The sequence below is a fragment of the Schistocerca gregaria genome, unplaced genomic scaffold (assembly GCF_023897955.1).
Source record: "Schistocerca gregaria isolate iqSchGreg1 unplaced genomic scaffold, iqSchGreg1.2 ptg000066l, whole genome shotgun sequence".
NCBI lineage: Eukaryota > Metazoa > Arthropoda > Insecta > Orthoptera > Acrididae > Schistocerca > Schistocerca gregaria.
The window spans coordinates 2,901,732-3,190,089 of record NW_026061707.1 but is presented as its reverse complement, the minus strand read 5'-3'; positions in this window follow the sequence as shown (position 1 = coordinate 3,190,089).

The window sequence follows — 288,358 nt, the reverse complement described above, 5'->3', positions numbered from 1 at the left end:
TTACAGAATGCCTCCAGATGTGCATCGGAAACCACTACTGGTCTTCCAGGGAACGATCAAAGTGTAAACTGCTTGAGACTTTACTCCAATGGAGGAAAGTTCGCATGGTGACTATTGTATTCAATACTGATGCAATTTCTGTGTTTCTTCAACCCTCTGATAGTCCACACATTACAGAATGCCCCCAGATGTGCGTCGGAAGCTACTACTGGTCTTCCAGGGAACGATCAAATCGTAGACTGTTTGAGACATTACTCCCATGGAGGAAAGTGCGCATGGTGACTGTTGTATTAAATCCCGCGGCAATTCCTGTGTTTCATCAACACTTTGAAGGTCCACAGATTACAGAATGCCTCCAGATGTGCATCGCATAATACTACTGGTCCTCCAGGAAACGATCAAAGCGTAGACTGTTTGAGACATTACTCCCATGGAGGAAAGTGCGTATGGTGACTGTTGTATTTAATTCCGATGCAATTTATGTGTTTCATCAACACTCTGATAGTCCACACATTACAGAATGCCCCCAGATGTGCTTCGGAAGCTACTACTGGTCTTCCAGGGAACGATCAAAGGGTAAACTGCTTGAGACATTACTCCAATGGAGGATAGTTCGCATGGTGACTGTTGTATTCAATACTGATGCAAATTCTGTGTTTCATCAACACTCTGATAGTCCACACATTACAGAATGCCCCCAGATGTGCTTTGGAAACTACTACTTGTCTTCCAGCGAACGATCAAGGCGTAGACTGTTTGAGACATTACTCCCATCTAGGAAAGTGCGCATGGTGACAGTTGTATTCAATCCCGATGCAATTTCTGTGTTTCATCAACACTTTGAAAGTCCACAGATTACAGAATGCCTCCAGATGTGCATCGGAAACGACTACTGGTCTTGCAGGGAACGATCAAAGCGTAGACTGTTTGTGACATCACTCCCATGGAGGAAAGTGCGCATGGTGACTGTTGTAATCAATACCGATGCAATTTCTGTGTTTCATCAACACTCTGATAGTCCACACATTACAGAATGCCCCCAGATGTGCATCTGAAACTACTACTGGTCTTCCAGGGAACGATCAAAGCGTAAACTGTTTGAGGCATTTCTCCCATGGAGGAAAGTGCGCATGGTGACTGTTGTATTCAATCCCAATGCAAATTCTGTGTTTCATCAACACTCTGATAGTCCACAGATTATAGAATGACACCAGATGTGCATCGGAAACTACTACTTGTCTTCCAGTGGACGATCAAAGCGTAGACTGTTTGAGACATTACTCCCATCTAGGAAAGTGCGCATGGTGACTGTTGTATTCAATCCCGATGCAATTTCTATGTTTCAGCAACACTTTGAAGGTCCACAGATTACAGAATGCCTCCAGATGTGCATCGCGTAATACTACTGGTCCTCCAGGAAACGATCGAAGCGTAGACTGTTTGAGACATTACTCCCATGGAGGAAAGTGCGTATGGTGACTGTTGTATTTAATTCCGATGCAATTTATGTGTTTCATCAACACTCTGATAGTCCACACATTACAGAATGCCCCCAGATGTGCCTCGGAAGCTGCTACTGGTCTTCTAGGGAACGATCAAAGTGTAAACTGCTTGAGACATTACTCCAATGGAGGAAAGTTCGCATGGTGACTGTTGTATTCAATACTGATGCAATTTCTGTGTTTCTTCAACACTCTGATAGTTCACACATTACAGAATGCCCCCAGATGTGCGTCGGAAGCTACTACTGGTCTTCCAGGGAACGATCAAATCGTAGACTGTTTGAGACATTACTCCCATGGAGGAAAGTGCGCATGGTGACAGTTGTATTCAATCCCGCGGCAATTCCTGTGTTTCATCAACACTTTGAAGGACCACAGATTACAGAATGACTCCAGATGTGCATCGCATAATACTACTGGTCCTCCAGGAAACGATCAGAGCGTAGACTGTTTGAGACATTACTCCCATGCAGGAAAGTGCGTATGGTGACTGTTGTATTTAATTCCGATGCAATTTATGTGTTTCATCAACACTCTGATAGTCCACACATTACAGAATGCCCCCAGATGTGCTTCGGAAGCTACTACTGGAATTCCAGGTAACGGTCAAACCGTAGACTGTTTTAGACATTACTCCCATGGAGGAAAGTGCGCATGGTGACTGTTGTATTCAATCCCGATGCAAATTCTGTGTTTCATCAACACTCTGATAGTCCACACATTACAGAATGCCCCCAGATGTGCGTTGGAAACTACTACTTCTCTTCCAGCGAACGATCAAAGCGTAGACTGTTTGAGACATTACTCCCATCTAGGAAAGTGCGCATGGTGACAGTTGTATTCAATCCCGATGCAATTTCTGTGTTTCATCAACACTTTGAAGGTCCACAGATTACAGAATGCCTCCAGATGTGCATCGGAAACGACTACTGGTCTTGCAGGGAACGATCAAAGCGTAGACTGTTTGAGACATTACTCCCATGGGGGAAAGTGCGCATGGGGTTTGTTGTATTCAATACCGATGCAATTTCTGAGTTTCATCAACACTCTGATAGTCCACACATTACAGAATGCCCCCAGATGTGCATCTGAAACCACTACTGGTCTTCCAGAGAACGATCAAAGCGTAAACTGTTTGAGACATTACTCCAATGGAGGAAAGTGCGCATGGTGACTGTCGTATTTAATCCCGATGCAATTTATGTGTTTCATCAACACTCTGATAGTCCACACATTACAGAATGCCCCCAGATGTGCATCGGGATGTACTACTGGTATGCCAGGGAACGATCAAACCGTAGACTGCTTGAGACCTTACTCCCATGGAGGAAAGTGCGCATGGTGACTGTTGTATTTAATTCCGATGCAATTTATGTGTTTCATCAACACTCTGATAGTCCACACATTACAGTATGCCCCCAGATGTGCTTCGGAAACTACTACTGGTCTTCCAGGGAACGATCAAAGCGTAGACTGTTAGAGACATTACTCCCATGGAGGAAACTGCGCAGGGTGACTGTTGTATTGAATCCCGATGCAATTTCTGTGTTTCATCAACACTTTGAAGGTCCAAAGATTACAGAGTGCCTCCAGATGTGCATCGGAAACTACTACTGGTCTTCCAGGAAATTGTCAAACCGTAGACTGTTTGAGACATTACTCCCATGGAGGAAAGTTCGCATGGTGACTGTTGTATTCAATCCCGATGCAAATACTGTGTTTCATCAACACTCTGATAGTCCACACATTACAGAATTCCCCCAGATGTGCATCGGGATGTACTACTGGTATTCCAGGGAACGATCAAAGCGTAGACTGTTTGACACATTACTCCCATGGAGGAAAGTGCGCATGGTGACTGTTGTATTTAATTCCGATGCAATTTATGTGTTTCATCAACACTCTGATAGTCCACACATTACAGAATGCCCCCAGATGTGCTTCGGAAACTACTACTGGTCTTCCAGGGAACGATCAAAGCGTAGACTGTTAGAGACATTACTCCCATGAAGGAAAGTGCGCAGGGTGACTGTTGTATGGAGTCCCGATGCAAATTCTGTGTTTCGTCAACACTTTGAAGGTCCAAAGTTTACAGAGTGCCTCCAGATGTGCATCGGAAACTACTACTGGTCTTCCAGGTAACGGTCAAACCGTAGACTGTTTGAGACATTACTCCTATGGAGGAAAGTGCGCATGGTGACTGTTGTATTCAATCCCAATGCTAATTCTGTGTTTCATCAACACTCTGATAGTCCACAGATTACAGAATGACACCAGATGTGCATCGGAAACTACTACTTGTCTTCCAGTGAACGATCAAAGCGTAGACTGTTTGAGACATTACTCCCATCTAGGAAAGTGCGCATGGTGACTGTTGTATTCAATCCCGATGCAATTTCTGTGTTTCAGCAACACTTTGAAGGTCCACAGATTACAGAATGCCTCCAGATGTGCATCGGAAACTACTACTTGTCTTCCAGGGAACGATCAAAGCGTAGACTGTTTGAGACATTACTCCCATGGAGGAAAGTGCGCATGGTGTCTGTTGTATTCAATCCCGATGCAATTTCTGTGTTTCATCAACACTCTGATAGTCGACACATTACAGAATGCCCCCATATGTGCATCGGAAACTACTACTGGTCTTCCAGGGAATGATCAAAGCGTAGACTGTTTGAGACATTACTCCCATGGAGGAAAGTGCGCATGGGGTTTATTGTATTCAATCCAGATGCAATTTCTGTGTTTCATCAACACTCTGATAGTCCACACATTACAGAATGCCTCCAGATGTGCATCGGAAACCACTACTGGTCTTCCAGGGAACGATCAAAGTGTAAACTGCTTGAGACATTACTCCAATGGAGGAAAGTTCGCATGGTGACTATTGTATTCAATACTGATGCAATTTCTGTGTTTCTTCAACACTCCGATAGTCCACACATTACAGAATGCCCCCAGATGTGCGTCGGAAGCTACTACTGGTCTTCCAGGGAACGATCAATTCGTAGACTGTTTGAGACATTACTCCCATGGAGGAAAGTGCGCATGGTGACTGTTGAATTAAATCCTACGGCAATTCCTGTGTTTCATCAACACTTTGAAGGTCCACAGATTACAGAATGCATCCAGATGTGCATCGCATAATACTACTGGTCCTCCAGGAAACGATCAAAGCGTAGACTGTTTGAGACATTACTCCCATGAAGGAAAGTGCGCATGGTGACTGTTGTATTCAATCCCGCGGCAATTTCTGTGTTTCATCAACACTCTGATAGGTCACACATTACAGAATGCCCCCAGATGTGCATCGGAAACTACTACTGGTCTTCCAGGGAACGATCAAAGCGTAAACTGTTTGAGGCATTTCTCCCATGGAGGAAAGTGCGCATGGTGACTGTTGTATTCAATCCCAATGCAAATTCTGTGTTTCATCAACACTCTGATAGTCCACACATTACAGAATGCCACCAGATGTGCGTCGGAAGCTACTACTGGTCTTCCAGGGAACGATCAAATCGTAGACTGTTTGAGACATTACTCTTATGGAGGAAAGTGCGCATGGTGACTGTTGTATTAAATCCCGCGGCAATTCCTGTGTTTCATCAACACTTTGAAGGTCCACAGATTACAGAATGCCTCCAGATGTGCATCGCATACTACTACTGGTCCTCCAGGAAAAGATCAAAACGTAGACTGTTTGAGACATTACTCCCATGGACGGAAGTGCGTATGGTGACTGTTGTATTTAATTCCGATGCAATTTATGTGTTTCATCAACACTCTGATAGACCACACATTACAGAATGCATCCCGATGTGCTTCGGAAGCTACTACTGGTCTTCCAGGGAACGATCAAAGTGTAAACTGCTTGAGACATTACTCCAATGGAGGAAAGTTCGCATGGTGACTGTTGTATTCAATACTGATGCAATTTCTGTGTTTCTTCAACACTCTGATAGTTCACACATTACCGTATGCCCCCAGATGTGTGTCGGAAGCTACTACTGGTCTTCCAGGGAACGATCAAATCGTAGACTGTTTGAGACATTACTCCCATGGAGGAAAGTGCGCATGGTGACAGTTGTATTCAATCCCGCGGCAATTCCTGTGTTTCATCAACACTTTGAAGGTCCACAGATTACAGAATGACTCCAGATGTGCATCGCATAATACTACTGGTCCTCCAGGAAACGATCAAAGCGTAGACTGTTTGAGACATTACTCCCATGGAGGAAAGTGCGTATGGTGACAGTTGTATTTAATTCCGATGCAATTTACGTGTTTCATCAACACTCTGATAGTCCACACATTACAGAATACCCCCAGATGTGCTTCGGAAGCTACTACTGGTCTTCCTGGGAACGATCAAAGTGTAAACTGCTTGAGACATTACTCCAATGGAGGAAAGTTCGCATAGTGACTTTTGTATTCAATACTGATGCAATTTCTGTGTTTCATCAACACTCTGATAGTTCACACATTACAGAATGCCCCCAGATGTGCGTCGGAAGCTACTACTGGTCTTCCAGGGAACGATCAAATCGTAGACTGTTTGAGACATTACTCCCATGGAGGAAAGTGCGCATGGTGACTGTTGTATTCAATCCCGCGGCAATTCCTGTGTTTCATCAACACTTTGAAGGTCCACAGATTACAGAATGCCTCCAGATGTGCATCGCATAATACTACAGGTCCTCCAGGAAACGATCAAATCGTAGACTGTTTGAGACATTACTCCCATGGAGGAAAGTGCGTATGGTGACTGTTGTATTTAATTCCGATGCAATTTATGTGTTTCATCAACACTCTGATAGTCCACACATTACAGAATGCCCCCAGACGTGCTTCGGAAGCTACTACTGGTATTCCAGGAAACGGTCAAACCGTAGACTGTTTGAGACATTACTCCCATGGAGGAAAGTGCGCATGGTGACTGTTGTATTTATCCCGATGCAAATTCTGTGTTTCATCAACACTCTGATACTCCACACATTACAGAATGCCCCCAGATGTGCGTTGGAAACTACCACTTGTCTTCCAGGGAACGATCAAAGCGTAGACTGTTTGAGACATTACTCCCATCTAGGAAAGTGCGCATGGTGACAGTTGTATTCAATCCCGTTGCAATTTCTGTGTTTCATCAACACTTTGAAGGTCCACAGATTACAGAATGCCTCCAGATGTGCATCGGAAACTACTACTGGTCTTGCAGGGAACGATCAAAGCGTAGACTGTTTGAGACATTACTCCCATGGAGGAAAGTGCGCATGGGGTTTGTTGTATTCAATCCCGATGCAATTTCTGTGTTTCATCAACACTCTGATAGTCCACACATTACAGAATGCCCCCAGATGTGCATCTGAAACCACTACTGGTCTTCCAGAGAACGATCAAAGCGTAAACTGTTTGAGACATTACTCCAATTGAGGAAAGTGCGCATGGTGCCTGTTGTATTTAATCCCGATGCAATTTATGTGTTTCATCAACACTCTGATATTCCACACTTTACAGAATGCCCACAGATGTGCATCGGAAACTACTACAGCTCTTCCAGGGAACGATCAAAGCGTAAACTGTTTGAGACATTACTCCCATGGAGGAAAGTGCGCATGGTGACTGTTGTATTTAATTCCGATGCAATTTATGTGTTTCATCAACACTCTGATAGTCCACACATTACAGAATGCCCCCAGGTGTGCTTCGGAAACTACTACTGGTCTTCCAGGGAACGATCAAAGCGTAGACTGTTAGAGACATTACTCCCATGGAGGAAAGTGCGCAGGGTGACTGTTGTATTGAGTCCCGATGCAATTTCAGTGTTTCATCAACACTTTGAAGGTCCAAAGATTACAGAGTGCCTCCAGATGTGCATCGGAAACTACTACTGGTCTTCCAGGAAACGGTCAAACTGTAGACTGTTTGAGACATTACTCCCATGAAGGGAAGTGCGCAGGGTGACTGTTGTATTGAGTCCCGATGCAAATTCTGTGTTTCGTCGACACTTTGGAGGTCCAAAGATTACAGAGTGCCTCCAGATGTGCATCGGAAACTACTACTGGTCTTCCAGGAAACGGTCAAACCGTAGACTGTTTGAGACATTACTCCCATGGAGGAAAGTGCGCATGGTGACTGTTGTATTCAGTCCCAATGCTAATTCTGTGTTTCATCAACACTCTGATAGTCCACAGATTACAGAATGACACCAGATGTGCATCGGAAACTACTACTTGTCTTCCAGTGAACGATCAAAGCGTAGACTGATTGAGACATTACTCCCATCTAGGAAAGTGCGCATGGTGACTGTTGTATTCAATCCCGATGCAATTTCTGTGTTTCAGCAACACTTTGAAGGTCCACAGATTACAGAATGCCTCCAGATGTGCATCGGAAACTACTACTTGTCTTCCAGGGAACGATCAAAGCGTAGACTGTTTGAGACATTACTCCCATGGAGGAAAGTGCTAATGGTGTCTGTTGTATTCAATCCCGATGCAATTTCTGTGTTTCATCAACACTCTGATAGTCGACACATTACAGAATGCTCCCATATGTGCATCGGAAACTACTACTGGTCTTCCAGGGAATGATCAAAGCGTAAACTGTTTGAGACATTACTCCGTGGAGGAAAGTGTGCGTGGTGACTTTTGTATTCAATCCCGATGCCATTTCCTGTGTTTCATCAACACTCTGATAGTCCACACATTACAGAATGCCCCCAGATGTGCTTCGGAAACTACTACTGGTCTTCCAGGGAACGATCAAAGCGTAGACTGTTAGAGACACTACTCCTATGGAGGAAAGTGCGCATGGTGACTGTTGTATTGAATCACGATGCAATTTCTGTGTTTCATCAACACTTTGAAGGTCCAAAGATTACAGAGTGCCTAGAGATGTGCATCGGAAACTACTACTATCTTGCAGGGAACGATCAAAGCGTAGACTGTTTGTGACATCACTCCCATGGAGGAAAGTGCGCATGGTGACTGTTGTATTAAATTCCGCGGCTATTTCTGTGTTTCAACAACACTCTGATAGTCCACAGATTACAGAATGACACCAGATGTGCATCGGAAACTACTACTTGTCTTCCAGTGGACGATCAAAGCGTAGACTTTTTGAGACATTACCCCCATCTAGGAAAGGGCGCATGGTGACTGTTGTATTCAGTCCCGATGCAATTTCTGTGTTTCAGCAACACTTTGAAGGTCCACAGATTACAGAATGCCTCCAGATGTGCATCGGAAACCACTACTGGTCTTCCAGGGAACGATCAAAGTGTAAACTGCTTGAGACATTACTCCAATGGAGGAAAGTTCGCATGGTGACTGTTGTATTCAATACTGATGCTATTTCTGTGTTTCTTCAACACTCTGATAGTTCACACATTACAGAATGCCCCCAGATGTGCTTCGGAAGCTACTACTGGAATTCGAGGTAACGGTCAAACCGTAGACTATTTGAAACATTACTCCCATGGAGGAAAGTGCGCATGGTGACTGTTGTATTTAATCCCGATGCAATTTATGTGTTTCATCAACACTCTGATAGTCCACACATTTCAGAATGCACCCAGATGTGCATCGGGATGTACTACTGGTATTCCAGGGAACGATCAAAGCGTAGACTGCTTGAGACATTACTCCCATGGAGGAAAGTGCGCATGGTGACTGTTGTATTTAATTCCGATGCAATTTATGTGTTTCATCAACACTCTGATAGTCCACACATTACAGAATGCCCCCAGATGTGCTTCGGAAACTACTACTGGTCTTCCTGGGAACGATCAAAGCGTAGACTGTTAGAGACATTACTCCCATGGAGGAAAGTGCGCATGGTGACTGTAGTATTCAATCCCAATGCAAATTCTGTGTTTCATCAACACTCTGATAGTCCACAGATTACAGAATGACACCGGATGTGCATCGGAAACTACTACTTGTCTTCCAGTGAACGATCAAAGCGTAGACTGTTTGAGACATTACTCCCATCTAGGAAAGTGCGCATGGTGACTGTTGTATTCAATCGCGCGGCAATTCCTGTGTTTCATCAACACTTTGAAGGTCCACAGATTACAGAATGACTCCAGATGTGCATCGCATAATACTACTGGTCCTCCAGGAAACGATCAAAGCGTAGACTGTTTGAGACATTACTCCCATGGAGGAAAGTGCGTATGGTGACAGTTGTATTTAATTCCGATGCAATTTACGTGTTTCATCAACACTCTGATAGTCCACACATTACAGAATACCCCCAGATGTGCTTCGGAAGCTACTACTGGTCTTCCTGGGAACGATCAAAGTGTAAACTGCTTGAGACATTACTCCAATGGAGGAAAGTTCGCATAGTGACTTTTGTATTCAATACTGATGCAATTTCTGTGTTTCATCAACACTCTGATAGTTCACACATTACAGAATGCCCCCAGATGTGCGTCGGAAGCTACTACTGGTCTTCCAGGGAACGATCAAATCGTAGACTGTTTGAGACATTACTCCCATGGAGGAAAGTGCGCATGGTGACTGTTGTATTCAATCCCGAGGCAATTCCTGTGTTTCATCAACACTTTGAAGGTCCACAGATTACAGAATGCCTCCAGATGTGCATCGCATAATACTACAGGTCCTCCAGGAAACGATCAAATCGTAGACTGTTTGAGACATTACTCCCATGGAGGAAAGTGCGTATGGTGACTGTTGTATTTAATTCCGATGCAATTTATGTGTTTCATCAACACTCTGATAGTCCACACATTACAGAATGCCCCCAGACGTGCTTCGGAAGCTACTACTGGTATTCCAGGAAACGGTCAAACCGTAGACTGTTTGAGACATTACTCCCATGGAGGAAAGTGCGCATGGTGACTGTTGTATTTATCCCGATGCAAATTCTGTGTTTCATCAACACTCTGATACTCCACACATTACAGAATGCCCCCAGATGTGCGTTGGAAACTACCACTTGTCTTCCAGGGAACGATCAAAGCGTAGACTGTTTGAGACATTACTCCCATCTAGGAAAGTGCGCATGGTGACAGTTGTATTCAATCCCGTTGCAATTTCTGTGTTTCATCAACACTTTGAAGGTCCACAGATTACAGAATGCCTCCAGATGTGCATCGGAAACTACTACTGGTCTTGCAGGGAACGATCAAAGCGTAGACTGTTTGAGACATTACTCCCATGGAGGAAAGTGCGCATGGGGTTTGTTGTATTCAATCCCGATGCAATTTCTGTGTTTCATCAACACTCTGATAGTCCACACATTACAGAATGCCCCCAGATGTGCATCTGAAACCACTACTGGTCTTCCAGAGAACGATCAAAGCGTAAACTGTTTGAGACATTACTCCAATTGAGGAAAGTGCGCATGGTGCCTGTTGTATTTAATCCCGATGCAATTTATGTGTTTCATCAACACTCTGATATTCCACACTTTACAGAATGCCCACAGATGTGCATCGGAAACTACTACAGCTCTTCCAGGGAACGATCAAAGCGTAAACTGTTTGAGACATTACTCCCATGGAGGAAAGTGCGCATGGTGACTGTTGTATTTAATTCCGATGCAATTTATGTGTTTCATCAACACTCTGATAGTCCACACATTACAGAATGCCCCCAGGTGTGCTTCGGAAACTACTACTGGTCTTCCAGGGAACGATCAAAGCGTAGACTGTTAGAGACATTACTCCCATGGAGGAAAGTGCGCAGGGTGACTGTTGTATTGAGTCCCGATGCAATTTCAGTGTTTCATCAACACTTTGAAGGTCCAAAGATTACAGAGTGCCTCCAGATGTGCATCGGAAACTACTACTGGTCTTCCAGGAAACGGTCAAACTGTAGACTGTTTGAGACATTACTCCCATGAAGGGAAGTGCGCAGGGTGACTGTTGTATTGAGTCCCGATGCAAATTCTGTGTTTCGTCGACACTTTGGAGGTCCAAAGATTACAGAGTGCCTCCAGATGTGCATCGGAAACTACTACTGGTCTTCCAGGAAACGGTCAAACCGTAGACTGTTTGAGACATTACTCCCATGGAGGAAAGTGCGCATGGTGACTGTTGTATTCAGTCCCAATGCTAATTCTGTGTTTCATCAACACTCTGATAGTCCACAGATTACAGAATGACACCAGATGTGCATCGGAAACTACTACTTGTCTTCCAGTGAACGATCAAAGCGTAGACTGTTTGAGACATTACTCCCATCTAGGAAAGTGCGCATGGTGACTGTTGTATTCAATCCCGATGCAATTTCTGTGTTTCAGCAACACTTTGAAGGTCCACAGATTACAGAATGCCTCCAGATGTGCATCGGAAACTACTACTTGTCTTCCAGGGAACGATCAAAGCGTAGACTGTTTGAGACATTACTCCCATGGAGGAAAGTGCTAATGGTGTCTGTTGTATTCAATCCCGATGCAATTTCTGTGTTTCATCAACACTCTGATAGTCGACACATTACAGAATGCTCCCATATGTGCATCGGAAACTACTACTGGTCTTCCAGGGAATGATCAAAGCGTAAACTGTTTGAGACATTACTCCGTGGAGGAAAGTGTGCGTGGTGACTTTTGTATTCAATCCCGATGCCATTTCCTGTGTTTCATCAACACTCTGATAGTCCACACATTACAGAATGCCCCCAGATGTGCTTCGGAAACTACTACTGGTCTTCCAGGGAACGATCAAAGCGTAGACTGTTAGAGACACTACTCCTATGGAGGAAAGTGCGCATGGTGACTGTTGTATTGAATCACGATGCAATTTCTGTGTTTCATCAACACTTTGAAGGTCCAAAGATTACAGAGTGCCTAGAGATGTGCATCGGAAACTACTACTATCTTGCAGGGAACGATCAAAGCGTAGACTGTTTGTGACATCACTCCCATGGAGGAAAGTGCGCATGGTGACTGTTGTATTAAATTCCGCGGCTATTTCTGTGTTTCAACAACACTCTGATAGTCCACAGATTACAGAATGACACCAGATGTGCATCGGAAACTACTACTTGTCTTCCAGTGGACGATCAAAGCGTAGACTTTTTGAGACATTACCCCCATCTAGGAAAGGGCGCATGGTGACTGTTGTATTCAGTCCCGATGCAATTTCTGTGTTTCAGCAACACTTTGAAGGTCCACAGATTACAGAATGCCTCCAGATGTGCATCGGAAACCACTACTGGTCTTCCAGGGAACGATCAAAGTGTAAACTGCTTGAGACATTACTCCAATGGAGGAAAGTTCGCATGGTGACTGTTGTATTCAATACTGATGCTATTTCTGTGTTTCTTCAACACTCTGATAGTTCACACATTACAGAATGCCCCCAGATGTGCTTCGGAAGCTACTACTGGAATTCGAGGTAACGGTCAAACCGTAGACTATTTGAAACATTACTCCCATGGAGGAAAGTGCGCATGGTGACTGTTGTATTTAATCCCGATGCAATTTATGTGTTTCATCAACACTCTGATAGTCCACACATTTCAGAATGCACCCAGATGTGCATCGGGATGTACTACTGGTATTCCAGGGAACGATCAAAGCGTAGACTGCTTGAGACATTACTCCCATGGAGGAAAGTGCGCATGGTGACTGTTGTATTTAATTCCGATGCAATTTATGTGTTTCATCAACACTCTGATAGTCCACACATTACAGAATGCCCCCAGATGTGCTTCGGAAACTACTACTGGTCTTCCTGGGAACGATCAAAGCGTAGACTGTTAGAGACATTACTCCCATGGAGGAAAGTGCGCATGGTGACTGTAGTATTCAATCCCAATGCAAATTCTGTGTTTCATCAACACTCTGATAGTCCACAGATTACAGAATGACACCGGATGTGCATCGGAAACTACTACTTGTCTTCCAGTGAACGATCAAAGCGTAGACTGTTTGAGACATTACTCCCATCTAGGAAAGTGCGCATGGTGACTGTTGTATTCAATCGCGATGCAAATTCTGTGTTTCAGCAACACTTTTGAACGTCCACAGATTACAGAATGCCTCCAGTTGTGCATCGGAAACTACTACTTGTCTTGCAGGGAACGATCAAAGCGTAGACTGTTTGAGACATTACTCCCATGGAGGAAAGTGCGCATGGGGTTTATTGTATTCAATCCAGATGCAATTTCTGTGTTTCATCAACACCCTGATAGTCCACACATTACAGAATGCCTCAAGATGTGCATCGGAAACCACTACTGGTCTTCCAGGGAACGATCAAAATGTAAACTGCTTGAGACATTACTCCAATGGAGGAAAGTTCGCATGGTGACTGTTGTATTCAATACTGATGCAATTCCTGTGATTCTTCAACACTCTGATAGTCCACACATTACAGAATGCCCCCAGATGTGCGTCGGAAGCTACTACTGGTCTTCCAGGGAACGATCAAATCGTAGACTGTTTGAGACATTACTCCAATGGAGAAAAGTGCGCATGGTGACTGTTGTATTCAATCCCGCGGCAATTCCTGTGTTTCATCAACACTTTGAAGGTCCACAGATTACAGAATGCCTCCAGATGTGCATCGCATAATACTACTGGTCCTCCAGGAAACGATCAAAGCGTAGACTGTTTGAGACATTACTCCCATCTAGGAAAGTGCGCATGGCGACAGTTGTATTCAATCCCGTTGCAATTTCTGTGTTTCATCAACACTTTGAAGGTCCACAGATTACAGAATGCCTCCAGATGTGCATCGGAAACTACTACTGGTCTTGCAGGGAACGATCAAAGCGTAGACTGTTTGAGACATTACTCCCATGGAGGAAAGTGCGCATGGGGTTTCTTGTATTCAATCCCGATGCAATTTCTGTGTTTCATCAACACTCTGATATTCCACACTTTACAGAATGCCCACAGATGTGCATCGGAAACTTCTACAGCTCTTCCAGGGAACGATCAAAGCGTAAACTGTTTGAGACATTACTCCCATGGAGGAAAGTGCGAATGGTGACTGTTGTATTTAATTCCGATGCAATTTATGTGTTTCATCAACACTCTGATGGTCCACACATTACAGAATGCCCCCAGATGTGCTTCGGAAACTACTACTGGTCTTCCAGGGAACGATCAAAGCGTAGACTGTTAGAGACATTACTCCCATGGAGGAAAGTGCGCAGGGTGACTGTTGTATTGAGTCCCGATGCAATTTCAGTGTTTCATCAACGCTTTGAAGGTCCAAAGATTACAGAGTGCCTCCAGATGTGCATCGGAAACTACTACTGGTCTTCCAGGAAACGGTCAAACTGTAGACTGTTTGAGACATTACTCCCATGGAGGAAAGTGCGCATGGTGACTGTTGTATTCAATCCCGATGCAAATTCTGTGTTTCATCAACACTCTGATAGTCCACACATTACAGAATGCCGCCAGATGTGCCTCGGAATCTAATACTTGTCTTCCAGGGAACGATCAAAGCGTAGACTGTTTGAGACATTACTCCCATCTAGGAAAGTGCGCATGGTGACTGTTGTATTCAATCCCGATGCAATTTCTGTGTTTCATCAGCACTTTGAAGGTCCACAGATTACAGAATGCCTCCAGATGTGCATCGGATACTACTGGTTTTGCAGGGAACGATCAAAGCGTAGACTGTTTGAGACAATACTCCCATGGAGGAAAGTGTGCATGGGGTTTGTTGTATTCAATCCCGATGCTATTTCTGTGTTTCATCAACTCTCTGAATGTCCACACATTACAGAATGCCCCCAGATGTGCATCGGAAACCACTACTGGTCTTCCAGAGAACGATCAAAGCGTAAAATGTTTGAGACATTACTCCAATGGAGGAAAGTGCGCATGGTGACTGTTGTATTCAATACTGATGCAATTTCTGTTTTTCTTCAACACTCTGATAGTCCACACATTACAGAATGCCCCCAGATGTGCGTCGGAAGCTACTACTGGTCTTCCAGGGAACGATCAAATCGTAGACTGCTTGAGACATTACTCCCATGGAGGAAAGTGCGCATGGTGACTGTTGTATCCAACCCCTCGGCAATTCCTGTGTTTCATCAACACTTTGAAGGTCCACACATTACGGAATGCCTCCAGATGTGCATCGGAAACTACCACTGGTCTTGCAGGGGACGATCAAAGCGTAGACTGTTAGAGACATTACTCCCATGGAGGAAAGTGCGCATGGCGACTGTTGTATTCAATCCCGCGGCAATATCTGTGTTTCATCAACACTCTGATAGGTCACACATTACAGAATGCCCCCAGATGTGCATCGGAAACTACTACTGGTCTTCCAGGGAACGATCAAAGCGTACATTGTTTGAGGCATTTCTCCCATGGAGGAAAGTGCGCATGGTGACTTTTTTATTCAATCCCAATGCAAATTCTGTGTTTCATCAACACTCTGATAGTCCACAGATTACAGAATGACACCAGATGTGCATCGGAAACTACTACTTGTCTTCGAGTGAACGATCAAAGCGTAGACTGTTTGAGACATTAGTCACATCTAGGAAAGTGCGCATGTTGACTGTTGTATTCAGTCCCGATGCAATTTCTGTGTTTCATCAACACTCTGATAGTCCACACATTACAGAATGCCCCCAGATGTGCGTCGGAAGCTACTACTGATCTTCCAGGGAACGATCAAATCGTAGACTGCTTGAGACATTACTCCCATGGAGGAAAGTGCGCATGGTGACTGTTGTATCCAACCTCTCGGCAATTCCTGTGTTTCATCAACACTTTGAAGGTCCACACATTACAGAATGCCTCCAGATGTGCATCGGAAACTACCACTGGTCTTGCAGGGGACGATCAAAGCGTAGACTGTTAGAGACATTACTCCCATGGAGGAAAGTGCGCATGGTGACTGTTGTATTTAATCCCGATGCAATTTATGTGTTTCATCAACACTCTGATAGTCCACACTTTACAGAATGCCCACAGATGTGCATCGGAACCTACTACTGCTCTTCCAGGGAACGATCAAAGCGTAAACTGTTTGAGACATTACTCCCATGGAGGAAAGGGCGCATTTTGGCTGTAGTATTCAATCTTGATGCAATTTCTGTGTTTCATCAACACTCTGATAGTCCACACATTACAGAATGCCCCAGATGTGCGTCGGAAGCTACTACTGGTCTTCCAGGGAACGATTAAATCGTAGACTGCTTGAGACATTACTCATATGGAGGAGATTGCGCATGGTGACTGTTGTATTCAATCCCGCGGCAATTCCTGTGTTTCATCAACACTTTGAAGTTCCACACATTACAGAATGCCTCCAGATGTGCATCGGAAACTACTACTTGTCTTGCAGGGAACGATCAAAGCGTAGACTGTTAGAGACATTACTCCCATGGAGGAAAGTGCGCATGGTGACAGTTGTATTCAATCCTGATGCAATTTCTGTGTTTCATCAACACTCTGATAGTGCACACATTACAGAATGTCAGAAGATGAGCATCGGAAACTACTACTGGTCTTCCAGGAAACGATCAAAGCGTAAACTGTTTGAGACATTACTCCCATGGAGGAAAGTGCGCATGGTGAATGTTGTATTCAATCCTGATGCAATTTCTGTGTTTCATCAACACTCTGATAGTCCACAAATTACAGAATGTGCCCAAATGGGCATCGGAAACTACTACTGGTCTTCCAGGGAACGATCAAAGCGTAAAATGTTTGAGACATCACTCCCATGTAGGAAAGTGCGCATGGTGACTGTTGTACACAATCCTGATGCAATTTCTGTGTTTATCAACACTCTGATAGTCCACACATTACAGAATGCCCCCAGATGTGCGTCGGAAACTACTACTGGTCTTCCAGGGAACGATCAAAGCGTAAACTGTTTGAGACATTACTCCCATGAAGGAAAGTGCGCGTGGTGACTGTTGTATTCAATCCCGATGCAATTTCTGTGTTTGAACAACACTCTGATAGTTTACAGATTACAGAATGTCTCCAGATGTGCATCGGAAACTACTACTGGTCTTGCAGGGAACTATCAAAGCGTAGACTGTTTGAGACATCACTCCCATGGAGGAAAGTGCGCATGGTGACTGTTGTATTCAATCCCGATGCAATTTCTGTGTTTCTTCAACACTCTGATAGTGCACACATTACAGAATGTCAGAAGATGTGCATCGGAAACTACTACTGGTCTTCCAGGAAACGATCAAAGCGTAAAATGTTTGAGACATTGCTCCCATGGAGGAAAGTGCGCATGGTGTCTGTTGTATTCAATCCCCATGCAATTTCTGTGTTTCATCAACACTCTGATAGTCCACACATTACAGAATGCCCCCATATGTGCATCGGAAACTACTACTGGTCTTCCAGGGAACGATCAAAGCGGAGACTGTTTGAGACATTACTCCCATGGAGAAAAATGTGCATGATGACTGTTGTATTCAATCCCAAGGCAATTTCTGTGTTTCATCAACACTTTGAAGGTCCACAGATTACAGAACGCTCCAGATGTGCATCGGAAGCTACTACTGGTCTTCCAGGGAACGATCAAATCGTAGACTGTTTGAGACATTACTCCCATGGAGGAAAGTGCGCATGGTGACTGTTGTATTCAATCCCGCGGCAATTCCTGTGTTTCATCAACACTTTGAAGGGCCACACATTACAGAATGCCTCCAGATGTGCATCGGAAACTACTACTGGTCTTGCAGGGGACGATCAAAGCGTAGACTGTTAGAGACATTACACCCATGGAGGAAAGTGCGCATGGTGACTGTAGTATTTAATCCCCATTTAATTTATGTGTTTCATCAACACTCTGATAGTCCAAAATTTACAGAGTGCCCTCAGATGTGCATCGGAAACTACTACAGCTCTTCCAGGGAACGATCAAAGCGTAAACAGTTTGAGACATTACTCCCATGCAGGAAAGTGCGCATTTTGACTGTAGTATTCATTCTTGATGCAATTTCTGTGTTTCGTCAACACTCTGATAGTCAACACATTACATAATGTCAGAAGATGTTCATCGGAAACTACTACAGGTCTCCCATGGAACGATCAAAGCGTAGACTGTTAGAGACATTACTCCCATGGAGTAAAGTGCACATGGTGACTGTTGTATTCAATCCCGATGCAATTTCTGTGTTTCATCAACACTTTGAAAGTCCACAGTTTACAGAATGGCTCCAGATGTGCATCGGAAACTACTACTGGTCTTGCAGGAAACGATCAAAGAGTAGACTGTTTGAGACATTATTACCATGGAGGAAAGTGCGCATGGTGACTGTTGTATTGAATCCCGCGGCAATTTCTGTGTTTCATCAACACTTTGAAGGTCCACAGATTACAGAATGCCTCCAGATGTGCATCGTAAACTATTACTGGTCTTCCAATGAACGATCAAGGCGTAAACTCATTGAGACATTACTCCCATAGAGGAAAGTGCGCATGGTGACTGTTGTATTCAATCCTGATGCAATTTCTGTGTTTCATCAACACTCTGATAGTCCACACATTACAGAATGCACCCAGATGTGCGTCGGACGCTACTACTGGTCTTCCAGTTAACGATCAAATCGTAGACTGTTTGAGACATTACTTCCATGGAGGAAAGTGCGCATGGTGACTGTTGTATTCAATACTTATGCAATTTCTGTATTTCATCAACACTCTGATAGTCCACACATTACAGAATGCCCCCAGATGTGCGTCGGAAGCTACTACTGGTCTTCCAGGGAACGATCAAATCGTAGACTGTTTGAGACATTACTCCCATGGAGGAAAGTGCGTATGGTGACTGTTGTATTCAATCCCGCGGCAATTCCTGTGTTTCATCAACACTTTGAAGGGCCACACATTACAGAATGCCTCCAGATGTGCATCGGAAACTACTACTGGTCTTGCAGGGGACGATCAAAGCGTAGACTGTTAGAGACATTACACCCATGGAGGAAAGTGCGCATGGTGACTGTAGTATTTAATCCCCATTTAATTTATGTGTTTCATCAACACTCTGATAGTCCACACTTTACAGAATGCCCACAGATGTGCATCGGAAACTACTACTGCTCTTCCAGGGAACGATCAAAGCGTAAACAGTTTGAGACATTACTCCCATGCAGGAAAGTGCGCATTTTGACTGTAGTATTCATTCTTGATGCAATTTCTGTGTTTCATCAACACTCTGATAGTCAACACATTACATAATGTCAGAAGATGTTCATCGGAAACTACTACAGGTCTCCCATGGAACGATCAAAGCGTAGACTGTTTGAGACATTACTCCCATGGAGGAAAGTGCACATGGTGACTGTTGTATTCAATCCCGATGCAATTTCTGTGTTTCATCAACACTCTGATAGTCCACACATTACAGAATGCCCCCAGATGTGCGTCGGACGCTACTACTGGTCTTCCAGGGTACGATCAAATCGTAGACTGTTTGAGACATTACTCCCATGGAGGAAAGTGCGCATGGTGACTGTTGTATTCAATCCCGCGGCAATTCCTGTGTTTCATCAACACTTTGAGGGTCCACACATTACAGAATGCCTCCAGATGTGCATCGGAAACTACTACTGGTCTTGCAGGGAACGAGCAAAGCGTAGACTGTTAGAGACATTACTCCCATGGAGGAAAGTGCGCATGGTGACTGTTGTATTCAATCCCGATGCAATTTCTGTGTTTCATCAACACTATGATAGTCCACAGATTACAGAATGCCTCCAGATGTGCCTCGGAAACTACTACTGGTCTTCCAGGGAACGATCATAGCGTACACTGTTTGTGACATTACTAACATGGAGGGAAGTGCGGATGGTGACTGTTGTATTTAATCCTGATGCAATTTCTGTGTTTCATCAACACTTTGATAGTCCACACATACAGAATGCCCCCAGATGTGCTTCGGAAACTACTACTGGTCTTCCAGGGAACGATCAAAGCGTAGACCGTTAGAGACATTACTCCCATGGAGGAAAGTGCGCATGGTGACTGTTGTATTGAATCCCGATGCAATTTCTATGTTTCATCAATACTTTGATGGTCCACAGATTACAGAATGACTCCAGATGTGCATCGCATAATCCTACTGGTCCTCCAGGAAACGATCAAAGGGTAGACTGTTTGAGACATTACTCCCATGGAGGAAAGTGCGCATGGGGTCTGTTGCATTCAATCCCTTTGCAATTTCTGTGTTTCATCAACACTCTGATAGTCCACACATTACAGAATGCCCCCAGATGTGCATCGGAAACTACTACTGGTCTTCCAGGGAACGATCAAAGCGTATCTGTTTGAAACATTACTCCCATGGAGAAAAGTGCGCATGGTGACTGTTGTATTCAATCCTGATGCAATTTCTGTGTCTCATCAACACTCTGATAGTCCACACATTACAGAATGCCCCCATATGTGCGTCGGAAGCTACTACTGGTCTTGCAGGGAACGATCAAAGCTTAGACTGTTAGAGACATTACTCCCATGGAAGAAAGAGCGCATGGCGACTGTTGTATTGAATCCCGATGCAATTTCTGTGTTTCATCAACACTTTGAAGATCCAAAGATTACAGAATGCCTATAGATGTGCATCGGAAACTACTACTGGTCTTCCAGGAAACGATCGAACCGTAGACTGTTTGAGACTTTACTCCCATAGGAAAGTGCGCATGGTGACTGTTGTATTCAATCTCGCGGCAATTTCTGTGTTTCATCAACACTTTGAAGGTCCACAGATTAATGAATGCCTCCAGATGTGCATTGCTAACTACTACTGGCCTTGCAGGGAACGATCAATGCGTAGACTGTGTGTGACATTATTCCCATTGAGGAAAGTGCGCATGGTGACTGTTGTATTCAATGCCGATGCAATTTCTGTGTTTCTTCAACACTCTGATAGTCCATACGTTACAGAATGCCCCCAGATGTGCAAAGGAAACTACTACTGGCCTTCCAGGGAACGATCAAAGCGTAAACTGTTTGAGACATTACTCCCATTGAGGAAAGTGCGCATGGTGACTATTGTATTCATTCCAGATGCAATTTCTATGTTTCATCAACACTCTGATAGTCCACACATTACCGAATGCCCCCAGATGTGCATTGGAAACCACTACTGATATTCCAGGGAACGATCAAAGCGAAAACTGTTTCAGACATTACTCCCATGGCGGAAAGTGCACATGGTGACTGTTGTATTCAATCCCGATGCAATTTCTGTGTTTCATCAACACTCTGATAGTCCACAGATTACAGAATGCCTCCAGACGTGCATCAGAAACTACTACAGGTCTCCCAAGGATAGATCAATGCGTAGACTGTTTGAGACATTACTCCCATGGAGGAAAGTGCGCATGGTGACTGTTGTATTCAATCCCGATGCAATTTCTGTGTTTCATCAACACTTTGAAGGTCCACAGATAACAGAATGCCCCCAGATGTGCTGTGGAAACTACTACTGGTATTGCAGGGATCGATCAAATCGTACACTCTTTGAGACATTACTTCCATGGAGGAAAGTGCGCATGGTGACTGTTGTATTCAATCCCGATGTAATTTCTGTGTTTCATCAACACTCTGATAGTCCACACTTTACAGAATGCCCCCCAGATGTGCATCGGAAACTACTATTGGTCTTCCAGGGAACGATCAAAGCGTAAACTGTTTGAGACATTACTCCCATGGAGGAAAGGGCGCATTTTGTCTGTTGTATTCAATCTTGATGCGATTTCTGTGTTTCATCAACACTCTGATAGTCCACACATTACAGAATGTCAGAAGATGTGCATCGGAAACTACTACTGGTCTTCCAGGGAACGATCAAAGCGTAGACTCTTTGAGATATTACTCCCATGGAGGAAAGTGCGCATGGTGACTGTTGTATTCGATCCCGATTCAATTTCTGTGTTTCATCAACAATTTGAAGGTCCACAGTTTATAGAATGCCTCTAGATGTGCATCGGAAACTACTACTGGCCCTCCAGGAATCGATCAAAGCGTAGACTCTTTGAGACATTATTCCCATGGAGGAAAGTGCGCATGGTGACTGTTGTATTGAATCCCGCGGCAATTTCTGTGTTTCATCAACACTTTGAAGGTCCACAGGTTACAGAATGCCTCCAGATGTGCATCGCAAACTACTACTGGTCTTCCAGGGAACGATCAAGGCGTAAACTGTTTGAGACATTAATCTCATGGAGGAAAGTGCGCATGGTTACTGTTGTATTCAATCACGATGCAAATTCTGTGTTTAATCAACACTCTGATAGTCCACACATTACAGAATGCCACCAGATGTGCATCGGAAACTACTACTGGTCTTCCAGGGAACGATCAAAGCGTAGACTCTATGAGACATTACTCCCATGGAGGAAAGTGCACATGGTGACTGTTGTATTCAATCCCGATGCAATTTCTGTGTTTCATCAACACTTTGAAGGTCCACAGATTACAGAATGCCTCCAGATGTGCATCGGAAACTACTACTGGTATTGCAGGGAACGATCAAAGCGTAGACTGTTTGAGAGATTACTCCCATGGAGGAAAGTGCGCATGGTGACTGTTGTATTCAATCACGTTGCAATTTCTGTGTTTCATCAACACACTGATAGTCCACACTTTACAGAATGCACACAGATGTTCATCGGAAACTACTACTGCTCATCCAGGGAACGATCAAAGCGTAAACTGTTTGAAACATTACTCCCATCGAGGAAAGGGCGCATTTCGACAGTTGTATTCAATCTTTATGCAATTTCTGTGTTTCATCAACACTCCGATAGTCCACACATTACAGAATGTGAGAAGATGTGCGTCGGAAACTACTACTGGTCTTCCAGGGAACGATCAAAGCGTAACCTGTTTGAGACATTACTCCCATGGAGGAAAGTGCACATGGTGACTGTTGTATTCATTCCTGATGCAATATCTATGTTTCATCAACACTCTGATAGTCCCCACACTACAGAATGCCCCCAGATGTGCATCGGAAACTAGTACTGGTCTTCCAGGGAAAGATCAAAGCGTAGACTGTTTGAGACATTACTCCCACGGAGGAAAGTGCACATTGTGACTGTTGTATTCGATCCCGATTCAATTTCTGTGTTTCATCAACAATTTGAAGGTCCACAGATTACAGAATGCCTCCAGATGTGCATCGGAAACTTCTACTGGCCCTCCAGGAAACGATCAAAGCGTAGACTGTTTGAGACATTATTCCCATGGAGGAAAGTGCGCATGGTGACTGTTGTATTGAATCCCGCGGCAATTTCTGTGTTTGGTCAACACTTTGAAGGTCCACAGTTTACAGAATGCCTCCAGATGTGCATCGAAAACTACTACTGGTCTTGCAGGGAACGAGCAAAGCGTAGACTGCTTGAGACATTACTCCCATGGAGGAAAGTGCGCATGGTGACTGTTGTATTTAATCCCGATGCAATATCTGTGTATCATCAACACTCTGATAGTCCACACATTACAGAATGCCCCCAGATGTGCATCGGGAAGTACTACTGGTATTCCAGGGAACGATCAAAGCGTAGACTGTTTAAGACATTACTCCCATGGAGGAAATTGCGCATGGTGACTGTTGAATTTAAATCCCGCGGCAATTTCTTTGTTTCATCAACACTCTGGTAGGTCACACATTCCAGAATGCCCCCAGATGTGCATCGGAAACTACTACTGGTCTTCCAGGGAACGATCAAAGCGTAAAACGTTTGAGACATTACTTCCATGGGGGAAAGTGCGCATGGTGAGTGTTGTATTCAATCCTGATGCAATTTCTGTGTTTCATCAACACTCTGATAGTCCACTCATTACAGAACGCCACCAGATGTGCATCGGAAACTGCTACTGGTCTTCCAGGGAACGATCAAAGGGTAAACTGTTTGAGGCATTACTCCCATTCAGGAAAGTGCGCATGGTGACTTTTGTATTCAATCCCGATGCAAATTATGTGTTTCATCAAAACTCTGATAGGGCACACATTACAGAATGCCCCCAGATGTGCATCGGAAACTGCTACTGGTCTTCCAGGGAACGATCAAAGCGTAAACTGTTTGAGACATTACTCCCATCGAGGAAAGGGCGCATTTTGACTGTTGTATTCAATCTTGATGCAAATTCTGTGTTTCATCAACACTCCGATAGTCCACACATTACAGAATGTGAGAAGATATGCGTCGGAAACTACTACTGGTCTTCCAGGGAACGATCAAAGCGTAGACTCTTTGAGATATTACCCCCATGGAGGAAAGTACGCCTGGTGACTGTTGTATTCGATCCCGATTCAATTTCTGTGTTTCATTAACAATTTGAAGGTATACAGATTACAGAATGAATCCAGATGTGCATCGGAAACTACTACTGGCCCTCCAGGAAACGATCAAAGAGTAGACTGTTAGAGACATTATTTCAATGGAGGAAAGAGCGCATGGTGACTGTTGTATTGAATCCCGCGGCAATTTCTGTGTTTCATCAACACTTTGAAGGTCCACAGATTACAGAATGCCTCCAGATGTGCATCGCAAACTACAACTGGTAATCCAGGGAACGATCAAATCGTAAACTGTTTGAGACATTTCTCCCACGGAGGAAAGTGCGCATGGTGACTGTTGTATTCAATCCTGATGCAATTTCTGTGTTTCATCAACACTCTGATAGTCCACAAATTACAGAATGCCCCCAGATGTGCGTCGCAAGCTACTACTGGTCTTCCAGGGAAAGATCAAATCGTAGACTGTTTCAGACATTACTTCCAGGGAGGAAAGTGCGCATGGTGACTGTTGTATTCAATCCCGCAGCAATTCCTGTGTTTCATCAACACTTTGAATGTCCACACATTACGGAATGCCTCCAGATGTGCATCGGTAACTACTACTGGTCTTGCAGGGAACGGTTAAAGCGTAGACTGTTAGAGACATTACTCCCAAGGAGGAAAGGGCGCATGGTGACTGTTGTATTGAATCCCGATGCAATTTCTGTGTTTCATGAACACTTTGAAGGTCCAAAGATTACGGAATGCCTATAGATGTGCATCGGAAACTACTACTGGGCTTCCAGGAAACGATCGAATCGAATACTGTTTGAGACATTACTCCCACGGAGGAAAGTGCGCATGGTGACTGTTGTATTCAATCTCGCGGCAATTTCTCTGTTTCATCAACACTTTGAAGGTTCACAGATTACAGAATGCCTCCAGATGTGCATCGCAAACTACTAGTGGTCTTCCAGGGAACGATCAAAGCGTAAACTGTTTGAGGCATTACTCCCATTCAGGAAAGTGCGCATGGTGACTGTTGTATTCAATCCTGATGCAATTTCTGTTTTTCATCAACACTCTGATAGTCCACACTTTACAGAGTGCCCACAGACGTTTATCGGAAACTACTACTGCTCATCCAGGGAATGATCAAAGCGTAAACTGTTTGAGACATTCCTCCCATCGAGGGAAGCCCGCATTTTGACTGTTGTATTCAATCTTGATGCAATTTCTGTGTTTCATCAACACTCCGATAGTCCACACATTACAGAATGTGAGAAGATGTGCGTCGGAAACTACTACTGGTCTTCCAGGGAACAATCAAAGCGTAGGCTGTTTGAGACATTACTCCCATGGAGGAAAGTGGGCATGGTGACTGTTGTATTCAATGCCGTTGCAATTTCTGTGTTTCATCAACACTCTGATAGTCCACTCATTACAGAATGCCCCCAGATGTGCATCGGAAACTACTACTGGTCTTCCCGGGAACGATCAAAACGTAAACTGCTTGACACATTACTCCCATGGAGGAAAGGGCGCATTTCGTCTGTTGTATTCAATCTTGATGCGATTTCTGTGTTTCATCAACACTCTGATAGTCCACACATTACAGAATGTCAGAAGATGTGCATCGGAAACTACTACTGGTCTTCCAGGGAACGATCAAAGCGTAGACTCTTTGAGATATTACTCCAATGGAGGAAAGTGCGCATGGTGACTGTTGTATTCGATCACGGTTCAATTTCTGTGTTTCATCAACAATTTGAAGGTCCACAGTTTACAGAATGCCTCTAGATGTGCATCGGAAACTACTACTGGCCCTCCAGGAATCGATCAAAGCGTAGACTGTTTGAGACATTATTCCCATGGAGGAAAGTGCGCATGGTGACTGTTGTATTGAATCCCGCGGCAATTTCTGTGTTTCATCAACACTTTGAAGGTCCACAGATTACAGAATGGCTCCAGATGTGCATCGGAAACTACTACAGGTCTCCCAAGGAACGACCAAAGCGTAGACTGTTTGAGACATTACTCCCATTAAGGAAAGTGCGCATGGTGACTGTTGTATTCAATCCCGATGCAATTTCTGTGTTTCATCAACACTCGGATAGTCCACAGATTACAGAATGCCTCCAGATGTGCATCGGAAACTACTACAGGTCTCCCAAGGAACGATCAAAGCGTAGACTGTTTGAGACATTACTCCCATTAAGGAAAGTGCGCATGGTGACTGTTGTATTCAATCCCGATGAAATTTCTGTGTTTCACCAACACTTTGAATGTCCACAGATTACAGAATGCCTCCAGATGTGCATCGGAAACTACTACTGGTATTGCAGGGAACGATCAAAGCGTAGACTGTTTGAGACATTGCTCCCATGGAGGAAAGTGCGCATGGTGACTGTTGTATTCAATCCCGTTGCAATTTCTGTGTTTCATCAACACTCTGATAGTCCACACTTTACAGAATGCACACAGATGTTTATCGGAAACTACTACTGCTCATCCAGGGAACGATCAAAGCGTAAACTGTTTGAGACATTACTCCCATCGAGGAAAGGGCGCATTTTGACTGTTGTATTCAATCTTGATGCAGTTTCTGTGTTTCATCAACACTCCGATAGTCTACACATTACAGAATGTGAGAAGATGTGCGTCGGAAACTACTACTGGTCTTCCAGGGAACGATCAAATCGTAGACTGTTTGAGATATTACTCCCATGGAGGAAAGTACGCATGGTGACTGTTGTATTCGATCCCGATTAAATTTCTGTGTTTCATCAACAATTTGAAGGTAAACAGATTACAGAATGAATCGAGATGTGCATCGCAAACTACAACTGGTCTTCCAGGGAACGATCAAGACGTAAACTGTTTGAGACATTACTCCCATGGAGGAAAGTGCGCATGGTGACTGTTGTATTCAATCCTGATGCAATTTCTGTTTCATCAACACTCTGATAGTCCACACATAACAGTATGCCCCCGGATGTGCGTCGGAAGCTACTACTGGTCTTCGAGGGAACGATCAAATCGTAGACTGTTTGAGACATTACTCCTATGGAGGAAAGTGCGCATGGTGACTGTTGTATTCAATCCCGCAGCAATTCCTGTGTTTCATCAACACTTTGAAGGTCCACAAATTACAGAATGCCTTCAGATGTGCGTCGGTAACTACTACTGGTCTTGGAGGGAACGATCAAAGCGTAGACTGTTAGAGACATTACTCCCATGGAGGAAAGTGCGCATGGTGACTGTTGTATTGAATCCCGATGCAATTTCTGTGTTTCATCAACACTTTGAAGCTCCAAAGATTACGGAATGCCTATAGATGTGCATCGTAAACTATTACTGGGCTTACAGGAAACGATCGAACCGTAGACTGTTTGATACATTACTCCCATGGAGGAAAGTGCCCATGGTGACTGTTGTATTCAATCTCGCTGCAATTTCTCTGTTTCATCAACACTTTGAAGGTCCACAGATTACAGAATGCCTATAGATGTGCATCGGAAACTACTACTGGTCTTCCAGGTAACGATCAAAGCGTAAACTGTTTGAGACATTACTCCCATGGAGGAAAGTGCGCATGGTGACTGTTGTATTCATTCCTGATGCAATTTCTATGTTTCATCATCACTCTGATAGTCCACACATTACAGAATGCCCCCAGATGTGCATCGGAAACTACTACTGGTCTCCCAGGGAACGATCAAAGCGTAGACCGTTTGAGACATTATTCCCATGGAGGAAAGTGCGCATGGTGACTGTTGTATTGAATCCCGCGGCAATTTCTGTGTTTCATCAACACTTTGAAGGTCCACAGGTTACAGAATGCCCCCAGATGTGCATCGCAAACTACTACTGGTCTTCCAGGGAACGATCAAGGCGTAAACTGTTTGAGACATTAATCTCATGGAGGAAAGTGCGCATGGTTACTGTTGTATTCAATCACGATGCAATTTCTGTGTTTAATCAACACTCTGATAGTCCACACATTACAGAATGCCACCAGATGTGCATCGGAAACTACTACTGGTCTTCCAGGGAACGATCAAAGCGTAGACTCTATGAGACATTACTCCCATGGAGGAAAGTGCACATGGTGACTGTTGTATTCAATCCCGATGCAATTTCTGTGTTTCATCAACACTTTGAAGGTCCACAGATTACAGAATGCCTCCAGATGTGCATCGGAAACTACTACTGGTATTGCAGGGAACGATCAAAGCGTAGACTGTTTGAGAGATTACTCCCATGGAGGAAAGTGCGCATGGTGACTGTTGTATTCAATCACGTTGCAATATCTGTGTTTCATCAACACTCTGATAGTCCACACTTTACAGAATGCACACAGATGTTTATCGGAAACTACTACTGCTCATCCAGGGAACGATCAAAGCGTAAACTGTTTGAAACATTACTCCCATCGAGGAAAGGGCGCATTTCGACTGTTGTATTCAATCTTTATGCAATTTCTGTGTTTCATCAACACTCCGATAGTCCACACATTACAGAATGTGAGAAGATGTGCGTCGGAAACTACTACTGGTCTTCCAGGGAACGATCAAAGCGTAACCTGTTTGAGACATTACTCCCATGGAGGAAAGTGCGCATGGTGACTGTTGTATTGAATCCCGATGCAATTTCTGTGTTTCATCAACACTTTGAAGCTCCAAAGATTACGGAATGCCTATAGATGTGCATCGTAAACTATTACTGGGCTTACAGGAAACGATCGAACCGTAGACTGTTTGATACATTACTCCCATGGAGGAAAGTGCCCATGGTGACTGTTGTATTCAATCTCGCTGCAATTTCTCTGTTTCATCAACACTTTGAAGGTCCACAGATTACAGAATGCCTATAGATGTGCATCGGAAACTACTACTGGTCTTCCAGGTAACGATCAAAGCGTAAACTGTTTGAGACATTACTCCCATGGAGGAAAGTGCGCATGGTGACTGTTGTATTCATTCCTGATGCAATTTCTATGTTTCATCATCACTCTGATAGTCCACACATTACAGAATGCCCCCAGATGTGCATCGGAAACTACTACTGGTCTCCCAGGGAACGATCAAAGCGTAGACCGTTTGAGACATTATTCCCATGGAGGAAAGTGCGCATGGTGACTGTTGTATTGAATCCCGCGGCAATTTCTGTGTTTCATCAACACTTTGAAGGTCCACAGGTTACAGAATGCCTCCAGATGTGCATCGCAAACTACTACTGGTCTTCCAGGGAACGATCAAGGCGTAAACTGTTTGAGACATTAATCTCATGGAGGAAAGTGCGCATGGTTACTGTTGTATTCAATCACGATGCAATTTCTGTGTTTAATCAACACTCTGATAGTCCACACATTACAGAATGCCACCAGATGTGCATCGGAAACTACTACTGGTCTTCCAGGGAACGATCAAAGCGTAGACTCTATGAGACATTACTCCCATGGAGGAAAGTGCACATGGTGACTGTTGTATTCAATCCCGATGCAATTTCTGTGTTTCATCAACACTTTGAAGGTCCACAGATTACAGAATGCCTCCAGATGTGCATCGGAAACTACTACTGGTCTTCCAGGGAACGATCAAAGCGTAGACTGTTTGAGAGATTACTCCCATGGAGGAAAGTGCGCATGGTGACTGTTGTATTCAATCACGTTGCAATTTCTGTGTTTCATCAACACTCTGATAGTCCACACTTTACAGAATGCACACAGATGTTTATCGGAAACTACTACTGCTCATCCAGGGAACGATCAAAGCGTAAACTGTTTGAAACATTACTCCCATCGAGGAAAGGGCGCATTTCGACTGTTGTATTCAATCTTTATGCAATTTCTGTGTTTCATCAACACTCCGATAGTCCACACATTACAGAATGTGAGAAGATGTGCGTCGGAAACTACTACTGGTCTTCCAGGGAACGATCAAAGCGTAACCTGTTTGAGACATTACTCCCATGGAGGAAAGTGCACATGGTGACTGTTGTATTCATTCCTGATGCAATATCTATGTTTCATCAACACTCTGATAGTCCCCACATTACAGAATGCCCCCAGATGTGCATCGGAAACTAGTACTGGTCTTCCAGGGAAAGATCAAAGCGTAGACAGTTTGAGACATTACTCCTACGGAGGAAAGTGCACATTGTGACTGTTGTATTCGATCCCGATTCAATTTCTGTGTTTCATCAACAATTTGAAGGTCCACAGATTACAGAATGCCTCCAGATGTGCATCGGAAACTTCTACTGGCCCTCCAGGAAACGATCAAAGCGTAGACTGTTTGAGACATTATTCCCATGGAGGAAAGTGCGCATGGTGACTGTTGTATTGAATCCCGCGGCAATTTCTGTGTTTGATCAACACTTTGAAGGTCCACAGTTTACAGAATGCCTCCAGATGTGCATCGAAAACTACTACTGGTCTTGCAGGGAACGAGCAAAGCGTAGACTGCTTGAGACATTACTCCCATGGAGGAAAGTGCGCATGGTGACTGTTGTATTTAATCCCGATGCAATATCTGTGTATCATCAACACTCTGATAGTCCACACATTACAGAATGCCCCCAGATGTGCATCGGGAAGTACTACTGGTATTCCAGGGAACGATCAAAGCGTAGACTGTTTAAGACATTACTCCCATGGAGGAAAGTGCGCATGGTGACTGTTGAATTTAAATCCCGCGGCAATTTCTTTGTTTCATCAACACTCTGGTAGGTCACACATTCCAGAATGCCCCCAGATGTGCATCGGAAACTACTACTGGTCTTCCAGGGAACGATCAAAGCGTAAAACGTTTGAGACATTACTTCCATGGGGGAAAGTGCGCATGGTGAGTGTTGTATTCAATCCTGATGCAATTTCTGTGTTTCATCAACACTCTGATAGTCCACTCATTACAGAACGCCACCAGATGTGCATCGGAAACTGCTACTGGTCTTCCAGGGAACGATCAAAGCGTAAACTGTTTGAGGCATTACTCCCATTCAGGAAAGTGCGCATGGTGACTTTTGTATTCAATCCCGATGCAAATTATGTGTTTCATCAAAACTCTGATAGGGCACACATTACAGAATGCCCCCAGATGTGCATCGGAAACTGCTACTGGTCTTCCAGGGAACGATCAAAGCGTAAACTGTTTGAGACATTACTCCCATGGAGGAAAGTGGGCATGGTGACTGTTGTATTCAATGCCGTTGCAATTTCTGTGTTTCATCAACACTCTGATAGTCCACACTTTACAGAATGCACACAGATGTTTATCGGAAACTACTACTGCCCATCCACGGACCGATCAAAGCGTAAACTGTTTGAGACATTACTCCCATCGAGGAAAGGGCGCATTTTGACTGTTGTATTCAATCTTGATGCAATTTCTGTGTTTCATCAACACTCCGATAGTCCACACATTACAGAATGTGAGAAGATGTGCGTCGGAAACTACTACTGGTCTTCCAGGGAACGATCAAATCGTAGACTGTTTGAGATATTACTCCCATGGAGGAAAGTACGCATGGTGACTGTTGTATTCGATCCCGATTCAATTTCTGTGTTTCATCAACAATTTGAAGGTAAACAGATTACAGAATGAATCCAGATGTGCATCGCAAACTACAACTGGTCTTCCAGTGAACGATCAAGACGTAAACTGTTTGAGACATTACTCCCATGGAGGAAAGTGCGCATGGTGACTGTTGTATTCATTCCTGATGCAATTTCTATGTTTCATCAACACTCTGATAGTCCACACATTACAGAATGACCCCAGATGTGCATCGGAAACTACTACTGGTCTTCCAGGGAACGATCAAAGCGTAGACTGTTTGAGACGTTACTCCCATGGAGGAAAGTGCACATTGTGACTGTTGTATTCAATCCCTATGCAATTTCTGTGTTTCATAAACACTCTGATAGTCCACAGATTACAGAATGCCTCCAGATGTGCATCGGAAACTACTACAGGTCTCCCAGGGAACGATCAAAGCGTAGACTGTTTGAGACATTACTCCCATGGAGGAAAGTGTGCATGGTGACTGTTGTATTCAATCCCGATGCAATTTCTGTGTTTCATCAACACTCTGATAGTCCACACATTACAGAATGTCAGAAGATGTGCATCGGAGAGTACTACTGGATTTCCAGGGAACGATCAAAGCGTAGACTGTTTGAGACATTACTCCCATGGAGGAAAGTGCGCATGGTGACTGTTGTATTCATTCCCGATGCAATTTCTGTGTTTCATCAACACTCTGATAGTCCACACATTACAGATTGTCAGAAGATGTGCATCGGAAACTACTACTGGTCTTCCAGGGAACGATCAAAGCGTAGACTCTTTGAGATATTACTCCCATGGAGGAAAGTGCGCATGGTGACTGTTGTATTCGATCACGGTTCAATTTCTGTGTTTCATCAACAATTTGAAGGTCCACAGATTACAGAATGCAACCAGATGTGCATCGGAAACTTCTACTGGCCCTCCAGGAAACGATCAAAGCGTAAACTGTTTGAGGCATTACTCCCATTCAGGAAAGTGCGCATGGTGACTTTTGTATTCAATCCCGATGCAAATTCTGTGTTTCATCAACACTCTGATAGTCCACAGATTACAGACTGCCTATAGATGTGCATCGGAAACTACTACTGGTCTTCCAGGAATCGATCGAATCGTAGACTGTTTGAGACATTACTCCCATAGGAAAGTGCGCATGGTGAATGTTGTATTCAATCCCGATGCAATTTCTGTGTTTCATCAACACTTTGAAGGTCCACAGATTACAGAATGCCTCCAGATGTGCATTGGAAACTACTACTGGTCTTCCCGGGAACGATCAAAACGTAAACTGCTTGAGACATTACTCCCATGGAGGAAAGGGCGCATTTTGTCTGTTGTATTCAATCTTGATGCGATTTCTGTGTTTCATCAACACTCTGATAGTGCACACATTACAGAATGTCAGAAGATGTGCATCGGAAACTACTACTGGTCTTCCAGGGAACGATCAAAGCGTAGACTCTTTGAGATATTACTCCAATGGAGGAAAGTGCGCATGGTGACTGTTGTATTCGATCACGGTTCAATTTCTGTGTTTCATCAACAATTTGAAGGTCCACAGTTTACAGAATGCCTCTAGATGTGCATCGGAAACTACTACTGGCCCTCCAGGAATCGATCAAAGCGTAGACTGTTTGAGACATTATTCCCATGGAGGAAAGTGCGCATGGTGACTGTTGTATTGAATCCCGCGGCAATTTCTGTGTTTCATCAACACTTTGAAGGTCCACAGATTACAGAATGCCTCCAGATGTGCATCGGAAACTACTACAGGTCTCCCAAGGAACGACCAAAGCGTAGACTGTTTGAGACATTACTCCCATTAAGGAAAGTGCGCATGGTGACTGTTGTATTCAATCCCGATGCAATTTCTGTGTTTCATCAACACTCGGATAGTCCACAGATTACAGAATGCCTCCAGATGTGCATCGGAAACTACTACAGGTCTCCCAAGGAACGATCAAAGCGTAGACTGTTTGAGACATTACTCCCATTAAGGAAAGTGCGCATGGTGACTGTTGTATTCAATCCCGATTCAATTTCTGTGTTTCATCAACAATTTGAAGGTAAACAGATTACAGAATGAATCCAGATGTGCATCGCAAACTACAACTGGTCTTCCAGGGAACGATCAAGACGTAAACTGTTTGAGACATTACTCCCATGGAGGAAAGTGCGCATGGTGACTGTTGTATTCAATCCTGATGCAATTTCTGTGTTTCATCAACACTCTGATAGTCCACACATAACAGTATGCCCCCGGATGTGCGTCGGAAGCTACTACTGGTCTTCGAGGGAACGATCAAATCGTAGACTGTTTGAGACATTACTCCCATGGAGGAAAGTGCGCATGGTGACTGTTGTATTCAATCCCGCAGCAATTCCTGTGTTTCATCAACACTTTGAAGGTCCACACATGACAGAATGCCTTCAGATGTGCATCGGTAACTACTACTGGTCTTGGAGGGAACGATCAAAGCGTAGACTGTTAGAGACATTACTCCCATGGAGGAAAGTGCGCATGGTGACTGTTGTATTGAATCCCGATGCAATTTCTGTGTTTCATCAACACTTTGAAGCTCCAAAGATTACGGAATGCCTATAGATGTGCATCGTAAACTATTACTGGGCTTACAGGAAACGATCGAACCGTAGACTGTTTGATACATTACTCCCATGGAGGAAAGTGCCCATGGTGACTGTTGTATTCAATCTCGCTGCAATTTCTCTGTTTCATCAACACTTTGAAGGTCCACAGATTACAGAATGCCTATAGATGTGCATCGGAAACTACTACTGGTCTTCCAGGGAACGATCAAAGCGTAAACTGTTTGAGACATTACTCCCATGGAGGAAAGTGCGCATGGTGACTGTTGTATTCATTCCTGATGCAATTTCTATGTTTCATCAACACTCTGATAGTCCACACATTACAGAATGCCCCCAGATGTGCATCGGAAACTACTACAGGTCTCCCAGGGAACGATCAAAGCGTAGACCGTTTGAGACATTATTCCCATGGAGGAAAGTGCGCATGGTGACTGTTGTATTCATTCCCGATGCAATTTCTGTGTTTCATCAACACTCTGATAGTCCACAGATTACAGAATGCCTCCAGATGTGCATCACAAACTACTACTGGTCTTGCAGGGAACGAGCAAATCGTTGACTGTTTCAGATCTTACTCCCATGGAGAAAAGTGAGCATGGTGACTGTTGTATTTAATCCAGATGCAATATCTGTGTTTCATCAACACTCTGATAGTCCACTCATTACAGAATGCCCCCAGATGTGCATCGGAAACTGCTACTGGTCTTCCAGGGAACGATCAAAGCGTAAACTGTTTGAGGCATTACTCCCATTCAGGAAAGTGCGCATGGTGACTTTTGTATTCAATCCCGATGCAAATTCTGTGTTTCATCAACATTCTGATATTCCACAGATTACAGAATGCCTATAGATGTGCATCGGAAACTACTACTGGTCTTCCAGGAAACGATCGAATCATAGACTGTTTGAGACATTACTCCCATAGGAAAGTGCGCATGGTGACTGTTGTATTCAATCCCGATGCAATTTCTGTGTTTCATCAACACTTTGAAGGTCCACAGATTACAGAATGCCTCCAGATGTGCATTGGAAACTACTACTGGTCTTCCAAGGAACGATCAAAACGTAAACTGCTTGAGACATTACTCCCATGGAGGAAAGGGCGCATTTTGTCTGTTGTATTCAATCTTGATGCGATTTCTGTGTTTCATCAACACTCTGATAGTCCACACATTACAGAATGTCAGAAGATGTGCATCGGAAACTACTACTGGTCTTCCAGGGAACGATCAAAGCGTAGACTCTTTGAGATATTACTCTCATGGTGGAAAGTGCGCATGGTGACTGTTGTATTCGATCACGGTTCAATTTCTGTGTTTCATCAACAATTTGAAGGTCCACAGTTTACAGAATGCCTCTAGATGTGCATCGGAAACTACTACTGGCCCTCCAGGAATCGATCAAAGCGTAGACTGTTTGAGACATTATTCCCATGGAGGAAAGTGCGCATGGTGACTGTTGTATTGAATCCCGTTGCAATTTCTGTGTTTCATCAACACTTTGAAGGTCCAAAGATTACGGAATGCCTATAGATGTGCATCGTAAACTATTACTGGGCTTACAGGAAACGATCGAACCGTAGACTGTTTGAGACATTACTCCCATGGAGGAAAGTGCCCATGGTGACTGTTGTATTCAATCTCGCTGCAATTTCTCTGTTTCATCAACACTTTGAAGGTCCACAGATTACAGAATGCCTATAGATGTGCATCGGAAACTACTACTGGTCTTCCAGGGAACGATCAAAGCGTAGACTGTTTGAGACTTTACTCCCATGGAGGAAAGTGCACATTGTGACTGTTGTATTCAATCCCTATGCAATTTCTGTGTTTCATAAACACTCTGATAGTCCACAGATTACAGAATGCCTCCAGATGTGCATCGGAAACTACTACAGGTCTCCCAGGGAACGATCAAAGCGTAGACCGTTTGAGACATTATTCGAATGGAGGAAAGTGCGCATGGTGACTGTTGTACTCATTCCCGATGCAATCTCTGTGTTTTATCAACACTCTGATAGTCCACACATTACAGAATGTCAGAAGATGTGCATCGGAAACTACTACTGGTCTTCCAGGGAACGATCAAAGCGTAGACTCTTTGAGATATTACTCCCATGGAGGAAAGTGCGCATGGTGACTGTTGTATTCGATCCCGATTCAATTTCTGTGTTTCATCAACAATTTGAAGGTCCGCAGATTACAGAATGCATCCAGATGTGCATCGGAAATTTCTACTGGCCCTCCAGGAAACGATCAAAGCGTAGACAGTTTGAGACATTATGCCCTTGGAGGAAAGTGCGCAAGGTGACTGTTGTATTGATTCCCGCGGCAATTTCTGTGTTTGATCAACACTTTGAAGGTCCACAGATTACAGAATGCCTCCAGATGTGCATCGCAAACTACTACTGGTCTTGCAGGGAACGAGCAAATCGTTGACTGTTTCAGATGTTACTCCCATGGAGGAAAGTGAGCATGGTGACTGTTGTATTTAATCCAGATGCAATATCTGTGTTTCATCAACACTCTGATAGTCCACTCATTACAGAATGCCCCCAGATGTGCATCGGAAACTGCTACTGGTCTTCCAGGGAACGATCAAAGCGTAAACTGTTTGAGGCATTACTCCCATTCAGGAAAGTGCGCATGGTGACTTTTGTATTCAATCACGATGCAAATTCTGTGTTTCATCAACACTCTGATAGTCCACAGATTACAGAATGCCTATAGATGTGCATCGGAAACTACTACTGGTCTTCCAGGAAACGATCGAATCGTAGACTGTTTGAGACATTACTCCCATAGGAAAGTGCGCATGGTGACTGTTGTATTCAATCCCGATGCAATTTCTGTGTTTCATCAACACTTTGAAGGTCCACAGATTACAGAATGCCTCCAGATGTGCATTGGAAACTACTACTGGTCTTCCAGGGAACGATCAAAACGTAAACTGCTTGAGACATTACTCCCATGGAGGAAAGGGCGCATTTTGTCTGTTGTATTCAATCTTGATGCGATTTCTGTGTTTCATCAACACTCTGATAGTCCACACATTACAGAATGTCAGAAGATGTGCATCGGAAACTACTACTGGTCTTCCAGGGAACGATCAAAGCGTAGACTCTTTGAGATAATACTCTCATGGAGGAAAGTGCGCATGGTGACTGTTGTATTCGATCACGGTTCAATTTCTGTGTTTCATCAACAATTTGAAGGTCCACAGTTTACAGAATGCCTCTAGATGTGCATCGGAAACTACTACTGGCCCTCCAGGAGTCGCCCAAAGCGTAGACTGTTTGAGACATTATTCCCATGGAGGAAAGTGCGCATGGTGACTGTTGTATTGAATCCCGCGGCAATTTCTGTGTTTCATCAACACTTTGAAGGTCCACAGATTACAGAATGCCTCCAGATGTGCATCGGAAACTACTACAGGTCTCCCAAGGAACGACCAAAGCGTAGACTGTTTGAGACATTACTCCCATTAAGGAAAGTGCGCATGGTGACTGTTGTATTCAATCCCGATGCAATTTCTGTGTTTCATCAACACTCTGATAGTCCACAGATTACAGAATGCCTCCAGATGTGCATCGGAAACTACTACAGGTCTCCCAAGGAACGATCAAAGCGTAGACTGTTTGAGACATTACTCCCATTAAGGAAAGTGCGCATGGTGACTGTTGTATTCAATCCCGATGCAATTTCTGTGTTTCATCAACACTCTGAAAGTCCACAGATAACAGAATGCCTATAGATGTGCATCGGAAACTACTACTGGTCTTCCAGGAAACGATCGAATCGTAGACTGTTTGAGACATTACTCCCATAGGAAAGTGCGCATGGTGACTGTTGTATTCAATCCCGCTGCAATTTCTGTGTTTCATCAACACTTTGAAGGTCCACAGATTACAGAATGCCTCCAGATGTGCATTGGAAACTACTACTGGTCTTCCAGGGAACGATCAAAGCGTAAACTGTTTGAGACATTACTCCCATCGAGGAAAGGGCGCATTTTGACTGTTGTATTCAATCTTGATGCAATTTCTGTGTTTCATCAACACTCCGATAGTCCACACATTACAGAATGTGAGAAGATGTGCGCCGGAAACTACTACTGGTCTTCCAGGGAACGATCAAAGAGTAAACTGCTTGAGACATTACTCCCATCGAAGAAAGGGCTCATTTTGACTGTTGTATTCAATCTTGATGCAATTTCTGTGTTTCATCAACACTCTGATAGGTCACACATTACAGAATGCCCCCAGATGTGCATCGGAAACTACTACTGGTCTTCCATTGAACGATCAAAGCGTAAACTGTTTGAGACATTACTCCCATCTAGGAAAGTGCGCATGGTGACTGTTGTATTCAATCCCGATGCAATTTCTGTGTTTCATCAACACTTCGAAGGTCCACAGATTACAGAATGCCTCCAGATGTGAATCGGAAAGTACTACTGGTCTTGCAGGGAACGATCAAAGCGTAGACTGTTTGAGACATTACTCCCATGGAGGACAGAGGTCATGGTGACTGTTGTATTCAATCCTGATGCAATTTCTGTGTTTCATCAACACTCTGATAGTCCACACTTTACAGAGTGCCCACAGATGTGCATCGGAAACTACTACTGCTCTTCCAGGGAACGATCAAAGCGTAAACTGTTTGAGACATTACTCCCATGGAGGAAAGGGCGCATTTTGACTGTTGTATTCAATCTTGATGCGATTTCTGTGTTTCATCAACACTCTGATAGTCCACACATTACAGAATGTCAGAAGATGTGCATCGAAATCTACTACTGGTCTTCCAGGGAACGATCAAAGCGTAGACTCTTTGAGATATTACTCCCATGGAGGAAAGTGCGCATGGTGACTGTTGTATTCGATCCCGATTCAATTTCTGTGTTTCATCAACAATTTGAAGGTCCACAGTTTACAGAATGCCTCTAGATGTGTATCGGAAACTACTACTGGCCCTCCAGGAAACGATCAATGCGTAGACTGTTTGAGACATTATTCCCATGGAGGAAAGTGGGCATGGTGACTGTTGTATTGAATCCCACGGCAATTTCTGTGTTTCATCAACACTTTGAAGGTCCACAGATTACAGAATGCCTCCAGATGTGCATCGCAAACTACAACTGGTCTTCCAGGGAACGATCAAGGCGTAAACTGTTTGAGACATTACTCCCATGGAGGAAAGTGCGCATGGTGACTGTTGTATTCAATCCCGTTGCAATTTCTGTGTTTCATCAACACTCTGATAGTCCACACTTTACAGAATGCACACAGATGTTTATCGGAAACTACTACTGCTCATCCAGGGAACGATCAAAGCGTAAACTGTTTGAGACATTACTCCCATCGAGGAAAGGGCGCATTTTGACTGTTGTATTCAATCTTGATGCAATTTCTGTGTTTCATCAACACTCCGATAGTCTACACATTACAGAATGTGAGAAGATGTGCGTCGGAAACTACTACTGGTCTTCCAGGGAACGATCAAATCGTAGACTGTTTGAGATATTACTCCCATGGAGGAAAGTACGCATGGTGACTGTTGTATTCGATCCCGATTCAATTTCGGTGTTTCATCAACAATTTGAAGGTAAACAGATTACAGAATGAATCCAGATGTGCATCGCAAACTACAACTGGCTTCCAGGGAACGATCAAGACGTAAACTGTTTGAGACATTACTCCCATGGAGGAAAGTGCGCATGGTGACTGTTGTATTCAATCCTGATGCAATTTCTGTGTTTCATCAACACTCTGATAGTCCACACATAACAGTATGCCCCCGGATGTGCGTCGGAAGCTACTACTGGTCTTCGAGGGAACGATCAAATCGTAGACTGTTTGAGACATTACTCCCATGGAGGAAAGTGCGCATGGTGACTGTTGTATTCAATCCCGCAGCAATTCCTGTGTTTCATCAACACTTTGAAGGTCCACACATGACAGAATGCCTTCAGATGTGCATCGGTAACTACTACTGGTCTTGGAGGGAACGATCAAAGCGTAGACTGTTAGAGACATTACTCCCATGGAGGAAAGTGCGCATGGTGACTGTTGTATTGAATCCCGATGCAATTTCTGTGTTTCATCAACACTTTGAAGCTCCAAAGATTACGGAATGCCTATAGATGTGCATCGTAAACTATTACTGGGCTTACAGGAAACGATCGAACCGTAGACTGTTTGATACATTACTCCCATGGAGGAAAGTGCCCATGGTGACTGTTGTATTCAATCTCGCTGCAATTTCTCTGTTTCATCAACACTTTGAAGGTCCACAGATTACAGAATGCCTATAGATGTGCATCGGAAACTACTACTGGTCTTCCAGGGAACGATCAAAGCGTAAACTGTTTGAGACATTACTCCCATGGAGGAAAGTGCGCATGGTGACTGTTGTATTCATTCCTGATGCAATTTCTATGTTTCATCAACACTCTGATAGTCCACACATTACAGAATGCCCCCAGATGTGCATCGGAAACTACTACAGGTCTCCCAGGGAACGATCAAAGCGTAGACCGTTTGAGACATTATTCCCATGGAGGAAAGTGCGCATGGTGACTGTTGTATTCATTCCCGATGCAATTTCTGTGTTTCATCAACACTCTGATAGTCCACAGATTACAGAATGCCTCCAGATGTGCATCACAAACTACTACTGGTCTTGCAGGGAACGAGCAAATCGTTGACTGTTTCAGATCTTACTCCCATGGAGAAAAGTGAGCATGGTGACTGTTGTATTTAATCCAGATGCAATATCTGTGTTTCATCAACACTCTGATAGTCCACTCATTACAGAATGCCCCCAGATGTGCATCGGAAACTGCTACTGGTCTTCCAGGGAACGATCAAAGCGTAAACTGTTTGAGGCATTACTCCCATTCAGGAAAGTGCGCATGGTGACTTTTGTATTCAATCCCGATGCAAATTCTGTGTTTCATCAACATTCTGATATTCCACAGATTACAGAATGCCTATAGATGTGCATCGGAAACTACTACTGGTCTTCCAGGAAACGATCGAATCATAGACTGTTTGAGACATTACTCCCATAGGAAAGTGCGCATGGTGACTGTTGTATTCAATCCCGATGCAATTTCTGTGTTTCATCAACACTTTGAAGGTCCACAGATTGCAGAATGCCTCCAGATGTGCATTGGAAACTACTACTGGTCTTCCAAGGAACGATCAAAACGTAAACTGCTTGAGACATTACTCCCATGGAGGAAAGGGCGCATTTTGTCTGTTGTATTCAATCTTGATGCGATTTCTGTGTTTCATCAACACTCTGATAGTCCACACATTACAGAATGTCAGAAGATGTGCATCGGAAACTACTACTGGTCTTCCAGGGAACGATCAAAGCGTAGACTCTTTGAGATATTACTCTCATGGTGGAAAGTGCGCATGGTGACTGTTGTATTCGATCACGGTTCAATTTCTGTGTTTCATCAACAATTTGAAGGTCCACAGTTTACAGAATGCCTCTAGATGTGCATCGGAAACTACTACTGGCCCTCCAGGAATCGATCAAAGCGTAGACTGTTTGAGACATTATTCCCATGGAGGAAAGTGCGCATGGTGACTGTTGTATTGAATCCCGTTGCAATTTCTGTGTTTCATCAACACTTTGAAGGTCCAAAGATTACGGAATGCCTATAGATGTGCATCGTAAACTATTACTGGGCTTACAGGAAACGATCGAACCGTAGACTGTTTGAGACATTACTCCCATGGAGGAAAGTGCCCATGGTGACTGTTGTATTCAATCTCGCTGCAATTTCTCTGTTTCATCAACACTTTGAAGGTCCACAGATTACAGAATGCCTATAGATGTGCATCGGAAACTACTACTGGTCTTCCAGGGAACGATCAAAGCGTAAACTGTTTGAGACATTACTCCCATGGAGGAAAGTGCGCATGGTGACTGTTGTATTCATTGCTGATGCAATTTCTATGTTTCATCAACACTCTGATAGTCCACACATTACAGAATGCCCCCAGATGTGCATCGGAAACTACTACTGGTCTTCCAGGGAACGATCAAAGCGTAGACTGTTTGAGACTTTACTCCCATGGAGGAAAGTGCACATTGTGACTGTTGTATTCAATCCCTATGCAATTTCTGTGTTTCATAAACACTCTGATAGTCCACAGATTACAGAATGCCTCCAGATGTGCATCGGAAACTACTACAGGTCTCCCAGGGAACGATCAAAGCGTAGACCGTTTGAGACATTATTCGAATGGAGGAAAGTGCGCATGGTGACTGTTGTACTCATTCCCGATGCAATCTCTGTGTTTTATCAACACTCTGATAGTCCACACATTACAGAATGTCAGAAGATGTGCATCGGAAACTACTACTGGTCTTCCAGGGAACGATCAAAGCGTAGACTCTTTGAGATATTACTCCCATGGAGGAAAGTGCGCATGGTGACTGTTGTATTCGATCCCGATTCAATTTCTGTGTTTCATCAACAATTTGAAGGTCCACAGATTACAGAATGCATCCAGATGTGCATCGGAAATTTCTACTGGCCCTCCAGGAAACGATCAAAGCGTAGACAGTTTGAGACATTATGCCCATGGAGGAAAGTGCGCAAGGTGACTGTTGTATTGATTCCCGCGGCAATTTCTGTGTTTGATCAACACTTTGAAGGTCCACAGATTACAGAATGCCTCCAGATGTGCATCGCAAACTACTACTGGTCTTGCAGGGAACGAGCAAATCGTTGACTGTTTCAGATGTTACTCCCATGGAGGAAAGTGAGCATGGTGACTGTTGTATTTAATCCAGATGCAATATCTGTGTTTCATCAACACTCTGATAGTCCACTCATTACAGAATGCCCCCAGATGTGCATCGGAAACTGCTACTGGTCTTCCAGGGAACGATCAAAGCGTAAACTGTTTGAGGCATTACTCCCATTCAGGAAAGTGCGCATGGTGACTTTTGTATTCAATCACGATGCAAATTCTGTGTTTCATCAACACTCTGATAGTCCACAGATTACAGAATGCCTATAGATGTGCATCGGAAACTACTACTGGTCTTCCAGGAAACGATCGAATCGTAGACTGTTTGAGACATTACTCCCATAGGAAAGTGCGCATGGTGACTGTTGTATTCAATCCCGATGCAATTTCTGTGTTTCATCAACACTTTGAAGGTCCACAGATTACAGAATGCCTCCAGATGTGCATTGGAAACTACTACTGGTCTTCCAGGGAACGATCAAAACGTAAACTGCTTGAGACATTACTCCCATGGAGGAAAGGGCGCATTTTGTCTGTTGTATTCAATCTTGATGCGATTTCTGTGTTTCATCAACACTCTGATAGTCCACACATTACAGAATGTCAGAAGATGTGCATCGGAAACTACTACTGGTCTTCCAGGGAACGATCAAAGCGTAGACTCTTTGAGATAATACTCTCATGGAGGAAAGTGCGCATGGTGACTGTTGTATTCGATCACGGTTCAATTTCTGTGTTTCATCAACAATTTGAAGGTCCACAGTTTACAGAATGCCTCTAGATGTGCATCGGAAACTACTACTGGCCCTCCAGGAGTCGCCCAAAGCGTAGACTGTTTGAGACATTATTCCCATGGAGGAAAGTGCGCATGGTGACTGTTGTATTGAATCCCGCGGCAATTTCTGTGTTTCATCAACACTTTGAAGGTCCACAGATTACAGAATGCCTCCAGATGTGCATCGGAAACTACTACAGGTCTCCCAAGGAACGACCAAAGCGTAGACTGTTTGAGACATTACTCCCATTAAGGAAAGTGCGCATGGTGACTGTTGTATTCAATCCCGATGCAATTTCTGTGTTTCATCAACACTCTGATAGTCCACAGATTACAGAATGCCTCCAGATGTGCATCGGAAACTACTACAGGTCTCCCAAGGAACGATCAAAGCGTAGACTGTTTGAGACATTACTCCCATTAAGGAAAGTGCGCATGGTGACTGTTGTATTCAATCCCGATGCAATTTCTGTGTTTCATCAACACTCTGAAAGTCCACAGATAACAGAATGCCTATAGATGTGCATCGGAAACTACTACTGGTCTTCCAGGAAACGATCGAATCGTAGACTGTTTGAGACATTACTCCCATAGGAAAGTGCGCATGGTGACTGTTGTATTCAATCCCGCTGCAATTTCTGTGTTTCATCAACACTTTGAAGGTCCACAGATTACAGAATGCCTCCAGATGTGCATTGGAAACTACTACTGGTCTTCCAGGGAACGATCAAAGCGTAAACTGTTTGAGACATTACTCCCATCGAGGAAAGGGCGCATTTTGACTGTTGTATTCAATCTTGATGCAATTTCTGTGTTTCATCAACACTCCGATAGTCCACACATTACAGAATGTGAGAAGATGTGCGCCGGAAACTACTACTGGTCTTCCAGGGAACGATCAAAGAGTAAACTGCTTGAGACATTACTCCCATCGAAGAAAGGGCTCATTTTGACTGTTGTATTCAATCTTGATGCAATTTCTGTGTTTCATCAACACTCTGATAGGTCACACATTACAGAATGCCCCCAGATGTGCATCGGAAACTACTACTGGTCTTCCAGGGAACGATCAAAGCGTAAACTGTTTGAGACATTACTTCCATGGGGGAAAGTGCGCTTGGTGAGTGTTTTATTCAATCCTGATGCCATGTCTGTGTTTCATCAACACTCTGATAGTCCACAGATTACAGAATGACACCAGATGTGCATCGGAAACTACTACTTGTCTTCCAGGGAAGGATCAAAGCGTAGACTGTTTGAGACATTACTCCCATCTAGGAAAGTGCGCATGGTGACTGTTGTATTCAATCCCGATGCAATTTCTGTGTTTCATCAACACTTCGAAGGTCCACAGATTACAGAATGCCTCCAGATGTGAATCGGAAAGTACTACTGGTCTTGCAGGGAACGATCAAAGCGTAGACTGTTTGAGACATTACTCCCATGGAGGATAGAGGTCATGGTGACTGTTGTATTCAATCCTGATGCAATTTCTGTGTTTCATCAACACTCTGATAGTCCACACTTTACAGAGTGCCCACAGATGTGCATCGGAAACTACTACTGCTCTTCCAGGGAACGATCAAAGCGTAAACTGTTTGAGACATTACTCCCATGGAGGAAAGGGCGCATTTTGACTGTTGGATTCAATCTTGATGCGATTTCTGTGTTTCATCAACACTCTGATAGTCCACACATTACAGAATGTCAGAAGATGTGCATCGAAATCTACTACTGGTCTTCCAGGGAACGATCAAAGCGTAGACTCTTTGAGATATTACTCCCATGGAGGAAAGTGCGCATGGTGACTGTTGTATTCGATCCCGATTCAATTTCTGTGTTTCATCAACAATTTGAAGGTCCACAGTTTACAGAATGCCTCTAGATGTGTATCGGAAACTACTACTGGCCCTCCAGGAAACGATCAATGCGTAGACTGTTTGAGACATTATTCCCATGGAGGAAAGTGGGCATGGTGACTGTTGTATTGAATCCCACGGCAATTTCTGTGTTTCATCAACACTTTGAAGGTCCACAGATTACAGAATGCCTCCAGATGTGCATCGCAAACTACAACTGGTCTTCCAGGGAACGATCAAGGCGTAAACTGTTTGAGACATTACTCCCATGGAGGAAAGTGCGCATGGTGACTGTTGTATTCAATCCTGATGCAATTTCTGTGTTTCATCAACACTCTGATAGTCCACACATTACAGAATGCCCCAGATGTGCGTCGGAAGCTACTACTGGTCTTCCAGGGAACAATCAAATCGTAGACTGTTTGAGACATTACTCCCATGGAGGAAAGTGCGCATGGTGACTGTTGTATTCAATCCCGCAGCAATTCCTGTGTTTCATCAACACTTTGAAGGTCCACACATTACAGAATGCCTCCAGATGTGCATCGGTAACTACTACTGGTCTTGCAGGGAACGGTCAAAGCGTAGACTGTTAGAGACATTACTCCCATGGAGGAAAGTGCGCATGGTGACAGTTGTATTCATTCCTGATGCAATTTCTATGATTCATCAACACTCTGATAGTCCACACATTACAGAATGCCCCCAGATGTGCATCGGAAACTACTACTGGTCTTCCAGGGAACGATCAAAGCGTAGACTGTTTAAGACAATACTCCCATGGAGGAAAGTGCACATTGTGACTGTTGTATTCAATCCCGATGCAATTTCTGTGTTTCATAAACACTCTGATAGTCCATAGATTACAGAATGCCTCCAGATGTGCATCGGAAACTACTACAGGTCTCCCAGCGAACGATCAAACCGTAGAATGTTTGAGACATTACTCCCATGGAGGAAAGTGCGCATGGTGACTGTTGTATTCAATCCCGATGCAATTTCTGTGTTTCATCAACACTGTGATAGTCCACACTTTACAGAATGCCCACAGATGTTTATCGGAAACTACTACTGCTCTTCCAGGGAACGATCAAAGCGTAAACTGCTTGAGACATTACTCCCATCGAGGAAAGACCGCATTTTGACTGTTGTATTCAATCTTGATGCAATTCCTGTGTTTCATCAACACTCTGATAGTCCACACATTACAGAATGTCAGAAGATGTGCATCGGAAACTACTACTGGCCTTCCAGGGAACGATCAAAGCGTAGACTGTTTGAGACATTACTCCCAAGGAGGAAAGTGCGCATGGTGACTGTTGTATTCATTCCAGATGCAATTTCTGTGTTTCATCAACACTCTGATAGTCCACACTTTACAGAATGAGAACAGATGTGCATCGGAAACTACTACTGCTCTTCCAGGGAACGATCAAAGCGTTAACTGTTTGAGACATTACTCCCATAGAGGAAAGGGCGCATTTTGACTGTTGTATTCAATCTTGATGCGATTTCTGTGTTTCATCAACACTCTGATAGTCCACACATTAGAGATAGTCAGAAGATGTGCATCGGAAACTACTACTGGTCTTCCAGAGAACGATCAAAGTGTAGACTCTTTGAGATATTACTCCCATGGAGGAAAGTGCGCATGGTGACTGTTGTATTCGATCCCGATTCAATTTCTGTTTTTCATCAACAATTTGAAGGTCCACAGTTTACAGAATGCCTCTAGATGTGCATCGGAAACTACTACTGGCCCTCCAGGAAACGATCAAAGCGTAGACTGTTTGAGACATTACTCCCATGGAGGAAAGTGCGAATGGTGACTGTTGTATTCAATCCCGATGCAATTTCTCTGTTTCATCAACACTGTGATAGTCCACACTTTACAGAATGCCCACAGATGTTTATCGGAAACTACTACTGCTCTTCCAGGGAACGATGAAAGCGTAAACTGCTTGAGACATTACTCCCATCGAGGAAAGGCCGCATTTTGACTGTTGTATTCAATCTTGATGCAATTTCTGTGTTTCATCAACACTCTGATAGTCCACACATTACAGAATGTCAGAAGATGTGCATCGGAAACTACTACTGGCCTTCCAGGGAACGATCAAAGCGTAGACTGTTTGAGACATTACTCCCAAGGAGGAAAGTGCGCATGGTGACTGTTGTATTCATTCCCGATGCAATTTCTCTGTTTCATCAACACTCTGATAGTCCACACTATACAGAATGAGAACAGATGTGCATCGGAAACTACTACTGCTCTTCCAGGGAACGATCAAAGCGTAAACTGTTTGAGACATTACTCCCATAGAGGAAAGGGCGCATTTTGACTGTTGTATTCAATCTTGATGCGATTTCTGTGTTTCATCAACACTCTGATAGTCCACACATTTGAGATTGTCAGAAGATGTGCATCGGAAACTACTACTGGTCTTCCAGAGAACGATGAAAGCGTAGACTCTTTGAGATATTACTCCCATGGAGGAAAGTGCGCATGGTGACTTTTGTATTCGATCCCGATTCAATTTCTGTGTTTCATCAACAATTTGAAGGTCCACAGTTTACAGAATGCCTCTAGATGTGCATCGGAAACTACTACTGGCCCTCCAGGAAACGATCAAAGCGTAGACTGTTTGAGACATTATTCCCATGGAGGATGGTGCGCATGGTGACTCTTGTATTGAATCCCGCGGCAATTTCTGTGTTTCATCAACACTTTGAAGGTCCACAGATTACAGAATGCCTCCAGATGTGCATCGCAAACTACTACTGGTCTTCCAGGGAACGATCAAGGCGTAAACTGTTTGAGACATTACTCCCATGGAGGAAAGTGAACATGGTGACTGTTGTATTCAATCACGATGCAATTTCTGTGTTTAATCAACACTCTGATAGTCCACACATTACAGAATGCCAGCAGATGTGCATCGGATACTACTACTGGTCTTCCAGGGAACGATCAAAGCGTAGACTCTTTGAGACATTACTCCCATGGAGGAAAGTGCACATGGTGATTGTTGTATTCAATCCCGATGAAATTTCTGTGTTTCATCAACACTCTGATAGTCCACAGACTACAGAATGCCTCCAGAGGTGCATCGGAAACTACTACAGGTCTCCCAAGGAACGATCAAAGCGTAGACTGTTTGAGACATTACTCCCATGGAGGAAAGTGCGCATGGTGACTGTTGTATTCAATCCCGATGCAATTTCTGTGTTTCATCAACACTTCGAAGGTCCACAGATTACAGAATGCCTCCAGATGTGCATCGGAAACTACTACTGGTATTGCAGGGAACGATCAAAGCGTAGACTGTTTGAGACATACTCCCATGGAGGAAAGTGCGCATGGAGACTGTTGTATTCAATCCCGTCGCAATTTCTGTGTTCCATCAACACTCTGATAGTCCACACTGTACAGAATGCACACAGATGTTTATCAGAAACTACTACTGCTCATCCAGGGAACGATCAAAGCGTAAACTGTTTGAGACATTACTCCCATCGAGGAAAGTGTGCATTTTGACTGTTGTATTCAATCCTGATGCAATTTCTGTGTTTCATCAACACTCCGATAGTCCACACATTACAGAATGTGAGAAGATGTGCGTCGGAAACTACTACTGGTCTTCCAGGGAACGATCAAAGCGTAGACTGTTTGAGATATTGCTCCCATGGAGGAAAGTACGCATGGTGACTGTTGTATTCGATCCCGATTCAATTTCTGTGTTTCATCAACAATTTGAAGGTCCACAGATTACAGAATGAATCCAGATGTGTATCGCAAACTACAACTGGTCTTCCAGGGAACGATCAAAGCGTAAACTGTTTGAGACATTACTCCCATGGAGGAAAGTGAGCATGGTGACTGTTGTATTTAATCCTGATGCCATTTCTGTGTTTCATCAACACTTTGAAGGTCCACAGATTACAGAATGCCTCCAGATGTGCATCGCAAACTACAACTGGTCTTCCAGGGAACGATCAAGGCGTAAACTGTTTGAGACATTACTCCCATGGAGGAAAGTGCGCATGGTGACTGTTGTATTCAATCCTGATGCAATTTCTGTGTTTCATCAACACTCTGATAGTCCACAGACTACAGAATGCCTCCAGAGGTGCATCGGAAACTACTACAGGTCTCCCAAGGAACGATCAAAGCGTAGACTGTTTGAGACATTACTCCCATGGAGGAAAGTGCGCATGGTGACTGTTGTATTCAATCCCGATGCAATTTCTGTGTTTCATCAACACTTCGAAGGTCCACAGATTACAGAATGCCCCCAGATGTGCGTCGGAAGCTAATACTGGTCTTCCAGGGAACGATCAAATCGTAGACTGTTTGAGACATTACTCCCATGGAGGAAAGTGCGCATGGTGACTGTTGTATTCAATCCCGCAGCAATTCCTGTGTTTCATCTACACTTTTAAGGTCCACACATTACAGAATGCCTCCAGATGTGCATCGGTAACTACTACTGGTCTTGCAGGGAACGGTCAAAGCGTAGACTGTTAGAGACATTACTCCCATGGAAGAAAGTGCGCATGGTGACTGTTGTATTGAATCCCGATGCAATTTCTGTGTTTCATCAACATTTTGAAGGTCCAAAGATTACGGAATGCCTATAGATGTGGATCGGAAAATACTACTGGTCTTCCAGGAAACGATCGAACCGTAGACTGTTTGAGACATTACTCCCAAGGAGGAAAGTGCGCATGGTGACTGTTGTATTCAATCTCGCGGCAATTTCTCTGTTTCATCAACACTTTGAAGGTCCACAGATTACAGAATGCCTATAGATATGCATCATAAACTACTACTGGTCTTCCAGGGAACGATCAAAGCGTAAACTGTTTGAGACATTACTCCCATGGGGGAAAGTGCGCATGGTGACTGTTGTATTCATTCCTGATGCAATTTCTATGTTTCATCAACACTCTGATAGTCCACACATTACAGAATGCCCCCAGATGTGCATCGGAAACTACTACTGGTCATCCAGGGAACGATCAAACCGTAGACTGTTTAAGACATTACTCCCATGGAGGAAAGTGCACATTGTGACTGTTGTATTCAATCCCGATGCAATTTCTGTGTTTCATAAACACTCTTATTGTCCATAGTTTACAGAATGCCTCCTGATGTGCATCGGAAACTACTACAGGTCTCCCAGGGAACGATCAAACTGTAGAATGTTTGAGACATTACTCCCATGGAGGAAAGTGCGCATGGTGACTGTTTTATTCAATCTCGCGGCAATTTCTCTGTTTCATCAACACTTTGAAGGTCCACAGATTACAGAATGCCTCCAGATGTGCATCGCAAACTACTACTGGTCTTCCAGGGAACGATCAAGGCGTAAACTGTTTGAGACATTACTCCCATGGAGGAAAGTGCGCATGGTGACTGTTGTATTCAATCACGATGCAATTTCTGTGTTTAATCAACACTCTGATAGTCCACACATTACAGAATGCCAGCAGATGTGCATCGGAAACTACCACTGGTCTTCCAGGGAACGATCAAAGCGTAGACTCTTTGAGACATTACTCCCATGGAGGAAAGTGCACATGGTGATTGTTGTATTCAATCCTGATGCAATTTCTGTGTTTCATCAACACTTCGAAGGTCCACAGATTACAGAATGCCTCCAGATGTGCATCGGAAACTGCTACTGGTATTGCAGGGAACGATCAAACGTAGACTGTTTGAGACATTACTCCCATGGAGGAAAGTGCGCATGGTGACTGTTGTATTCAATCCCGTTGCAATTTCTGTGTTTCATCAACACTCTGATAGTCCACACTTTACAGAATGCACACAGATGTTTATCGGAAATTACTACTGCTCATCCAGGGAACAATCCAAGCGTAAACTGTTTTAGACATTACTCCCATCGAGGAAAGTGCGCATTTTGACTGTTGTATTCAATCCTGATGCAATTTCTGTGTTTCATCAACACTCCGATAGTCCACATATTACAGAATGTGAGAAGATGTGCGTCGGAAACTACTACAGGTCTTCCAGGGAACGATCAAAGCGTAGACTGTTTGAGATATTACTCCCATGGAGGAAAGTACGCATGGTGACTGTTGTATTGGATCCCGATTCAATTTGTGTGTTTCATCAACCATTTGAAGGTCCACAGATTACAGAATGAATCCAGATGTGTATCGCAAACTACAACTGGTCTTCCAGGGAACGATCAAGGCGTAAACTGTTTGAGACATTACTCCCATGGAGGAAAGTGCGCATGGTGACTGTTGTATTCTATCCTGATGCCATATCTGTGTTTCATCAACACTCTGATAGTCCACACATTACAGAATGCCCCCAGATGTGCGTCGGAAGCTACTGCTGGTCTTCCAGCGAACGATCAAATCGTAGACTGGTTGAGACATTACTCCCATGGAGGAAAGTGCGCATGGTGACTGTTGTATTCAATCCCGCAGCAATTCCTGTGTTTTATCAACACTTTGAAGGTCCACACATTACAGAATGCCTCCAGATGTGCATCGGTAACTACTACTGGTCTTGCAGGGAACGATCAAAGCGTAGACTGTTTGAGACTTTATTTCCATGGAAGAAAGTGAGCATGGTGACTCTTGTATTGAATCCCGCGGCAATTTCTGTGTTTCATCAACACTTTGAAGGTCCACAGATTACAGAATGCCTCCAGATGTGCATCGCAAACTACTACTGGTCTTCCAGGGAACGATCAAGGCGTAAACTGTTTGAGACATTACTCCTATGGAGGAAAGTGCGCATGGTGACAGTTGTATTCAATCACGATGCAATTTCTGTGTTTAATCAACACTCTGATAGTCCACACATTACAGAATGCCAGCAGATGTGCATCGGAAACTACTACTGGTATTGCAGGGAACGATCAAAGCGTAGACTGTTTGAGACATTACTCCCATGGAGGTAAGTGCGCATGGTGACTGTTGTATTCAATCCCGTTGCAATTTGTGTGTTTCATCAACACTCTGATAGTCCACACTTTACAGAATGCACACAGATGTTTATCGGAAACTACTACTGCTCATCCAGGGAACGATCAAAGCGTAAACTGTTTGAGACATTACTCCCATCGAGGAAAGGGCGCATTTTGACTGTTGTATTCAATCTTGATGCAATTTCTGTGTTTCATCAACACTCCGATAGTCCACACATTACAGAATGTGAGAAGATGTGCGTCGGAAACTACTACTGGTCTTCCAGGGAACGATCAAAGCGTAGACTGTTTGAGATATTACTCCCATGGAGAAAAGTACGCATGGTGACTGTTGTATTCGATCCCGATTCAATTTCTGTGTTTCATCAACAATTTGAAGGTCCACAGATTACTGAATGAATCCAGATGTGTATCGCAAACTACAACTGGTCTTCCAGGGATCGATCAAGGCGTAAACTGTTTCAGACATTACTCCCATGGAGGAAAGTGCGCATGGTGACTGTTGTATTCAATCCTGATGCTATTTCTGTGTTTCATCAACACTGTGAAGGTCCACAGATTACAGAATGCCTCCAGATGTGCATCGCAAACTACAACTGGTCTTCCAGGGAACGATCAAGGTGTAAACTGTTTGAGACATTACTCCCATGGAGGAAAGTGCGCATGGTGACTGTTGTATTCAATCCTGATGCAATTTCTGTGTTTCATCAACACTCTGATAGTCCACACATTACAGAATGCCCCCAGATGTGCGTCGGAAGCTACTACTGGTCTTCCAGGGAACGATCAAATTGTAGTCTGTTTGAGACATTACTCCCTTGGAGGAAAGTGCGCATGGTGACTGTTGTATTCAATCCCGCAGCAATTCCTGTGTTTCATCAACACTTTGAAGGTCCACACATTACAGAATGCCTCCAGATGTGCATCGGTAACTACTACTGGTCTTGCAGGGAACGGTCAAAGCGTAGACTGTTAGAGACATTACTCCCATGGAGGAAAGTGCGCATGGTGACTGTTGTTCTGAATCCCGATGCAATTTCTGTGTTTCATCAACACTTTGTAGGTCCAAAGATTACGGAATGCCTATAGATGTGCATCGGAAACTACTACTGGTCTTCCAGGAAACGATCGAACCGTAGACTGTTTGAGACATTACTCCCATGGAGGTAAGTGCGCATGGTGACTGTTGTATTCAATCTCGCGGCAATTTCTATCTTTCATCAACACTTTGAAGGTCCACAGATTACAGAATGCCTATAGATGTGCTTCGGAAACTACTACTGGTCTTCCAGGGAACGATCAAAGCGTAAACTGTTTGAGACATTACCCCCATGGAGGAAAGTGCGCATGGTGACTGTTGTATTCATTAATGATGCAATTTCTATGTTTCATCAACACTCTGATAGTCCACACATTACACAATGCCCCCAGATGTGCATCGGAAACTACTACTGGTCTTCCAGGGAACGATCAAAGCGTAGACTATTTAAGACATTACTCCCATGGAGGAAAGTGCACATTGTGACTGTTGTATTCAATCCCGATGCAATTTCTGTGTTTCATAAACACTCGGATAGTCCATAAATCACAGAATGCCTCCAGATGTGCATCGGAAACTACTACAGGTCTCCCAGGGAACAATCAAAGCGTAGAATGTTTGAGACATTACTCCCATGGAGGAAAGTGCGCATGGTGACTGTTGTATTCAATCCCGATGCAATTTCTGTGTTTCATCAACACTGTGATAGTCCACACTTTACAGAATGCCCACAGATGTTTATCGGAAACTACCACTGCTCTTCCAGGGAACGATCAAAGCGTAAACTGCTTGAGACATTACTCCCATCGAGGAAAGGCCGCATTTTGACTGTTGTATTCAATCTTGATGCAATTTCTGTGTTTCATCAACACTCTGATAGTCAACACATTACAGAATGTCAGAAGATGTGCATCGGAAACTACTACTGGTCTTCCAGGGAACGATCAAAGCGTAGACTGTTTGAGACATTACTCCCATGGAGGAAAGTGCGCATTTTGACTGTTGTATTCATTCCCGATGCAATTTCTGTGTTTCATCAACACTCTGATAGTCCGCACTTTACAGAATGCTAACAGATGTGCATCGGAAACTACTACTGCTCTTCCAGGGAACGATCAAAGCGTAAACTGTTTGAGACATTACTCCCATAGAGGAAAGGGCGCATTTTGACTGTTGTATTTAATCTTGATGCGATATCTGTGTTTCATCAACACTCTGATAGTCCACACATTAGAGAATGTCAGAAGATGTGCATCGGAAACTACTACTGGTCTTCAAGGGAACGATCAAAGCGTAGACTCTTTGAGATATTACTCCCATGGAGGAAAGTGCGCATGGTGACTGTTGTATTCGATCCCGATTCAATTTCTGTGTTTCATCAACAATTTGAAGGTCCACAGTTTACAGAATGCCTCTGGATGTGCATCGGAAACTACTACTGGCCCTCGAGGAAACGATCAAAGCGTAGACTGTTTGAGACATTATTCCCATGGAGGAAAGTGCACATGGTGATTGTTGTATTCAATCCCGATGCAATTTCTGTGTTTCATCAACACTTCGAAGGTCCACAGATTACAGAATGCCTCCAGATGTGCATCGGAAACTACTACTGGTATTGCAGGGAACGATCAAACGTAGACTGTTTGAGACATTACTCCCTTGGAGGAAAGTGCGCATGGTGACTGTTGTATTCAATCCCGTTGCAATTTCTGTGTTTCATCAACACTCTGATAGTCCACACTTTACAGAATGCACACAGATGTTTATCGGAAACTACTACTGCTCATCCAGGGAACGATCAAAGCGTAAACTGTTTTAGACATTACTCCCATCGAGGAAAGTGCGCATTTTGACTGTTGTATTCAATCTTGATGCAATTTCTGTGTTTCATCAACACGCCGATAGTCCACACATTACAGAATGTGAGAAGATGTGCGTCGGAAACTACTACTGGTCTTCCAGGGAACGATCAAGGCGTAAACTGTTTGAGACATTACTCCCATGGAGGAAAGTGCGCATGGTGACTGTTGTATTCAATCCTGATGCCATTTCTGTGTTTCATCAACACTCTGATAGTCCACACATTACACAATGCCCCCAGATGTGCGTCGGAAGCTACTGCTGGTCTTCCAGGGAACGATCAAATCGTAGACTGTTAGAGACATTACTCCCATGGAGGAAAGTGCGCATGGCGACTGTGGTATTCAATCCCGCAGCAATTCCTGTGTTTCATCAACACTTTGAAGGTCCACACATTACAGAATGCCTCCAGATGTGCATCGGTAACTACTACTGGTCTTGCAGGGAACGATCAAAGCGTAGACTGTTAGAGACATTACTCCCATGGAGGAAAGTGCGCATGGTGACTGTTGTATTTAATCCCGATGCAATTTCTGTGTTTCATCAACACTTTGAAGGTCCAAAGATTACGGAATGCCTATAGATGTGCATCGGAAACTACTACTGGGCTTCCAGGAAGCGATCGAACCGTAGACTGTTTGAGACATTACTCCCATGGAGGAAAGTGCTCATGGTGACTATTGTATTCAATCTCGCGGCAATTTCTCTGTTTCATCAACACTTTGAAGGTCCACAGATTACAGAATGCCTCCAGATGTGCATCGGAAACTACTACTGGTCTTCCAGGGAACGATCAAAGCGTAAACTGTTTGAGCCTTTACTCCCATGGAGGAAAGTGCGCATGGTGACTGTTGTATTCATTCCTTATGCAATATCTATGTTTCATCAACACTCTGATAGTCCACACATTACAGAATGCCCCCTAGATGTGCATCGGAAACTACTACAGGTCTCCCAGGGAACGATCAAAGCGTAGACTGTTTGAGACATTACTCCCATGGAGTAAAGTGCGCATGGTGACTGTTGTATTCAATCCCGATGCAATTTCTGTGTTTCATCAACACTCTGATAGTCCACACTTTACAGAATGCCCACTGATGTTTATCGGAAACTATTACTGCTCTTCCAGGGAACGATCAAAGCGTAAACTGCTTGAGACATTACTCCCATCGAGGAAAGGGCGCATTTTGACTGTTGTATTCAATCTTGATGCAATTTCTGTGTTTCATCAACACTCTGATAGTCCACACATCACAGAATGACAGAAGATGTGCATCGGAAACTACTACTGGTCTTCCAGGGAATGATCAAAGCGTAGACTGTTTGATATATTACTCCCATGGAGGAAAGTGCGCATGGTGACTGTTGTATTCGATCCCGATTCAATTTCTGTGTTTCATCAACAATTTGTATGTCCACAGATTACAGAATGCCCCTAGATGTGCATCGGAAACTGCTACTGGCCCCCCAGGAAACGATCAAAGCGTAAACTGCTTGGGACATTACTCCCATCGAGGAAAGGACGCATTTTGACTTGTTGTATTCAATCTTGATGCAATTTCTGTGTTTCATCAACACTCTGATAGTCCACACATCACAGAATGACAGAAGATGTGCATCGGAAACTACTACTGGTCTTCCAGGGAATGATCAAAGCGTAGACTGTTTGAGATATTACTCCCATGGAGGAAAGTGCGCATGGTGACTGTTGTATTCATTCCCGATGCAATTTCTGTGTTTCATCAACACTCTGATAGTCCACACTTTACAGAATGCTAACAGATGTGCATCGGAAACTACTACTGCTCTTCCAGGGAACGATCAAAGCGTAAACTGTTTGAGACATTACTCCCATAGAGGAAAGGGCGCATTTTGACTGTTGTATTCAATCTTGATGCGATTTCTGTGTTTCATCAACACTCTGATAGTCCACATATTACAAATTGTCAGAAGATGTGCATCGGAAACTACTACTGGTCTTCCAGGGAACGATCAAAGCGTAGACTCTTTGAGATATTACTCCCATGGAGGAAAGTGCGCATGGTGACTGTTGTATTCGATCCCGATTCAATTTCTGTGATTCATCAACAATTTGAAGGTCCACAGTTTACAGAATGCCTCTAGGTGTGCATCGGAAACTACTACTGGCCCTCGAGGAAACGATCAAAGCGTAGACTGTTTGAGACATTATTCCCATGGAGGAAAGTGCGCATGGTGACTCTTGTATTGTATCCCGCGGCAATTTCTGTGTTTCATCAACAGTTTGAAGGTCCACAGATTTCAGAATGCCTCCAGATGTGCATCGCAAACTATTACTGGTCTTCCAGGGAACGATCAAGGCGTAAACTGTTTGAGACATTACTCCCATGGAGGAAAGTGCGCATGGTGAGTGTTGTATTCAATCACGATGCAATTTCTGTGTTTAATCAACACTCTGATAGTCCACACATTACAGAATGCCAGCAGATGTGTATCGGAAACTACCACTGGTCTTCCAGGGAACGATCAAAGCGTAGACTCTTTGAGACATTACTCCCATAGAGGAAAGTGCACATGGTGATTGTTGTATTCAATCCCGATGCAATTTCTGTGTTTCATCAACACTTCGAAGGTCCACAGATTACAGAATGCCTCCAGATGTGCATCGGAAACTACTACTGGTATTGCAGGGAACGATCAAAGCGTAGACTGTTTGAGACATTACTCCCATGGAGGAAAGTGCGCATGGTTACTGTTGTATTCAATCCCGTTGCAATTTCTGTGTTTCATCAACACTCTGATAGTCCACACTTTACAGAATGCACACAGATGTTTATCGGAAACTACTACTGCTCATCCAGTGAACGATCAAAGTGTAAACTGTTTTAGACATTACTCCCATCGAGGAAAGTGCGCATTTTGACTGTTGTATTCAATCTTGATGCAATTTCTGTGTTTCATCAACACTCCGATAGTCCACACATTACAGAATGTGAGACGATGTGCGTCGGAAACTACTACTGGCTATCCAGGGAACGATCAAAGCGTAGACTGTTTCAGATATTACTCATATGGAGGAAAGTACGCATGGTGACTGTTGTATTGGATCCCGATTCAATTTCTGTGTTTCATCAACCATTTGAAGGTCCACAGATTACAGAATGAATCCAGATGAGTATCGCAAACTACAACTGGTCTTTAAGGGAACGATCGAGGCGTAAACTGTTTGAGACTTTACTCCCATGGAGGAAAGTGCGCATGGTGACTGTTGTATTCAATCCTGATGCCATTTCTGTGTTTCATCAACACTTTGAAGGTCCACAGATTACAGAATGCCTCCAGATGTGCATCGCAAACTACAACTGGTCTTCCAGGGAACGATCAAGGCGTAAACTGTTTGAGACATTACTCCCATGGAGGAAAGTGCGCATGGTGACTGTTGTATTCAATCCTGATGCAATTTCTGTGTTTCATCAACACTCTGATAGTCCACAGACTACAGAATGCCTCCAGAGGTGCATCGGAAACTACTACAGGTCTCCCAAGGAACGATCAAAGCGTAGACTGTTTGAGACATTACTCCCATGGAGGAAAGTGCGCATGGTGACTGTTGTATTCAATCCCGATGCAATTTCTGTGTTTCATCAACACTTCGAAGGTCCACAGATTACAGAATGCCCCCAGATGTGCGTCGGAAGCTACTACTGGTCTTCCAGGGAACGATCAAATCGTAGACTGTTTGAGACATTACTCCCATGGAGGAAAGTGCGCATGGTGACTGTTGTATTCAATCCCGCAGCAATTCCTGTGTTTCATCAACACTTTTAAGGTCCACACATTACAGAATGCCTCCAGATGTGCATCGGTAACTACTACTGGTCTTGCAGGGAACGGTCAAAGCGTAGACTGTTAGAGACATTACTCCCATGGAAGAAAGTGCGCATGGTGACTGTTGTATTGAATCCCGATGCAATTTCTGTGTTTCATCAACATTTTGAAGGTCCAAAGATTACGGAATGCCTATAGATGTGGATCGGAAACTACTACTGGTCTTCCAGGAAACGATCGAACCGTAGACTGTTTGAGACATTACTCCCACGGAGGAAAGTGCGCATGGTGACTGTTGTATTCAATCTCCGGCAATTTCTCTGTTTCATCAACACTTTGAAGGTCCACAGATTACAGAATGCCTATAGATATGCATCATAAACTACTACTGGTCTTCCAGGGAACGATCAAAGCGTAAACTGTTTGAGACATTACTCCCATGGGGGAAAGTGCGCATGGTGACTGTTGTATTCATTCCTGATGCAATTTCTATGTTTCATCAACACTCTGTTAGTCCACACATTACAGAATGCCCCCAGATGTGCATCGGAAACTACTACTGGTCATCCAGGGAACGATCAAACCGTAGACTGTTTAAGACATTACTCCCATGGAGGAAAGTGCACATTGTGACTGTTGTATTCAATCCCGATGCAATTTCTGTGTTTCATAAACACTCTTATAGTCCATAGATTACAGAATGCCTCCTGATGTGCATCGGAAACTACTACAGGTCTCCCAGGGAACGATCAAACTGTAGAATGTTTGAGACATTACTCCCATGGAGGAAAGTGCGCATGGTGACTGTTTTATTCAATCTCGCGGCAATTTCTCTGTTTCATCAACACTTTGAAGGTCCACAGATTACAGAATGCCTCCAGATGTGCATCGCAAACTACTACTGGTCTTCCAGGGAACGATCAAGGCGTAAACTGTTTGAGACATTACTCCCATGGAGGAAAGTGCGCATGGTGACTGTTGTATTCAATCACGATGCAATTTCTGTGTTTAATCAACACTCTGATAGTCCACACATTACAGAATGCCAGCAGATGTGCATCGGAAACTACCACTGGTCTTCCAGGGAACGATCAAAGCGTAGACTCTTTGAGACATTACTCCCATGGAGGAAAGTGCACATGGTGATTGTTGTATTCAATCCCGTTGCAATTTCTGTGTTTCATCAACACTCTGATAGTCCACACTTTACAGAATGCACACAGATGTTTATCGGAAATTACTACTGCTCATCCAGGGAACGATCAAAGCGTAAACTGTTTTAGACATTACTCCCATCGAGGAAAGTGCACATTTTGACTGTTGTATTCAATCCTGATGCAATTTCTGTGTTTCATCAACACTCCGATAGTCCACACATTACAGAATGTGAGAAGATGTGCGTCGGAAACTACTACTGGTCTTCCAGGGAACGATCAAAGCGTAGACTGTTTGAGATATTACTCCCATGGAGGAAAGTACGCATGGTGACTGTTGTATTGGTTCCCGATTCAATTTCTGTGTTTCATCAACCATTTGAAGGTCCACAGATTACAGAATGAATCCAGATGTGTATCGCAAACTACAACTGGTCTTCCAGGGAACGATCAAGGCGTAAACTGTTTGAGACATTACTCCCATGGAGGAAAGTGCGCATGGTGACTGTTGTATTCTATCCTGATGCCATATCTGTGTTTCATCAACACTCTGATAGTCCACACATTACAGAATGCCCCCAGATGTGCGTCGGAAGCTACTGCTGGTCTTCCAGGGAACGATCAAATCGTAGACTGGTTGAGACATTACTCCCATGGAGGAAAGTGCGCATGGTGACTGTTGTATTCAATCCCGCAGCAATTCCTGTGTTTCATCAACACTTTGAAGGTCCACACATTACAGAATGCCTCCAGATGTGCATCGGTAACTACTACTGGTCTTGCAGGGAACGATCAAAGCGTAGACTGTTTGAGACTTTATTTCCATGGAAGAAAGTGAGCATGGTGACTCTTGTATTGAATCCCGCGGCAATTTCTGTGTTTCATCAACACTTTGAAGGTCCACAGATTACAGAATGCCTCCAGATGTGCATCGCAAACTACTACTGGTCTTCCAGGGAACGATCAAGGCGTAAACTGTTTGAGACATTACTCCCATGGAGGAAAGTGCGCATGGTGACTGTTGTATTCAATCACGATGCAATTTCTGTGTTTAATCAACACTCTGATAGTCCACACATTACAGAATGCCAGCAGATGTGCATCGGAAACTACTACTGGTATTGCAGGGAACGATCAAAGCGTAGACTGTTTGAGACATTACTCCCATGGAGGAAAGTGCGCATGGTGACTGTTGTATTCAATCCCGTTGCAATTTCTGTGTTTCATCAACACTCTGATAGTCCACACTTTACAGAATGCACACAGATGTTTATCGGAAACTACTACTGCTCATCCAGGGAACGATCAAAGCGTAAACTGTTTGAGACATTACTCCCATCGAGGAAAGGGCGCATTTTGACTGTTGTATTCAATCTTGATGCAATTTCTGTGTTTCATCAACACTACGATAGTCCACACATTACAGAATGTGAGAAGATGTGCGTCGGAAACTACTACTGGTCTTCCAGGGAACGATCAAAGCGTAAACTGTTTGAGACATTACCCCCATGGAGGAAAGTGCGCATGGTGACTGTTGTATTCATTAATGATGCAATTTCTATGTTTCATCAACACTCTGATAGTCCACACATTACACAATGCCCCCAGATGTGCATCGGAAACTACTACTGGTCTTCCAGGGAACGATCAAAGCGTAGACTATTTAAGACATTACTCCCATGGAGGAAAGTGCACATTGTGACTGTTGTATTCAATCCCGATGCAATTTCTGTGTTTCATAAACACTCTGATAGTCCATAAATCACAGAATGCCTCCAGATGTGCATCGGAAACTACTACAGGTCTCCCAGGGAACGATCAAAGCGTAGAATGTTTGAGACATTACTCCCATGGAGGAAAGTGCGCATGGTGACTGTTGTATTCAATCCCGATGCAATTTCTGTGTTTCATCAACACTGTGATAGTCCACACTTTACAGAATGCCCACAGATGTTTATCGGAAACTACTACTGCTCTTCCAGGGAACGATCAAAGCGTAAACTGCTTGAGACATTACTCCCATCGAGGAAAGGCCGCATTTTGACTGTTGTATTCAATCTTGATGCAATTTCTGTGTTTCATGAACACTCTGATAGTCCACACATTACAGAATGTCAGAAGATGTGCATCGGAAACTACTACTGGTCTTCCAGGGAACGATCAAAGCGTAGACTGTTTGAGACATTACTCCCATGGAGGAAAGTGCGCATTTTGACTGTTGTATTCATTCCCGATGCAATTTCTGTGTTTCATCAACACTCTGATAGTCCGCACTTTACAGAATGCTAACAGATGTGCATCGGAAACTACTACTGCTCTTCCAGGGAACGATCAAAGCGTAAACTATTTGAGACATTACTCCCATAGAGGAAAGGGCGCATTTTGACTGTTGTATTCAATCTTGATGCGATATCTGTGTTTCATCAACACTCTGATAGTCCACACATTAGAGAATGTCAGAAGATGTGCATCGGAAACTACTACTGGTCTTCAAGGGAACGATCAAAGCGTAGACTCTTTGAGATATTACTCCCATGGAGGAAAGTGCGCATGGTGACTGTTGTATTCGATCCCGATTCAATTTCTGTGTTTCATCAACAATTTGAAGGTCCACAGTTTACAGAATGCCTCTGGATGTGCATCGGAAACTACTACTGGCCCTCGAGGAAACGATCAAAGCGTAGACTGTTTGAGACATTATTCCCATGGAGGAAAGTGCGCATGGTGACTGTTGTATTGAATCCCGCGGCAATTTCTGTGTTTCATCAACACTTTGAAGGTCCACAGACTACAGAATGCCTCCAGATGTGCATCGCAAACTACTACTGGTCTTCCAGGGAACGATCAAGGCGTAAACTGTTTGAGACATTACTCCCATGGAGGAAAGTGCGCATGGTGACTGTTGTATTCAATCACGATGCAATTTCTGTGTTTAATCAACACTTTGATAGTCCACACATTACAGAATGCCAGCAGATGTGCATCGGAAACTACCACTGGTCTTCCAGGGAACGATCAAAGCGTAGACTCTTTGAGACATTACACCCATGGAGGAAAGTGTACATGGTGATTGTTGTATTCAATCCCGATGCAATTTCTGTGTTTCATCAACACTTCGAAGGTCCACAGATTACAGAATGCCTCCAGATGTGCATCGGAAACTACTACTGGTATTGCAGGAAACGATCAAACGTAGACTGTTTGAGACATTACTCCCTTGGAGGAAAGTGCGCATGGTGACTGTTGTATTCAATCCCGTTTCAATTTCTGTGTTTCATCAACACTCTGATAGTCCACACTTTACAGAATGCACACAGATGTTTATCGGAAACTACTACTGCTCATCCAGGGAACGATCAAAGCGTAAACTGTTTTAGACATTACTCCCATCGAGGAAAGTGCGCATTTTGACTGTTGTATTCAATCTTGATGAAAATTTCTGTGTTTCATCAACACGCAGATAGTCCACACATTACAGAATGTGAGAAGATGTGCGTCGGAAACTACTACTGGTCTTCCAGGGAACGATCAAAGCGTAGACTGTTTGAGATATAACTCCCATGGAGGAAAGTACGCATGGTGACTGTTGTATTGGATCCCGATTCAATTTCTGTGTTTCATCAACCATTTGAAGGTCCACAGATTACAGAATGAATCCAGATGTGTATCGCAGACTACAACTGGTCTTCCAGGGAACGATCAAGGCGTAAACTGTTTGAGACATTACTCCCATGGAGGAAAGTGCGCATGGTGACTGTTGTATTCAATCCTGATGCCATTTCTGTGTTTCATCAACACTCTGATAGTCCACACATTACACAATGCCCCCAGATGTGCGTCGGAAGCTACTGCTGGTCTTCCAGGGAACGATCAAATCGTAGACTGTTAGAGACATTACTCCCATGGAGGAAAGTGCGCATGGCGACTGTGGTATTCAATCCCGCAGCAATTCCTGTGTTTCATCAACACTTTGAAGGTCCACACATTACAGAATGCCTCCAGATGTGCATCGGTAACTACTACTGGTCTTGCAGGGAACGATCAAAGCGTAGACTGTTAGAGACATTACTCCCATGTAGGAAAGTGCGCATGGTGACTGTTGTATTTAATCCCGATGCAATTTCTGTGTTTCATCAACACTTTGAAGGTCCAAAGATTACGGAATGCCTATAGATGTGCATCGGAAACTACTACTGGGCTTCCAGGAAGCGATCGAACCGTAGACTGTTTGAGACATTACTCCCATGGAGGAAAGTGCTCATGGTGACTATTGTATTCAATCTCGCGGCAATTTCTCTGTTTCATCAACACTTTGAAGGTCCACAGATTACAGAATGCCTCCAGATGTGCATCGGAAACTACTACTGGTCTTCCAGGGAACGATCAAAGCGTAAACTGTTTGAGCCTTTACTCCCATGGAGGAAAGTGCGCATGGTGACTGTTGTATTCATTCCTTATGCAATAACTATGTTTCATCAACACTCTGATAGTCCACACATTACAGAATGCCCCCTAGATGTGCATCGGAAACTACTACAGGTCTCCCAGGGAACGATCAAAGCGTAGACTGTTTGAGACATTACTCCCATGGAGTAAAGTGCGCATGGTGACTGTTGTATTCAATCCCGATGCAATTTCTGTGTTTCATCAACACTCTGATAGTCCACACTTTACAGAATGCCCACTGATGTTTATCGGAAACTACTACTGCTCTTCCAGGGAACGATCAAAGCGTAAACTGCTTGAGACATTACTCCCATCGAGGAAAGGGCGCATTTTGACTGTTGTATTCAATCTTGATGCAATTTCTGTGTTTCATCAACACTCTGATAGTCCACACATCACAGAATGACAGAAGATGTGCATCGGAAACTACTACTGGTCTTCCAGGGAATGATCAAAGCGTAGACTGTTTGAGATATTACTCCCATGGAGGAAAGTGCGCATGGTGACTGTTGTATTCATTCCCGATGCAATTTCTGTGTTTCATCAACACTCTGATAGTCCACACTTTACAGAATGCTAACAGATGTGCATCGGAAACTACTACTGCTCTTCCAGGGAACGATCACAGCGTAAACTGTTTGAGACATTACTCCCATATAGGAAAGGGCGCATTTTGACTGTTGTATTCAATCTTGATGCGATTTCTGTGTTTCATCAACACTCTGATAGTCCACACATTACAAATTGTCAGAAGATGTGCATCGGAAACTACTACTGGTCTTCCAGGGAACGATCAAAGCGCAGACTCTTTGAGATATTACTCCCATGGAGGAAAGTGCGCATGGTGACTGTTGTATTCGATCCCGATTCAATTTCTGTGATTCATCAACAATTTGAAGGTCCACAGTTTACAGAATGCCTCTAGATGTGCATCGGAAACTACTACTGGCCCTCGAGGAAACGATCAAAGCGTAGACTGTTTGAGACATTATTCCCATGGAGGAAAGTGCGCATGGTGACTCTTGTATTGTATCCCGCGGCAATTTCTGTGTTTCATCAACAGCTTGAAGGTCCACAGATTTCAGAATGCCTCCAGATGTGCATCGCAAACTATTACTGGTCTTCCAGGGAACGATCAAGGCGTAAACTGTTTGAGACATTACTCCCATGGAGGAAACTGCGCATGGTGACAGTTGTATTCAATCCTGATGCAATTTCTGTGTTTCATAAACACTCCGATAGTCCACACATTACAGAATGCCCCAAGATGTGCGTCGGAAGCTACTACTGGTTGTATTCAATCCCCTTGCAATTTCTGTGTTTAATCAACACTCTGATAGTCCACACTTTACAGAATGTACAGAATGTACACAGATGTTTATCGGAAACTACTACTGCTCATCCAGGGAACGATCAAAGCGTAAACTGTTTGAGACATTACTCCCATGGAAGAAAGTGCGCATGGTGACAGTTGTATTCAATCCTGATGCAATTTCTGTGTTACATCAACACTCCGATAGTCCACACATTACAGAATGCCCCAAGATGTGCTTCGGAAGCTACTACTGGTCTTCCAGGGAACGATCAATTCGTAGACTGTTTGAGACATTACTCCCATGGAGGAAAGTGCGCATGGTGACTGTTGTATTCAATCCCGCAGCAATTCCTGTGTTTCATCAACACTTTGAAGGTCCACACATTACAGAATGCCTCCAGATGTGCATCGGTAACTACTACTGGTCTTCCAGGGAACGGTCAAAGCGTGGACTGTTAGAGACATTACTCCCATTGAGGAAAGTGCGCATGGTGACTGTTGTATTGAATCCCGATGCAATTTCTGTGTTTCATCAACACTTTGAAGGTCCAAAGATTACGGAATGCCTATAGATGTGCATCGGAAACTACTACTGGTCTTCCAGGAAACGATCGAACCGTAGACTGTTTGAGACATTACTCCCATGGAGGAAAGTGCGCATGGTGACTGTTGTATTCAATCTCGCGGCAATTTCTCTGTTTCATTAACACTTTGAAGGTCCACAGATTACAGAATGCCTATAGATGTGCTTCGGAAACTACTACTGGTCTTCCAGCAAACGATCAAAGCGTAAACTGTTTGAGACATTACTCCCATGGAGGAAAGTGCGCATGGTGACTATTGTATTCATTCCTGATGCAATTTCTATGTTTCATCAACACTCTGATAGTCCACACATTACAGAATGCCCCCAGATGTGCATCGGAAACTACTACTGGTCTTCCAGGGAACGATCAAAGCGTAGACTGTTTAAGACATTACTCCCATGGAGGAAAGTGCACATTGTGACTGTTGTATTCAATCCCGATGCAATTTCTGTGTTTCATAAACTCTCTGATAGTCCATAAATTACAGAATGCCTCCAGATGTGCATCGGAAACTACTACAGGTCTCCCAGGGAACGATCAAAGCGTAGAATGTTTGTGACATTACTCCCATGGAGGAAAGTGCGCATGGTGACTGTTGTATTCAATCCCGATGCAATTTCTGTGTTTCATCAACACTGTGATAGTCCTCACTTTACAGAATGCCCACAGATGTTTATCGGAAACTACTACTGCTCTTCCAGGGAACGATCAATGCGTAAACTGCTTGAGACATTACTCCCATCGAGGAAAGGCCGCATTGTGACTGTTGTATTCAATCTTGATGCAATTTCTGTGTTTCATCAACACTCTGATAGTCCACACATTACAGAATGTCAGAAGATGTGCATCGGTAACTTCTACTGGCCCCCCTGGAAACGATCAAAGCGTAGACTGTTTGAGACATTATTCCCAAGGAGGAAAGTGCGCATGGTGACTGTTGTATTGAATCCCGCTGCAATTTCTGTGTTTGATCAACACTTTGAAGGTCCACAGATTACAGAATGCCTCCAGATATGCATCGCAAACTACTACTGGTCTTGCAGGGAACGAGCAAAGCGTAGACTGTTTGAGATATTACTCCCATGGAGGAAAGTGCGCATGGTGACTGTTGTATTCAATCCTGATGCCATTTCTGTGTTTCATCAACACTCTGATAGTCCACACATTACAGAATGCCCCCAGATGTGCGTCGGAAGCTACTGCTGGTCTTCCAGGGAACGATCAAATCGTAGACTGTTTGAGACATTACTCCCATGGAGGAAATTGCGCATGGTGTCTGTTGTATTCAATCCCGCAGCAATTCCTGTGTTTCATCAACACTTTGAAGGTCCACACATTACAGAATGCCTCCAGATGTGCATCGGTAACTACTACTGGTCTTGCAGGGAACGATCAAAGCGTAGACTGTTAGAGACACTACTCCCATGGAGGAAGATGCGCATGGTGACTGTTGTATTGAATCCCGATGCAATTTCTGTGTTTCATCAACACTTTGAAGGTCCAAAGATTACGAAATGCCTATTGATGTGCATCGGAAACTACTACTGGGCTTCCAGGAAGCGATCGAACCGTAGACTGTTTGAGACATTACTCCCATGGAGGAAAGTGCTCATGGTGACTGTTGTATTCAATCTCGCGGCAATATCTCTGTTTCATCAACACTTTGAAGGTCCACAGATTACAGAATGCCTATAGATGTGCATCGGAAACTACTACTGGTCTTCCAGGGAACGATCAAAGCGTAAACTGTTTGAGCCTTTACTCCCATGGAGGAAAGTGCGCATGGTGACTGTTGTATTCATTCCTGATGCATTTTCTATGTTTCATCAACATTCTGATAGTCCACACATTACAGAATGCCCCCAGATGTGCATCGGAAACTACTACAGGTCTCCCAGGGACGATCAAAGCGTAGACTGTTTGAGACATTACTCCCATGGAGTAAAGTGCGCATGGTGACTGTTGTATTCAATCCCGATGCAATTTCTGTGTTTCATCAACACTCTGATAGTCCACACTTCACAGAATGCCCACTGATGTTTATCGGAAACTACTACTGCTCTTCCAGGGAACGATCAAAGCGTAAACTGCTTGAGACATTACTCCCATCGAGGAAAGGGCGCATTTTGACTGTTGTATTCAATCTTGATGCAATTTCTGTGTTACATCAACACTCTGATAGTCCACACATTACAGAATGTCAGAAGATGTGCATCGGAAACTACTACTGGTCTTCCAGGGAATGATCAAAGCTTAGACTGTTTGATATATTACTCCCATGGAGGAAAGTGCGCATGGTGACTGTTGTATTCGATCCCGATTCAATTTCTGTGTTTCATCAACAATTGGTATGTCCACAGATTACAGAACGCCTCTAGATGTGCATCGGAAACTTCTACTGGCCCCCCAGGAAAGGATCAAAGCGTAGACTGTTTGAGACATTATTCCCAAGGAGGAATGATCGCATGGTGACTGTTGTATTGAATCCAGCGGCAATTTCTGTGTTTGATCAACACTTTGAAGGTCCACAGATTACAGAATGCCTCCAGATATGCATCGCAAACTACTACTGGTCTTGCAGGGAACGAGCAAAGCGTAGACTGTTTGAGATATTACTCCCATGGAGGAAAGAGCGCATGGTGACTGTTGTATTTAATCCCGATGCAATATCTGTATTTCATCAACACTCTGATAGTCCACACATTACAGAATGCCCCCAGATGTGCATCGGGAAGTACTACTGGTATTCCAGGGAACGATCAAAGCGTAGACTGTTTGATATATTACTCCCATGGAGGAAAGTGCGCATGGTGACTGTTGTATTCAATCACGATGCAATTTCTGTGTTTAATCAACACTCTGACAGTCCACACATTACAGAATGCCAGCACATGTGCATCGCAAACTACTACTGGTCTTGCAGGGAACGAGCAAAGCGTAGACTGTTTGAGATATTACTCCCATGGAGGAAAGAGCGCATGGTGACTGTTGTATTTAATTCCGATGCAATATCTGTATTTCATCAACACTCTGATAGTCCACACATTACAGAATGCCCCCAGATGTGCATCGGGAAGTACTACTGGTATTCCAGGGAACGATCAAAGCGTAGACTGTTTGATATATTACTCCCATGGAGGAAAGTGCGCATGGTGACTGTTGTATTCAATCACGATGCAATTTCTGTGTTTAATCAACACTCTGACAGTCCACAGATTACAGAATGCCTCCAGATGTGCATCGGAAACTACTACAGGTCTCCCAAGGAACGATCAAAGCGTAGAAGGTTTGAGACATTACTCCCATGGAGGAAAGTGCGCATGGTGACTGTTGTTTTCAATCCCGATGCAATTTCTGTGTTTCATCAACACCTCGAAGGTCCACAGATTACAGAATGCCTCCAGATGTGCATCGGAAACTACTACTGGTATTGCAGGGAACGATCAAAGCGTAGACAGTTTGAGACATTACTCCCATGGAGGAAAGTGCGCATGGTGACTGTTGTATTCAATCCCCTTGCAATTTCTGTGTTTCATCAACACTCTGATAGTCCACACTTTACAGAATGCACACAGATGTTTATCGGAAACTACTACTGCTCATCCAGGGAACGATCAAAGCGTAAACTGTTTGAGACATTACTCCCGTCGAGGAAAGGGCGCATTTTGACTGTTGTATTAGATCTTGATGCAATATCTGTGTTTCATCAACACTCCGATAGTCCACACATTACAGAATGTGAGAAGATGTGCGTCGAAAACTATTTCTGGTCTTCCAGGGAACGATCAAAGCGTAGACTGTTTGAGATATTACTCCCATGGAGGAAAGTACGCATGGTGTCTGTTGTATTCGATCCCGATTCAATTTCTGTGTTTCGTTAACAATTTGAAGGTACACAGATTACAGAATGAATATAGATGTGTATCGCAAACTACAATTGGTCTTCCAGGGATCGATCAAGGCGTAAACTGTTTGAGACATTACTCCCATGGAGGAAAGTGCGCATGGTGAATGTTGTATTCAATCCTGATGCCATTTCTGTGTTTCATCAACACTTTGAAGGTCCACAGATTACAGAATGCCTCCAGATGTGCATCGCAAACTACAACTGGTCTTCCAGGGAACGATCAAGGCGTAAACTGTTTGAGACATTACTCCCATGGAGGAAAGTGCGCATGGTGACAGTTGTATTCAATCCTGATGCAATTTCTGTGTTTCATAAACACTCCGATAGTCCACACATTACAGAATGCCCCAAGATGTGCGTCGGAAGCTACTACTGGTCTTCCAGGGAACGATCAATTCGTAGACTGTTTGAGACATTACTCCCATGGACGAAAGTGCGCATGGTGACTGTTGTATTCAATCCCGCAGCAATTCCTGTGTTTCATCAACACTTTGAAGGTCCACACATTACAGAATGCCTCCAGATGCGCATCGGTAACTACTACTGGTCTTCCAGGAAACGGTCAAAGCGTGGACTGTTAGAGACATTACTCCCATTGAGGAAAGTGCGCATGGTGACTGTTGTATTGAATCCCGATGCAATTTCTGTGTTTCATCAACACTTTGAAGGTCCAAAGATTACGGAATGCCTATAGATGTGCATCGGAACTACTACTGGTCTTCCAGGAAACGATCGAACCGTAGACTGTTTGAGACATTACTCCCATGGAGGAAAGTGCGCATGGTGACTGTTGTATTCAATCTCGCGGCAATTTCTCTGTTTCATTAACACTTTGAAGGTCCACAGATTACAGAATGCCTATAGATGTGCTTCGGAAACTACTACTGGTCTTCCAGGGAACGATCAAAGCGTAAACTGTTTGAGACATTACTCCCATGGAGGAAAGTGCGCATGGTGACTATTGTATTCATTCCTGATGCAATTTCTATGTTTCATCAACACTCTGATAGACCACACATTACAGAATGCCCCCAGATGTGCATCGGAAACTACTACTGGTCTTCCAGGGAACGATCAAAGCGTAGAATGTTTGTGACATTACTCCCATGGAGGAAAGTGCGCATGGTGACTGGTGTATTCAATCCCGATGCAATTTCTGTGTTTCATCAACACTGCGATAGTCCTCACTTTACAGAATGCCCACAGATGTTTATCGGAAACTACTACTGCTTTTCCAGGGAACGATCAAAGCGTAAACTGCTTGAGACATTACTCCCTTCGAGGAAAGGCCGCATTGTGACTGTTGTATTCAATCTTGATGCAATTTCTGTGTTTCATCAACACTCTGATAGTCCACACATTACAGAATGTCAGAAGATATGCATCGGAAACTTCTACTGGCCCCCCAGGAAACGATCAAAGCGTAGACTGTTTGAGACATTATTCCCAAGGAGGAAAGCGCGCATGGTGACTGTTGTATTGAATCCCGCGGCAATTTCTGTGTTTGATCAACACTTTGAAGGTCCACAGATTACAGAATGCCTCCAGATATGCATCGCAAACTACTACTGGTCTTGCAGGGAACGAGCAAAGCGTAGACTGTTTGAGATATTACTCCCATGGAGGAAAGTGCCCATGGTGACTGTTGTATTCATTCCCGATGCAACTTCTGTGTTTCATCAACACTCTGATAGTCCACACTTTACACAATGCTAACAGATGTGCATCGGAAACTACTACTGCTCTTCCAGGGAACGATCAAAGCGTAGACTCTTTGAGACATTACTCCCATGGAGGAAAGTGCACATGGTGATTGTTGTATTCAATCCCGATGCAATTTCTGTGTTTCATCAACACTTCGAAGGTCCACAGATTACAGAATACCTCCAGATGTCCATCGGAAACTACTACTGGTATTGCAGGGAACGATCAAAGCGTAGACTGTTTGAGACATTACTCCCATGGAGGAAAGTGCGCATGGTGACTGTTGTATTCAATCCCGTTGCAATTTCTGTGTTTCATCAACACTCTGATAGTCCACACTTTACAGAATGCACACAGATGTTTATCGGAAACTACTACTGCTCATCCAGGGAACGATCAAAGCGTAAACTGTTTTAGACATTACTCCCATCGAGGAAAGTGCGCATTTTGACTGTTGTATTCAATCTTGAGGCAATTTCTGTGTTTCATCAACACTCCGATAGTCCACACATTACAGAATGTGAGAAGATGTGCGTCGGAAACTACTACTGGCTATCCAGGGAACGATCAAAGCGTAGACTGTTTGAGATATTACTCCCATGGAGGAAAGTACGCATGGTGACTGTTGTATTGGATCCCGATTCAATTTCTGTGTTTCATCAACCATTTGAAGGTCCACAGATTACAGAATGAATCCAGATGAGTATCGCAAACTACAACTGGTCTTCCAGGGAACGATCAAGGCGTAAACTGTTTGAGACATTACTCCCATGGAGGAAAGTGCGCATGGTGACTGTTGTATTCAATCCTGATGCCATTTCAGTGTTTCATCAACACTCTGATAGTCCACACATTACAGAATGCCCCCAGATGTGCGTCGGAAGCTACTGCTGGTCTTCCAGGGAACGATCAAATCGTAGACTGTTTGAGACATTACTCCCATGGAGGAAAGTGCGCATGGTGACTGTTGTATTCAATCCCGCAGCAATTCCTGTGTTTCATCAACACTTTGAAGGTCCACACATTACAGAATGCCTCCAGATGTGCATCGGTAACTACTACTGGTCTTGCAGGGAACGATCAAAGCGTAGACTGTTAGAGACATTACTCCCATGGAGGAAAGTGCGCATGGTGACTGTTGTATTGAATCCCGATGTAATTTCTGTGTTTCATCAACACTTTGAAGGTCCAAAGATTACGGAATGCCTATAGATGTGCATCGGAAACTACTACTGGGCTTCCAGGAAGCGATCGAACCGTAGACTGTTTGAGACATTACTCCCATGGAGGAAAGTGCTCATGGTGACTGTTGTATTCAATCTCGCGGCAATTTCTCTGTTTCATCAACACTTTGAAGGTCCACAGATTACAGAATGCCTATAGATGTGCATCGGAAACTACTACTGGTCATCCAGGGAACGATCAAAGCGTAAACTGTTTGAGCCTTTACTCCCATGGAGGAAAGTGCGCATGGTGACTGTTGTATTCATTCCTGATGCAATTTCTATGTTTCATCAACACTCTGATAGTCCACACATTACAGAATGCCCCCAGATGTGCATCGGAAACTACTACAGGTCTCCCAGGGACGATCAAAGCGTAGACTGTTTGAGACATTACTCCCATGGAGTAAAGTGCGCATGGTGACTGTTGTATTCAATCCCGATGCAATTTCTGTGTTTCATCAACACTCTGATAGTCCACACTTTACAGATTGCCCACTGATGTTTATCGGAAACTACTACTGCTCTTCCAGGGAACGATCAAAGCGTAAACTGCTTGAGACATTACTCCCATCGAGGAAAGGGCGCATTTTGACTGTTGTATTCAATCTTGATGCAATTTCTGTGTTTCATCAACACTCTGATAGTCCACACATTACAGAATGTCAGAAGATGTGCATCGGAAACTACTACTGGTCTTCCAGGGAATGATCAAAGCGTAGACTGTTTGATATATTACTCCCATGGAGGAAAGTGCGCATGGTGACTGTTGTATTCGATCCCGATTCAATTTCTGTGTTTCATCAACAATTGGTATGTCCACAGATTACAGAATGCCTCTAGATGTGCATCGGAAACTTCTACTGGCCCCCCAGGAAACGATCAAAGCGTAGACTGTTTGAGACATTATTCCCAAGGAAGAAAGTGCGCATGGTGACTGTTGTATTGAATCCCGCGGCAATTTCTGTGTTTGATCAACACTTTGAAGGTCCACAGATTACAGAATGCCTCCAGATATGCATCGCAAACTACTACTGGTCTTGCAGGGAACGAGCAAAGCGTAGACTGTTTGAGATATTACTCCCATGGAGGAAAGAGCGCATGGTGACTGTTGTATTTAATCCCGATGCAATATCTGTATTTCATCAACACTCTGATAGTCCACACATTACAGAATGCCCCCAGATGTGCATCGGGAAGTACTACTGGTATTCCAGGGAACGATCAAAGCGTAGACTGTTTGATATATTACTCCCATGGAGGAAAGTGCACATGGTGATTGTTGTATTCAATCCCGATGCAATTTCTGTGTTTCATCAACACTCTGATAGTCCACAGATTACAGAATGCCTCCAGATGTGCATCGGAAACTACTACAGGTCTCCCAAGGAACGATCAAAGCGTAGACGGTTTGAGACATTACTCCCATGGAGGAAAGTGCGCATGGTGACTATTGTATTCATTCCTGATGCAATTTCTATGTTTCATCAACACTCTGATAGTCCACACATTACAGAATGCACCCAGATGTGCATCGGAAACTACTACTGGTCTTCCAGGGAACGATCAAAGCGTAGACTGTTTAAGACATTACTCCCATGGAGGAAAGTGCACATTGTGACTGTTGTATTCAATCCCGATGAAATTTCTGTGTTTCATAAACACTCTGATAGTCCATAAATTACAGAATGCCTCCAGATGTGCATCGGTAACTACTACAGGTCTCCCAGGGAACGATCAAAGCGTAGAATGTTTGAGACATTACTCCCATGTAGGAAAGTGCGCATGGTGACTGATGTATTCAATCCCGATGCAATTTCTGTGTTTCATCAGCACTGTGATAGTCCTCACTTTATAGAATGCCCACAGATGTTTATCGGAAACTACTACTGCTCTTCCAGGGAACGATCAAAGCGTAAACTGCTTGAGACATTACTCCCATCGAGGAAAGGCCGCATTGTGACTGTTGTATTCAATCTTGATGCAATTTCTGTGTTTCATCAACACTCTGATAGTCCACACATTACAGAATGTCAGAACATGTGCACCGGAAACTTCTACTGGCCCCCCAGGAAACGATCAAAGCGTAGACTGGTTGAGACATTATTCCCAAGGAGGAAAGTGCGCATGGTGACTGTTGTATTTAATCCCGCGGCAATTTCTGTGTTTGATCAACACTTTGAAGGTCCACAGATTACAGAATGCCTCCAGATATGCATCGCAAACTACAACTGGTCTTCCAGGGAACGATCAAGGCGTAAACTGTTTGAGACATTACTCCCATGGAGGAAAGTGCGCATGGTGACTGTTGTATTCAATCCTGATGCCATTTCTGTGTTTCATCAACACTCTGATAGTCCACACATTACAGAATGCCCCCAGATGTGCGTCGGAAGCTACTGCTGGTCTTCCAGGGAACGATCAAATCGTAGACTGTTTGAGACATTACTCCCATGGATTAAAGTGCGCATGGTGACTGTTGTATTCAATCCCGCTGCAATTCCTGTGTTTCATCAACACTTTGAAGGTCCACACATTACAGAATGCCTCCAGATGTGCATCGGTGACTACTACTGGCCTTGCAGGGAACGATCAAAGCGTAGACTGTTAGAGACATTACACCCATGGAGGAAAGTGCGCATGGTGACTGTTGTATTGAATCCCGATGCAATTTCTGTGTTTCATCAAACACTTTGAAGGTCCAAAGATTACGGAATGCCTATAGATGTGCATCGGAAACTACTACCGGGCTTCCAGGAAGCGATCGAACCGTAGACTGTTTGAGACATTACTCCCATGGAGGAAAGTGCTCATGGTGACTGTTGTATTCAATCTCGCGGCAATTTCTCTGTTTCATCAACACTTTGAAGGTCCACAGATTACAGAATGCCTATAGATGTGCATCGGAAACTACTACTGGTCTTCCAGGGAACGATCAAAGCGTAAACTGATTGAGCCTTTACTCCCATGGAGGAAAGTGCGCATGGTGACTGTTGTATTCATTCCTGATGCAATTTCTATGTTTCATCAACACTCTGATAGTCCACACATTACAGAATGCCCCCAGATGTGCATCGGAAACTACTACAGGTCTCCCAGGGACGACCAAAGCGTAGACTGTTTGAGACATTACTCCCATGGAGTAAAGTGCGCATTGAATCCCGATGCTATTTCTGTGTTTCATCAACACTCTGATAGTCCACACTTTACAGAATGCCCACTGATGTTTATCGGAAACTACTACTGCTCTTCCAGGGAACGATCAAAGCGTAAACTGCTTGAGACATTACTCCCATCGAGGAAAGGGCGCATTTTGACTGTTGTATTCAATCTTGATGCAATTTCTGTGTTCCATCAACACTCTGATAGTCCACACATTACAGAATGTCAGAAGATGTGCATCGGAAACTACTACTGGTCTTCCAGGGAATGATCAAAGCGTAGACTGTTTGATATATTACTACCATGGAGGAAAGTGCGCATGGTGACTGTTGTATTCGATCCCGATTCAATTTCTGTGTTTCATCAACAATTGGTATGTCCACAGATTACAGAATGCCTCTAGATGTGCATCGGAAACTTCTACTGGCCCCCCAGGAAACGATCAAAGCGTAGACTGTTTGAGACATTATTCCCAAGGGGGAAAGTGCGCATGGTGACTGTTGTATTGAATCCCGCGGCAATTTCTGAGTTTGATCAACACTTTGAAGGTCCACAGATTACAGAATGCCTCCAGATATGCATCGCAAACTACTACTGGTCTTGCAGGGAACGAGCAAAGCGTAGACTGTTTGAGATATTACTCCCATGGAGGAAAGAGCGCATGGTGACTGTTGTATTTAATCCCGATGCAATATCTGTATTTCATCAACACTCTGATAGTCCACACATTACAGAATGCCAGCACATGTGCATCGGAAACTACTACTGGTCTTCCAGGGAACGATCAAAGCGTACACTCTTTGAGACATTACTCCCATTTAGGAAAGTGCACATGGTGATTGTTGTATTCAATCCCGATGCAATTTCTGTGTTTCATCAACACTCTGATAGTCCACAGATTACAGAATGCCTCCAGATGTGCATCGGAACTACTACAGGTCTCCGAAGGAACGATCAAAGCGTAGACGGTTTGAGACATTACTCCCATGGAGGAAAGTGCGCATGGTGACTGTTGTATTCAATCCCGATGCAATTTCTGTGTTTCATCAACACTTCGAAGGTCCACAGATTACAGAATGCCTCCAGATGTGCATCGGAAACTACTACTGGTATTGCAGGGAACGATCAAAGCGTAAACTGTTCGAGACATTACTCCCATCGAGGAAAGGGCGCATTTTGACTGTTGTATTCAATCTTGATGCAATTTCTGTGTTTCATCAACACTCCGATAGTCCACACATTACAGAATGTGAGAAGATGTGCGTCGGAAACTACTACTGGTATTCCAGGGAACGATCAAAGCATAGACTGTTTGAGATATTACTCCCATGGAGGAAAGTACGCATGGTGACTGTTGTATTCGATCCCGATTCAATTTCTGTGTTTCGTTAACAATTTGAAGGTCCAAAGATTACAGAATAAATCCAGATGTGTATCGCAAACTACAATTGGTCTTCCAGGGATCGATCAAGGCGTAAACTGTTTGAGACATTACTCCCATGGAGGAAAGTGCGCATGGTGAATGTTGTATTCAATCCTGATGCCATTTCTGTGTTTCATCAACACTTTGAAGGTCCACAGATTACAGAATGCCTTCAGATGTGCATCGCAAACTACAACTGGTCTTCCAGGGAACGATCAAGGCGTAAACTGTTTGAGACACTACTCCCATGGAGGAAAGTGCGCATGGTGACAGTTGTATTCAATCCTGATGAAATTTCTGTGTTTCATCAACACTCTGATAGTCCACACATTACAGAATGCCCCAAGATGTGCGTCGGAAGCTACTACTGGTCTTCCAGGGAACGATCAATTCGTAGACTGTTTGAGACATTACTCCCATGGAGGAAAGTGCGCATGGTGACTGTTGTATTCAATCCCGCAGCAATTCCTGTGTTTCATCAACACTTTGAAGGTCCACACATTACAGAATGCCTATAGATGTGCTTCGGAAACTACTACTGGTCTTGCAGGGAACGATCAAAGCGTAGACTGTTTAAGACATTGCTCCCATGGAGGAAAGTGCACATTGTGACTGTTGTATTCAATCCCGATGCAATTTCTGTGTTTCATAAACACTCTGATAGTCCATAAATTACAGAATGCCTCCAGATGTGCATCGGTAACTACTACAGGTCTCCCAGGGAACGATCAAAGCGTAGAATGTTTGAGACATTACTCCCATGTAGGAAAGTGCGCATGGTGACTGATGTATTCAATCCCGATGCAATTTCTGTGTTTCATCAGCACTGTGATAGTCCTCACTTTATAGAATGCCCACAGATGTTTATCGGAAACTACTACTGCTCTTCCAGGGAACGATCAAAGCGTAAACTGCTTGAGACATTACTCCCATCGAGGAAACGCCGCATTGTGACTGTTGTATTCAATCTTGATGCAATTTCTGTGTTTCATCAACACTCTGATAGTCCACACATTACAGAATGTCAGAAGATGTGCATCGGAAACTTCTACTGGCCCCCCAGGAAACGATCAAAGCGTAGACTGTTTGAGACATTATTCCCAAGGAGGAAAGTGCGCATGGTGACTGTTGTATTTAATCCCGCGGCAATTTCTGTGTTTGATCAACACTTTGAAGGTCCACAGATTACAGAATGCCTCCAGATATGCATCGCAAACTACAACTGGTCTTCCAGGGAACGATCAAGGCGTAAACTGTTTGAGACATTACTCCCATGGAGGAAAGTGCGCATGGTGACTGTTGTATTCAATCCTGATGCCATTTCTGTGTTTCATCAACACTCTGATAGTCCACACATTACAGAATGCCCCCAGATGTGCGTCGGAAGCTACTGCTGGTCTTCCAGGGAACGATCAAATCGTACACTGTTTGAGACATTACTCCCATGGATTAAAGTGCGCATGGTGACTGTTGTATTCAATCCCGCTGCAATTCCTGTGTTTCATCAACACTTTGAAGGTCCACACATTACAGAATGCCTCCAGATGTGCATCGGTGACTACTACTGGCCTTGCAGGGAACGATCAAAGCGTAGACTGTTAGAGACATTACACCCATGGAGGAAAGTGCGCATGGTGATTGTTGTATTGAATCCCGATGCAATTTCTGTGTTTCATCAAACACTTTGAAGGTCCAAAGATTACGGAATGCCTATAGATGTGCATCGGAAACTACTACTGGGCTTCCAGAAAGCGATCGAACCGTAGACTGTTTGAGACATTACTCCCATGGAGGAAAGTGCTCATGGTGACTGTTGTATTCAATCTCGCGGCAATTTCTCTGTTTCATCAACACTTTGAAGGTCCACAGATTACAGAATGCCTATAGATGTGCATCGGAAACTACTACTGGTATTGCAGGGAACGATCAAAGCGTAAACTGTTCGAGACATTACTCCCATCGAGGAAAGGGCGCATTTTGACTGTTGTATTCAATCTTGATGCAATTTCTGTGTTTCATCAACACTCCGATAGTCCACACATTACAGAATGTGAGAAGATGTGCGTCGGAAACTACTACTGGTATTCCAGGGAACGATCAAAGCATAGACTGTTTGAGATATTACTCCCATGGAGGAAAGTACGCATGGTGACTGTTGTATTCGATCCCGATTCAATTTCTGTGTTTCGTTAACAATTTGAAGGTCCAAAGATTACAGAATAAATCCAGATGTGTATCGCAAACTACAATTGGTCTTCCAGGGATCGATCAAGTCGTAAACTGTTTGAGACATTACTCCCATGGAGGAAAGTGCGCATGGTGAATGTTGTATTCAATCCTGATGCCATTTCTGTGTTTCATCAACACTTTGAAGGTCCACAGATTACAGAATGCCTTCAGATGTGCATCGCAAACTACAACTGGTCTTCCAGGGAACGATCAAGGCGTAAACTGTTTGAGACACTACTCCCATGGAGGAAAGTGCGCATGGTGACAGTTGTATTCAATCCCGATGCAATTTCTGTGTTTCATAAACACTCTGATAGTCCATAAATTACAGAATGCCTCCAGATGTGCATCGGTAACTACTACAGGTCTCCCAGGGAACGATCAAAGCGTAGAATGTTTGAGACATTACTCCCATGTAGGAAAGTGCGCATGGTGACTGATGTATTCAATCCCGATGCAATTTCTGTGTTTCATCAGCACTGTGATAGTCCTCACTTTATAGAATGCCCACAGATGTTTATCGGAAACTACTACTGCTCTTCCAGGGAACGATCAAAGCGTAAACTGCTTGAGACATTACTCCCATCGAGGAAAGGCCGCATTGTGACTGTTGTATTCAATCTTGATGCAATTTCTGTGATTCATCAACACTCTGATAGTCCACACATTACAGAATGTCAGAAGATGTGCATCGGAAACTTCTACTGGCCCCCCAGGAAACGATCAAAGCGTAGACTGTTTGAGACATTATTCCCAAGGAGGAAAGTGCGCATGGTGACTGTTGTATTTAATCCCGCGGCAATTTCTGTGTTTGATCAACACTTTGAAGGTCCACAGATTACAGAATGCCTCCAGATATGCATCGCAAACTACAACAGGTCTTCCAGGGAACGATCAAGGCGTAAACTGTTTGAGACATTACTCCCATGGAGGAAAGTGCGCATGGTGACTGTTGTATTCAATCCTGATGCCATTTCTGTGTTTCATCAACACTCTGATAGTCCACACATTACAGAATGCCCCCAGATGTGCGTCGGAAGCTACTGCTGGTCTTCCAGGGAACGATCAAATCGTAGACTGTTTGAGACATTACTCCCATGGATTAAAGTGCGCATGGTGACTGTTGTATTCAATCCCGCTGCAATTCCTGTGTTTCATCAACACTTTGAAGGTCCACACATTACAGAATGCCTCCAGATGTGCATCGGTGACTACTACTGGCCTTGCAGGGAACGATCAAAGCGTAGACTGTTAGAGACATTACACCCATGGAGGAAAGTGCGCATGGTGACTGTTGTATTGAATCCCGATGCAATTTCTGTGTTTCATCAAACACTTTGAAGGTCCAAAGATTACGGAATGCCTATAGATGTGCATCGGAAACTACTACTGGGCTTCCAGGAAGCGATCGAACCGTAGACTGTTTGAGACATTACTCCCATGGAGGAAAGTGCTCATGGTGACTGTTGTATTCAATCTCGCGGCAATTTCTCTGTTTCATCAACACGTTGAAGGTCCACAGATTACAGAATGCCTATAGATGTGCATCGGAAACTACTACTGGTCTTCCAGGGAACGATCAAAGCGTAAACTGATTGAGCATTTACTCCCATGGAGGAAAGTGCGCATGGTGACTGTTGTATTCATTCCTGATGCAATTTCTATGTTTCATCAACACTCTGATAGTCCACACATTACAGAATGCCCCCAGATGTGCATCGGAAACTACTACAGGTCTCCCAGGGACGATCAAAGCGTAGACTGTTTGAGACATTACTCCCATGGAGTAAAGTGCGCATTGAATCCCGATGCAATTTCTGTGTTTCATCAACACTCTGATAGTCCACACTTTACAGAATGCCCACTGATGTTTATCGGAAACTACTACTGGTCTTCCAGGGAACGATCAAAGCGTAAACTGCTTGAGACATTACTCCCATCGAGGAAAGGGCGCATTTTGACTGTTGTATTCAATCTTGATGCAATTTCTGTGTTCCATCAACACTCTGATAGTCCACACATTACAGAATGTCAGAAGATGTGCATCGGAAACTACTACTGGCCTTCCAGGGAATGATCAAAGCGTAGACTGTTTGATATATTACTACCATGGAGGAAAGTGCGCATGGTGACTGTTGTATTCGATCCCGATTCAATTTCTGTGTTTCATCAACAATTGGTATGTCCACAGATTACAGAATGCCTCTAGATGTGCATCGGAAACTTCTACTGGCCCCCCCAGGAAACGATCAAAGCGTAGACTGTTTGAGACATTATTCCCAAGGAGGAAAGTGCGCATGGTGACTGTTGTATTGAATCCCGCGGCAATTTCTGAGTTTGATCAACACTTTGAAGGTCCACAGATTACAGAATGCCTCCAGATATGCATCGCAAACTACTACTGGTCTTGCAGGGAACGAGCAAAGCGTAGACTGTTTGAGATATTACTCCCATGGAGGAAAGAGCGCATGGTGACTGTTGTATTTAATCCCGAAGCAATATCTGTATTTCATCAACACTCTGATAGTCCACACATTACAGAATGCCAGCACATGTGCATCGGAAACTACTACTGGTCTTCCAGGGAACGATCAAAGCGTACACTCTTTGAGACATTACTCCCATGGAGGAAAGTGCACATGGTGATTGTTGTATTCAATCCCGATGCAATTTCTGTGTTTCATCAACACTCTGATAGTCCACAGATAACAGAATGCCTCCAGATGTGCATCGGAAACTACTACAGGTCTCCCAAGGAACGATCAAAGCGTAGACGGTTTGAGAAATTACTCCCATGGAGGAAAGTGCGCATGGTGACTGTTGTATTCAATCCCGATGCAATTTCTGTGTTTCATCAACACTTCGAAGGTCCACAGATTACAGAATGCCTCCAGATGTGCATCGGAAACTACTACTGGTATTGCAGGGAACGATCAAAGCGTAAACTGTTCGAGACATTACTCCCATCGAGGAAAGGGCGCATTTTGACTGTTGTATTCAATCTTGATGCAATTTCTGTGTTTCATCAACACTCCGATAGTCCACACATTACAGAATGTGAGAAGATGTGCGTCGGAAACTACTACTGGTATTCCAGGGAACGATCAAAGCATAGACTGTTTGAGATATTACTCCCATGGAGGAAAGTACGCATGGTGACTGTTGTATTCGATCCCGATTCAATTTCTGTGTTTCGTTAACAATTTGAAGGTCCAAAGATTACAGAATAAATCCAGATGTGTATCGCAAACTACAATTGGTCTTCCAGGGATCGATCAAGGCGTAAACTGTTTGAGACATTACTCCCATGGAGGAAAGTGCGCATGGTGAATGTTGTATTCAATCCTGATGCTATTTCTGTGTTTCATCAACACTTTGAAGGTCCACAGATTACAGAATGCCTTCAGATGTGCATCGCAAACTACAACTGGTCTTCCAGGGAACGATCAAGGCGTAAACTGTTTGAGACATTACTCCCATGGAGGAAAGTGCGCATGGTGACAGTTGTATTCAATCCTGATGAAATTTCTGTGTTTCATCAACACTCTGATAGTCCACACATTACAGAATGCCCCAAGATGTGCGTCGGAAGCTACTACTGGTCTTCCAGGGAACGATCAATTCTAAGACTGTTTGAGACATTACTCCCATGGAGGAAAGTGCGCATGGTGACTGTTGTAATCAATCCCGCAGCAATTCCTGTGTTTCATCAACACTTTGAAGGTCCACACATTACAGAATGCCTATAGATGTGCTTCGGAAACTACTACTGGTCTTGCAGGGAACGATCAAAGCGTAGACTGTTTAAGACATTGCTCCCATGGAGGAAAGTGCACATTGTGACTGTTGTATTCAATCCCGATGCAATTTCTGTGTTTCATAAACACTCTGATAGTCCATAAATTACAGAATGCCTCCAGATGTGCATCGGAAACTACTACAGGTCTCCCAGGGAACGATCAAAGCGTAGAATCTTTGAGACATTACTCACATGGAGGAAAGTGCGCATGGTGACTGTTGTATTCAATCCCGATGCAATTTCTGTGTTTCATCAACACTGTGATAGTCCTCACTTTACAGAATGCCCACAGATGTTTATCGGAAACTACTACTGCTCTTCCAGGGAACGATCAAAGCGTAAACTGCTTGAGACATTACTCCCATCGAGGAAAGGCCGCATTGTGACTGTTGTATTCAATCTTGATGCAATTTCTGTGTTTCATCAACACTCTGATAGTCCACACATTACAGAATGTCAGAAGATTTGCATCGGAAACTACTACTGGTCTTCCAGGGAAAGATCAAAGCGTAGACTGTTTGAGACATTACTCCCATGGAGGAAAGTGCGCATGGTGACTGTTGTATTCATTCCCGATGCAATTTCTGTGTTTCATCAACACTCTGATAGTCCACACTTTACAGAATGCTAACAGATGTGCATCAGAAACTACTACTGCTCTTCCAGGGAACGATCAAAGCGTAGACTCTTTGAGATATTACTCCCATGGAGGAAAGTGCGCATGGTGACTGTTGTATTCAATCACGATGCAATTTCTGTGTTTAATCAACACTCTGATAGTCCACACATTACAGAATGCCAGCAGATGTGCATCGGAAACTACCACTGGTCTTCCAGGGAACGATCAAAGCGTAGACTCTTTGAGACATTACTCCCATGGAGGAAAGTGCACATGGTGATTGTTGTATACAATCCCGATGCAATTACTGTGTTTCATCGACACTTCGAAGGTCCACAGATTACAGAATGCCTCCAGATGTGCATCGGAAACTACTACTGGTATTGCAGGGAACGATCAAAGCGTAGACTGTTTGAGACATTACTCCCATGGAGGAAAGTGCGCATGGTGACTGTTGTATTCAATCCCGTTGCAATTTCTGTGTTTCATCAACACTCTGATAGTCCACACATTACAGAATGCCAGCAGATGTGTATCGCAAACTACAACTGGTCTTCCAGGGAACGATCAAGGCGTAAACTGTTTGAGACATTACTCCCATGGAGGAAAGTGCGCATGGTGACTGTTGTATTCAATCCTGATGCCATTTCTGTGTTTCATCAACACTCTGATAGTCCACACATTACAGAATGCCCCCAGATGTGCGTCGGAAGCTACTGCTGGTCTTCCAGGGAACGATCAAATCGTAGACTGTTTGAGACATTACTCCCATGGAGGAAAGTGCGCATGGTGACTGTTGTATTCAATCCCGCAGCATTTCCTGTGTTTCATCAACACTTTGAAGGTCCACACATTACAGAATGCCCCCAGATGTGCATCGGTAACTACTACTGGTCTTGCAGGGAACGATCAAAGCGTAGACTGTTAGAGACATTACTCCCATGGAGGAAAGTGCGCATGGTGACTGTTGTATTGAATCCCGATGCAATTTCTGTGTTTCATCAACACTTTGAAGGTCCAAAGATTACGGAATGCCTATATATGTCAACGGAAACTACTACTGGGCTTCCAGGAAGCGATCGAACCGTAGACTGTTTGAGACATTACTCCCATGGAGGAAAGTGCTCATGGTGACTGTTGTATTCAATCTCGCGGCAATTTCTCTGTTTCATCAACACTTTGAAAGTCCACAGATTACAGAATGATTATAGATGTGCATCGGAAACTACTACTGGTCTTCCAGGGAACGATCAAAGCGTAAACTGTTTGAGCCTTTACTCCCATGGAGGAACGTGCGCATGGTGACTGTTGTATTCATTCCTGAGGCAATTTCTATGTTTCATCAACACTCTGATAGTCCACACATTACAGAATGCCCCCAGATGTGCGTCGGAAGCTACTACAGGTCTCCCAGGGACGATCAAAGCATAGACTCTTTGAGACATTACCCCCATGGAGTAAAGTGCGCATGGTGACTGTTGTATTCTATCCCGATGCAATTTCTGTGTTTCATCAACACTCTGATAGTCAACACTTTACAAAATGCCCACTGATGTTTATCGGAAACTACTACTGCTCTTCCAGGGAACGATCGAAGCGTAAACTGCTTGAGACATTACTCCCATCGAGGAAAGGGCGCATTTTGACTGTTGTATTCAATCTTGATGCAATTTCTGTGTTTCATCAACACTCTGATAGTCCACACATTACAGAATGTCAGAAGATGTGCATCGGAAACTACTACTGGTCTTCCAGGGAATGATCAAAGCGTAGACTGTTTGATATATTACTCCCATGGAGGAAAGTGCGCATGGTGACTGTTGTATTCGATCCCGATTCAATTTCAGTGTTTCATCAACAATTGGTATGTCCACAGATTACAGAATGCCTCTAGATGTGCATCGGAAACTTCTACTGGCCCCCCAGGAAACGATCAAAGCGTAGACTGTTTGAGACATTATTCCCAAGAAGGAAAGTGCGCATGGTGACTGTTGTATTGAATCCCGCGGCAATTTCTGTGTTTGATCAACACTTTGAAGGTCCACAGATTACAGAATGCCTCCAGATATGCATCGCAAACTACTACTGGTCTTGCAGGGAACGAGCAAAGCGTAGACTGTTTGAGATATTACTCCCATGGAGGAAAGTGCGCATGGTGACTGTTGTATTTAATCCCGATGCAATATCTGTATTTCATCAACACTCTGATAGCCCACACATTACAGAATACCCCCAGATGTGCATCGGGATGTACTACTGGTATTCCAGGGAACGATCAAAGCGTAGACTGTTTGATATATTACTCCCATGGAGGAAAGTGCGCATGGTGACTGTTGTATTCAATCCCGATGCAATTTCTCTGTTTCATCAACACTCTGATAGTCCACAGATTACAGAATGCCTCCAGATGTGCATCGGAAACTACTACAGGTCTCCCAAGGAACGATCAAAGCGTAGACGGTTTGAGACATTACTCCCATGGAGGAAAGTGCGCATGGTGACTGTTGTATTCAATCCCGATGCAATTTCTGTGTTTCATCAACACTTCGAAGGTCCACAGGTTACAGAATGCCTCCAGATGTGCATCGGAAACTACTACTGGTATTGCAGGGAACGATCAAAGCGTAGACAGTTTGAGACATTACTCCCATGGAGGAAAGTGCGCATGGTACTGTTGTATTCAATCCCCTTGCAATTTCTGTGTTTCATCAAAACTCTGATAGTCCACACTTTACAGAATGCACACAGATGTTTATCGGAAACTACTACTGCTCATCCAGGGAACGATCAGAGCGTAAACTGTTTGAGACATTACTCCCATCGAGGAAAGGGCGCATTTTGACTGTTGTATTCAATCTTGATGCAATTTCTGTGTTTCATCAACACTCCGATAGTCCACACATTACAGAAAGTGAGAAGATGTGCGTCGGAAACTACTACTGGTCTTCCAGGGAACGATCAAAGCGTAGACTGTTTGAGATATTACTCCCATGGAGGAAAGTCCGCATGGTGACTGTTGTATTCGATCCCGATTCAATTTCTGTGTTTCGTTAACAATTTGATGGTCCACAGATTACAGAATGAATCCAGATGTGTATCGCAAACTACAATTGGTCTTCCAGGGATCGATTAAGGCGTAAACTGTTTGAGACATTACTCCCATGGAGGAAAGTGCGCATGGTGAATGTTGTATTCAATCCTGATGCCATTTCTGTGTTTCATCAACACTTTGAAGGTCCACACATTACAGAATGCCTATAGATGTGCTTCGGAAACCACTACTGGTCTTCCAGGGAACGATCAAAGCGTAAACTGTTTGAGACATTACTCCCATGGAGGAAAGTGCGCGTGGTGACTATTGTATTCATTCCTGATGCAATTTCTATGTTTCATCAACACTCTGATAGTCCACACATTACAGAATGCCCCCAGATGTGCATCGGAAACTACTACTGGTCTTCCAGGGAACGATCAAAGCGTAGACTGTTTAAGACATTACTCCCATGGAGGAAAGTGCACATTGTGACTGTTGTATTCAATCCCGATGCAATTTCTGTGTTTCATAAACACTCTGATAGTCCATAAATTACAGAATGCCTCCAGATGTGCATCGGAAACTACTACAGGTCTCCCAGGGAACGATCAAAGCGTAGAATGTTTGAGACATTACTCCCATGGAGGAAAGTGCGAATGGTGACTGTTGTATTCAATCCCGATGCAATTTCTGTGTCTCATCAACACTGTGATAGTCCTCACTTTACAGAATGCCCACAGATGTTTATCGGAAACTACTACTGCTCTTCCAGGGAACGATCAAAGCGTAAACTGCTTGAGACATTACTCCCATCGAGGAAAGGCCGCATTGTGACTGTTGTATTCAATCTTGATGCAATTTCTGTGTTTCATCAACACTCTGATAGTCCACACATTACAGAATGTCAGAAGATGTGCATCGGAAACTACTACTGGTCTTCCAGGGAACGATCAAAGCGTAGACTGTTTGAGACATTACTCCCATGGAGGAAAGTGCGCATGGTGACTGTTGTATTCATTCCCGATTCAATTTCTGTGTTTCATCAACACTCTGATAGTCCACACTTTACAGAATGCTAACAGATGTGCATCGGAAACTACTACTGCTCTTCCAGGGAACGATCAAAGCGTAAACTGTTTGAGACATTACTCCCATAGAGGAAAGGGCGCATTTTGACCGTTGTATTCAATCTTGATGCGATTTCTGTGTTTCATCAACACTCTGATAGTCCACACATTAGAGAATGTCAGAAGATGTGCATCGGAAACTACTACTGGTCTTCCAGGGAACGATCAAAGCGTAGACTCTTTGAGATATTACTCCCATGGAGGAAAGTGCGCATGGTGACTGTTGTATTCAATCACGATGCAATTTCTGTGTTTAATCAACACTCTGATAGTCCACACATTACAGAATGCCAGCAGATGTGCATCGGAAACTACCACTGGTCTTCCAGGGAACGATCAAAGCGTAGACTCTTTGAGACATTACTCCCATGGAGGAAAGTCCACATGGTGATTGTTGTATTCAATCCCGATGCAATTTCTGTGTTTCATCAACACTTCGAAGGTCCACAGATTACAGAATGCCTCCAGATGTGCATCGGAAACTACTACTGGTATTGCAGGGAACGATCAAAGCGTAGACTGTTTGAGACATTACTACCATGGAGGAAAGTGCGCATGGTCACTGTTGTATTCAATCCCGTTGCAATTTCTGTGTTTCATCAACACTCTGATAGTCCACACATTACAGAATGCCAGCAGATGTGTATCGCAAACTACAACTGGTCTTCCAGGTAACGATCAAGGCGTAAACTGTTTGAGACATTACTCCCATTTAGGAAAGTGCGCATGGTGACTGTTGTATTCAATCCTGATGCCATTTCTGTGTTTCATCAACACTCTGATAGTCCACACATTACAGAATGCCCCCAGATGTGCGTCGGAAGCTACTGCTGGTCTTCCAGGGAACGATCAAATCGTAGACTGTTTGAGACATTACTCCCATGGAGGAAAGTGCGCATGGTGACTGTTGTATTCAATCCCGCAGCAATTCCTGTGTTTCATCAACACTTTGAAGGTCCACACATTACAGAATGCCTTCCAGATGTGCATCGGTAACTACTACTGATCTTGCAGGGAACGATCAAAGCGTAGACTGTTAGAGACATTACTCCCATGGAGGAAAGTGCGCATGGTGACTGTTGTATTGAATCCCGATGCAATTTCTGTGTTTCATCAACACTTTGAAGGTCCAAAGATTACGGAATGCCTATAGATGTGCATCGGAAACTACTACTGGGCTTCCAGGAAGCGATCGAACCGTAGACTGTTTGAGACATTACTCCCATGGAGGAAAGTGCTCGTGGTGACTGTTGTATTCAATCTCGCGGCAATTTCTCTGTTTCATCAACACTTTGAAGGTCCACAGATTACAGAATGCCTATAGATGTGCATCGGAAACTACTACTGGTCTTCCAGGGAACGATCAAAGCGTAAACTGTTTGAGCCTTTACTCCCATGGAGGAAAGTGCGCATGGCGACTTTTGTATTCAATCCCGATGCAATTTCTGTGTTTCATCAACACTCTGATAGTCCACACTTTACAGAATGCCCACTGATGTTTATCGGAAACTACTACTGCTCTTCCAGGGAACGATCAAAGCGTAAACTGCTTGAGACATTACTCCCATCGAGGAAAGGGCGCATTTTGACTGTTGTATTCAGTCTTGATGCAATTTCTGTGTTTCATCAACATTCTGATAGTCCACACATTACAGAATGTCAGAAGATGTGCATCGGAAACTACTACTGGTCTTCCAGGGAATGATCACAGCGTAGACTGTTTGATATATTACTCCCATGGAGGAAAGTGCGCATGGTGACTGTTGTATTCGATCCCGATTCAATTTCTGTGTTTCATCAACAATTGGTATGTCCACAGATTACAGAATGCCTCTAGATGTGCATCGGAAACTACTACTGGTATTGCAGGGAACGATCAAAGCGTAGACAGTTTGAGACATTACTCCCATGGAGGAAAGTGCGCATGGTGACTGTTGTACTGAATCCCGCGGCAATTTCTGTGTTTGATCAACACTTTGAAGGTCCACAGATTACAGAATGCCTCCAGATATGCATCGCAAACTACTACTGGTCTTGCAGGGAACGAGCAAAGCGTAGACTGTTTGAGATATTACTCCCATGGAGGAAATTGCGCATGGTGACTGTTGTATTTAATCCCGATGCAATATCAGTATTTCATTAACACTCTGATAGTCCACACATTACAGAATGCCCCCAGATGTGCATCGGGAAGTACTACTGGTATTCCAGGGAACGATCAAAGCGTAGACTGTTTGATATGTTACTCCCATGGAGGAAAGTGCGCATGGTACTGTTGTATTCAATCACGATGCAATTTCTGTGTTTAATCAACACTCTGATAGTCCACACATTACAGAATGCCAGCACATGTGCATCGGAAACTACTACTGGTCTTCCAGTGAACGATCAAAGCGTAGACTCTTTGAGACATTACTCCCATGGAGGAAAGTGCACATGGTGATTGTTGTATTCAATCCCGATGCAATTTCTGTGTTTCATCAACACTCTGATAGTCCACAGATTACAGAATGCCTCCAGATGTGCATCGGAAACTACTACTGGTATTGCAGGGAACGATCAAAGCGTAGACAGTTTGAGATATTACTCCCATGGAGGAAAGTGCGCATGGTGACTGTTGTATTCAATCCCCTAGCAATTTCTGTGTTTCATCAACACTCTGATAGTCCACACTTTACAGAATGCACACAGATGTTTATCGGAAACTACTACTGCTCATCCAGGGAACGATCAAAGCGTAAACTGTTTGAGACATTACTCCCATGGAGGAAAGTGCGCATGGTGACAGTTGTATTCAATCCTGATGCAATTTCTGTGTTTCATCATCACTCTGATAGTCCACACATTACATAATGCCCCAAGATGTGCGTCGGAAGCTACTACTGGTCTTCCAGGGAACGATCAATTCGTAGACTGTTTGAGACATTACTCCCATGGAGGAAAGTGCGCATGGTGACTGTTGTATTCAATCCCGCAGCAATTCCTGTGTTTCATCAACACTTTGAAGGTCCACACATTACAGAATGCCTCCAGATGTGCATCGGTAACTACTACTGGTCTTCCAGGGAACGGTCAAAGCGTGGACTGTTAGAGACATTACTCCCATTGAGGAAAGTGCGCATGGTGACTGTTGTATTGAATCCCTATGCAATTTCTGTGTTTCATCAACACTTTGAAGGTCCAAAGATTACGGAATGCCTATAGATGTGTATCGGAAACTACTACTGGTCTTCCAGGAAACGATCGAACTGTAGACTGTTTGAGACATTACTCCCATGGAGGAAAGTGCGCATGGTGACTGTTGTATTCAATCTCGCGGCAATTTCTCTGTTTCATTAACACTTTGAAGGTCCACAGATTACAGAATGCCTATAGATGTGCTTCGGAAGCTACTACTGGTCTTCCAGGGAACGATCAAAGCGTAAACTGTTTGAGACATTACTCCCATGGAGGAAAGTGCGCATGGTGACTATTGTATTCATTCCTGATGCAATTTCTATGTTTCATCAACACTCTGATAGTCCACACATTACAGAATGCCCCCAGATGTGCATCGGAAACTACTACTGGTCTTCCAGGGAACGATCAATGCGTAGACTGTTTGAGACATTACTCCCATGGAGGAAAGTGCTCATGGTGACTGTTGTATTCAATCTTGATGCAATTTCTGTGTTTCATCAACATTCTGATAGTCCACACATTACAGAATGTCAGAAGATGTGCATCGGAAACTACTACTGGTCTTCAGGGAATGATCAAAGCATAGACTGTTTGATATATTACTCCCATGGAGGAAAGTGCGCATGGTGACTGTTGTATTCGATCCCGATTCAATTTCTGTGTTTCATCAACAATTGGTATGTCCACAGATACAGAATGCCTCTAGATGTGCATCGGAGACTTCTACTGGCCCCCCAGGAAACGATCAAAGCGTAGACTGTTTGAGACATTATTCCCAAGGAGGAAAGTGCGCATGGTGACTGTTGTATTGAATCCCGCGGCAATTTCTGTGTTTGATCAACACTTTGAAGGTCCACAGATTACAGAATGCCTCCAGATATGCATCGCAAACTACTACTGGTCTTGCCGGGAACGAGCAAAGCGTAGACTGTTTGAGATATTACTCCCATGGAGGAAAGTGCGCATGGTGACTGTTGTATTTAATCCCGATGCGATATCTGTATTTCATCAACACTCTGATAGTCCACACATTAGAGAATGCCCCCAGATGTGCATCGGGAAGTACTACTGGTATTCCAGGGAACGATCAAAGCGTAGACTGTTTGATATATTACTCCCATGGAGGAAAGTGCGCATGGTGACTGTTGTATTCAATCACGATGCAATTTCTGTGTTTAATCAACACTCTGATAGTCCACACATTACAGAATGCCAGCAGATGTGCATCGGAAACTACTACTGGTCTTCCAGGGAACGTTCAAAGCGTATACTCTTTGAGACATTACTCCCATGGAGGAAAGTGCACATGGTGATTGTTGTATTCAATCCCGATGCAATTTCTGTGTTTCATCAACACTCTGATAGTCCACAGATTACAGAATGCCTCCAGATGTGCATCGGAAGCTACTACAGGTGTCCCAAGGAACGATCAAAGCGTAGACGGTTTGAGACATTACTCCCATGGAGGAAAGTGCACATGGTGACTGTTGTATTCAATCCCGATGCAATTTCTGTGTTTCATCAACACTTCGAAGGTCCACAGATTACAGAATGCCTCCAGATGTGCATCGGAAACTACTACTGGTATTGCAGGGAACGATCAAAGCGTAGACAGTTTGAGACATTACTCCCATGGAGGAAAGTGCGCATGGTGACTGTTGTATGCAATCCCCTTGCAATTTCTGTGTTTCATCAACACTCTGATAGTCCACACTTTACAGAATGCACACAGATGTTTATCGGAAACTACTACTGCTGATGCAGGGAACGATCAAAGCGTAAACTGTTTGAGACATTACTCCCATCGAGGAAAGGGCGCATTTTGACTGTTGTATTCAATCTTGATGCAATTTCTGTGTTTCATCAACACTCCGGTAGTCCACACATTACAGAATGTGAGAAGATGTGCGTCGGAAACTACTACTGGTCTTCCAGGGAACGATCTAAGCGTAGACTGTTTGAGATATTACTCCCATGGAGGAAAGTACGCATGGTGACTGTTGTATTCGATCCCGATTCAATTTCTGTGTTTCGTTAACAATTTCAAGGTCCACAGATTACAGAATGCCTATAGATGTGCTTCGGAAACTACTACTGGTCTTCCAGGGAACGATCAAAGCGTAAACTGTTTGAGACATTACTCCCATGGAGGAAAGTGCGCATGGTGACTATTGTATTCATTCCTGATGCAATTTCTATGTTTCATCAACACTCTGATAGTCCACACATTACAGAATGCCCCCAGATGTGCATCGGAAACTACTACTGGTCTTCCAGGGAACGATCAAAGCGTAGACTGTTTAAGACATTACTCCCATGGAGGGAAGTGCACATTGTGACTGTTGTATTCAATCCCGATGCAATTTCTGTGTTTCATAAACACTCTGATAGTCCATAAATTACAGAATGCCTCCAGAATTGCATCGGAAACTACTACAGGTCTCCCAGGGAACGATCAAAGCGTAGAATGTTTGAGACATTACTCCCATGGAGGAAAGTGCGCATGGTGACTGTTGTATTCAATCCCGATGCAATTTCTGTGTTTCATCAACACTGTGATAGTCCTCACTTTACAGAATGCCCACAGATGTTTATCGGAAACTACTACTGCTCTTCCAGGGAACGATCAAAGCGTAAACTGCTTGAGACATTACTCCCATCGAGGAAAGGCCGCATTGTGACTGTTGTATTCAATCTTGACGCAATTTCTGTGTTTCATCAACACTCTGATAGTCCACACATTACAGAATGTCAGAAGATGTGCATCGGAAACTACTACTGGTCTTCCAGGGAACGATCAAAGCGTAGACTGTTTGAGACATTACTCCCATGGAGGAAAGTGCGCATGGTGACTGTTGTATTCATTCCCGATGCAATTTCTGTGTTTCATCAACACTCTGATAGTCCACACTTTACAGAATGCTAACAGATGTGCATCGGAAACTACTACTGCTCTTCCAGGGAACGATCAAAGCGTAGACTCTTTGAGACATTACTCCCATGGAGGAAAGTGCACATGGTGATTGTTGTATTCAATCCCGATGCAATTTCTGTGTTTCATCAACACTTCGAAGGTCCACAGATTACAGAATGCCTCCAGATGTGCATCGGAAACTACTACTGGTATTGCAGGGAACGATCAAAGCGTAAACTGTTTGAGACATTACTCCCATGGAGGAAAGTGCGCATGGTGACTGTTGTATTCAATCCCGTTGCAATTTCTGTGTTTCATCAACACTCTGATTGTCCACACATTACAGAATGCCAGCAGATGTGTATCGCAAACTACAACTAGTCTTCCAGGGAACGATCAAGGCGTAAACTGTTTGAGACATTACTCCCATGGAGGAAAGTGCGCATGGTGACTGTTGTATTGAATCCCGATGCAATTTCTGTGTTTCATCAACACTTTGAAGGTCCAAAGATTACGGAATGCCTATAGATGTGCATCGGAAACTACTACTGGGCTTCCAGGAAGCGATCGAACCGTAGACTGTTTGAGACATTACTCCCATGGAGGAAAGTGCTCATGGTGACTGTTGTATTCATTCCTGATGCAATTTCTATGTTTCATCAACACTCTGATAGTCCACACATTACAGAATGCCCCCAGATGTGCATCGGAAACTACTACAGGTCTCCCAGGGAACGATCAAAGCGTAGACTGTTTGAGACATTACTCCCATGGAGTAAAGTGCGCATGGTGACTATTGTATTCAATCCCGATGCAATTTCTGTGTTTCATCAACACTCTGATAGTCCACACTTTACAGAATGCCCACTGATGTTTATCGGAAACTACTACTGCTCTTCCAGGGAACGATCAAAGCGTAAACTGCTTGAGACATTACTCCCATCGAGGAAAGGACGCATTTTGACAGTTGTATTCAATCTTGATGCAATTTCTGTGTTTCATCACCACTCTGATAGTCCACACATTACAGAATGTCAGAAGATGTGCATCGGAAACTACTACTGGTCTTCCAGGGAATGATCAAAGCGTAGACTCTTTGATATATTACTCCCATGGAGGAAAGTGCGCATGATGACTGTTGTATTCGATCCCGATTCAATTTCTGTGTTTCATCAACAATTAGTATGTCCACAGATTACAGAATGCCTCTAGATGTGCATCGTAAACTTCTACTAGCCCCCCAGGAAACGATCAAAGCGTAGACTGTTTGAGACATTATTCCCAAGGAGGAAAGTGCGCATGGTGACTGTTGTATTAAATCCCGCGGCAATTTCTGTGTTTGATCAACACTTTGAAGGTCCACATATTACAGAATGCCTCCAGATATGCATCGCAAACTACTACTGGTCTTGCAGGGAAAGAGCAAAGCGTAGACTGTTTGAGATATTACTCCCATGGAGGAAAGTGCGCAAGGTGACTGTTGTATTTAATCCCGATGCAATATCTGTATTTCATCAACACTCTGATAGTCCACACATTACAGAATGCCCCCAGATGTGCATCGGGAAGTACTACTGGTATTCCAGGGAACGATCAAAGCGTAGACTGTTTGATATATTACTCCCATGGAGGAAAGTGCGCATGGTGACTGTTGTATTCAATCACGATGCAATTTCTGTGTTTAATCAACACTCTGATAGTCCACACATTACAGAATGCCAGCACATGTGCATCGGAAACTACTACTGGTCTTCCAGGGAACGATCAAAGCGTAGACTCTTTGAGACATTACTCCCATGGAGGAAAGTGCACATGGTGATTGTTGTATTCAATCCCGATGCAATTTTTGTGTTTCATCAACACTCTGATAGTCCACAGATTACAGAATGCCTCCAGATGTGCATCGGAAACTACTACAGGTCTCCCAAGGAACGATCAAAGCGTAGACTGTTTGAGGCATTACTCCCATGGAGGAAAGTGTGCATGGTGACTGTTGTATTCAATCCCGATGCAATTTCTGTGTTTCATCAACACTTCGAAGGTCCACAGATTACAGAATGTCTCCAGGTGTGCATCGGAAACTACTACTGGTATTGCAGGGAACGATCAAAGCGTAGACAGTTTGAGACATTACTCCCATGGAGGAAAGTGCGCATGGTGACTGTTGTATTCAATCCCCTTGCAATTTCTGTGTTTCATCAACACTCTGATAGTATACACTTTACAGAATGCACACAGATGTTTATCGGAAACTACTACTGCTCATCCAGGGAACGATCAAAGCGTAAACTGTTTGAGACATTACTCCCATCGAGGAAAGGGCGCATTTTGACTGTTGTATTCAATCTTGATGCAATTTCTGTGTTTCATCAACACTCCGATAGTCCACACATTACAGAATGTGAGAAGATTTGCATTGGGATGTACTACTGGTATTCCAGGGAACGATCAAAGCGTAGACTGTTTGAGATATTACTCCCATGGAGGAAAGTGCGCATGGTGACTGTTGTATTCAATCACGATGCAATTTCTGTGTTTAATCAACACTCTGATAGTCCACACATTACAGAATGCCAGCAGATGTGCATCGGAAACGACCACTGGTCTTCCAGTTTACGATCAAAGCGTAGACACTTTGAGACATTACTCCCATGGAGGAAAGTGCACATGGTGATTGTTGTATTCAATCCCGATGCAATTTCTGTGTTTCATCAACACTTCGAAGGTCCACAGATTACAGAATGCCTCCAGATGTGCATCGGAAACTACTACTGGTATTGCAGGGAACGATCAAAGCGTAGACTGTTTGAGACATTACTCCCATGGAGGAAAGTGCGCATGGTGACTGTTGTATTCAATCCCGTTGCAATTTCTGTGTTTCATCAACACTCTGATTGTCCACACATTACAGAATGCCAGCAGATGTGTATCGCAAACTACAACTGGTCTTCCAGGGAACGATCAAGGCGTAAACTGTTTGAGACATTACTCCCATGGAGGAAAGTGCGCATGGTGACTGTTGTATTGAATCCCGATGCAATTTCTGTGTTTCATCAACACTTTGAAGGTCCAAAGATTACGGAATGCCTATAGATGTGCATCGGAAACTACTACTGGGCTTCCAGGAAGCGATCGAACCGTAGACTGTTTGAGACATTACTCCCATGGAGGAAAGTGCTCATGGTGACTGTTGTATTCAATCTCGCGGCAATTTCTCTGTCTCATCAACACTTTGAAGGTCCACAGATTACAGAATGCCTATAGATGTGCATCGGAAACTACTACTGGTCTTCCAGGGAACGATCAAAGCGTAAACTGTTTGAGCCTTTACTCCCATGGAGGAAAGTGCGCATGGTGACTGTTGTATTCATTCCTGATGCAATTTCTATGTTTCATCAACACTCTGATAGTCCACACATTACAGAATGCCCCCAGATGTGCATCGGAAACTACTACAGGTCTCCCAGGGAACGATCAAAGCGTAGACTGTTTGAGACATTACTCCCATGGAGTAAAGTGCGCATGGTGACTATTGTATTCAATCCCGATGCAATTTCTGTGTTTCATCAACACTCTGATAGTCCACACTTTACAGAATGCCCACTGATGTTTATCGGAAACTACTACTGCTCTTCCAGGGAACGATCAAAGCGTAAACTGCTTGAGACATTACTCCCATCGAGGAAAGGACGCATTTTGACTGTTGTATTCAATCTTGATGCAATTTCTGTGTTTCATCACCACTCTGATAGTCCACACATTACAGAATGTCAGAAGATGTGCATCGGAAACTACTACTGCTCTTCCAGGGAATGATCAAAGCGTAGACTGTTTGATATATTACTCCTATGGAGGAAAGTGTGCATGATGACTGTTGTATTCGATCCCGATTCAATTTCTGTGTTTCATCAACAATTAGTATGTCCACAGATTACAGAATGCCTCTAGATGTGCATCGTAAACTTCTACTAGCCCCCCAGGAAACGATCAAAGCGTAGACTGTTTGAGACATTATTCCCAAGGAGGAAAGTGCGCATGGTGACTGTTGTATTAAATCCCGCGGCAATTTCTGTGTTTCATCAACACTTTGAAGGTCCACATATTACAGAATGCCTCCAGATATGCATCGCAAACTACTACTGGTCTTGCAGGGAAAGAGCAAAGCGTAGACTGTTTGAGATATTACTCCCATGGAGGAAAGTGCGCAAGGTGACTGTTGTATTTAATCCCGATGCAATATCTGTATTTCATCAACACTCTGATAGTCCACACATTACAGAATGCCCCCAGATGTGCATCGGGAAGTACTACTGGTATTCCAGGGAACGATCAAAGCGTAGACTGTTTGATATATTACTCCCATGGAGGAAAGTGCGCATGGTGACTGTTGTATTCAATCACGATGCAATTTCTGTGTTTAATCAACACTCTGATAGTCCACACATTACAGAATGCCAGCACATGTGCATCGGAAACTACTACTGGTCTTCCAGGGAACGATCAAATCGTAGACTGTTTGAGACATTACTCCCTTGGAGGAAAGTGCGCATGGTGACTGTTGTATTCAATCCCGCAGCAATTCCTGTGTTTCATCAACACTTTGAAGGTCCACACATTACAGAATGCCTCCAGATGTGCATCGGTAACTACTACTGGTCTTGCAGGGAACGGTCAAAGCGTAGACTGTTAGAGACATTACTCCCATTAAGGAAAGTGCGCATGGTGACTGTTGTATTGAATCCCGATGCAATTTCTGTGTTTCATCAACACTTTGAAGGTCCAAAGATTACGGAATGCCTATAGATGTGCATCGGAAACTACTACTGGTCTTCCAGGAAACGATCGAACCGTAGACTGTTTGAGACATTACTCCCATGGAGGAAAGTGCGCATGGTGACTGTTGTATTCAATCCCGATGCAATTTCTGTGTTTCATCAACACTTTGAAGGTCCACAGATTACAGAATGCCTATAGATGTGCTTCGGAAACTACTACTGGTCTTCCAGGGAACGATCAAAGCGTAAACTGTTTGAGACATTCCTCCCATGGAGGAAAGTGCGCATGGTGACTGTTGTATTCAATCCCCTTGCAATGTCTGTGTTTCATCAACACTCTGATAGTCCACACTTTACAGAATGCACATAGATGTTTATCGGAAACTACTACTGCTCATCCAGGGAACGATCAAAGCGTAAACTGTTTGAGACATTACTCCCATCGAGGAAAGGGCGCATTTTGACTGTTGTATTCAATCTTGATGCAATTTCTGTGTTTCATCAACACTCCGATAGTCCACACATTACAGAATGTGAGAAGATGTGCGTCGGAAACTACTACTGGTCTTTTAGGGAACGATCAAAGCGTAGACTGTTTGAGATATTACTCCCATGGAGGAAAGTACGCATGGTGACTGTTGTATTCGATCCCGATTCAATTTCTGTGTTTCGTCAACAATTTGAAGGTCCACAGATTACAGAATGAATCCAGATGTGTATCGCAAACTACAACTGGTCTTCCAGGGATCGATCAAGGCGTAAACTGTTTGAGACATTACTCCCATGGAGGAAAATGCGCATGGTGAATGTTGTATTCAATCCTGATGCCATTTCTGTGTTTCATGAACACTTTGAAGGTCCACAGATTACAGAATGCCTCCAGATGTGCATCGCAAACTACAACTGGTCTTCCAGGGAACGATCAAGGCGTAAACTGTTTGAGACATTACTCCCATGGAGGAAAGTGCGCATAGTGACAGTTGTATTCAATCCTGATGCAATTTCTGTGTTTCATCAACACTCTGATAGTCCACACATTACAGAATGCCCCAAGATGTGCGTCGGAAGCTACTACTGGTCTTCCAGGGAACGATCAAAGCGTAGACTGTTTAAGACATTACTCCCATGGAGGAAAGTGCACATTGTGACTGTTGTAATTAATCCCGATGCAATTTCTGTGTTTCATAAACACTCTGATAGTCCATAAATTACAGAATGCCTCCAGATGTGCATCGGAAACTACTACAGGTCTCCCAGGGAACGATCAAAGCGTAGAATGTTTGAGACATTACTCCCATGGAGGAAAGTGCGCATGGTGACTGTTGTATTCAATCCCGATGCAATTTCTGTGTTTCATCATCACTGTGATAGTCCTCACTTTACAGAATGCCCACAGATGTTAATCGGAAACTACTACTGCTCTTCCAGGGAACGATCAAAGCGTAAACTGCTTGAGACATTACTCCCATCGAGGAAAGGCCACATTTTGACTGTTGTATTCAATCTTGATGCAATTTCTGTGTTTCATTAACACTCTGATAGTCCACACATTACAGAATGTCAGAAGATGTGCATCGGAAACTACTACTGGTCTTCCAGGGAACGATCAAAGCGTAGACCGTTTGAGACATTACTCCCATCGAGGGAAGTGCGCATGGTGACTTTTGTATTCATTCCCGATGCAATTTCTGTGTTTCATCAACACTCTGATAGTCCACACTTTACAGAATGCCAACAGATGTAGATCGGAAACTACTACTGCTCTTCCAGGGAACGATCAAAGCGTAAACTGTTTGAGACATTACTCCCATAGAGGAAAGGGCGCATTTTGACCGTTGTATTCAATCTTGATGCGATTTCTGTGTTTCATCAACACTCTGATAGTCCACACATTAGAGAATGTCAGAAGATGTGCATCGGAAACTACTACTGGTCTTCCAGGGAACGATCAAAGCGTAGACTCTTTGAGATATTACTCCCATGGAGGAAAGTGCGCATGGTGACTGTTGTATTCGATCCCGATTAAATTCTGTGTTTCATCAACAATTTGAAGGTCCACAGTTTACAGAATGCCTCTAGATGTGCATCGGAAACTACTACTGGCCCTCGAGGAAACGATCAAAGCGTAGACTGTTTGAGACATTATTCCCATGGAGGAAAGTGCGCATGGTGACTCTTGTATTGAATCCCGCGGCAATTTCTCTGTTTCATCAACACTTTGAAGGTCCACAGATTACAGACTGCCTCCAGATGTGCATCGCAAACTACTACTGGTCTTCCAGGGAATGATCAAGGCGTAAACTGTTTGAGACATTACTCCCATGGAGGAAAGTGCGCATGGTGACTGTTGTATTCAATCACGATGCAATTTCTGTGTTTAATCAACACTCTGATAGTCCACACATTACAGAATGCCAGCAGATGTGCATCGGAAACTACTACTGGTCTTCCAGGGAACGATCAAAGCGTAGACTCTTTGAGACATTACTCCCATGGAGGAAAGTGCACATGGTGATTGTTGTATTCAATCCCGATGCAATTTCTGTGTTTCATCAACACTTCGAAGGTCCACAGATTACAGAATGCCTCCAGATGTGCATCGGAAACTACTACTGGTATTGCAGGGAACGATCAAAGCGTAGACTGTTTGAGACATTACTCCCATGGAGGAAAGTGCGCATGGTGACTGTTGTATTCAATCCCGTTGCAATTTCTGTGTTTCATCAACACTCTGATAGTCCGCACTTTACAGAATGCACACAGATGTTTATCGGAAACTACTACTGCTCATCTAGGGAACGATGAAAGCGTAAACTGTTTGAGACATTACTCCCATCGAGGAAAGGGCGCATTTTGACTGTTGTATTCAATCTTGATTCTATTTCTGTGTTTCATCAACACTCCGATACTCCACACATTACAGAATGTGAGAAGATGTGCGTCGGAAACTACTACTGGTCTTCCAGGGAACGATCAAAGCGTAGACTGTTTGAGATATTACTCCCATGGAGGAAAGTACGCATGGTGACTGTTGTATTCGATCCCGATTCAATTTCTGTGTTTCATCAACAATTTAAAGGTCCACAGATTACAGAATGAATATAGATGTGTATCGCAAACTACAACTGGTCTTCCAGGGAACGATCAAGGCGTAAACTGTTTGAGACATTACTCCCATGGAGGAAAGTGCGCATTGTGACTGTTGTATTCAATCCTGATGCCATTTCTGTGTTTCATCAACACTCTGATAGTCCACACATTACAGAATGCCCCCAGATGTGCGTCGGAAGCCACTACTGGTCTTCCAGGGAACGATCAAATCGTAGACTGTTTGAGACATTACTCCCATGGAGGAAAGTGCGCATGGTGACTGTTGTATTCAATCCCGCAGCAATTCCTGTGTTTCATCAACACTTTGAAGGTCCACACATTACAGAATGCCTCCAGATGTGCATCGGTAACTACTACTGGTCTTGCAGGGAACGATCAAAGCGTAGACTGTTAGAGACATTACTCCCATGGAGGAAAGTGCGCATGGTGACTGTTGTATTGTATCCCGATGCAATTTCTGTGTTTCATCAACACTTTGAAGGTCCAAAGATTACGGAATGCATATAGATGTGCATCGGAAACTACTACTGGGCTTCCAGGAAACGATCGAACCGTAGACTGTTTGAGACATTACTCCCATGGAGGAAAGTGCTCATGGTGACTGTTGTATTCAATCTCGCGGCAATTTCTCTGTTTCATCAACACTTTTAAGGTCCACAGATTACAGAATGCCTATAGATGCGCATCGGAAACTACTACTGGTTTGCCAGGGAACGATCAAAGCGTAAACTGTTTGAGCCTTTACTCCCATGGAGGAATGTGCGCATGGTGACTGTTGTATTCATTCCTGATGCAATTTCTATGTTTCATCAACACTCTGATAGTCCACACATTACAGAATGCCCTCAGATGTGCATCGGAAACTACTACAGGTCTACCAGGGAACGATCAAAGCGTAGACTGTTTGAGACATTACTCCCATGGAGTACAGTGCGCATGGTGACTGTTGTATTCAATCCCGATGCAATTTCTGTGTTCATCAACACTCTGATAGTCCACACTTTACAGAATGCCCACTGATGTTTATCGGAAACTACTACTGCTCTTCCAGGGAACGATCAAAGCGTAAACTACTTGAGACATTAATCCCATCGAGGAAAGGGCGCATTTTTACTGTTGTATTCAATCTTGATGCAATTTCTGTGTTTCATCAACACTCTGATAGTCCACACATTACAGAATGTCAGAAGATGTGCGTCGGAAACTACTACTGGTCTTCCAGGGAATGATCAAAGCGTAGACTGTTTGATATATTACTCCCATGGAGGAAAGTGCGCATGGTGACTGTTGTATTCAATCCCGCGACAATTTCTGTGTTTCATCAACACTCTGATAGGTCACACATTACAGAATGCCCCAAGATATGCGTCGGAAGCTACTACTGGTCTTCCAGGGAACGATCAAAGCGTAAACTGTTTGAGGCATTACTCCCATTCAGGAAAGTTCGCATGGTGACTTTTGTATTCAATCCCGATGCAAATTCTGTGTTTCATCAACACTCTGATAGGTCACACATTACATAATGCCTCCCTATGTGCATCGGAAACTACTACTTGTCTTCCAGGGAACGATCAAAGCGTAGACTGTTTGAGACATTACTCCCATCTAGGAAAGTGCGCATGGTGACTGTTGTATTCAATCCGGATGCAATTTCTGTGTTTCATCAACACTTTGAGGGTCCACAGATTACAGAATGCCTCCAGATGTGCACCGGAAACTACTACTGGTCTAGCAGGGAACGATCAAAGCGTAGACTGTTTGAGACATTACTCCCATGGAGGAAAGTGCGCATGGTGACTATTGTATTCAATCCTGAAGCAATTTCTGTGTTTCATCAACACCCTGATAGTCCACACTTTACAGAGTGCCCACAGATGTGCATCGGAAACTACTACTGCTCTTCCAGGGAACGATCAAAGCGTAAACTGTTTGAGACATTACTCCCATGGAGGAAAGGGCGCATTTTGACTGTTGTATTCAATCTTGATGCGATTTCTGTGTTTCATCAACACTCTGATAGTCCACACATTACAGAATGTCGGAAGATGTGCATCGAAATCTACTACTGGTCTTCCAGGGAACGATCAAAGCGTAGACTGTTTGAGACATTACTCCCATGGAGGAAAGTGCGCATGGTGACTGTTGTATTCAATCCTGATGCAATTTCTGTTTTTCATCAACACTTTGAAGGTCCAAAGACTACAGAATGCCTACAGATGTGCATCGGAAACTACTACTGGTATTGCAGGGAACGATCAATGCGTAGACTGTTTGAGACATTACTCCCATGGAGGAATGTGCGCATGGTGACTGTTGCATTCAATCCCGTTGCAATTTCTGTGTTTCATCAACACTCTGATAGTCCACACTTTACAGAATGCACACAGATGTTTATCGGAAACTACTACTGCTCATCCAGGGAACGATTAAAGCGTAAACTGTTTCAGACATTACTCCCATCGAGGAAAGGGCGCATTTTGACTGTTGTATTCAATCTTGATGCAATTTCTGTGTTTCATCAACACTTCGATAGTCCACACATTACAGAATGTGAGAAGATGTGCGTCGGAAACTACTACTGGTCTTCCAGGGAACGATCAAAGCGTAGACTGTTTGAGATATTACTCCCATGGAGGAAAGTACGCATGGTGACTGTTGTATTCGATCCCGATTCAATTACTGTGTTTCATCAACAATTTGAAGGTCCACAGATTACAGAATGAATCCAGATGTGCATCGGAAACTACTACTGGCCCTCCAGGAAACGATCAAGGCGTAGACTCTTTGAGACATTAGTCCCATGGAGGAAAGAGCGCATGGTGACTGTTGTATTGAATCCCGCGGCAATTTCTGTGTTTCATCAACACTTTGAAGGTCCACAGATTACAGAATGCCTCCAGATGTGCATCGCAAACTACAACTGGTCTTCCAGGGAACGATCAAGGCGTAAACTGTTTGAGACATTACTCCCATGGAGGAAAGTGCGCATGGTGACTGTTGTATTCAATCCTGATGCAATTTCTGTGTTTCATCAACACTCTGATAGTCCACACATTACAGAATGCCCCCAGATGTGCGTCGGAAGCTACTACTGGTCTTCCAGGGAACGATCAAATCGTAGACTGTTTGAGACATTACTCCCATGGAGGAAAGTGCGCATGGTGACTGTTGTATTCAATCCCGCAGCAAATTCCTGTGTTTCATCAACACTTTGAAGGTCCACACATTACAGAATGCCTCCAGATGTGCATCGGTAACTACTACTGGTCTTGCAGGGAACGGTCAAAGCGTAGACTGTTAGAGACATTACTCCCATGAAGGAAAGTGCGCATGGTGACTGTTGTATTGAATCCCGGTGCAATTTCTGTGTTTCATCAACACTTTGAAGGTCCAAAGATTACGGAATGCCTATAGATGTCCATCGGAAACTACTACTGGTCTTCCAGGAAACGATCGAACCGTAGACTGTTTGAGACATTACTCCCATGGAGGAAAGTGCGCATGGTGACTGTTGTATTCAATCTCGCGGCAATTTCTCTGTTTCATCAACACTTTGAAGGTCCACAGATTACAGAATGCCTATAGATGTGCATCGGAAACTACTACTGGTCTTCCAGGGAACGATCAAAGCGTAAACTGTTTGATACCTTACTCCCATGGCTGAAAGTGCGCATGGTGACTGTTGTATTCATTCCTGATGCAATTTCTATGTTTCATCAACACTCTGATAGTCCACACATTACAGAATGCCCCCAGATGTGCATCGGAAACTACTACTGGTCTTCCAGGGAACGATCAAAGCGTAGACGGTTTAAGACATTACTCCCATGGAGGAAAGTGCACATTGTGACTGTTGTATTCAATCCCGATCCAATTTCTGTTTTTCATAAACACTCTGATAGTCCATAGATTACAGAATGCCTCCAGATGTGCATCGGAAACTACTACAGGTCACCCAGGGAACGATCAAAGCGTAGAATGTTTGAGACATTACTCCCATGGAGGAAAGTGCGCATGGTGACTGTTGTATTCAATCCCGATGCAATTTCTGTGTTTCATCAACACTGTGATAGTCCACACTTTACAGAATGCCCACAGATGTTTATCGGAAACTACTACTGCTCTTCCAGGGAACGATTAAAGCGTTAACTGCTTGAGACATTACTCCCATCGAGGAAAGGCCGCATTTTGACTGTTGTATTCAATCTTGATGCGATTTCTGTGTTTCATCAACACTCTGATAGTCCACACATTAGAGAATATCAGAAGATGTGCATCGGAAACTACTACTGGTCTTCCAGGGAACGATCAAAGCGTAGACTCTTTAAGATATTACTCCCATGGAGGAAAGTGCGCATGGTGACTGTTGTATTCGATCCCGATTCAATTTCTGTGTTTCATCAACAATTTGAAGGTCCACAGTATACAGTATGCCTCTAGATGTGCATCGGAAACTACTACTGGCCCTCCTGGAAACGAGCAAAGCGTAGACTGTTTGAGACATTATTCCCACGGAGGAAAGTGCGCATGGTGACTCTTGTATTGAATCCCGCGGCAATTTCTGTGTTTCATCAACACTCCGATAGTCCACACATTACAGAATGTGAGAAGATGTGCGTCGGAAACTACTACTGGTCTTCCAGGGAACGATCAAAGCGTAGACTGTTTGAGATATTACTCCCATGGAGGAAAGTACGCATGGTGACTGTTGTATTCGATCCCGATTCAATTTCTGTGTTTCGTCAACAATTTGAAGGTCCACAGATTACAGAATGAATCCAGATGTGTATCGCAAACTACAACTGGTCTTCCAGGGATCGATCAAGGGGTAAACTGTTTGAGACATTACCCCCATGGAGGAAAATGCGCATGGTGAATGTTGTATTCAATCCTGATGCCATTTCTGTGTTTCATGAACACTTTGAAGGTCCACAGATTACAGAATGCCTCCAGATGTGCATCGCAAACTACAACTGGTCTTCCAGGGAACGATCAAGGCGTAAACTGTTTGAGACATTACTCCCATGGAGGAAAGTGCGCATGGTGACAGTTGTATTCAATCCTGATGCAATTTCTGTGTTTCATCAACACTCTGATAGTCCACACATTACAGAATGCCCCAAGAAGTGCGTCGGAAGCTACTACTGGTCTTCCAGGGAACGATCTAATCGTAGACTGTTTGAGACATTACTCCCTTGGAGGAAAGTGCGCATGGTGACTGTTGTATTCAATCCCGCAGCAATTCCTGTGTTTCATCAACACTTTGAAGGTCCACACATTACAGAATGCCTCCAGATGTGCATCGGTAACTACTACTGGTCTTGCAGGGAACGGTCAAAGCGTAGACTGTTAGAGACATTACTCCCATTGAGGAAAGTGCGCATGGTGACTGTTGTATTGAATCCCGATGCAATTTCTGTCTTTCATCAACACTTTGAAGATCCAAAGATTACGGAATGCCTATAGATGTGCATCGGAAACTACTACTGGTCTTCCAGGAAACGATCGAACCGTAGACTGTTTGAGACATTACTCCCATGGAGGGAAGTGCGCATGGTGACTGTTGTATTCAATCCCGATGCAATTTCTCTGTTTCATCAACACTTTGAAGGTCCACAGATTACAGAATGCCTATAGATGTGCTTCGGAAACTACTACTGGTCTTCCAGTTAACGATCAAAGCGTAAACTGTTTGAGACATTCCTCCCATGGAGGAAAGTGCGCATGGTGACTGTTGTATTCAATCCCCTTGCAATTTCTGTGTTTCATCAACACTCTGATAGTCCACACTTTACAGAATGCACACAGATGTTTATCGGAAACTACTACTGCTCATCCAGGGAACGATCAAAGCGTAAACTGTTTGAGACATTACTCCCATCGAGGAAAGGGCGCATTTTGACTGTTGTATTCAATCTTGATGCAATTTCTGTGTTTCATCAACACTCCGATAGTCCACACATTACAGAATGTGAGAAGATGTGCGTCGGAAACTACTACTGGTCTTCCAGGGAACGATCAAAGCGTAGACTGTTTGAGATATTACTCCCATGGAGGAAAGTACGCATGGTGACTGTTGTATTCGATCCCGATTCAATTTCTGTGTTTCGTCAACAATTTGAAGGTCCACAGATTACAGAATGAATCCAGATGTGTATCGCAAACTACAACTGGTCTTCCAGGGATCGATCAAGGCGTAAACTGTTTGAGACATTACTCCCATGGAGGAAAATGCGCATGGTGAATGTTGTATTCAATCCTGATGCCATTTCTGTGTTTCATGAACACTTTGAAGGTCCACAGATTACAGAATGCCTCCAGATGTGCATCGCAAACTACAACTGGTCTTCCAGGGAACGATCAAGGCGTAAACTGTTTGAGACATTACTCCCATGGAGGAAAGTGCGCATGGTGACAGTTGTATTCAATCCTGATGCAATTTCTGTGTTTCATCAACACTCTGATAGTCCACACATTACAGAATGCCCCAAGATGTGCGTCGGAAGCTACTACTGGTCTTCCAGGGAACGATCAAAGCGTAGACTGTTTAAGACATTACTCCCATGGAGGAAAGTGCACATTGTGACTGTTGTATTGAATCCCGCGGCAATTTCTGTGTTTCATCAACACTCTGATAGTCCACACTTTACAGAATGCCAACAGATGTGGATCGGAAACTACTACTGCTCTTCCAGGGAACGATCAAAGCGTAAACTGTTTGAGACATTACTCCCATAGAGGAAAGGGCGCATTTTGACCGTTGTATTCAATCTTGATGCGATTTCTGTGTTTCATCAACACTCTGATAGTCCACACATTAGAGAATGTCAGAAGATGTGCATCGGAAACTACTACTGGTCTTCCAGGGAACGATCAAAGCGTAGACTCTTTGAGATATTACTCCCATGGAGGAAAGTGCGCATGGTGACTGTTGTATTCGATCCCGATTCAATTTCTGTGTTTCATCAACAATTTGAAGGTCCACAGTTTACAGAATGCCTCTAGATGTGCATCGGAAACTACTACTGGCCCTCGAGGAAACGATCAAAGCGTAGACTGTTTGAGACATTATTCCCATGGAGGAAAGTGCGCATGGTGACTCTTGTATTGAATCCCGCGGCAATTTCTCTGTTTCATCAACACTTTGAAGGTCCACAGATTACAGAATGCCTCCAGATGTGCATCGCAAACTACTACTGGTCTTAGAGGGAATGATCAAGGCGTAAACTGTTTGAGACATTACTCCCATGGAGGAAAGTGCGCATGGTGACTGTTGTATTCAATCACGATGCAATTTCTGTGTTTAATCAACACTCTGATAGTCCACACATTACAGAATGCCAGCAGATGTGCTTCGGAAACTACTACTGGTCTTCCAGGGAACGATCAAAGCGTAGACTCTTTGAGACATTACTCCCATGGAGGAAAGTGCACATGGTGATTGTTGTATTCAATACCGATGCAATTTCTGTGTTTCATCAACACTTCGAAGGTCCACAGATTACAGAATGCCTCCAGATGTGCATCGGAAACTACTACTGGTATTGCAGGGAACGATCAAAGCGTAAACTGTTTGAGACATTACTCCCATGGAGGAAAGTGCGCATGGTGCCTGTTGTATTCAATCCCGTTGCAATTTCTGTGTTTCATCAACACTCTGATAGTCCGCACTTTACAGAATGCACACAGATGTTTATCGGAAACTACTACTGCTCATCCAGGGAACGATCAAAGCGTAAACTGTTTGAGACATTACTCCCATCGAGGAAAGGGCGCATTTTGACTGTTGTATTTAATCTTGATTCTATTTCTGTGTTTCATCAACACTCCGATACTCCACACATTACAGAATGTGAGAAGATGTGCGTCGGAAACTACTACTGGTCTTCCAGGGAACGATCAAAGCGTAGACTGTTTGAGATATTACTCCCATGGAGGAAAGTACGCATGGTGACTGTTGTATTCGATCCCGATTCAATTTCTGTGTTTCATCAACAATTTAAAGGTCCACAGATTACAGAATGAATATAGATGTGTATCGCAAACTACAACTGGTCTTCCAGGGAACGATCAAGGCGTAAACTGTTTGAGACATTACTCCCATGGAGGAAAGTGCGCATTGTGACTGTTGTATTCAATCCTGATGCAATTTCTGTGTTTCATCAACACTCTGATAGTCCACACATTACAGAATGCCCCCAGATGTGCGTCGGAAGCTACTACTGGTCTTCCAGGGAACGATCAAATCGTAGACTGTTTGAGACATTACTCCCATGGAGGAAAGTGCGCATGGTGACTGTTGTATTCAATCCCGCAGCAATTCCTGTGTTTCATCAACACTTTGAAGGTCCACACATTACAGAATGCCTCCAGATGTGCATCGGTAACTACTACTGGTCTTGCAGGGAACGATCAAAGCGTAGACTGTTAGAGACATTACTCCCATGGAGGAAAGTGCGCATGGTGACTGTTGTATTGTATCCCGATGCAATTTCTGTGTTTCATCAACACTTTGAAGGTCCAAAGATTACGGAATGCCTATAGATGTGCATCGGAAACTACTACTGGGCTTCCAGGAAACGATCGAACCGTAGACTGTTTGAGACATTACTCCCATGGAGGAAAGTGCTCATGGTGACTGTTGTATTCAATCTCGCGGCAATTTCTCTGTTTCATCAACACTTTTAAGGTCCACAGATTACAGAATGCCTATAGATGTGCATCGGAAACTACTACTGGTTTGCCAGGGAACGATCAAAGCGTAAACTCTTTGAGCCTTTACTCCCATGGAGGAAAGTGCGCATGGTGGCTGTTGTATTCATTCCTGATGCAATTTCTATGTTTCATCAACACTCTGATAGTCCACACATTACAGAATGCCCTCAGATGTGCATCGGAAACTACTACAGGTCTACCAGGGAACGATCAAAGCGTAGACTGTTTGAGACATTACTCCCATGGAGTACAGTGCGCATGGTGACTGTTGTATTCAATCCCGATGCAATTTCTGTGTTTCATCAACACTCTGATAGTCCACACTTTACAGAATGCCCACTGATGTTTATCGGAAACTACTACTGCTCTTCCAGGGAACGATCAAAGCGTAAACTGCTTGAGACATTAATCCCATCGAGGAAAGGGCGCATTTTCACTGTTGTATTCAATCTTGATGCAATTTCTGTGTTTCATCAACACTCTGATAGTCCACACATTACAGAATGTCAGAAGATGTGCGTCGGAAACTACTACTGGTCTTCCAGGGAATGATCAAAGCGTAGACTGTTTGATATATTACTCCCATGGAGGAAAGTGCGCATGGTGACTGTTGTATTTAATCCCGATGCAATATCTGTGTTTCATCAACACTCTGATAGTCCACACATTACAGAATGCCCCCAGATGTGCATCGCGAGGTACTACTGGTATTCCAGGTAACGATCATGGCGTAGACTGTTTAAGACATTACTCCCATGGAGGAAAGTGCGAATGGTGACTGTTGTATTCAATCCCGCGGCAATTTCTGTGTTTCATCAACACTCTGATAGGTCACACATTACAGAATGTTCCAAGATATGCGTCGGAAGCTACTACTGGTCTTCCAGGGAACGATCAAATCGTAAACTGTATGAGGCATTACTCCCATTCAGGAAAGTTCGCATGGTGACTTTTGTATTCAATCCCGATGCAAATTCTGTGTTTCATCAACACTCTGATAGGTCACACATTACAGAATGCCTCCCTATGTGCATCGGAAACTACTACTTGTCTTCCAGGGAACGATCAAAGCGTGGACTGTTTGAGACATTACTCCCATCTAGGAAAGTGCGCATGGTGACTGTTGTATTCAATCCGGATGCAATTTCTGTGTTTCATCAACACTTTGAGGGTCCACAGATTACAGAATGCCTCCAGATGTGCACCGGAAACTACTACTGGTCTAGCAGGGAACGATCAAAGCGTAGACTGTTTGAGACATTACTCCCATGGAGGAAAGTGCGCATGGTGACTATTGTATTCAATCCTGAAGAAATTTCTGTGTTTCATCAACACTCTGATAGTCCACACTTTACAGAGTGCCCACAGATGTGCATCGGAAACTACTACTGCTCTTCCAGGGAACGATCAAAGCGTAAACTGTTTGAGACATTACTCCCATGGAGGAAAGGGCGCATTTTGACTGTTGTATTCAATCTTGATGCGATTTCTGTGTTTCATCAACACTCTGATAGTCCACACATTACAGAATGTCAGAAGATGTGCATCGAAATCTACTACTGGTCTTCCAGGGAACGATCAAAGCGTAGACTGTTTGAGACATTACTCCCATGGAGGAAAGTGCGCATGGTGACTGTTGTATTCAATCCTGATGCAATTTCTGTTTTTTCATCAACACTTTGAAGGTCCACAGACTACAGAATGCCTCCAGATGTGCATCGGAAACTACTACTGGTATTGCAGGGAACGATCAAAGCGTAGACTGTTTGAGACATTACTCCCATGGAGGAATGTGCGCATGGTGACTGTTGCATTCAATCCCGGTGCAATTTCTGTGTTTCATCAACACTCTGATAGTCCACACTTTACAGAATGCACACAGATGTTTATCGGAAACTACTACTGCTCATCCAGGGAACGATCAAAGCGTAAACTGTTTGAGACATTACTCCCATCGAGGAAAGGGCGCATTTTGACTGTTGTATTCAATCTTGATGCAATTTCTGTGTTTCATCAACACTTCGATAGTCCACACATTACAGAATGTGAGAAGATGTGCGTCGGAAACTACTACTGGTCTTCCAGGGAACGATCAAAGCGTAGACTGTTTGAAATATTACTCCCATGGAGGAAAGTACGCATGGTGACTGTTGTATTCGATCCCGATTCAATTACTGTGTTTCATCAACAATTTGAAGGTCCACAGATTACAGAATGAATCCAGATGTGCATCGGAAACTACTACTGGCCCTCCAGGAAACGATCAAGGCGTAGACTCTTTGAGACATTAGTCCCGTGGAGGAAAGAGCGCATGGTGACTGTTGTATTGAATCCCGCGGCAATTTCTGTGTTTCATCAACACTTTGAAGGTCCACAGATTACAGAATGCCTCCAGATGTGCATCGCTAACTACAACTGGTCTTCCAGGGAACGATCAAGGCGTAAACTGTTTGAGACATTACTCCCATGGAGGAAAGTGCGCATGGTGACTGTTGTATTCAATCCTGATGCAATTTCTGTGTTTCATCAACACTCTGATAGTCCACACATTACAGAATGCCCCCAGATGTGCGTCGGAAGCTACTACTGGTCTTCCAGGGAACGATCAAATCGTAGACTGTTTGAGACATTACTCCCATGGAGGAAAGTGCGCATGGTGACTGTTGTATTCAATCCCGCAGCAAATTCCTGTGTTTCATCAACACTTTGAAGGTCCACACATTACAGAATGCCTCCAGATGTGCATCGGTAACTACTACTGGTCTTGCAGGGAACGGTCAAAGCGTAGACTGTTAGAGACATTACTCCCATGGAGGAAAGTGCGCATGGTGACTGTTGTATTGAATCCCGGTGCAATTTCTGTGTTTCATCAACACTTTGAAGGTCCAAAGATTAAGGAATGCCTATAGATGTGCATCGGAAACTACTACTGGTCTTCCAGGAAACGATCGAACCGTAGACTGTTTGAGACATTACTCCCATGGAGGAAAGTGCGCATGGTGACTGTTGTATTCAATCTCGCGGCAATTTCTCTGTTTCATCAACACTTTGAAGGTCCACAGATTACAGAATGCCTATAGATGTGCATCGGAAACTACTACTGGTCTTCCAGGGAACGATCAAAGCGTAAACTGTTTGATACCTTACTCCCATGGAGGAAAGTGCGCATGGTGACTGTTGTATTCATTCCTGATGCAATTTCTATGTTTCATCAACACTCTGATAGTCCACACATTACAGAATGCCCCCAGATGTGCATCGGAAACTACTACTGGTCTTCCAGGGAACGATCAAAGCGTAGACGGTTTAAGACATTACTCCCATGGAGGAAAGTGCGCATGGTGACTGTTGTATTCAATCCCGATGCAATTTCTGTGTTTCATCAACACTGTGATAGTCCACACTTTACAGAATGCCCACAGATGTTTATCGGAAACTACTACTGCTCTTCCAGGGAACGATTAAAGCGTAAACTGCTTGAGACATTAATCCCATTGAGGAAAGGCCGCATTTTGACTGTTGTATTCAATCTTGATGCGATTTCTGTGTTTCATCAACACTCTGATAGTCCACACATTAGAGAATATCAGAAGATGTGCATCGGAAACTACTACTGGTCTTCCAGGGAACGATCAAAGCGTAGACTCTTTGAGATATTACTCCCATGGAGGAAAGTGCGCATGGTGACTGTTGTATTCGATCCCGATTCAATTTCTGTGTTTCATCAACAATTTGAAGGTCCACAGTATACAGTATGCCTCTAGATGTGCATCGGAAACTACTACTGGCCCTCCTGGAAACGATCAAAGCGTAGACTGTTTGAGACATTATTCCCACGGAGGAAAGTGCGCATGGTGACTCTTGTATTGAATCCCGCGGCAATTTCTGTGTTTCATCAACACTTTGAAGGTCCACAGATTACAGAATGCCTCCAGATGTGCATCGCGAACTACTACTGGTTTTCCAGGGAACGATCAAGGCGTAAACTGTTTGAGACATTACTCCCATGGAGGAAAGTGCGCATGGTGACTGTTGTATTCAATCCCGATGCAATTTCTGTGTTTCATCAACACTTTGAAGGTCCACAGATTACAGAAAGCCTCCACATGTGCATCGGAAACTACTACTGGTCTTCCAGGGAACGATCAAAGCGTAGACTCTTTGAGCCATTACTCCCATGGAGGAAAGTGCGCATGGTGACTGTTGTATTCAATCCCGATGCAATTTCTGTGTTTCATCAACACTCTGATAGTCCACACTTTACAGAATGCACACAGATGTTTATCGGAAACTACTACTGCTCATCCAGGGAACGATCAAAGCTTAGAATGTTTGAGATATTACTCCCATGGAGGAAAGTACGCATGGTGACTGTTGTATTCGATCCCGATTCAATTTCTGTGTTTCAGCAACAATTTGAAGGTCCACAGATTACAGAATGAATCCAGATGTGCATCGGAAACTACTACTGGCCCTCCAGGAAACGATCAAAACGTAGACTGTTTGAGACATTATTCCCATGGAGGAAAGAGCGCATGGTGACTGTTGTATTGAATCCCGCGGCAATTTCTGTGTTTCATCAACACTGTGAAGGTCCACAGATTACAGAATGCCTCCAGATGTGCATCGCAAACTACAACTGGCCTTCCAGGGAACGATCAAGGCGTAAACTGTTTGAGACATTACTCCCATGGAGGAAAGTGCGCATGGTGACTGTTGTATTCAATCCTGATGCAATTTCTGTGTTTCATCAACACTCTGATAGTCCACACATTACAGAATGCCCCCAGATGTGCGTCGGAAGCTACTACTGGTCTACCAGGGAACGATCAAATCGTAGACTGTTTGAGACATTACTCCCATGGAGGAAAGTGCGCATTTTGACTGTTGTATTCAATCTTGATGCAATTTCTGTGTTTCATCAACACTCTGATAGTCCACACATTACAGAATGTCAGAAGATGTGCATCGGAAACTACTACTGGTCTTCCAGGGAACGATCAAAGCGTAGACTGTTTGAGACATTACTCCCATGGAGGAAGGTGCGCATGGTGACTGTTGTATTCATTCCCGATGCAATTTCTGTGTTTCATCAACACTCTGATAGTCCACACTTTACAGAATGCGAACAGAAGTGCATCGCAAACTAGTACTGCTCTTCCAGGGAACCATCAAAGCGTAAACTGTATGAGACATTACTCCCATAGAGGAAAGGGCGCATTTTGACTATTGTATTTAATCTTGATGCGATTTCTGTGTTTCATCAACACTCTGATAGTCCACACATTAGAGAATGTCAGAAGATGTGCATCGGAAACTACTACTGGTCTTCCAGGGAACGATCAAAGCGTAGACTCTTTGAGATATTACTCCCATGGAGGAAAGTGCGCATGGTGACTGTTGTATTCGATCCCGATTCAATTTCTGTGTTTCATCAACAATTTGAAGGTCCACAGTATACAGTATGCCTCTAGATGTGCATCGGAAACTACTACTGGCCCTCCTGGAAACGATCAAAGCGTAGACTGTTTGAGACATTATTCCCATGGAGGAAAGTGCGCATGGTGACTCTTGTATTGAATCCCGCGGCAATTTCTGTGTTTCATCAACACTTTGAAGGTCCACAGATTACAGAATGCCTCCAGATGTGCATCGCGAACTACTACTGGTTTTCCAGGGAACGATCAAGGCGTAAACTGTTTGAGACATTACTCCCATGGAGGAAAGTGCGTATGGTGACTGTTGTATTCAATCCCGATGCAATTTCTGTGTTTCATCAACACTTTGAAGGTCCACAGATTACAGATTGCCTCCAGATGTGCATCGGAAACTACTACTGGTATTGCAGGGAACGACCAAAGCGTAGACTGACTGAGACATTACTCCCATGGAGGAAAGTGCGCATGGTGACTGTTGTATTCAATCCCGTTGCAATTTCTGTGTTTCATCAACACTCTGATAGTCCACACTTTACAGAATGCACCCAGATGTTTATCGCAAACTACTACTGCTCATCCAGGGAACGATCAAAGCGTAAACTGTTTGAGACATTACTCCCATCGAGGAAAGGGCGCGTTTTGAATGTTGTATTCAAACTTGATGCAATTTCTGTGTTTCATCAACTCTCCGATAGTCCACACATTACAGAATGTGAGAAGATGTGCGTCGGAAACTACTACTGGTCTTCCAGGGAGCGATCATAGCGTAGACTGTTTGAGATATACTCCCATGGAGGAAAGTACGCATGGTGACTGTTGTATTCGATCCCGATTCAATTTCTGTGTTTCATCAACAATTTGAAGGTCCACAGATTACAGAATGAATCCAGATGTGCATCGCAAACTACAACTGGTCTTCCAGGGAACGATCAAGGTGTAAACTGTTTGAGACATTACTCCCATGGAGGAAAGTGCGCATGGTGACTGTTGTATTCAATCTCGCGGCAATTTCTCTGTTTCATCAACACTTTGAAGGTCCACAGATTACAGAATGCCTATAGATGTGCATCGGAAACTACTACTGGTCTTCCAGGGAACGATCAAAGCGTAAACTGTTTGAGCCATTACTCCCATGGAGGAAAGTGCGCATGTTGACTGTTGTATTCATTCCTAAAGCAATTTCTATGTTTCATCAACACACTGATAGTTCACACATTACAGAATGCCCCCAGATGTGCATCGGAAACTACTACTTGTCTTCCACTGAACGATCAAAGCGTAGACTGTTTGAGACATTACTCCCATGGAGAAAAGTGCACATTGTGACTGTTGTATTCAATCCCTATGCAATTTCTGTGTTTCATAAACACTCTGATAGTCCACAGATTACAGAATGCCTCCAGATGTGCATCGGAAACTACTACAGGTCTCCCAGGGAACGATCAAAGCGTAGACTGTTTGAGACATTACTGCCATGGAGTAAAGTGCACATTGTGACTGTTGTATTCAATCCCGAGGCAATGTCTGTGTTTCATCAACACTCTGATAGTTCACAGAATACAGAATGCACCCAGATGTGCATTGAAAACTATACTGGTCTTCCAGGGAACGATAAAAGCGTAAACTGTTTGGGACATTACTCCCATGGAGGAAAGTGCGCATGGTGACTTTTATATTCAATCCCGATGCAATTTCTGTGTTTCATCAACACTTTGAAGGTCCAAAGATTACGGAATGCCTATAGATGTGCATCGGAAACTACTACTGGGCTTCCAGGAAACGATCGAACCGTAGACTGTTTGAGACATTACTCCCATGAAGGAAAGTGCTCTTGGTGACTGTTGTATTCAATCTCGCGGCAATTTCTCTGTTTCATCAACACTTTGAAGGTCCACAGATTACAGAATGCCTATAGATGTGCATCGGAAGCTACTACTGGTCTTCCAGGGAACGATCAAAACGTAAACTGTTTGAGCCATTACTCCCATGGAGGAAAGTGCGCATGGTGACTGTTGTATTCAATCCCGCGGCAATTTCTGTGTTTCATCATCACTCTGATAGGTCACACATTACAGAATGCCCACAGATGTGCATCGGAAACTACTACTGGTCTTCCAGATAACGATCAAAGCGTAAACTGTTTGAGACATTACTTCCATGGGGGAAAGTGCGAATGGTGAGTGTTGTTTTCAATCCTGATGCAATTTCTGTGTTTCATCAACACTCTGATAGTCCACTCATTACAGAATGCCCCAAGATGTGCATCGGAAACTGCTTATGGTCTTCCAGGGAACGGTCAAAGCGTAAACTGTTTGAGGCATTACACCCATTCAGGAAAGTGCGCATGGTGACTTTTGTATTCAATCCCGATGGAAATTCTGTGTTTCATCAACACTCTGATAGTCCACAGATTACAGAATGACACCAGATGTGCATCGGAAACTACTACTTGTCTTCCAGGGAACGATCAAAGCTTAGACTGTTTGAGACATTACTCCCATCTAGGAAAGTGCGCATGGTGACTGTTGTATTCAATACCGATGCAATTTCTGTGTTGCATCGACACTTTGAAGGTCCACAGATTACAGAATGCCTCCAGATGTGCTTTGGAAACTAATACTGGTCTTGCAGGGAAAGATTAAACGTAGACTGTTTGAGAAATTACTCCCATGGAGGAAAGTGCGCATGGGGTCTGTTGTATTCAATCCAAATGCAATTTCTGTGTTTCATCAACACTCTGATAGTCCACACATTACAGAATGCCCCCAGATGTGCATCGGAAACTACTACTGGTTTTCCAGGGAACGATCAAAGCGTAGACTGTTTGAGACATTACTCCCATGGGGGAAAGTACGCATGGTGACTGTTGTATTCATTCCTGATGCAATTTCTATGTTTCATCAACACTCTGATAGTCCACACATTACAGAATGCCCCCAGATGTGCATCGGAAACTACTACTGGTCTTCCAGGGAACGAACAAAGCGTAGACTGTTTGAGACATTAGTCCCATGGAGGAAAGTGCACATTGTGACCTTTGTATTCAATCCCGATGCAATTTCTGTGTTTCATAAACACTCTGATAGTCCACACATTACAGAATGCCTCCAGATGTGCATCGGAAACTACTACTGGTCTTCCAGGGAACGATCAAAGCGTAGACTGTTTGAGACATTACTCCCATGGAGGAAAGTGCGCATGGTGACTGTTGTATTCGATCCCGATTCAATTTCTGTGTTTCATCAACAATTTGAAGGTCCACAGACTACAGAATGCCTCCAGATGTGCATCGGAAACTTCTACTGGCCCTCCAGGAAACGATCAAAGCGTAGACTGTTTGAGACATTATGCCCATGGAGGAAAGTGCGCATGGTGACTGTTGTATTGAATCCCGCGGCAATTTCTGTGTTTGATCAACACTTTGAAGGTCCACAAATTACAGAATGCCTCCAGATGTGCATCGCAAACTACTACTGGTCTTGCAGGGAACGAGCAAAGCGTAGACTGTTTGAGACATTACTCCCATGGAGGAAAGTGCGCATGGTGTCTGTAGTATTCAATCCCGCGGCAATTACAGTGTTTCATCAACACTTTGAAGGTCCACACATTACAGAATGCCTCCAGATGTGCATCGGAAACTACTACCGGTCTTTCAGGGAACGATCAAAGCGTAGACTGTTAGAGATATTACTCCCATGGAGGAAAGTGCGCATGGTGACTGTTGTATTGAATCCAGATGCAATTTCTGTGTTTCATCAATACTTTGAAGGTCCAAAGATTACAGAAAGCCTATAGATGTGCATCGGAAACTACTACTGGTCTTCCAGGAAACGATCGAACCGTAGACTGTTTGAGACATTACTCCCGTGGAGGAAAGTGCGCATGGTGACTGTTGTATTCGATCCCGATTCAATATCTGTGTTTTATCAACAATTTGAAGATCCACAGATTACAGAATGCCTCCAGATGTGCATTGGAAACTCCTACTGGTCTTGCAGGGAACGATCAATGCGTAGACTGTTTGAAACATTACTCCCAAGGAGGAAAGTGCGCATGGTGACTGCTGTATTCAATCCCGATGCAATTTCTGTGTTTCATCAACACTCTGATAGTCCACACATTACAGAATGCCCCCAGATGTGCATCGGAAACTACTACTGGTCTTCCAGGGAACGATCAAAGCGTAGACTGTTTGAGACATTACTCCCATGGAGGAAAGTGCGCATGGTGACTGTTGTATTCATTCCTGATGCAATTTCTATGTTTCATCAACACTCTGATAGTCCACACATTACAGAATGCCCCCAGATGTGCATCGGAAACTACTACTGGTCTTCCAGGGAACGATCAAAACGTGACTGTTTGAGACATTACTCCCATGGAGGAAAGTGCACATTGTGACTGTTGTATTCAATCCCGTGCAATTTCTGTGTTTCATAAACACTCTGATAGTCCACAGATTACAGAATGCCTCCAGATGTGCATCCGAAACTACTACAGGTCTCCCAGGGAACGATCAAAGCGTAGAATGTTTGAGACATTACTCCCATGGAGGAAAGTGCGCATGGTGTCTGTTGTATTCAATCCCGATGCAATTTCTGTGTTTCATCAACACTCTGATAGTCCACACTTTACAGAATGCCCACAGATGTTTATCGGAAACTACTACTGCTCTTCCAGGGAACGATCAAAGCGTAAACTGCTTGAGACATTACTCCCATCGAGGAAAGGGCGCATTTTGACTGTTGTATTCAATCTTGATGCAATTTCTGTGTTTCATCAACACTCTGATAGTCCACACATTACAGAATGTCAGAAGATGTGCATCGGAAACTACTACTGGTCTTCCAGGGTACGATCAAAGCGTAGACTGTTTGAGATAATACTCCCATGGTGGAAAGTGCGCATGGTGACTGTTGTATTCGATCCCGATTCAATTTCTGTGTCTCATCAACAATTTGAAGGTCCACATATTAGCGAATGCCTCCAGATGTCCATTGGAAACTTCTACTGGCCCTCCAGGAAACGATCAAAGCGTAGACTGTTTGAGACATTATGCCCATGGAGGAAAGTGCGCATGGTGACTGGTGTATTGAATCCCGCGGCAATTTCTGTGTTTGATCAACACTTTGAAGGTCCACAAATTACAGAATGCCTCCAGATGTGCATCGCAAACTACTACTGGTCTTGCAGGGAACGAGCAAAGCGTAGACTGTTTGAGACATTACTCCCATGGAGGAAAGTGCGCGTGGTGACTGTTGTATTTAATCCCGATGCAATATCTGTGTTTCATCAACACTCTGAAAGTCCACACATTACAGAATGCCCCCAGATGTGCATCGGGACGTACTACTGGTATTCCAGGGAACGATCAAAGCGTAGACTGTTTAAGACATTACTCCCATGGAGCAAAGTGCGCATGGTGACTGTTGTATTCAATCCCGCGGCAATTTCTGTGTTTCATCAACACTCTGATAGGTCACACATTCCAGAATGCCCCCAGATGTGCATCGGAAACTGCTACTGGTCTTCCAGGGAACGATAAAAGCGTAAAGTGTTTGAGGCATTACTCCCATTCAGGAAAGTGCGCATGGTGAATTTTGTATTCAATCCCGATGCAAATTCTGTGTTTCATCAACACTCTGATAGTCCACAGACTACAGAATGACATAAGATGTGCATCGGAAATTACTACTTGTCTTCCAGGGAACGATCAAAGCGTAGACTGTTTGAGACATTACTCCCATCTACGAAAGTGCGCATGGTGACTGTTGTATTCAATCCCGATGCAATTTCTGTGCTTCATCAACACTTTGAAGGTCCACAGATTACAGAATGCATCCAGATGTGCATCGGAAACTACTACTTGTTATGCAGGGAACGATCAAAGCGTAGACTGTTTGAGACATTACTCCCATGGAGGAAAGTGCGCATGGGGTCTGTTGTATTCAATCCAAATGCAATTTCTGTGTTTCATCAACACTCTGATAGTCCACACATTACAGAATGCCCCCAGATGTGCATCGGAAACTACTTCTGGTCTTCCAGGGAACGATCAAAGCGTAAACTCTTTGACACATTACTTCCATGGAGGAAAGTGCGCATGGTGACTGTTGTATTCAATCCTGATGCAATTTCTGTGTTTCATCAACACTCTGATAGACCACACATTACAGAATGCCCCCAGATGTGCGTCGGAAGCTACTACTGGTCTTCCAGGGAACGATCAAATCGTAGACTGTTTGAGACATTACTCCCATGGAGGAAAGTGCGCATGGTGTTTGTAGTATTCAATCCCGCGCAATTCCTGTGTTTCATCAACACTTTGAAGGTCCACACATTACCGAATGCCTCCAGATGTGCATCGGAAACTACTTCCGGTCTTTCAGGGAACGATCAAAGCGTAGACTGTTAGAGATATTACTCCCATGGAGAAAAGTGCGCATGGTGACTGTTGTATTGAATCCAGATGCAATTTCTGTGTTTCATCAACACTTTGAAAGTCCAAAGATTACAGAAAGCCCATAGATGTGCATCGGAAACTACTACTGGTCTTCCAGGAAACGATCGAACCGTAGACTGTTTGAGACATTACTCCCGTGGAGGAAAGTGCGCATGGTGACTGTTGTATTCGATCCCGATTCAATATCTGTGTTTCATCAACAATTTGAAGATCCACAGATTACAGAATGCCTCCAGATGTGCATCGGAAGCTACTACTGGTGTTGCAATGAACGATCAAAACGTAGACTGTTTGAGACATTACTCCCATGGAGGAAAGTGCGCATGGTGACTGTTGTATTCAATCCCGATGCAATTTATGTGTTTCATCAACACTCTGATAGTCCACACATTACAGAATGCCCCCAGATGTGCATCGGAAACTACTACTTGTCTTCCAGTGAACAATCAAAGCGTAGACTGTTTGAGACATTAGTCCCATGGAGGAAAGTGCGCATGGTGACTGTTGTATTCAATCCCGCGGCAATTTCTGTGTTTCATCATCACTCTGATAGGTCACACATTACAGAATGCCCACAGATGTGCATCGGAAACTACTACTGGTCTTCCAGATAACGATCAAAGCGTAAACTGTTTGAGACATTACTTCCATGGGGGAAAGTGCGAATGGTGAGTGTTGTTTTCAATCCTGATGCAATTTCTGTGTTTCATCAACACTCTGATAGTCCACTCATTACAGAATGCCCCAAGATGTGCATCGGAAACTGCTTATGGTCTTCCAGGGAACGGTCAAAGCGTAAACTGTTTGAGGCATTACACCCATTCAGGAAAGTGCGCATGGTGACTTTTGTATTCAATCCCGATGGAAATTCTGTGTTTCATCAACACTCTGATAGTCCACAGATTACAGAATGACACCAGATGTGCATCGGAAACTACTACTGGTTTTCCAGGGAACGATCAAAGCGTAGACTGTTTGAGACATTACTCCCATGGAGGAAAGTACGCATGGTGACTGTTGTATTCATTCCTGATGCAATTTCTATGTTTCATCAACACTCTGATAGTCCACACATTACAGAATGCCCCCAGATGTGCATCGGAAACTACTACTGGTCTTCCAGGGAACGAACAAAGCGTAGACTGTTTGAGACATTAGTCCCATGGAGGAAAGTGCACATTGTGACCTTTGTATTCAATCCCGATGCAATTTCTGTGTTTCATAAACACTCTGATAGTCCACACATTACAGAATGCCTCCAGATGTGCATCGGAAACTACTACTGGTCTTCCAGGGAACGATCAAAGCGTAGACTGTTTGAGACATTACTCCCATGGAGGAAAGTGCGCATGGTGACTGTTGTATTCGATCCCGATTCAATTTCTGTGTTTCATCAACAATTTGAAGGTCCACAGACTACAGAATGCCTCCAGATGTGCATCGGAAACTTCTACTGGCCCTCCAGGAAACGATCAAAGCGTAGACTGTTTGAGACATTATGCCCATGGAGGAAAGTGCGCATGGTGACTGTTGTATTGAATCCTGCGGCAATTTCTGTGTTTGATCAACACTTTGAAGGTCCACAAATTACAGAATGCCTCCAGATGTGCATCGCAAACTACTACTGGTCTTGCAGGGAACGAGCAAAGCGTAGACTGTTTGAGACATTACTCCCATGGAGGAAAGTGCGCATGGTGTCTGTAGTATTCAATCCCGCGGCAATTACAGTGTTTCATCAACACTTTGAAGGTCCACACATTACAGAATGCCTCCAGATGTGCATCGGAAACTACTACCGGTCTTTCAGGGAACGATCAAAGCGTAGACTGTTAGAGATATTACTCCCATGGAGGAAAGTGCGCATGGTGACTGTTGTATTGAATCCAGATGCAATTTCTGTGTTTCATCAACACTTTGAAGGTCCAAAGATTACAGAAAGCCCATAGATGTGCATCGGAAACTACTACTGGTCTTCCAGGAAACGATCGAACCGTAGACTGTTTGAGACATTACTCCCGTGGAGGAAAGTGCGCATGGTGACTGTTGTATTCGATCCCGATTCAATATCTGTGTTTTATCAACAATTTGAAGATCCACAGATTACAGAATGCCTCCAGATGTGCATTGGAAACTTCTACTGGTCTTGCAGGGAACGATCAATGCGTAGACTGTTTGAAACATTACTCCCAAGGAGGAAAGTGCGCATGGTGACTGCTGTATTCAATCCCGATGCAATTTCTGTGTTTCATCAACACTCTGATAGTCCACACATTACAGAATGCCCCCAGATGTGCATCGGAAACTACTACTGGTCTTCCAGGGAACGATCAAAGCGTAGACTGTTTGAGACATTACTCCCATGGAGGAAAGTGCGCATGGTGACTGTTGTATTCATTCCTGATGCAATTTCTATGTTTCATCAACACTCTGATAGTCCACACATTACAGAATGCCCCCAGATGTGCATCGGAAACTACTACTGGTCTTCCAGGGAACGATCAAAACGTGACTGTTTGAGACATTACCCCCTATGGAGGAAAGTGCAGATTGTGACTGTTGTATTCAATCCCGTGCAATTTCTGTGTTTCATAAACACTCTGATAGTCCACAGATTACAGAATGCCTCCAGATGTGCATCCGAAACTACTACAGGTCTCCCAGGGAACGATCAAAGCGTAGACTGTTTGAGACATTACTCCCATGGAGGAAAGTGCGCATGGTGTCTGTTGTATTCAATCCCGATGCAATTTCTGTGTTTCATCAACACTCTGATAGTCCACACTTTACAGAATGCCCACAGATGTTTATCGGAAACTACTACTGCTCTTCCAGGGAACGATCAAAGCGTAAACTGCTTGAGACATTACTCCCATCGAGGAAAGGGCGCATTTTGACTGTTGTATTCAATCTTGATGCAATCTCTGTGTTTCATCAACACTCTGATAGTCCACACATTACAGAATGTCAGAAGATGTGCATCGGAAACTACTACTGGTCTTCCAGGGTACGATCAAAGCGTAGACTGTTTGAGATAATACTCCCATGGTGGAAAGTGCGCATGGTGACTGTTGTATTCGATCCCGATTCAATTTCTGTGTCTCATCAACAATTTGAAGGTCCACATATTAGCGAATGCCTCCAGATGTCCATTGGAAACTTCTACTGGCCCTCCAGGAAACGATCAAAGCGTAGACTGTTTGAGACATTATGCCCATGGAGGAAAGTGCGCATGGTGACTGTTGTATTGAATCCCGCGGCAATTTCTGTGTTTGATCAACACATTGAAGGTCCACAAATTACAGAATGCCTCCAGATGTGCATCGCAAACTACTACTGGTCTTGCAGGGAACGAGCAAAGCGTAGACTGTTTGAGACATTACTCCCATGGAGGAAAGTGCGCGTGGTGACTGTTGTATTTAATCCCGATGCAATATCTGTGTTTCATCAACACTCTGAAAGTCCACACATTACAGAATGCCCCCAGATGTGCATCGGGACGTACTACTGGTATTCCAGGGAACGATCAAAGCGTAGACTGTTTAAGACATTACTCCCATGGAGCAAAGTGCGCATGGTGACTGTTGTATTCAATCCCGCGGCAATTTCTGTGTTTCATCAACACTCTGATAGGTCACACATTCCAGAATGCCCCCAGATGTGCGTCGGAAGCTACTACTGGTCTTCCAGGGAACGATCAAATCGTAGACTGTTTGAGACATTACTCCCATGGAGGAAAGTGAGCATGGTGTTTGTAGTATTCAATCCCGCGCAATTCCTGTGTTTCATCAACACTTTGAAGGTCCACACATTACCGAATGCCTCCAGATGTGCATCGGAAACTACTTCCGGTCTTTCAGGGAACGATCAAAGCGTAGACTGTTAGAGATATTACTCCCATGGAGAAAAGTGCGCATGGTGACTGTTGTATTGAATCCAGATGCAATTTCTGTGTTTCATCAACACTTTGAAAGTCCAAAGATTACAGAAAGCCCATAGATGTGCATCGGAAACTACTACTGGTCTTCCAGGAAACGATCGAACCGTAGACTGTTTGAGACATTACTCCCGTGGAGGAAAGTGCGCATGGTGACTGTTGTATTCGATCCCGATTCAATATCTGTGTTTCATCAACAATTTGAAGATCCACAGATTACAGAATGCCTCCAGATGTGCATCGGAAGCTACTACTGGTGTTGCAATGAACGATCAAAACGTAGACTGTTTGAGACATTACTCCCATGGAGGAAAGTGCGCATGGTGACTGTTGTATTCAATCCCGATGCAATTTATGTGTTTCATCAACACTCTGATAGTCCACACATTACAGAATGCCCCCAGATGTGCATCGGAAACTACTACTTGTCTTCCAGTGAACAATCAAAGCGTAGACTGTTTGAGACATTAGTCCCATGGAGGAAAGTGCGCATGGTGACTGTTGTATTCAATCCCGCGGCAATTTCTGTGTTTCATCATCACTCTGATAGGTCACACATTACAGAATGCCCACAGATGTGCATCGGAAACTACTACTGGTCTTCCAGATAACGATCAAAGCGTAAACTGTTTGAGACATTACTTCCATGGGGGAAAGTGCGAATGGTGAGTGTTGTTTTCAATCCTGATGCAATTTCTGTGTTTCATCAACACTCTGATAGTCCACTCATTACAGAATGCCCCAAGATGTGCATCGGAAACTGCTTATGGTCTTCCAGGGAACGGTCAAAGCGTAAACTGTTTGAGGCATTACACCCATTCAGGAAAGTGCGCATGGTGACTTTTGTATTCAATCCCGATGGAAATTCTGTGTTTCATCAACACTCTGATAGTCCACAGATTACAGAATGACACCAGATGTGCATTGGAAACTACTACTGGTTTTCCAGGGAACGATCAAAGCGTAGACTGTTTGAGACATTACTCCCATGGAGGAAAGTACGCATGGTGACTGTTGTATTCATTCCTGATGCAATTTCTATGTTTCATCAACACTCTGATAGTCCACACATTACAGAATGCCCCCAGATGTGCATCGGAAACTACTACTGGTCTTCCAGGGAACGAACAAAGCGTAGACTGTTTGAGACATTAGTCCCATGGAGGAAAGTGCACATTGTGACCTTTGTATTCAATCCCGATGCAATTTCTGTGTTTCATAAACACTCTGATAGTCCACACATTACAGAATGCCTCCAGATGTGCATCGGAAACTACTACTGGTCTTCCAGGGAACGATCAAAGCGTAGACTGTTTGAGACATTACTCCCATGGAGGAAAGTGCGCATGGTGACTGTTGTATTCGATCCCGATTCAATTTCTGTGTTTCATCAACAATTTGAAGGTCCACAGACTACAGAATGCCTCCAGATGTGCATCGGAAACTTCTACTGGCCCTCCAGGAAACGATCAAAGCGTAGACTGTTTGAGACATTATGCCCATGGAGGAAAGTGCGCATGGTGACTGTTGTATTGAATCCCGCGGCAATTTCTGTGTTTGATCAACACTTTGAAGGTCCACAAATTACAGAATGCCTCCAGATGTGCATCGCAAACTACTACTGGTCTTGCAGGGAACGAGCAAAGCGTAGACTGTTTGAGACATTACTCCCATGGAGGAAAGTGCGCATGGTGTCTGTAGTATTCAATCCCGCGGCAATTACAGTGTTTCATCAACACTTTGAAGGTCCACACATTACAGAATGCCTCCAGATGTGCATCGGAAACTACTACCGGTCTTTCAGGGAACGATCAAAGCGTAGACTGTTAGAGATATTACTCCCATGGAGGAAAGTGCGCATGGTGACTGTTGTATTGAATCCAGATGCAATTTCTGTGTTTCATCAACACTTTGAAGGTCCAAAGATTACAGAAAGCCCATAGATGTGCATCGGAAACTACTACTGGTCTTCCAGGAAACGATCGAACCGTAGACTGTTTGAGACATTACTCCCGTGGAGGAAAGTGCGCATGGTGACTGTTGTACTCGATCCCGATTCAATATCTGTGTTTTATCAACAATTTGAAGATCCACAGATTACAGAATGCCTCCAGATGTGCATTGGAAACTTCTACTGGTCTTGCAGGGAACGATCAATGCGTAGACTGTTTGAAACATTACTCCCAAGGAGGAAAGTGCGCATGGTGACTGCTGTATTCAATCCCGATGCAATTTCTGTGTTTCATCAACACTCTGATAGTCCACACATTACAGAATGCCCCCAGATGTGCATCGGAAACTACTACTGGTCTTCCAGGGAACGATCAAAGCGTAGACTGTTTGAGACATTACTCCCATGGAGGAAAGTGCGCATGGTGACTGTTGTATTCATTCCTGATGCAATTTCTATGTTTCATCAACACTCTGATAGTCCACACATTACAGAATGCCCCCAGATGTGCATCGGAAACTACTACTGGTCTTCCAGGGAACGATCAAAACGTGACTGTTTGAGACATTACTCCCATGGAGGAAAGTGCAGATTGTGACTGTTGTATTCAATCCCGTGCAATTTCTGTGTTTCATAAACACTCTGATAGTCCACAGATTACAGAATGCCTCCAGATGTGCATCCGAAACTACTACAGGTCTCCCAGGGAACGATCAAAGCGTAGACTGTTTGAGACATTACTCCCATGGAGGAAAGTGCGCATGGTGTCTGTTGTATTCAATCCCGATGCAATTTCTGTGTTTCATCAACACTCTGATAGTCCACACTTTACAGAATGCCCACAGATGTTTATCGGAAACTACTACTGCTCTTCCAGGGAACGATCAAAGCGTAAACTGCTTGAGACATTACTCCCATCGAGGAAAGGGCGCATTTTGACTGTTGTATTCAATCTTGATGCAATTTCTGTGTTTCATCAACACTCTGATAGTCCACACATTACAGAATGTCAGAAGATGTGCATCGGAAACTACTACTGGTCTTCCAGGGTACGATCAAAGCGTAGACTGTTTGAGATAATACTCCCATGGTGGAAAGTGCGCATGGTGACTGTTGTATTCGATCCCGATTCAATTTCTGTGTCTCATCAACAATTTGAAGGTCCACATATTAGCGAATGCCTCCAGATGTCCATTGGAAACTTCTACTGGCCCTCCAGGAAACGATCAAAGCGTAGACTGTTTGAGACATTATGCCCATGGAGGAAAGTGCGCATGGTGACTGTTGTATTGAATCCCGCGGCAATTTCTGTGTTTGATCAACACATTGAAGGTCCACAAATTACAGAATGCCTCCAGATGTGCATCGCAAACTACTACTGGTCTTGCAGGGAACGAGCAAAGCGTAGACTGTTTGAGACATTACTCCCATGGAGGAAAGTGCGCGTGGTGACTGTTGTATTTAATCCCGATGCAATATCTGTGTTTCATCAACACTCTGAAAGTCCACACATTACAGAATGCCCCCAGATGTGCATCGGGACGTACTACTGGTATTCCAGGGAACGATCAAAGCGTAGACTGTTTAAGACATTACTCCCATGGAGCAAAGTGCGCATGGTGACTGTTGTATTCAATCCCGCGGCAATTTCTGTGTTTCATCAACACTCTGATAGGTCACACATTCCAGAATGCCCCCAGATGTGCATCGGAAACTGCTACTGGTCTTCCAGGGAACGATCAAAGCGTAAACTGTTTGAGGCATTACTCCCATTCAGGAAAGTGCGCATGGTGAATTTTGTATTCAATCCCGATGCAAATTCTGTGTTTCATCAACACTCTGATAGTCCACAGACTACAGAATGACATAAGATGTGCATCGGAAATTACTACTTGTCTTCCAGGGAACGATCAAAGCGTAGACTGTTTGAGACATTACTCCCATCTACGAAAGTGCGCATGGTGACTGTTGTATTCAATCCCGATGCAATATCTGTGTTTCATCAACACTTTGAAGGTCCACAGATTACAGAATGCATCCAGATGTGCATCGGAAACTACTACTTGTTATGCAGGGAACGATCAAAGCGTAGACTGTTTGAGACATTACTCCCATGGAGGAAAGTGCGCATGGGGTCTGTTGTATTCAATCCAAATGCAATTTCTGTGTTTCATCAACACTCTGATAGTCCACACATTACAGAATGCCCCCAGATGTGCATCGGAAACTACTTCTGGTCTTCCAGGGAACGATCAAAGCGTAAACTCTTTGACACATTACTTCCATGGAGGAAAGTGCGCATGGTGACTGTTGTATTCAATCCTGATGCAATTTCTGTGTTTCATCAACACTCTGATAGACCACACATTACAGAATGCCCCCAGATGTGCGTCGGAAGCTACTACTGGTCTTCCAGGGAACGATCAAATCGTAGACTGTTTGAGACATTACTCCCATGGAGGAAAGTGCGCATGGTGTCTGTAGTATTCAATCCCGCGCAATTCCTGTGTTTCATCAACACTCTGATAGTCCACATATTACAGAATGCCCACAGATGTGCATCGGAAACTACTACTGGTCTTCCAGGGAACGATCAAAAAGTAAACTGTTTGAGACATTACTCCCATGGAGGAAAGTGCGCATGCTGACTGTTGTATTGAATCCCGATGCAATTTCTGTGTTTCATCAACACTTTGAAGGTCCAAAGATTACAGAATGCCTCCAGATGTGCATCGGAAACTCTACTTGTCTTCCAGGGAACGATCAAAGCGTAGACTGTTTGAGACATTACTCCCATGGAGGAAAGTGCGCATTGTGACTGTTGTATTCAATGCCGATGCAATTTCTGTGTTTCATCAACACTTTGAAGGACCACAGATTACAGAATGCCTCCTGATGTGCATCGTAAAATGCTACTGGGCGTCCAGGAAACGATCAAGGCGTAGACTGTTTGAGACATTACTCCCATGGAGGAAAGTGCGCATGGTGACTGTTCTATTCAATCCCGGACAATTTTTGTGTTTCATCAACACTTTGAAGGTCCACAGAATACAGAATGCCTCCAGATGTGCATCGCAAACTACTACTGGTCTTGCACAGAACGATCAAGGCGTAGACTGTTTGAGACATTACTCCCATGGAGGAAAGTGCGCATGGTGACTGTTGTATTCAATCCCGATTCAAATTCTGTGTTTCATCAACACTTTGAAGGTCCACACATTACAGAATGCCTCCAGATGTGCATCGGTAACTACTACTGGTCCTCCAGGAAACGATCAAAGTGTAGACTGTTTGAGACATTACTCCCATGGATGAAAGTGCGCATGGTGAATGTTGTATTTAATCCCGATGCAATTTCTGTGTTTCACCAACACTTTGAAGGTCCACAGATTACAGAATGCCTCCAGATGTGCATGGAAACTACTACTGGTCTTCCAGGGAACGATCAAAGCGTAAACTGTTTGAGACATTACTTCCATGGAGGAAAGTGCGCATGGTGACTGTTGTATTCAATCCCGGCGGCAATTTCTGTGTTGCATCAACACTCTGATGGGTCACACATTACAGAATGCCCCCAGATGTGCATCGGAAACTACTACTGGCCTTCCAGGGAAAGATCAAAGCGTAAACTGTTTGAGACATTACTTCCATGGGGGAAAGTGCGCATGGTGACTGTTGTATTCAATCCCAATGCAATTTCTGTGTTTCATCAACACTTTGAAGGTCCACAGATTACAGAATGCCTCCAGATGTGCATCGGAAACTACTACTGGTCTTGCAGGGAACGATCAAAGCGTAGACTGTTTGAGACATCACCCCCTCGGAGGAAAGTGCGCATGGTGTCTCTTGTATTCAATCCCGATGCAATTTCTGTGTTTCATCAACACCTTGAAGGTCCACAGATTACAGAATGCCTCCAGATGTGCATCCGAAACTACTACAGGTCTCCCAGGGAACGATCAAAGCGTAGACTGTTTGAGACATTACTCCCATGGAGGAAAGTGCGCATGGTGTCTGTTGTATTCAATCCCGATGCAATTTCTGTGTTTCATCAACACTCTGATAGTCCACACTTTACAGAATGCCCACAGATGTTTATCGGAAACTACTACTGCTCTTCCAGGGAACGATCAAAGCGTAAACTGCTTGAGACATTACTCCCATCGAGGAAAGGGCGCATTTTGACTGTTGTATTCAATCTTGATGCAATTTCTGTGTTTCATCAACACTCTGATAGTCCACACATTACAGAATGTCAGAAGATGTGCATCGGAAACTACTACTGGTCTTCCAGGGTACGATCAAAGCGTAGACTGTTTGAGATAATACTCCCATGGTGGAAAGTGCGCATGGTGACTGTTGTATTCGATCCCGATTCAATTTCTGTGTCTCATCAACAATTTGAAGGTCCACATATTAGCGAATGCCTCCAGATGTCCATTGGAAACTTCTACTGGCCCTCCAGGAAACGATCAAAGCGTAGACTGTTTGAGACATTATGCCCATGGAGGAAAGTGCGCATGGTGACTGTTGTATTGAATCCCGCGGCAATTTCTGTGTTTGATCAACACTTTGAAGGTCCACAAATTACAGAATGCCTCCAGATGTGCATCGCAAACTACTACTGGTCTTGCAGGGAACGAGCAAAGCGTAGACTGTTTGAGACATTACTCCCATGGAGGAAAGTGCGCGTGGTGACTGTTGTATTTAATCCCGATGCAATATCTGTGTTTCATCAACACTCTAAAAGTCCACACATTACAGAATGCCCCCAGATGTGCATCGGGACGTACTACTGGTATTCCAGGGAACGATCAAAGCGTAGACTGTTTAAGACATTACTCCCATGGAGCAAAGTGCGCATGGTGACTGTTGTATTCAATCCCGCGGCAATTTCTGTGTTTCATCAACACTCTGATAGGTCACACATTCCAGAATGCCCCCAGATGTGCATCGGAAACTGCTACTGGTCTTCCAGGGAATGATCAAAGCGTAAACTGTTTGAGGCATTACTCCCATTCAGGAAAGTGCGCATGGTGAATTTTGTATTCAATCCCGATGCAAATTCTGTGTTTCATCAACACTCTGATAGTCCACAGACTACAGAATGACATAAGATGTGCATCGGAAATTACTACTTGTCTTCCAGGGAACGATCAAAGCGTAGACTGTTTGAGACATTACTCCCATCTACGAAAGTGCGCATGGTGACTGTTGTATTCAATCCCGATGCAATATCTGTGTTTCATCAACACATTGAAGGTCCACAGATTACAGAATGCATCCAGATGTGCATCGGAAACTACTACTTGTTATGCAGGGAACGATCAAAGCGTAGACTGTTTGAGACATTACTCCCATGGAGGAAAGTGCGCATGGGGTCTGTTGTATTCAATCCAAATGCAATTTCTGTGTTTCATCAACACTCTGATAGTCCACACATTACAGAATGCCCCCAGATGTGCATCGGAAACTACTTCTGGTCTTCCAGGGAACGATCAAAGCGTAAACTCTTTGACACATTACTTCCATGGAGGAAAGTGCGCATGGTGACTGTTGTATTCAATCCTGATGCAATTTCTGTGTTTCATCAACACTCTGATAGACCACACATTACAGAATGCCCCCAGATGTGCGTCGGAAGCTACTACTGGTCTTCCAGGGAACGATCAAATCGTAGACTGTTTGAGACATTACTCCCATGGAGGAAAGTGCGCATGGTGTCTGTAGTATTCAATCCCGCGCAATTCCTGTGTTTCATCAACACTTTGAAGGTCCACACATTACCGAATGCCTCCAGATGTGCATCGGAAACTACTTCCGGTCTTTCAGCGAACGATCAAAGCGTAGACTGTTAGAGATATTACTCCCATGGAGAAAAGTGCGCATGGTGACTGTTGTATTGAATCCAGATGCAATTTCTGTGTTTCATCAACACTTTGAAAGTCCAAAGATTACAGAAAGCCCATAGATGTGCATCGGAAACTACTACTGGTCTTCCAGGAAACGATCGAACCGTAGACTGTTTGAGACATTACTCCCGTGGAGGAAAGTGCGCATGGTGACTGTTGTATTCGATCCCGATTCAATATCTGTGTTTCATCAACAATTTGAAGATCCACAGATTACAGAATGCCTCCAGATGTGCATCGGAAGCTACTACTGGTGTTGCAATGAACGATCAAAGCGTAGACTGTTTGAGACATTACTCCCATGGAGGAAAGTGCGCATGGTGACTGTTGTATTCAATCCCGATGCAATTTATGTGTTTCATCAACACTCTGATAGTCCACACATTACAGAATGCCCCCAGATGTGCATCGGAAACTACTAGTTGTCTTCCAGTGAACAATCAAAGCGTAGACTGTTTGAGACATTAGTCCCATGGAGGAAAGTGCGCATGGTGACTGTTGTATTCAATTCCGATGCAATTTCTGTGTTTCATCAACACTTTGAAGGTCTACAGATTACAGAATGCCTCCAGATGTGCATCGGAAAATACAACTGGTCCTCCAGGAAACCATCAAAGCGTAGACTGTTTGAGACATTACTCCCATGGAGGAAAGTGTTCGTGGTGACTGTTATATTCAATCCCGCGGCAATTACTGTGTTTCATCAAAACTTTGAAGGTCCGCAGATTGCAGAATGACTCCAGATGTGTATCGCAAACTACTACTGGTCTTCCACTGAACGATCAAAGCGTAAACTGTTTGAGACATTACTCCTATGGAGGAAAGTGCGCATAATGACTGTTGTATTCAATCCCGCTGCAATTTCTGTGTTTCATCAACACTCTGATAGTCCACACATTGCAGAATGACACCAGATGTGCATCGGAAACTACTACTTGTCTTCCAGGGAACGATCAAAGCGTAGACTGTTTGAGACATTACTCCCATATAGGAAAGTGCGCATGGGGACTGTTGTATTCAATCCTGATGCAATTTCTGTGTTTCATCAACACTTTGACGGTCCACAGATTACAGAATTCCTCCAGATGTGTATCGGAAACTACTACTGGTGTTGCAGGGAACGATCAAAGCGTAGACTGTTTGAGACATTACTCCCATGGAGGAAAGTGCGCATGGTGACACTTGTATTCAATCCCGATGCAATTTCTGTGTTTCATCAACACTCTGATAGTCCACATATTACAGAATGCCCACAGATGTGCATCGGAAACTACTACTGGTCTTCCAGGGAACGATCAAAAAGTAAACTGTTTGAGACATTACTCCCATGGAGGAAAGTGCGCATGCTGACTGTTGTATTGAATCCCGATGCAATTTCTGTGTTTCATCAACACTTTGAAGGTCCAAAGATTACAGAATGCCTCCAGATGTGCATCGGAAACTCTACTTGTCTTCCAGGGAACGATCAAAGCGTAGACTGTTTGAGACATTACTCCCATGGAGGAAAGTGCGCATTGTGACTGTTGTATTCAATGCCGATGCAATTTCTGTGTTTCATCAACACTTTGAAGGACCACAGATTACAGAATGCCTCCTGATGTGCATCGTAAAATGCTACTGGGCGTCCAGGAAACGATCAAGGCGTAGACTGTTTGAGACATTACTCCCATGGAGGAAAGTGCGCATGGTGACTGTTCTATTCAATCCCGGACAATTTTTGTGTTTCATCAACACTTTGAAGGTCCACAGAATACAGAATGCCTCCAGATGTGCATCGCAAACTACTACTGGTCTTGCACAGAACGATCAAGGCGTAGACTGTTTGAGACATTACTCCCATGGAGGAAAGTGCGCATGGTGACTGTTGTATTCAATCCCGATTCAAATTCTGTGTTTCATCAACACTTTGAAGGTCCACACATTACAGAATGCCTCCAGATGTGCATCGGTAACTACTACTGGTCCTCCAGGAAACGATCAAAGTGTAGACTGTTTGAGACATTACTCCCATGGATGAAAGTGCGCATGGTGAATGTTGTATTTAATCCCGATGCAATTTCTGTGTTTCACCAACACTTTGAAGGTCCACAGATTACAGAATGCCTCCAGATGTGCATGGAAACTACTACTGGTCTTCCAGGGAACGATCAAAGCGTAAACTGTTTGAGACATTACTTCCATGGAGGAAAGTGCGCATGGTGACTGTTGTATTCAATCCCGGCGGCAATTTCTGTGTTGCATCAACACTCTGATGGGTCACACATTACAGAATGCCCCCAGATGTGCATCGGAAACTACTACTGGCCTTCCAGGGAAAGATCAAAGCGTAAACTGTTTGAGACATTACTTCCATGGGGGAAAGTGCGCATGGTGACTGTTGTATTCAATCCCAATGCAATTTCTGTGTTTCATCAACACTTTGAAGGTCCACAGATTACAGAATGCCTCCAGATGTGCATCGGAAACTACTACTGGTCTTGCAGGGAACGATCAAAGCGTAGACTGTTTGAGACATCACCCCCTCGGAGGAAAGTGCGCATGGTGTCTCTTGTATTCAATCCCGATGCAATTTCTGTGTTTCATCAACACCTTGAAGGTCCACAGATTACAGAATGCCTCCAGATGTGCATCGGAAAATACTACTGGTCCTCCAGGAAACGACCAAAGCGTAGACTGTTTGACACATTACCCCCATTAAGGAAAGTGCGCATGGTGACTGTTGCATTCAGTCTCGCGTCAATTTCTAAGTTTCATCAACACTTTGAAGGTCCACAGATTACAGAATGCCTCCAGATGTGCATTGCAGACTACTACTGGTCTTGCAGGGAACGATCAATGCGTAGACTGTTTGAGACATTACTCCCATGGAGGAAAGTGCGCATGGTGACTGTTGTATTCAATCCCGATGCAATTTCTGTGTTTCATCAATACTCTGATAGTCCACACATTACAGAATGCCCCCAGATGTGCATCGGAAACTACTAGTGGTCTTCCAGGGAACGATCGAAGCGTACACTGTTTGAGAAATTACTCCCACGGAGGAAAGTGCAAATGGTGACTGTTGTATTCATTCCTGATGCAATTTCTGTGTTTCATCAGCACTCTGATAGTCCCCACATTACAGAATATCACCAGATGTGCATCGGAAACTACTAGTTGTCTTCCAGGGAACGATCAAAGCGTAAACTGTTTGAGACATTACTCCCATGGAGGAAAGTGCGCATGGTGACTGTTGTATTCAATCCAGATGCAATTTCTATGTTTCATCAACTTTTTGAAGGTCCACAGATTACAGAATGCCTCCAGATGTGCATAGCAAACTACTACTGGTGTTGCACGGAACGATCAGAGCGTAGACTGTTTGAGACATTACTCCCATGGAGGAAAGTGCGCATGGTGACTGTTGTATTTAATCCCGAAGCAATTTCTGTCTTTCATCAACACTCTGATAGTCCACACATTACAGAATGCCCCCAGATGTGCATCGGAAAGTACTACTGGTATTCCAGGGAACGATCAGAGCGTAGACTCTTTGAGACATTACTCCCATGGAGGAAAGTGCGCATGGTGACTGTTGTATTCAATCCAGATGCAATTTCTGTGTTTCACCAACTCTTTGAAGGTCCACAGATTACAGAATGCCTCCAGATGTGCATCGAAACTACTACTGGTCTTGCATGGAACGATCAAAGCGTAAACTGTTTGAGACATTACTTCCATGGAGGAAGGTGCGCATAGTGATTGTTTTATTCAATCCCGCGGCAATTTCTGTGTTTCATCAACACTCTGATGGGTCACACATTACAGAATGCCCCCAGATGTGCATCGGAATCTACTACTGGCCTTCCAGGGAAAGATCAAAGCGTAAACTGTTTGAGACATTACTACCATGGGGGAAAGGGCGCATGGCGACTGTTGTATTCAATCCCGATGCAAATTCTGTGTTTCATCAACACTCTGATAGTCCACAGATTACAGAATGTCACCAGATGTGCATCGGAAACTACTGCTTGTCTTCCTAAGAACAATCAAATCGTAGACTGTTTGAGACATTACTACCATCTAGGAAAGTGCGCATGGTGACTGTTGTATTCAATCCCAATGCAATTACTGTGTTTCATCAACACTTTCAAGGTCCCCAGATTACAGAATTCCCCCAGATGTGCATCGGAAACTACTACTGGTCTTCCAGGGAACGATCAAAGCGTAAAATGTTTGAGACATTACTCCAATGGAGGAAAGTGCGCATGGTGACTGTTGTATTCAATCCCGATGCAATTTCTGTGTTTCATCAACACTCTGATAGTCCACACATTACAGAAGGCCCCCAGATGTGCATCGGAAACTACTACTTGTCTTCCAGTGAACAATCAAAGCCTAGACTGTTTGAGACATTAGTCCCATGGAGGAAAGTGCGCATGGTGACTGTTGTATTCAATTCCGATGCAATTTCTGTGTTTCATCAACACTTTGAAGGTCTACAGATTACAGAATGCCTTCAGATGTGCATCGGAAAATACAACTGGTCCTCCAGGAAACCATCAAAGCGTAGACTGTTTGAGACATTACTCCCATGGAGGAAAGTGTTCGTGGTGACTGTTATATTCAATCCCGCGGCAATTACTGTGTTTCATCAAAACTTTGAAGGTCCGCAGATTGCAGAATGACTCCAGATGTGTATCGCAAACTACTACTGGTCTTCCACTGAACGATCAAAGCGTAGACTGTTTGAGACATTACTCCTATGGAGGAAAGTGCGCATAATGACTGTTGTATTCAATCCCGCTGCAATTTCTGTGTTTCATCAACACTCTGATAGTCCACACATTGCAGAATGACACCAGATGTGCATCAGAAACTACTACTTGTCTTCCAGGGAACGATTAAAGCGTAGACTGTTTGAGACATTACTCCAATGGAGGAAAGTGCGCATGGTGACTGTTGTATTCAATCCCGATGCAATTTCTGTGTTTCATCAACACTCTGATAGTCCACACATTACAGAAGGCCCCCAGATGTGCATCGGAAACTACTACTTGTCTTCCAGTGAACAATCAAAGCGTAGACTGTTTTAGACATTAGTCCCATGGAGGAAAGTGCGCATGGTGACTGTTGTATTCAATTCCGATGCAATTTCTGTGTTTCATCAACACTTTGAAGGTCTACAGATTACAGAATGCCTTCGGATGTGCATCGGAAAATACAACTGGTCCTCCAGGAAACCATCAAAGCGTAGACTGTTTGAGACATTACTCCCATGGAGGAAAGTGTTCGTGGTGACTGTTATATTCAATCCCGCGGCAATTACTGCGTTTCATCAAAACTTTGAAGGTCCGCAGATTGCAGAATGACTCCAGATGTGTATCGCAAACTACTACTGGTCTTCCAGGGAACGATCAAAGCGTAAAATGTTTGAGACATTACTCCAATGGAGGAAAGTGCGCATGGGGACTGTTGTATTCAATCCTGATGCAATTTCTGTGTTTCATCAACACTTTGACGGTCCACAGATTACAGAATTCCTCCAGATGTGTATCGGAAACTACTACTGGTGTTGCAGGGAACGATCAAAGCGTAGACTGTTTGAGACATTACTCCCATGAAGGAAAGTGCGCATGGTGACTCTTGTATTCAATCCCGATGCAATTTCTGTGTTTCATCAACACTCTGATAGTCCACATATTACAGAATGCCCACAGATGTGCATCGGAAACTACTACTGGTCTTCCAGGGAACGATCAAAAAGTAAACTGTTTGAGACATTACACCCATGGAGGAAAGTGCGCATGCTGACTGTTGTATTGAATCCCGATGCAATTTCTGTGTTTCATCAACACTTTGAAGGTCCAAAGATTACAGAATGCCTCGAGATGTGCATCGGAAACTCTACTTGTCTTCCAGGGAACGATCAAAGCGTAGACTGTTTGAGACATTACTCCCATGGAGGAAAGTGCGCATGGTGACTGTTGTATTCAATCCCGATTCAAATTCTGTGTTTCATCAACACTTTGAAGGTCCACACATTACAGAATGCCTCCAGATGTGCATCGGAAACTACTACTGGTCTTGCAGGGAACGATCAAAGCGTAGACTGTTTGAGACATCACCCCCTCGGAGGAAATTGCGCATGGTGTCTCTTGTATTCAATCCCGATGCAATTTCTGTGTTTCATCAACACCTTGAAGGTCCACAGATTACAGAATGCCTCCAGATGTGCATCGGAAAATACTACTGGTCCTCCAGGAAACGACCAAAGCGTAGACTGTTTGACACATTACTCCCATGGAGGAAAGTGCGCATGGTGACTGTTGTATTCAGTCTCGCGTCAATTTCTAGGTTTCATCAACACTTTGAAGGTCCACAGATTACAGAATGCCTCCAGATGTGCAATGCAGACTACTACTGGTCTTGCAGTCAACGATCAATGCGTAGACTGTTTGAGACATTACTCCCATGGAGGAAAGTGCGCATGGTGACTGTTGTATTCAATCCCGATGCAATTTCTGTGTTTCATCAATACTCTGATAGTCCACACATTACAGAATGCCCCCAGATGTGCATCGGAAACTACTAGTGGTCTTCCAGGGAACGATCAAAGCGTAAACTGTTTGAGAAATTACTCCCACGGAGGAAAGTGAAAATGGTGACTGTTGTATTCATTCCTGATGCAATTTCTATGTTTCATCAACACTCTGATAGTCCACACATTACAGATTGCCCCCAGATGTGCATCGGAAACTACTACTGGTCTTCCAGGGAACGATCAAAGCGTAAAATGTTTGAGACATTACTCCAATGGAGGAAAGTGCGCATGGTGACTGTTGTATTCAATCCCGATGCAATTTCTGTGTTTCATCAACACTCTGATAGTCCACACATTACAGAAGGCCCCCAGATGTGCATCGGAAACTACTACTTGTCTTCCAGTGAACAATCAAAGCGTAGACTGTTTGAGACATTAGTCCCATGGAGGAAAGTGCGCATGGTGACTGTTGTATTCAATTCCGATGCAATTTCTGTGTTTCATCAACACTTTGAAGGTCTACAGATTACAGAATGCCTTCAGATGTGCATCGGAAAATACAACTGGTCCTCCAGGAAACCATCAAAGCGTAGACTGTTTGAGACATTACTCCCATGGAGGAAAGTGTTCGTGGTGACTGTTATATTCAATCCCGCGGCAATTACTGTGTTTCATCAAAACTTTGAAGGTCCGCAGATTGCAGAATGACTCCAGATGTGTATCGCAAACTACTACTGGTCTTCCACTGAACGATCAAAGCGTAGACTGTTTGAGACATTACTCCTATGGAGGAAAGTGCGCATAATGACTGTTGTATTCAATCCCGCTGCAATTTCTGTGTTTCATCAACACTCTGATAGTCCACACATTGCAGAATGACACCAGATGTGCATCGGAAACTACTACTTGTCTTCCAGGGAACGATCAAAGCGTAGACTGTTTGAGACATTACTCCAATGGAGGAAAGTGCGCATGGTGACTGTTGTATTCAATCCCGATGCAATTTCTGTGTTTCATCAACACTCTGATAGTCCACACATTACAGAAGGCCCCCAGATGTGCATCGGAAACTACTACTTGTCTTCCAGTGAACAATCAAAGCGTAGACTGTTTGAGACATTAGTCCCATGGAGGAAAGTGCGCATGGTGACTGTTGTATTCAATTCCGATGCAATTTCTGTGTTTCATCAACACTTTGAAGGTCTACAGATTACAGAATGCCTTTGGATGTGCATCGGAAAATACAACTGGTCCTCCAGGAAACCATCAAAGCGTAGACTGTTTGAGACATTACTCCCATGGAGGAAAGTGTTCGTGGTGACTGTTATATTCAATCCCGCGGCAATTACTGCGTTTCATCAAAACTTTGAAGGTCCGCAGATTGCAGAATGACTCCAGATGTGTATCGCAAACTACTACTGGTCTTCCAGGGAACGATCAAAGCGTAAAATGTTTGAGACATTACTCCAATGGAGGAAAGTGCGCATGGGGACTGTTGTATTCAATCCTGATGCAATTTCTGTGTTTCATCAACACTTTGACGGTCCACAGATTACAGAATTCCTCCAGATGTGTATCGGAAACTACTACTGGTGTTGCAGGGAACGATCAAAGCGTAGACTGTTTGAGACATTACTCCCATGGAGGAAAGTGCGCATGGTGACTCTTGTATTCAATCCCGATGCAATTTCTGTGTTTCATCAACACTCTGATAGTCCACATATTACAGAATGCCCACAGATGTGCATCGGAAACTACTAGTGGTCTTCCAGGGAACGATCAAAGCGTAAACTGTTTGAGAAATTACTCCCACGGAGGAAAGTGAAAATGGTGACTGTTGTATTCATTCCTGATGCAATTTCTATGTTTCATCAACACTCTGATAGTCCACACATTACAGAATGCCCCCAGATGTGCATCGGAAACTACTACTGGTCTTCCAGGGAACGATCAAACCGTAGACTGTTTGTGACATTACTCCAATGGAGGAAAGTGCGCATAATGACTGTTGTATTCAATCCCGCTGCAATTTGTGTGTTTCATCAGCACTCTGATAGTCCCCACATTACAGAATGGCACCAGATGTGCATCGGAAACTACTACTTGTCTTCCAGGGAACGATCAATGCGTAGACTGTTTGAGACATTACTCCCATGGAGGAAAGTGCGCATGGTGACTGTTGTATTCAATCCAGATGCAATTTCTATGTTTCATCAACTTTTTGAAGGTCCACAGATTACAGAATGCCTCCAGATGTGCATAGCAAACTACTACTGGTGTTGCACGGAACGATCAGAGCGTAGACTGTTTGAGACATTACTCCCATGGAGGAAAGTGCGCATGGTGACTGTTGTATTTAGTCCCGAAGCAATTTCTGTCTTTCATCAACACTCTGATAGTCCACACATTACAGAATGCCCCCAGATGTGCATCGGAAAGTACTACTGGTATTCCAGGGAACGATCAAAGCGTAGACTCTTTGAGACATTACTCCCATGGAGGAAAGTGCGCATGGTGACTGTTGTATTCAATCCAGATGCAATTTCTGTGTTTCACAAACTCTTTGAAGGTCCACAGATTACAGAATGCCTCCAGATGTGCATCGAAACTACTACTGGTCTTGCATGGAACGATCAAAGCGTAAACTGTTTGAGACATTACTTCCATGGAGGAAGGTGCGCATAGTGATTGTTTTATTCAATCCCGCGGCAATTTCTGTGTTTCATCAACACTCTGATGGGTCACACATTACAGAATGCCCCCAGATGTGCATCGGAATCTACTACTGGCCTTCCAGGGAAAGATCAAAGCGTAAACTGTTTGAGACATTACTACCATGGGGGAAAGGGCGCATGGCGACTGTTGTATTCAATCCCGATGCAAATTCTGTGTTTCATCAACACTCTGATAGTCCACAGAGTACAGACTGTCACCAGATGTGCATCGGAAACTACTGCTTGTCTTCCAAAGAACGATCAAATCGTAGACTGTTTGAGACATTACTCCCATCTAGGAAAGTGCGCATGGTGACTGTTGTATTCAATCCCAATGCAATTACTGTGTTTCATCAACACTTTGAAGGTCCCCAGATTACAGAATGCCCCCAGATGTGCATCGGAAACTACTACTGGTCTTCCAGGGAACGATCAAAGCGTAAAATGTTTGAGACATTACTCCAATGGAGGAAAGTGCGCATGGTGACTGTTGTATTCAATCCCGATGCAATTTCTGTGTTTCATCAACACTCTGATAGTCCACACATTACAGAAGGTCCCCAGATGTGCATCGGAAACTACTACTTGTCTTCCAGTGAACAATCAAAGCGTAGACTGTTTGAGACATTAGTCCCATGGAGGAAAGTGCGCATGGTGACTGTTGTATTCAATTCCGATGCAATTTCTGTGTTTCATCAACACTTTGAAGGTCTACAGATTACAGAATGCCTTCAGATGTGCATCGGAAAATACAACTGGTCCTCCAGGAAACCATCAAAGCGTAGACTGTTTGAGACATTACTCCCATGGAGGAAAGTGTTCGTGGTGACTGTTATATTCAATCCCGCGGCAATTACTGTGTTTCATCAAAACTTTGAAGGTCTGCAGATTGCAGAATGACTCCAGATGTGTATCGCAAACTACTACTGGTCTTCCACTGAACGATCAAAGCATAGACTGTTTGAGACATTACTCCTATGGAGGAAAGTGCCCATAATGACTGTTGTATTCAATCCCGCTGCAATTTCTGTGTTTCATCAACACTCTGATAGTCCACACATTGCAGAATGACACCAGATGTGCATCGGAAACTACTACTTGTCTTCCAGGGAACGATCAAAGCGTAGACTGTTTGAGACATTACTCCCATATAGGAAAGTGCGCATGGGGACTGTTGTATTCAATCCTGATGCAATTTCTGTGTTTCATCAACACTTTGACGGTCCACAGATTACAGAATTCCTCCAGATGTGTATCGGAAACTACTACTGGTGTTGCTGGGAACGATCAAAGCGTAGACTGTTTGAGACATTACTCCCATGGAGGAAAGTGCGCATGGTGACTCTTGTATTCAATCCCGATGCAATTTCTGTGTTTCATCAACACTCTGATAGTCCACATATTACAGAATGCCCACAGATGTGCATCGGAAACTACTACTGGTCTACCAGGGAACGATCAAAAAGTAAACTGTTTGAGACATTACTCCCATGGAGGAAAGTGCGCATGCTGACTGTTGTATTGAATCCCGATGCAATTTCTGTGTTTCATCAACACTTTGAAGGACCACAGATTATAGAATGCCTCCAGATGTGCATCGGAAACTCTACTTGTCTTCCAGGGAACGATCAAAGCGTAGACTGTTTGAGACATTACTCCTATGGAGGAAAGTGCGCATTGTGACTGTTGTATTCAATGCCGATGCAATTTCTGTGTTTCATCAACACTTTGAAGGACCACAGATTACAGAATGCCTCCTGATGTGCATCGTAAAATGCTACTGGGCGTCCAGGAAACGATCAAGGCGTAGACTGTTTGAGACATTACTCCCATGGAGGAAAGTGCGCATGGTGACTGTTCTATTCAATCCCGGACAATTTTTGTGTTTCATCAACACTTTGAAGGTCCACAGAATACAGAATGCCTCCATATGTGCATCGCAAACTACTACTGGTCTTGCACGGAACGATCAAGGCAAGGACTGTTTGAGACATTACTCCCATGGAGGAAAGTGCGCATGGTGACTGTTGTATTCAATCCCGATTCAAATTCTGTGTTTCATCAACACTTTGAAGGTCCACACATTACAGAATGCCTCCAGATGTGCATCGGTAACTACTACTGGTCCTCCAGGAAACGATCAAAGTGTAGACTGTTTGAGACATTACTCCCATGGATGAAAGTGCGCATGGTGAATGTTGTATTCAATCCCGATGCAATTTCTGTGTTTCACCAACTCTTTGAAGGTCCACAGATTACAGAATGCCTCCAGATGTGCATCGAAACTACTACTGGTCTTCCAGGGAACGATCAAAGCGTAAACTGTTTGAGACATTACTTCCATGGAGGAAAGTGCGCATGGTGACTGTTGTATTCAATCCCGGCGGCAATTTCTGTGTTTCATCAACACTCTGATGGGTCACACATTACAGAATGCCCCCAGATGTGCATCGGAAACTACTACTGGCCTTCCAGGGAAAGATCAAAGCGTAAACTGTTTGTGACATTACTTCCATGGGGGAAAGTGCGCATGGTGACTGTTGTATTCAATCCCAATGCAATTTCTGTGTTTCATCAACACTTTGAAGGTCCACAGATTACAGAATGCCTCCAGATGTGCATCGGAAACTACTACTGGTCTTGCAGGGAACGATCAAAGCGTAGACTGTTTGAGACATCACCCCCTCGGAGGAAAGTGCGCATGGTGTCTCTTGTATTCAATCCCGATGCAATTTCTGTGTTTCATCAACACCTTGAAGGTCCACAGATTACAGAATGCCTCCAGATGTGCATCGGAAAATACTACTGGTCCTCCAGGAAACGACCAAAGCGTTGACTGTTTGACACATTACTCCCATGGAGGAAAGTGCGCATGGTGACTGTTGTATTCAGTCTCGCGTCAATTTCTAAGTTTCATCAACACTTTGAAGGTCCACAGATTACAGAATGCCTCCAGATGTGCATTGCAGACTACTACTGGTCTTGCAGGGAACGATCAATGCGTAGACTGTTTGAGACATTACTCCCAAGGAGGAAAGTGCGCATGGTGACTGTTGTATTCAATCCCGATGCAATTTCTGTGTTTCAACAATACTCTGATAGTCCACACATTACAGAATGCCCCCAGATGTGCATCGGAAACTACTAGTGGTCTTCCAGGGAACGATCAAAGCGTAAACTGTTTGAGAAATTACTCCCACGGAGGAAAGTGCAAATGTTGACTGTTGTATTCATTCCTGATGCAATTTCTATGTTTCATCAACACTCTGATAGTCCACACGTTACAGAATGCCCCCAGATGTGCATCGGAAACTACTACTGGTCTTCCAGGGAACGATCAAAGCGTAGACTGTTTGTGACATTACTCCAATGGAGGAAAGTGCGCATAATGACTGTTGTATTCAATCCCGCTGCAATTTCTGTGTTTCATCAGCACTCTGATAGTCCACTCATTGCAGAATGGCACCAGATGTGCATCGGAAACTACTACTTGTCTTCCAGGGAACGATCAAAGCGTAGACTATTTGAGACATTACTCCCATGGAGGAAAGTGCGCATGGTGACTGTTGTATTTAATCCCGAAGCAATTTCTGTCTTTCATCAACACTCTGATAGTCCACACATTACAGAATGCCCCCAGATGTGCATCGGAGAGTACTACTGGTATTCCAGGGAACGATCAAAGCGTAGACTCTTTGAGACATTACTCCCATGGAGGAAAGTGCGCATGGTGACTGTTGTATTCAATCCAGATGCAATTTCTGTGTTTCACCAACTCTTTGAAGGTCCACAGATTACAGAATGCCTCCAGATGTGCATCGAAACTACTACTGGTCTTGCATGGAACGATCAAAGCGTAAACTGTTTGAGACATTACTTCCATGGAGGAAGGTGCGCATAGTGATTGTTTTATTCAATCCCGCGGCAATTTCTGAGTTTCATCAACACTCTGATGGGTCACACATTACAGAATGCCCCCAGATGTGCGTCGGAAAATACTACTGGTCCTCCAGGAAACGATCAAAGCGTAGACTGTTTGAGACATTACTCCCATGGAGGAAAGTGCGCATGGTGACTGTTGTATTTAATCTCGCGTCACTTTCTGTGTTTCATTAACACCTTGAAGGTCCACAGATTACAGAATGCCTCCAGATGTGCATTGCAAACTACTACTGGTCTTGCAGGGAACGATCAATGCGCAGACTGTTAGAGACATTACTCCCATGGAGGAAAGTGCGCATGGTGACTGTTGTATTGAATCCCGATGCGATTTCTGTGTTTCATCAACACTTTGAAGGTCCAAAGGTTAGAGAATGCCTCCAGATGTGCATCGGAAACTACTACTGGTCTTCAGGAAACGATCAAATCGTAGACTGTTTGAGACATTACTCCCATGGAGGAAAGTGCGCATGGTGTCTGTTGTATTCAATCCCGATGCAATTTCTGTGTTTTATCAACACTCTGATAGTCCACACATTACAGAATGCCCCCATATGTGCATCGGAAACTACTACTAGTCTTCCATGGAACGATGAAAGCGTAAACTGTTTCAGACATTACTCCCATGGAGGAAAGTGCGCATGGTGAGTGTTGTATTCAATCCCGATGCAATTTCTGTGTTTGAACAACACTCTGATAGTTTACAGATTACAGAATGCCTCCACAAGTGCATCGGAAACTACTTCTGGTCTTCCAGGGAACGATTAAAATCGTAGACTGTTTGAGACATTACTCCCATGGAGGAAATAGCCCATGATGACTTTTGTATTCAATCGTGAGGCAATTTCTGTATTTCATCAACACTTTGAAGGTCCACAGATTACAGAATGCCTCCAGATGTGCATCGGAAGCCACTACTGGTCTTGCAGGGAACGATCAAAGCGTAGACTGTTTGGGACATTACTCCCATGGAGGAAAGCGCGCATGGTGACTGTAGTATTCAATCCCGATGCAATTTCTGTGTTTCATCAACACTCTGATAGTCCACAGATTACAGAATGACCCCAGATGTGCATCGGAAACTACTACTTGTCTTCCAGGCAACGATCAAAGCGTAGACTGTTTGAGACATTACTCCCATGGAGGAAAGTGCGCATGGCGACTGTTGTATTCAATCCCGATGCAATATCTGTGTTTCATCAACACCTTGAAGGTCCACAGATAACAGAATGCCTCCAGATGTGCATCGGAAAATACTATTGGTCCTCCAGGAAGCGATCAAAGCGTAGACTATTTGAGACATTACTCCCATGGAGGAAAGTGCGCATGGTGACTGTTGTATTTAATCTCGCGTCAATTTCTGTGTTTCATTAACACTTTGAAGGTCCACAGATTATAGAATGCCTCCAGATGTGCATTGCAAACTACTACTGGTCTTGCAGGGAACGATCAATGCGTAGACTGTTTGAGACATTACTCCCATGAAGGAAAGTGCTCATGGTGAATGTTGTATTCAATCCCGATGCAATTTCTGTGTTTCATCAACACACTGATAGACCACACATTACAGAATGCCCCCAGATGTGCATCGGAAACTACTACTGGTCTTCCAGGGAACGATCAAAGCGTAAACTGTTTGAGAAATTACTCCCACGGAGGAAAGTGCAAAAGGTGACTGTTGTTTACATTCCTTATGCAATTTCTATGTTTCATTAACACTCTGATAGTCCACACATTACAGAATGCCCCCAGATGTGCATCGGAAACTACTACTGGTCTTCCAGGGAACGGTCAAAGCGTAGACTGTTTGAGACATTACTCCCATGGAAGAAAGTGCGCATGGTGACTGTTGTATTCAATCCCGATTCAAATTCTGTGTTTTATCAACACTTTGAAGGTCCACAGATGACAGAATGCCACCAGATGTGCATCGGAAACTACTACTGCTGTTGCAGGGAACGATCAAAGTGTAGACTGTTTGAGACATTACTCCCATGGAGGAAAGTGCGCATGGTGACTGTTGTATTCATTCCTGATGCAATTTCTGTGTTTCATCAACACTCTGATAGTCCACACTTTACAGAATGCCCACAGATGTTTATCGGAAACTACTACTGCTCTTCCAGGGAACGATCAAAGCGTAAACTGCTTGAGACATTACTAACATCGAGGAAAGGGCGCATTTTGACTGTTGTATTCAATCTTGATGCAATTTCTGTGTTTCATCAACACTCTGATAGTCAACTCATTACAGAATGCCCCCAGATGTGCATCGGAAACTGCTACTGGTCTTCCAGGGAACGATCAAAACGTAAACTGTTTGAGGCATTACTCCCTTTCAGGAAAGTGCGCATGGTGACTTTTTTATTCAATCCCGATGCAAATTTTGTGTTTCATCAACAATCTGGTAGTCCACAGATTACACAAAGACACCAGATGTGCATCGGAAACTACTACTTGTCTTCCAGGGAACGATCAAAGCGCAGACTGTTTGAGACATTACTCCCATCTAGGAAAGTGCGCATGGTGACTGTTGTATTCAATCCCGATGCAATTTCTGTGTTTCATCAACACTTTGAAGGTTCACAGATTACAGAATGCCTCCAGATGTGCATCGGAAACTACTACTGGTCTTGCAGGGAACGATCAAAGCGTAGACTGTTTGAGACATTACACCCATGGAGGAAAGTGCGCATAGGGTCTGTTGTATTCAATCCAAATGCAATTTCTGTGTTTCATCAACACTCTGATAGTCCACACATTACAGAATGCCCCCAGATGTGCATCGGAAACTACTACCGGTCTTCCAGGGAACAATCAAAGCGTAAACTGTTTGACACATTACTTCCATGGAGGAAAGTGCGCATGGTGACTGTTGTATTCAATCCTGATGCAATTTCTGTGTTTCATCAACACTCTGATAGTCCACACATTACAGAATGCCCCCAGATGTGCGTCGGAAGCTACTACTGGTCTTCCAGGGAACGATCAAATCATAGATTGTTTGAGACATTACTCCCATGGAGGAAAGTGCGCATGGTGTCTGTAGTATTCAATCCCGCGGCAATTCCTGTGTTTCATCAACACTTTGAAGGACCACACATTACAGAATGCCTCCACATGTGCATCGGAAACTAAAACCGGTCTTTCAGGGAACGATCAAAGCGTAGACTGTTAGAGATATTACTCCCATGGAGGAAAGTGCGCATGGTGACTTTTTTATTGAATCCAGATGCAATTTCTGTGTTTCATCAACACTTTGAAGGTCCAAAGATTACAGAAAGCTCATAGATGTGCATCGGAAACTACTACTGGTCTTCCAGGAAACGATCGAACCGTAGACTGTTTGAGTCATTACTCCCGTGGAGGAAAGTGCGCATGGTGACTGTTGTATTCGATCCCGATTCAATATCTGTGTTTCATCAACAATTTGAAGATCCACGGATTACAGATTGCCTCCAGATGTGCATTGCCAACTACTACTGGTCTTGCAGGGAACGATCAATGCGTAGACTGTTTGAAACATTACTCCCATGGAGGAAAGTGCGCATGGTGACTGTTGCATTCAATCCCGATGCAATTTCTGTGTTTCATCAACACTCTGATAGTCCACACATTACAGAATGCCCCCAGATGTGCATCGGATACTACTACTGGTCTTCCAGGGAACGATCAAACCGTAAACTGGTTGAGACATTACTCCCATGGAGGAAAGTGCGCATGGTGACTGTTGTATTCATTCCTGATGCAATTTCTATGTTTCATCAACACTCCGATAGTCCACACATTACAGAATGCCCATAGATGTGCATCGGAAACTACTACTGGTCTTCCAGGGAACGATCAAAGCGTAGACTGTTTGAGACATTACTCCCATGGAGGAAAGTGCACATTGTGACTGTTGTATTCAATCCCGATGCAATTTCTGTGTTTCATAAACACTCTGATAGTCCACAGATTACAGAATGCTTCCAGATGTGCATCGGAAACTACTACAGGTCTCCCAGGGAACGATTAAAGCGTAGACTGTTTGAGACATTACTTCCATGGAGGAAAGTGCGCATGGTGTCTGTTGTATTCAATCGCGATGCAATGTCTGTGTTTCATCAACACTCTGATAGTCCACACTTTACAGAATGCCCACAGATGTTTATCGGAAACTACTACTGCTCTTCCAGGGAACGATCAAAGCGTAAACTGCTTGAGACATTACTCCAATCGAGGAAAGGGCGCATTTTTACTGTTGTATTCAATCTTGATGCAATTTCTGTGTTTCATCAACACTCTGATAGTCCACACATTACAGAATGTCAGAAGATGTGTATCGGAAACTACTACTGGTCTTCCAGGGAACGATCAAATCGTAGACTGTTTGAGATATTACTCCCATGGAGGAAAGTGCGCATGGTGGCTGTTGTATTGAATCCCGCGGCAATTTCTGTGTTTGATCAACACTTTGAAGGTACACAAATTACAGAATGCCTCCAGATGTGCATCGCAAACTACTGCTGGTCTTGCAGGGATCGAGCAAAGCGTACACTGTTTGAGACATTACTCCCATGGAGGAAAGTGCGCATGGTGACTGTTGTATTGAATCCCGATGCAATATCTGTGTTTCATCAACACACTGATAGTCCACACATTACAGAGTGCCCCCAGATGTGCATCGGGAAGTACTACTGGTATTCCAGGGAACGATCAAAGCGTAGACTGTTTAAGACATTACTCCCATGGAGCAAAGTGCGCATGGTGACTGTTGTATTCAATCCCGCGGCAATTTCTGTGTTTCATCAACACTCTGATAGTCCACACTTTACAGAATGCCCCCAGATGTGCGTCGGAAGCTACTACTGGTCTTCCAGGGAACGATCAAATCATAGATAGTTTGAGACATTACTCCCATGGATGAAAGTGCGCATGGTGTCTGTAGTATTCAATCCCGCGGCAATTCCTGTGTTTCATCAACACTTTGAAGGTCCACACATTACAGAATGCCTCCAGATGTGCATCGGAAACTACTACCGGTCTTTCAGGGAACGATCAAAGCGTAGACTGTTAGAGATATTACTCCCATGGAGGAAAGTACGCATGGTGACTGTTGTATTGGATCCAGATGCAATTTCTGTGTTTCAACAACACTTTGAAGGTCCAAAGATTACAGAAAGCCCATAGATGAGCATCGGAAACTACTACTGGTCTTCCAGGGAACGATCAAAGCGTAAAACGTTTGAGACATTACTTCCATGGGGGAAAGTGCGCATGGTGAGTGTTGTATTCAATCCTGATGCAATTTCTGTGTTTCATCAACACTCTGATAGTCAACTCATTACAGAATGCCCCCAGATGTGCATCGGAAACTGCTACTGGTCTTCCAGGGAACGGTCAAAGCGTAAACTGTTTGAGGCATTACTCCCATTCAGGAAAGTGCGCATGGTGACTTTTGTATTCAATCCCGATGCAATTTCTGTGTTTCATCAACACTCTGATAGTCCACACATTACAGAATGCCCACAGATGTGCATCGGAAACTACTACTTGTCTTCCAGTGAACAATCAAAGCGTAGACTGTTTGAGACATTAGTCCCATGGAGGAAAGTGCGCATGGTGACTGTTGTATTCAATCCCGATGCAATATCTGTGTTTCATCAACACTTTGAAGGTCTATAGATTACAGAATGCCTCCAGATGTGCATCGGAAAATACAACTGGTCCTCCAGGAAACCATCAAATCGTAGACTGTTTGAGACTTTACCCCCATGGAGGAAAGTGTTCGTGGTGACTGTTATATTCAATCCAGCGGCAATTACTGTGTTTCATCAAAACTTTGAAGGTCCACAGATTACAGAATGACTCCAGATGTGCATCGCAAACTACTACTGGTCTTCCAGGGAACGATCAAAACGTAGACTGTTTGAGACATTACTCCCACGGAGGAAAGTGCGCATAATGACTGTTGTATTCAATCCCGCTGCAATTTCTGTGTTTCATCAACACTCTGATAGTCCACACATTACAGAATGACACCAGATGTGCATCGGAAACTACTACTTGTCTTCCAGGGAACGATCAAAGCGTAGACTGTTTTAGACAATACTCCCATATAGGAAAGTGCGCATGGTGACTGTTGTATTCAATCCGGATGCAATTTCTGTGTTTCATCAACACTTTGAAGGTCCACAGATTACAGAATGCCTCCAGATGTGTATCGGAAACTACTACTGGTGTTGCAGGGAACGATCAAAGCGTAGACTGTTTGAGACATTACTCTCATGGAGGAAACTGCGCATGGTGACTCTTGTATTCAATCCCGATGCAATTTCTGTGTTTCATCAACACTCTGATAGTCCACAGATTACAGAGTGCTTCCAGATGTGCATCGGAAACTACTACAGGACTCCCAGGGAACGATTAAAGCGTAGACTGTTTGAGACATTACTTCCATGGAGGAAAGTGCGCATGGTGTCTGTTGTATTCAATCCCGATGCAATTTCTGTGTTTCATCAACACTCTGATAGTCCACACTTTACAGAATGCCCACAGATGTTTATCGGAAACTACAACTGCTCTTCCAGGGAACGATCAAAGCGTAAACTGCTTGAGACATTACTCCAATCGAGGAAAGGGCGCATTTTGACTGTTGTATTCAATCTTGATGCAATTTCTGTGTTTCATCAACACTCTGATAGTCCACACATTACAGAATGTCAGAAGATGTGCATCGGAAACTACTACTGGTCTTCCAGGGAACGATCAAATCGTAGACTGTTTGAGATATTACTCCCATGGAGGAAAGTGCGCATGGTGACTGTTGTATTCGATCCCGATTCAATTTCTGTGTTTCATCAACAATTTGAAGGTCCACAGATTACAGAATGCCTCCAGATGTGCATCGGAAACTTCTACTGGCCCTCCAGGAAACGATCAAAGCGTAGACTGTTTGAGACATTATGCCCATGGAGGAAAGTGCGCATGGTGACTGTTGTATTGAATCCCGATGCAATATCTGTGTTTCATCAACACACTGATAGTCCACAGATTACAGAATGACACAAGATGTGCATCGGAAACTACTACTTGTCTTCGAGGGAACGATCAAAGCGTAGACTGTTTGAGACATTACTCCCATCTAGGAAAGTGCGCATGGTGACTGTTGTATTCAATCCCGCGGCAATTCCTGTGTTTCATCAACACTTTGAAGGTCCACACATTACAGAATGCCCCCAGATGTGCGTCGGAAGCTACTACTGGTCTTCCAGGGAACGATCAAATCATAGATTGTTTGAGACATTACTCCCATGGAGGAAAGTGCGCATGGTGTCTGTAGTATTCAATCCCGCGGCAATTCCTGTGTTTCATCAACACTTTGAAGGTCCACACATTACAGAATGCCTCCAGATGTGCATCGGAAATTACTACCGGTCTTTCAGGGAACGATCAAAGCGTAGACTGTTAGAGATGTTACTCCCATGGAGGAAAGTACGCATGGTGACTGTTGTATTGAATCCAGATGCAATTTCTGTGTTTCAACAACACTTTGAAGGTCCAAAGATTACAGAAAGAACATAGATGTGCATCGGAAACTACTACTGGTCTTCCAGGGAACGATCAAAGCGTAAAACGTTTGAGACATTACTTCCATGGGGGAAAGTGCGCATGGTGAGTTTTGTATTCAATCCTGATGCAATTTCTGTGTTTCATCAACACTCTGATAGTCAACTCATTACAGAATGCCCCCAGATGTGCATCGGAAACTGCTACTGGTCTTCAAGGGAACGATCAAAGCGTAAACTGTTTGAGGCATTACTCCCATTCAGGAAAGTGCGCATGGTGACTTTTGTATTCAATCCCGATGCAATTTCTGTGTTTCATCAACACTCAGATAGTCCACACATTACAGAATGCCCACAGATGTGCATCGGAGACTACTACTTGTCTTCCAGTGAACAATCAAAGCGTAGACTGTTTGAGACATTAGTCCCATGGAGGAAAGTGCGCATGGTGACTGTTGTATTCAATCCCGATGCAATTTCTGTGTTTCATCAACACTTTGAAGGTCTACAGATTACAGAATGCCTCCAGATGTGCATCGGAAAATACAACTGGTCCTCCAGGAAACCATCAAATCGTAGACTGTTTGAGACTTTACTCCCATGGAGGAAAGTGTTCGTGGTGACTGTTATATTCAATCCCGCGGCAATTACTGTGTTTCATCAAAACTTTGAAGGTCCACAGATTACAGAATGACTCCAGATGTGCATCGCAAACTACTACTGTTCTTCCAGGGAACGATCAAAGCGTAGACTGTTTGAGACATTACTCCCATGGAGGAAAGTGCGCATAATGACTGTTGTATTCAATCCCGCTGCAATTTCTGTGTTTCATCAACACTCTGATAGTCCACACATTACAGAATGACACCAGATGTGCATCGGAAACTACTACTTGTCTTCCAGGGAACGATCAAAGCGTAGACTGTTTGAGACAATACTCCCATATAGGAAAGTGCGCATGGTGACTGTTGTATTCAATCCGGATGCAATTTCTGTGTTTCATCAACACTTTGAAGGTCCACAGATTACAGAATGCCTCCAGATGTGTATCGGAAACTACTACTGGTGTTGCAGGGAACGATCAAAGCGTAGACTGTTTGAGACATTACTCCCATGGAGGAAACTGCGCATGGTGACTCTTGTATTCAATCCCGATGCAATTTCTGTGTTTCATCAACACTCTGATAGTCCACAGATTACAGAATGCTTCCAGATGTGCATCGGAAACTACTACAGGTCTCCCAGGGAACGATTAAAGCGTAGACTGTTTGAGACATTACTTCCATGGATGAAAGTGCGCATGGTGTCTGTTGTATTCAATCCCGATGCAATTTCTGTGTTTCATCAACACTCTGATAGTCCACACTTTACAGAATGCCCACAGATGTTTATCGGAAACTACTACTGCTCTTCCAGGGAACGATCAAAGCGTAAACTGCTTGAGACATTACTCCAATCGAGGAAAGGGCGCATTTTGACTGTTGTATTCAATCTTGATGCAATTTCTGTGTTTCATCAACACTCTGATAGTCCACACATTACAGAATGTCAGAAGATGTGCATCGGAAACTACTACTGGTCTTCCAGGGAACGATCAAATCGTAGACTGTTTGAGATATTACTCCCATGGAGGAAAGTGCGCATGGTGACTGTTGTATTCGATCCCGATTCAATTTCTGTGTTTCATCAACAATTTGAAGGTCCACAGATTACAGAATGCCTCCAGATGTGCATCGGAAACTTCTACTGGCCCTCCAGGAAACGATCAAAGCGTAGACTGTTTGAGACATTATGCCCATGGAGGAAAGTGCGCATGGTGGCTGTTGTATTGAATCCCGCGGCAATTTCTGTGTTTGATCAACACTTTGAAGGTACACAAATTACAGAATGCCTCCAGATGTGCATCGCAAACTACTACTGGTTATGCAGGGAACGATCAAAGCGTAGACTGTTTGAGGCATTACTCCCATGGAGGAAAGTGCGCATGGGGTCTGCTGTATTCAATCCAAATGCAATTTCTGTGTTTCATCAACACTCTGATAGTCCACACATTACAGAGTGCCCCCAGATGTGCATCGGGAAGTACTACTGGTATTCCAGGGAACGATCAAAGCGTAGACTGTTTAAGACATTACTCCCATGGAGCAAAGTGCGCATGGTGACTGTTGTATTCAATCCCGCGGCAATTTCTGTGTTTCATCAACACTCTGATAGGTCACACATTACAGAATGCCCCCAGATGTGCATCGGAAACTACTACTGGTCTTCCAGGGAACGATCAAAGCGTAAAAAGTTTGAGACATTACTTCCATGGGGGAAAGTGCGCATGGTGAGTGTTGTATTCAATCCTGATGCAATTTCTGTGTTTCATCAACACTCTGATAGTCTACTCATTACAGAATGCCCCCAGATGTGCATCGGAAACTGCTACTGGTCTTCCAGGGAACGATAAAAGCGTAAACTGTTTGAGGCATTACTCCCATTCAGGAAAGTGCGCATGGGGTCTGCTGTATTCAATCCAAATGCAATTTCTGTGTTTCATCAACACTCTGATAGTCCACACATTACAGAATGCCTCCAGATGTGCATCGTAAAATGCTACTGGGCGTCGAGGAAACGATCAAGGCGTAGACTGTTTGAGACATTACTCCCATGGAGGAAAGTGCGCATGGTGACTGTTGTATTCAATCCCGATGCAATTTCTGTGTTTCATCAACACTCTGATAGTCCACACATTACAGAATGCCCCCAGATGTGCATCGGAAAGTACTGCTGGTATTCCAGGGAACGATCAAAGTGTAGAATCTTTGAGACATTACTCCCTTGGAGGAAAGTGCGCATGGTGACTGTTGTATTCAATCCCGATTCAAATTCTGTGTTTCATCAACACTTTGAAGGTCCACACATTACAGAATGCCTCCAGATGTGCATCGGTAACTACTGCTGGTCCTACAGGAAACGATCAAATTGTAGACTGTTTGAGACATTACTCCCATGGATGAAAGTGCGCATGGTGAATGTTGTATTCAATCCCGATGCAATTTCTGTGTTTCACCAACTCTTTGAAGGTCCACAGATTACAGAATGCCTCCAGATGTGCATCGAAACTACTACTGGTCTTGCAGAGAAAGATCAAAGCGTAAGCTGTTTGAGACATTACTTCCATGGAGGAAAGTGCGCATAGTGACGGTTGTATTCAACCCCGGCGGCAATTTCTGTGTTTCATCAACACTCTGATGGGTCACACATTACAGAATGCCCCCAGATGTGTATCGGAAACTACTACTGGCCTTCCAGGGAAAGATCAAAGCGTAAACTGTTTGAGACATTACTTCCATGGGGGAAAGGGCGCATGGTGACTGTTGTATTCAATCCCGAAGCAAATTCTGTGTTTCATCAACACTCTGATAGTCCACAGATTACAGAATGACACCAGATGTGCATCGGAAACTACTACTTGTCTTCCAGGGAACGATCAAAGCGAAGACTGTTTGAGACATTACTCCCATCTAGGAAAGCGCGCATGGTGACTGTTGTATTCCTTCCCAATGCAATTTCTGTGTTTCATCAACACTTTGAAGGTCCACAGATTACAGAATGCCTCCAGATGTGCATCGGAAACTACTACTGGTCTTGCAGGGAACGATCAAAGCGTAGACTGTTTGAGATATCACCCCCATGGAGGAAAGTGCGCATGGGGTCTGTTGTATTCAATCCCGATGCAATTTCTGTGTTCCGTCAACACTCTGATAGTCCACACATTACAGAATGCCCCCAAATGTGGATCGGAAACTACTACTGGTCTTCCAGGGAACGATCAAAGCGTAAAATGTTTTAGGCATTACTCCCATGGAGGAAAGTGCGCATGGTGACTGTTGTATTCAATCCTGATGCAATTTCTGTGTTTCATCAACTCTCTGATAGTCTTCCCATTACAGAATGCCCCCAGATGTGCGACGGAAGATACTACTGGTCTTCCAGGGAACGATCAAAGCATAAACCCTTTGAGACATTACTCCCAATGAGGAAAGAACGCATGGTGCCTCTTGTATTCAATCCCGATGCAATTTCTGTGTTTCATCAACACCTTGAAGGTCCACAGATTACAGAATGCCTCCAGATGTGCATTGCAGACTACTACTGGTCTTGCAGAGAACGATCAATGCGTAGACTGTTTGAGACATTACTCCCATGGAGGAAAGTGCGCATGGTGACTGTTGTATTCAATCTCGATGCAATTTCTGTGTTTCATCAATACTCTGATAGTCCACACATTACAGAATGCCCCCAGATGTGCATCGGATTCTACTACTGGCCTTCCAGGGAATGATCAAAGCGTAAACTGTTTGAGACATTAATACCATGGGGGAAAGGGCGCATGGTGACTGTTGTATTCAATCCCGATGCAAATTCTGTGTTTCATCAACACCATGATAGTCCACAGATTACAGAATGACACCAGATGTGCATCGGAAACTACTACTTGTCTTCCAGGGAACGATCAAATCGTAGACTGTTTGAGACATTGCTCCCATCTAGGAAAGTGCGCATGGTGACTGTTGTATTCAATCCCTATTCAATTACTGTGTTTCATCAACACTTTGAAGGTCCCCAGATTACAGAATGCCCCCAGATGTGCATCGGTAACTACTACTGGTCTTCCAGGGACCGATCAAAGCGTAAAATGTTTGAGACATTACTCCCATGGAGGAAAGTGCGCATGGTGACTGTTGTATTGCATCCTGATGCAATTTCTGTGTTTCATCAACACTCTGATAGTCCACACATTACAGAATGCCCCCAGTTGTGCGTTGGAAGCTACTACTGGTCTTGCAGGGAACGATCAAAGCGTAGACTGTTTGAGACATCACCCCCATGGAGGAAAGTGCGCATGGTGTCTGTTGTATTCAATCCCGATGCAATTTCTGTGTTTCATCAACACTCTGATTGTCCACAGATTACAGAATGCCTCCAGATGTCCATCAGAAACTACTACTGGTCTTCAAGGGAAGGATCAAATCGTAGACAGTTTGAGACATTACTCACATGGAGGAAAGTGCGCATGGTGACTGTTGTATTCAATCCTGCGGCAAATGCCTGTGTTTCATCAACACTTTGAAGGTCCACACATTACAGAATGCCTCCAGATGTGCATCGGAAACTACTACTGGTCTTGCAGGGAACGATCAAAGCGTAGATTGTTAGAGACATTACTCCCATGGAGGAAAGTGCGCATGGTGACTGTTGTATTGAATCCCGATGCAATTTCTGTGTTTCATCAACACTTTGAAGGTCCAAAGATTAGAGAATGCCTCCAGATGTGCATCGGAAAATACTACTGGTCTTCCAGGAAACGATCAAATCGTAGACTGTTTGAGACATTACTCCCATGGAGGAAAGTGCGCATGGTGAGTGTTGTATTCAATTCCGATGCAATTTCTGTGTTTGAACAACACTCTGATAGTTTACAGATTACAGTATGCCTGCAGATGTGCATCGGAAACTACTACTGGTCTTCCAGGGAACGATTAAAATTGTAGACTGTTTGAGACATTACTCCCATGGAGGAAATAGCCAATGATGACTGTTGTATTCAATCGTGAGGCAATTTCTGTATTTCATCAACACTTTGAAGGTCCACAGATTACAGAATGCCTCCAGATTTGCATCGGAAACTACTACTGGTCTTGCAGGGAACGATCAAAGCGTAGACTGTTTGGGACATTACTCCCTTGGAGGAAAGTGCGCGTGGTGACTGTAGTATTCAATCCCGATGCAATTTCTGTGTTTCATCAACACTCTGATAGTCCACAGATTACAGAATGACCCCAGATGTGCATTTGAAACTACTACTTGTCTTCCAGGGAACGATCAAAGCGAAGACTGTTTGAGACATTACTCCCATGGAGGAAAGTGCGCATGGCGACTGTTGTATTCAATCCCGATGCAATTTCTGTGTTTCATCAACACCTTGAAGGTCCACAGATTACAGAATGCCTCCAGATGTGCATCGGAAAATACTACTGCTCCTCCAGGAAACGATCAAAGCGTAGACTGTATGAGACATTACTCCCATGGAGGAAAGTACGCATGGTGACTGTTGTATTTAATCTCGCGTCAATTTCTGTGTTTCATTAACACTTTGAAGGTCCACAGATTACAGAATACCTCCGGATGTGCATTGCAAACTACTACTGGTGTTGCAGGGAACGATCAAAGTGTAGACTGTTTGAGACATTACTCCCATGGAGGAAAGTGCGCATGGTGACTGTTGTATTCAATCCCGATGCAATTTTTGTGTTTCACGAACTTTTTCAAGGTCCACAGATTACAGAATGCCTCCAGATGTGCATCGAAACTACTACTGGTTTTGCATGGAAAGATCAAAGCGTAAACTGTTTGAGACATTACTTCCATGGAGGAAAGTGCGCATGGTGACTGTTGTATTCAATCCCGCGGCAATTTCTGTGTTTCATCAACCCTCTGATGGGTCACACATTACAGAATGCCCCCAGATGTGCATTGGAAACTACTACTGGCCTTCTAGGGAAAGATCAAAGCGTAAACTGTTTGAGACATTACTTCCATGGGGGAAAGTGCGCATGGTGACTGTTGTACTCAATCCCGATGCAAATTCTGTGTTTCATCAACACTCTGATAGTCCACAGATTACAGAATGACACCAGATGTGCATCGGAAACTACTTCTTGTCTTCCAGGGAAAGATCAAAGCGTAGACTGTTTGAGACATTACTCCCATCTAGGAAAGTGCGCATGGTGACTGTTGTATTCAATCCCAATGCAATTTCTGTGTTTCATCAACACTTTGAAGGTCCACAGATTACAGAATGCCTCCAGATGTGCATCGGAAACTACTACTGGTCTTGCAGGGAAAGATCAAAGCGTAAACTGTTTGAGACATTACTTCCAAGGAGGAAAGTGCGCATTTTGACTGTTGTATTCAATCCCGCGGCAATTTCTGTGTTTCATCAACACTCTGATGGGTCACACATTACAGAATGCCCCCAGATGTGCATCGGATTCTACTACTGGCCTTCCAGGGAAAGATCAAAGCGTAAACTGTTTGAGACATTAATACCATGGGGAAAGGGCGCATGGTGACTGTTGTATTCAATCCCGATGCAAATTCTGTGTTTCATCAACACCATGATAGTCCACAGATTACAGAATGACACCAGATGTGCATCGGAAACTACTACTTGTCTTCCAGGGAACGATCAAATCGTAGACTGTTTGAGACATTGCTCCCATCTAGGAAAGTGCGCATGGTGACTGTTGTATTCAATCCCGCGGCAATTATTGTGTTTCATCAACACTTTGAAGGTCCACACATTACAGAATGCCTCCAGATGTGCATCGGAAACTACTACTGGTCTTGCAGGGAACGATCAAAGCGTAGACTGTTAGAGACATTACTCCCATGGAGGAAAGTGCGCATGGTGACTGTTGTATTGAATCCCGATGCAATTTCTGTGTTTCATCAACACTTTGAAGGTCCAAAGATTAGAGAATGCCTCCAGATGTGCATCGGAAACTACTACTGGTCTTCCAGGAATCGATCAAATCGTAGACTGTTTGAGACATTACTCCCATGGAGGAAAGTGCGCATGGTGTCTGTTGTATTCAATCCCGATGCAATTTCTGTGTTTTATCAACACTCTGATGGTCCACACATTACAGAATGCCCCCATATGTGCATCGGAAACTACTACTAGTCTTCCATGGAACGATCAAAGCGTAAACTGTTTCAGACATTACTCCCATGGAGGAAAGTGCGCATGGTGAGTGTTGTATTCAATCCCGATGCAATTTCTAGGATTGAACAACACTCTGATAGTTTACAGATTACAGTATGCCTGCAGATGTGCATCGGAAACTACTACTGGTCTTCCAGGGAACGATTAAAGTCGTAGACTGTTTGAGACATTACTCCCATGGAGGAAATAGCCAATGATGACTGTTGTATTCAATCGTGAGGCAATTTCTGTATTTCATCAACACTTTGAAGGTCCACAGATTACAGAATGCCTCCAGATTTGCATCGGAAACTACTACTGGTCTTGCAGGGAACGATCAAAGCGTAGACTGTTTGGGACATTACTCCCATGGAGGAAAGTGCGCATGGTGACTGTAGTATTCAATCCCGATGCAATTTCTGTGTTTCATCAACACTCTGATAGTCCACACATTACAGAATGACCCCAGATGTGCATTTGAAACTACTACTTGTCTTCCAGGGAACGATCAAAGCGAAGACTGTTTGAGACATTACTCCCATGGAGGAAAGTGCGCATGGCGACTGTTGTATTCAATCCCGATGCAATTTCTGTGTTTCATCAACACCTTGAAGGTCCACAGATTACAGAATGCCTCCAGATGTGCATCGGAAAATACTACTGGTCCTCCAGGAAACGATCAAAGCGTAGACTGTATGAGACATTACTCCCATGGAGGAAAGTGCGCATGGTGACTGTTGTATTTAATCTCGCGTCAATTTCTGTGTTTCATTAACACTTTGAAGGTCCACAGATTACAAAATACCTCCAGATGTGCGTTGCAAACTACTACTGGTCTTGCAGGGAACGATCAATGCGTAGACTGTTCGAGACATTACTCCCATGGAGGAAAGTGTGCATGGTGACTGTTGTATTCAATCCCGATGCAATTTCTGTGTTTCATCAACACTCTGATAGACCACACATTACAGAATGCCCCCAGATGTGCATCGGAAACTACTACTGGTCTTCCAGGGAAAAGTCAAAGCGTAGACTGTTTCAGACATTACTCCCACGGAGGAAAGTGCAAATGGTGACTGTTGTTTTCATTCCTTATGCAATTTCTATGTTTCATCAACACTCTGATAGTCCACACGTTACAGAATGCCCCCAGATGTGCATCGGAAACTACTACTGGTCTTCCAGGGAACGGTCAAAGCGTAGACTGTTTGAGACATTACTCCCATGGAAGAAAGTGCGCATGGTGACTGTTGTATTCAATCCCGATTCAAATTCTGTGTTTCATTAACACTTTGAAGGTCCACAGATGAGAGAATGCCACCAGATGTGCATCGGAAACTACTACTGGTGTTGCAGGGAACGATCAAAGTGTAGACTGTTTGAGACATTACTCCCATGGAGGAAAGTGCGCATGGTGACTGTTGTATTCAATCCCGATGCAATTTTTGTGTTTCACGAACTTTTTCAAGGTCCACAGATTACAGAATGCCTCCAGATATGCATCGAAACTACTACTGGTTTTGCAGGGAACGATCAAAGCGTAAACTGTTTGAGACATTACTTCCATGGAGGAAAGTGCGCATGGTGACTGTTGTATTCAATCCCGCGGCAATTTCTGTGTTTCATCAACACTCTGATGGGTCACACATTACAGAATGCCCCTAGATGTGCATTGGAAACTACTACTGGCCTTCTAGGGAAAGATCAAAGCGTAAACTGTTTGAGACATTACTTCCATGGGGGAAAGTGCGCATGGAGACTGTTGTACTCAATCCCGATGCAAATTCTGTGTTTCATCAACACTCTGATAGTCCACAGATTACAGAATGACACCAGATGTGCATCGGAAACTACTACTTGTCTTCCAGGGAACGATCAAAGCATAGACTGTTTGAGACATTACTCCCATCTAGGAAAGTGCGCATGGTGACTGTTGTATTCAATCCCAATGCAATTTCTGTGTTTCATCAACACTTTGAAGGTCCACAGATTACAGAATGCCTCCAGATGTGCATCGGAAACTACTACTGGTCTTGCAGGGAAAGATCAAAGCGTAGACTGTTTGAGACATCACCCTCGTGGAGGAAAGTGCGCATGGGGTCTGTTGTATTCAATCCCGATGCAATTCCTGTGTTCCATCAACACTCTGATAGTCCACACATTACAGAATGCCTCCAGATGTGCATCGGAAACTACTACTGGTCTTCCAGGGATCGATCAAAGCGTAAAATGTTTGAGACATTACTCAATGGAGGAAAGTGCGCATGGTACCTGTTGTATTCAATCCCGATTCAAATTCTGTGTTTCATCAACACTTTGAAGGTTCACAGATGACATAATGCCACCAGATGTGCATCGGAAACTACTGCTGGTGTTGCAGGGAACGATCAAAGTGTAGACTGTTTGAGACATTACTCCCATGGAGGAAAGTGCGCATGGTGACTGTTGTATTCATTCCTGATGCAATTTCTGTGTTTCATAAACACTCTGATAGTCCACACATTACAGAATGCCCACAGATGTGCATCGGAAACTACTCCTGGTCTTCCAGGGAACGATCAAAGCGTAGACTGTTTGGGACATTACCCCCATGGAGGAAAGTGCACATGATGAATGTTGTATTCAATCCCGATGCAATTTCTGTGTTTCATCAACACTCGGATAGTCCGCAGATTACAGAATGAATCCAGATGTGCATCGGAAACTACTACAGGTCTCCCAGGGATCGATGAAAGCGTAGACTGTTTGAGACATTACTCCCATGGAGGAAAGTGCGCATGGCGACTGTTGTATTCAATCCCGATGCAATTTCTGTGTTTCATCAGCACACTCATAGACCACAGAATACAGAATGACACCAGATGTGCATCGGAAACTGCTAAAGGGCTCCCAGGGATCGATCAAAGCGTAGACTGTTTGAGACAAAATTCCCATGGAGGAAAGTGCGCATGGCGACTGTTGTATTCAATCCCGATGCAATTTCTGTGTTTCATCAACACCTTGAAGGTCCACAGATTATAGAATGCCTCCATATGTGCATCGGAAAATACTACTGGTCCTCCAGGAAACGATCAAAGCGTAGACTGTTTGAGACATTACTCCCATGGAGGAAAGTGCGCATGGTGACTGTTGTATTCAATCTCGCGGCAATTTCTGTGTTTCATCAACACTTTGAAGGTCCACAGATTACAGAATGCCTCCAGATGTGCATTGCAAACTACTACTGGTCTTCCAGGGAACGATCAAAGCGTAAAATGTTTGAGACATTACTCCCATGGAGGAAAGTGCGCATGGTGACTGTTGTATTCAATCCTGATGCAATTTCTGTGTTTCATCAACACTCTGATAGTCCACACATTACAGAATGCCCCCAGATGTGCGTCGGCAGCTACTACTGGTCTTCCAGGGAACGATCAAAACATAATCTCTTTGAGACATTACTCCCAACGAGGAAAGTGAGCATGGTGACTGTTGTATTCAATCCTGATGCAATTTCTGTGTTTCATCAACACTCTGATAATCCACAGACTACAGAATGCCTCCAGATGTGCATCGGAAACTACTACAGGTCTCCCAATGATCGATCAAAGCGTAGACTATTTGAGACATTACTCACATGGAGGAAAGTGCGCGTGGTGACTGTTGTATTCAATCCTGATGCAATTGCTGTGTTTCATCAACACTCTGATAGTCCACACATTACAGAATGTCAGAAGATTTGCATCGGAAACTACTAGTGGTCTTCCAGGGAACGATCAAAGCGTAGACTGTTTGAGATATTACTCCCATGGAGGAAAGTGCGCATGGGGTCTGTTGTATTAAATCCCGATGCAATTACTGTGTTTCATCAACACTCTGATAGTCCACACATTACAGAATGCCCCCATATGTGCATCGGATACTACTACTGGTCTTCCAGGGAACGATCAAAGCGTAAAATGTTTGAGACATTACTCCCATGGAGGAATGTGCGCATGGTGACTGTTGTATTCAATCCTGATGCAATTTCTGTGTTTCATCAACACTCTGATAGTCCACACATTACAGAATGCCCCCAGATGTGCGTCGGCAGCTACTACTGGTCTTCCAGGGAACGATCAAAACATAATCTCTTTGAGACATTACTCCCAACGAGGTAAGTGCGCATGGTGTCTGTTGTATTGAATCGCGATGCAATTTCTGTGTTTCATCAACACTCTGATTGTCCACAGATTACAGAATGCCTCCAGATGTCCATCGGAAACTACTACTGGTCTTCACGGGAACGATCAAATCGTAGACTGTTTGAGACATTACTCACATGGAGGAAGGTGCGCATAGTGAATGTTGTATTCAATCCAGATGCAATTTCTGTGTTTCATCAACACTCTGATAGTCCACAGATTACAGAATGCCTCCAGATGTGCATCGGAAACTACTACTGTTCTTCCAGGAGACGATCAAACAGTAGACTGTGTGAGACATTACTCCCATGGAGCAAAGTGCGTATGGTGACTGTTGTATTGAATACCGATGCAATTTCTGTGTTTCATCAACACTTTGAAGGTCCAAAGATTACAGAATGATTCCAGATGTGCATCGGAAACTACTACTGGTCTTCCAGGAAACGATCAAACCGTAGACTGTTTGAGACATTACTCCCATGGAGGAAAGTGCGCATGGTGACTGTTGTATTCAATCCCGATGCAATTTCTGTGTTTCATCAACACTCTGATAGTCCACAGATTACAGAATGCCTCCAGATGTGCATCGGAAACTACTACTGGTCTTCCAGGAGACGATCAAACCGTAGACTGTTTGAGACATTACTCCCATGGAGGAAAGTGCGCATGGTGACTGTTGTATTCAATCCCGCGGCAATTCTAGTGTTTCATCAACACTTTGAAGGTCCACACATTACAAAATGCCTCCAGATGTGCATCGGAAACTACTACTGGTCTTGCAGGGAACGATCAAAGCGTAGACTGTTTGATACATTACTCCCATGGAGGAAAATGCCCATGATGGCTGTTGTATTTAATCTTGAGGCAATTTCTGTATTTCATCAACACTTTGAAGGTCCACAGATTACAGAATGCCTCCAGATGTGCATCGGAAACTGCTACTGGTCTTGCAGGGAACGATCAAGGCGTAGACTGTTTGAGACATTACTCCCATGAAGGAAAGTGCGCATGGTGACTGTTGTATTCAATCCCGATGCAATTTCTGTGTTTCATGAACACTCTGATAGTCCACAGATTACAGAATGACACCAGATGTGCAGCGGAAACTACTACTTGTCTTCCAGGGAACGATCAAAGCGTAGACTGTTTGAGACATTACACCCACGGAGGAAAGTGCGCATGGTGACTGTTGTATTCAATCCTGATGCAATTTCTGTGTGTTATCAACACTCTGATAGTCCACACATTACAGAATGTCACAAGATTTGCATCAGAAACTACTAGTGGTCTTCCAGGGAACGATCAAAGCGTAGACTGTTTGAGATATTACTCCCATGGAGGAAAGTGCACATGGTGAGTGCTTTATTCGATCCCGATTCAATTTCTCTGTTTCATCAACAATTTGAAGGTCCACAGATTACAGAGTGCCTCCAGATGGGCATCGGATACTACTACTGGCCCTCCAGGAAACGATCAAAGCGTAAACTGTTTGAGACATTATTCCCATGGAGGAAAGTGTGCATGGTGACTGTTGTATTGAATCCCGCGGCAATATCTGTGTTTCATCAACACTTTGAAGGTCAACAGATTACAGAATGCCTCCAGATGTGCATCGGAAACTACTACTGGTCTTGCAGGGAACGATCAAATCGTAGACTGTTTGAGACCTTACTCCCATGGAGGAAAGTGGGCATGGTGAATGTTGTATTCAATCCCGATGCAATTTCTGTGTTTCATCATCACACTGATAGTCCACAGAATACAGAATGACACCAGATGATCATCGGAAACTGCTACAGGTCTCCCAGGGATCGATCAAAGCGTAGACTGTTTGAGACATTATTCCCATGGAGGCAAGTGCGCATGGCGACTGTTGTATTCAATCCTGATGCAATTTCTGTGTTTCATCAACACCTTGAAGGTCCACAGATTATAGAATGCCTCCATAAGTGCATCGGAAAATACTACTGGTCATCCAGGAAACGATCAAAGAGTAGACTGTTTGAGACATTACTCCCATGGAGGAAAGTGCGCATGGTGACTGTTGTATTCAATCTCGCGGCAATTTCTGTGTTTCATCAACACTTTGAAGGTCCAAAGATTACAGAATGATTCCAGATGTGCATCGGAAACTACTACTGGTCTTCCAGGAAACGATCAAACCGTAGACTGTTTGAGACATTACTCCCATGGAGGGAAGTGCGCATGGTGACTGTTGTATTCAATCCCGATGCAATTTCTGTGTTTCATCAACACTCTGATAGTCCACAGATTACAGAATGCCTCCAGATGTGCATCGGAAACTACTACTGGTCTTCCAGGAGACGATCAAACCGTAGACTGTTTGAGACATTACTCCCATGGAGGAAAGTGCGCATGGTGACTGTTGTATTCAATCCCGCGGCAATTCCTGTGTTTCATCAACACTTTGAAGGTCCACACTTTACAGAATGCCTCCAGATGTGCATCGGAAACTACTACTGTTCTTGCAGGGAACGATCTAAGCGTAGTCTGTTTGAGACATTACTCCCAAAGAGGAAAATGCCCATGATGACTGTTGTATTTAATCTTGAGGCAATTTCTGTATTTCATCAACACTTTGAAGGTCCACAGATTACAGAATGCCTCCAGATGTGCATCGGAAACTACTACTGGTCTTGCAGGGAACGATCAAAGCGTAGACTGTTTGAGACATTACTCCCATGAAGGAAAGTGCGCATGGTGACTGTTGTATTCAATCCCGATGCAATTTCTGTGTTTCATCAACACTCTGATAGTCCACAGATTACAGAATGCCTCCAGATGTGCATCGGAAAATACTACTGGTCCTCCAGGAAACGATCAAAGCGTAGACTGTTTGAGACATTACTCCCATGGACGAAAGTGCGCATGGTGACTGTTGTATTCAATCCCGATGCAATTTCTGTGTTTCATCAACACTCTGATAGTCCACACATTACAGAATGCCCCAGGATGTGCATCGGAAACTACTAGTGGTCTTCCAGGGAACGATCAAAGCGTAAACTGTTTGAGAAATTACTCCCATGGAGGAAAGTGCGCATGGCGACTGTTGTATTCAATCCCGATGCAATTTCTGTGCTTCATCAACACCTTGAAAGTCCACAGATTATAGAATGCCTCCATACGTGCATCGGAAAAAACTACTGGTCCTCCAGGAAACGATCAAAGCGTAGACTGTTTGAGACATTACTCCCATGGAGGAAAGTGCGCATGGTGACTGTTGTATTCAATCTCGCGGCAATTTCTGTGTTTCATCAACAGTTGAAGGTCCACAGATTACAGAATGCCTCCAGATGTGCATTGCAAACTACTACTGGTCTTGCAGGGAACGATCAAAGCGTAAACTGTTTGAGAAATTACTCCCATGGAGGGAAGTGTGCATGGTGACTGCTGTATTCATTCCTGATGCAATTTCTGTGTTTCATCAACACTCTGATAGTCCACACATTACAGAATGCCCCCAGATGTGCATCGGAAACTACTACTGGTCTTCCAGGGAACGATCAAACCGTAGACTGTTTGAGACATTACCCCCATGGAGGAAAGTGCACATGGTGAATGTTGTATTCAATCCCGATGCAATTTCTGTGTTTCATCAACACTCTGATAATCCACAGACTACAGAATGCCTCCAGATGTGCATCGGAAACTACTACAGGTCTCCCAATGATCGATCAAAGCGTAGACTGTTTGAGACATTATTCCCATGGAGGAAAGTGAGCATGGCGACTGTTGTATTCAATCCCGATGCAATTTCTGTGTTTCATCAACACTTTGAAGGTCCACAGATTATAGAATGCCTCCATATCTGCATCGGAAAAAACTACTGGTCCTCCAGGAAACGATCAAAGCGTAGACTGTTTGAGACATTACTCCCATGGAGGAAAGTGCGCATGGTGACTGTTGTATTCAATCTCGCGGCAATTTCTGTGTTTCATCAACACTTTGAAGGTCCACAGATTACATAATGCATATAGATGTGCATTGCAAACTACTACTGGTCTTGCAGGGAACGATCAAAGCGTAAACTGTTTGAGAAATTACTCCCATGGAGGGAAGTGCGCATGGTGACTGCTGTATTCATTCCGGATGCAATTTCTGTGTTTCATCAACACTCTGATAGTCCACACATTACAGAATGCCCCCACATGTGCATCGGAAACTACTACTGGTCTTCCAGGGAACGATCAAAGCGTAGACTCTTTGAGACATTACCCCCATGGAGGAAAGTGCACATGGTGAATGTTGTATTCAATCCCGATGCAGTTTTTGTGTTTCATCAACACTCTGATAATCCACAGACTACAGAATGCCTCCAGATGTGCATCGGAAACTACTACAGGTCTCCCAATGATCGATCAAAGCGTAGACTGTTTGAGACATTACTCACATGGAGGAAAGTGCGCATGGTGACTATTGTATTCAATCCTGATGCTATTGCTGTGTTTCATCAACACTCTGATAGTCCACACTTTACAGATTGTCAGAAGATTTGCATTGGAAACTACTAGTGGTATTCCAGGGAACGATCAAATCGTAGAATGTTTGAGATATTACTCCCATGGAGGAAAGTGCGATTGGGTCTGTTGTACTAAATCCCGATGCAATTTCTGTGTTTCATCAACACTCTGATAGTCCACACATTACAGAATGCCCCCAGATGTGCATCGGAAACTACTACTGGTCTTCCAGGGAACGATCAAGGCATAAAATGTTTGAGACATTACTCCCATGGAGGAAAGTGCGCATGGTGACTGTTGTATTCAATCCTGTTGCAATTTCTGTGTTTCATCAACACTCTGATAGTCCACACATTACAGAATGCCCCCAGATGTGCGTCGGCAGCTACTACTGGTCTTCCAGGGAACGATCAAAACATAATCTCTTTGAGACATTACTCCCAACGAGGAAAGTGCGCATGGTGTCTGTTGTATTGAATCCCGATGCAATTTCTGTGTTTCATCAACACTCTGATTGTCCACAGATTACAGAATGCCTCCAGATGTCCATCGGAAACTACTACTGGTCTTCCAGGGAACGATCAAATCGTAGACTGTTTGAGACATTACTCACATGGAGGAAGGTGCGCATAGTGAATGTTGTATTCAATCCAGATGCAATTTCTGTGTTTCATCAACACTCTGATAGTCCACAGATTACAGAATGCCTCCAGATGTGCATCGGAAACTACTACTGGTCTTCCAGGAGACGATCAAACAGTAGACTGTTTGAGACATTACTCCCATGGAGGAAAGTGCGTATGGTGACTGTTGTATTGAATACCGATGCAATTTCTGGGTTTCATCATTACTTTGAAGGTCCAAAGATTACAGAATGATTCCAGATGTGCATCGGAAACTACTACTGGTCTTCCAGGAAACGATCAAACCGTAGACTGTTTGAGACATTACTCCCATGGAGGAAAGTGCGCATGGTGACTGTTGTATTCAATCCCGATGCAATTTCTGTGTTTCATCAACACTCTGATAGTCCACAGATTACAGAATGCCTACAGATGTGCATCGGAAACTACTACTGGTCTTCCAGGAGACGATCAAACCGTAGACTGTTTGAGACATTACTCCCATGGAGGAAAGTGCGCATGGTGACTGTTGTATTCAATCCCGCGGCAATTCCAGTGTTTCATCAACACTTTGAAGGTCCACACATTACAGAATGCCTCCAGATGTGCATCGGAAACTACTACTGGTCTTGCAGGGAACGATCAAAGCGTAGACTGTTTGAGACATTACTCCCATGGAGGAAAATGCCCATGATGACTGTTGTATTTAATCTTGAGGCAATTTCTGTATTTCATCAACACTTTGAAGGTCCACAGATTACAGAATGCCTCCAGATGTGCATCGGAAACTGCTACTGGTCTTGCAGGGAACGATCAAAGCGTAGACTGTTTGAGACGTTACTACCATGAAGGAAAGTGCGCATGGTGACTGTTGTATTCAATCCCGATGCAATTTCTGTGTTTCATCAACACTCTGATAGTCCACAGATGACAGAATGACACCAGATGTGCATCGGAAACTACTACTTGTCTTCCAGGGAACGATCAAAGCGTAGACTGTTTTAGACATTACTCCCATGGAGGAAAGGGCGCATGGCGACTGTTGTATACAATCCCGATGCAATTTCTGTGTTTCATCAATACCTTGAAGGTATACAGATTACTGAATGCCTCCAGATGTGCATCGAAAAATACTACTGGTCCTCCAGGAAACGATCAAAGCGTAGACTGTTTGAGACATTACTCCCATGGAGGAAAGTTCGCATGGTGACTGTTGTATTCAATCTCGCGGCAATTTCTGTGTTTCACCAACACTTTGAAGGTCCACAGATTACAGAATGCCTCCAGATGTGCATTACAAACTACTACTGGTCTTGCAGGGAACGATCAAACCGTAGACTCTTTGAGACATTACTCCCATGGAGGAAAGTGCGCATGGTGACTGTTGTATTGAATACCGATGCAATTTCTGTGTTTCATCAACACTTTGAAGGTCCAAAGATTACAGAATTATTCCAGATGTGCATCGGAAACTACTACTGGTCTTCCAGGAAACGATCAAACCGTAGACTCTTTGAGACATTACTCCCATGGAGGAAAGTGCGCATGGTGACTGTTGTATTCAATCCCGATGCAATTTCTGTGTTTCATCAACACTCTGATAGTCCACACATTACAGAATGTCAGACGATTTGCATCGGAATCTACTAGTGGTCTTCCAGGGAACGATCAAAGCGTAGACTGTTTGAGAAATTACTCCCATGGAGGAAAGTGCGCATGGTGACTGTTGTATTGAATCCCGCGGCAATTTCTGTGTTTCATCCGCACTTTGAAGGTCCACAGATTACAGAATGCCTCTACATGTGCATCGGAAACTACTACTGGTCTTGCAGGGAACGATCAAAGCGTAGACTGTTTGAGACATTACTCCCATGAAGGAAAGTGCGCATGGTGACTGTTGTATTCAATCCCGCGGCAATTCCTGTGTTTCATCAACACTTTGAAGGTCCACACATAACAGAATGCCTCCAGATGTGCATCGGAAACTACTACTGGTCTTGCTGGGAACGATCAAAGCGTAGACTGTTTGAGACATTACTCCCATGGAGGAAAATGCCCATGATGACTGTTGTTTCAATCTTGAGGCAATTTCTGTATTTCATCAACACTTTGAAGGTCCAAAGATTACAGAATTATTCCAGATGTGCATCGGAAACTACTACTGGTCTTCCAGGAAACGATCAAACCGTAGACTCTTTGAGACATTACTCCCATGGAGGAAAGTGCGCATGGTGACTGTTGTATTCAATCCCGATGCAATTTCTGTGTTTCATCAACACTCTGATAGTCCACACATTACAGAATGTCAGACGATTTGCATCGGAATCTACTAGTGGTCTTCCAGGGAACGATCAAAGCGTAGACTGTTTTAGACATTACTCCCATGGAGGAAAGGGCGCATGGCGACTGTTGTATACAATCCCGATGCAATTTCTGTGTTTCATCAATACCTTGAAGGTATACAGATTACTGAATGCCTCCAGATGTGCATCGAAAAATACTACTGGTCCTCCAGGAAACGATCAAAGCGTAGACTGTTTGAGACATTACTCCCATGGAGGAAAGTGCGCATGGTGACTGTTGTATTGAATCCCGCGGCAATTTCTGTGTTTCATCAACACTCTGATAGTCCACAGATTACAGAATGCCTCCAGATGGGCATCGGAAACTACTACTGGTCCTCCAGGAAACGTTCAAAGCGTAGACTGTTTGAGACATTATTTACATGGAGGAAAGTGCGCATGGTGACTGTTGTATTCAATCCCGATGCAATTTCTGTGTTTCATCAACACTTTGAAGGTCCACAGATTACAGAATGCCTCCAGATGTGCATCGGAAATTAATACTGGTCTTACAGGGAACGATCTAAGCCTAGACTGTTTGAGACATTACTCATATGGAGGAAAGTGCGCATGGTGAATGTTGTATTCAATCCCGATGCAATTTCTGTGTTTCATCAACACTCTGATAGTCCACAGATTACAGAATGCCTCCAGATGTGCATCGGAAACTACAACTGGTCTTCCAGGAGACGATCAAACCGTAGACTGTTTGAGACATTACTCCCATGGAGGAAAGTGCGTATGCTGACTGTTGTATTGAATACCGATGCAATTTCTGTGTTTCATCAACACTTAGAAGGTCCAAAGATTACAGAATGATTCCAGATGTGCATCGGAAACTACTACTGGTCTTCCAGGAAACGATCAAACCGTAGACTGTTTGAGACATTACTCCCATGGAGGAAAGTGCGCATGGTGACTGTTGTATTCAATGCCGATGCAATTTCTGTGTTTCATCAACACTCTGATAGTCCACAGATTACAGAATGACTCCAGATGTGCATCGGAAACTACTACTTTTCTTCCAGGATACGAACAAACCGTAGACTGTTTGAGACGTTACTCCCATGGAGGAAGGTGCGCATGGTGACTGTTGTATTCAACCCCGCGGCAATTCCTGTGTTTCATCAACACTTTGAAGGTCCACACATTACAGAATGCCTCCAGATGTGCATCGGAAACTAATACTGGTCTTGCAGGGAACGATCAAAGCGTAGACTGTTTGAGACATTACTCCCATGGAGGAAAATGCCCATGATGACTGTTGCATTTCATCTTGAGGCAATTTCTGTATTTCATCAACACTTTGAAGGTCCACAGATTACAGAATGCCTCCAGATGTGCATCGGCAACTACTACTGGTCTTGCAGGGAACGATCAAAGCGTAGACTGTTTGAGACATTACTCCCATGAAGGAAAGTGCGCATGGTGACTGTTGTATTCAATCCCGATGCAATTTCTGTGTTTCATCAACACCTTGAACGTCCACATATTACAGAATGCCTCCAGATGTGCATCGGAAAATACTACTGGTCCTCCAGGAAACGATCAAAGCGTAGACTGTTTGAGACATTACTCCCATGGAGGAAAGTGCGCATGGTGACTGTTGTATTCATTCCTGATGCAATCTCTATGTTTCATCAACACTCTGATAGAACACACATCACAGAATGCCCCCAGATGTGCATCGGAAACTACTACTGGTCTTCCAGGGAACGATCAAAGCGTAGACTGTTTGAGACATTACTCCCATGGAGGAAAGTGCGCATGGTGACTGTTGTATTCAATCCTGATGCTATTTCTGTGTTTCATCAACACTCTGATAGTCCACACATTACAGAATGCCTCCAGATGTGCATCGGAAAATACTACTGGTCCTCCAGGAAACGATCAAAGCGTAGACTGTTTGAGACATTACTCCCATGGACGAAAGTGCGCATGGTGACTGTTGTATTCAATCCCGATGCAATTTCTGTGTTTCATCAACACTCTGATAGTCCACAGATTACAGAATGCCTCCAGATGTGCATCGGAAACTACTACTGGTCTTCCAGGAGACGATCAAACCGTAGACTGTTTGAGACATTACTCCCATGGAGGAAAGTGCGTATGGTGACTGTTGTATTCAATACCGATGCAATTTCTGTGTTTCATCAACACTCTGATAGTCCACAGATTACAGAATGCCTCCAGATGTGCATCGAAAACTACTACTGGTCTTCCAGGGAACGATCAAAGCGTAGACTGTTTGAGACATTACTCCCATGGAGGAAAGTGCGCATGGTGACTGTTGTATTGAATCCCGTGGCAATTTCTGTGTTTCATCAACACTTTGAAGGTCCACAGATTACAGAATGCCTCCAGATGTGCATCGGAAACTACTACTGGTCCTGCAGGGAACGATCAAAGCGTAGACTGTTTGAGACATTACTCCCATGGAGGAAAGTGCGCATGGTGACTCTTGTATTCAATACCGATGCAATTTCTGTGTTTCATCAACACTCTGATAGTCCACACATTACAGAATGCCCACAGATGTGCATCGGAAACTACTACTTGTCTTCCAGGGAACGATCAAATCGTAGACTGTTTGAGACATTACTCACATGGAGGAAGGTGCGCATGGTGAATGTTGTATTCAATCCCGATGCAATTTCTGTGTTTCATCAACACTCTGATAGTCCACACATTACAGAATGTCAGACGATTTGCATCGGAATCTACTAGTGGTCTTCCAGGGAACGATCAAAGCGTAGACTGTTTTAGACATTACTCCCATGGAGGAAAGGGCGCATGGCGACTGTTGTATACAATCCCGATGCAATTTCTGTGTTTCATCAATACCTTGAAGGTATACAGATTACTGAATGCCTCCAGATGTGCATCGAAAAATACTACTGGTCCTCCAGGAAACGATCAAAGCGTAGACTGTTTGAGACATTACTCCCATGGAGGAAAGTGCGCATGGTGACTGTTGTATTGAATCCCGCGGCAATTTCTGTGTTTCATCAACACTCTGATAGTCCACAGATTACAGAATGCCTCCAGATGGGCATCGGAAACTACTACTGGTCCTCCAGGAAACGTTCAAAGCGTAGACTGTTTGAGACATTATTTACATGGAGGAAAGTGCGCATGGTGACTGTTGTATTCAATCCCGATGCAATTTCTGTGTTTCATCAACACTTTGAAGGTCCACAGATTACAGAATGCCTCCAGATGTGCATCGGAAATTAATACTGGTCTTACAGGGAACGATCTAAGCCTAGACTGTTTGAGACATTACTCATATGGAGGAAAGTGCGCATGGTGACTGTTGTATTCAATCCCGATGCAATTTCTGTGTTTCATCAACACTCTGATAGTCCACAGATTACAGAATGCCTCCAGATGTGCATCGAAAACTACTACTGGTCTTCCAGGGAACGATCAAATCGTAGACTGTTTGAGACATTACTCCCATGGAGGAAAGTGTGCATGGTGACTGTTGTATTGAATCCCGCGGCAATTTCTGTGTTTCATCAACACTTTGAAGGTCCACAGATTACAGAATGCCTCCAGATGTGCATCGGAAACTACTACTGGTCCTGCACTGAACGATCAAAGCGTAGACTGTTTGAGACATTACTCCCATGGAGGAAAGTGCGCATGGTGACTGTTGTATTCAATACCGATGCAATTTCTGTGTTTCATCAACACTCTGATAGTCCACACATTACAGAATGCCCACAGATGTGCATCGGAAACTACTACTTGTCTTCCAGGGAACGATCAAATCGTAGACTGTTTGAGACATTACTCACATGGAGGAAGGTGCGCATGGTGAATGTTGTATTCAATCCCGATGCAATTTCTGTGTTTCATCAACACTCTGATAGTCCACAGATTACAGAATGCCTCCAGATGTGCATCGGAAACTACTACTGGTCTTCCAGGAGACGATCAAACCGTAGACTGTTTGAGACATTACTCCCATGGAGGAAAGTGCGTATGGTGACTGTTGTATTGAATACCGATGCAATTTCTGTGTTTCATCAACACTTTGAAGGTCCAAAGATTACAGAATTATTCCAGATGTGCATCGGAAACTACTACTGGTCTTCCAGGAAACGATCAAACCGTAGACTCTTTGAGACATTACTCCCATGGAGGAAAGTGCGCATGGTGACTGTTGTATTCAATCCCGATGCAATTTCTGTGTTTCATCAACACTCTGATAGTCCACAGATTACAGAATGACACCATATGTGCATCGGAAACTACTACTTGTCTTCCAGGGAACGATCAAAGCGTAGACTGTTTTAGACATTACTCCCATGGAGGAAAGTGCGCATGGTGACTGTTGTATTCAATCTCGCGGCAATTTCTGTGTTTCACCAACACTTTGAAGGTCCACAGATTACAGAATGCCTCCAGATGTGCATTGCAAACTACTACTGGTCTTGCAGGGAACGATCAATGGGTAGACTGTTTGAGACATTACTCCCAAGAAGGAAAGTGCGCATGGTGACTGTTGTATTCAATCCCGCGGCAATTCCTGTGTTTCACCAACACTTTGAAGGTCCACACATTACTGAATGCCTCCAGATGTGCATCGGAAACTACTACTGGTCTTCCAGGGAATGATCAAAGCGTAAACTGTTTGAGAAATTACTCCCATGGAGGAAAGTGCGCATGGTGAATGTTGTATTCAATCCCGATGCAATTTCTGTGTTTCATCAACACTCTGATAGTCCACAGATTACAGAATGCCTCCAGATGTGCATCGGAAACTACAACTGGTCTTCCAGGAGACGATCAAACCGTAGACTGTTTGAGACATTACTCCCATGGAGGAAAGTGCGTATGCTGACTGTTGTATTGAATACCGATGCAATTTCTGTGTTTCATCAACACTTAGAAGGTCCAAAGATTACAGAATGATTCCAGATGTGCATCGGAAACTACTACTGGTCTTCCAGGAAACGATCAAACCGTAGACTGTTTGAGACATTACTCCCATGGAGGAAAGTGCGCATGGTGACTGTTGTATTCAACCCCGCGGCAATTCCTGTGTTTCATCAACACTTTGAAGGTCCACACATTACAGAATGCCTCCAGATGTGCATCGGAAACTAATACTGGTCTTGCAGGGAACGATCAAAGCGTAGACTGTTTGAGACATTACTCCCATGGAGGAAAATGCCCATGATGACTGTTGCATTTCATCTTGAGGCAATTTCTGTATTTCATCAACACTTTGAAGGTCCACAGATTACAGAATGCCTCCAGATGTGCATCGGCAACTACTACTGGTCTTGCAGGGAACGATCAAAGCGTAGACTGTTTGAGACATTACTCCCATGAAGGAAAGTGCGCATGGTGACTGTTGTATTCAATCCCGATGCAATTTCTGTGTTTCATCAACACCTTGAACGTCCACATATTACAGAATGCCTCCAGATGTGCATCGGAAAATACTACTGGTCCTCCAGGAAACGATCAAAGCGTAGACTGTTTGAGACATTACTCCCATGGAGGAAAGTGCGCATGGTGACTGTTGTATTCATTCCTGATGCAATCTCTATGTTTCATCAACACTCTGATAGAACACACATCACAGAATGCCCCCAGATGTGCATCGGAAACTACTACTGGTCTTCCAGGGAACGATCAAAGCGTAGACTGTTTGAGACATTACTCCCATGGAGGAAAGTGCGCATGGTGACTGTTGTATTCAATCCTGATGCTATTTCTGTGTTTCATCAACACTCTGATAGTCCACACATTACAGAATGCCTCCAGATGTGCATCGGAAAATACTACTGGTCCTCCAGGAAACGATCAAAGCGTAGACTGTTTGAGACATTACTCCCATGGACGAAAGTGCGCATGGTGACTGTTGTATTCAATCCCGATGCAATTTCTGTGTTTCATCAACACTCTGATAGTCCACAGATTACAGAATGCCTCCAGATGTGCATCGGAAACTACTACTGGTCTTCCAGGAGACGATCAAACCGTAGACTGTTTGAGACATTACTCCCATGGAGGAAAGTGCGTATGGTGACTGTTGTATTCAATACCGATGCAATTTCTGTGTTTCATCAACACTCTGATAGTCCACAGATTACAGAATGCCTCCAGATGTGCATCGAAAACTACTACTGGTCTTCCAGGGAACGATCAAAGCGTAGACTGTTTGAGACATTACTCCCATGGAGGAAAGTGCGCATGGTGACTGTTGTATTGAATCCCGTGGCAATTTCTGTGTTTCATCAACACTTTGAAGGTCCACAGATTACAGAATGCCTCCAGATGTGCATCGGAAACTACTACTGGTCCTGCAGGGAACGATCAAAGCGTAGACTGTTTGAGACATTACTCCCATGGAGGAAAGTGCGCATGGTGACTCTTGTATTCAATACCGATGCAATTTCTGTGTTTCATCAACACTCTGATAGTCCACACATTACAGAATGCCCACAGATGTGCATCGGAAACTACTACTTGTCTTCCAGGGAACGATCAAATCGTAGACTGTTTGAGACATTACTCACATGGAGGAAGGTGCGCATGGTGAATGTTGTATTCAATCCCGATGCAATTTCTGTGTTTCATCAACACTCTGATAGTCCACAGATTACAGAATGCCTCCAGATGTGCATCGGAAACTACTACTGGTCTTCCAGGAGACGATCAAACCGTAGACTGTTTGAGACATTACTCCCATGGAGGAAAGTGCGTATGGTGACTGTTGTATTGAATACCGATGCAATTTCTGTGTTTCATCAACACTTTGATGGTCCAAAGATTACAGAATTATTCCAGATGTGCATCGGAAACTACTACTGGTCTTCCAGGAAACGATCAAACCGTAGACTCTTTGAGACATTACTCCCATGGAGGAAAGTGCGCAGGGTGACTGTTATATTCAATCCCGATGCAATTTCTGTGTTTCATCAACACTCTGATAGTCCACAGATTACAGAATGACACCAGATGTGCATCGGAAACTACTACTTGTCTTCCAAAGGAACGATCAAAGCGTAGACTGTTTTAGACATTACTCCCATGGAGGAAAGGGCGCATGGCGACTGTTGTATACAATCCCGATGCCATTTCTGTGTTTCATCAACACCTTGAAGGTCCACAGATTACAGAATGCCTCCAGATGTGCATCGAAAAATACTACTGGTCCTCCAGGAAACGATCAAAGCGTAGACTGTTTGAGACATTACTCCCATGGAGGAAAGTGCGCATGGTGACTGTTGTATTCAATCTCGCGGCAATTTCTGTGTTTCACCAACACTTTGAAGGTCCACAGATTACAGAATGCCTCCAGATGTGCATTGCAAACTACTACTGGTCTTGCAGGGAACGATCAATGGGTAGACTGTTTGAGACATTACTCCCATGAAGGAAAGTGCGCATGGTGACTGTTGTATTCAATCCGGCGGCAATTCCTGTGTTTCACCAACACTTTGAAGGTCCACACATTACAGAATGCCTCCAGATGTGCATCGGAAACTACTACTGGTCTTACAGGGAATGATCAAAGCGTAAACTGTTTGAGAAATTACTCCCATGGAGGAAAGTGCGCATGGTGAATGTTGTATTCAATCCCGATGCAATTTCTGTGTTTCATCAACACTCTGATAGTCCACAGATTACAGAATGCCTCCAGATGTGCATCGGAAACTACTACTGGTCTTCCAGGAGACGATCAAACCGTAGACTGTTTGAGACATTACTCCCATGGAGGAAAGTGCGTATGCTGACTGTTGTATTGAATACCGATGCAATTTCTGTGTTTTATCAACACTTTGAAGGTCCAAAGATTACAGAATGAATCCAGATGTGCATCGGAAACTACTACTGGTCTTCCAGGAAACGATCAAACCGTAGACTGTTTGAGACATTACTCCCATGGAGGAAAGTGCGCATGGTGACTGTTGTATTCAATCCCGATGCAATTTCTGTGTTTCATCAACACTCTGATAGTCCACAGATTACAGAATGCCTCCAGATGTGCATCGGAAACTACTACTTGAGTTCCAGGAGACGATCAAACCGTAGACTGTTTGAGACGTTACTCCCATGGAGGAAAGTGCGCATGGTGACTGTTGTATTCAATCCCGCGGCAATTCCTGTGTTTCATCAACACTTTGAAGGTCCACACATTACAGAATGCCTCCAGATGTGCATCGGAAACTAGTACTGGTCTTGCAGGGAACGATCAAAGCGTAGACTGTTTGAGACATTACTCCCATGGAGGAAAATGCCCATGATGACTGTTGCATTTAATCTTGAGGCAATTGCTGTATTTCATCAACACTTTGAAGGTCCACAGATTACAGAATGCCTCCAGATGTGCATCGGCAACTACTACTGGTCTTGCAGGGAACGATCAAAGCGTAGACTGTTTGAGACATTACTCCCATGAAGGAAAGTGCGCATGGTGACTGTTGTATTCAATCCCGATACAATTTCTGTGTTTCATCAACACCTTGAAGGTCCACATATTACAGAATGCCTCCAGATGTGCATCGGAAAATACTACTGGTCCTCCAGGAAACGATCAAAGCGTAGACTGTTTGAGACATTACTCCCATGGAGGAAAGTGCGCATGGTGACTGTTGTATTCATTCCTGATGCAATTTCTATGTTTCATCAACACTCTGATAGAACACACATCACAGAATGCCCCCAGATGTGCATCGGAAACTACTACTTGTCTTCCAGGGAACGATCAAATCGTAGACTGTTTGAGACATTACTCACATGGAGGAAGGTGCGCATGGTGAATGTTGTATTCAATCCCGATGCAATTTCTGTGTTTCATCAACACTCTGATAGTCCACAGATTACAGAATGCCTCCAGATGTGCATCGGAAACTACTACTGGTCTTCCAGGAGACGATCAAACCGTAGACTGTTTGAGACATTACTCCCATGGAGGAAAGTGCGTATGGTGACTTTTGTATTGAATACCGATGCAATTTCTGTGTTTCATCAACACTTTGAAGGTCCAAAGATTACAGAATTATTCCAGATGTGCATCGGAAACTACTACTGGTCTTCCAGGAAACGATCAAACCGTAGACTCTTTGAGACATTACTCCCATGGAGGAAAGTGCGCATGGTGACTGTTGTATTCAATCCCGATGCAATTTCTGTGTTTCATCAACACTCTGATAGTCCACAGATTACAGAATGACACCATATGTGCATCGGAAACTACTACTTGTCTTCCAGGGAACGATCAAAGCGTAGACTGTTTTAGACATTACTCCCATGGAGGAAAGTGCGCATGGTGACTGTTGTATTCAATCTCGCGGCAATTTCTGTGTTTCACCAACACTTTGAAGGTCCACAGATTACAGAATGCCTCCAGATGTGCATTGCAAACTACTACTGGTCTTGCAGGGAACGATCAATGGGTAGACTGTTTGAGACATTACTCCCAAGAAGGAAAGTGCGCATGGTGACTGTTGTATTCAATCCCGCGGCAATTCCTGTGTTTCACCAACACTTTGAAGGTCCACACATTACTGAATGCCTCCAGATGTGCATCGGAAACTACTACTGGTCTTCCAGGGAATGATCAAAGCGTAAACTGTTTGAGAAATTACTCCCATGGAGGAAAGTGCGCATGGTGAATGTTGTATTCAATCCCGATGCAATTTCTGTGTTTCATCAACACTCTGATAGTCCACAGATTACAGAATGCCTCCAGATGTGCATCGGAAACTACTACTGGTCTTCCAGGAGACGATCAAACCGTAGACTGTTTGAGACATTACTCCCATGGAGGAAAGTGCGTATGCTGACATTTTGTATTGAATACCGATGCAATTTCTGTGTCTCATCAACACTTAGAAGGTCCAAAGATTACAGAATGATTCCAGATGTGCATCGGAATCTACTACTGGTCTTCCAGGAAACGATCAAACCGTAGACTGTTTGAGACATTACTCCCATGGAGGAAAGTGCGCATGGTGACTGTTGTATTCAATGCCGATGCAATTTCTGTGTTTCATCAACACTCTGATAGTCCACAGATTACAGAATGACTCCAGATGTGCATCGGAAACTACTACTTTTCTTCCAGGATACGAACAAACCGTAGACTGTTTGAGACGTTACTCCCATGGAGGAAAGTGCGCATGGTGACTGTTGTATTCAACCCCGCGGCAATTCCTGTGTTTCATCAACACTTTGAAGGTCCACACATTACAGAATGCCTCCAGATGTGCATCGGAAACTAATACTGGTCTTGCAGGGAACGATCAAAGCGTAGACTGTTTGAGACATTACTCCCATGGAGGAAAATGCCCATGATGACTGTTGCATTTCATCTTGAGGCAATTTCTGTATTTCATCAACACTTTGAAGGTCCACAGATTACAGAATGCCTCCAGATGTGCATCGGCAACTACTACTGGTCTTGCAGGGAACGATCAAAGCGTAGACTGTTTGAGACATTACTCCCATGAAGGAAAGTGCGCATGGTGACTGTTGTATTCAATCCCGATGCAATTTCTGTGTTTCATCAACACCTTGAACGTCCACATATTACAGAATGCCTCCAGATGTGCATCGGAAAATACTACTGGTCCTCCAGGAAACGATCAAAGCGTAGACTGTTTGAGACATTACTCCCATGGAGGAAAGTGCGCATGGTGACTGTTGTATTCATTCCTGATGCAATCTCTATGTTTCATCAACACTCTGATAGAACACACATCACAGAATGCCCCCAGATGTGCATCGGAAACTACTACTGGTCTTCCAGGGAACGATCAAAGCGTAGACTGTTTGAGACATTACTCCCATGGAGGAAAGTGCGCATGGTGACTGTTGTATTCAATCCTGATGCTATTTCTGTGTTTCATCAACACTCTGATAGTCCACACATTACAGAATGCCTCCAGATGTGCATCGGAAAATACTACTGGTCCTCCAGGAAACGATCAAAGCGTAAACTGTTTGAGACATTACTCCCATGGACGAAAGTGCGCATGGTGACTGTTGTATTCAATCCCGATGCAATTTCTGTGTTTCATCAACACTCTGATAGTCCACAGATTACAGAATGCCTCCAGATGTGCATCGGAAACTACTACTGGTCTTCCAGGAGACGATCAAACCGTAGACTGTTTGAGACATTACTCCCATGGAGGAAAGTGCGTATGGTGACTGTTGTATTCAATACCGATGCAATTTCTGTGTTTCATCAACACTCTGATAGTCCACAGATTACAGAATGCCTCCAGATGTGCATCGAAAACTACTACTGGTCTTCCAGGGAACGATCAAAGCGTAGACTGTTTGAGACATTACTCCCATGGAGGAAAGTGCGCATGGTGACTGTTGTATTGAATCCCGCGGCAATTTCTGTGTTTCATCAACACTTTGAAGGTCCACAGATTACAGAATGCCTCCAGATGTGCATCGGAAACTACTACTGGTCCTGCAGGGAACGATCAAAGCGTAGACTGTTTGAGACATTACTCCCATGGAGGAAAGTGCGCATGGTGACTCTTGTATTCAATACCGATGCAATTTCTGTGTTTCATCAACACTCTGATAGTCCACACATTACAGAATGCCCACAGATGTGCATCGGAAACTACTACTTGTCTTCCAGGGAACGATCAAATCGTAGACTGTTTGAGACATTACTCACATGGAGGAAGGTGCGCATGGTGAATGTTGTATTCAATCCCGATGCAATTTCTGTGTTTCATCAACACTCTGATAGTCCACAGATTACAGAATGCCTCCAGATGTGCATCGGAAACTACTACTGGTCTTCCAGGAGACGATCAAACCGTAGACTGTTTGAGACATTACTCCCATGGAGGAAAGTGCGTATGGTGACTGTTGTATTGAATACCGATGCAATTTCTGTGTTTCATCAACACTTTGATGGTCCAAAGATTACAGAATTATTCCAGATGTGCATCGGAAACTACTACTGGTCTTCCAGGAAACGATCAAACCGTAGACTCTTTGAGACATTACTCCCATGGAGGAAAGTGCGCAGGGTGACTGTTATATTCAATCCCGATGCAATTTCTGTGTTTCATCAACACTCTGATAGTCCACAGATTACAGAATGACACCAGATGTGCATCGGAAACTACTACTTGTCTTCCAAAGGAACGATCAAAGCGTAGACTGTTTTAGACATTACTCCCATGGAGGAAAGGGCGCATGGCGACTGTTGTATACAATCCCGATGCCATTTCTGTGTTTCATCAACACCTTGAAGGTCCACAGATTACAGAATGCCTCCAGATGTGCATCGAAAAATACTACTGGTCCTCCAGGAAACGATCAAAGCGTAGACTGTTTGAGACATTACTCCCATGGAGGAAAGTGCGCATGGTGACTGTTGTATTCAATCTCGCGGCAATTTCTGTGTTTCACCAACACTTTGAAGGTCCACAGATTACAGAATGCCTCCAGATGTGCATTGCAAACTACTACTGGTCTTGCAGGGAACGATCAATGGGTAGACTGTTTGAGACATTACTCCCATGAAGGAAAGTGCGCATGGTGACTGTTGTATTCAATCCGGCGGCAATTCCTGTGTTTCACCAACACTTTGAAGGTCCACACATTACAGAATGCCTCCAGATGTGCATCGGAAACTACTACTGGTCTTACAGGGAATGATCAAAGCGTAAACTGTTTGAGAAATTACTCCCATGGAGGAAAGTGCGCATGGTGAATGTTGTATTCAATCCCGATGCAATTTCTGTGTTTCATCAACACTCTGATAGTCCACAGATTACAGAATGCCTCCAGATGTGCATCGGAAACTACTACTGGTCTTCCAGGAGACGATCAAACCGTAGACTGTTTGAGACATTACTCCCATGGAGGAAAGTGCGTATGCTGACTGTTGTATTGAATACCGATGCAATTTCTGTGTTTTATCAACACTTTGAAGGTCCAAAGATTACAGAATGAATCCAGATGTGCATCGGAAACTACTACTGGTCTTCCAGGAAACGATCAAACCGTAGACTGTTTGAGACATTACTCCCATGGAGGAAAGTGCGCATGGTGACTGTTGTATTCAATCCCGATGCAATTTCTGTGTTTCATCAACACTCTGATAGTCCACAGATTACAGAATGACTCCAGATGTGCATCGGAAACTACTACTTGAGTTCCAGGAGACGATCAAACCGTAGACTGTTTGAGACGTTACTCCCATGGAGGAAAGTGCGCATGGTGACTGTTGTATTCAATCCCGCGGCAATTCCTGTGTTTCATCAACACTTTGAAGGTCCACACATTACAGAATGCCTCCAGATGTGCATCGGAAACTAGTACTGGTCTTGCAGGGAACGATCAAAGCGTAGACTGTTTGAGACATTACTCCCATGGAGGAAAATGCCCATGATGACTGTTGCATTTAATCTTGAGGCAATTGCTGTATTTCATCAACACTTTGAAGGTCCACAGATTACAGAATGCCTCCAGATGTGCATCGGCAACTACTACTGGTCTTGCAGGGAACGATCAAAGCGTAGACTGTTTGAGACATTACTCCCATGAAGGAAAGTGCGCATGGTGACTGTTGTATTCAATCCCGATGCAATTTCTGTGTTTCATCAACACATTGAAGGTCCACATATTACAGAATGCCTCCAGATGTGCATCGGAAAATACTACTGGTCCTCCAGGAAACGATCAAAGCGTAGACTGTTTGAGACATTACTCCCATGGAGGAAAGTGCGCATGGTGACTGTTGTATTCATTCCTGATGCAATTTCTATGTTTCATCAACACTCTGATAGAACACACATCACAGAATGCCCCCAGATGTGCATCGGAAACTACTACTGGTCTTCCAGGGAACGATCAAAGCGTAGACTGTTTGAGACATTACTCCATGGAGGAAAGTGCGCATGGTGACTGTTGTATTCAATCCTGATGCTATTTCTGTGTTTCATCAACACTCTGATAGTCCACACATTACAGAATGTCAGACGTTTTGCATCGGAAACTACTAGTGGTCTTCCAGGGAACGATCAAAGCGTAGACTGTTTGAGATATTACTCCCATGGAGGAAAGTGCGCATGGTGACGGTTTTATTCGATCCCGATTCGATTTCTGTGTTTTTCATCAACAATTTGAAGGTCCACAGATTACAGAATGCCTCCAGATGGGCATCGGAAACTACTACTGGTCCTCCATGAGACGTTCAAAGCGTAGACTGTTTGAGACATTATTCCCATGGAGGAAAGTGCGCATGGTGACTGTTGTATTGAATCCCGCGGCAATTTCTATGTTTCATCAACACTTTGAAGGTCCAAAGATTACAGAATGCCTCCAGATGTGCATCGGAAACTGCTACTGGTCTTCCAGGAAACGATCAAAGCGTAGACTGTATGAGACATTACTCCCATGGAGGAAAGTGCGCATGGTGACTGTTGTATTCAATCCCGATGCAATATCTGTGTTTCATCAACACTCTGATAGTCCACAGATTACAGAATGCCTCCCTATGTGCATCGGAAACTACTACAGGTCTTCCAGGAAACGATCAAACCGTAGACTGTTTGAGACATTACTCCCATGGACGAAAGTGCGCATGGTGACTGTTGTATTCAATCCTGATGCATTTTCTGTGTGTTATCAACACTCTGATAGTCCACACATTACAGAATGTCAGAAGATTTGCATCGGAAACTACTAGTGGTTTTCCAGGGAACGATCAAAGCGTAGACTGTTTGAGACATTACTCCCATGGAGGAAAATGCCCATGATGACGGTTGTATTCAATCTTGAGGCAATTTCTGTATTTCATCAACACTTTGAAGGTCCCCCGATTACAGAATGCCTCCAGATGTGCATTGGAAACTTCTACAGGTCTCCCAGGGAACGATCAAAGCGTAGACTGTTTGAGACATTACTCCCATGGAGGAAAGTGCGCATGGTGACTGTTGTATTCAATCACGATGCATTTTCTGTGTGTTATCAACACTCTGATAGTCCACACATTACAGAATGTCAGAAGATTTGCATCGGAAACTACTAGTGGTTTTCCAGGCAACGATCAAAGCGTAGACTGTTTGAGACATTCCACCCATGGAGGAAAGTGCGCATGGTGACTGTTGTATTGATTCCCGATGCAATTTCTATGTTTCATCAACACTTTGAAGGTCCAAAGATTACAGAATGCCTCCAGATGTGCATCGGAAACTGCTACTGGTCTTCCAGGAAACGATCAAAGCGTAGACTGTATGAGACATTACTCCCATGGAGGAAAGTGCGCATGGTGACTGTTGTATTCAATCCCGATGCAATATCTGTGTTTCATCAACACTCTGATAGTCCACAGATTACAGAATGCCTCCCTATGTGCATCGGAAACTACTACAGGTCTTCGAGGAAACGATCAAACCGTAGACTGTTTGAGACATTACTCCCATGGACGAAAGTGCGCATGGTGACTGTTGTATTCAATCCTGATGCATTTTCTGTGTGTTATCAACACTCTGATAGTCCACACATTACAGAATGTCAGAAGATTTGCATCGGAAACTACTAGTGGTTTTCCAGGGAACGATCAAAGCGTAGACTGTTTGAGACATTACTCCCATGGAGGAAAATGCCCATGATGACGGTTGTATTCAATCTTGAGGCAATTTCTGTATTTCATCAACACTTTGAAGGTCCCCCGATTACAGAATGCCTCCAGATGTGCATTGGAAACTTCTACAGGTCTCCCAGGGAACGATCAAAGCGTAGACTGTTTGAGACATTACTCCCATGGAGGAAAGTGCGCATGGTGACTGTTGTATTCAATCATGATGCATTTTCTGTGTGTTATCAACACTCTGATAGTCCACACATTACAGAATGTCAGAAGATTTGCATCGGAAACTACTAGTGGTTTTCCAGGCAACGATCAAAGCGTAGACTGTTTGAGACATTATTCCCATGGAGGAAAGTGCGCATGGTGACTGTTGTATTGAATCCCGCGGCAATTTCTGTGTTTAATCAACACTCTGATAGTCCACAGATTACAGAATGCCTCTAGATGTGCATCGGAAACTACTACAGGTCTCCCAGGGATCGATCAAAGCGTAGACTGTTTTAGACATTATTCCCATGGAGGAAAGTGCGCATGGTGACTGTTGTATTGAATCCCGCGGCAATTTCTGTGTTTCATCAACACTCTGATAGTCCACAGATTACAGAATGACACCAGATGTTCATCGGAAACTACTACTGGTCCTCCAGGAAACGATCAAAGCGTAGACTGTTTGAGACATTATTCCCATGGAGGAAAGTGCGCATGGTGACTATTGTATTGAATCACGTGGCAATTTCTGTGTTTCATCAACACTCTGATAGTCCACAGATTACAGAATGACACCAGATGTGCATCGGAAACTACTACTGGTCTTGCAGGGAACGATCAAAGCGTAGACTGTTTGAGACATTACTCCCATGGAGGAAAGTGCGCATGGTGACTGTTGTATTCAATCCCGATGCAATTTCTGTGTTTCATCAACACTCTGATAGTCCACAGATTACAGAATGCCTCCCTATGTGCATCGGAAACTACCACTGGTCTTCCAGGAAACGATCAAACCGTAGACTGTTTGAGACATTACTCCCATGGAGGAATGTGCGCATGGCGACTGTTGTATTCAATCCCGATGCAATTTCTGTGTTTCATCAACACCTTGAAGGTCCACATATTACAGAATGCCTCCAGATGTGCATCGGAAAATACTACTGGTCCTCCAGGAAACGATCAAAGCGTAGACTGTTTGAGACATTACTCCCATGGAGGAAAGTGCGCATGGTGACTGTTGTATTCCATCTCGCCGCAATCTCTGTGTTTCATCAACACCCTAATAGTCCACACATTACAGAATGCCCCCAGATGTGCATCGGAAACTACTACTGGTCTTCCAGGGAACGATCAAAACGTAAACTGTTTGAGAAATTACTCCCATGGTGGAAAGTGCGCATGGTGACTGTTATATTCATTCCTGATGCAATTTCAATGTTTCATCAACACTCTGATACTTCACACATTACAGAATGCCCCCAGATGTGCATCGGAAACTACTACTGGTCTTCCAGGGAACGATCAAAGCGTAGACTGTTTGAGACATTACTCCCATGGAGGAAAGTGCACATGGTGAATGTTGTATTCAATCCCGATGCAATTTCTGTGCTTCATCAACACTCTGATAGTCCACAGATTACAGAATGCCTCAGATGTGCCTCGGAAACTACTACAGGTCTTCCAGGGATTGATCAAAGCGTAGACTGTTTGAGATATTACTCCCATGGAGGAAAGTGCGCATGGTGACTGTTTTATTCGATCCCGATTCAATTTCTGTGTTTTTCATCATCAATTTGAAGGTCCACAGATTACAGAATGCCTCGAGATGTGCATCGGAAACTACTACTGGTCCTGCAAGGAACGATCAAAGCGTAGACTGTTTTAGACATTCCACCCATGGAGGAAAGTGCGCATGGTGACTGTTGAATTCAATCCCGATGCAATTTCTGTGTTTCATCAACACTCTGATAGTCCACACATTACAGAATGCCCACATATATGCATCGGAAACTACTACTGGTCTTCCAGGGAACGATCAAATCGTAGACTATTTGAGCCATTACTCCCACGGAAGAAAGAGCGCATGGTGACTGTTGTATTCAATCCCGATGCTATTTCTGTGTTCATCAACACTTTTATAGTCCACACATTACAGAATGCCCACAGATGTGCATCGGAAACTACTACTGGTCTTCCAGGGAACGATCAAAGCGTAATCTGTTTGAGACGTTACTCCCATGGAGGAAAGTGCGCATGGTGAGTGTTGTATTCAATCCCGTGGAAATTCCTGTGTTTCACCAACACTTTGAAGGTCCACACATTACAGAATGCCTCCAGATGTGCATCCGAAACTACTACTGGTCTTGCAGGGAACGATCAAAGCGAAGACTGTTTGAGACATTACTCCCATGGAGGAAAATGCCCATGATGACTGTTGTATTCAATCTTGAGGCAATTTCTGTGTTTCATCAACAATTTGAAGGTCTACAGATTACATAATGCCTCCAGATGTGCATCGGAAACTACTACTGGTCTTGCAGGGAACGATCAAAACGTTGACTGTTAGAGACATTACTCCCATGGAGGAAAGTGCGCATGGTGACTGTTGTATAGAATCCCGATGCAATTTCTGTGTTTCATCAACACTTTGAAGGTCCAAAGATTACAGAATAGCCCCAGATGTGCATCGGAAACTACTACTGGTCTTCCAGGGAACGATCAAATCGTAAAATGTATGAGTCATTACTCCCATGGAGGAAAGTGCGCATGGTGACTGTTGTATTCAATCCTGATGCAATTTCTGTGTTTCATCAACACTCTGATAGTCCACACATTACAGCATGCCCACAGATGTGCATCGGAAACTACTACTGGTCTTCCAGGGAACGATCAAAGCGTAAACTGTTGAGACGTTACTCCCATGGAGGAAAGTGCACATGGTGAGTGTTGTATTCAATCCCGCGGCAATTCCTGTGTTTCATCAACACTTTGAAGGTCCACAGATTACAGAATGCCTCCAGCTGTGCATTCGAAACTACTACTGGTCTAGCAGGGAACGATCAAAGCGTAGACTGTTAGAGATATTACTCCCATGGAGGAAAGTGCGCTTGGTGGATGTTGTATTCAATCCCGATGAAATTTCTGTGTTTCATCAACACTCTGATAGTCCACAGATTACAGAATGCCTCCAGATGTGCATCGGAAACTACTACTGGTCTTGCAGGGAACGATCAAAGCGTATACTGTTTGAGACATAACTCCCATGGAGGAAAGGGCTCATGGTGACTGTTGTGTTCAATCCCGATGCAATTTCTGAGTTTCATCAACACTCTGATAGTCCACGCATTACAGAATTCCCCCAGATGTGCATCGGAAACTACTACTGGTCTTTCAGGGAACGATCAAAGCGTAAACTGTTTGAGAAATTACTCCCATGGAGGAAAGTGCACATGGTGAATTTTGTATTCAATCCCGATGCAATTTCTGTGTTTCATCAACACTCTGATAGTGCACAGATTACAGAATGAATCCAGATGTGCATCGGAAACTACTACAAGTCTCCCAGGGATCGATCAAAACGTAGACTGTTTGAGACATTACTCCCATGGAGGAAATTGCGCATGGTGACTGTTGTATTCAATCCTGATGCAATTTCTGTGTTTCATCAACACTCTGATAGTCCACACATTACAGAATGTCAGAAGATTTGCATCGGAAACTACTAGTGGTCTTCCAGGGAACGATCAAAGCGTAGACTGTTTGAGATATTACTCCCATGGAGGAAAGTGCGCATGGGGTCTGTTGTATTAAATCCCGATGCAATTTCTGTGTTTCATCAATACTCTGATAGTCCACACATTACAGAATGCCCCCAGATGTGCATCGGTAACTACTACTGGTCTTCCAGGGAACGATCAAAGCGTAAAATGTTTGAGACATTACTCCCATGGAGGAAAGTGCGCATGGTGAATGTTGTATTCAATCCTGATGCAATTTCTGTGTTTCATCAACACTCTGATAGTCCACACATTACAGAATGCCCCCAGATGTGCGTCGGAAGCTACTACTGGTCTTCCAGGGAACGATCAAAGCATAAATTCTTTGAGACATTACTCATAAATGAGGAAAGTGCGAATGGTGTCTGTTGTATTGAATCCCGATGCAATTTCTGTGTTTCATCAACACTTTGAAGATCCAAAGATTACAGAATGCCTCCAGATGTGCATCGGAAGCTACTACTGGTCTTCCAGGAGACGATCAAACCGTAGACTGTTTGAGACATTACTCCCATGGAGGAAAGTGCGCATGGTGACTGTTGTATTCAATCCCGATGCGATTTCTTTGTTTCATCTACACTCTGATAGTCCACAGATTACAGAATGCCTCCAGATGTGCATTGCAAACTACTACTGGTCTTGCAGGGAACGATCAATGGGTAGACTGTTTGAGACATTACTCCCATGGAGGAAAGTGAGCATGGTGACTGTTGTATTCAATCCCGATGCAATTTCTGTGTTTCGTCAACACCTTGAAGGTCCACATATTACAGAATGCCTCCAGATGTGCATCGGAAAATACTACTGGTCCTCCAGGAAACGATCAAAGCGTAGACTGTTTGAGACATTACTCCCATGGAGGAAAGTGCGCATGGTGACTGTTGTATTCAATCTCGCCGCAATCTCTGTGTTTCATCAACACCCTGATAGTCCACACATTACAGAATGCCCCCAGATGTGCATCGGAAACTACTACTGGTCTTCCAGGGAACGATCAAAACGTAAACTGTTTGAGAAATTACTCCCATGGTGGAAAGTGCGCATGGTGACTGTTATATTCATTCCTGATGCAATTTCAATGTTTCATCCACACTCTGATACTTCACACATTACAGAATGCCCCCAGATGTGCATCGGAAACTACTACTGGTCTTCCAGGGAACGATCAAAGCGTAGACTGTTTGAGACATTACTCCCATGGAGGAAAGTGCACATGGTGAATGTTGTATTCAATCCCGATGCAATTTCTGTGCTTCATCAACACTCTGATAGTCCACAGATTACAGAATGCCTCAGATGTGCCTCGGAAACTACTACAGGTCTTCCAGGGATTGATCAAAGCGTAGACTGTTTGAGATATTACTCCCATGGAGGAAAGTGCGCATGGTGACTCTTTTATTCGATCCCGATTCAATTTCTGTGTTTTTCATCATCAATTTGAAGGTCCACAGATTACAGAATGCCTCCAGATGTGCATCGGAAACTACTACTGGTCCTGCAAGGAACGATCAAATCGTAGACTGTTTTAGATATTCCACCCATGGAGGAAAGTGCGCATGGTGACTGTTGAATTCAATCCCGATGCAATTTCTGTGTTTCATCAACACTCTGATAGTCCACACATTACAGAATGCCCACAGATGTGCATCGGGAACTACTACTGGTCTTCCAGGGAACGATCAAAGCGTAATCTGTTTGAGACGTTACTCCCATGGAGGAAAGTGCGCATGGTGAGTGTTGTATTCAATCCCGTGGAAATTCCTGTGTTTCATCAACACTTTGAAGGTCCACACATTACAGAATGCCTCCAGATGTGCATCCGAAACTACTACTGGTCTTGAAGGGAACGATCAAAGCGAAGACTGTTTGAGACATTACTCCCATGGAGGAAAATGCCCATGATGACTGTTGTATTCAATCTTGAGGCAATTTCTGTGTTTCATCAACAATTTGAAGGTCTACAGATTACATAATGCCTCCAGATGTGCATCGGAAACTACTACTGGTCTTGCAGGGAACGATCAAAACGTTGACTGTTAGAGACATTACTCCCATGGAGGAAAGTGCGCATGGTGACTGTTGTATAGAATCCCGATGCAATTTCTGTGTTTCATCAACACTTTGAAGGTCCAAAGATTACAGAATAGCCCCAGATGTGCATCGGAAACTACTACTGGTCTTCCAGGGAACGATCAAATCGTAAAATGTATGAGTCATTACTCCCATGGAGGAAAGTGCGCATGGTGACTGTTGTATTCAATCCTGATGCAATTTCTGTGTTTCATCAACACTCTGATAGTCCGCACATTACAGCATGCCCACAGATGTGCATCGGAAACTAGTACTGGTCTTCCAGGGAACGATCAAAGCGTAAACTGTTGAGACGTTACTCCCATGGAGGAAAGTGCACATGGTGAGTGTTGTGTTCAATCCCGCGGCAATTCCGGTGTTTCATCAACACTTTGAAGGTCCACAGATTACAGAATGCCTCCAGCTGTGCATCCGAAACTACTACTGGTCTAGCAGGGAACGATCAAAGCGTAGACTGTTAGAGATATTACTCCCATGGAGGAAAGTGCGCTTGGTGGATGTTGTATTCAATCCCGATGAAATTTCTGTGTTTCATCAACACTCTGATAGTCCACAGATTACAGAATGCCTCCAGATGTGCATCGGAAACTACTACTGGTCTTGCAGGGAACGATCAAAGCGTATACTGTTTGAGACATAACTCCCATGGAGGAAAGTGCGCATGGTGACTGTTGTATTGAATCCCGATGCAATTTCTGTGTTTCATCAACACTCTGATAGTCCACAGATTACTGAATGACACCAGATGTGCATCGGAAACTACTACTTGTCTTCCAGGGAACGATCAAAGCGTAGACTGTTTGAGACATTACTCCCATGGAGGAAAGTGCGCATGACGACTGTTGTATTCAATCCCGATGCAATTTCTGTGTTTCATCAACACCTTGAAGGTCCACAGATTACAGAATGAATCCAGATGTGGATCGGAAAATACTACTGGTCCTCCAGGAAACGATCAAAGCGTAGACTGTTTGAGACATTACTCCCATGGAGGAAAGTGCGCATGGTGACTGTTGTATTCAATCTCGCGGCAATTTCTGTGATTCATCAACACTTTGAAGGTCCACAGATTATAGAATTTCTCCAGATGTGCATTGCAAACTACTACTGGTCTTGCAGGGAACGATCAATGCGTAGACTGTTTGAGACATTACTCCCATGGAGGAAAGTGCGCATGGTGACTGTTGTGTTCAATCCCGATGCAATTTCTGAGTTTCATCAACACTCTGATAGTCCACGCATTACAGAATTCCCCCAGATGTGCATCGGAAACTACTACTGGTCTTTCAGGGAACGATCAAAGCGTAAACTGTTTGAGAAATTACTCCCATGGAGGAAAGTGCAAATGGTGAATTTTGTATTCAATCCCGATGCAATTTCTGTGTTTCATCAACACTCTGATAGTGCACAGATTACAGAATGAATCCAGATGTGCATCGGAAACTACTACAAGTCTCCCAGGGATCGATCAAAACGTAGACTGTTTGAGACATTACTCCCATGGAGGAAATTGCGCATGGTGACTGTTGTATTCAATCCTGATGCAATTTCTGTGTTTCATCAACACTCTGATAGTCCACACATTACAGAATGTCAGAAGATTTGCATCGGAAACTACTAGTGGTCTTCCAGGGAACGATCAAAGCGTAGACTGTTTGAGATATTACTCCCATGGAGGAAAGTGCGCATGGGGTCTGTTGTATAAAATCCCGATGCAATTTCTGTGTTTCATCAATACTCTGATAGTCCACACATTACAGAATGCCCCCAGATGTGCATCGTTAACTACTACTGGTCTTCCAGGGAACGATCAAAGCGTAAAATGTTTGAGACATTACTCCCATGGAGGAAAGTGCGCATGGTGAATGTTGTATTCAATCCTGATGCAATTTCTGTGTTTCATCAACACTCTGATAGTCCACACATTACAGAATGCCCCCAGATGTGCGTCGGAAGCTACTACTGGTCTTCCAGGGAACGATCAAAGCATAAACTCTTTGAGACATTACTCATAAATGAGGAAAGTGCGCATGGTGTCTGTTGTATTGAATCCCGATGCAATTTCTGTGTTTCATCAACACTTTGAAGATCCAAAGATTACAGAATGCCTCCAGATGTGCATCGGAAGCTACTACTGGTCTTCCAGGAGACGATCAAACCGTAGACTGTTTGAGACATTACTCCCATGGAGGAAAGTGCGCATGGTGACTGTTGTATTCAATCCCGCTGCGATTTCTTTGTTTCATCTACACTCTGATAGTCCACAGATTACAGAATGCCTCCAGATGTGCATTGCAAACTACTACTGGTCTTGCAGGGAACGATCAATGGGTAGACTGTTTGAGACATTACTCCCATGGAGGAAAGTGAGCATGGTGACTGTTGTATTCAATCCCGATGCAATTTCTGTGTTTCATCAACACTCTGATAGTCCACACATTACAGAATGCCCCCAGATGTGCATCGGAAACTACTACTGGTCTTCAGGGAACGATCAAAGCGTAGACTATTTGAGACAACACTCCCATGGAGGAAAGTGCACATGGTGAATGTTGTATTCAATCTTGAGGCAAGTTCTGTATTTCATCAACACTTTGAAGATCCACAGATTACAGAATGCCTCCAGATGTGCATCGGAAACTACTACTGGTCTTGCAGGGAACGATCAAAGCGTAAACTGTTTGAGAAATTACTCCCGCGGAGGGAAGCGCGCATGGTGACTGTTGTATTCTTTCTGATGCAATTTCTATGTTTCATCAACACTCTGAAAGTCCACACATTACATAATGCCCCCAGATGTGCATCGGAAACTACTACTGGTCTTCCAGGAAACGATCAAACCGTAGACTGTTTGAGACATTACTCCCATGGAGGAAAGTGCGCATGGTGACTGTTGTGTTCAATCCCGATGCAATTTCTGTGTTTCATCAACACTCTGATAGTCCACAGATTACAAAATGCCTCCAGATGTGCATCGGAAACTACTGCTGGTCTTCCAGGAAACGATCAAACCGTAGACTGTTTGAGACATTACTCCCATGGAGGAAAGTGCGCATGGTGACTGTTGTATTCAATCCCGCGGCAATTCCTGTGTTTCATCAGCACTTTGAAGGTCCACACATTACAGAATGCCTCCAGATGTGCATCGGAAACTAGTACTGGTCTTGCAGGGAACGATCAAAGCGTACACTCTTTGAGACATTACTCCCATGGAGGAAAATGCTCATGATGACTGTTGTATTCAATCTTGAGGCAAGTTCTGTATTTCATCAACACTTTGAAGGTCCACAGATAACAGAATGCCTCCAGATGTGCATCGGAAACTACTACTGGTCATGCAGGGAACGATCAAAGCGTAGACTCTTTGAAACATTACTAACATGAAGGAAAGTGGGCATGGTGACTGTTGTATTCAATCCCGATGCAATTTCTGTGTTTCATCAACACTCTCACAGTCCACAGATTTCAGAATGACACCATATGTGCATCGGAAACTACTACTTGTCTTCAAGGGAATGATCAAAGCGTAGACTGTTTGAGAAATTACTCCCATGGAGGAAAGTGCGCATGGCGACTGTAGTATTCAATCCCGATGCAATTTCTGTGTCTCATCAACACCTTGAAGGTCCTCAGATTACAGAATGCCTCCAGATGTGCATCGGAAAATACTACTGGTCCTCCAGGAAACGATCAAAGCGTAGACTGTTTGAGACATTACTCCCATGGAAGAAAGTGCGCATGGTGACTGTTGTATTCAATCTCGCGGAAATTTCTGTGTTTCATCAACACTTTGAAGGACCAAAGATTACAGAATGCCTCCAGATGTGCATCGGAAACTACTACTGGTCTTCCAGGAAACGATTAAACCGTAGACTGTTTGAGACATTACTCCCATGGAGGAAAGTGCGCATGGTGACTGTTGTATTCAATCCCGATGCAATTTCTGTGTTTCACCAACACTCTCATAGTCCACAGATTACAGAATGACACCAGATGTGCATCGGAAACCACTACTTGTCTTCCAGGGAACGATCAAAGCGTAGACTGTTTGAGACATTACTCCCATGGAGGAAAGTGCGCATGGCGACTGTTGTATTCAATCCCGATGCAATTTCTGTGTTTCATCAACACCTTGAAGGTCCACAGATTACAGAATGCCTCCAGATGTGCATCGGAAAATACTACTGGCCCTCCAGGAAACGATCAAAGCGTAGACTGTTTGAGACATTACTCCCATGGAAGAAAGTGCGCATAGTGACTGTTGTATTGAATCCCGATGCAATTTCTGTGTTTCATCAATACTTTGAAGGTCCAAAGATTACAGAATGCCTCCAGATGTGCATCGGAAACTTCTACTGGTCTTGCAGGGAACGATCAAAGCGTAGACTCTTTGAGACATTACTAACATGAAGGAAAGTGCGCATGGGGACTGTTGTATTCAATCCCGATGCAATTTCTGTGTTTCATCAACACTCTCATAGTCCACAGATTTCAGAATGACACCAGATGTGCATCGGAAACTACTACTTGTCTTCAAGGGAATGATCAAAGCGTAGACTGTTTGAGACATTACTCCCGTGGAGGAAAGTGCGCATGGCGACTGTAGTATTCAATCCCGATGCAATATCTGTCTCTCATCAACACCTTGAAGGTCCACAGATTACAGAATGCCTCCAGATGTGCATCGGAAACTACTACTGGTCTTGCAGGTAACTATCAAAGCGTAGACTGTTTGAGACATTACTAACATGAAGGGAAGTGCGCATGGTGACTGTTGTATTCAATCCCGATGCAATTTCTGTGTTTCATCAACACTCTCATAGTCCACAGATTACATAAAGACACCAGATGTGCATCGGAAACTACTACTTGTCTTCCAGGGAACGATCAAATCGTAGACTGTTTGAGACATTACTCCCATGGAGGAAAGTGCGCATGGCGAATGTTGTATTCATTCCCGATGCAATTTCTGTGTTTCATCAACACCTTGAAGGTCCTCAGATTACAGAATGCCTCCTGATGTGCATCGGAAAATACTACTGGTCCTCCAGGAAACGATCAAAGCGTAGACTGTTTGAGACATTACTCCCATGGAAGAAAGTGCGCATGGTGACTGTTGTATTCAATCTCGCGGAAATTTCTGTGTTTCATCAACATTTTGAAGGACCAAAGATTACAGAATGCCTCCAGATGTGCATTGGAAACTACTACTGGTCTTCCAGGAAACGATCAAACCGTAGACTGTTTGAGACATTACTCCCATGGAGGAAAGTGCGCATGGTGACTGTTGTATTCAATCCCGATGCAATTTCTGTGTTTCACCAACACTCTCATAGTCCACAGATTACAGAATGACACCAGATGTGCATCGGAAACTACTACTTGTCTTCCAGGGAACGATCAAAGCGTAGACTGTTTGAGACATTACTCCCATGGAGGAAAGTGCGCATGGCGACTGTTGTATTCAATCCCGATGCAATTTCTGTGTTTCATCAACACCTTGAAGGTCCACATATTACAGAATGCCTCCAGATGTGCATCGGAAAATACTACTGGCCCTCCAGGAAACGATCAAAGAGTAGACTGTTTGAGACATTACTCCCATGGAAGAAAGTGCGCATGGTGAATGTTGTATTCAATCCCGATGCAATTTCTGTGTTTCATCAACACTTTGAAGGTCCAAAGATTACAGAATGCCTCCAGATGTGCAACGGAAACTTCTACTGGTCTTGCAGGGAACGATCAAAGCGTAGACTGTTTGAGACATTACTAACATGAAGGAAAGTGCGCATGGGGACTGTTGTATTCAATCCCAATGCAATTTCTGTGTTTCATCAACACTCTGATAGGCCACACATTACAGAATGCCCCCAGATGTGCATCGGAAACTACTACTGGTTTTCCAGGGAACGATCAAAGCGTAAACTGTTTGAGAAATTACTCCCATGGAGGAAAGTGCGCATGGTGACTGTTGTATTCATTGTGATGCAATTTCTATGTTTCATCAACACTCTGATAGTCCACAGATTACAGAATGCATCCAGATGTGCATCGGAAACTACTACAGGTCTTGTAGAGAACGATCAAAGCGTAGACTGTTGGAGACATTACTCCCATGGAGGAAAGTGCGCATGGTGACTGTTGTATTGAATCCCGATGCAATTTCTGTGTTTCATCGACACTTTGAAGGTCCAAAGATTACAGAATGCCTAAAGATGTGCATCGGAAACTACTACTGGTCTTCCAGTAAACGATCAAACCGTAGACTGTTTGAGACATTACTCCATGGAGGAAAGTGCGCATGGTGACTGTTGTATTCAATCCCGATGCAATTTCTGTGTTTCATCAACACTCTGATAGTCCACAGATTACAGAATGCCTCCAGATGTGCATCGGAAACTACTACTGGACTTCCAGGAAACGATCAAACCGTAGACTGTTTGAGACATTACTCCCATGGAGGAAAGTGCGCATGGTGACTGTTGTATTCAATCCCGCGGCAATTCCTGTGTTTCATCAACACTTTGAAGGTCCACACATTACAGAATGCCTCCAGATGTGCATCGGAAACTACTACTGGTCTTGCAGGGAACGATCAAATCGTAGACTGTTTGAGACATTACTCCCATGGAGGAAAATGCCCATGATGACTGTTGTATTCAATCTTGAGGCAAGTTCTGTATTTCATCAACACTTTGAAGGTCCACAGATTACAGAATGCCTCCAGATGTGCATCGGAAACTACTACTGGTCTTGCAGGGAACGATCAAAGCGTAGACTGTTTGAGACATTACTAACATGAAGGAAAGTGCGCATGGGGACTGTTGTATTCAATCCCGATGCTATTTCTGTGTTTCATCAACACTCTCATAGTCCACAGATTACAGAATGACACCAGATGTGCATCCGAAACTACTACTTGTCTTCCTGGGAACGATCAAAGCGTAGACTATTTGAGACATAACTCCCATGGAGGAAAGTACGCATAGTGACTGTTGTATTCAAACCCCATGCAATATCTATGTTTCATCAACACTCTGATAGTTCACACATTACAGAATGCCCCCAGATGTGCATCGGAAACTACTTCTGGTTTTCCAGGGAACGATCAAAGCGTAAACTGTTTGAGAAATTACTCCCATGGAGGAAAGTGCGCATGGTGACTGTTGTATTCAATCCCGATGCAATTTCTGTGTTTCATCAACACCTTGAAGGTCCACAGATTACAGAATGCCTCCAGATGTACATTGGAAAATACTACTGGTCCTCCAGGAAACGATCAATTCGTAGACTGTTTGAGACATTACTCCCATGGAAGAAAGTGCGCGAGATGACTGTTGTATTCAATCTCGCGGCAATGTCTGTGTTTAATCAACACTTTGAAGGTCCACAGATTACAGAATGCCTCCAGATGTTCATTTGCAAACTACTACTGGTCTTGCAGGGAACGATCAATGGGTAGACTGTTTGATACATTACTCCCATGGAGGAAAGTGCGCATAGTGACTGTTGTATTCAAACCCCATGCAATTTCTATGTTTCATCAACACTCTGATAGTCCACACATTACAGAATGCCCCCAGATGTGCATCGGAAACTACTTCTGGTTTTCCAGGGAACGATCAAAGCGTAAACTGTTTGAGAAATTACTCCCATGGAGGAAAGTGCGCATGGTGACTGTTGTATTCATTGTGATACAATTTCTATGTCTCATCAACACTCTGATAGTCGACACATTACAGAATGCCCCCAGATGTGCATCGGAAACTACTACTGGTCTTCCAGGGAACGATCAAAGCGTAGACTGTTTGAGACATTACTCCCATGGAGGAAAGTGCGCATGGTGAATGTTGTATTCAATCACGATGCAATTTCTGTGTTTCATCAACACTCTGATAGTCCACAGATTACAGAATGCCTCCAGATGTGCAGCGGAAACTACTACAGGTCTTCCAGGTACCGATCAAAGCGTAGTTTGTTTCAGACATTACTCCCATGGAGGAAAGTGCGCATGGTGACTCCTGTATTCAATCCCGATGCAATTTCTGTGTTTCATCAACACCTTGAAGGTCCACAGATTACAGAATGCCTCCAGATGTGCTTCGGAAAATACTACTGGCCCTCCAGGAAACGATCAAAGCGTAGACTGTTTGAGACATTACTCCCATTGAAGAAAGTGCGCATGGTGACTGTTGTATTGAATCCCGATGCAATTTCTGTGTTTCATCAACACTTTGAAGGTCCAAAGATTACAGAATGCCTCCAGATGTGCATCGGAAACTTCTACTGGTCTTGCAGGGAACGATCAAAGCGTAGACTGTTTGAGACATTACTAACATGAAGGAAAGTGCGCATGGGGACTGTTGTATTCAATCCCGATGCAATTTCTGTGTTTCATCAACACTCTCATAGTCCACAGATTACAGAATGAAACCAGATGTGCATTGGAAACTACTACTTGTCTTCCAGGGAACGATCAAAGCGTAGACTGTTTGAGACATTACTCCCATGGAAGAAAGTGCGAATGGCGACTGTTGTATTCAATCCCGATGCAATTTCTGTATTTCATCAACACCTTGAAGGTCCACAGATTACAGAATGCCTCCAGATGTGCATCGGAAAATACTACTGGTCCTCCAGGAAACGATCAAAGCGTAGACTGTTTGAGACATTACTCCCATGGAAGAAAGTGCGCATGGTGACTGTTGTATTCAATCCCGATGCAATTTCTGTGTTTCATCAACACTCTGATAGTCCACACATTACAGAATGCCCCCAGATGTGCATCGGAAACTACTAGTGGTTTTCCAGGGAACGATCAAAGCGTAAACTGTTTGAGAAATTACTCCCATGGAGGAAAGTGCGCATGGTGACTGTTGTATTCATTGTGATGCAATTTCTATGTTTCATCAACACTTTGATAGTCCACACATTACAGAATGCCCCCAGATGTGCATCGGAAACTACTACTGGTCTTCCAGGGAACGATCAAAGCGTAGACTGTTTGAGACATTACTCCCATGGAGGAAAATGCTCATGATGACTGTTGTATTCAATCTTGAGGCAAGTTCTGTATTTCATCAACACTTTGAAGGTCCACAGATAACAGAATGCCTCCAGATGTGCATCGGAAACTACTACTGGTCATGCAGGGAACGATTAAAGCGTAGACTCTTTGAAACATTACTTACATGAAGGAAAGTGGGCATGGTGACTGTTGTATTCAATCCCGATGCAATTTCTGTGTTTCATCAACACTCTCATAGTCCACAGATTTCAGAATGGCACCATATGTGCATCGGAAACTACTACTTGTCTTCAAGGGAATGATCAAAGCGTAGACTGTTTGAGACATTACTCCCATGGAGGAAAGTGCGCATGGCGACTGTAGTATTCAATCCCGATGCAATTTCTGTGTCTCATCAACACCTTGAAGGTCCACAGATTACAGAATGCCTCCAGATGTGCATCGGAAACTACTACTGGTCTTGCAGGAAACTATCAAAACGTAGACTGTTTGAGACATTACTAACATGAAGGAAAGTGCGCATGGTGACTGTTGTATTCAATCCCGATGCAATTTCTGTGTTTCATCAACACTCTCATAGTCCACAGATTACATAATGACACCAGATGTGCATCGGAAACTACTACTTGTCTTCCAGGAAACTATCAAATCGTAGACTGTTTGAGACATTACTCCCATGGAGGAAAGTGCGCATGGCGACTGTTGTATTCATTCCCGATGCAATTTCTGTGTTTCATCAACACCTTGAAGGTCCTCAGAATACAGAATGTCTCCAGATGTGCATCGGAAAATACTACTGGTCCTCCAGGAAACGATCAAAGCGTAGACTGTTTGAGACATTACTCCCATGGAATAAAGTGCGCATGGTGACTGTTGTATTCAATCTCGCGGATATTTCTGTGTTTCATCAACACTTTGAAGGACCAAAGATTACAGAATGAATCCAGATGTGCATTGGAAACTACTACTGGTCTTCCAGGAAACGGTCAAACCGTAGACTGTTTGAGACATTACTCCCATGGAGGAAAGTGCGCATGGTGACAGTTGTATTCAATCCCGATGCAATTTCTGTGTTTCATCAACACTCTGATAGTCGACACATTACAGAATGCCCCCAGATGTGCATCGGAAACTACTACTGGTCTTCCAGGGAACGATCAAAGCGTAGACTGTTTGAGACATTACTCCCATGGAGGAAAGTGCGCATGGTGAATGTTGTATTCAATCACGATGCAATTTCTGTGTTTCATCAACACTCTGATAGTCCACAGATTACAGAATGCCTCCAGATGTGCAGCGGAAACTACTACAGGTCTTCCAGGTATCGATCAAAGCGTAGACTGTTTCAGACATTACTCCCATGGAGGAAAGTGCGCATGGTGACTCTTGTATTCAATCCCGAAGCAATTTCTGTGTTTCATCAACACCTTGAAGGTCCACAGATTACAGAATGCCTCCAGATGTGCATCGGAAAATACTACTGGCCCTCCAGGAAACGATCAAAGCGTAGACTGTTTGAGACATTACTCCCATGGAAGAAAGTGCGCATGGTGACTGTTGTATTGAATCCCGATGCATTTTCTGTGTTTCATCAACACTTTGAAGGTCCAAAGATTACAGAATGCCTCCAGATGTGCATCGGAAACTTCTACTGGTCTTGCAGGGAACGATCAAAGCGTAGACTGTTTGAGACATTACTAACATGAAGGAAAGTGCGCATGGGGACTGTTGTATTCAATCCCGATGCAATTTCTGTGTTTCATCAACACTCTCATAGTCCACAGATTACAGAATGACACCAGATGTGCATCGGAAACTACTACTTGTCTTCCAGGGAACGATCAAAGCGTAGACTGTTTGAGACACTACTCCCATGGAAGAAAGTGCGAATGGCGACTGTTGTATTCAATCCCGATGCAATTTCTGTGTTTCATCAACACCTTGAAGGTCCACAGATTACAGAATGCCTCCAGATGTGCATCGGAAAATACTACTGGTCCTCCAGGAAACGATCAAAGCGTAGACTGTTTGAGACATTACTCCCATGGAAGAAAGTGCGCATGGTGACTGTTGTATTCAATCCCGATGCAATTTCTGTGTTTCATCAACACTCTGATAGTCCACACATTACAGAATGCCCCCAGATGTGCATCGGAAACTACTAGTGGTTTTCCAGGGAACGATCAAAGCGTAAACTGTTTGAGAAATTACTCCCATGGAGGAAAGTGCGCATGGTGACTGTTGTATTCATTGTGATGCAATTTCTATGTTTCATCAACACTTTGATAGTCCACACATTACAGAATGCCCCCAGATGTGCATCGGAAACTACTACTGGTGTTCCAGGGAACGATCAAAGCGTAGACTGTTTGAGACATTACTCCCATGGAGGAAAATGCTCATGATGACTGTTGTATTCAATCTTGAGGCAAGTTCTGTATTTCATCAACACTTTGAAGGTCCACAGATAACAGAATGCCTCCAGATGTGCATCGGAAACTACTACTGGTCATGCAGGGAACGATTAAAGCGTAGACTCTTTGAAACATTACTTACATGAAGGAAAGTGGGCATGGTGACTGTTGTATTCAATCCCGATGCAATTTCTGTGTTTCATCAACACTCTCATAGTCCACAAATTTCAGAATGGCACCATATGTGCATCGGAAACTACTACTTGTCTTCAAGGGAATGATCAAAGCGTAGACTGTTTGAGACATTACTCCCATGGAGGAAAGTGCGCATGGCGACTGTAGTATTCAATCCCGATGAAATTTCTGTGTCTCATCAACACCTTGAAGGTCCACAGATTACAGAATGCCTCCAGATGTGCATCGGAAACTACTACTGGTCTTGCAGGAAACTATCAAAACGTAGACTGTTTGAGACATTACTAACATGAAGGAAAGTGCGCATGGTGACTGTTGTATTCAATCCCGATGCAATTTCTGTGTTTCATCAACACTCTCATAGTCCACAGATTACATAATGACACCAGATGTGCATCGGAAACTACTACTTGTCTTCCAGGAAACTATCAAATCGTAGACTGTTTGAGACATTACTCCCATGGAGGAAAGTGCGCATGGCGACTGTTGTATTCATTCCCGATGCAATTTCTGTGTTTCATCAACACCTTGAAGGTCCTCAGAATACAGAATGTCTCCAGATGTGCATCGGAAAATACTACTGGTCCTCCAGGAAACGATCAAAGCGTAGACTGTTTGAGACATTACTCCCATGGAATAAAGTGCGCATGGTGACTGTTGTATTCAATCTCGCGGATATTTCTGTGTTTCATCAACACTTTGAAGGACCAAAGATTACAGAATGAATCCAGATGTGCATTGGAAACTACTACTGGTCTTCCAGGAAACGGTCAAACCGTAGACTGTTTGAGACATTACTCCCATGGAGGAAAGTGCGCATGGTGACAGTTGTATTCAATCCCGATGCAATTTCTGTGTTTCATCAACACTCTGATAGTCGACACATTACAGAATGCCCCCAGATGTGCATCGGAAACTACTACTGGTCTTCCAGGGAACGATCAAAGCGTAGACTGTTTGAGACATTACTCCCATGGAGGAAAGTGCGCATGGTGAATGTTGTATTCAATCACGATGCAATTTCTGTGTTTCATCAACACTCTGATAGTCCACAGATTACAGAATGCCTCCAGATGTGCAGCGGAAACTACTACAGGTCTTCCAGGTATCGATCAAAGCGTAGACTGTTTCAGACATTACTCCCATGGAGGAAAGTGCGCATGGTGACTCTTGTATTCAATCCCGATGCAATTTCTGTGTTTCATCAACACCTTGAAGGTCCACAGATTACAGAATGCCTCCAGATGTGCATCGGAAAATACTACTGGCCCTCCAGGAAACGATCAAAGCGTAGACTGTTTGAGACATTACTCCCATGGAAGAAAGTGCGCATGGTGACTGTTGTATTGAATCCCGATGCAATTTCTGTGTTTCATCAACACTTTGAAGGTCCAAAGATTACAGAATGCCTCCAGATGTGCATCGGAAACTTCTACTGGTCTTGCAGGGAACGATCAAAGCGTAGACTGTTTGAGACATTACTAACATGAAGGAAAGTGCGCATGGGGACTGTTGTATTCAATCCCGATGCAATTTCTGTGTTTCATCAACACTCTCATAGTCCACAGATTACAGAATGACACCAGATGTGCATCGGAAACTACTACTTGTCTTCCAGGGAACGATCAAAGCGTAGACTGTTTGAGACATTACTCCCATGGAAGAAAGTGCGAATGGCGACTGTTGTATTCAATCCCGATGCAATTTCTGTGTTTCATCAACACCTTGAAGGTCCACAGATTACAGAATGCCTCCAGATGTGCATCGGAAAATACTACTGGTCCTCCAGGAAACGATCAAAGCGTAGACTGTTTGAGACATTACTCCCATGGAAGAAAGTGCGCATGGTGACTGTTGTATTCAATCCCGATGCAATTTCTGTGTTTCATCAACACTCTGATAGTCCACACATTACAGAATGCCCCCAGATGTGCATCGGAAACTACTAGTGGTTTTCCAGGGAACGATCAAAGCGTAAACTGTTTGAGAAATTACTCCCATGGAGGAAAGTGCGCATGGTGACTGTTGTATTCATTGTGATGCAATTTCTATGTTTCATCAACACTTTGATAGTCCACACATTACAGAATGCCCCCAGATGTGCATCGGAAACTACTACTGGTGTTCCAGGGAACGATCAAAGCGTAGACTGTTTGAAACATTACTCCCATGGAGGAAAATGCTCATGATGACTGTTGTATTCAATCTTGAGGCAAGTTCTGTATTTCATCAACACTTTGAAGGTCCACAGATAACAGAATGCCTCCAGATGTGCATCGGAAACTACTACTGGTCATGCAGGGAACGATTAAAGCGTAGACTCTTTGAAACATTACTTACATGAAGGAAAGTGGGCATGGTGACTGTTGTATTCAATCCCGATGCAATTTCTGTGTTTCCTCAACACTCTCATAGTCCACAGATTTCAGAATGGCACCATATGTGCATCGGAAACTACTACTTGTCTTCAAGGGAATGATCAAAGCGTAGACTGTTTGAGACATTACTCCCATGGAGGAAAGTGCGCATGGCGACTGTAGTATTCAATCCCGATGAAATTTCTGTGTCTCATCAACACCTTGAAGGTCCACAGATTACAGAATGCCTCCAGATGTGCATCGGAAACTACTACTGGTCTTGCAGGAAACTATCAAAGCGTAGACTGTTTGAGACATTACTAACATGAAGGAAAGTGCGCATGGTGACTGTTGTATTCAATCCCGATGCAATTTCTGTGTTTCATCAACACTCTCATAGTCCACAGATTACATAATGACACCAGATGTGCATCGGAAACTACTACTTGTCTTCCAGGGAACTATCAAATCGTAGACTGTTTGAGACATTACTCCCATGGAGGAAAGTGCGCATGGCGACTGTTGTATTCATTCCCGATGCAATTTCTGTGTTTCATCAACACCTTGAAGGTCCTCAGAATACAGAATGTCTCCAGATGTGCATCGGAAAATACTACTGGTCCTCCAGGAAACGATCAAAGCGTAGACTGTTTGAGACATTACTCCCATGGAATAAAGTGCGCATGGTGACTGTTGTATTCAATCTCGCGGATATTTCTGTGTTTCATCAACACTTTGAAGGACCAAAGATTACAGAATGAATCCAGATGTGCATTGGAAACTACTACTGGTCTTCCAGGAAACGATCAAACCGTAGACTGTTAGAGACATTACTCCCATGGAGGAAAGTGCGCATGGTGACAGTTGTATTCAATCCCGATGCAATTTCTGTGTTTCACCAACACTCTCATAGTCCACAGATTACAGAATGACACCAGATGTGCATCGGAAACTACTACTTGTCTTCCAGGGAACGATCAAAGCGTAGACTGTTTGAGACATTACTCCCATGGAATAAAGTGCGAATGGCGACTGTTGTATTCAATCCCGATGCAATTTCTGTGTTTCATCAACACCTTGAAGGTCCACAGATTACAGAATGCCTCCAGATGTGCATCGGAAAATACTACTGGTCCTCCAGGAAACGATCAAAGCGTAGACTGTTTGAGACATTACTCCCATGGAAGAAAGTGCGCATGGTGACTGTTGTATTCAATCCCAATGCAATTTCTGTGTTTCATCAACACTCTGATAGTCCACACATTACAGAATGCCCCCAGATGTGCATCGGAAACTACTACTGGTTTTCCAGGGAACGATCAAAGCGTAAACTGTTTGAGAAATTACTCCCATGGAGGAAAGTGCGCATGGTGACTGTTGTATTCATTGTGATGCAATTTCTATGTTTCATCAACACTCTGATAGTCCACACATTACAGAATGCCCCCAGATGTGCATCGGAAACTACTACTGGTCTTCCAGGGAACGATCAAAGCGTAGACTGTTTGAGACATTACTCCCATGGAATAAAGTGCGAATGGCGACTGTTGTATTCAATCCCGATGCAATTTCTGTGTTTCATCAACACCTTGAAGGTCCACAGATTACAGAATGCCTCCAGATGTGCATCGGAAAATACTACTGGTCCCCCAGGAAACGATCAAAGCGTAGACTGTTTGAGACATTACTCCCATGGAGGGAAGTGCGCATGGTGACTGTTGTATTCAATCTCGCGGCAATTTCTGTGTTTCATCAACACTTTGAAGGTCCACAGATCACAGAATGCCTCCAGATGTGCATTGCAACCTACTACTGGTCTTGCAGGGAACGATCAATGGGTAGACTGTTTGAGACATTACTCCCATGGAGGAAAGTGCGCATGGTGACTGTTGTATTCAATCCCGATGCAATTTCTGTGTTTCATCAACACTCTGATAGTCCACACATTACAGAATGCCCCCAGATGTGCATCGGAAACTACTACTGGTCTTCCAGGGAACGATCAAAGCGTAAACTGTTTGAGAAATTATTCCCATGGAGGAAAGTGCGCATGGTGACTGTTGTATTCATTCCTGATGCAATTTCTATGTTTCATCAACACTCTGATAGTCCACACATTACAGAATGCCCCCAGATGTGCATCGGAAACTACTACTGGTCTTCCAGGGAACGATCAAAGCGTAGACTGTTTGAGACATTACTCCCATGCAGGAAAGTGCACATGGTGAATGTTGTATTCAATCCCGATGCAATTTCTGTGTTTCATCAACGCTCTAATAGTCCACAGATTACAGAATGCCTCCAGATGTGCATCGGAAACTACTACAGGTCTTGTAGGGAACGATCAAAGCGTAGACTGTTGGAGACATTACTCCCATGGAGGAAAGTGCGCATGGTGACTGTTGTATTGAATCCCGGTGCAATTTCTGTGTTTCATCGACACTTTGAAGGTCCAAAGATTACAGAATGCCTAAAGATGTGCATCGGAAACTACTACTGGTCTTCCAGGATACGATCAAACCGTAGACTGTTTGAGACATTACTCCATGGAGGAAAGTGCGCATGGTGACTGTTGTATTCAATCCCGATGCAATTTCTGTGTTTCATCAACACTCTGATAGTCCACAGATTACAGAATGCCTCCAGATGTGCATCGGAAACTACTACTGGTCTTCCAGGAAACGATAAAACCGTAGACTGTTTGAGACATTACTCCCATGGAGGAAAGTGCGCATGGTGACTGTTGTATTCAATCCCGCGGCAATTCCTGTGTTTCATCAACACTTTGATGGTCCACACATTACAGAATGCCTCCAGATGTGCATCGGAAACTACTACTGGTCTTGCAGGGAACGATCAAAGCGTAGACTGTTTGAGACATTACTCCCATGGAGGAAAATGCCCATGATGACTGTTGTATTCAATCTTGAGGCAAGTTCTGTATTTCATCAACACTTTGAAGGTCCACAGATTACAGAATGCCTCCAGATGTGCATCGGAAACTACTACTGGTCTTGCAGGGAACGATCAAACCGTAGACTGTTTGAGACATTACTAACATGAAGGAAAGTGTGCATGGTGACTGTTGTATTCAATCCCGATGCAATTTCTGTGTTTCATCAACACTCTCATAGTCCACAGATTACAGAATGACACCAGATGTGCATGCGAAACTACTACTTGTCTTCCAGGGAACGATCAAAGCGTAGACTGTTTGAGACATATCTCCCATGGAGGAAAGTACGCATGGCGACTGTTGTATTCAATCCCGATGCAATTTCTGTGTTTCATCAACACCTTGAAGGTCCACAGATTACAGAATGCCTCCAGATGTACATCGGAAAATACTACTGGTCCTCCAGGAAACGATCAATTCGTAGACTGTTTGAGACATTACTCCCATGGAAGAAAGTGCGCGAGGTGACTGTTGTATTCAATCTCGCGGCAATTTCTGTGTTTAATCAACACTTTGAAGGTCCACAGATTACAGAATGCCTCCAGATGTTCGTTTGCAAACTACTACTGGTCTTGCAGGGAACGATCAATGGGTAGACTGTTTGATACATTACTCCCATGGAGGAAAGTGCGCATAGTGACTGTTGTATTCAAACCCCATGCAATTTCTGTGTTTCATCAACACTCTGATAGTCCACACATTACAGAATGCCCCCAGATGTGCATCGGAAACTACTTCTGGTTTTCCAGGGAACGATCAAGGCGTAAACTGTTTGAGAAATTACTCCCATGGAGGAAAGTGCGCATGGTGACTGTTGTATTCATTGTGATACAATTTCTATGTTTCATCAATACTCTGATAGTCGACACATTACAGAATGCCCCCAGATGTGCATCGGAAACTACTACTGGTCTTCCAGGGAACGATCAAAGCGTAGACTGTTTGAGACATTACTCCCATGGAGGAAAGTGCGCATGGTGAATGTTGTATTCAATCACGATGCAATTTCTGTGTTTCATCAACACTCTGATAGTCCAAAGATTACAGAATGCCTCCAGATGTGCAGCGGAAACTACTACAGGTCTTCCAGGTATCGATCAAAGCGTAGACTGTTTCAGACATTACTCCCATGGAGGGAAGTGCGCATGGTGACTCTTGTATTCAATCCTGAAGCAATTTCTGTGTTTCATCAACACCTTGAAGGTCCACAGATTACAGAATGCCTCCAGATGTGCATCAGAAAATACTAGTGGTCCTCCAGGAAACGATCAAAGCATAGACTGTTTGAGACATTACTCCCATGGAGGAAAGTGCGCATGGTGACTGTTGTAATCAATCTCGCGGCAATTTCTGTGTTTCATCAACACTTTGAAGGTCCACAGATCACAGAATGCCTCCAGATGTGCATTGCAAACTATTACTGGTCTTGCAGGGAACGATCAATGGGTAGACCGTTTGAGACATTACTCCCATGGAGGAAAGTGCGCATGGTGACTGTTGTATTCAATCCCGATGCAATTTCTGTGTTTCATCAACACTCTGATAGTCCACACATTACAGAATGCCCCCAGATGTGCATCGGAAATTACTACTGGTCTTCCAGGGAACGATCAAAGCGTAAACTGTTTGAGAAATTATTCCCATGGAGGAAAGTGCGCATGGTAACTGTTGTATTCATTCCTGATGCAATTTCTATGTTTCATCAACACTCTGACAGTCCACACATTACAGAATGCCCACAGATGTGCATCAGAAACTACTACTGGTCTTCCTGTGGAACGATCAAAGTGTAGACTGTTTGAGACATTACTCCCATGGAGGAAAGTGCACATGGTGAATGTTGTATTCAATCCCGATGCAATTTCTGTGTTTCATCAACACTCTGATAGTCCACAGATTACAGAATGCCTCCAGATGTGCATCGGAAACTACTACAGGTCTTGTAGGGAACGATCAAAGCGTAGACTGTTTGAGACATTACTCCCATGGAGGAAAGTGCGCATGGTGACTGTTGTATTGAATCCCGATGCAATTTCTGTGTTTCATCAACACTTTGAAGGTCCAAAGGTTATAGAATGCCTCCAGATGTGCATCGGAAACTACTACAGGTCTTCCAGGGATCGATCAAAGCGTAGACTGTTTGGACATTACTCCCATGGAGGAAAGTGCGCATGGTGACTGTTGTATTCAATCCTGATGCAATTTCTGTGTTTCATCAACACTTTGATAGTCCACACATTACAGAATGTCAGAAGATTTGCATCGGAAACTGCTAGTGGCGTTCCAGGGAACGATCAAAGCGTAGACTCTTTGAGATATTACTCCCATGGAGGAAAGTGCGCATTGTGACTGTTTTATTCGATCCCGATTCAATTTCTGTGTTTTTCATCAACAATTTGAAGGTCCACAGATTACAGAATTCCTCCAGATGGGCATCGGAAACTACTACTGGTCTTGCATTGAACGATCAAAGCGTAGACTGTTTGAGAAATTACTCCCATGGTGGAAAGTGCGCATGGTGACTCTTCTATTCAATCCCGATGCAATTTCTGTGTTTCATCAACACTCTGATAGTCCACATATTACAGAATGCCCCCAGATGTGCATCGGAACCTACTACTTGCCTTCCAGGGAACGATCAAAGCGTAGACTGTTTGAGACATTACTCCCATGGAAGAAAGTGCGCATGGTGACTGTTGTATTGAATCCCGATGCAATTTCTGTGTTTCATCAACACTTTGAAGGTCCAAAGGTTATAGAATGCCTCCAGATGTGCATCGGAAACTACTACAGGTCTTCCAGGGATCGATCAAAGCGTAGACTGTTTGAGACATTACTCCCATGGAGGAAAGTGCGCATGGTGACTGTTGTATTCAATCCTGATGCAATTTCTGTGTTTTATCAACACTCTGATAGTCCACACATTACAGAATGTCAGAAGATTTGCATCGGAAACTACTAGTGGCGTTCCAGGGAACGATCAAAGCGTAGACTCTTTGAGATATTACTCCCATGGAGGAAAGTGCGCATTGTGACTGTTTTATTCGATCCCGATTCAATTTCTGTGTTTTTCATCAACAATTTGAAGGTCCACAGATTACAGAATTCCTCCAGATGGGCATCGGAAACTACTACTGGTCTTGCATTGAACGATCAAAGCGTAGACTGTTTGAGACATTACTCCCATGGTGGAAAGTGCGCATGGTGACTGTTGTATTCAAGCCCGATGCAATTTCTGTGTTTCATCAACACTCTGATAGTCCACACATTACAGAATGCCCACAGATGTGCATCGGAAACTACTACTGGTCTTCCAGGGAACGATCAAAGCGTAAACTGTTTGAGACGTTACTCCCATGGAGGAAAGTGCGCATGGTCACTGTTGTATTCAATCCCGCGGCAATTCCTGTGTTTCATCAACACTTTGATAGTCCACAGATTACAGAATGCCTCCAGATGTGCATCGGAAACTACTACTGGTCTTGCAGGGAACGATCAAAGCGTAGACTGTTATAGACATTACTCCCATGGAGGAAAGTGCGCATGGTGACTGTTGCATTGAATCCCGATGCAATTTCTATGTTTCATCAACACTTTGAAGGTCCAAAGATTACAGAATGCCTCGAGATGTGCATCGGAAAATACTACTGGAATTCCAGGAAACGATCAAACCGTAGACTGTTTGAGACATTATTCCCATGGAGGAAAGTGCTCGTGGTGACTGTTGTATTCAATCCCGATGCAATTTCTGTGTTTCATCAACACTCTGATAGTCCACAGATTACAGAATGCCTCCAGATGTGCATCGGAAACTACTACTGGTCTTCCAGGGAACGATCAAAGCGTAGACTGTTTGAGTCATTACTCCCATGGAGGAAAGTGCTCATGGTGACTGTTGTATTCAATCCCGATGCAATTTCTGTGTTTCATCAACACTCTCATAGTCCACAGATTACAGAATGACACCAGATGTGCATGCGAAACTACTACTTGTCTTCCAGGGAACGATCAAAGCGTAGACTGTATGAGACATATCTCCCATGGAGGAAAGTACGCATGGTGACTGTTGTATTCAATCCCGATGCAATTTCTGTGTTTCATCAACACCTTGGAGGTCCACAGATTACAGAATGCCTCCAGATGTACATCGGAAAATACTACTGGTCCTCCAGGAAACGATCAATTCGTAGACTGTTTGAGACATTACTCCCATGGAAGAAAGTGCGCGAGATGACTGTTGTATTCAATCTCGCGGCAATTTCTGTGTTTAATCAACACTTTGAAGGTCCACAGATTACAGAATGCCTCCAGATGTTCGTTTGCAAACTACTACTGGTCTTGCAGGGAACGATCAATGGGTAGACTGTTTGATACATTACTCCCATGGAGGAAAGTGCGCATAGTGACTGTTGTATTCAAACCCCATGCAATTTCTGTGTTTCATCAACACTCTGATAGTCCACACATTACAGAATGCCCCCAGATGTGCATCGGAAACTACTTCTGGTTTTCCAGGGAACGATCAAAGCGTAAACTGTTTGAGAAATTACTCCCATGGAGGAAAGTGCGCATGGTGACTGTTGTATTCATTGTGATACAATTTCTATGTTTCATCAACACTCTGATAGTCGACACATTACTGAATGCCCCCAGATGTGCATCGGAAACTACTACTGGTCTTCCAGGGAACGATCAAAGCGTAGACTGTTTGAGACATTACTCCCATGGAGGAAAGTGCGCATGGTGAATGTTGTATTCAATCACGATGCAATTTCTGTGTTTCATCAACACTCTGATAGTCCACAGATTACAGAATGCCTCCAGATGTGCAGCGGAAACTACTACAGGTCTTCCAGGTATTGATCAAAGCGTAGACTGTTTCAGACATTACTCCCATGGAGGAAAGTGCGCATGGTGACTGTTGTATTCATTGTGATACAATTTCTATGTTTCATCAACACTCTGATAGTCGACACATTACTGAATGCCCCCAGATGTGCATCGGAAACTACTACTGGTCTTCCAGGGAACGATCAAAGCGTAGACTGTTTGAGACATTACTCCCATGGAGGAAAGTGCGCATGGTGAATGTTGTATTCAATCACGATGCAATTTCTGTGTTTCATCAACACTCTGATAGTCCACACATTACAGAATGCCCCCAGATGTGCATCAGGAACTACTACTGGTCTTCCTGGGGAACGATCAAAGCGTAGACTGTTTGAGACATTACTCCCATGGAGGAAAGTGCACATGGTGAATGTTGTATTCAATCCCGATGCAATTTCTGTGTTTCATCAACACTCTGATAGTCCACAGATTACAGAATGCCTCCAGATGTGCATCGGAAACTACTACAGGTCTTGTAGGGAACGATCAAAGCGTAGACTGTTTGAGACATTACTCCCATGGAGAAAAGTGCGCATGGTGACTGTTGTATTGAATCCCGATGCAATTTCTGTGTTTCATCAACACTTTGAAGGTCCAAAGGTTATAGAATGCCTCCAGATGTGCATCGGAAACTACTACAGGCCTTCCAGGGATCGATCAAAGCGTAGACTGTTTGAGACATTACTCCCATGGAGGAAAGTGCGCATGGTGACTGTTGTATTCAATCCTGATGCAATTTCTGTGTTTCATCAACACTCTGATAGTCCACACATTACAGAATGTCAGAAGATTTGCATCGGAAACTACTAGTGGCGTTCCAGGGAACGATCAAAGCGTAGACTCTTTGAGATATTACTCCCATGGAGGAAAGTGCGCATTGTGACTGTTTTATTCGATCCCGATTCAATTTCTGTGTTTTTCATCAACAATTTGAAGGTCCACAGATTACAGAATTCCTCCAGATGGGCATCGGAAACTACTACTGGTCTTGCATTGAACGATCAAAGCGTAGACTGTTTGAGACATTACTCCCATGGTGGAAAGTGCGCATGGTGACTGTTGTATTCAAGCCCGATTCAATTTCTGTGTTTTTCATCAACAATTTGAAGGTCCACAGATTACAGAATGCCTTCAGATGGGCATCGGAAACTACTACTGGCTGTCCAGGAAACGTTCAAAGCGTAGACTGTTTGAGACATTATTCCCATGTAGGAAAGTGCGCATGGTGACTGTTTTATTGAATCCCGCGGCAATTTCGGTGTTTCATCAACACTTTGAAGGTCCAAAGGTTATAGAATGCCTCCAGATGTGCATCGGAAACTACTACAGGTCTTCCAGGGATCGATCAAAGCGTAGACTGTTTGAGACATTACTCCCATGGAGGAAAGTGCGCATGGTGACTGTTGTATTCAATCCTGATGCAATTTCTGTGTTTCATCAACACTCTGATAGTCCACACATTACAGAATGTCAGAAGATTTGCATCGGAAACTACTAGTGGCGTTCCAGGGAACGATCAAAGCGTAGACTCTTTGAGATATTACTCCCATGCAGGAAAGTGCGCATTGTGACTGTTTTATTCGATCCCGATTCAATTTCTGTGTTTTTCATCAACAATTTGAAGGTCCACAGATTACAGAATTCCTCCAGATGGGCATCGGAAACTACTACTGGTCTTGCATTGAACGATCAAAGCGTAGACTGTTTGAGACATTACTCCCATGGTGGAAAGTGCACATGGTGACTGTTGTATTCAAGCCCGATGCAATTTCTGTGTTTCATCAACACTCTGATAGTCCACACATTACAGAATGCCCACAGATGTGCATCGGAAACTACTACTGGTCTTCCAGGGAACGATCAAAGCGTAAACTGTTTGAGACGTTACTCCCATGGAGGAAAGTGCGCATGGTCACTGTTGTATTCAATCCCGCGGCAATTCCTGTGTTTCATCAACACCTTGATAGTCCACAGATTACAGAATGCCTCCAGATGTGCATCGGAAACTACTACTGGTCTTGCAGGGAACGATCTATGCGTAGACTGTTATAGACATTACTCCCATGGAGGAAAGTGCGCATGGTGACTGTTGCATTGAATCCCGATGCAATTTCTGTGTTACATCAACACTTTGAAGGTCCAAAGATTACAGAATGCCTCGAGATGTGCATCGGAAAATACTACTGGAATTCCAGGAAACGATCAAACCGTAGACTGTTTGAGACATTATTCCCATGGAGGAAAGTGCTCATGGTGACTGTTGTATTCAATCCCGATGCAATTTCTGTGTTTCATCAACACTCTGATAGTCCACAGATTACAGAATGCCTCCAGATGTGCATCGGAAACTACTGCTGGTCTTCCAGGGAACGATCAAAGCGTAGACTGTTTGAGTCATTACTCCCATGGAGGAAAGTGCTCATGGTGACTGTTGTATTCAATCCCGATGCAATTTCTGTGTTTCATCAACACTCTGATAGTCCACATATTACAGAATGCCCACAGATGTGTATCGGAAACTACTACTGGTCTTCCAGAGAACTATCAAAGCGTAGACTGTTTGAGACACCACCCCCATGGAGGAAAGTGCGCATGGGGTCTGTTGTATTCAATCCCGATGCTATTTCTGTGTTTCATCAACACCCTGATAGTCCATACATTACAGAATGCCCCCAGATGTGCATCGGAAACTACTACTGGTCTTCCAGGGAACGATCAAAGCGTAGACTGTTTAAGACATTACTCCCATGGAGGTAATTGCTCATGGTGACTGTTGTATTCAATCCTGATGCAATTTCTGTGTTTCATCAACACTCTGATAGTCCACACGTTACAGAATGCCCCCAGATATGCGTCGGAAGCTACTACTGGTCTTCCAGGGAATGATTAAAACATAAACTCTTTGAGACATTACTCCCAATGAGGAAAGTGCGCATGGTGTCTGTTGTATTCAATCCCGATGCAATTTCTGTGTTTCATCAACACTCTGATTGCCCACAGATTACAGAATGCCTCCGGATGTCCATCGGAAACTACTACTGGTCTTCCAGGGAACGATCAAATCGTAGACTGTTTGAGACATTACCCACATGGAGGAAAGTGCGCATGGTGACTGTTGTATTCAATCCCGCGGCAATTCCTGTGTTTCATCAACACTTTGAAGGTCCACACATTACAGAATGCCTCCAGGTGTGCATCGGAAACTACTACTGCTCTTGCAGGGAACGATCAAAGCGTAGACTGTTAGAGACATTACTCCCATGGAGGAAAGTGCGCATGGAGAATGTTGTATTCAATCCCGATGCAATTTCAGTGTTTCATCAACACTTTGAAGGTCCAAGTATTAAAGAGTGCCTCCAGATGTGCATCGGATACTACTATTGGTCTTCCAGGAAACGATCAACCCGTAGACTGTTTGAGACATTACTCCCATGGAGGAAAGTGAGCATGGCGACTGTTGTATTCAATCCCGATGCAATTTCTTTGTTTCATCAACACCTTGAAGGTCCACAGATTACAGAATGCCTCCAGATGTGCATCGAAAGATACTACTGCTCCTCCAGGAAACGATCAAAGCGTAGACTGTTTGAGACATTACTCCCATGGAGGAAAGTGCGCATGGTGACTGTTGTATTCAATCTCGCGGCAATTTCTGTGTTTCATCAACACTTTCAAGGACCACAGATTACAGAATGCCTCCAGATGTGCATCGGAAACTACTACTGGTCTTGCAGGGAACGATCAATGCGTAGACTGTTTGAGACATTACTCCCATGGAGGAAAATGCGCATGGTGACTGTTGTATTCATTCCTGATACAATTTCTATGTTTCATCAACACTCTGATAGTCCACACATTACAGAATGCCTACAGATGTGCATCGGAAACTACTCCTGGTCTTCCAGGGAACGATCAAAGCGTAGACTGTTTGAGATATTACCCCCATGTGGGAAAGTGCACATGGTGAATGTTGTATTCAATCCCGATGCAATTTCTCTGTTTCATCAACACTCTGATAGTCCACAGATTACAGAATGAATCCAGATGTGCATCGGAAACTACTACAGGTCTCCGAGGGATCGATCAAAGCGTAGACTGTTTGAGACATTACTCCCATGGAGGAAAGTGCGCATGGTGACTGTTGTAATCAATCCTGATGTAATTTCTGTGTTTCATCAACACTCTGATAGTCCGAACATTACATAATGCCTCCAGATGTGCATCGGAAACTACTACTTGTCTTCCAGGGAACGATCAAAGCGTAGACTGTTTGAGACATCACCCCCATGGAGGAAAGTGCGCTGGGGGTCTGTTGAATTCAATCCCGATGCAATTTCTGTGTTTCATCAACACTCTGATAGTCCACACATTACAGAATGCCCCCAGATGTGCATCGGAAACTACTACTGGTCTTCCAGGGAACGATCAAAGCGTAGACTGTTTGAGTCATTACTCCCATGAAGGAAATTGCGCATGGTGACTGTTGTATTCAATCCTGATGCAATTTCTATGTTTCATCAACACTCTGATAGTTCACACGATACAGAGTGCCCCCAGATGTGCGTCGGAAGCTACTACTGGTCTTCCAGGAAACGATCAAAGCATAAACTCTTTGAGACATTACTCCCAATGAGGAAAGTGCGCATGGTGTCTATTGTATTCAATCCCGATGCAATTTCTGGGTTTCATCAACACTCTGATTGTCCACAGATTACAGAATGCCTCCAGATGTCCATCGGATACTACTACTGGTCTTCCAGAGAACGATCAAATCGTAGACTGTTTGAGACATTACTCCCATGGAGGAAAGTGCGCATGGTGACTGTTGTATTCAATCCCGCGGCAATTCCTGTGTTTCATCAACACTTTGAAGGTCCACACATTACAGAATGCCTCCAGATCTGCATCGGAAACTACTACTGGTCTTGCAGGGAACGATCAAAGCGTAGACTGTTAGAGACATTACTCCCACGGAGGAAAGTGCGCATGGTGAATGTTGTATTCAATCCCGATGCAATTTCTGTGTTTCATCAACACTTTGAAGGTCCAAAGATTACAGAATTCCTCCAGATGTGCATCGGATACTACTACTGGTCTTCCAGGAAACAATCAAACCGTAGACTGTTTGAGACATTACTCCCATGGAGGAAAGTGCGCATGGTGACTCTTGTATTCAATCCCGATGCAATTTCTTTGTTTCATCAACACCTTGAAGGTCCACAGATTACAGAATGCCTCCAGATGTGCATCGGAAAATACTACTGGTCCTCCAGGAAACGATCAAAGCGTAGACTGTTTGAGACATTACTCCCATGGAGGAAAGTGCGCATGGTGACTGTTGTATTCAATCTCGCGGCAATTTCTGTGTTTCATCAACACTTTGAAGGACCACAGATTACACAATGCCTCCAGATGTGCATTGCAAACTACTAGTGGTCTTGCAGGGAACGATCAATGCGTAGACTGTTTGAGACATTACTCCCATGGCGGAAAATGCGCATGATGACTGTTGTATTCATTCCTGATAGAATTTCTATGTTTCATCAACACTCTGATAGTCCACACATTACAGAATGCCCACAGATGTGCATCGGAAACTACTCCTGGTCTTCCAGGGAACGATCAAAGCGTAGACTGTTTGAGACATTACCCCCATGGAGGAAAGTGCACATGGTGAATGTTGTATTCAATCCCGATGCAATTTCTGTGTTTCATCAACACTCTGATAGTCCACAGATTACAGAATGAATCCAGATGTGCATCGGTAACTACTACAGGACTCCGAGGGATCGATCAAAGCGTAGACTGTTTGAGACATTACTCCCATGGAGGAAAGTGCGCATGGTGACTGTTGTATTCAATCCCGATGCAATTTCTTTGTTTCATCAACACCTCGAAGGTCCACAGATTACAGAATGCCTCCAGATGTGCATCGGAAAATACTACTGGTCCTCCAGGAAACGATCAAAGCGTAGACTGTTTGAGACATTACTCCCATGGAGGAAAGTGCGCATGGTGACTGTTGTATTCAATCTCGCGGCTATTTCTGTGTTTCATCAACACTTTGAAGGACCACAGATTACAGAATGCCTCCAGATGTGCATTGCAAACTACTAGTGGTCTTGCAGGGAACGATCAATGCGTAGACTGTTTGAGAAATTACTCCCATGGAGGAAAATGCGCATGGTGACTGTTGTATTCATTCCTGATACAATTTCTATGTTTCATCAACACTCTGATAGTCCACACATTAGAGAATGCCCACAGATGTGCATCGGAAACTACTCCTGGTCTTCCAGGGAACGATCAAAGCGTAGACTGTTTGAGATATTACCCCCATGTGGGAAAGTGCACATGGTGAATGTTGTATTCAATCCCGATGCAATTTCTCTGTTTCATCAACACTCTGATAGTCCACAGATTACAGAATGAATCCAGATGTGCATCGGAAACTACTACAGGTCTCCGAGGGATCGATCAAAGCGTAGACTGTTTGAGACATTACTCCCATGGAGGAAAGTGCGCATGGTGACTGTTGTAATCAATCTTGATGTAATTTCTGTGTTCCGTCAACACTCTGATAGTCCGAACATTACAGAATGCCTCCAGATGTGCATCGGAAACTACTACTGGTCTTGCAGGGAACGATCAAAGCGTAGACTGTTTGAGACATTACTCCCATGGAGGAAAGTACGCATGGCGACTGTTGTATTCAATCCCGATGCAATTTCTTTGTTTCATCAACACCTTGAAGGTCCACAGATTGCAGAATGTCTCCACATGTGCATCGGAAAATACTACTGGTCCTCCAGGAAACGATCAAAGCGTAGACTGTTTGAGACATTACTCCCATGGAGGAAAGTGCGCATGGTGACTGTTGTATTCAATCTCGCGGCAATTTCTGTGTTTCATCAACACTTTGAAGGACCACAGATTACAGAATGCCTCCAGATGTGCATTGCAAACTACTACTGGTCTTGCAGGGAACGATCAATGCGTAGACTGTTTGAGACATTACTCCCATGGAGGAAAATGCGCATGGTGACTGTTGTATTCAATCCCGATGCAATTTCTGTGTTTCATCAACACTCTGATAGTCCACACATTACAGAATGCCCCCAGATGTGCATCGGAAACTACTACTTGTCTTCCAGGGAACGATCAAAGCGTAGACTGTTTGAGACATCACCCCCATGGAGGAAAGTGCGCTGGGGGTCTCTTGTATTCAATCCTGATGCAATTTCTATGTTTCATCAACACTCTGATAGTTCACACGTTACAGAATGCCCCCAGATGTGCGTCGGAAGCTACTACTGGTCTTCCAGGAAACGATCAAAGCATAAACTCTTTGAGACATTACTCCCAATGAGGAAAGTGCGCATGGTGTCTATTGTATTCAATCCCGATGCAATTTCTGGGTTTCATCAACACTCTGATTGTCCACAGATTACAGAATGCCTCCAGATGTCCATCGGAAACTACTACTGGTCTTCCAGAGAACGATCAAATCGTAGACTGTTTGAGACATTACTCCGATGGAGGAAAGTGCGCATGGTGACTGTTGTATTCAATCCCGCGGCAATTCCTGTGTTTCATCAACACTTTGAAGGTCCACACATTACAGAATGCCTCCAGATCTGCATCGGAAACTACTACTGGTCTTGCAGGGAACGATCAAAGCGTAGACTGTTAGAGACATTACTCCCACGGAGGAAAGTGCGCATGGTGAATGTTGTATTCAATCCCGATGCAATTTCTGTGTTTCATCAATACTTTGAAGGTCCAAAGATTACAGAATTCCTCCAGATGTGCATCGGATACTACTACTGGTCTTCCAGGAAACGATCAAACCGTAGACTGTTTGAGACATTACTCCCATGGAGGAAAGTGCGCATGGTGACTCTTGTATTCAATCCCGATGCAATTTCTTTGTTTCATCAACACCTTGAAGGTCCACAGATTACAGAATGCCTCCAGATGTGCATCGGAAAATACTACTGGTCCTCCAGGAAACGATCAAAGCGTAGACTGTTTGAGACATTACTCCCATGGAGGAAAGTGCGCATGGTGACTGTTGTATTCAATCTCGCGGCAATTTCTGTGTTTCATCAACACTTTGAAGGACCACAGATTACACAATGCCTCCAGATGTGCATTGCAAACTACTAGTGGTCTTGCAGGGAACGATCAATGCGTAGACTGTTTGAGACATTACTCCCATGGCGGAAAATGCGCATGATGACTGTTGTATTCATTCCTGATACAATTTCTATGTTTCATCAACACTCTGATAGTCCACACATTACAGAATGCCCACAGATGTGCATCGGAAACTACTCCTGGTCTTCCAGGGAACGATCAAAGCGTAGACTGTTTGAGACATTACCCCCATGGAGGAAAGTGCACATGGTGAATGTTGTATTCAATCCCGATGCAATTTCTGTGTTTCATCAACACTCTGATAGTCCACAGATTACAGAATGAATCCAGATGTGCATCGGTAACTACTACAGGACTCCGAGGGATCGATCAAAGCGTAGACTGTTTGAGACATTACTCCCATGGAGGAAAGTGCGCATGGTGACTGTTGTAATCAATCCTGATGCAATTTCTGTGTTTCATCAACACTCTGATAGTCCACACATTACAGAATGCCTCCAGATGTGCATCGGAAAATACTACTGGTCCTCCAGGAAACGATCAAAGCGTAGACTGTTTGAGACATTACCCCCATGGAGGAAAGTGCACATGGTGAATGTTGTATTCAATACCGATGCAATTTCTGTGTTTCATCAACACTCTGGTAGTCCACACATTACAGAATGCCCCCAGATGTGCATCGGAAACTACCCCTGGACTTCCTGGGAACTTTCAAAGCGTAAACTGTTTGAGAAATTACTCCCATGGAGGAAAGTGCGCATGGTGACTGTTGTATTCATTCCTGATACAATTTCTATGTTTCATCAACACTCTGATAGTCCACACATTACAGAATGCCCCCAGATGTGCATCGGAAACTACCCCTGGTCTTCCAGGGAACGTTCAAAGCGTAAACTGTTTGAGAAATTACTCCCATGGAGGAAAGTGCGCATGGTGACTGTTGTATTCATTCCTGATACAGTTTCTGTGTTTCATCAACACTCTGATAGTCCACAGATTACAGAATGAATCCAGAAGTGCATCGGAAACTACTACAGGTCTCCGAGGGATCGATCAAAGCGTAGACTGTTTGAGACATTACTCCCATGGTGGAAAGTGCGCATGTGGTTTATTGTATTCAATCCTGATGCAATTTCTGCGTTTCATCAACACTCTGATAGTCCACACATTACAGAATGTCATAAGATTTGCATCGGAAACTACTAGTGGTCTTCCAGGGAACGATCAAAGCGTAGACTCTTTGAGACATTACTCCCATGGAGGAAAGTGCGCATGGTGACTGCTTTATACGATGCCGATTCAATTTCTGTGTTTCATCAACAATTTGGAGGTCCACAGATTACAAAATGCCTCCAGATGAGCATCGGAAGCTACTACTGGCCCTCCAGGAAACGACCAAAGCGTAGACTGTTTGAGACATTATTCCCATGGAGGAAAGTGCGCATGGTGACTGTTGTATTGAATCCCGCGGCAATTTCTGTGTTTCATCAACACTTTGAAGGTCCACAGATTACAGAATGCCTCCTGATGTGCATCGGAAACTACTACTGGTCTTGCAGGGAACGATCAAAGCGTAGACACTTTGAGACATTACTCCCATTTAGGAACGTGCGCATGGTGACTGTTGTATTCAATCCCGATGCAATTTCTGTGTTTCATCAACTCTCTGATAGTCCACACATTACAGAATGCCCCCAGATGTGCTTCGGAAACTACTACTGGTCTTCCAGGGAACGATCAAAGCGTAAACTGTTTGAGACATTACTCCCATGGAGGAAAGTACGCATGGCGACTGTTGTATTCAATCCCGATGCAATTTCTTTGTTTCATCAACACCTTGAAGGTCCACAGATTGCAGAATGCCTCCACATGTGCATCGGAAAATACTACTGGTCCTCCAGGAAACGATCAAAGCGTAGACTGTTTGAGACATAACTCCCATGGAGGAAAGTGCGCATGGTGACTGTTGTATTCAATCTCGCGGCAATTTCTGTGTTTCATCAACACTTTGAAGGACCACAGATTACACAATGCCTCCAGATGTGCATTGCAAACTACTACTGGTCTTGCAGGGAACGATCAATGCGTAGACTGTTTGAGACATTACTCCCATGGAGGAAAATGCGCATGGTGACTGTTGTATTCAATCCCGATGCAATTTCTGTGTTTCATCAACACTCTGATAGTCCACACATTACAGAATGCCCCCAGATGTGCATCGGAAACTACTACTTGTCTTCCAGGGAACGATCAAAGCGTAGACTGTTTGAGACATCACCCCCATGGAGGAAAGTGCGCTGGGGGTCTGTTGAATTCAATCCCGATGCAATTTCTGTGTTTCATCAACACTCTGATAGTCCACACATTACAGAATGCCCCCAGATGTGCATCGGAAACTACTACTGGTCTTCCAGGGAACGATCAAAGCGTAGACTGTTTGAGTCATTACTCCCATGAAGGAAATAGCGCATGGTGACTGTTGTATTCAATCCTGATGCAATTTCTATGTTTCATCAACACTCTGATAGTTCACACGTTACAGAGTGCCCCCAGATGTGCGTCGGAAGCTACTACTGGTCTTCCAGGAAACGATCAAAGCATAAACTCTTTGAGACATTACTCCCAATGAGGAAAGTGCGCATGGTGTCTATTGTATTCAATCCCGATGCAATTTCTGGGTTTCATCAACACTCTGATTGTCCACAGATTACAGAATGCCTCCAGATGTCCATCGGATACTACTACTGGTCTTCCAGAGAACGATCAAATCGTAGACTGTTTGAGACATTACTCCCATGGAGGAAAGTGCGCATGGTGACTGTTGTATTCAATCCCGCGGCAATTCCTGTGTTTCATCAACACTTTGAAGGTCTACACATTACAGAATGCCTCCAGATCTGCATCGGAAACTACTACTGGTCTTGCGGGGAACGATCAAAGCGTAGACTGTTAGAGACATTACTCCCACGGAGGAAAGTGCGCATCGTGAATGTTGTATTCAATCCCGATGCAATTTCTGTGTTTCATCAACACTTTGAAGGTCCAAAGATTACAGAATTCCTCCAGATGTGCATCGGATACTACTACTGGTCTTCCAGGAAACAATCAAACCGTAGACTGTTTGAGACATTACTCCCATGGAGGAAAGTGCACATGGTGACTCTTGTATTCAATCCCGATGCAATTTCTTTGTTTCATCAACACCTTGAAGGTCCACAGATTACAGAATGCCTCCAGATGTGCATCGGAAAATACTACTGGTACTCCAGGAAACGATCAAAGCGTAGACTGTTTGAGACATTCCCCCCATGGAGGAAAGTGCGCATGGTGACTGTTGTATTCAATCTCGCGGCAATTTCTGTGTTTCATCAACACTTTGAAGGACCACAGATTACACAATGCCTCCAGATGTGCATTGCAAACTACTAGTGGTCTTGCAGGGAACGATCAATGCGTAGACTGTTTGAGACATTACTCCCATGGCGGAAAATGCGCATGATGACTGTTGTATTCATTCCTGATTCAATTTCTATGTTTCATCAACACTCTGATAGTCCACACATTACAGAATGCCCACAGATGTGCATCGGAAACTACTCCTGGTCTTCCAGGGAACGATCAAAGCGTAGACTGTTTGAGACATTACCCCCATGGAGGAAAGTTCACATGGTGAATGTTGTATTCAATCCCGATGCAATTTCTGTGTTTCATCAACACTCTGATAGTCCACAGATTACAGAATGAATCCAGATGTGCATCGGTAACTACTACAGGACTCCGAGGGATCGATCAAAGCGTAGACTGTTTGAGACATTACTCCCATGGAGGAAAGTGCGCATGGTGACTGTTGTATTCAATCCCGATGCAATTTCTTTGTTTCATCAACACCTTGAAGGTCCACAGATTACAGAATGCCTCCAGATGTGCATCGGAAAATAGTACTGGTCCTCCAGGAAACGATCAAAGCGTAGACTGTTTGAGACATTACTCCCATGGAGGAAAGTGCGCATGGTGACTGTTGTATTCAATCTCGCGGCTATTTCTGTGTTTCATCAACACTTTGAAGGACCACAGATTACAGAATGCCTCCAGATGTGCATTGCAAACTACTAGTGGTCTTGCAGGGAACGATCAATGCGTAGACTGTTTGAGAAATTACTCCCATGGAGGAAAATGCGCATGGTGACTGTTGTATTCATTCCTGATACAATTTCTATGTTTCATCAACACTCTGATAGTCCACACATTACAGAATGCCCACAGATGTGCATCGGAAACTACTCCTGGTCTTCCAGGGAACGATCAAAGCGTAGACTGTTTGAGATATTACCCCCATGTGGGAAAGTGCACATGGTGAATGTTGTATTCAATCCCGATGCAATTTCTCTGTTTCATCAACACTCTGATAGTCCACAGATTACAGAATGAATCCAGATGTGCATCGGAAACTATTACAGGTCTCCGAGGGATCGATCAAAGCGTAGACTGTTTGAGACATTACTCCCATGGAGGAAAGTGCGCATGGTGACTGTTGTAATCAATCCTGATGTAATTTCTGTGTTTCATCAACACTCTGATAGTCCGAACATTACAGAATGCCTCCAGATGTGCATCGGAAACTACTACTGGTCTTGCAGGGAACGATCAAAGCGTAGACTGTTTGAGACATTACTCCCATGGAGGAAAGTACGCATGGCGACTGTTGTATTCAATCCCGATGCAATTTCTTTGTTTCATCAACACCTTGAAGGTCCACAGATTGCAGAATGTCTCCACATGTGCATCGGAAAATACTACTGGTCCTCCAGGAAACGATCAAAGCGTAGACTGTTTGAGACATTACTCCCATGGAGGAAAGTGCGCATGGTGACTGTTGTATTCAATCTCGCGGCAATTTCTGTGTTTCATCAACACTTTGAAGGACCACAGATTACAGAATGCCTCCAGATGTGCATTGCAAACTACTACTGGTCTTGCAGGGAACGATCAATGCGTAGACTGTTTGAGACATTACTCCCATGGAGGAAAATGCGCATGGTGACTGTTGTATTCAATCCTGATGCAATTTCTATGTTTCATCAACACTCTGATAGTTCACACGTTACAGAATGCCCCCAGATGTGCGTCGGAAGCTACTACTGGTCTTCCAGGAAACGATCAAAGCATAAACTCTTTGAGACATTACTCCCAATGAGGAAAGTGCGCATGGTGTCTATTGTATTCAATCCCGATGCAATTTCTTGGTTTCATCAACACTCTGATTGTCCACAGATTACAGAATGCCTCCAGATGTCCATCGGAAACTACTACTGGTCTTCCAGAGAACGATCAAATCGTAGACTGTTTGAGACATTACTCCCATGGAGGAAAGTTGCGCATGGTGACTGTTGTATTCAATCCCGCGGCAATTCCTGTGTTTCATCAACACTTTGAAGGTCCACACATTACAGAATGCCTCCAGATCTGCATCGGAAACTACTACTGGTCTTGCAGGGAACGATCAAAGCGTAGACTGTTAGAGACATTACTCCCACGGAGGAAAGTGCGCATGGTGAATGTTGTATTCAATCCCGATGCAATTTCTGTGTTTCATCAATACTTTGAAGGTCCAAAGATTACAGAATTCCTCCAGATGTGCATCGGATACTACTACTGGTCTTCCAGGAAACGATCAAACCGTAGACTGTTTGAGACCTTACTTCCATGGAGGAAAGTGCGCATGGTGACTCTTGTATTCAATCCCGATGCAATTTCTTTGTTTCATCAACACCTTGAAGGTCCACAGATTACAGAATGCCTCCAGATGTGCATCGGAAAATACTACTGGTCCTCCAGGAAACGATCAAAGCGTAGACTGTTTGAGACATTACTCCCATGGAGGAAAGTGCGCATGGTGACTGTTGTATTCAATCTCGCGGCAATTTCTGTGTTTCATCAACACTTTGAACGACCACAGATTACAGAATGCCTCCAGATGTGCATTGCAAACTACTACTGGTCTTGCAGGGTACGATCAATGCGTAGACTATTTGAGACATTACTCCCATGGAGGAAAATGCGCATGGTGACTGTTGTATTCAATCCCGATGCAATTTCTGTGTTTCATCAACACTCTGATAGTCCACACATTACAGAATGCCCCCAGATGTGCATCGGAAACTACCCCTGGTCTTCCAGGGAACTTTCAAAGCGTAAACTGTTTGAGAAATTACTCCCATGGAGGAAAGTGCGCATGGTGACTGTTGTATTCAATCCTGATGCAATTTCTGCGTTTCATCAGCACTCTGATATTCCACACATTGCAGAATGTCAGAAGATTTGCATCGGAAACTACTAGTGGTCTTCCAGGGAACGATCAATGCGTAGACTCTTTGAGATATTACTCCCATGGAGGAAAGTGCCCATGGTGACTGCTTTATTCGATCCCGATTCAATTTCTGTGTTTCATCAACAATTTGGAGGTCCACAGATTACAAAATGCCTCCAGATGGGCATCGGAAACTACTACTGGCCCTCCAGGAAACGATCAAAGCGTAGACTGTTTGAGACATTATTCCCATGGAGGAAAGTGCGCATGGTGACTGTTGTATTGAATCCCGCGGCAATTTCTGTGTTTCATCAACACTTTGAAGGTCCACAGATTACAGAATGCCTCCTGATGTGCATCGGAAACTACTACTGGTCTTGCAGGGAACGATCAAAGCGTAGACTCTTTGAGACATCACTCCCATTTAGGAAAGTGCGCATGGTGACTGTTGTATTCAATCCCGATGCAATTTCTGTGTTTCATCAACTCTCTGATAGTCCACACATTACAGAATGCCCCCAGATGTGCTTCGGAAACTACTACTGGTCTTCCAGGGAACGATCAAAGCGTAAACTGTTTGAGAAATTACTCCCATGGAGGAAAGTGCGCATGGTGACTGTTGTATTCATTCCTGATGCAATTTCTATGTTTCATCGACACTCTGATAGTCCACACATTACAGAATGCCCACAGATGTGCATCGGAAACTACTCCTGGTCTTCCAGAGAACGATGAAAGCGTAGACTGTTTGAGACATTACCCCCATGGAGGAAAGTGCACATGGTGAATGTTGTATTCAATCCCGATGCAATTTCTGTGTTTCATCAACACTCTGATAGTCCACAGATTACAGAATGAATCCAGATGTGCATCGGAAACTACTACAGGACTCCGAGGGATCGATCAAAGCGTAGACTGTTTGAGACATTACTCCCATGGAGGAAAGTGCGCATGGTGACTGTTGTAATCAATCCTGATGCAATTTCTGTGTTTCATCAACACTCTGATAGTCCACACATTACAGAATGCCTCCAGATGTGCATCGGAAACTACTACTGGTCATGCAAGGAACGAACAAAGCGTAGACTGTTTGAGACATTACTCCCATGGGGGAAAGTGCGCATGGCGACTGTTGTATTCAATTCCGATGCAATTTCTGTGTTTCATCAACACTTTGAGGGACCACAGACTACAGAATGCCTCCAGATGTGCATTGCAAACTACTACTGGTCTTGCAGGGAACGATCAATGTGTAGACTATTTGAGACATTACTCCCATGGTGGAAAATGCGCATGGTGACTGTTGTATTCAATCCCGATGCAATTTCTGTGTTTCATCAACACTCTGATAGTCCACACATTACAGAATGCCCCCAGATGTGCATCGGAAACTACCCCTGGTCTTCCAGGGAACGTTCAAAGCGTAAACTGTTTCAGAAATTACTCCCATGGAGGAAAGTGCGCATGGTGACTGTTGTATTCATTCCTGATACAGTTTCTGTGTTTCATCAACACTCTGATAGTCCACAGATTACAGAATGAATCCAGAAGTGCATCGGAAACTACTACAGGTCTCCGAGGGATCGATCAAAGCGTAGACTGTTTGAGACATTACTCCCATGGAGGAAAGTGCGCATGTGGTTTATTGTATTCAACCCTGATGCAATTTCTGCGTTTCATCAACACTCTGATAGTCCACACATTACAGAATGTCATAAGATTTGCATCGGAAACTACTAGTGGTCTTCCAGGGAACGATCAAAGCGTAGACTCTTTGAGACATTACTCCCATGGAGGAAAGTGCGCATGGTGACTGCTTTATACGATGCCGATTCAATTTCTGTGTTTCATCAACAATTTGGAGGTCCACAGATTACAAAATGCCTCCAGATGAGCATCGGAAGCTACTACTGGCCCTCCAGGAAACGATCAAAGCGTAGACTGTTTGAGACATTATTCCCATGGAGGAAAGTGCGCATGGTGACTGTTGTATTGAATCCCGCGGCAATTTCTGTGTTTCATCAACACTTTGAAGGTCCACAGATTACAGAATGCCTCCTGATGTGCATCGGAAACTACTACTGGTCTTGCAGGGAACGATCAAAGCGTAGACTCTTTGAGACATTACTCCCATTTAGGAACGTGCGCATGGTGACTGTTGTATTCAATACCGATGCAATTTCTGTGTTTCATCAACTCTCTGATAGTCCACACATTACAGAATGCCCCCAGATGTGCTTCGGAAACTACTACTGGTCTTCCAGGGAACGATCAAAGCGTAAACTGTTTGAGAAATTACTCCCATGGAGGAAAGTGCGCATGGTGACTGTTGTATTCATTCCTGATGCAATTTCTATGTTTCATCAACACTCTGATAGTCCACACATTACAGAATGCCCCCAGATGTGCATCGGAAACTACTACTGGTCTTCCAGGTAACGGTCAAAGCGTAGACAGTTTGAGACATTACCCCCATGGAGGAAAGTGCACATTGTGAATGTTGTATTCAATCCGATGCAATTGCTGTGTTTCATCAACACTCTGATGGTCCACAGATTACAGAATGCCTCCAGATGTGCATCGGAAACTACTACAGGTCTCCCAGGGATCGATCAAAGCGTAGACTGTTTGAGACATTACTCCCATGGAGGAAAGTGCGCATAGTGACTGTTGTATTTATTCCTGATGCAATTTCTATGTTTCATCAATACTCTGATTGTCCACAGATTACAGAATGCCTCCAGATGTCCATCGGAAACTACTACTCGTCTTCAGGGGAACGTTCAAATCGTAGACTGTTTGAGACATTACTCCCATGGAGGAAAGTGCGCATGGTGACTGTTGTATTCAATCCCGCGGCAATTCCTGTGTTTCATCAACACTTTGAAGGTCCACACATTACAGAATGCCTCCAGATGTGCATCGGAAACTACTACTGGTCTTGCAGGGAACGATCAAATCGTAGACTGTTAGAGACATTACTCCCATGGAGGAAAGTGCGCATGGTGACTGTTGTATTGAATCCCGATGCAATTTCTGTGTTTCATCAACACTTTGAAGGTCCAAAGATTACAGAATGCCTCCAGATGTGCATCGGAAACTACTACTGGTCTTCCAGGAAACGATCAAACCGTAGACTGTTCGAGACATGACACCCATGGAGGAAAGTGCGCATGGTGACTGTTGTATTCAATCCCGATGCAATTCCTGTGTTTCATCAACACTCTGATAGTCCACAGATTAGTGAATGCCTCCAGATGTGCATCGGAAACTACTACTGGTCTTCCAGGAAACGATCAAACCGTAGACTGTTTGAGACATTACTCCCATGGAGGAAAGTGCGCATGGCGTCTATTGTATTGAATCCCGATGCAATTTCTGTGTTTCATCAACACTCTGATTGTCCACAGATTACAGAATGCCGCCAGATGTCCATCGGAAACTACTACTGGTCTTCCAGGGAACGATCAAATCGTAGACTGTTTGAGACATTACTCCCATGGAGGAAAGTGCGCATGGTGACTGTTGTATTCAATCCCGCGGCAATTCATGTGTTTCATCAACACTTTGAAGGTCGACACATTACAGAATGCCTCCAGATGTGCATCGGAAACTACTACTGGTCTTGCAGGAACGATCAAAGCGTAGACTGTTTGAGACATTACTCCCATGGAGGAAAATGCCCATGATGACTGTTGTATTCAATTTTGAGGCAATTTCTGTATATCATCAACACTTTGAAGGTCCACAGATTACAGAATGCCTCCAGATGTTCATCGGAAACTACTACTGGTCTTGCAGGGAACGATCAAAACGTAGACTGTTTGAGACATTACTCCCATGAAGGAAAGTGCGCATGGTGACTGTTGTATTAAATCCCGATGCAATTTCTGTGTTTCATCAACACTCTGATAGTCCACAGATTACAGAATGACACCAGATGTGCATCGGAAACTACTACTTGTCTTCCAGGGAACGATCAAAGCGTAGACTCTTTGAGACTTTTCTCCCATGGAGGAAAGTACGCATGGCGACTGTTGTATTCAATCTCGCGGCAATTTCTGTGTTTCATCAACACATTGAAAGTCCACAGATTACAGAATGCCTCCAGATGTGCATTGTAACTACTACTGGTCTTGCAGGGAACGATCAATGGGTAGACTGTTTGAGACATTACTCCCATGGAGGAAAGTGCGCATGGTGACTGTTTTATTCGATCCCGATTCAATTTCTGTGTTTTTCATCAACAATTTGAAGGTCCACAGATTACAGAATGCCTTCAGATGGGCATCGGAAACTACTACTGGCTGTCCAGGAAACGTTCAAAGCGTAGACTGTTTGAGACATTATTCCCATGTAGGAAAGTGCGCATGGTGACTGTTTTATTGAATCCCGCGGCAATTTCGGTGTTTCATCAACACTTTGAAGGTCCACAGATTACAGAATGGCTCCAGATTGCATCGGAAACTACTACTGGTCTTGCAGGGAACGATCAAAGCGTAGACTGTTTGAGACATTACCCCCATGGAGGAAAGTGCGCATGGTGACTGTTGTATTCAATCCCACGGGCACTTCCTGTGTTTCATCAACACTTTGAAGGTCCACACATTACAGAATGCCTCCAGATGAGCATTGCAAACTACTACTGGTCTTGCAGGGAACGATCAATGGGTAGACTGTTTGAGACATTACTCCCATGGAGGAAAGTGCGCATGGTGACTGTTGTATTCAATCCCGCGGCAATTCCTGTGTTTCATCAACACTTTGAAGGTCCACACATTACAGAATGCCTCCAGATGTGAGTCGGAAACTACTACTGGTCTTGCAGGGAACGATCAAAGATTAGACTGTTTGAGACATTACTCCCATGGAGGAAAATGCCCATGATGACTGTTGTATTCAATCTTGAGGCAATTTGTGTATTTCATCAACACTTTGAAGGTCCACAGATTACCGAATGCCTCCAGATGTGCATCGGAAACTACTACTGGTCTTGCAGGGAACGATCAAAGCGTAGACTGTTTGAGACATTACTCCCATGAAGAAAAGTGCGCATGGTGACTGTTGTATTCAATCCCGATGCAATTTCTGTGTTTCATCAACACTCTCATAGTCCACAGATTACAGAATGCCTCCAGATGTGAGTCGGAAACTACTACTGGTCTTGCAGGGAACGATCAAAGATTAGACTGTTTGAGACATTACTCCCATGGAGGAAAATGCCCATGATGACTGTTGTATTCAATCTTGAGGCAATTTGTGCATTTCATCAACACTTTGAAGGTCCACAGATTACCGAATGCCTCCAGATGTGCATCTGAAAGTACTACCTGTCTTCCAGGGAACGATCAAAGCGTAGACTGTTTGAGACATTACTCCCATGGAGGAAAGTGCGCATGGCGAATGTTGTATTCAATCCCGATACAATTTGTGTGTTTCATCAACACCTTAAAGGTCCAAAGATTACAGAATGCCTCCAGATGTGCATCGGAAAATACTACTGGTCCTCCAGGAAACGATCAAAGCGTAGACAGTTTGAGACATTACTCCCATGGAGGAAAGTGCGCATGGTGACTGTTGTATTCAATATCGCGTCAATTTCTGTGTTTCATCAACACTTTGAAGGTCCACAGATTACAGAATGCCTCCAGATGTGCATTGCAAACTACTACTGGTCTTGCAGGGAACGATCAATGGGTAGACTGTTTGAGACATTACTCCCATGGAGGAAAGTGCGCATGGTGACTGTTGTATTCAATCCCGCGGCAATTCCTGTGTTTCATCAACACTTTGAAGGTCCACACATTACAGAATGCCTCCAGATGTGAGTCGGAAACTACTACTGGTCTTGCAGGGAACGATCAAAGATTAGAGTGTTTGAGACATTACTCCCATGGAGGAAAATGCCCATGATGACTGTTGTATTCAATCTTGAGGCAATTTGTGTATTTCATCAACACTTTGAAGGTCCACAGATTCCGAATGCCTCCACATGTGCATCGGAAACTACTACTGGTCTTGCAGGGAACGATCAAAGCGTAGACTGTTTGAGACATTACTCCCATGAAGAAAAGTGCGCATGGTGCTGTTGTATTCAATCCCGATGCAATTTCTGTGTTTCATCAACACTCTCATTGTCCACAGATTACAGAATGACATCAGATGTGCATCGGAAACTACTACTTGTCTTCCAGGGAACGATCAAAGCGTAGACTGTTTGAGACATTACTCCCATGGAGGAAAGTGCGCATGGCGAATGTTGTATTCAATCCCGATACAATTTCTGTGTTTCATCAACACCTTAAAGGTCCACAGATTACAGAATGCCTCCAGATATGCATCGGAAAATACTACTGGTCCTCCAGGAAACGATCAAAGCGTAGACTGTTTGAGACATTACTCCCATGGAGGAAAGTGCGCATGGTGACTGTTGTATTCAATCTCGCGGCAATTTCTGTGTTTCATCAACACTTTGAAGGTCCACAGACTACAGAATGCCTCCAGATGTGCATTTCAAACTACTACTGGTCTTGCAGGGAACGATCATTGGGTAGACTGTTTGAGACATTACTCCCATGGAGGAAAGTGCGCATGGTGTCTGTTGTATTCATCCTGATGCAATTTCTGTGTTTCATCAACACTCTGATAGTCCACACATTACAGAATGCCACCAGATGTGCTTCGGAAGCTACTACTGGTCTTCCAGCGAACGATCAAAGTGTAAACTGCTTGAGACATTATTCCAATGGAGGAAAGTTCGCATAGTGACTGTTGTATTCAATACTGATGCAATTTCTGTGTTTCATCAACACTCTGATAGTCCACACATTACAGAATGCCCCCAGATGTGCATCGGAAACTACTACTGGTCTTCCAGGTAACGGTCAAAGCGTAGACAGTTTGAGACATTACCCCCATGGAGGAAAGTGCACATGGTGAATGTTGTATTCAATCCCGCGGCAATTCCAGTGTTTCATCAACACTTTGAAGGTCCACACTTTACAGAATGCCTCCAGATGTGCATCGGAAACTACTACTGGTCTTCCAGGGAACGTTCAAATCGTAGACTGTTTGAGACATTACTCCCATGGAGGAAAGTGCGCATGGTGACTGTTGTATTCAATCCCGCGGCAATTCCAGTGTTTCATCAACACTTTGAAGGTCCACACTTTACAGAATGCCTCCAGATGTGCATCGGAAACTACTACTGGTCTTCCAGGAAACGATCAAACCGTAGACTGTTCGAGACATGACTCCCATTGAGGAAAAAGCGCATGGTGACTGTTGTATTCAATCCCGATGCAATTTCTGTGTTTCATCAACACTCTGATAGTCCACAGATTAGTGAATGCCTCCAGATGTGCATCGGAAACTACTACTGGTCTTCCAGGAAACGATCAAACCGTAGACTGTTTGAGACATTTCTCCCATGGAGGAAAGTGCGCATGGTGTCTATTGTATTGAATCCCGATGCAATTTCTGTGTTTCATCAACACTCTGATTGTCCACAGATTACAGAATGCCTCCAGATGTCCATCGGAAACTACTACTGGTCTTCCAGGGAACGATCAAATCGTAGACTGTTTGAGACATTACTCCCATGGAGGAAAGTGCGCATGGTGACTGTTGTATTCAATCCCGCGGTAATTCATGTGTTTCATCAAAACTTTGAAGTTCGACACATTACAGAATTCCTCCAGATGTGCATCGGAAACTACTAGTGGTCTTGCAGGAACGATCAAAGCGTAGACTGTTTGAGACATTACTCCCATGGAGGAAAATGCCCATGATGACTGTTGTATTCAATTTTGAGGCAATATCTGTATATCATCAACACTTTGAAGGTCCACAGATTACAGAATGCCTCCAGATGTTCATCGGAAACTACTACTGGTCTTGCAGGGAACGATCAAAACGTAGACTGTTTGAGACATTACTCCCATGAAGGAAAGTGCGCATGGATACTGTTGTATTAAATCCCGATGCAATTTCTGTGTTTCATCAACACTCTGATAGTCCACAGATTACAGAATGACACCAGATGTGCATCGGAAACTACTACTTGTCTTCCAGGTAACGATCAAAGCGTAGACTCTTTGAGACTTTTCTCCCATGGAGGAAAGTACGCATGGCGACTGTTGTATTCAATCTCGCGGCAATTTCTGTGTTTCATCAACACATTGAAAGTCCACAGATTACAGAATGCCTCCAGATGTGCATTGCAACTACTACTGGTCTTGCAGGGAACGATCAATGGGTTGACTGTTTGAGACATTACTCCCATGGAGGAAAGTGCGCATGGTGACTGTTTTATTCGATCCCGATTCAATTTCTGTGTTTTTCATCAACAATTTGAAGGTCCACAGATAACAGAATGCCTTCAGATGGGCATCGGAAACTACTGCTGGCCCTCCAGGAAACGTTCAAAGCGTAGACTGTTTGAGACATTATTCCCATGTAGGAAAGTGCGCATGGTGACTGTTTTATTGAATCCCGCGGCAATTTCGGTGTTTCATCAACACTTTGAAGGTCCACAGATTACAGAATGGCTCCAGATTGCATCGGAAACTACTACTGGTCTTGCAGGGAACGATCAAAGCGCAGACTGTTTGAGACATTACCCCCATGGAGGAAAGTGCGCATGGTGACTGTTGTATTCAATCCCACGGCACTTCCTGTGTTTCATCAACACTTTGAAGGTCCACACATTACAGAATGTCTCCAGATGTGCATTGCAAACTACTACTGGTCTTGCAGGGAACGATCAATGGGTAGACTGCTTGAGACATTACTCCCATGGAGGAAAGTGCGCATGGCGAATGTTGTATTCAATCCCGATACAATTTCTTTGTTTCATCAACACCTTAAAGGTCCACAGATTACAGAATGCCTCCAGATGTGCATTGCAAACTACTACTGGTCTTGCAGGGAACGATCAATGGGTAGACTGTTTGAGACATTACTCCCATGGAGGAAAATGCCCATGATGACTGTTGTATTCAATCTTGAGGCAATTTGTGTATTTCATCAACACTTTGAAGGTCCACAGATTACCGAATGCCTCCAGATGTGCATCGGAAACTACTACTGGTCTTGCAGGGAACGATCAAAGCGTAGACTCTTTGAGACATTACTCCCATGAAGAAAAGTGCGCATGGTGACTGTTGTATTCAATCCCGATGCAATTTCTGTGTTTCATCAACACTCTCATAGTCCACAGATTACAGAATGCCTCCAGATGTGAGTCGGAAACTACTACTGGTCTTGCAGGGAACGATCAACGATTAGACTGTTTGAGACATTACTCCCATGGAGGAAAATGCCCATGATGACTGTTGTATTCAATCTTGAGGCAATTTGTGCATTTCATCAACACTTTGAAGGTCCACAGATTACCGAATGCCTCCAGATGTGCATCGGAAAGTACTACTTGTCTTCCAGGGAACGATCAAAGCGTAGACTGTTTGAGACATTACTCCCATTAAGGAAAGTGCGCATGGCGAATGTTGAATTCAATCCCGATACAATTTGTGTGTTTCAACAACACCTTAAAGGTCCAAAGATTACAGAATGCCTCCAGATGTGCATCGGAAAATACTACTGGTCCTCCAGGAAACGATCAAAGCGTAGACAGTTTGAGACATTACTCCCATGGAGGAAAGTGCGCATGGTGACTGTTGTATTCAATATCGCGTCAATTTCTGTGTTTCATCAACACTTTGAAGGTCCACAGATTACAGAATGCCTCCAGATGTGCATTGCAAACTACTACTGGTCGTGCAGGGAACGATCAATGGGTAGACTGTTTGAGACATTACTCCCATGGAGGAAAGTGCGCATGGTGACTGTTGTATTCAATCCCGCGGCAAATCCTGTGTTTCATCAACACTTTGAAGGTCCACACATTACAGAATGCCTCCAGATGTGAGTCGGAAACTACTACTGGTCTTGCAGGGAACGATCAAAGTTTAGACTGTTTGAGACATTACTCCCATGGAGGAAAATGCCCATGATGACTGTTGTATTCAATCTTGAGGCAATTTGTGTATTTCATCAACACTTTGAAGGTCCACAGATTACCGAATGCCTCCAGATGTGCATCGGAAACTACTACTGGTCTTGCAGGGAACGATCAAAGCGTAGACTGTTTGAGACATTACTCCCATGAAGAAAAGTGCGCATGGTGACTGTTGTATTCAATCCCGATGCAATTTCTGTGTTTCATCAACACTCTCATAGTCCACAGATTACAGAATGACATCAGATGAGCATCGGAAGCTACTACTTGTCTTCCAGGGAACGATCAAAGCGTAGACTGTTTGAGACATTACTCCCATGGAGGAAAGTGCGCATGGCGAATGTTGTATTCAATCCCGATACAATTTCTGTGTTTGATCAACACCTTAAAGGTCCACAGATTACAGAATGCCTCCAGATATGCATCGGAAAATACTACTGGTCCTCCAGGAAACGATCAAAGCGTAGACTGTTTGAGACATTACTCCCATGGAGGAAAGTGCGCATGGTGACTGTTGTATTCAATCTCGCGGCAATTTCTGTGTTTCATCAACACTTTGAAGGTCCACAGACTACAGAATGCCTCCAGATGTGCATTTCAAACTACTACTGGTCTTGCAGGGAACGATCAATGGGTAGACTGTTTGAGACATTACTCCCATGGAGGAAAGTGCGCATGGTGACTGTTGTATTCAATCCTGATGCAATTTCTGTGTTTCATCAACACTCTGATAGTCCACACATTACAGAATGCCACCAGATGTGCTTCGGAAGCTACTACTGGTCTTCCAGGGAACGATCAAAGTGTAAACTGCTTGAGACATTACTCCAATGGAGGAAAGTTCGCATGGTGACTGTTGTATTCAATACTGATGCAATTTCTGTGTTTCATCAACACTCTGATAGTCCACACATTACAGAATGCCCCCAGATGTGCATCGGAAACTACTACTGGTCTTCCAGGTAACGGTCAAAGCGTAGACAGTTTGAGACATTACCCCCATGGAGGAAAGTGCACATGGTGAATGTTGTATTCAATCCGATGCAGTTGCTGTGTTTCATCAACACTCTGATGGTCCACAGATTACAGAATGCCTCCAGATGTGCATCGGAAACTACTACAGGTCTCCCAGGGATCGATCAAAGCGTAGACTGTTTGAGACATTACTCCCATGGAGGAAAGTGCGCATGGTGACTGTTGTATTTATTCCTGATGCAATTTCTATGTTTCATCAACACTCTGATTGTCCACAGATTACAGAATGCCTCCAGATGTCCATCGGAAACTACTACTCGTCTTCCAGGGAACGTTCAAATCGTAGACTGTTTGAGACATTACTCCCATGGAGGAAAGTGCGCATGGTGACTGTTGTATTCAATCCCGCGGCAATTCCTGTGTTTCATCAACACTTTGAAGGTCCACACTTTACAGAATGCCTCCAGATGTGCATCGGAAACTACTACTGGTCTTGCAGGAAACGATCAAATCGTAGACTGTTAGAGACATTACTCCCATGGAGGAAAGTGCGCATGGTGAGTGTTGTATTGAATCCCGATGCAATTTCTGTGTTTCATCAACACTTTGAAAGTCCAAAGATTACAGAATGCCTCCAGATGTGCATCGGAAACTACTACTGGTCTTCCAGGAAACGATCAAACCGTAGACTGTTCGAGACATGACTCCCATGGAGGAAAAAGCGCATGGTGACTGTTGTATTCAATCCCGATGCAATTTCTGTGTTTCATCAACACTCTGATAGTCCACAGATTAGTGAATGCCTCCAGATGTGCATCGGAAACTACTACTGGTCTTCCAGGAAACGATCAAACCATAGACTGTTTGAGACATTTCTCCCATGGAGGAAAGTGCGCATGTTGTCTATTGTATTGAATCCCGATGCCATTTCTGTGTTTCATCAACACTCTGATTGTCCACAGATTACAGAATGCCTCCAGATGTCCATCGGAAACTACTACTGGTCTTCCAGGGAACGATCAAATCGTAGACTGTTTGAGACATTACTCCCATGGAGGAAAGTGCGCATGGTGACTGTTGTATTCAATCCGGCGGCAATTCATGTGTTTCATCAACACTTTGAAGGTCGACACATTACAGAATTCCTCCAGATGTGCATCGGAAACTACTACTGGTCTTGCAGGAACGATCAAAGCGTAGACTGTTTGAGACATTACTCCCATGGAGGAAAATGCCCATGATGACTGTTGTATTCAATTTTGAGGCAATTTCTGTATATCATCAACACTTTGAAGGTCCACAGATTACAGAATGCCTCCAGATGTTCATCGGAAACTACTACTGGTCTTGCAGGGAACGATCAAAACGTAGACTGTTTGAGACATTACTCCCATGAAGGAAAGTGCGCATGGTGACTGTTGTATTAAATCCCGATGCAATTTCTGTGTTTCATCAACACTCTGATAGTCCACAGATTACAGAATGACACCAGATGTGCATCGGAAACTACTACTTGTCTTCCAGGGAACGATCAAAGCGTAGACTCTTTGAGACTTTTCTCCCATGGAGGAAAGTACGCATGGCGACTGTTGTATTCAATCTCGCGGCAATTTCTGTGTTTCATCAACACATTGAAAGTCCACAGATTACAGAATGCCTCCAGATGTGCATTGCAACTACTACTGGTCTTGCAGGGAACGATCAATGGGTTGACTGTTTGAGACATTACTCCCATGGAGGAAAGTGCGCATGGTGACTGTTTTATTCGATCCCGATTCAATTTCTGTGTTTTTCATCAACAATTTGAAGGTCCACAGATTACAGAATGCCTTCAGATGCGCATCGGAAACTACTACTGGCCCTCCAGGAAACGTTCAAAGCGTAGACTGTTTGAGACATTATTCCCATGTAGGAAAGTGCGCATGGTGACTGTTTTATTGAATCCCGCGGCAATTTCGGTGTTTCATCAACACTTTGAAGGTCCACAGATTACAGAATGGCTCCAGATTGCATCGGAAACTACTACTGGTCTTGCAGGGAACGATCAAAGCGTAGACTGTTTGAGACATTACCCCCATGGAGGAAAGTGCGCATGGTGACTGTTGTATTCAATCCCACGGCACTTCCTGTGTTTCATCAACACTTTGAAGGTCCACACATTACAGAATGCCTCCAGATGTGCATTGCAAACTACTACTGGTCTTGCAGGGAACGATCAATGGGTAGACTGTTTGAGACATTACTCCCATGGAGGAAAGTGCGCATGGCGAATGTTGTATTCAATCCCGATACAATTTCTGTGTTTCATCAACACCTTAAAGGTCCACAGATTACAGAATGCCTCCAGATATGCATCGGAAAATACTACTGGTCCTCCAGGAAACGATCAAAGCGTAGACTGTTTGAGACATTACTCCCATGGAGGAAAGTGCGCATGGTGACTGTTGTATTCAATCTCGCGGCTATTTCTGTGTTTCATCAACACTTTGAAGGTCCACAGACTACAGAATGCCTCCAGATGTGCATTTCAAACTTCTACTGGTCTTGCAGGGAACGATCAATGTGTAGACTGTTTGAGACATTACTCCCATGGAGGAAAGTGCGCATGGTGACTGTTGTATTCAATCCTGATGCAATTTCTGTGTTTCATCAACACTCTGATAGTCCACACATTACAGAATGCCACCAGATGTGCTTCGGAAGCTACTACTGGTCTTCCAGGGAACGATCAAAGTGTAAACTGCTTGAGACATTACTCCAATGGAGGAAAGTTCGCATGGTGACTGTTGTATTCAATCCCGATGCAATTACTGTGTTTCATCAACACTCTGATAGTCCACACATTACAGAATGCCCCCAGATGTGCATCGGAAACTATTACTGGTCTTCCAGGGAACGATCAAAGCGTAAACTGTTTGAGACATTACTCCCATGGAGGAATGTGGGCATTGTGTCTGTTGTTTTCAATCCCGATGCAATTTCTGCGCGTGAACAACACTCTGATAATTTACAGATTACAGAATGCCTCCAGATGTGCAACGGAAGCTACTACTGGTCTTCCAGGGAACGATCGAAGCGTAGACTGTTTGAGACATTACTCCCATCGAGGAAAATCCTCATTATGACTGTTGTATTCAATCCCGAGGCAATTTCAGTGTTTCATCAACACTTAGAAGGTAAACAGATTACAGAATGCCTCCAGATGTACATCGGAAACTACTACTGGTCTTCCAGGGAACGATCAAAGCGTAAACTGTTTGACACATTACTCCCATGGAGGAAAGTGCGCATGGTGACTGTTGTATTCAATCCCGCGGCAATTCCTGTGTTTCATCAACACTTTGAAGGTCCACACATTACAGAATGCCTCCAGATGTGCATCGGAAACTACTACTGGTCTTGCAGGGAACGATCAAATCGTAGACTGTTAGAGACATTACTCCCATGGAGGAAAGTGCGCATGGTGACTGTTGTATTGAATCCCGATGCAATTTCTGTGTTTCATCAACACTTTGAAGGTCCAAAGATTACAGAATGCCTCCAGATGTGCATCGGAAACTACTACTGGTCTTCCAGGAAACGATCAAACCGTAGACTGTTCGAGACATGACTCCCATGGAGGAAAAAGCGCATGGTGACTGTTGTATTCAATCCCGATGCAATTTCTGTGTTTCATCAACACTCTGATAGTCCACAGATTAGTGAATGCCTCCAGATGTGCATCGGAAACTACTACTGGTCTTCCAGGAAACGATCAGACCGTAGACTGTTTGAGACATTTCTCCCATGGAGGAAAGTGCGCATGGTGTCTATTGTATTGAATCCCGATGCAATTTCTGTGTTTCATCAACACTCTGATTGTCCACAGATTACAGAATGCCTCCAGATGTCCATCGGAAACTACTACTGGTCTTCCAGGGAACGATCAAATCGTAGACTGTTTGAGACATTACTCCCATGGAGGAAAGTGCGCATGGTGACTGTTGTATTCAATCCCGCGGCAATTCATGTGTTTCATCAACACTTTGAAGGTCGACACATTACAGAATTCCTCCAGATGTGCATCGGAAACTACTACTGGTCTTGCAGGAACGATCAAAGCGTAGACTGTTTGAGACATTACTCCCATGGAGGAAAATGCCCATGATGACTGTTGTATTCAATACAGATGCAATTTCTGTGTTTCATCAACACTCTGACAGTCCACACATTACAGAATGCCCGCAGATGTGCATCGGAAACTACTACTGGTCTTCCAGGGAACGATCAAAGCGTAAACTGTTTAAGAAGTTACTCCCATGGAGGAAAGTGCGCATGGTGACTGTTGTATTCATTCTGATGCAATTTCTATGTTTCATCAACACTCAGATAGTCCACACATTACAGAATGCCCCCAGATGTGCATCGGAAACTACTACTGGTCTTCCAGGGAACGACCAAAGCGTAGACTGTTTAAGACATTACTCCATTGGAGGAAAGTGCACATGGTGACTGTTGTATTCAATCTCGCGGCAATTTCTGTGTTTCATCAACACTTTGAAGGTCCACAGATTACAGAATGTCTCCAGATGTGCATTGCAAACTACTGCTGGTCTTGCAGGGAACGATCAATGGGTAGACTGTTTGAGACATTACTCCCATAAAGAAAGTGCGCATGGTGACCGTTTTATTCAATCCTGATGCAATTTCTGTGTTTCATCAACACTCTGATAGTCCACACATTACAGAATGTCAGAAGATTTGCATCGGAAACTACTAGTGGTCTTTCAGGGAACGATCAAAGATTAGACTGTTTGAGACATTACTCCCATGGAGGAAAATGCCCATGATGACTGTTGTATTCAATCTTGAGGCAATTTGTGCATTTCATCAACACTTTGAAGGTCCACAGATTACCGAATGCCTCCAGATGTGCATCGGAAAGTACTACTTGTCTTCCAGGGAACGATCAAAGCGTAGACTGTTTGAGACATTACTCCCATGGAGGTAAGTGCGCATGGCGAATGTTGTACTCTATCCCAATACAATTTCTGTGTTTCATCAACACCTTAAAGGTCCACAGATTACAGAATGCCTTCAGATATGCATCGGAAAATACTACTGGTCCTCCAGGAAACGATCAAAGCGTAGACTGTTTGAGACATTACTCCCATGGAGGAAAGTGCGCATGGTGACTGTTGTATTCAATCTCGCGGCAATTTCTGTGTTTCATCAACACTTTGAAGGTCCACAGACTACAGAATGCCTCCAGATGTGCATTTCAAACTACTACTGGTCTTGCAGGGAACGATCAATGGGTAGACTGTTTGAGACATTACTCCCATGGAGGAAAGTGCGCATGGTGACTGTTGTATTCAATCCTGATGCAATTTCTGTGTTTCATCAACACTCTGATAGTCCACACATTACAGAATGCCCCCAGATGTGCTTCGGAAGCTACTACTGGTCTTCCAGGGAACGATCAAAGTGTAAACTGCTTGAGACATTACTCCAATGGAGGAAAGTTCGCATGGTGACTGTTGTATTCAATACTGATGCAATTTCTGTGTTTCATCAACACTCTGACAGTCCACACATTACAGAATGCCCCCAGATGTGCATCGGAAACTACTACTGGTCTTCCAGGGAACGATCAAAGCGTAAACTGTTTAAGAAGTTACTCCCATGGAGGAAAGTGCGCATGGTGACTGTTGTATTCATTCTGATGCAATTTCTATGTTTCATCAACACTCAGATAGTCCACACATTACAGAATGCCCCCAGATGTGCATCGGAAACTACTACTGGTCTTCCAGGGAACGATCAAAGCGTAGACTGTTTAAGACATTACTCCATTGGAGGAAAGTGCACATGGTGACTGTTGTATTCAATCTCGCGGCAATTTCTGTGTTTCATCAACACTTTGAAGGTCCACAGATTACAGAATGCCTCCAGATGTGCATTGCAAACTACTGCTGGTCTTGCAGGGAACGATCAATGGGTAGACTGTTTGAGACATTACTCCCATAAAGAAAGTGCGCATGGTGACCGTTGTATTCAATCCTGATGCAATTTCTGTGTTTCATCAACACTCTGATAGTCCACACATTACAGAATGTCAGAAGATTTGCATCGGAAACTACTAGTGGTCTTTCAGGGAACGATCAAAGCGTAGACTGTTTGAGACATTACTTCCATGGAGGAAAGTGCGCATGGTGACTGTTGTATTCAATCCCGCGGCAATTCCTGTGTTTCATCAACACTTTGAAGGTCCACACATTACAGAATGCCCCCAGATGTGCATCGGAAACTACTACTGGTCTTCCAGGGAACGATCAAAGCGTAGACCGTTTGAGACATTACTCCCATGAAGGAAAGTGCGCATGGTGACTGTTGTATTCAATCCCGATGCAATTTCTGTGTTTCATCAACACTCTGATAGTCCACACATTACAGAATGCCCCCAGATGTGCATCGGAAACTACTACTGGTCTTCCAGGGAACAATCAAAGCGTAGACTGTTTGAGACATTACTCCCATGGAGGAAAGTGCGCATGGTGACTGTTGTATTCAATCTCGCGGCAATTTCAGTGTTTCATCAACACTTTGAAGGTCCACAGATTACAGAATGCCTCCAGATGGGCAACGGAAACTACTACTGGCCCCCCAGGAAACGTTCAAAGCGTAGACTGTTTGAGACATTATTCCCATGGAGGAAAGAGCGTATAGTGACTGTTGTATTGAATCCCGCGGCAATTTCTGTGTTTCATGAACACTCTGATAGTCCACAGATTACAGAATGACACCAGATGTGCATCGGAAACTACTACTGGTCTTGCAGGAAACGATCAAAGCGTAGACTGTTTGAGACATTACTCCCATGGAGGAAAGTGCGCATGGCGACTGTTGTATTCAATCCCGATGCAATTTCTGAGTTTCATCAACACTTTGAAGGTCCAAAGATTACAGAATCCCTCCAGATGTGCATCGGAAACTACCACTGGTCTTCGAGGGCACGATCAAAGCGTAGACTCTTAGAGACATTACTCCCATGGAGGAAAGTGCGCATGGTGACTGTTGTATTGAATCCCGATGCAATTTCTGTGTTTCATCAACACTTTGAAGGTCCAAACATTACAGAATGCCTCCAGATGTGCATCGGAAACAACTACTGGTCTTCCAGGAAACGATCAAAAAGTAGACTCTTTGAGACATTACTCCCATGGAGGAAAGTGCGCATGGTGACTGTTGTATTCAAGCCCGCGGCAATTCCTGTGTTTCATCAACACTTTGAAGGTCCACACATTACAGAATGCCTCCAGATGTGAGTCGGAAACTACTACTGGTCTTGCAGGGAACGATCAAAGATTAGACTGTTTGAGACATTACTCCTATGGAGGAAAATGCCCATGATGACTGTTGTATTCAATCTTGAGGCAATACCTGTATTTCATCAACACTTTGAAGGTCCACAGATTACAGAATGCCTCCAGATGTGCATCGGAAACTACTACTGGTCTTGCAGGGAACGATCAAATCGTAGACTGTTTGAGACATTACTCCCATGGAGGAAAGTGCGCATGGCGAATGTTGTATTCAACCCCGATGCAATTTCTGTGTTTCATCAACACTCTGATAGTCAAAATATTACAGAGTGCCCACTGATGTGCATCGGAAACTACTACTGGTCTTCCAGGGAACGATCAAAGCGTAAACTGTCTGAGACTTTACTCCCATGGAGGAAAGTGCGCATGGTGACAGTTGTATTCAATCCCGCGGCAATTCCTGTGTTTCATCAACACTTTGAAGGTCCACACATTACAGAATGCCTCAAGATGTGCATCGGAAACTACTACTGGTCTTGCAGGGAACGATCAAAGCGTAGACTGTTTGAGACATTACTCCCATGGAGGAAAATGCCCATGATGACTGTTGTTTTCAATCTTGAGGCAATTTCTGTATTTCATCAACACTTTGAAGGTCCACAGATTACAGAATGCCTCCACATGTGCAACGGAAGCTACTACTGGTCTTGCAGGGAACGATCAAATCGTAGACTGTTTGAGACATTACTCCCATGAAGGAGAGTGCGCATGGTGACTGTTGTATTCAATCCCGATGCAATTTCTGTGTTTCATCAACACTCTGATAGTCCACAGATTACAGAATGACATCAGATGTGCATCGGAAACTACTACTTGTCTTCCAGGGAACGATCAAAGACTAGAATATTTGAGACATTACTCCCATGTGGGAAAGTGCGCATGGCAACTGTTGTACTCAATCCCGATGCAATTTCTGTGTTTCATCAACACCTTGAAGGTCCACAGATTTCAGAATGCCTCCAGATGTGCATCGGAAAATACTACTGGTCCTCCAGGAAACGATCAAAGCGTAGACTGCTTGAGACATTACTCCCATGGAAGAAAGTGCGCATGGTGACTGTTGTATTCAATCTCGCGGCAATTTCTGTGTTTCATCAACACTTTGCAGGTCCACAGATTACAGAATGCCTCCAGATGTGCATTGCAAACTACTACTGGTCTTGCAGGGAACGATCAATGGGTAGACTGTTTGAGACATTACTCCCATGGAGGAAAGTGCGCATGGTGACTGTTGTATTCAATCCCGATGCAATTTCTGTGTTTCATCAACACTCTGATAGTCCACACATTACAGAATGCCCCCAGATGTGCATCGGAAACTACTACTTTTCCTCCAGTGAACGATCAAAGCGTAGATTGTTTGAGACATTACTCCCATGGAGGAAAGTGCGCATGGTGACTGTTGTATTCATTCCTGATGCTATTTCTGTGTTTCATCAACACTCTAATAGTCCACACATTACAGAATGCAACCAGATGTGCATCGGAAACTACTACTGGTCTTCAAGGGAACGATCAAAACGTAGACTGTTTGAGACATTACTCCCATGGAGGAAAGTGCACATGGTGAATGTTGTATTCAATCCCGATGCAATTTCTATGTTTCATCAACACTCTGATAGTCCACACATTACAGAATGTCAGAAGATTTGCATCGGAAACTACTAGTGGTCTTCCAGGGAACGATCAAAGCGTAGACTGGGATATTACTCCCATGGAGGAAAGTGCGCATGGTGACTGTTTTATTCGATCCCGATTAAATTTGTGTTTTTCATCAACCATTTGAAGGTCCACAGATTACAGAATGCCTCCAGATGGGCATCGGAAACTACTTCTGGCCCTCCAGGAAACGTTCAAACCGTAGACTGTTTGAGACATTATTCCCATGGAGGAAAGTGCGCATGGTGACTGTTGTATTGAATCCCGCGGCAATTTCTGTCTTTCATCAACACTCTGATAGTCCACAGATTACAGAATGCCTCCAGATGTGCATCGGAAACTACTACAGGTCTCCCAGGGATCGATCAAAGCGTAGACTGTTTGAGACATTACTCCCATGGAGGAAAGTGCTCATGGTGACTGTTGTACTCAATCCTGATGCAATTTCTGTGTTTCATCAACACTCCGATAGTCCACACATTACAGAATGTCAGAAGATTTGCATCGGAAACTACTAGTGGTCTTCCAGGGAATGATCAAAGCGTAGACTGTTTGAGATATTACTCCCATGGATGAAAGTGCGCATGGTGACAGTTGTATTCAATCCCGCGGCAATTCCTGTGTTTCATCAACACTTTGAAGGTCCACACATTACAGAATGCCTCCAGATGTGCAGCGGAAACTACTACTGGTCTTGCAGGGAACGATCAAAGCGTAGACTGTTTGAGACATTACTCCCGTGGAGGAAAATGCCCATGATGACTGTTGTATTCAATCTTGAGGCAATTTCTGTATTTCATCAACACTTTGAAGGACCACAGATTACAGAATGCCTCCAGATTTGCATCGGAAAATACTAGTGGTCCTCCAGGAAACGATCAAAGCGTAGACTGTTTGAGACATTACTCCCATGGAGGAAAGTGCGCATGGTGACTGTTGTATTCAATCTCGCGGCAATTTCTGTGTTTCATCAACACTTTGAAGGTCCACAGATTACAGAATGCCTCCAGAGGTACATTGCAAACTACTACTGGTCTTGCAGGGAACGATCAATGGGTAGACTGTTTGAGACATTACTCCCATGGAGGAAAGTGCGCATGCAGACTGTTGTATTCAATCCCGATGCAATTTCTTTGTTTCATCAACACTCTGATAGTCCACACATTACAGAATGTCAGAAGATTTGCATCGGAAACTACTAGTGGTCTTCCAGGGAACGATCAAAGCGTAGACTGAGATATTACTCCCATGGAGGAAAGTGCGCATGGTGACTGTTTTATTCTATCTCGATTCAATTTCTGTGTTTTTCATCAACAATTTGAAGGTCCACAGATTACAGAATGCCTCCAGATGGGCATCGGAAACTACTACCGGCACTCCAGGAAACGTTCAAAGCGGAGACTGTTTGAGACATTACTCCCATGGAGGAAAGTGCGCATGGTGACTGTTGTATTCAATCTCGCGGCAATTTCTGTGTTTCATCAACACTTTGAAGGTCCACAGATTACAGAATGCCTCCAGATGTGCATTGCAAACTACTACTGGTCTTGCAGGGAACGATCAATGGGTAGACTGTTTGAGACATTACTCCCATGGAGGAAAGTGCGCATGCAGACTGTTGTATTCAATCCCGATGCAATTTCTTTGTTTCATCAACACTCTGATAGTCCACACATTACAGAATGTCAGAAGATTTGCATCGGAAACTACTAGTGGTCTTCCAGGGAACGATCAAAGCGTAGACTGAGATATTACTCCCATGGAGGAAAGTGCGCATGGTGACTGTTTTATTCGATCCCGATTAAATTTGTGTTTTTCATCAACCATTTGAAGGTCCACAGATTACAGAATGCCTCCAGATGTGCATCGGAAACTACTACTGGTCTTGCAGGGAACGATCAAAGCGTAGACTGTTTGAGACATTACTCCCGTGGAGGAAAATGCCCATGATGACTGTTGTATTCAATCTTGAGGCAATTTCTGTATTTCATCAACACTTTGAAGGTCAACAGATTACAGAATGCCTCCAGATGTGCATCGGAAACTACTACTGGTGTTCCAGGGAACGATCAAAACGTAGACTGTTAGAGACATTACTCCCATGAAGGAAGTGCGCATGGTGATTGTTGTATTCAATCCCGATGCGCTTTCTGTGTTTCATCAACACTCTGATAGTCCACACATTACAGAATGACACCAGATGTGCATCGAAAACTACTACTTGTCTTCCAGGGAACGATCAAAGCGTAGACTGTTTGAGACATTACTCCCATGGAGGAAAGTGCGCATGGCGAATGTTGTATTCAATCCCGATGCAATTTACTGTGTTTCATCAACACCTTGAAGGTCCACAGATTACAGAATGCCTCCAGATATGCATCGGAAAATACTAGTGGTCCTCCAGGAAACGATCAAAGCGTAGACTGTTTGAGACATTACTCCCATGGAGGAAAGTGCGCATGGTGACTGTTGTATTCAATCTCGCGGCAATTTCTGTGTTTCATCAACACTGTGAAGGTCCACAGATTACAGAATGCCTCCAGATGTGCATTGCAAAATACTACTGGTCTTGCAGGGAACGATCAATGGGTAGACTGTTTGAGACATTACTCCCATGGAGGAAAGTGCGCATGGTGACTGTTGTATTCAATCCCGATGCAATTTCTGTGTTTCATCAACACTCTGATAGACCACACATTCCAGAATGCCCCCAGATGTGCATCGGAAACTACTACTGGTCTTCCAGGGAACAATCAAAGCGTAGACTGTTTGAGACATTACTCCCATGGAGGAAAGTGCGCATGGTGACTGTTGTATTCAATCTCGCGGCAATTTCAGTGTTTCATCAACACTTTGAAGGTCCACAGATTACAGAATGCCTCCAGATGGGCAACGGAAACTACTACTGGCCCCCCAGGAAACGTTCAAAGCGTAGACTGTTTGAGACATTATTCCCATGGAGGAAAGAGCGTATAGTGACTGTTGTATTGAATCCCGCGGCAATTTCTGTGTTTCATCAACACTCTGATAGTCCACAGATTACAGAATGCCTACAGATGTGCATCGAAAACTACTAGTGGTCTTCCAGGGAACGATCAAAGCGTAGACTGTTTGAGACATTACTCCCATGGAGGAAAGTGTGCATGGTGACAGTTGTATTCAATCCCGATGTAATTTGTGTGTTTCATCAACACTTTGAAGGTCCACAGATTACAGAATGCCTCCAGATATGCATCGGAAACTACTACTGGTCTTGCAGGAAACGATCAAACCGTAGACTGTTTGAGACATTCCTCCCATGGAGGAAAGTGCGCATGGTGACTGTTGTATTCAATCCCGATGCAATTTCTGAGTTTCATCAACACTTTGAAGGTCCAAAGATTACAGAATGCCTCCAGATGTGCATCGGAAACTACCACTGGTCTTCGAGGGAACGATCAAAGCGTAGACTCTTAGAGACATTACTCCCATGGAGGAAAGTGCGCATGGTGACTGTTGTATTGAATCCCGATGCAATTTCTGTGTTTCATCAACACTTTGAAGGTCCACACATTACAGAATGCCTCCAGATGTGCATCGGAAACTACTACTGGTCTTGCAGGGAAGGATTAAAGCGTAGACTGTTTGAGACATTACTGCCGTGGAGGAAAATGCCCATGATGACTGTTGTATTCAATCTTGAGGCAATTTCTGTATTTCATCAACACTTTGAAGATCCACAGATTACAGAATGCCTCCAGATGTGCATCGGAAACTACTACTGGTCTTCCAGGGAACGATCAAAGCGTAGACTGTTTGAGACATTACTCCCATGGAGGAAAGTGCGCATGGCGAATGTTGTATTCAATCCCGATGCAATTTCTGTGTTTCATCAACACTCTGATAGACCACACATTACAGAATACCCACAGATGTGCATCGGAAACTACTACTGGTCTTCCAGGGAACGATCAAAGCGTAAACTGTTTGAGAATTTACTCCCATGGAGGAAAGTGCGCATGATGACTGTTGTATTCATTCCTGATGCAATTTCTATGTTTCATCAACACTCTGATAGTCCACACATTACAGAATGCGCCCAGATGTGCATCGGAAACTACTACTGGTCTTCCAGGCAACGATCAAAGCGTAGACAGTTTGAGACATTACTCCCATGGAGGAAAGTGCACATGGTGAATGTTGTACTGAATCCCGATGCAATATCTGTCTCTCATCAACACTCTGATAGTCCACAGATTACAGAATGCCTCCAGATGTGCATCGGAAACTACTACAGGTCTCCCAGGGATCGATCAAACCGTAGACTGTTTGAGACATTACTCCCATGGAGGAAAGTACGCATGGTGACTGTTGTATTCAATCCTGATGCAATATCTGTGTTTCATCAACACTCCGATAGTCCACACATTACAGAATGTCAGAAGATTTGCATCGGAAACTACTAGTGGTCTTCCTGGGAACGATCAAAGCGTAGACTGTTTGAGAAATTACTCCCATGGATGAAAGTGCGCATGGTGACAGTTTTATTCGATCTCGATTCAATTTCTGTGTTTTTCATCAACAATTTGAAGGTCCGCAGATTACAGAATGCCTCCAGATGGGCATCGGAAACTACTACTGGCCCTCCAGGAAACGTTCAAAGCGTAGACTGTTTGAGACATTACTCCCATGGAGGAAAGTGCGCATGGTGAGTGTTGTATTCAATCCCGCGGCAATTCCTGTGTTTCATCAACACTTTGAAGGTCCACACATTACAGAATGCCTCCAGATGTGCATCGGAAACTACTACTGGTCTTGCAGGGAACGATCAAAGCGTAGACTGTTTGAGACATTACTCCCATGGAGGAAAATGCCCATGATGACTGTTGTTTTCAATCTTGAGGCAATTTCTGTATTTCATCAACACTTTGAAGGTCCACAGATTACAGAATGCCTCCACATGTGCAACGGAAGCTACTACTGGTCTTGCAGGGAACGATCAAATCGTAGACTGTTTGAGACATTACTCCCATGAAGGAAAGTGCGCATGGTGACTGTTGTATTCAATCCCGATGCAATTTCTGTGTTTCATCAACACTCTGATAGTCCACAGATTACAGAATGACACCAGATGTGCATCGGAAACTACTACTTGTCTTCCAGGGAACGATCAAAGACTAGAATATTTGAGACATTACTCCCATGTGGGAAAGTGCGCATGGCGACTGTTGTACTCAATCCCGATGCAATTTCTGTGTTTCATCAACACCTTGAAGGTCCACAGATTTCAGAATGCCTCCAGATGTGCATCGGAAAATACTACTGGTCCTCCAGGAAACGATCAAAGCGTAGACTGCTTGAGACATTACTCCCATGGAAGAAAGTGCGCATGGTGACTGTTGTATTCAATCTCGCGGCAATTTCTGTGTTTCATCAACACTTTGCAGGTCCACAGATTACAGAATGCCTCCAGATGTGCATTGCAAACTACTACTGGTCTTGCAGGGAACGATCAATGGGTAGACTGTTTGAGACATTACTCCCATGGAGGAAAGTGCGCATGGTGACTGTTGTATTCAATCCCGATGCAATTTCTGTGTTTCATCAATCTCTGATAGTCCACACATTACAGAATGCCCCCAGATGTGCATCGGAAACTACTACTTTTCTTCCAGTGAACGATCAAAGCGTAGACTGTTTGAGACATTACTCCCATGGAGGAAAGAGCGCATGGTGACTGTTGTATTCATTCCTGATGCTATTTCTGTGTTTCATCAACACTCTAATAGTCCACACATTACAGAATGCAACCAGATGTGCATCGGAAACTACTACTGGTCTTCAAGGGAACGATCAAAACGTAGACTGTTTGAGACATTACTTCCATGGAGGAAAGTGCACATGGTGAATGTTGTATTCAATCCCGATGCAATTTCTATGTTTCATCAACACTCTGATAGTCCACACATTACAGAATGTCAGAAGATTTGCATCGGAAACTACTAGTGGTCTTCCAGGGAACGATCAAAGCGTAGACTGGGATATTACTCCCATGGAGGAAAGTGCGCATGGTGACTGTTTTATTCGATCCCGATTAAATTTGTGTTTTTCATCAACCATTTGAAGGTCCACAGATTACAGAATGCCTCCAGATGGGCATCGGAAACTACTTCTGGCCCTCCAGGAAACGTTCAAACCGTAGACTGTTTGAGACATTATTCCCATGGAGGAAAGTGCGCATGGCGACTGTTGTATTCAATCCCGATGCAATTTCTGTGTTTCATCAACACCTTGAAGGTCCACAGATTACAGAATGCCTCCAGATGTGCATCGGAAACTACTACTGGTCTTGCAGGGAACGATCAAAGCGTAGACTGTTTGAGACATTACTCCCATGGAGGAAAGTGCGCATGATGACTGTTGTATTCAATCCCGATGCAATTTCTGTGTTTCATCAACACTCTGATAGTCCACAGATTACAGAATGCCTACAGATGTGCATCGAAAACTACTAGTGGTCTTCCAGGGAACGATCAAAGCGTAGACTGTTTGAGACATTACTCCCATGGAGGAAAGTGTGCATGGTGACAGTTGTATTCAATCCCGATGTAATTTGTGTGTTTCATCAACACTTTGAAGGTCCACAGATTACAGAATGCCTCCAGATATGCATCGGAAACTACTACTGGTCTTGCAGGAAACGATCAAACCGTAGACTGTTTGAGACATTCCTCCCATGGAGGAAAGTGCGCATGGTGACTGTTGTATTCAATCCCGATGCAATTTCTGAGTTTCATCAACACTTTGAAGGTCCAAAGATTACAGAATGCCTCCAGATGTGCATCGGAAACTACCACTGGTCTTCGAGGGAACGATCAAAGCGTAGACTCTTAGAGACATTACTCCCATGGAGGAAAGTGCGCATGGTGACTGTTGTATTGAATCCCGATGCAATTTCTGTGTTTCATCAACACTTTGAAGGTCCAAAGATTACAGAATGCCTCCAGATGTGCATCGGAAACAACTACTGGTCTTCCAGGAAACGATCAAAAAGTAGACTCTTTGAGACATTACTCCCATGGAGGAAAGTGCGCATGGTGACTGTTGTATTCAAGCCCGCGGCAATTCCTGTGTTTCATCAACACTTTGAAGGTCCACACATTACAGAATGCCTCCAGATGCGAGTCGGAAACTACTACTGGTCTTGCAGGGAACGATCAAAGATTAGACTGTTTGAGACATTACTCCCATGGAGGAAAATGCCCATGATGACTGTTGTATTCAATCCCGATGCACTTTCTGTGTTTCATCAACACTCTGATAGTCCACACATTACAGAATGACACCAGATGTGCATCGAAAACTACTACTTGTCTTCCAGGGAACGATCAAAGCGTAGACTGTTTGAGACATTACTCCCATGGAGGAAAGTGCGCATGGCGAATGTTGTATTCAATCCCGATGCAATTTCTGTGTTTCATCAACACTCTGATAGACCACACATTACAGAATACCCACAGATGTGCATCGGAAACTACTACTGGTCTTCCAGGGAACGATCAAAGCGTAAACTGTTTGAGAAATTACTCCCATGGAGGAAAGTGCGCATGATGACTGTTGTATTCATTCCTGATGCAATTTCTATGTTTCATCAACACTCTGATAGTCCACACATTACAGAATGCGCCCAGATGTGCATCGGAAACTACTACTGGTCTTCCAGGCAACGAACAAAGCGTAGACAGTTTGAGACATTACTCCCATGGAGGAAAGTGCACATGGTGAATGTTGTACTGAATCCCGATGCAATATCTGTCTCTCATCAACACTCTGATAGTCCACAGATTACAGAATGCCTCCAGATGTGCATCGGAAACTACTACAGGTCTCCCAGGGATCGATCAAACCGTAGACTGTTTGAGACATTACTCCCATGGAGGAAAGTACGCATGGTGACTGTTGTATTCAATCCTGATGCAATATCTGTGTTTCATCAACACTCCGATAGTCCACACATTACAGAATGTCAGAAGATTTGCATCGGAAACTACTAGTGGTCTTCCTGGGAACGATCAAAGCGTAGACTGTTTGAGAAATTACTCCCATGGATGAAGGTGCGCATGGTGACAGTTTTATTCGATCTCGATTCAATTTCTGTGTTTTTCATCAACAATTTGAAGGTCCGCAGATTACAGAATGCCTTTAGATGGGCATCGGAAACTACTACTGGCCCTCCAGGAAACGTTCAAAGCGCAGACTGTTTGAGACATTACTCCCATGGAGGAAAGTGCGCATGGTGACTGTTGTATTCAATCCCGCGGCAATTCCTGTGTTTCATCAACACTTTGAAGGTCCACACATTACAGAATGCCTCCAGATGTGCATCGGAAATTACTACTGGTCTTGCAGGGAACGATCAAAGCGTAGACTGTTTGAGACATTACTCCCATGGAGGAAAATGCCCATGATGACTGTTGTTTTCAATCTTGAGGCAATTTCTGTATTTCATCAACACTTTGAAGGTCCACAGATTACAGAATGCCTCCACATGTGCAACGGAAGCTACTACTGGTCTTGCAGGGAACGATCAAATCGTAGACTGTTTGAGACATTACTCCCATGAAGGAAAGTGCGCATGATGACTGTTGTATTCAATCCCGATGCAATTTCTGTGTTTCATCAACACTCTGATAGTCCACAGATTACAGAATGACACCAGATGTGCATCGGAAACTACTACTTGTCTTCCAGGGAACGATCAAAGACTAGAATATTTGAGACATTACTCCCATGTGGGAAAGTGCGCATGGCGACTGTTGTACTCAATCCCGATGCAATTTCTGTGTTTCATCAACACCTTGAAAGTCCACAGATTTCAGAATGCCTCCAGATGTGCATCGGAAAATACTACTGGTCCTCCAGGAAACGATCAAAGCGTAGACTGCTTGAGACATTACTCCCATGGAAGAAAGTGCGCATGGTGACTGTTGTATTCAATCTCGCGGCAATTTCTGTGTTTCATCAACACTTTGCAGGTCCACAGATTACAGAATGCCTCCAGATGTGCATTGCAAACTACTACTGGTCTTGCAGGGAACGATCAATGGGTAGACTGTTTGAGACATTACTCCCATGGAGGAAAGTGCGCATGGTGACTGTTGTATTCAATCCCGATGCAATTTCTGTGTTTCATCAACACTCTGATAGTCCACACATTACAGAATGCCCCCAGATGTGCATCGGAAACTACTACTTTTCTTCCAGTGAACGATCAAAGCGTAGACTGTTTGAGACATTACTCCCATGGAGGAAAGTGCGCATGGTGACTGTTGTATTCATTCCTGATGCTATTTCTGTGTTTCATCAACACTCTAATAGTCCACACATTACAGAATGCAACCAGATGTGCATCGGAAACTACTACTGGTCTTCAAGGTAACGATCAAAACGTAGACTGTTTGAGACATTACTTCCATGGAGGAAAGTGCACATGGTGAATGTTGTATTCAATCCCGATGCAATTTCTATGTTTCATCAACACTCTGATAGTCCACACATTACAGAATGTCAGAAGATTTGCATCGGAAACTACTAGTGGTCTTCCAGGGAACGATCAAAGCGTAGACTGGGATATTACTCCCATGGAGGAAAGTGCGCATGGTGACTGTTGTATTCAATCCCGATGCAATTCCTGTGTTTCATCAACACTTTGAAGGTCCACACATTACAGAATGCCTCCAGATGTGCATCGGAAACTACTACTGGTCTTGCAGGGAACGATCAAAGCGTAAACTGTTTGAGACATTACTCCCGTGGAGGAAAATGCCCATGATGACTGTTGTATTCAATCTTGAGGCAATTTCTGTATTTCATCAACACTTTGAAGGTCCACAGATTACAGAATGCCTCCAGATGTGCATCGAAAATACTAGTGGTCCTCCAGGAAACGATCAAAGCGTAGACTGTTTGAGACATTACTCCCATGGAGGAAAGTGCGCATGGTGACTGTTGTATTCAATCTCGCGGCAATTTCTGTGTTTCATCAACACTTTGAAGGTCCACAGATTACAGAATGCCTCCAGATGTGCATTGCAAACTACTACTGGTCTTGCAGGGAACGATCAATGGGTAGACTGTTTGAGACATTACTCCCATGGAGGAAAGTGCGCATGCAGACTGTTGTATTCAATCCCGATGCAATTTCTTTGTTTCATCAACACTCTGATAGTCCACACATTACAGAATGTCATAAGATTTGCATCGGAAACTACTAGTGGTCTTCCAGGGAACGATCAAAGCGTAGACTGAGATATTACTCCCATGGAGGAAAGTGCGCATGGTGACTGTTTTATTCGATCCCGATTAAATTTGTGTTTTTCATCAACCATTTGAAGGTCCACAGATTACAGTATGCCTCCAGATGGGCATCGGAAACTACTACTGGCCCTCCAGGAAACGTTCAAACCGTAGACTGTTTGAGACATTATTCCCATGGAGGAAAGTGCGCATGGTGACTGTTGTATGGAATCCCGCGGCAATTTCTCTCTTTCATCAACACTCTGATAGTCCACAGATTACAGAATGCCTCCAGATGTGCATCGGAAACTACTACAGGTCTCCCAGGGATCGATCAAAGCGTAGACTGTTTGAGACATTACTCCCTTAGAGGAAAGTGCGCATGGTGACTGTTGTACTCAATCCTGATGCAATTTCTGTGTTTCATAAACACTCCGATAGTCCACACATTACGGAATGTCAGAAGATTTGCATCGGAAACTACTAGTGTTCATCCAGGGAACGATCAAAGCGTAGACTGTTTGAGATATTACTCCCATGGATGAAAGTGCGCATGGTGACTGTTTTATTCGATCTCGATTCAATTTCTGTGTTTTTCATCAACAATTTGAAGGTCCACAGATTACAGAATGCCTCCAGATGGGCATCGGAAACTACTACCGGCACTCCAGGAAACGTTCAAAGCGGAGACTGTTTGAGACATTACTCCCATGGAGGAAAGTGCGCATGGTGACAGTTGTATTCAATCCCGCGGCAATTCCTGTGTTTCATCAACAATTTGAAGGTCCACACATTACAGAATGCCTCCAGATGTGCATCGGAAACTACTACTGGTCTTGCAGGGAACGATCAAGCGTAGACTGTTTGAGACATTACTCCCGTGGAGGAAAATGCCCATGATGACTGTTGTATTCAATCTTGAGGCAATTTCTGTATTTCATCAACACTTTGAAGGTCCACAGATTACAGAATGCCTCCAGATGTGCATCGGAAACTACTACTGGTGTTCCAGGGAACGATCAAAGCGTAGACTGTTAGAGACATTACTCCCATGAAGGAAAGTGCGCATGGTGATTGTTGTATTCAATCCCGATGCGCTTTCTGTGTTTCATCAACACCTTGAAGGTCCACAGATTACAGAATGCCTCCAGATGTGCATCGGAAAATACTAGTGGTCCTCCAGGAAACGATCAAAGCGTAGACTGTTTGAGACATTACTCCCATGGAGGAAAGTGCGCATGGTGACTGTTGTATTCAATCTCGCGGCAATTTCTGTGTTTCATCAACACTGTGAAGGTCCACAGATTACAGAATGCCTCCAGATGTGCATTGCAAAATACTACTGGTCTTGCAGGGAACGAACAATGGGTAGACTGTTTGAGACATTACTCCCATGGAGGAAAGTGCGCATGGTGACTGTTGTATTCAATCCCGATGCAATTTCTGTGTTTCATCAACACTCTGATAGACCACACATTACAGAATACCCACAGATGTGCATCGGAAACTACTACTGGTCTTCCAGGGAACGAGCAAAGCCTAAACTGTTTGAGAAATTACTCCCATGGAGGAAAGTGCGCATGGTGACTGTTGTATTCATTCCTGATGCAATTTCTATGTTTCATCAACACTCTGATAGTCCAAACATTACAGAATGACCCCAGATGTGCATCGGAAACTACTACTGGTCTTCCAGGGAACGATCAAAGCGTAGACTGTTGGAGACATTACTCCCATGGAGGAAAGTGCACATGGTGAATGTTGTATTGAATCCCGATGAAATATCTGTCTTTCATCAACACTCTGATAGTCCACAGATTACAGAATGCCTCCAGATGTGCATCGGAAACTACTACAGGTCTCCCAGGGATCGATCAATTGTAGACTGTTTGAGACATTACTCCCATGGAGGAAAGTGCGCATGGTGACTGTTGTATTCAATCCTGATGCAATATCTGTGGTCATCAACACTCCGATAGTCCACACATTACAGAATGTCAGAAGATTTGCATCGGAAACTACTAGTGGTCTTCCTGGGAACGATCAAAGTGTAGACTGTTTGAGATATTACTCCCATGGATGAAAGTGCGCATGGTGACTGTTTTATTCGATCTCGATTCAATTTCTGTCATTTTCATCAACAATTTGAAGGTCCGCAGATTACAGAATGCCTCCAGATGGGCATCGGAAACTACTACTGGCCCTCCAGGAAACGTTCAAAGCGTAGACTCTTTGAGACATTATTCCCATGGAGGAAAGTGCGCATGGTGATTGTTGTATTCAATCCCGATGCAATTTCTGTGTTTCATCAACACCTTGAAGGTCAACAGATTACAGAATGCCTCCAGATGTGCATCGGAAAATACTACTGGTCCTCCAGGAAACGATCAAAGCGTAGACTATTTGAGACATTACTCCCATGGAAGAAAGTGCGCATATTGACTGTTGTATTCAATCTCGCGGCAATTTCTGTGTTTCATCAACACTTTGAAGGTCCACAGATTACAGAATGCCTCCAGATGTGCATTGCAAACTACTACTGGTCTTGCAGGGAACGATCAATGGGTAGACTGTTTGAGACATTACTCCCATGGAGGAAAGTGCGCATGGTGACTGTTGTATTCAATCCCGATGCAATTTCTGTGTTTCATCAACACTCTGATAGTCCACACATTACAGAATGCCCCCAGATGTGCATCGGAAACTAGTACTGGTCTTCAAGGGAACGATCAAAACGTAGACTGTTTGAGACATTACTCCCATGGAGGAAAGTGCGCATGGTGACTGTTGTATTCAATCCTGATGAAATTTCTGTGTTTCATCAACACTCCGATAGTCCACACATTACAGAATGTCAGAAGATTTGCATCGGAAACTACTAGTGGTCTTCCAGGGAACGATCAAAGCGTAGACTGAGATATTACTCCCATGGAGGAAAGTGCGCATGCTGACTGTTGTATTCAATCCTGATGCAATTTCTGTGTCTCATCAACACTCCGATAGTCCACACATTACAGAATGTCAGAAGATTTGCATCGGAAACTACTAGTGGTCTTCCAGGGAACGTTCAAAGCGTAGACTGTTTGAGACATTACTCCCATGGAGGAAAGTGCGCATGGTGACAGTTGTATTCAATACCGCGGCAATTCCTGTGTTTCATCAACACTTTGAAGGTCCACACATTACAGAATGCCTCCAGATGTGCATCGGAAACTACTACTGGTCTTGCAGGGAACGATCAAAGCGTAGACTGTTTGAGACATTACTCCCGTGGAGGAAAATGCCCATGATGACTGTTGTATTCAATCTTGAGGCAATTTCTGTATTTCATCAACACTTTGAAGGTCCACAGATTACAGAATGCCTCCAGATGTGCATCGGAAAATACTAGTGGTCCTCCAGGAAACGATCAAAGCGTAGACTGTTTGAGACATTACTCCCATCTAGGAAAGTGCGCATGGTGACTGTTGTATTCAATCTCGCGGCAATTTCTGTGTTTCATCAACACATTGAAGGTCCACAGATTACAGAATGCCTCCAGATGTGCACTGCAAACTACTACTGGTCTTGCAGGGAACGATCAATGGGTAGACTGTTTGAGACATTAATCCCATGGAGGAAAGTGCGCATGGTGACTGTTGTATTCAATCCCGATGCAATTTCTTTGTTTCATCAACACTCTGATAGTCCACACATTACAGAATGTCAGAAGATTTGCATCGGAAACTACTAGTGGTCTTCCAGGGAACGATCAAAGCGTAGACTGAGATATTACTCCCATGGAGGAAAGTGCGCATGGTGACTGTTTTATTCGATCCCGATTAAATTTGTGTTTTTCATCAACCATTTGAAGGTCCACAGATTACAGAATGCCTCCAGATGGGCATCGGAAACTACTACGTTCCCTCCAAGAAACGTTCGAACCGTAGACTGTTTGAGACATTATTCCCATGGAGGAAAGTGCGCATGGTGGCAGTTGTATTCAATCCCGCGGCAATTCCTGTGTTTCATCAACACTTTGAAGGTCCACACATTACAGAATGCCTCCAGATGTGCATCGGAAACTACTACTGGTCTTGCAGGGAACGATCAAAGCGTAGACTGTTTGAGACATTACTACCATGGAGGAAAGTGCGCATGGTGACTGTTGTACTCAATCCTGATGCTATTTCTGTGTTTCATCAACACTCCGATAGTCCACACATTACAGAATGTCAGAAGATCTGCATCGGAAACTACTAGTGGTCTTCCAGGGAACGATCAAAGCGTAGACTGTTTGAGATAGTACTCCCATGGATGAAAGTGCGCATGGTGACTGTTTTATTCGATCTCGATTCAATTTCTGTGTTTTTCATCAACAATTTGAAGGTCCACAGATTACAGAATGCCTCCAGATGGGCATCGGAAACTACTACCGGCCCTCCAGGAAACGTTCAAAGCGTAGACTGTTTGAGACATTATTCCCATGGAGGAAAGTGCGCATGGTGGCAGTTGTATTCAATCCCGCGGCAATTCCTGTGTTTCATCAACACTTTGAAGGTCCACACATTACAGAATGCCTCCAGATGTGCATCGGAAACTACTACTGGTCTTGCAGGGAACGATCAAAGCGTAGACTGTTTGAGACATTACTCCCGTGGAGGAAAATGCCCATGATGACTGTTGTATTCAATCTTGAGGCAATTCCTGTATTTCATCAACACTTTGAAGGTCCACAGATTACAGAATGACACCAGATGTGCATCGAAAACTACTACTTGTCTTCCAGGGAACGATCAAAGCGTAGACTGTTTGAGACATTACTCCCATGGAGGAAATTGCGCATGGCGAATGTTGTATTCAATCCCGATGCAATTTCTGTGTTTCATCAACACCTTGAAGGTCCACAGATTACAGAATGCCTCCAGATGTGCATCGGAAAATACTCGTGGTCCTCCAGGAAACGATCAAAGCGTAGACTGTTTGAGACATTACTCCCATGGAGGAAAGTGCGCATGGTGACTGTTGTATTCAATCTCGCGGCAATTTATGTGTTTCATCAACACTTTGAAGGTCCACAGATTACAGAATGCCTCCAGATGTGCATTGCAAACTACTACTGGTCTTGCAGGGAACGATCAATGGGTAGACTGTTTGAGACATTACTCCCATGGAGGAAAGTGCGCATGGTGACTGTTGTATTCAATCCCGATGCAATTTCTGTGTTTCATCAACACTCTGATAGACCACACATTACAGAATGCCCACAGATGTGCATCGGAAACTACTACTGGTCTTCCAGGGAACGATCAAAGCGTAAACTGTTTGAGAAATTACTCCCATGGAGGAAAGTGCGCATGGTGACTGTTGTACTCATTCCTGATGCAATTTCTATGTTTCTTCAACACTCTGATAGTCCACACATTACAGAATGCCTCCAGATGTGCAATGGAAACTACTACAGGTCTCCCAGGGATCGATCAAAGCGTAGACTGTTTGAGACATTACTCCCATGGAGGAAAGTGCGCATGGTGACTGTTGTATTCAATCCTGATGCAATATCTGTGTTTCATCAACACTCCGATAGTCCACACATTACAGAATGTCAGAAGATTTGCATCGGAAACTACTAGTGGTCTTCCTGGGAACGATCAAAGCGTAGACTGTTTGAGATATTACTCCCATGGATGAAAGTGCGCATGGTGACTGTTTTATTCGATCTCGATTCAATTTCTGTCTTTTTCATCAACAATTTGAAGGTCCGCAGATTACAGAATGCCTCCAGATGGGCATCGGAAACTACTACTGGCCCTCCAGGAAACGTTCAAAGCGTAGACTCTTTGAGACATTATTCCCATGGAGGAAAGTGCGCATGGTGACTGTTGTATTCAATCCCGATGCAATTTCTGTGTTTCATCAACACCTTGAAGGTCAACAGATTACAGAATGCCTCCAAATGTGCATCGGAAACTACTACTGGTCTTGCATTGAACGATCAAAGCGTAGACTGTTTGAGATATTACTCCCATGGAAGAAAGTGCGCATGGTGACTGTTGTATTCAATCTCGCGGCAATTTCTGTGTTTCATCAACACTTTGAAGGTCCACAGATTACAGAATGCCTCCAGATGTGCATTGCAAACTACTACTGGTCTTGCAGGGAACGATCAATGGGTAGACTGTTTGAGACATTACTCCCATGGAGGAAAGTGCGCATGGTGACTGTTGTATTCAATCCCGATGCAATTTCTGTGTTTCATCAACACTCTGATAGTCCACACATTACAGAATGCCCCCAGATGTGCATCGGAAACTACTACTTTTCTTCCAGGGAACGATCAAAGCGTAGACTGTTTGAGACATTACTCCCATGGAGGAAAGTGCGCATGGTGACTGTTGTATTCATTCCTGATGCTATTTCTATGTTTCATCAACACTCTGATAGTCCACACATTACAGAATGCCCCCAGATGTGCATCGGAAACTACTACTGGTCTTCAAGGGAACGATCAAAACGTAGACTATTTGAGACATTACTCCCATGGAGGAAAGTGCGCATGGTGACTGTTGTATTCAATCCTGATGAAATTTCTGTGTTTCATCAACACTCCGATAGTCCACACATTACAGAATGTCAGAAGATTTGCACCGGAAACTACTAGTGGTCTTCCAGGGAACGATCAAAGCGTAGACTGAGATATTACTCCCATGGAGGAAAGTGCGCATGCTGACTGTTGTATTCAATCCTGATGCAATTTCTGTGTCTCATCAACACTCCGATAGTCCACACATTACAGAATGTCAGAAGATTTGCATCGGAAACTACTAGTGGTCTTCCAGGGAACGATCAAAGCGTAGACTGTTTGAGACATTACTCCCGTGGAGGAAAATGCCCATGATGACTGTTGTATTCAATCTTGAGGCAATTCCTGTATTTCATCAACACTTTGAAGGTCCACAGATTACAGAATGACACCAGATGTGCATCGAAAACTACTACTTGTCTTCCAGGGAACGATCAAAGCGTAGACTGTTTGAGACATTACTCCCATGGAGGAAAGTGCGCATGGCGAATGTTGTATTCAATCCCGATGCAATTTCTGTGTTTCATCAACACCTTGAAGGTCCACAGATTACAGAATGCCTCCAGATGTGCATCGGAAAATACTCGTGGTCCTCCAGGAAACGATCAAAGCGTAGACTGTTTGAGACATTACTCCCATGGAGGAAAGTGCGCATGGTGAATGTTGTATTCATTCCTGATGCTATTTCTGTGTTTCATCAACACTCTGATAGTCCACACATTACAGAATGCCCCCAGATGTGCATCGGAAACTACTACTGGTCTTCAAGGGAACGATCAAAACGTAGACTGTTTGAGACATTACTCCCATGGAGGAAAGTGCGCATGGTGACTGTTGTATTCAATCCTGATGAAATTTCTGTGTTTCATCAACACTCCGATAGTCCACACATTACAGAATGTCAGAAGATTTGCATCGGAAACTACTAGTGGTCTTCCAGGGAACGATCAAAGCGTAGACTGAGATATTACTCCCATGGAGGAAAGTGCGCATGGAGACTGTTTTATTCGATCCCGATTAAAGTTGTGTTTTTCATCAACCATTTGAAGGTCCACAGATTACAGAATGCCTCCAGATGGGCATCGGAAACTACTACTGGCCCTCCAGGAAACGTTCAAACCGTAGACTGTTTGAGACATTATTCCCATGGAGGAAAGTGCGCATGGTGACTGTTGTATTGAATCCCGCGGCAATTTCTGTGTTTCATCAACACTTTGAAGGTCCAAAGATTACAGAATGCCTCCAGATGTGCATCGGAAACTACTACTGGTCTTGCAGGGAACGATCAAAGCGTAGACTGTTTGAGACATTACTCCCATGGAGGAAAGTGTGCATGGTGACTGTTGTATTCAATCCCGCGGCAATTCCTGTGTTTCATCAACACTTTGAAGGTCCACACATTACAGAATGCCTATAGATGTGCATCGGAAATTACTACTTGTCTTTCAGGGAACGATCAAAGACTAGAATGTTTGAGACATTACTCCCATGGAGGAAAGAGCGCATGGCGACTGTTGTATTCAATCCCGATGCAATTTCTGTGTTTCATCAACACCTTGAAGGTCCACAGATTACAGAATGCCTCCAGATGTGCATTGCAAACTACTACTGGTCTTGCAGGGAACGATCAATGGGTAGACTGTTTGAGACATTACTCCCATGGAGGAAAGTGCGCATGGTGACTGTTGTATTCAATCCCGATGCAATTTCTGTGTTTCATCAACACACTGATAGTCCACACATTACAGGATGCCCCCAGATGTGCATCGGAAACTACTACTAGTCTTCCAGCGAACGATCAAATTGTAGACTGTTTGAGACATTACTCCCATGGAGGAAAGTGCGCATGGTGACTGTTGTATTCAATCCCGATGCAATTTCTGTGTTTCATCAACACTCTGATAGTCCACAGATTAAAGAATGCGTCCAGATGTGCATCAGAAACTACTACAGGTCTCCCAGGGATCGATCAAAGCGTAGACTGTTTGAGACATTACTCCCATAGAGGAAAGTGCGCATGGTGACTGTTGTATTCAATCCTGATGCAATTTCTGTGTTTCATTAACACTCTGATAGTCCACACATTACAGAATGTCAGACGATTTGCATCGGAAACTACTAGTGGTCTTCCAGGGAACGATCAAAACGTAGACTGTTTGAGATATTACTCCCATGGAGGAAACTGCGCATTGTGACTGTTTTATTTGATCCCGATTCAATTTCTGTGTTTTTCATCAACAATTTGAAGGTCCACAGATTACAGAATGCCTCCAGATGGGCATCGGAAACTACTACTGTCCCTCCAGGAAACGTTCAAAGCGTAGACTGTTTGAGACATTATTCCCATGGAGGAAAGTGCGCATGGTGACTGTCTTATTGAATCCCACGGCAATTTCTGTGTTTCATCAACAGTTTGAAGGTCCACAGACTACAGAATGCCTCCAGATTGCATCGGAAACTACTACTGGTCTTGCAGGGAACGAACAAAGCGTAGACTGTTTGAGACATTACTCCCATTGAGGAAAGTGCGCATGGTGACTGTTGTATTCAATCCCGCGGCAGTTCCTGTGTTTCATCAACACTTTGAAGGTCCACACATTACAGAATGCCTCCAGATGTGCATCGGAAACTACTACTGGTCTTGCAGGGAACGATCAAAGCGTAGACTGTTTGAGACATTACTCCCATGGAGGAAAATGCGCATGATGACTGTTGTATTCAATCTTGAGGCAATTTCTTTATTTCATCAACACTTTGAAGGTCCACATATTACAGAATGCCTCCAGATGTGCATCGGAATCTACTTCTGGTCTTGCAGGGAACGATCAAAGCGTAGACTGTTTGAGACATTACTCACATGGAGGAAAGTGCGCATGGTGACTGTTGTATTCAATCCCGATGCAATTTCTGTGTTCCTCAACACTCTGATAGCCCACAGATTACAGAATGCCTCCAGATGTGCATCGGAAACTACTACTGGTTTTCCAGGAAACGATCAAACCGTAGACTGTTTGAGACATTACTTCCATGGAGGAAGGTGGGAATGGTGACTGTTGTATTTAATCCCGATGCAATTTCTGTGTTTCATCAACACTCTGATAGTCCACAGATTACAGAATGCCTCCAGATATGCATCGGAAAATACTACTGGTCCCCCAGGAAAAGATCAAAGCGTAGACTGTTTGAGACATTACTCCCATGGAGGAAAGTGCGCATGGTGACTGTTGTATTCTATCTCGCGGCAATTTCTGTGTTTCATCAACACTTTGAAGATCAACAGATTACAGAATGCCTCCAGATGTGCATCGGAAACTACTTCTGGTCTTGCAGGGAACGATCAAAGCGTAGACTGTTTGAGACATTACTCCCATGGAGGAAAGTGCGCATGGTGACTGTTGTATTCATCCCCGATGCAATTTCTGTGTTCCTCAACACTCTGATAGTCCACAGATTACAGAATGCCTCCAGATGTGCATCGGAAACTACTACTGGTTTTCCAGGAAACGATCAAACCGTAGACTGTTTGAGACATTACTTCCATGGAGGAAGGTGGGAATGGTGATTGTTGTATTCAATCCCGATGAAATTTCTGTGTTTCATCAACACTCTGATAGTCCACAGATTACAGAATGCCTCCAGATGTGCATCGGAAACTACTTCTGGTCTTGCAGGGAACGATCAAAGCGTAGACTGTTTGAGACATTACTCCCATAGAGGAAAGTGCGCATGGTGACTGTTGTATTCAATCCTGATGCAATTTCTGTGTTTCATTAACACTCTGATAGTCCACACATTACAGAATGTCAGACGATTTGCATCGGAAACTACTAGTGGTCTTCCAGGGAACGATCAAAACGTAGACTGTTTGAGATATTACTCCCATGGAGGAAACTGCACATGGTGACTTTTATTTGATCCCGATTCAATTTCTGTGTTTTTCATCAACAATTTGAAGGTCCACAGATTACAGAATGCCTCCAGATGTGCATCGGAAACTACTACTGTCCCTCCAGGAAACGTTCAAAGCGTAGACTGTTTGAGACATTACTCCCATGGAGGAAAGTGCGCATGGTGACTGTTGTATTCAATCCCGATGCAATTTCTGTGTTTCATCAACACTCTCATAGTCCACACATTACAGAATGCCCCCAGATGTGCATCGGAAGCTACTACTGGTCTTCCAGGGAACGATCAAATTGTAGACTGTTTGAGACATTACTCCCATGGAGGAAAGTGCGCATGGTGACTGTTGTATTCATTCCTGATGCAATTTCTGTGTTTCATCAACACTCTGATAGTCCACACATTACAGAATGCCCACAGATGTGCATCGGAAACTACTACTGGTCTTCAAGGGAACGATCAAAGCGTAGACTGTTTGAGACATTACTCCCATGGAGGAAAGTGCACATGGTGAATGTTGTAATCAATCCCGATGCAATTTCTGTGTTTCATCAACACTCTGATAGTCCACAGATTAAAGAATGCGTCCAGATGTGCATCGGAAACTACTACAGGTCTCCCAGGGATCGATCAAAGCGTAGACTCTTTGAGACATTACTCCCATAGAGGAAAGTGCGCATGGTGACTGTTGTTTTCAATCCTGATGCAATTTCTGTGTTTCATTAACACTCTGATAGTCCACACATTACAGAATGTCAGACGATTTGCATCGGAAACTACTAGTGGTCTTCCAGGGAACGATCAAAACGTAGACTGTTTGAGATATTACTCCCATGGAGGAAAGTGCGCATGGTGACTGTTTTATTTGATCCCGATTCAATTTCAGTGTTTTTCATCAACAATTTGAAGGTCCACAGATTACAGAATGCCTCCAGATGGGCATCGGAAACTACTACTGTCCCTCCAGGAAACGTTCAAAGCGTAAACTGTTTGAGACATTATTCCCATGGAGGAAAGTGCGCATGGTGACTGTCTTATTGAATCCCACGGCAATTTCTGTGTCTCATCAACACTTTGAAGGTCCACAGACTACAGAATGCCTCCAGATTGCATCGGAAACTACTACTGGTCTTGCAGGGAACGAACAAAGCGTAGACTGTTTGAGACATTACTCCCATGGAGGAAAGTGCGCATGGTGACTGTTGTATTCAATCCCGCGGCAATTCCTGTGTTTCATTAACACTTTGAAGGTCCACACATTACAGAATGCCTCCAGATGTGCATCGGAAACTACTACTGGTCTTGCAGGAAACGATCAAAGCGTAGACTGTTTGAGACATTACTCCCATGGAGGAAAATGCGCATGATGACTGTTGTATTCAATCTTGAGGCAATTTCTGTATTTCATCAACACTTTGAAGGTCCACAGATTACAGAATGCCTCCAGATGTGCATCGGAAACTACTTCTGGTCTTGCAGGGAACGATCAAAGCGTAGACTGTTTGAGACATTACTCCCATGGAGGAAAGTGCGCATGGTGACTGTTGTATTCAATCCCGATGCAATTTCTGTGTTTCATCAACACTCTGATAGTCCACAGATTACAGAATGCCTCCAGATGTGCATCGGAAACTACTACTGGTTTTATAGGAAACGATCAAACCGTAGACTGTTTGAGACATTACTTCCATGGAGGAAAGTGGGAATGGTGACTGTTGTATTCAATCCCGATGCAATTTCTGTGTTTCATCAACACTCTGATAGTCCACAGTTTACAGAATGCCTCCAGATATGCATCGGAAACTACTACTGGCCCTCCAGGAAACTTTCAAAGCGTAGACTGTTTGAGACATTATTCCCATGGAGGAAAGTGCGCATGGTGACTGTTGTATTGAATCCCGCGGCAATTTCTGTGTTTCATCAACACTCTGATAGTCCACAGATTACAAAATGACACCAGATGTGCATCGGAAACTACTATCGGTCTTGCAGGGAACGATCAATGGGTAGACTGTTTGAGACATTACTCCCATGGAGGAAAGTGCGCATGGTGACTGTTGTATTCAATCCCGATGCAATTTCTGTGTTTCATCAACACTCTCATAGTTCACACATTACAGAATGCCCCCAGATGTGCATCGGAAACTACTACTGGTCTTCCAGGGAACGATCACAGCGTAAACTGTTTGAGAAATTACTCCCATGGAGAAATGTGCGCATGGTGCATGTTGTATTCATTCTGATGCAATTTCTATGTTTCATCAACACTCTGATAGTCCACACATTACAGAATGCCCCCAGATGTGCATCGGAAACTACTACTGGTCTTCCAGGGAACGACCAAAGCGTAGACTGTTTGAGACATTACTCCCATGAAGGAAAGTGCGCATGGTGACTGTTGTATTCAATCCCGATGCAATTTCTGTGTTTCATCAATACTCTCATAATCCACAGATTACAGAATAACACCAGATGTGCATCGGAAACTACTACTTGTCTTCCAGGGAACGATCAAAGCATAGCCTGTTTGAGACATTACTCCCATGGAGTAAAGTGCGCATGGCGACTGTTGTATTCAATCCCGATGCAATTTGTGTGTTTCATCAACACCTTGAAGGTCCACAGATTACAGAATGCCTCCAGATGTGCATCGGAAAATACTACTGGTCCTCCAGGAAACGATCAAAGCGTAGACTGTTTGAGACATTACTCCCATGGAGGAAAGTGCGCATGGTGACTGTTGTATTCAATCTCGCGGCAATTTCTGTGTTTCATCAACACTTTGAAGGTCGACAGATTACAGAATGCCTCCAGATGTGCATTGCAAACTACTACTGGTCTTGCAGGGAACGATCAATGGGTAGACTGTTTTAGACATTACTCCCATGGAGGAAAGTGCGCATGGTGACTGTTGTATTCAATCCCGATGCAATTTCTGTGTTTCATCAACACTCTGATAGTCCACACATTACAGAATGCCCCCAGATGTGCATTGGAAACTACTACTGGTCTTCCAGGGAACGATCAAAGCGTAAAATATTTGAGAAATTACTCCCATGGACGAAAGTGCGCATGGTGACTGTTGTATTCATTCTGATGCAATTTCTATGTTTCATCAACACTCTGATAGTCCACACATTACAGAATGCCCACAGATGTGCATCGGAAACTACTACTGGTCTTCCAGGGATCGATCAAAGCGTAGACTGTTTGAGACATTACTCCCATGGAGGAAAGTGCGCATGGTGACTGTTGTATTCAATCTCGCGGCAATTTCTGTGTTTCATCAACACTTTGAAGGTCCACAGATTACAGAATGCCTCCAGATGTGCATTGCAAACTACTACTGGTCTTGCAGGGAACGATCAATGGGTAGACAGTTTGAGACATTACCCTCATGGAAGAAAGTGCGCATGGTGACTGTTGTATTCAATCCTGATGCAATTTCTGTGTTTCATCAACACTCTGTTAGTCCACACATTACAGAATGTCAGAAGATTTGCATCGGAAACTACTAGTGGTCTTCCAGGGAACGATCAAAGCGTAGACTGTTTGAGATATTACTCCCATGGAGGAAAGTACGCATGGTGACTGTTGTTTTCAATCCTGATGCAATTTCTGTGTTTCATTAACACTCTGATAGTCCACACATTACAGAATGTCAGACGATTTGCATCGGAAACAACTAGTGGTCTTCCAGGGAACGATCAAAACGTAGACTGTTTGAGATATTACTCCCATGGAGGAAAGTGCGCATGGTGACTGTTTTATTTGATCCCGATTCAATTTCTGTGTTTTTCATCAACAATTTGAAGGTCCACAGATTACAGAATGCCTCCAGATGGGCATCGGAAACTACTACTGTCCCTCCAGGAAACGTTCAAAGCGTAGACTGTTTGGGACATTATTCCCATGGAGGAAAGTGCGCATGGTGACTGTCTTATTGAATCCCACGGCAATTTCTGTGTTTCATCAAAACTTTGAAGGTCCACACATTACAGAATGCCTCCAGATGTGCATCGGAAACTACTACTGGTCTTGCAGGAAACGATCAAAGCGTAGACTGTTTGAGACATTACTCCCATGGAGGAAAATGCGCATGATGACTGTTGTATTCAATCTTAAGGCAATTTCTGTATTTCATCAACACTTTGAAGGTCCACAGATTACAGAATGCCTCCAGATGTGCATCGGAAACTACTTCTGGTCTTGCAGGGAACGATCAAAGCGTAGACTGTTTGAGACATTACTCCCATGGAGGAAAGTGCGCATGGTGACTGTTGTATTCAATCCCGATGCAATTTCTGTGTTTCATCAACACTCTGATAGTCCACAGATTACAGAATGCCTCCAGATGTGCATCGGAAACTACTACTGGTTTTATAGGAAACGATCAAACCGTAGACTGTTTGAGACATTACTTCCATGGAGGAAAGTGGGAATGGTGACTGTTGTATTCAATCCCGATGCAATTTCTGTGTTTCATCAACACTCTGATAGTCCACACATTACAGAATGCCCCCAGATGTGCATCGGAAACTACTACTTTTCTTCCAGGGAACGATCAAAGCGTAGACTGTTTGAGACATTACTCCCATGGAGGAAAGTGCGCATGGTTACTGTTGTATTCATTCCTGATGCTATTTCTGTGTTTCATCAACACTCTGATAGTCCACACATTACAGGATGCCCCCAGATGTGCATCGGAAACTACTACTGGTCTTCAAGGGAACGATCAAAACGTAGACTGTTTGAGACATTACTCCCATGGAGGAAAGTGCGCATGGTGACTGTTGTATTCAATCCTGATGAAATTTCTGTGTTTCATCAACACTCCGATAGTCCACACTTTACAGAATGTCAGAAGATTTGCACCGGAAACTACTAGTGGTCTTCCAGGGACCGATCAAAGCGTAGACTGAGATATTACTCCCATGGAGGAAAGTGCGCATGCTGACTGTTGTATTCAATCCTGATGCAATGTCTGTGTCTCATCAACACTCCGATAGTCCACACATTACAGAATGTCAGAAGATTTACATCGGAAACTACTAGTGGTCTTCCAGGGAACGATCAAAGCGTAGACTGTTTGAGACATTACTCCCGTGGAGGAAAATGCCCATGATGACTGTTGTATTCAATCTTGAGGCAATTCCTGTATTTCATCAACACTTTGAAGGTCCACAGATTACAGAATGACACCAGATGTGCATCGAAAACTACTACTTGTCTTCCAGGGAACGATCAAAGCGTAGACTGTTTGAGACATTACTCCCATGGAGGAAAGTGCGCATGGCGAATGTTGTATTCAATCCCGATGCAATTTCTGTGTTTCATCAACACCTTGAAGGTCCACAGATTACAGAATGCCTCCAGATGTGCATCGGAAAATACTCGTGGTCCTCCAGGAAACGATCAAAGCGTAGACTGTTTGAGACATTACTCCCATGGAGGAAAGTGCGCATGATGAATGTTGTATTCATTCCTGATGCTATTTCTGTGTTTCATCAACACTCTGATAGTCCACACATTACAGAATGCCCCCAGATGTGCATCGGAAACTACTACTGGTCTTCAAGGGAACGATCAAAACGTAGACTGTTTGAGACATTACTCCCATGGAGGAAAGTGCGCATGGTGACTGTTGTATTCAATCCTGATGAAATTTCTGTGTTTCATCAACACTCCGATAGTCCACACATTACAGAATGTCAGAAGATTTGCATCGGAAACTACTAGTGGTCTTCCAGGGAACGATCAAAGCGTAGACTGAGATATTACTCCCATGGAGGAAAGTGCGCATGGAGACTGTTTTATTCGATCCCGATTAAATTTGTGTTTTTCATCAACCATTTGAAGGTCCACAGATTACAGAATGCCTCCAGATGGGCATCGGAAACTACTACTGGTCTTGCAGGGAACGATCAAAGCGTAGACTGTTTGAGACATTACTCCCATGGAGGAAAGTGTGCATGGTGACTGTTGTATTCAATCCCGCGGCAATTCCTGTGTTTCATCAACACTTTGAAGGTCCACACATTACAGAATGCCTATAGATGTGCATCGGAAATTACTACTTGTCTTTCAGGGAACGATCAAAGACTAGAATGTTTGAGACATTACTCCCATGGAGGAAAGAGCGCATGGCGACTGTTGTATTCAATCCCGATGCAATTTCTGTGTTTCATCAACACCTTGAAGGTCCACAGATTACAGAATGCCTCCAGATGTGCATTGCAAACTACTACTGGTCTTGCAGGGAACGATCAATGGGTAGACTGTTTGAGACATTACTCCCATGGAGGAAAGTGCGCATGGTGACTGTTGTATTCAATCCCGATGCAATTTCTGTGTTTCATCAACACACTGATAGTCCACACATTACAGAATGCCCCCAGATGTGCATCGGAAACTACTACTAGTCTTCCAGGGAACGATCAAATTGTAGACTGTTTGAGACATTACTCCCATGGAGGAAAGTGCGCATGGTGACTGTTGTATTCAATCCCGATGCAATTTCTGTGTTTCATCAACACCCTGATAGTCCACAGATTAAAGAATACGTCCAGATGTGCATCGGAAACTACTACAGGTCTCCCAGGGATCGATCAAAGCGTAGACTGTTTGAGACATTACTCCCATAGAGGAAAGTGCGCATGGTGACTGTTGTATTCAATCCTGATGCAATTTCTGTGTTTCATTAACACTCTGATAGTCCACACATTACAGAATGTCAGACGATTTGCATCGGAAACTACTAGTGGTCTTCCAGGGAACGATCAAAACGTAGACTGTTTGAGATATTACTCCCATGGAGGAAACTGCGCATGGTGACTGTTTTATTTGATCCCGATTCAATTTCTGTGTTTTTCATCAACAATTTGAAGGTCCACAGATTACAGAATGCCTCCAGATGGGCATCGGAAACTACTACTGTCCCTCCAGGAAACGTTCAAAGCGTAGACTGTTTGAGACATTATTCCCATGGAGGAAAGTGCGCATGGTGACTGTCTTATTGAATCCCACGGCAATTTCTGTGTTTCATCAACAGTTTGAAGGTCCACAGACTACAGAATGCCTCCAGATTGCATCGGAAACTACTACTGGTCTTGCAGGGAACGAACAAAGCGTAGACTGTTTGAGACATTACTCCCATTGAGGAAAGTGCGCATGGTGACTGTTGTATTCAATCCCGCGGCAGTTCCTGTGTTTCATCAACACTTTGAAGGTCCACACATTACAGAATGCCTCCAGATGTGCATCGGAAACTACTACTGGTCTTGCAGGGAACGATCAAAGCGTAGACTGTTTGAGACATTACTCCCATGGAGGAAAATGCGCATGATGACTGTTGTATTCAATCTTGAGGCAATTTCTGTATTTCATCAACACTTTGAAGGTCCACAGATTACAGAATGCCTCCAGATGTGCATCGGAAACTACTACTGGTCTTGCAGGGAACGATCAAAGCGTAGACTGTTTGAGACATTACTCCCATGGAGCAAAGTGTGCATGGTGACTGTTGTATTCAATCCCGCGGCAATTCCTGTGTTTCATCAACACTTTGAAGGTCCACACATTACAGAATGCCTATAGATGTGCATCGGAAATTACTACTTGTCTTTCAGGGAACGATCAAAGACTAGAATGTTTGAGACATTACTCCCATGGAGGAAAGAGCGCATGGCGACTGTTGTATTCAATCCCGATGCAATTTCTGTGTTTCATCAACACCTTGAAGGTCCACAGATTACAGAATGCCTCCAGATGTGCATTGCAAACTACTACTGGTCTTGCAGGGAACGATCAATGGGTAGACTGTTTGAGACATTACTCCCATGGAGGAAAGTGCGCATGGTGACTGTTGTATTCAATCCCGATGCAATTTCTGTGTTTCATCAACACACTGATAGTCCACACATTACAGAATGCCCCCAGATGTGCATCGGAAACTACTACTAGTCTTCCAGGGAACGATCAAATTGTAGACTGTTTGAGACATTACTCCCATGGAGGAAAGTGCGCATGGTGACTGTTGTATTCAATCCCGATGCAATTTCTGTGTTTCATCAACACCCTGATAGTCCACAGATTAAAGAATACGTCCAGATGTGCATCGGAAACTACTACAGGTCTCCCAGGGATCGATCAAAGCGTAGACTGTTTGAGACATTACTCCCATAGAGGAAAGTGCGCATGGTGACTGTTGTATTCAATCCTGATGCAATTTCTGTGTTTCATTAACACTCTGATAGTCCACACATTACAGAATGTCAGACGATTTGCATCGGAAACTACTAGTGGTCTTCCAGGGAACGATCAAAACGTAGACTGTTTGAGATATTACTCCCATGGAGGAAACTGCGCATGGTGACTGTTTTATTTGATCCCGATTCAATTTCTGTGTTTTTCATCAACAATTTGAAGGTCCACAGATTACAGAATGCCTCCAGATGGGCATCGGAAACTACTACTGTCCCTCCAGGAAACGTTCAAAGCGTAGACTGTTTGAGACATTATTCCCATGGAGGAAAGTGCGCATGGTGACTGTCTTATTGAATCCCACGGCAATTTCTGTGTTTCATCAACAGTTTGAAGGTCCACAGACTACAGAATGCCTCCAGATTGCATCGGAAACTACTACTGGTCTTGCAGGGAACGAACAAAGCGTAGACTGTTTGAGACATTACTCCCATTGAGGAAAGTGCGCATGGTGACTGTTGTATTCAATCCCGCGGCAGTTCCTGTGTTTCATCAACACTTTGAAGGTCCACACATTACAGAATGCCTCCAGATGTGCATCGGAAACTACTACTGGTCTTGCAGGGAACGATCAAAGCGTAGACTGTTTGAGACATTACTCCCATGGAGGAAAATGCGCATGATGACTGTTGTATTCAATCTTGAGGCAATTTCTGTATTTCATCAACACTTTGAAGGTCCACAGATTACAGAATGCCTCCAGATGTGCATCGGAAACTACTTCTGGTGTTGCAGGGAACGATCAAAGCGTAGACTGTTTGAGACATTACTCACATGGAGGAAAGTGCGCATGGTGACTGTTGTATTCAATCCCGATGCAATTTCTGTGTTCCTCAACACTCTGATAGTCCACAGATTACAGAATGCCTCCAGATGTGCATCGGAAACTACTACTGGTTTTCCAGGAAACGATCAAACCGTAGACTGTTTGAGACATTACTTCCATGGAGGAAGGTGGGAATGGTGACTGTTGTATTCAATCCCGATGCAATTTCTGTGTTTCATCAACACTCTGATAGTCCACAGATTACAGAATGCCTCCAGATATGCATCGGAAAATACTACTGGTCCCCCAGGAAACGATCAAAGCGTAGACTGTTTGAGACATTACTCCCATGGAGGAAAGTGCGCATGGTGACTGTTGTATTCTATCTCGCGGCAATTTCTGTGTTTCATCAACACTTTGAAGATCAACAGATTACAGAATGCCTCCAGATGTGCATCGGAAACTACTTCTGGTCTTGCAGGGAACGATCAAAGCGTAGACTGTTTGAGACATTACTCCCATGGAGGAAAGTGCGCATGGTGACTGTTGTATTCAACCCCGATGCAATTTCTGTGTTCCTCAACACTCTGATAGTCCACAGATTACAGAATGCCTCCAGATGTGCATCGGAAACTACTACTGGTTTTCCAGGAAACGATCAAACCGTTGACTGTTTGAGACATTACTTCCATGGAGGAAGGTGGGAATGGTGATTGTTGTATTCAATCCCGATGCAATTTCTGTGTTTCATCAACACTCTGATAGTCCACAGATTACAGAATGCCTCCAGATGTGCATCGGAAACTACTTCTGGTCTTGCAGGGAACGATCAAAGCGTAGACTGTTTGAGACATTACTCCCATAGAGGAAAGTGCGCATGGTGACTGTTGTATTCAATCCTGATGCAATTTCTGTGTTTCATTAACACTCTGATAGTCCACACATTACAGAATGTCAGACGATTTGCATCGGAAACTACTAGTGGTCTTCCAGGGAACGATCAAAACGTAGACTGTTTGAGATATTACTCCCATGGAGGAAACTGCGCATGGTGACTGTTTTATTTGATCCCGATTCAATTTCTGTGTTTTTCATCAACAATTTGAAGGTCCACAGATTACAGAATGCCTCCAGATGTGCATCGGAAACTACTACTGTCCCTCCAGGAAACGTTCAAAGCGTAGACTGTTTGAGACATTACTCCCATGGAGGAAAGTGCGCATGGTGACTGTTGTATTCAATCCCGATGCAATTTCTGTGTTTCATCAACACTCTCATAGTCCACACATTACAGAATGCCCCCAGATGTGCATCGGAAGCTACTACTGGTCTTCCAGGGAACGATCAAATTGTAGACTGTTTGAGACATTACTCCCATGGAGGAAAGTGCGCATGGTGACTGTTGTATTCATTCCTGATGCAATTTCTGTGTTTCATCAACACTCTGATAGTCCACACATTACAGAATGCCCACAGATGTGCATCGGAAACTACTACTGGTCTTCAAGGGAACGATCAAAGCGTAGACTGTTTGAGACATTACTCCCATGGAGGAAAGTGCACATGGTGAATGTTGTAATCAATCCCGATGCAATTTCTGTGTTTCATCAACACTCTGATAGTCCACAGATTAAAGAATGCGTCCAGATGTGCATCGGAAACTACTACAGGTCTCCCAGGGATCGATCAAAGCGTAGACTCTTTGAGACATTACTCCCATAGAGGAAAGTGCGCATGGTGACTGTTGTTTTCAATCCTGATGCAATTTCTGTGTTTCATTAACACTCTGATAGTCCACACATTACAGAATGTCAGACGATTTGCATCGGAAACTACTAGTGGTCTTCCAGGGAACGATCAAAACGTAGACTGTTTGAGATATTACTCCCATGGAGGAAAGTGCGCATGGTGACTGTTTTATTTGATCCCGATTCAATTTCAGTGTTTTTCATCAACAATTTGAAGGTCCACAGATTACAGAATGCCTCCAGATGGGCATCGGAAACTACTACTGTCCCTCCAGGAAACGTTCAAAGCGTAAACTGTTTGAGACATTATTCCCATGGAGGAAAGTGCGCATGGTGACTGTCTTATTGAATCCCACGGCAATTTCTGTGTTTCATCAACACTTTGAAGGTCCACAGACTACAGAATGCCTCCAGATTGCATCGGAAACTACTACTGGTCTTGCAGGGAACGAACAAAGCGTAGACTGTTTGAGACATTACTCCCATGGAGGAAAGTGCGCATGGTGACTGTTGTATTCAATCCCGCGGCAATTCCTGTGTTTCATCAACACTTTGAAGGTCCACACATTACAGAATGCCTCCAGATGTGCATCGGAAACTACTACTGGTCTTGCAGGAAACGATCAAAGCGTAGACTGTTTGAGACATTACTCCCATGGAGGAAAATGCGCATGATGACTGTTGTATTCAATCTTGAGGCAATTTCTGTATTTCATCAACACTTTGAAGGTCCACAGATTACAGAATGCCTCCAGATGTGCATCGGAAACTACTTCTGGTCTTGCAGGGAACGATCAAAGCGTAGACTGTTTGAGACATTACTCCCATGGAGGAAAGTGCGCATGGTGACTGTTGTATTCAATCCCGATGCAATTTCTGTGTTTCATCAACACTCTGATAGTCCACAGATTACAGAATGCCTCCAGATGTGCATCGGAAACTACTACTGGTTTTATAGGAAACGATCAAACCGTAGACTGTTTGAGACATTACTTCCATGGAGGAAAGTGGGAATGGTGACTGTTGTATTCAATCCCGATGCAATTTTTGTGTTTCATCAACACTCTGACAGTCCACAGTTTACAGAATGCCTCCAGATATGCATCGGAAACTAGTACTGGCCCTCCAGGAAACTTTCAAAGCGTAGACTGTTTGAGACATTATTCCCATGGAGGAAAGTGCGCATGGTGACTTTTGTATTGAATCCCGCGGCAATTTCTGTGTTTCATCAACACTCTGATAGTCCACAGATTACAAAATGACACCAGATGTGCATCGGAAACTACTACTGGTCTTGCAGGGAACGATCAATGGGTAGACTGTTTGAGACATTACTCCCATGGAGGAAAGTGCGCATGGTGACTGTTGTATTCAATCCCGATGCAATTTCTGTGTTTCATCAACACTCTCATAGTTCACACATTACAGAATGCCCCCAGATGTGCATCGGAAACTACTACTGGTCTTCCAGGGAACGATCACAGCGTAAACTGTTTGAGAAATTACTCCCATGGAGAAATGTGCGCATGGTGCATGTTGTATTCATTCTGATGCAATTTCTATGTTTCATCAACACTCTGATAGTCCACACATTACAGAATGCCCCCAGATGTGCATCGGAAACTACTACTGGTCTTCCAGGGAACGACCAAAGCGTAGACTGTTTGAGACATTACTCCCATGAAGAAAAGTGCGCATGGTGACTGTTGTATTCAATCCCGATGCAATTTCTGTGTTTCATCAATACTCTCATACTCCACAGATTACAGAATAACACCAGATGTGCATCGGAAACTACTACTTGTCTTCCAGGGAACGATCAAAGCATAGCCTGTTTGAGACATTACTCCCATGGATTAAAGTGCGCATGCGACTGTTGTATTCAATCCCGATGCAATTTGTGTGTTTCATCAACACCTTGAAGGTCCACAGATTACAGAATGCCTCCAGATGTGCATCGGAAAATACTACTGGTCCTCCAGGAAACGATCAAAGCGTCGACTGTTTGAGACATTACTCCCATGGAGGAAAGTGCGCATGGTGACTGTTGTATTCAATCTCGCGGCAATTTCTGTGTTTCATCAACACTTTGAAGGTCGACAGATTACAGAATGCCTCCAGATGTGCATTGCAAACTACTACTGGTCTTGCAGGGAACGATCAATGGGTAGACTGTTTTAGACATTACTCCCATGGAGGAAAGTGCGCATGGTGACTGTTGTATTCAATCCCGATGCAATTTCTGTGTTTCATCAACACTCTGATAGTCCACACATTACAGAATGCCCCCAGATGTGCATTGGAAACTACTACTGGTCTTCCAGGGAACGATCAAAGCGTAAAATATTTGAGAAATTACTCCCATGGAGGAAAGTGCGCATGGTGACTGTTGTATTCATTCTGATGCAATTTCTATGTTTCATCAACACTCTGATAGTCCACACATTACAGAATGCCCCCAGATGTGCATCGGAAACTACTACTGGTCTTCCAGGGATCGATCAAAGCGTAGACTGTTTGAGACATTACTCCCATGGAGGAAAGTGCGCATGGTGACTGTTGTATTCAATCTCGCGGCAATTTCTGTGTTTCATCAACACTTTGAAGGTCCACAGATTACAGAATGCCTCCAGATGTGCATTGCAAACTACTACTGGTCTTGCAGGGAACGATCAATGGGTAGACAGTTTGAGACATTACTCTCATGGAAGAAAGTGCGCATGGTGACTGTTGTATTCAATCCTGATGCAATTTCTGTGTTTCATCAACACTCTGTTAGTCCACACATTACAGAATGTCAGAAGATTTGCATCGGAAACTACTAGTGGTCTTCCAGGGAACGATCAAAGCGTAGACTGTTTGAGA